The sequence below is a fragment of the Antechinus flavipes genome, chromosome 3 (genome assembly GCF_016432865.1).
Source record: "Antechinus flavipes isolate AdamAnt ecotype Samford, QLD, Australia chromosome 3, AdamAnt_v2, whole genome shotgun sequence".
In the NCBI taxonomy this organism is placed as follows: domain Eukaryota; kingdom Metazoa; phylum Chordata; class Mammalia; order Dasyuromorphia; family Dasyuridae; genus Antechinus; species Antechinus flavipes.
Genome location: NC_067400.1, coordinates 310,562,291 through 310,850,648, shown reverse-complemented (window position 1 = coordinate 310,850,648; position 288,358 = coordinate 310,562,291). Strand labels below are relative to the sequence as shown.

The window sequence follows — 288,358 nt, the reverse complement described above, 5'->3', positions numbered from 1 at the left end:
AGCAGAAAGGGATAGTACAGATGCAATCAGAAAAGCAGGAGAATAGTAAACTATGGTGTTATGAAAGCCAAGAGAAAGGGAAGAGGGGGTTTAAAGATATTGAAAATTGTTATTGTCAATAGACAAGCATCTAAAGAGGATGAAATTTATGTAATAATTACTGAAACCTATAATTAAGAGGCCATTGGTGACTTTTGGGAAATTTCCATAGAATTAGCAAGGGTAGCACCAGATTGAATGTCATTGTGAAGCAAATGGATGATGAGGAAATGGAGATAATGAAAATATTTTCTCCTTCTAGAAGTTTGGCAATAAAAGGGGAAAGAGAAATGGGATATGAGTTGAAGTGGGAATAAGCTTTTTCTTTTCCAGATAGGGAGGATTTAAGCATATTTATAGACAGAAGGGAAAAACTCAGTCGAGAGGGAGAGTTGAGTTGGAATGATTGATAGAGTAAGGTCACACTACAGTCAGGAGCATCTGGGATTGAGAGCAAGGGTGGCAGAATTAGCCTTGGAAATGAGGAGAGAGAGGATGCAAGAAAGGATGGATAATGGAATTAGACAATCTCTTGGGGTCCTTTTTATTTCTCTGATTCTCTAAAAGTAAACAAAAACCATCTCTATCAGCTTGTAATATGTATACCTTTCTCACTATCTATATAGTTTTAGAGAAAATACTTTGCTGAATCTCCATATACTAATGAATTAATCCAGAAGTAAAATACTATCATTATCTCACAGGGTAACTAGTAGAGGTACTATCATTCTTCCTTTTCACTTGTCTTTTCTTTCCATTTTTCTTTAATATAAAAAATATATAGTTTTGACATTTGGCAGTTGTATCTCCTCCCCACTGACAGCTGCAGAGTGTGTGTGTGTGTGTGTGTGTGTGTGTGTGTGTGTGTGTGTGTTTATGTGTGTATTCGCTATTTGCATTTAGCCTCTCAGTGATTACTTTTTTTGCTGATTCAGTCATTCTTCAGGAAAAGACTACTGGCAAGTTAAGATGCAAAGATTGGAATGAGTGACTCTTTGGTATGGATGGTATGTGATATGTATAAAAAGAAAACTCAAAATCTGGCAAGGAAAAAGGAAAAGCTGATGTGTAGGACTTATATTTTCTGCCTTCAGCCTGAATAAATCTCACTCTTCCACATATTTCTCATCTAGAAAAACAGATGTTGCAAAGATCATGGAGACATTCAAACTACTCAGCAGAGGTCTGGCTTTGGAAACAAAGGACATTTATTTGAATCTTAGCTCTGCCATTTGCTGCCCATGTGACCTTGGGCATCTTATCCTACCTTACTGACCTCTGTTTTCTTACCTTGTAAACCACTCTAGCAATTCTCCATGGCAATGTTATGGGGAAAGGAATTACAGTCATAAAAAATGAGGGTTGGACTTAAAGGTCCCTTCTAGTCATACATGGAAAGACAATGTCATCACTGGAATCAAAAACCTTGAATTCAAAACCTTCCTCTGAAACCTACTAGCTACATGACATACATATTTAGATATTACTCCCCTCCTTTATGTCATTGGTACAGACATAGTAATCTCCATCTTCAAATGTCTTTCCATTAATTAATATTGCTTGTTTGCCATTCCTGTAATATTCTTCTACTATTCTCCTGAAATCTCTTTTTTTCCTACAAGATTCAATTTAAAATCTAAACTCTCTGTATCAGATCTTTTTTTGTTCTTGTCTCCCCTATTAGATTGTAAGCTCCTTGAAGACAGGGAATGTTTTGTTTTTGTCTTTGTATCAGTAACACTTAGTTGAGTGTCTGACATAGTGACACTTAATAAAAGCTTGTGGATTGATTGATTCATTGATTGACCTTGGAAAGTTCATTTCCTTTTCCTAATCTAAGGATACTGAACTGCAAAATGATAGAGATTAACCTATATGATCTCTGAAGTATTTTGCAGCTTGATATCTATTATTCTATGCTCCTATGACCTTAGCAAAGCAAATATGCCAAGCATTGCAAGTTTTCATCTCATTTAAGCAATAATTTATATGCAAATTGTTATGATAAATTGATCAATATAAATACATATACATATAAACACAGACACACACACACACACACACACACACACACACACACACCAATTTAGAGTACATTTGATCTACTACCTAGTAAAAGAGAGGACCTGGGTCCTATCATGTACAAAGAGATGTTATTTCCTCTTCCCCAGAGATGTGCAATTATGTAAGGTCTTTACTTCATTTGTGGTACTTCATTTTCAGTCTTTCCAATTTTTGAAGGTGACTATTCTAACTTTACAAACAGTGTGCATCATTTGTGCATTTGAGACTTAGAAGTTAGGGCCAACTAAGACAAACCCACTTTCTGAAAATCTGACTCTAATATTAGCTGCTTGCTCATGACTACCACCCCCTACATTTATTAGCTTTTTGTTTTTGTAAAGGAGTGATAAGAAGTTTTTAGAGATTAAAATTCCCACAAGAGTCTTCATCTTCTGAAGCAAATTCCACTGGCTTTGTAGGTGAAATGTGGTAATAAAAAGAAGATGGATGAAAGGAGTGGAACCATGATAACTGAATGCTCTTGGGGTGGGGAGAGAGGGAAAGGTCTGGTATTTAATTCCTTCGATGTCTTGAGAATCCATCACTCAGACAGAACTCTTAACAGAAATCTAATTCTCCAGTTGCTGGACAAAGTTAATTAATTTGCAAATATATTTCATCTTCTAAGTGACAGCCTTTTCTACTGTAGGAAACATGGGAAGAGAAGACAAGAAGTAGAGCAGGAGAAGCCGGCGGGCTTGCACAGCACAATTCTTGCCCTGGAGAATGAAGGTTACACTAGCTTGTTAAATATCTTCCAAATGAGATGCTTGTAAAATGGAAATATTTTGATTAAGGTAGCAAGGGGGGCACTGGCAATGTTCTTGATGTACTGCATCCAATTGCTCTACTTCACATTGGAGCTTTCCAAGAAAAGATGAATGCATGGATTGTGGCTTGCTTAGGATTGGGACTTGCATAGGTTCAGGCTTGTGAAACATCAGATTCTCGATATCTTATATTCTTGAGTGACCTTGATTCTTCCCCTATTTCTCTTCCTTCATTGTAGAACAATATATAAGATCATATACATTTAGAGCTGGAAGTAACCTTAGAAGGCACTGAATTAAATCCCTTCATTTTGCAGATAATGATATTGAGACACAGAAAGGCAAAATGATGTTGCTAGAGGAATATAGCTAGAAAATGTTTAAGTGGATTTTGAGTCCATGTCTTCTTGACTTGACATACAATGCTCAATCTATTACATCACACTAGAGGTGTGTTTTTAACCTCTTTAGATAGTGAAAGAGAATGACAAGATTCCTTCCCTATGCATTAATGATTCAGTAACATATATAGTAAAGAATCTATTGGTTATTTTCCTTCAGTAGTAGGAAATACAGGTTTTTCCTCAACCAATCTTTCAAAAACTCCTAAGGAATTTTCAGAATAACTTAAAAGGTTTTCTTTTTCCTTCCTTTCCTCTTTGTTCCCTCCCTCTCTCTCTACCTCCCTCCCCCCTTCCTTTCTTCCTCCCTATCCCCTTCTTACTTCCCTTTTTCCTTACTTCCCTTCTTCCTTCTTTCTTTCCTTCCTTTCTTTTTTTCCTTTTCTGTCTGTTTTTAACATATTGGTGTCAGAAAAAAATAAAAGGATGAAAAAAATTCAACATGACCATACTTTATTGAAGTAAAAATGAATCTGACCTAACCTGACCTCACTCTAGAATTCATCAGTGCATATAACTATAGGAGCACAAAAGGAATTTTAAAGATCACAGATATTGTACCATGTCACCCATTAGTAAATGTAACAATTCCATTTGATTCAACACTTTTTAAAGTATTCACCATATGTGAGATACTTATTATGTTAAATGCTGAGTTAGATAAAAGATAAAAAAGAAAAAAGAAATAGGCTTTGCCTCTATGGAGATTACATTCTAGTAGTACATCTGACTGTGTTCTTAGAATATACAAAAAGATCATTGGAGGATCACTTTCTTTCTTTCTTTCTTTCGTTCTTTTTTTTTAAGCAAATGCCACTCTTCAGAAGTAGATCCAACCAGTGACATGCTTATATTCTATATCTGATGAAAATTTTTCAGAGAGCTCCTAACCCATACCAGGGTTCCCAGATGTGCCTTTCATATGTATTCTAGGGAACTTTCAGCAGTAGCTCACCTTCAATGACTTTACTCAGAGTGTCTTTCCATGTTGAAAGAATAATGTGGTACTTCCCCTTTAAAAAATAAGAAAAATAGGAATCAAGAAGGATATAGGGACACATGAATAGAAAGGATGAGAGAGGAAGAGACAGAGGGAGAGAGAAAGGAAGGAGTAAAGAAAGGAGAAAAGGAAAGAGTCAAGGAATGGGGGAAAGAAAGGAAAAAGGCAACATGTTATGTAAAGTAAAATTAGTTATCTTTTAAGTTTCTTAAAAAGCTTTTTCTAAGTCAGCATTTATTTAAAACAGGATTCTTAACCTGGGGTACCTGACTTTTAAAAAATTAACATTTCAGTAGTTTTGTTTGTAAACTTACACATTAATTTTAAGCATTTCAAATCTTTATTCAGGAATTACCCATAGGCTTCACCAGGTTCTCACAGGGATCCATGATACACACACACACACACACACACACACACACACACACACACACACTGCAACAGAATATTGTTTTTATTGATATATATCTACAATAGATCCATCTCACTTTTCATGAAGTACAAATCCTGTTTTCCTTCAAAATCCATCCCCAAATTAGCTGCCTGATATTTTTCTCTCATGCAATGTCAAATGACATTGTCACAAATGCAGGTTCATTTGCAGAAGTATCCCACACATGCCAGATTCAAAGATCCTCTTTGTTTGAAATGGATCTGTGTACCAGCAAATAGAGAAATAAATAACAATCCATCACTTTCCATAAATCAAAAATTGGGAGTATAAAACAACTATCCAATTCCAAATATCACTAAAAAGCTCCGAATTGACTTCATTCTTTAAAAACAACAACATTCTTCTGGCTAAACTTGCTGCCTAGTTGCCATGACAACCTCCTCACTTGCCACCATGTGGAGACAATTAGACATTAACCTGGGCATTTGGAAAAAGAAACTGCTAAGTTAGAGACAGACTTGTTGATTTCTGTTAAGATAGGTGGGCCACAAAATTACCATTATAATTCATTCTGGCTGGAATATAGCGTAAGTCCTCCAGGCCACATCTTACGCACACTAGGGAGAAGTAACAGGGACAGAGATGAGCCAATTATGCACCAGTGAAATAAAACCTGGTTCGGCCAGTTTATTGGCAACTGTCAAACTTTGAAAAACGGGTGTTTATTGAGATTTGCAATACAAACGTACGGTATAGTAATTGGCACATCTGTGGAATCTCACTAGAAAACCCCTCTGCTTCCAAAGACACTACAAATATCTGTTTGCAACTATCAACTGCTGTCTTTTCATTTATTTACTGGGGGCTATCTGCAAGGAAGAGCCATCTACTTCCATTGCTTTCAATGACTCTCCAAGCACACATTTTCTTTTTCAACGCTCCACATACAAGAATTGAATTTCTGACCATCAATGATCCTCAGGGTCCAGAATACAGTATATCTTGGTCTTTTTTTTTTTTTTAAAGCCCAGATAGCAATTAAGAATTACCTGCAGCTGTGAGTTCCTTTTGCCTCTCATACACAGTTGATTGTCTTTCAAATCAGCTGGACCCAGCAAGTCAAATATTTGGCCCTGTCCTTTTTTCCCAATGTATCAGATGATATTCTCTATATGTATTGCAAATAGAGAGGGAATGAATGCAAAGTTTTGTGGAGACTCATGATTCATGATGCAAATGTCACAGTTAAAATAGAGGGGAAAATTTTATGAAAGAAGTGAATATTGAATTAATTTGGAGCATAGAGTCAAAGTGATTTAAAAATTTGGATGGCTCAGTTCAAACATATAATGAGTGTTCTATGAATAGTTACATGAATGAGGAAAGCCAACATGGCATAATAGCTTTTGAAGTCAAGAGATCTGGGTTCAAATATCAACCCCTGAAACTTATCAGCTTTGTAATCATGACAAAATTACCTCATCACTTGAATCCCATGTTCCTTATCTGAGAATAATAATACAACTGCTATGCTTTTATGGGATTAACCTTAGAGTTCTAAAAAAAAAAATTGAGCTATTCATAATTAGTGGTGTGAATGATGATTGAAGTATATGAGATAATGGTTGCAAAGACTCTGAGGCTATAAGGATCAGAGCTCAGACAGGAGATTAAAGATTGATCTGATAGGAGCAGAAACTAGAGATCAAGAAATAGTAGGATGGCATAGAATCTTAGAATCATAGCTCTCAAGATAAAAGGAACTTCAGAGGCTATCTCTCTTCAATTCATTTTTCAGGTGAGAAAATTGATATTCAGGCTAAGGAATGTCCTGTCCAAGGTCACAAGCATAGTAATCACGTGGGGCAGAATTTGAATTCAGATCCCTTAATCTAGTCTGAATAATAATATTAATAATAATAACAACTACAACAATAATAGTTCCCACTTGATGTCTCATTATTTATAAAGCTTTTTTCTTACAACTATTTAGTGAAGAACAATATAAGCATCCTGATTTTATAAATGAGGAAATTGAGACTTGAGTTTAAATTTTTAGATAACATGAAAGTGAAAGGAATTAACTTTTATGTTAAATTAAAATATATATCTTATACCAAAAAAATGGCAAGAATTATAGGCTGTATCTAGTTACAAGAACTTTAATAGATATAGATGTAAAAACTATACATGATAAATCAACTGTTTAAAAAAAAAAAGAAACAGTTCCACAGTAGAGATCTTTTTCAGGATCCTCACATCAGAGATTTCACTATGGTAATTTTTGAGAAGCATCAGTATTTAATGGGGAAAAAAATCTCTAATCTTGAAATTGCAGTATCTGAATTCAAATCTCAATTCTGCTATTTACATCCTTTTGGGAGTGGAATAAATGATCTCTCCAGGACTCAAATTTCCTCATCTATAAAATAAAAGATCAGTGTTACTAGATTATGTGGGGAGAGAGAGAGAGAGAGAGAGAGAGAGAGAGAGAGAGAGAGAGAGAGAGAGAGAGAGAGAGTGAGTGTGTATGAGGTTTCCATTAAGTGCAAAGGTACCTGAGCATTTTAATTGAAGGGCAAGACCAACCTTTTTGGCTTAGCGAACTATCTTACTTAGATCAGAGATCTTTAAATAAGGCACTGTCCCAGGCAGGACTACAGATTGCTTCTCTTGGCATATCAGGAAACAGAGTAATTTGGTACTTCCAGGCAGAAGGAGCTTAGTGCAGCTGTTGATGATCATATCCATGTATTCACTAGTGCAACCAGGCTTTCTTGGCTGCCAAATGCCAGAAGGATCTAGCCTCATTTCAAAGTTAGCATAACACTGAGTGGGAAGAAAACCAGAAACCATGAGCTGACAAGAAACACTATAGAATTCACCTGTACTTCTCATTTATATTTCAGATGTATCATTTTATGAAATTTGTAATAGATAATATAATTTAAAGATGTAATGGGGGAGAGAAGGGAAGGTCTGATAGGTGAGAAGGGAAGGGGGAAATATGAACCACTTCTATAGAAGTTTTTATAAAACCAGTTACCTGGTCTAAGAGTATGGAAAGAAATCTGGATTTGAATTCAAAAGACCTGATTTGCATATATGCATTGTATAAATTCATAATGATAAGGGAAGGATCATGAAATACATTTTGCAACATGATCAAGGAATGAAAGAAACAAGAAGGGGCAGCTAGGTGGTGCAGTGGATAGAGCATCAGCCCTGAAGGCAGGAGGACCTGAGTTCAAATGTGGTCTCAGACACTTAACACTTCCTAGCTGTGTAACCCTGGGCAAGTCACTTAACTCCAATTGCTAAAGAAAGAAGGAAAGAAAGAAGGAAAGAAAAAATATTATCTCACAACAGTCCCAGGAAAGAAAGAAGGAAGGAAAGAAGAAAGGAAAGAAGGAAAGAAAGAATATTATTTCACAACAGTCCCAGGAAAGAAGGAAAGAAAGAAAAAGAAAGAAAGAAAGAAAGAAAGAAAGAAAGAAAGAAAGAAAGAAAGAAAGAAAGAAAGAAAGAAAGAAAGAAAGAAAGAAAGAAAGAAAGAAAGAAAGAAAGAAAGAAAGAAAGAACATTTTCTCACAACAGTCCCAGGAGATAGATAAATATTCCCATTTTATGGTTGAGGAAACTGAGGCACAGAATAGATTTGTCCAGATTCACACAACTAATTAATTGTCTGAGGCAGATTTGAATTGAAGCCTTTCTGTCTGGCTTTAGAGAAAGGAGAATACTTTTCTCAACTTGAGACATACATTTTTATTCACTTTATTCTTGATTTTAGTCTCAAAGTTGAAACAATGTTGAAACAAATAAGTGAGCTTTGAAAAGTTTACCGATAAACATCAATTGTTGGCTGATATCCTAAGAGGGACATTGGCTGACATCTCTGGATGCAAATATTTAGGAGGATATAGGACTCAGGCCAGCTTCTGAGAAGAAATATTAGAGTACAGATAAAGGACTAGATTTTCCTTTCATTCCTTCCCTATGGGGACATAAGGGAGTATGAATTTTTTTTATTCATGGACTGTGGCTGCTTCTGTTTATTGGCTCTGAAACAGTCTTAACTTGGGACAGTTAAGTGAGGATTTGTCTAAGGGTGGTTAATTTGGGTGCTGATAAGACCTTCTTTATAGTACTTCCCCAATTGCCATGAGTAGGGACCCTTGATCTCACCCACCAATGCTCTTATTTCCCCACTTACCTTGACCTGTGGAAGCAAGACTACCTCTTTCCAGAGAGGACCAGAACTCAAAACTTGTTATTGTGGTCTTAAAGATCCTGGGGAGAAGGAGTTGAAGTGGGATGCCTCATGGCAAGAATGAACTGGATTCACCTCCTGTCCCAAGGTCAAACCATGTTTCCAGCTGTGACAGTTAAATTGTACTAGGGGATTGATGAAAAAAACTGTCCACATACCTGGACTTATACAAAGCTCATCATTTCTGATAGAATACAGATCACTCATCTTAGCGAAGGACTACTGAAAAGAATTTTTAGAAGGAGCCAGTACCCTTATACCATGGTCAACAGTTTCTGGTACATAAAAATAGAAGCCCCACCAATCCCAAAGGAGCTTGGGTCCATATTGCATCTTCTTTATAGACTGTTTTCCACTCTTCCAGGGGACCCTGACTTAGAGCTTTGCTTTGATGGATCTGAGATACAAAGATAATTCTACAATTGCTGGTTATATCAAGTTGGGAAATATAAAAGATGCAAGCATATCTGCTGAAATGGGAGCTCCCTGAATTGCAGTGTTTCACAGACACTGTCCTCATCATGGTAGATAGCACTAAATTTACAGTGAAGTGCCTAGAAGCCATTTGTACATTTGAGCATTATGAAAATAAATGAAGGTTCGGAGCTCCTTTGATGATTACTGGATGACCCGCTGAAAACCATAGCATCTCCACATCTCTCTAGGACAGCTAGTCCTATGAATATAACCCTTGTGTATTTGGGTAAGCAGCTGGGCAGCATGGGAAATGACTATACAAATCTAGAGATCAATAAAGCTGTTTTACAGCCATGTTAGGGAAAGAGGCCACTGACTGATTTATGGAAATTTTCACTATACCGAAGAGAGGAAAAATAAATATTTTCAGATGTAAATAGAAAAATATTTCATACTCTGAGTAAAAAGGCAATAGCTTTAAGAAATGACATGCTGCTCAAAAGAGAACATTATGTCTAAGCAGTCATCTTTTTAAAGCAGATATCTTTAGACAAGGTACAACCTGTCAAGTCTCGCTATCCCTATGGATTCTTTCTCAGTTGAATATTGCTATTACCTTCTAAATCAAAACTTTTTCTGCTTGTCCAGGATTGTTTCTTGTTAAACAATGTTCACACTGAAATCTAAGAGTCCCCTTCAACTCTTTACTCACTCTCAGGTCTCTAGGCGGTTGCCAAGACTTGTCAATTCTAACTCGGTGATATCTCTTGCATATCTTGACTTCTCTGTATTCACTGGTGTCCCACTCCCATTCAGGCCCTTTCCGCCTCTGACCTACACTACTAAAATAGTTTGTATGCAGCTTCAATTCTCTATAATTTACCTTCCATACTTGCCAATTTGATATTCATAAAACCCCGGTCTGCCGATGAATCTCTCGTTGCCTTAAGTTTCAGTGGCTCCCACCACCATTCAGGCTAAGATAAAATACAAATTTTCTTACTCGACATTTAAAGCCCTTTATAATCTGATATTAGCCAGGTGTTTCTCTTCATACTGGTTTATGTTATTCTCCATCACACACTTGATGTTCTGGCTATTTCTCATTCACAAGAGTCCATCAGTCACCTCTGTGTATTTGCAGTTTGAATCTCTTGCTTTGGATGCTTTCATTCCTCATTTCTGCTTCTCAGAATCTCTAACTCCTTTCATCACATAACTCAAATGTATCTCACACAGGAGAACTTTCTTAATTCCCCTAGTTGTGTTCCCCTAAAAAATATTCCTTATCACTACTCTAGATTTAATCCTACCTTGTGAGAAGAAAATAAATTAAGAAAATAACAATAATAGATTAATAGAATCTGATAATTTACATTCAATTCTCTCCTAGTAGTTCTATGCCTCTGCCAACATGTGGAAGTATTGTTCTACTGTCGATTCTCTAGGAACTTCCTTTATCTTTTTCTTTTTTTAAGATCAACATTCTTTTTTATCTATCCTTTCATTTTCATCACAGTCATAAGTCATGCATATCTTCCCAAATTTCTCTAAATTTCTCATATTTACCAATTCTTGTGGCATTCATTTATAAGAGTTTTATCCCCTGTATCTCTCTCTGCCCCATCCCCAGTCCTTCTCCTGTTGAGGAACACTTTTTATTTTCAGTTGTTTGTCAGAACAGAGTAAGGTCATGAATATTTTGGTATATATTGGACCTTTGTTTCTATCTTTGGTATTCCTGGACACTTATACCCATTATTGAGATTATAGACTCAAAGAATAAAGACACAATCATTAGAAAACAATTTAGAACTATGATTTTACAAAGAAATTAGAATGTCTACTATTCTTGACTTAGAGATTGCAGCATGAGGCATATATCTCAAGGATATAAAAATTGAAAAGAAAGGTTCTCCTCATATCAAAATATTTTCTATTGTCCTTTGTAAATTGCAAAGTATTTGAAACAAAATACATGTTCATCTATGATGAAATGACTAATCTAGTTATGGTTCATGGATGCAATGGAATTTTACTGTGGCTTTTGAAATGATGATTAAAGAAGCATGGGAAGACTAGTATGAATAGAAACATATCAAAGTAAGCATAATTCAGAAAATTATATATGTCCAAGGGCTATGACAATGCAAATTCAAAGAAAAATTTTTTTAAAAAGAATGATATATAATATCAAAATGGTAGATGTCAAAGAAGAGATAAAAAATTTACCTCTGTTTCTTTTTAGCGGTCTAGGACTTTGAATTTTGTATATATCACTTACTATCAGATTGGTTAATATCATTTAGTTTTGTTAAATGTTATTTTTACTTTTTTTTTATCTTTCGCTGCAAAGAATGATCATTATATTAGGGGAAGGATGGTTATCAGTCTTTTATCACTAATAATTAATGCAAATATTTCCCAAACTATCATTTCACTTTTATTTCTTATTTTATTCTTATAAAAACTTTTTAAAAAGTAACTAAACTTTGAGGCTTTTGGATTTTTTTTTGGCACAATCCCCTTCAAAAACCTTCCCCATCCCTATTACTCTCAATTTGTCTATTCTCCACTGCCTATATGTCAATTTTCTTGTTTTCAATGCAATTCTCAACCCTAAATCTAAGTAAATGGGTTTGTGTACTTAGAGTAGGTTTGGCGATCAATATCCCAGTCATTTGGGCACAGCAATTAAAGTATGAGGCCAGTGCTTGACTACCTAAAAAACATGATAAATTTTGTGGACCTCAGTTTCTTCCTATGTAAAATAAAAGGCCTAGTTTGAATAATTTCTACAATTTCTTCTAGCACTGAGATTTTATTATTTACTATGTTCCAGGAGAATGCAAGAATCCTATTTCCTTGAAATAATATGAGTTTAACAAAGGCTATAGCCATCCTGCAAATACTGCTACTCCAAATTCATTTCAGTGTAGTTTTAAAGGAATAAGTCATCCAAAATGGGTTAACACTTTAACTAGTCATCATTATAGAAGTCTAATTAAAACAAAATACTATGAATTGGTACTTCATTTCAAGGGAGAAGCTCTTTATCTTTTAGCAGAGAGAAAGGGAATTTCCTGATCTCTGAGAATACTTGCTTCTTTCCCAGACTTCTGTCATTCGGGGACTCATGTTACATTCTTCTGCACTACTTTGTAATCCTATTTCAAAGAAAAGAGTCCTGGCAGTTTCTGAAAGGATTTGAGTCACATACACATACACACAAAGAAACAAGAGACAAATCTGAGGTATCTTTAGTGGAAATGAGCTGGCTAAGCTGAGACTTTCCACAGAAACATCTAGGGAAGATTTTTTTTTCCCCTTTCTGGAAGACATGATACCTTAATGATGTTCCATGCTTTATTTTCACATTTTTAATTTAACTTACCCAAGTTAATAGAGTTCTGGACCCCAAACAGCAACAACAAAAACAACAACAGGATGGATTCTTTTGATTTAACCTCCATATAGATTTCATAAACATTGTTTATGGAAAGTTTGGGAAATGATTTAAATGAAACTGCAATCACAGGATGAATCCAAACTGAACCATAAATGGAAAGTCTACAATGCTGAAATCTGAAACTTGGAAAAAAAGGAGCTAGAGTCATCATAGCATTTTCTATATGGAAGCATATTTCTATTTGGAAACATAGGTTCAGCACATGCTGTTAAATGATCTTAGTAGGTTGGCTTTCTGATGAAGAATTTAGGTTCTTAGAAGAACTGTTTCTTTGCTCTTCAGTAGTTCGTCTTCCTAATTAATACAAAATCAGTGTTTGAACACTTCTACGTAATAATGGGCATTTTTAAAAGTCTGCATTTTAGGAGAAATTGTTTAAGTATCAGCAACAGACACAGAGACAATGTGGTATAGTGGGGAGGGTCCTAGGCTTCGAGAAAGGAAATGTTGTCTTCCCACACCAGGTTTCACACTTAATGGACAAGTCATTTAACCTCTCTGAACCACAGAGCCTCAGACACAGAATCTTTAAGACTATAAATTATGGATGTTTGTGAACTGAGAAGTTCCTACATAATGAAATCATAGGTCAAACATCACAGGTCCTCTGTGGTACTGAAGTATACTCATTGATTCTATTCATTATCATTCAAAACCAAACAGTTTTGTCTGCCATTCTTATTGTACTTCCAACACAAATCACATTTCCCTCCCCACCAATCATGATCCTTGCACCTCAGTTTCCTCTCCTTTAAGGGAAGGGAATGGACTAGATAATCTCTAACATTCTCCCCCAGCTCTAAATCTATGATCTTGTAAACTCGTAGCTCCTTTCAAAGGAGACTGGCAGACACGGCCTTTTAATGTCCATTATCCTGTGATGTGAAAAAAAGAAATAGCTAATAGAAACTCATCGATAGGTATCCACAGGAAAAAAAGCAAAACACAGAGGGGCTCATGTGTATTAAAAAAGAAAAAGGTGATTTCTTTTATTATAACTTTATATATATGTATATATATTTATCATGATTATTTATTATATTATATATTATAACGTCGTGTATTATATATTATTACAACATGTAATGTAACATATTATTATAATATGGCGGCAGTTAGGTGGTTTAGTGCTTAGAATGCCAGTTCTGGAATCAGGGCACTTACTAGTTATGTAATTCTGAGCAAGTCATTTTAACTTTTATTTGCCTTAATCTACTAGAGAAGGAAGTGGCAAACTACTTCAGTATCTTGATCAAGAAAAACCTACAGACAGTGTGATCCAAGGGGTCACAAAGAGTGAGATACCACTGAACAACAATAAATCTGTATCTCTCCTAGACTACAAAACCTTCTTCATTTTTATATTACTAGTATGTAGCACCATGCTATGAATATAGTGGAGACTTCACTGTCTGCTGAAGTGAAAAGATTAGTCACAAAGAAGGGATTGGAGAAGAATGACATCTTGTATAGTGTGTATAATTCAAGGAGGCCAAATTTTTTAGAAGGATATAGCCAGGCTAGACAATGTATGCAGTAGGAGAAAAATGGCAAATGGCTTTGATTCCATTCCATATGAAGATTAGTGAAAATAACTGATGTTAAGCCTAGAAGAAGAGAAGACATAAGAAGATAAACAATAATTGTCTTCAAGTGTTTGAAGACCTGCCACCTGAAAGAGGAATTAGACTTACTCTGCCTAGTCCTGTAGGTAGAAGTAGAAACAATAGGGGACAGTTGGAGATAATTTCCATTTGATGTAAAGAAAAGTAACCTAAAAATTTATCCTCTCCAAATGGAGACAAAGCCATTTTTAAAGGTGTTTGTTTGCTCTTCACTAGAGATCATGGAGCAAAGGCCAGATGATCATTTCTGAGGTAGTCTATCAAAAGAATTTTTTTCTCTAAAGCATTGCTTTGGACTATTGACATTTGGTCATTTTTTATGTTCTCTGAATTTTCTTCTTCTCCTATGACTTTGTAATGAAGGGCTCTTCAGAATTCTCCTCAAGCATTGTGTCCAGGGCTTACCAAGTTGGTGGATAGAAAGTTGGGAAGGGATATCTTTTCTCTCTAAGAAAAACATATTTAGACTACATAGTTTCCTGTATACATTTGAGAAGGGCATTTTTTGAGGTTTTCTGATTCCTTGTGTCATGAATTTATATCAGCCTGTTATTTCCATAATTTTAATTTAGGGAATGGTATCAAAGTCATGGCCTTTCAGGGACAACATTACCCCAATTCTGGAGTGCATTTCTATTCACTGAATCTAAAGACTAGACCAGTGAAAACTCAGATACTGATTTTGTTCTCCACCCCATACAAATTTTAATTATAAACATATTTTTGTTTGCTTATTTTACTCAATCCTGCATTTATCTGTCACCTATACCCCCAATTGTACTTTACAAATATATTTGATTCATCAAGTTTTATTGGGAGCCTAGAAAAATCAAATGAAGGAATAAATTTTTGAACCATTTTAGGATAAAAACTTATTGGATTTTCCACACAGGTCTCAGTTATATATCACAAACAGAAGTGACTGAGAAGAATTATAGAAGCTCCTATAAGTAAAAATGAATAATAAAAATGTATTAACACATTTTCTATCATTATACAACTTTGCTTTCAGAGTAGGAAAAAATTGGAAGGCATTTATTCTATAATTTCTCTTCTGTACATTTTAATGTTAGGAAATCAACAGTAGTTAGCAACCTAAACTCAAGTCTTCAGCAACTCCTCCTTATGTAACAAATAAATTAGAATCTTCTCTACCTAATGTTCGCAGGCTTTAATAATCTGGGAGGAAACATGGGGTGTTGGGAGGGACACTGAATTTGGGGTTATGAAGAGTTATTTGAATCTGGCAGTATTTGGTACATTTTATACATATTTAAGCATTTAAAATATATTTTCATATTAGTCATGTTGTGAAAGAAAAATCAGAATAAAAGGGAAAAATCATAAGGATAAAAGGTAACATCCAACAACAACAAAGATGAAAATAATATGCTTCAATTCATATTCATTCTCCATAATTCTTTCTCTGCATGCAGATATCATTTTCTATCCCAAGTATATCAAATTGTCTTGGATCACTGTATTGCTGAGAAGAGCGAAATCTATCATAGTTGATCTTTACATAATCTTGTTGCTGCGTACAATGTTTTCCTGGTTCTGCTCACTTCACTCAGCATCAATTCATACAAGTCTTTCCAAGCTTTTCTGAAATCTCCCTGCTCATCCTTTCTTATAGAACAATAACATTCCATTATTCAGCTATTCCCCAATTGACTGGCATCCCTTCAGTTTCCAATTTCTCGCCACCATAAGAACTGCTTATTTTAGTATAGTTTTGGATATTAGTCTATGCTTAGTTTCAGCCATACTATTTTCCAGTTTTAGCCAGAAATATTTTTGTATACTACTTACTTTTGAACCTAATTATCTTCTATCTTGTTTTGTTAGTACAATCAGCTACCACTGTGTTTTCAAACAAGTCATTTTATTTTTTCCACTTTGATTTTTTCATCTATAAAATCAGTTTAGAGTCGATTACCCTTTATGATCCCTTCTGGATTTAACATAATATAGAAATCAATGAATCAAAATAATGTATTATTATGTGACAAATAGGGTACTAAACTCTGGAGATACCAAGAAAGATTAAAAAGGATTCTGTTCTTTATGCAAGTGAATGAAAAAGCTGTTGTGAATTGCTTACTATGTGCCTAACATGGAGCTCAATGCTGGGGATACAAATAAAAAAGCAAAGATAATCCTTGCTAATAGGATAAGACAACATATAAAGGGGAGTGGTTCAGGGAAGGAATTTCATAGAGAATATAAGAAGAGATTGAAATGTTCTTTCATGTTTGTTGTGGAGTCATTTCAATTATGTTTGATTCTTTGTAACCCCATTTGGAGTTTTCTTGGCAAAGATAATGGAGTGGTTTTTTTCTTCTGCAGCTCATTTTATAGATGAGGAAACTGAGGCAAACAGGCTTAAGTGACTTGCCCAGGGTCACACAGCTAGAAAGTAGCAGAAGTAGTATTTGAACTTGGATCCTCCTGACACCAGGTCCTCTATCCACTGTGTCATCCAGCTCCCCATTCTTTATTCTATCAATGACAATATTGATTTTATTATGGTTCCAGGACTGGAAAGGGAGGTGGATTGAGAAAAGACAAGGACACATTACCCATATTTCCTACTAAGAGTATAAGTTTCTTGAGACCTAGGAAAGTTACTTTTCTTTATTTAACGTCATGTTCACAAAGAACATGCTGAAACTCAATATTTGGTCTAATTAGATTTATATGATGAGTTGACTTGAGGTAGTGAGGTGGTTAATCCCTGTTCCTGGAATCAGGAAGATCTAAGTTAAATTCTCTTCAGACATTTACTAGCTGTATCATTCTAGATGATGTATCTATCATCTTAACCTCTGCCTGCTTCAATTTTCTTAACTGTAAAATGGGAATAATAATACCTCATACCTCTCAGGGTTGTTGTAAAGATCAAATGAAATCATGTTTTTAAAGCACTTAATATGCAGCTTAGCACATAGTAGATATTAAATTAATATTGCTTTTTTTTCTTCCATCAGATCTTGAACAGTTTTTCATGTTCCAAATTTCATTGTACCTCTTTTTTTCTTATTTCAATATGGCCTTATCATTATGAAATGAGACAAAATAACTTTTCATTCCATCTGTATTCTGTTTTTTTCTTTGATTAATTCCATGAAAAATGTGTGTATATGTGTTTGTATTCATCCTTATATATACATGTACACATATAAAGATATCACCATAAGGCCCATAATTGTTTTTTAATGAACAATTTTGTCATATTTATGGATTTTCACAAGGAATAGTCTCCTACCTCTACATGACATATCTCTATATTGCACACCTTCTACCTAGTATATTGGTTTTTTTAGAGTTTATGTCAACATTTATTGTGATGCAGTGTTGCAAAATGCCATGACTAAGACCAGTGAAAAAATTAAACTAAGGGGTCACTATGAGACAATCTCGGTGAAATGGTAATTATGCAAATTTGGCAACTATTCTTGTTTCCACAATTCCTATGCCATTTCTAGAAGAATCAATCAACCAGCCTATGAATAAATATTTATTAAGCATTTATTATAAGGCAGACTGTGATGGGTATAGCAATCCAAAGACAAAACAATAATAACAACAAAACAAATAAACAACAACAACAAAAAAAAATTCCTGACCTCACAAAGGTTATATTTCATTAATCTGAATATGTGTAAAATGAACATATGAATACAAGATAATTTGGGAAAGCAAAAAGGAACTTAAATTTATCAGAAGAGATCTCATGTAGAATATAAAGTTTTACCCACGTTTTGCAAGAAATAGGGATTTAAGAGAAAGGGAAGAAGCTATAAATTAATATTTATAGTCCCCTTTCCCATGAAGAATTTATCATGTACATCACTATATTTTTTTAAATGATGATTTTGGGATTCTGTTCCTTGAAGAATACCCACATATTCCTTATTTCTAATCCAAAGATTTCCCTTTTTTACTTTCTCATGGAAAGCTGGAAATTTCAACTCCTTATTCACTCCTGCCATCACTACTGACTCATAAAAAATGTATAACATTCCTGCTCATCAGAAAATGTGCAGACACTCACTTCTCCATGAGAAACTCCAAATTGGAGGTTCTGTTGTCTTAACAAAAAGCAAATCACGTAAAGAAATACCTGTTTTCTTTAATGTTTTCTTAAAACAGACTGTTCTATGGGTTCTCAGTAGACGAGTGTCTGTGTTTTGATAGAAGTCAAGGGCTCCTGTTTTCTTCTCCTGCCTCATTGTCCTGAAAACTACTCTCTGATCAGTATCATATGTCCTTTCTTCCATCTAAAAAGACCCCTCTTTTTTCTCTTAAAAAAAGGAAACTAAATGAAAGCCCCTTTAATCAGTTACAAGAGTGCTGTACCAATTACTTCCCTACAGGGTGACCTTTTCATCTTTTAATGGCATTTTGGAATAAAATCACCCTAACACATTGGGAATGCTATGCATGTCACATTTCCAATTCTATTTTTTTCTCATGTTGGCACTGAATAAGGCCTAATATATTCATGACCTAATTAGAGTAATTTTTGAATAATAATGACCTCCTGGGGGAGACTTTTTTTTTCCTTGGTGCTATTCAGACACATTAACTAGAACAAGTGTTTCTTAATTTTTAAGTGTTTCTCTGGTTATGGGAAGTATTTTGGCTTCACTTAAAATGGAAATTATATAACAGAAATCCCTAGAGGAGATGAGCAGCACTTTGTTTTATTTTTCTAAATGCTTATTTTTCTTTAAATTTCAGTAGTCCCTGTTTCCCCCACCCTTTCTCTCTCTTTTTTTTCCCCTTTCTTGAGAATGTGTGCATCCAAGAAAGATCAACACACAAGGGAAACAGCTGAAATGATTCAAGTTTCTATTCTTGCAGCTGTCTCAGAGTGTTTATGAATTACTTAATTTGAGAATGGGTTTTATCCTTACCATCTCCTTCCTTGAATCTTCAATAGGAGAGAAGAGATAAATCTAGAAACACATAACTGATTTGATTCAGCACTTCTCAAATTTGTGGGCTGTATTCTACTCATTAGAGTAGCCCTTAGAGTTTTAATGTCCCAGGCTGCCAATATTTGGGGCACCTTCCTTCTCAGATGTAAAATGGGAAGTCCTCTTTCCTGATGATTACTACTGTAAAAGTAATTACTACTGGAACTAGTTCTGAGCCAAATGTTAAATCTTAAATGAGCATTTGTACCTTAGAAATAATAAATCACTACAAATCAGAGTCTTTGTTGTTTTGTTGATTATTGAGATTTAAAGAAGTGTTAATGCAGATTAAAATTTTAAATGCTCAGTATGTGTGTGTGCAACAAACACCTATACATATATATGCATATATATACACGTATATTGTAAATATACATGTATATATACACAGTCACATATTTGTGTATATGTATTGTTTTAGAGATATGTTGTGGCAACAACAAGATTATGCAATAATCAATTCTGATGGACATGGCTCTTTTCAAAAATTAGATAATCCAGGCTGTTCCAATGATCTTGTGATGATGAAAGCCATCTACACCCAGAGAGAGGACTGTGGGAACTAAGTGTGGTTCACAACATAGCATTTCACTCTTTTTGTTGTGATTTGCTTGAATTTTATTTTCTTATTTTTTGATCTGATTTTTCTTGTGCAGCAAGATAATTGTATAAATATATATGTCTATATTGGATTTAACATATTTTTACCAAGTTTAACATATATTGGATTTATTCCTAGGGGAAGGGGTGAGGGGAAGAGAGAAAATTGGAACACAAGGTTTTTCAAGGATCAATGTTGAAAAATTATCCTTGCATATGCTTTGAAAATTAAAAAAAACTTCAATTAAAAAAAAAAAGAAAATAGAGATGTAGTTGTTAAACATTTGCTAGTACACCATTGATTGGAAGTGACCATCTGTTGGTCTCTATTGGTGGATCACATCTTTTGGTTGGAAGGCCATCTATTTTAACCTCCTCAAAATTCTATGACTGAAATTTGTTAACTATGTGATAATGACCAAATCCCTTAAACTCTCTGAGATTTTTTTTCCATCTATAAAATAAAAATGAAAGATTTGTAGCAATTATTACAAATGGTTGTTGTAAGCATAGAATGAGATAATATACAGGATTGATCATGGCAGCATGCAGTTCAGCAAGCTTTTGTTCGATATTCTACATCTTTCTTTAGAAAATATAGACAATGACCTTGGGATCTAATAGACAATGGGGCTTTTTAATTGAGAGTGAATTGCCTGGCTTAAATTATGGTAGGTTGAAACTATGGTATGGTTGGTTCTAGATCTATAATAAAGGAATCTAAGCCTAAAAATCTTGGGATTTTCTTTGCCTTTTCTTTATTAATATTCCTACATCCTATCTACTATCATAGCCTGTCATTTATTCTTCTAAATTTTTATGACTAGATTGTGACAGCCTCCTAGCTGGTTCCTCACCCTCTGGTCTCTTTTCCTCACTCAAGATAATATATAATGAAAGAATGATCCTTCTAGAAAAGAAAAGAACATTCGATCAAGAATCAACAGATCATGATTCTAGTCCTGACTCTTTGATTTATTAGCTATATGAACTTAGACAAGTCCCAAATCCATCTCCTTTTTGTATAAAACTGGGAGAAATATTGTTTCTCCAAAGCTTCTAGTGCTAGTTTTATAGACTAATTAGGGTTAGTGGGAGAATAAGATTAAATAACATACTTAAAAACCATGAAATATTTTGCAGCCTGAATCTTTGATATTTCAGCTTTCCTAGAAAGATATTTGATAGTTTATTTCAATGACCATGCAATAAATGTTTTTGTTAACTTTTTTTTCTGATTTGCTTCTTTCCAAGAGATAATATACCATCTCTAGCTTCTAAAAAAAATTACCAAACTAGGAAACAATTATTTGACATTGTTTGATAATAGTTGAATTTTTTCAAGTCTTTCCCTTGCTGAAGAAACTGTATTGTCCCACAAATAAATTATAAGACATTCTGCTTTCCATATTTAAGGTGTTCAATTGTCCTGTTCACTTTCTCCCTCCAATCTTATTTCCCTTGGTTACTCAACACTTTTTCTCCTCTCTAGTCTCCTTGCTGTTCCCACATATACCAAGTTAATTCCCATAGAAATATCTTTGTTCATGTCATATTCCTACAGGAAAACACCATATTTCTTCCCTCCTGATTCACATTTTATCTCACCTTGACAGCTCATTTTTTTACTTTCTAAAGTCTTATTTAATTACTCTAGTGTACATTAGTTTCTCCCTACTCTGAAGGCAAGCATTTATTACATGCCTGTGAGCAAGACATTCTATTAGTGACTAGAGATACAAATTAAAAAAAAAAAAACATCCAATAGTACTAAGGGGTATAATATTTACACAAATTAGTGAAGGCAAGATACTTTGAAGATGGAGAGGGCAATAAGAAAAGGTAGCACCTAAAGCAAGCATTGAAAAAAAGCCAGAAGGGGAGAGTAATCCAAGCATAAGGATCTTTCTTTGCAAATTTACAAGGATGAATTCTTTATAAAGGCCCAGAGATGAACATTTCAGAAAAAGGACAGGAACATATTGTATGAAGGCAAGCAAGGTGAAATATGCTCTTTTTGTAGCTCCCAGAAAGAGTGTAACACTCAAATGATAAATGTTTTGACCAGGTCTTATTTGTGCCCTCCACATCAGTATGCACATTGTTTATTGGTTGATTAGCTCATGGATAGATTCAATCGATCCATCAATGAACAATTATTAATGCCTACTATGTACTAAGCAGAGTACCAGGAATTTGAGAAACAAAGAGCTAAATGAAAATCCCTGACCCTCAAGAAGCTAACATTCTCTCAGAACTAACAACACACATACACTCAAAAACACATAATAAGTAAGTATGCACAACATTTCTGCAAGATAAATTTAATATCATTGTGAGTAGAACACTAGCATTTGGGGATTGTCTACAGGTCATCACCAAAGCCTGCTGCATAATGTTTAATATTTATCTTTTATAAATACTGTTAATTTAGAGGAAGTAGTGTGATAGTTTGGTACAGTGGAAAGAGTTCAGTTTCTAGAGATAAAGTATCTAAGTTCAAATTCTGACTCTCATGCTTACTACTTGTGTGACCTTAGAAAAATTATATATCCTCTGTATGCCTCTGTAAAATAAGGGGATTTGATTTAATGTCCCATAAGATCCTTTGTAGATGTATGGTCGTAATTCCTACAAATTGTACCCTCCATGGCTGGTATTATTTTCTGAAAATTCAAGTTGTACATGTAAAGCAAAGACACAAAATGCCCTATGGACAGTAGAACATGAGAGTACCATTTTCTAACCTTGCCTGGGGAACACTACTGTTTATTCATGTTCTATACTGGGGCAGTGCCATTTTCCCCAGGTCCATGGAGCCAATCCAGCCTCTTTCATAAATAGAAAAGCTGTGACCAGGAAAGAAAGGAACCCCTCATAAACTCTTTGGGAGAATATAATTACCATTGAACTTCCCTTCATCAGTGTTCCTTCCTGTTGCAAAACTCAGGTTCTATTTAAATTTACCCTCTCTATATAGCATTTTGCTTCCCACTGAAATCAAATTTGGTCCTTGGAGATGAAAACAATGTGCTTCAATCCATTATATGCAGCAAACCCCTGTGATATAATGATCCCTACCATCTGTGCGTGATGATTATAGCACAACTCAGAAAGATCTTTCAGCAGTATAATGAAATGAGCACAGCAACTTAATTAGACATGGTCAGCAATACTATGTATGACCTTAGGGTGAGCTTCTTCACCTAGGGACTGACTCTGTATCAACTCATCCTATAGATTCTACTCATATCACCACCTTACTTCTTCATGAGGATGTTTAAAGAAGTTTTAAGATAATGTTCACGTTCAACACCTCAGGGGGGAAAAAAGAGGTGAGGCTATAATAGTAAGGCCTTACTGTTATTTTTTTCTAGGGCTCAATTTTTTTAACTTTGAATTTCTTTTATATTTCATAATATGAACTAGATCTAACTAATCAACAAGCAGCCAGCTATGAGGGACCACATATTTATGATGCATTCTGAAAATTGCAATCATCTCTTTAGCTCACCATTTAATTGCACTGGGAAATTCAGCATCTTAATAGAGTTATAAGCAGTACATGTGCATAGTGAATTTATACATATGGATTATGGCTTAATGCATTTAAAAAAGAATTTTTAAAAGGCACAGGTGTCTGGGCTCCATAAGCTACTTCATTAATGTATCAAATGAAGGAGCTGCTAAGGCAGGTGGGATACTTTTTTTTTTAAGTCATGGGAAGAAAGAATGTGCAAATCTATTCAGTTGGATTCTGGATCTTCTGTCTCAATTTTGCTACATTCCATTCATTCATGGGTTGATTATTCCTGCAATATAAGGTAGTGAACTGGATTGAAGATGAATATATGTCCTACAATGCTTAACTTTGTGGTAAATGACCTAGGTTCAAATTTTGGATCTAATTGTGACCTTGGACAAACCATTTCATTTTCATGGACCTCAATTACCTACCTGCCTCATTAGTAGAATGAGGAGTTAAATGTAGCAACTTGTAAAAATCTATTACAGCTTGAAAACTCTGATCCAGTAATCCAATGATCATATGCTTTGGACTTAATAAAACAAAGGACACATCCTAAAACACCTGAATGTGCTTAGAGATTTGGAGTAATGCTATAAACATGTTTAATCTATCACAGAATGTTCCTCATTATCTTTGGACAAAATTCAAGCCCAAATTGCAGTAAATTATATAGTCATATTTCAAAGTAAGTGATTTCACTTGTATTTTTTGTTTGTTTTTTAATAGTATTTTATTTTTCCAAATACATGCAAAGATAGTTTTCAATATTCACTTTTGCAAAACCTTGTGTTGCAAATGTATTGCCTTCCATCCCCCAAGTGATTTGACATTTCAAATAATCAGGAAATAGGTGGGACCAAAGACAACCAACAAAGACCAAAGCATCCAAAGAAATAAAATCCATTCTCTGGGAGTGATTGACCCAGTGAATCATCTAAGTCTGTTTGACAATAGGATAAAAACTATACATAAGAATAGTAATCTAACTATAACATAGGAATCTAACAAATACCTTTTAATATCATTTATCTCTATCTAACCATTCAAGGCCAACTAGTAATAACCTGACAAACAAGTAATGTCATTTAATCAACTAGTCTACAAAACTAAGGCACCTCCATCCTGGGCAAAGCTCCATAACAGATGCCAGCAAGATGAGAAACCATTTATTAGATAAGTTTGTAAACCTATTATACTGGATGAGCTGTCATCACATAATCACATATTCTAAAATCACAATTCTAAAAAGAAAACATACAAAAAAGATAGAATTATATATGTGTATATCATATGTAATTTACATAGTAATATATAATTTATATAGTATGTATAAATTATGTGTGTATACATATATGTGAGTACATATATATATATACATGTATGTGAGTATGTTATACACACATACATATTGCTAGCATCTATTAGAGTATTCTGCCCAGAGTAGAGGCTCCTTAGTATTGGAGAATTGTTGATAAATTGATATCGTTTATTTGTCAGATTACTGCTATCTGGGATGTTATATGCTGATCAACAATCCCATTTATACTTTCCCTGTAGAAAGATTAGGGATTGATATCTGTCATATCGAGTACTTTAGAATAGAGGGATATGTATAAGAAGTGAAGTATTAGCTACCACAAGAAGTAAATATTATCAGATATCCCAGAGAATAAGCATTTAAGAAGGCACAATATACAGCCAAACAAATCTCTCACAGTCAGATCTAAATAATAAAGAGATAGAATGGTCCAGAGATAGAGACAGAAACAGAGAGATGGAGAGACAGACACAGACATAGACACAGAGGCAGACACAGACACAGAGACAGAGAGTGTGTGTGTCAATTGGTGAACCTAGAATGCCATCCCCATCTTGTTTTATATATTTTATTCACTGTCACCTGGCACCAGTACCTTGAAAATTTAATAGAATCCATGATAAAGACTACAACATAGATGTTGAACCCAGTACTTTCTTATTCAACATTCAATTATCTTTCAGAATTTAAAAGCTGAACTGTCATTTATCCAAAAATCTTTCATTTGGTTTTTAAAAGATTTGTTGTTACTTATTCAGGCATTCCGGTCATATCCAACTCTTCATGACCCCATTTGGAGTTTTCTTGGCAAAGGTAATGGAATGGTTTGCCATTTTCTTCTTCAGCTCATTTTACATATGAGGAAACTGAGGCAACAAAATTAAATGACTTTCTCAGGGAAACACATCTAGAAAGTATCTGAGGTAGGATTTGAATTCATAAGGATGAGTCTTCTTGACTCTAGGGAAAGCTCTATCTACTATGTCACCAAGAAAGGGAGATAAAATTTTTCCAACTCTCAGAAACAGGCATAGATTCTGTGAGTAATCACCTCGTTTACTTTTTTAAAATCATTTCAAGGTCATAAACCTCAGTTTCCTGCCATACAACTCCTATGTTATATAAGAGAATCCAGAGAGCAGATTATTATATTTCTTCATTTGATATTCAGTTCACATATGATGTCACAATAAAGTTTTGTTGATGTAAGCTAGAGCAAGGGTTAATGGAGTTCTAGTACCTTTATTTTATGTAGCCAGTGATGAGTCTGAGGCCCTACAGAAAATTTTCTCTAGTTTGAATTGCAGTTCCTACTTATTTATATTTGCCACAAGGGAGAAAATAATCATTTCAAGGCAATTCATGTCACAGCTCTATGCTAAGTACCATGACCAAATCTAAAGTGATCCACCACTTTTTTTTTATTATATTCAGAGTAGGGCTGAGGCTGCTTCACTGTATTCTGCCTCTAAAAATTGGAACTATTGGCTTTTTCTAAATAAGCATGAAAAGCTTAATTCCTGGATATGGTGGACATGAGCAAAGGGACACATGGATACCCAGAAGAAAGAGATAGGGTGACGCTCTGCTCTCCTCCAGCCCCCAGGACTCCCCTCCTCACAGTCCCATTGCACAAGACTAATCCTATGAAATTGCTCAGTCAAAAGAAGGAAGTAAATTCCAACTTAGGTAGATAGCATTGTTCTTTCTACATCATAGTGCTCTTTATAAAACTGTGTTGGGAGTTTAAGTGTTGGGACACTTAAAGATTCATAGAATGAATTGGAACAGATCAGAGATCATTCAATCCAACTAGATTTGTAACTATTTATTCCAGTGTCTTAATAGGAAGCCACAAAATGCAACCTCAATATGTTTCATTAAGTGTGATCTGAAGATCTTCCAGGGGTCCTCAAACTACGGCCCGCAGGCCAGATACGGTAGTTGAGGATGATTATCCCCCTTACCCAGGGATATGAAGTTCCTTTATTTAAAGGCCCACAAAACAAAGTTTTTGTTTTTACTATAGTCTGGCCCTCCAACAGTCTGAGGGACAGTGAACTGGTCCCCTATTTAAAAAGTTTGAGGACCCCTGCTAGACCTTGGAACACAAGTTCTTCTTGCCACATACCATGAAATCTCTCTGCAAGAAGCTAGAATGGTATAAGAAGATTAGAACTAGACAGCAAAAGAAAAAAAAAAGGTTATGAGGCTTTTGTTTTGTTTTCTTTTAAATAGGATAATAGGTTCACAAAAACTAGAGCTGAAATGGGACCTCAGAAACCATTTAATCTAAGCCCTTCATTTTGCAAATGAGGAAACAGACCCACAGAGGTTAGATGAGTTTGTCTAAGGCCACAGATAAGGGAAGTGGGAATGACATCTATTACCTTGCCATTTTAACTAATTAATTTTGCTAAATGCTAAGCTCACCTTCATGCTTAGACCTAGTGGCTTCCTATTACTTCCAGAATCAATATAAATATACTTAAAGCTCTTTGTAACCTCAACTCTTTTTACCTTTCCAATCTTTCTATATTAGCTTTCTTTTACATATTCTTTTACACTGGGCTACTTGTAAGTCCATGAACCCACTGCTTTATTTTCCACCTTTAACTCTATGGGAAGGATGTCCCCTAAGAATGGAATATTCCACCCCTTAAGCTTTACATCCATATTAGCCTGACTTCTTTGCTCATAGTCCACATAGTAAATGGCAAAACTGGGGTTCTTATTAATATCCACTGAGTCCAAATCAAACAATCTTTCCATTATACCAAGCTACCTATTATAACATAGAGCTGGAATAAATCTTCAACCTTTTTTAGTCAGATATCCTTCTATGGATAAGGAAACTGAGGCTGAAAATGGTAAAGTGATTTGCCTTGTTTTACACAGTAAGTAAATGATGAAAATAGGTCTACCAAATGCCATCTGTGGATGAGATGCTGATATATCCAGCATGGGCCATCAGTTTCATGATGATGATAAAGTATCTTATAATATTGTATACAGACTTGTCAATGGCAGCTTAGATCCAACATATGAGTATGCTGCTCAGATAATAATCTCTATATTTTATTTGTTTTCATTTTGCTTTTAGTAGAAGTAGAATGGGAATTATTTGATTCTTCTTTTAGGGGAGGGTGGTGGGGGATTACGTCAATTAAGTCATTTAATAGAGGTTTTATTACATAAATCAAAAATGTCACCAAATTTGTTCATTCATCAAATATGTATAAATTGCAAGGTTCTGGGCATTTAAAAATATTTATGACATAGAACCAGCTCACAAGAAGTTTACAGTCTTAGGGGGAGGAAAAGCTATGCACATAAATGGCAAAAATGTGAAAGAATGAGGCAATCTCAAAAAAAGCACAGATAAAGTCACGTATTGATTAAGAAATTTAAAGAGAAAAAAACTGGGGAAGGAAATCATGGAAAATTTAAGAAGTAGGTGGCATTAAAGTTGGGCTTTGAAGGAAGACAGGGTCTTCAATAGAGGTACAGGTAGAATTCATTTTAGGCACAAATAGAATGTATCATAGGATGAAAATTGGAGTGGAATCTTTTAAAATGTGGCACAGAAAACTGTGTTTTGGCTTGGCTATAGAATATATGAATATAATAGTAGGAGATGAATTTGAACAAGGAGTTGTGAAGTCAGACTATTTATGACCTTGGATGCCAGAGTTAGTTGTTGACTGTGCTTTATTCCACAGGAAATTTGGAAACGTTGAGTTGAGGAATGACATGAGCAGTTCAAATCACTGAGATTTAAATGCGGTCACCAATGAAAAGAGAAGTTAAGGATGCTAATGCTATTTCCTTAACCTTTGAGGATGACTTCATGGAGGGCAAATGCCAGCCTCTCATAAAACATTCCAGGGTGCCACAATCAGAGACAGAATTCTGGGCTAGTTGTGCTGTAAGTCTGACCTGTGATGGCATTTTTTAATGTCATTCAAGCCTCAGTGAAAGTGCAATTGTGGTTAGTGAAGAGGGTTTGAGACAAGGAAAAGAAATCAATATTAAGTCTACCTCTGGTAGCTTTACTAAAACACAAGTTCTTCAGCAAAAAAACAGAATTGCTTTAGAGAACAGAGCTTGCTGCTAGAACTTCTGGGAGTTGACTCAAAGGGGATTTTTTCATAGTTATGTCCTTTGCACAAACAGATTAGAAAGGAGCACAAAAAGAGGATGATCATCCAAAAATACAAGATGATGATTTTTCTCATCAGCTGTTATTTAGAATCCTATATCCACACATCAGAGTTACCTTCTATCCCTATTACTCTCAATCAATAGCCAGAACAACCAAAAATCAAACAGAAGAAATACTGGGACAAAACAACTATGTGACACAATGGATAGCATGTGGAACTAGGAGTCAGAAAGATCCGAGTTCAAATTCGACTCCCAGCATTTACTAAATGTACAATATTGAGCAAATCATCTAATCATCCTCTTAGCCTCAGTTTCTTCATCAATAAAACAAGAATGATAACAATATTCCCTTTATAGTGTCATTTTCTGAATCAAATGAGATGCTGTATGTAAAAAGGCATTGCAAACCTGAACAAAGTGCAGTTCTGAACAAAGACTCCTCAATTGAGCTCTTAACATCCTTTCTCTTGAACAGAGGTCTATGGTCCAGCCTCTGAAATTCTTGGCTCTGCTTTTTCATTTCTATTTTTTTTCCCTTCATGCCCACTAAAGAACAGACAATGAACAATAATAAAGGGCCATATATTTTTAATCACATTGTAAAAGAATTTTAAAAGCAAATAATTATGGTCTTAATAAATTATAGGTGCAGCTTCATTATGCCTTTCATATTGGTACAAATCAATAAAAATCCTGAACTCAATAGGATATCAATAAGTCAAAGATCACGAGAAGAATGTTGACATAGCCGAGTAAAGACAATAGGTCTTACTCTTACCCTGCTTTCCAAAAATGCTTCTGGATGCAAGTGACCTTCTTATTTTAGTTCTTTTTTTTAATCACCAATGCCTAGCATAGTACTTATACAAAGTAGATACCTAATAAATGTTTGTTGAATTTAATTATCCCTGTTTTGTTCACTTTGCATCAGATGGATATTTCCCTTAGATTGATTTTGATGATATCTGTTCATAATTGGTAGTTCACCCTTCCTTTCCATCTTCTTAATTAAGGCTAAACTGTTTTCATCATTGGCACCAATCCCTTGAAAAAGAAATACTTGAGGATAATTATTGCATTTTCTTATATCTCCCTTTTCTCTTCTCCTTATTAAAGACTTCCAATTCCTTCATTTAATTCTTATATATATACTCAGGACATGTCCCTCGTCTTATGATTCCCAGCTTAAAATTGCCAGTATATTTCAATCTGCATTCAGAATCCATCAGTTCATTCTCTCGAGGTAGATAGCATTTTTCATTATGAATCCTTTAAATTTGTCTTAGATAGTTGTACTGATGATAACAACTAAGTTGTTTTCAATTGACCAATGTACACTATTACTTTTGCTGTATATATCATATTTTCCTGGTTCTGTTTGCTTCATTTTTCTATCATTTCATATATATCTTTCTGTTTTTTCTAAAATTGGTAGGCTCATCATTTCTTTTAGCACAATAATATTCCATTTCAATCATGTGCTTCAACTTGTTCACTCATTCCCCAATTGAGGGGCATCCCCTCAATTTCCAAGTCTTTGCCACCACAAAAAGAGCTATCATAAATATTTTTGTACAGATAGATCCCCTCCTTAATCTCTCTCAGATACAGATCTAGCAGTGGTATTGTTGGCTAAAAGGGTGTGCATAGTGTCATATTCCTTGGTTCATAGTTCCAAATTACTGTCCAGAATGGTTGGATCAGTTCACAACTCCACCAGGATGAATGCATTAATTATGACACTGTAGACAATAGACACAGAATCCAACAGGATTCTGGCATCTTTTTAAGTCAAGACTCAGGGAATTGTATTCTAAAGATCTGATACTAAAGAAATAAAGAGGAAAGAAAGAAAATTCAGGTTTTAAAAAGTTCCTAAAAAGAATGGATTTTTTTATGTGAATTGTGGTTTTTCCCTCATAAGGGATTGATTACCCACTGAAAGGAAAGCCATAGTTTTAGCTCTATAGAAAAGGAAGGTGAAAAATAAAAACATAACTGTGTGAAAAATTGTACCAAAAACTACATTATGGGAGGAAATTGAATCAGAATCTTTTTCATCATACTTTTTAGATAGGGTTGGATGGTTTGAGGCCTCAGGAGTAAGATTTCAAGGATCTAGGACACTATGAGAGTGAGGTTTAAGTGATGAAGAGGGTGACTATGACTTTATTTCCTGATGTTAATTTTCCCAGTCTCAATGAATTGAAAAATCTCTTTTCATTCTATAGGAATCTTATTTGAGTATATCTCTGTGTGCGCACTCATATTTATGCAGAGTTTTCTGCTATATATTTCTTGCAAGTATGTTACAGAAGAGAGGATGTATAACAATGAAAAGAGGTAGTCCTCTTGTTTTAGGAAGATTTGTTTCAAGTCATCCATTAGAAATATACTATGAACATGGGCAAATACTGAACCTTTTATTAACTTGGGCAACTCTAAAAGACTAAGTTACAGAAGAGTGAGTGGTTCACATTGGTAAAGGGAATTTACACCCTGGGAATTCCTTTTTAAGATGAAATCACAGAAAGTTATTGACTGGGGAGAAAGGTCTAGCCCTAGCTCTGCCAATAAGTAGCTAGGGAACTTGAGTAAATTATTTCAACTCTCTAGTCCTCAATTTCATCAATAAAATGAAGATAAAACAATTTAGGAATTCTATGGATTCTTCCAGCTCTAAAATATCATCAGCTGCTGCCACATCATGTGCATCTTTGGATATAATGGTTTTACATATTATCTAAGTTTTTAATATATTGAAAGTCCTTGTAGTACTATGGATCCTGCTTAAACCAACCTGGGTATGAAAAACTTTCTTTGACATATATATTCCACCTTCTTTCATTACAACATCCACTTTCCCGTAAATAGCACATTCCCTTCTAATATTGCAGTTGCTATTAACAATGATGTGGGGTTTGTCTCTTCTCTTAACAAGAAATTATAACAGGATAGAGGCCAGCAGAAAATTTCAGGGTTCTTCTAGAGTTAATATTACATGCACATTTAATATAGATCCTTTTACTTTTGAGAATAATGCTAATGCTAATAGCTATTATTTAATTAAATATTCAAGATATATTGATACATAATGATGAGGTTGGATACCAAATGTTGGAATTTGGCACCAAATGATGAAGTTAGGGTAACGATTTCTAGTTCAAATGTGAAGTGTAAGGTGCAATGTAAAGAATTCAAGATAACATTTTTTTTTGCCAAAAGGTAGCTTTATCTACTAGAAGAGGTTACAGACAAAATGAAAAGGTAAAATAGACATCAGGGATAATAAATATGAAATAGTATTGGGGGAGCACATAACTGTAAGCAAAGGAGGGTGGGTTTTAACAATTATCAAGGGAAGACAAATTCTATAGCAAAAGTCACGATTAATAGGGAGGAAAAGAATATAACCATGAGATAGGAATGCATCATTGACTGGCAGGCTAAATCCAAACTGGGGCTTAGCATCCTAAAAAAGTAAGTTAGCTATAAGAAGGAGAAAGACACCTAGGCATGAGGGAGGGAGTGAGAAGACACTATATGGCAGAATGCTGCTGCAGACTAACACCAATAATTCATCAAAGATGGCACAGGCCATCAGCAAATTGATGGAGAAAATTTAACCTCAGGGATTTGCTTTTGATTAAACAAAGTAAAGTGGAGTTTCCCAAAACTTCCATAGCAATGGCCCTGTATGGCTGAGCTGATTCTCATCAGTGCCCTCTCTGCTTGCCTCAGGGACTTTTATAATCTTATCAGTACTTCAGGCTTTCTCTGGCAACAGCACCTAGTTACTCAGGACCTCATCAACAATTTATCTGTTACTATCAATATAAATATATATATCTTTATAAATATAATATACATATATGTGTATGTGTATACACACACACATGCACACACATACATATACAGATTTATTGAGAGCTATCTATCCATATCATCTGCCACCTATCTGCCCATTTCTCCCTCTTTCTTCCCAAATCTCTCTCTCTTAGCTTTTTTTCCAATTCTCTCTTTCTTCTCTTTCTCTCTCTTCCCCCTCTCTCTAAATTTAGTACTCAATCTCCTGTGCTACCTGAAGAGTCAGGGATGAGAGTGGAGGTGAGCAAATATCCTAAGAATTGGCACTTAGGGCTACCATTAACCCATCTCTAACTTTTGTAGACCTCAATTGCTTTATCTGCAAAAATAGTAGGTTTGAAGTAGATGATAACTAAGATCCCAAAATTCCAAACTGGGAAAGTGGTAACAGGAAAGCAGGAGTAAAAAGTCAGTTCTTTTTAAGAGAAAAAAAGAAAAAAAAGAAAAATCTCTCCTGTTTTGTTGGAGGTAAGTGGCTTATAGATCCTGGAAAAGATGGCTTCAGGATGTCGAAATAAGGTTTTTTGGTTTTTTGTTTTGTTTTGGTTTTTTTGTTTTTTACATAGCCCTTTAGAGTTTGCAAATAACTTGAATTTTTCCTCATTTAAGGCTCCCCACAATGTTATTAGATGGCTATCTCCATTTTATAGATGACTAAACTGAGATTTAGGGAGGACATCACCTGCAGTCACACAGCTAACTTAAATAAGGGATGTTAATTAAATTTGAACTAAATGTGCCTTCAAATCCAAATATTACCCAGTGAGTCACACACTATTCCAGAAATCAGGAGAGGGCTGAAAGTTTGGTGGATCAGTGGATATTTTACCCCCAGGGAACATAATGGTTATCTATGTTTATCTATCAAGTCTGTAGTAGAATGCTTTCAGTCTGTGTCAATTGTAAAAGTATTAGATAAAGTCAAAATTATTCCATCAAAGTTTCCTTCAGAAGACCATTATCTAGACAAGATCACATTTAGCCAGCAATGTGCTAGAAAATTTAGTTCATTCTGATTGCAACTCATTAATGAGTCAGAATAATTATCTTTAGTTTACAAATGGGGAAAGTGACTAAATCCTCCATCAGTTGTATTTTTTTTTTCCTGCTTGTCTGTTTTCTAATACCTTTCATTTTGCTCTAGTGATGTGACTACTGGGGAAAAAATGGTTTGAACTCAGATGTAATAGACAGTGTGGTCAATTACAAGTGATTGCCTAGTGTTCAGTGATGCTATTGCTTTAGAAGCACAAGGGAGGTCTTGGGTCTACTTTCTGAATAGCAAAATTTGAAGATGAGCCCACGTTTTTGTGCGCCAGAGATGAGCTAGATAAACTATTGCTTCATTGCCTTCTGTTCAAAGAGAACTTTGGGAGCAGAGTCTCAGTTTGGGAAAAATCAACATTAGGATTCTCTTCTCTCCTGATTGCATTTCTGTATCTACCTGGTAGACATAAGCAGTGTGTGGACATGTTTTTCTCAGGATGGACATATTGCATCTTTGTCAATAAGTGCCTTTTCCCTTTTGATAGAGGCATCTCATTTCTTTTTTCTTTTGTCTGACCTCTTTGTCTCTACTTCATATTAATCTATAAGAGAAAATATGCACACCAAGTTCAACCCATCCAGAAGCAAAACCTTTCTGACTTAGTGCCAGGGAGGTGGACTAGTCAAGCGGATCATGCACCAGAATGAGAATTGGAAGCGTCAGAAAATGAAGATTTTACTTCTTCTTTCACTATGACTTGTGGCTCTGGGCATTAACCTGCTGTTGTCTCGAATTCCTCATATATAAAATAGGAATGAATTATATCCTCTATGTAGGAAAGCTGCAAAAAAAGTCAGACAGCAATTGTATATGCTGAAATTCACAAGGCTAACTTGCTTAAAAAGCTTTGCTTTTTAGGAGCTTTTTTTATAATTCATCTATCTTTCTAAACACAACTTTTATAGGGGGAAATCCAATAAAATACTTGCTATTATTTTTCTCCAATTATGAGAATTTACTATGTGACAGAGTGTTTGGAATTAATGAATGAACTCAGCAAAATATGGAATTGATAAATAATCCATGAATCCTTACCTCAATAGTATTCTCAGTTCAGTTTAACAAACACATATTAAGTACCTATTGTATACAAAATAACAGCTAACATTTATGTAGCATTTACTATGAGCCTATCACTGTGCAAAATGCTTTACAATTATTGTTCAATTTAATCCATTTAACCCTTCAAATAGATACTATTTTATCACTATTTTTCAAATGAAGAAACTGAGGTTAACTGATTCACCTAGAGTCACACCACTTTTAAAAGTCAATGGCAGAATTTGAACTATAATCTTCCAGACTCCAGGCTTCCATTTAATCCACTGTGTCACCTAGTTACCTTGTCAATACAAAGAAATGTACAGGCCACAGGAAAGATATAAAGTCTAAGAAACAAATGGTCCACCTCATAAAATTCATTCTAACAGAGAGATAAAATACAGAGAGATGTTGTTTATTGTTCATATTATTGCTTAAGGTAATGGGAAATGTACAAAACAAGCTTTCTTTAAGATGTACAGGTTCAAAAGTGATTATAAACTGAGGAGATTACAGAACAGTTTCTTTGAATTTAGGTTTATAGATAAGAATTTGGAAGGAAACTACTGGAAAGATAATTCTAGCTATAAGGAACATTTTGAGGTGGTAGATGAATCAATGGGAATGAATGAGATTACAAAGGAAGAGAAATACATGAAAATAAAAAGGATAAAACTTAAGTAACAGCCTTTTTAATGGGCAGAAGGAGGAAACAGAAAAAGAAAATTAGAGAAATAATTAGAAGAATATGGTGTTTGTGAAGACATGAATATATGGTACAAGTGATCTACAGAAGTATGAAGACAAACTAAAAAGAAAAGTAATGTATCATATAACAATTAGATCACTGATGACCTTTAAGAGAAGCATTTTACTAAAATGGTAGTGGTCAGAATGTAGATTAAGAAAAGAAATGAAAGGTGAAGAATTAAGGGCATTGGGTATAGATAACTTTTTTTTTTTAAGTAATAGGAGTGATTTGTAAGTAGAGAGGAAAAACATTATGATGGATTGGAAAGAAAGACTAAGGAAATATAATTTTTGGAATTGAGGAAACTGGGGTGTGTTTATCAATAGATGGAAAATAAATAGTAGAGAATAAGCAACAGAAGATATGGACATTTACTAGCTGTGAACTCCTGGATGCATTTGGATTTAGCCTCAGTTTCCTTATCTGTAAAATGGAGTAATAATAGTGCCTAGGGTTTTCATGAAAATAAGATGATAATATATGTAAAATACTGTATAAAATACAAAGGTCTATATAAATGTTATCTTTTAAATTAAAAAATACATGAATACAAAGAATCAAACATGAATGTTAATACAAAATATTTTGAAGTTTGATAGAGTCAAAGAAATTATTTGGGTGGCCTCAGACTGTTCAATGGAATTGTAGGCTAAGGCTCCTGCTATCATGTAAAAAGAATTTGGTTGTGGAAAGAAGGAAATTTATGAAATAGTTATTATTTGGAAGAAGACTGGGAACTTGTAAGAGCAGAGTAGAATTGGAATTTGGTAAGTGACACTGTTTAATATGGCAGTGAGCAAACTTAGCTCTGTGAATTCTTATTTATGAAACCTATCAGAGTTTCCCAGAATTTCTAATTAAAAACAACAATCCTATACAAATGTTCAAAGTCAAAAAGTTGGGCTTTACTGATGTACCTGCCTCACCTCTCTTTTTTCTCCAAAATCAGTGGTAGGAGTCTACTTGGTATACCTTGTCCATGGCAGTCTATCTCAGTGGTCCTCAAAGTGTAGTCCAAAGAATTGTTGGGCTCTCTGAAACCCTTTCAGAGGGTCTATAAATTCAAAATTATTTTTTATTTCTAATATAGTAAATGGCTATAAATATAACCTATGTGAACAAAAACTCTGAACAGATCCTCAATAGTTTTTTTTTTTTTTTAACAACATGAAGATACTGAGAACAAACGTTTGAGAACCACTGGCTATCTCTGACTCTACACCATTGCACTGTCTGTACTTCCTGCCTGGAACACTGTCCCTTCTCCCCCTTCTTAATATCCCTACTTTCCTTTAAATCTCAACTCAAAGCTTACCTTCTACAGGATGTCTTTTCTTGTTCTCTCCCCTCATATCCTATTTAGATGTTAATGTCTTCTTTCCATGATTACCTCTCCTTTGCTTTCTATGTATCTTGGTTTGCCCAAAAAGTCTTAGTATAGTTTTAAGCTTTAATAGCTTTTAAAGTTTTGGGAAAAATCCTGCATGTTTTTGTCCCATTAAAATGTGAACTCCTCGATATCAGGAACCATCTTATTTACTCTGTTTCCCTGGTACTTAGTACAATTCCTGGCATCAATTCAAGACTTAATAATTGCTTGTTGATTGATTGCTATATGGTCACTGACTTCTCTGAAAGGTCATCACACTAGATAATTCTAAAAAAGCATTGTATAGTATACATGTATGCTATATATATATATATATATACATATACATGTATGTATATAGTACATATAGAAGCTATGTATTATGTGTCTTAAGCAGTTTTTTACAAATGTCACTTCATTTGAACCCACAACATTTCAATGAGGTAGGTGCTTTATTATTCCCATTTTATTACAGAAAATGAGGCAAAAAGAAGTTAATTGACTTGCCATCATCACACAGCTAGTAAGTATCTGATGCCAGATTTGAACTCCACTTTTTCTGAATCCAATCTCAGTATTCTATTCACTGCTCCACAAATTGCCTTGGCAGAAAATAGTGGATCAGAGCAGGCAATTAGATGCTTTTTTTCCCCCTCTTATCCTTCTCTCTTATGTTGTCTTTGTGGTGAATGAGATATCTACCAATGTCTTTCAGCCCAAAGTTATGATTTATACTACTGTAAAATCCATACACAGTATATACCAGCATTGATGAAGTGTTTATGTAAGCAATAATCATTTGTAAGCAAAAGCTGTCTATTGGAAGTGTGCCAGCTAAGCTAATTCCCAATTTCTGTCCCTAGAGAGAAAGGTCACCAAGCACAGGAACTGGCACATAATACCCACATATATTGGCCTAACCAATATCATCTTGCACTAATTTCATTAATAATACATTGTAAAGAAACTGCAGTAATAACATGAAATTCTGCTGCTTTATCATTCTGCTCTTCTCCTGAGTACACATCAGCAGGGTGACTAGTGGTGAGCTAGTGTTTGAACCCCAGCAGATTTAACTTTTCTTTGCCTCTTCCTGAGATGTAATTTCCCTCATTTTACCTCTGCTTTCTCCTTTTTCTGGTACAATCCCCTTTCCACCTCTAGTTTCTTTTTTATATTATACCAGTAAAATCAAATTATACATGTACTCTCTATGTATGCCCGTAACAGAAATACAGTACTCAAGAGTTCTTTTCTTTTTACCGTTTTATGTTTCTCTTGAGTTCTATATTTGGAGGTCAAATTTTTTGTTTAGCTCTGGTCTTTTCATCAGAAATAAATGGAATTCACCTGTTTTATTGAATGTCCATCTTCTTCCCTGAAAGAAAATGCTCAATTTAGCAGGGTAGTTTATTCTTGGCTGCATTCCAAGTTCTTTTGCCTTTCAGAATGTCATTTTCCAGGCCCTTTCATCCTTTAAGGTGGAAGCTGCTAGGTCCTGGCTAATCCTTATTGTGGCTCCTCAGTATTTGAATTGTATTTTTCTGGCTGCTTGTAATATTTTTTCCTTGGTCTGATAGTTCTGAAATTTAGCCAAAATATTCCTTGGAGTTATAATTTTAGGGGCTCTTTCAGGAGATGTTTGGTGAATTCTTTGAATGGCTATTTTACTTCTGATTCTATGACATCAGGGCAGTTCTCTTTGACAATTTCCTGAAGAATAGTGTCTAGGCTCTATTTTTCATCATGGTTTTCAGGGAGTCCAATAATCCTTAGATTGTCTCTCCTCGATCTATTTTCCAGGTCAGTTGTTTTCCCAATTAGGTATTTTACATTTTTTCTAGCTTTTCATTTTTTTTTTTTTGGTTTTCTTGACTGATTCTTGTTATCTCATTGAGTTAATCATTTCAATTTGTTCAGTTCTGATTTTTAGTGAATTATTTTCTTCATTTACTTTTTTACTTATTTTTGTATTTGTCCAACTGAGATTTTAAATAAATTTTTTTGTTTTATGGAATTTTTTTCCATTTCACAAATTCTGTTCTTTTAAGGAGTTATTTTCTTTTTCTGTTTCACAAATTCTGTTTTTCAGGGATTTGTTTTCTTTTTTCATTTTGTCAAATCTATCTTAATGAGTTATATGCTTTTTCTATTTCACTAAGTCTATTTTGTATTACCTTTTCCAAACCCTCTTGCAAAGTTATTTGCCGTTTCCCCAGTTTTTTCCAGCTCTCTTTTAAGATCTTTTATAGTCTCTTCTAGGAGAGTCTTGTGTGATGGAGGCCAATTTATATCACCTTTTGTGACTTCATCTGAAGACAATCTGCTTTTAGTCTCTGCAGGGCTTGAAATCTGTTCTCTGCCCAACTTTATGCCAATAAATTTGATAATCTAAGGGAAATGAAGGAATATCTACAAAAATATGGATTGCCCAGATTAACAGAAGAGGAAATACATTACTTAAATAGTCCATTTTAGAAAAAGAAATAGAACAAGCTATTAATCAACTCCCTGAGAAAAAATCTCCGGAATCAGATGGATTTACATGTGAATTCTATCAAACATTTAAAGAACAATTAACTCCGATACTATATAAACTATTTGAAAAAATAAAGAATGAAGACCTATACCAAATTCCTTTTATGACATAGACATGGTACTGATACTTAAACCAGGATGAAAACAGAAAAAAGAAAATTATAGACCAATCTCCCTAATGAATATTGATGCAAAAATCTTACATAAAATATTAGCAAAAAGATTACAGAAAATCATCCCCCAGATAATACATCATGACCAAGTAGGATTTATACCAGAAAATGCAGAGCTGGTTCAATATTAGGAAAACTATTAGAATAATTGACTGTATCAATAACCAAATTAACAAAAAAAATTATCTCAATACCTGCAGAAAAAGCATTTGATAAAATTCAATGCCCGTTCCTATTAAAAGCACTAAAAGGTATAAGAATAAATGGACTTTTTCTTAAAACAATCAGTAGCATCTATTTAAAAGCATGAGTAAGTATCATATGTAATGGGGATAAACTGGAACCATTTCCAATAAGATCATGTATGAAACAAGGTTGCCCACTTTCACCATTACTATTCAATATTGTATTAGAAATGCTAGCTTTGGCAATAAGAGATGAAAAAGAGATTAAAGTAAGTAATGAGGAAACTAAATTATCACTCTTTGCAGATGATTTGATGGTATACTTAGAGAACCCCAGAGAATCAACGAAAAAGCTGTTAGAAATAATCCACAATTTTAGCAAAGTTACAGGATACAAAATAAATCCACATAAATCATCAGCATTTTTATACATCTCTAACAAAATCCAACAGCAAGAGATACAAAGAAAAATTCCATTTAAAATAACTGTAGATAGAATAAAATATTTGGGATTCTATCAGCCAAAGGAAAGTCAGGAATTATATGAGTAAAACTGAAAAATACTTTCCACACAAATAAAGTCAGATCTAAACAATTGGAAAAATATCAAGTACTCTTGAATAGGCCAAATGAATATAATAAAGATGACAATACTACCTACACAAATCTATTTATTTAGTGCTATACAAATCAAACTCTAAAGAAACTATTTTATTGACCTAGAAAAAAATAACAACAAAATTCATCTGGAAGAACAAAAGGTCAAGAATTTCAAGGGACCTAAGGGGAAAAAAAATCAAATGAAGATGGTCTAGCTGTATCAGATCTAAAACTATATTATAAAGCAGTGGTAATTAAAACTGTTTGGTACTGGTAAGAAAATGAATAGTTGATCAGTGGAATAGGTTAGGTTAACAGGACAAAAGAGTCAATAACTATAGCAAGCTAGTGTTTGACAAACCCAAAGACCCCAACTTTTGGGATAAGAATTCACTATTTGACAAAAACTCCTGGGAAAATTGGAAACTAGTATGGCAGAAACTAGGCATTGCCCCATACTTAACACCAATACCAAGATAAGGTTAAAATGGATTCATGATCCAGATATAAAAAATGAGAATATAAATAAATTAGAAAAACATAGGATAGTTTACCTCTCAGACTTATGGAGGAGGAAAGAATTTTTGACCAAAGAAGAACTAGATATCATTATTGATCACAAAATAGATAATTTTGATTATATTAAGTTAAAAAGTTTTTATACAAATAAAACTAATGCAGACATGATTAGAAAGGAAGCAACAAACTGGGAAAACATTTTTTTTACATTCAAAGGTTCTGATAAAGGTGTCATTTTCAAGATATATAGAGAATTAATTCAAATTTATTTTAAAAAATTATGTCATTCTCCAATTGAGAAATGGTCAAAGGATATAAATAGACAATTTTCAGATAAAGAAACTGAAACTATTTCTAGTCATATGAAAAGGTGCTCCAAATCACTATTGATTGGAGAAATGCAAATTAAGACAACTCTGAGATCTACTACACACCTCTCAGATTGGCTAAGATGACAGGAAAAGATAATGACAAAGCTGGCAGGGATGTGGGAAAACTGAGATACTGATACATTGTTGGTGGAACTGTGAACAGATCCAACCATTCTCGAGAGCAATTTGGAGCTATGCTCAAAAAGTTATCAAACTGTGAATACCCTTTGATCCACCAGTGTTTCTACTGAGATAATATCTCAAAGAGATCTTAAAAGAGGGAAAGGGACCCACATGTGCAAAAATGTTTCTGGCAGCCCTTTTTATAGTGACTAGAAACTGGAAACCGAATGGATGCCCATCAATTGGAAAATGGCTGAATAAGTTATGGTATATGAATGTTATGGAATATTATTGTTCTGTAAGAAATGACCAGCAAGATGATCTCAGAGAGGCTTGGAGAGACTTATATGACTTGATCCTAAGTGAAATGAGCAGAACCAGGAGATCATTATACATGGCAACAATAAGACTATACAAAGATCAATTCTGATGCATATGGCTCTCTTCAACAATGAGATGATTCAAATCAGTTCCAATTGTTCAGTAATGAAGAGAATCATCTACCTTCAGAGAAGAGTACTATGGGAAATGAGCATGGACCATAACATAGCATTTTCACTCTTTCTGTTCTGTTAGGTTGAGTTTTTTGTTTTCCTTCTTGGGTTTTTTTTTTCTTTCTTTCTAAATTCGATTTTTCTTGTGCAGCAGGATAATTGTATAAATATCTATACATATATTGGATTTAGCATATATTTTAACATATTTAACATGTATTAGACTATTTGTCATTGAGGGGAGAGGGTGGGGGAAGTAGGTGAACATTTGGAACAGAAGATTTTGCAAGGGTCAATGCTGAAAAATCACCCATGCATATGTTTTGTAAATAAAAAGCTATAATAATAAAAAAAGAACCTAAACTACAGCATCTTTAATTTTCTAAAGCTCTTGATTTCTTTGCTATTTATATATTGATTTTATTTGAATGTTCTCTTTGTCAGAGACCATTCCCTTCTGAGATGATTCTGTATTAATTATAGAAATCCTGGGTTAAATAAATACATTAAAGCAAAAAGAAAAAGAAAAAAAAAAGAAATCTATTCTCTTTCATCATAAAAACTATCTATGGTCAGACTTCTTTTTGCTTTTTTATTCATTTTTTTTTAAAAGTTGAGATTTGTTGTTGGGGGGATGGGGATTTTCCAAGCTTCCTCTATAAGCAGTGGCCATGCTGAGTTCTTGCTGACTCACTCGTAGTGCTGGGTGAATGTATGGCCAGGTCCTGTGAGATATGGCCTTCAGGGTTCACTCTTTATCTTTTGTGTTTGTGTTGGATATTTTATAACTTCTATGCTGATCTACTGACTTGCAGCCAGGGCAGAGTGGCCAACACGTAGATTCCTCCCTGTAGATTCTCCACTGTGTGGAGCTTCCACCTCCCTAGGTCTGCAATGCTGCACTGATGTCTGTGCTCAGCTTGCTTGTGCTTGGCCCACCTCCCTTCATGCCCAATTAAAGCAGATCTTTTCTGTCGATCTTGAAAATTATCTTCTGCTGGTAATTTGTTGCACTCACAATATTTGTGGATTCTTCTGGTCCAGAGCTAATTCAGAGACTAGATTTGTTAGTCTGAAGGTCATGGGAAATCAGAAAAAGCATATGTCCTCTCCGCCATCTTGGCTGAGACTCCAGATTAACTTTTCTAAGCACCAATCTGCCTGCCACGACATTTTGCTTGCTCTGTGTGCAAAATCATGATTTCTACAGTCTCCCAGTATGCATGTATAGGGCCAATTACCAGCACAAGAGGGTGGCAGAGAAAAGAAGTGTGGATCATAGTGCTTCGTTTGGAAACATTCAGGTATAATGTTGTCAACCTAACTAACTGATATATAGACAAGTGCCCATCAAATATGGTTCCTGAAGAAACATATTCTAAACATATGATAACTATGTAGGAAAAACAAAACATTTGCATATGAAATACAATAATATCACCAACTTAAGACAATTCAGTCAAATTTCTAACTATTGCCTAAAATTCTTTTCACTTTGAAAAAAATATTAGCCTTCTTGATCTTGATCAGTTAAATCTGCCCTGTTTTATGGCTGGAAGATACTTTTAGAATCTCTATTTAATAGTAAATCTCTTTCCACCCTAAATAAGTCAAGGTTTTGAGTTTTTATTTTTGTTTATTTGTTTGTTTTGGATTTAATTGGATCTTTGTTGGGAAGAGAAATAGACTATAAGAACACACATATAAAACTGGAAGAAACCCCCAAAATCATTTCATCTAACTCCTTTATTTTTTTATTAATATTTTCTTCTTACATCACATCTTGCCTCCTACAGAGTATCGCCTCGGCAAATAGTGAAAAAACAGAGAAAATTGAACTTATCCAGACATGAAAAAAAATAATATATGCAATATTTAATAAAAACAGGTTTAATAAGACCTGTATATCAAAGCTCCAAGGTTGTTCTTCAAATGTAAAGGTCTTTGCAAACTTTAAAGTACTATATATATAATAGATAACATTTATAATTGGTTTACTATATGTCAGGACTTGTGCTAAACTTAACAATTACTATCTTAGAAAGCTATGGATATGTTTTTTTTTTCTTTTTTTTCCCTTTTGGTTTAATTTTTTTCTTGCACAACATGATGAATATGGAAATATGTTTAAAAGAATTGTACATGTTTAAGTAATATCAGATTGCTTCCTTTCTTGGGGAGGGGAGTGCTAGAGAAGGAAGAAAAAATTAGGACCACGAAGTCTTATGAGGATGAATGTTGAAAACTATCTTTATATGTATTTGGAAAAAAATAAAATATTGTTGATAAAAGAGAAAAAAATAAATATAAGCCACTTTCTTTGAAAAAACAAGCAATGACTATTTCATTTGATCCTCTCTACAACCTGGAAGATATTTATTACTACTTAACTTCATTTTACAGATGAAGTCAGTGAGGCAAATAGAGATTGCCACTTAAATCTAGAGTTACACAATTATCGTCTGAGGCTTAATTTGAACTCAGGTCTTCCTAACTATAAATATCATTGATGATTGTCTGGCTTATTCTCTCTGGCCCTCAAACCACTTAAATTGCTTTCTAATCATCTGTCTTCCAAACCCTGACTCTTTCCTTTGCCAAAATTCTAAAATTCTTTCCTCTATGTATCTCCCTTTTTGAATGTTACTAAGTTCCAAATACTTCTTCACTTCAGCATTACTTTATATTTCTTCTATAATAATACTAGTCATCACTGAGTTTTTTCCCCTTCATTTTTTTCTTTGTGTATTGCCTTCCCTGAAGAGGTAATAATTACAAATTCCTCAAGAGCTGTTTTCTTCCCATGTTTAAAAAATTATCCATATCTTTAGTATCTCCACACAATATCTCCATTAAGGCTTTGCACATAAGAGGACTCAATAAATACTGAATATTAGTTACTAAATGGTATAGTGGATAGAATGCTAGACCTGGAATCAGGAAGAGTCATTTTCCTGAGTTCAAATACAGCCTCAGATACTTTACTAGTGGTGTGACCCTGGGCAAGAAACTTTACTTTGTTTACCTTAATTCCTCAATTGTAAAATGAGCTGAAGAAGAAAATGGCAAATGAGTCCGATATCTTTGATAAGAAAATCTCAAAAGTAGTCACTGAGAATCAGACATGATTAAAAAGCAACTGAACAACAACAAAACTTAGTTAACACTACCTAGACATTTTATGGAAAGTATGAAGCATGGCATATTTTATAAAATGCATTTCCTCATCTCAGTTGCTGGATAACTGTCTTTCTACACAATTTACTTTATTCCTCCCTCTTATATTTCTTTTCTTCACTTACCTATGTATGTGTAACTGCTGTTTCCCCTTAATAGGTTGTAGGCTTAATGAGGGCAGGAACTATTTTCTTTTCTGTCATTATCCCTAGAGATTTAGTGTCTGGCATGAAAATAGTGTTTATTTTATTTTTTTCCCCAAGCTTACTAAGTCAAAACGAATTGTCTTTGACTTAAGAATTGCAGTGACTGAAATAACTGATTCTAAATAACATCTGAAATTGTCCACTTTTTTATTTTTTTACAAAGAGTCTGTGAAAAGAATTATGACTGAATTACAGGGCTTGGGTTTAACTCCTTTCTCTCATGCTTACCACCTCTGTGACCTTAGCAAATCTCTTAATCTCTCTGGGCCTCACCCTCCAAATTTGTAAAATGAAAAGCATTAGAGGGACACAGAGATCTTTTCTAGGTCTATATCTATGATCCTATATGTTTTATAATATAAAGTCATCATGATTTTCTCCAGTGCTCTTAAAAAAAAACCAAAAAACAAACAAAGAAACAAAAACATCTTGCTCTTGCTCTTCCCCTGACATAATAAATGCACCCTGTACCTTCTGCCTATATGAAATATCTAGTCCTCATATTCCAATGGCCACTCTTTGCAGCTGAAAATGTTTTAAGCCCAGGATATCTGTGGTGACTATGAACTGTCAAGCTCATGAGTTTTTAAGAGGTGCCCTTATGAGATAAGCTTAATTAAGCAAGTCATTTTATTAATCAGTTCTAATTACTCATGCAAATCACAGTCGCTGTGGCTTGTAGTTAAATAGCCTGATTTGATCCCAAAAGCAGCCTAGCTCTGTGGTCCGGTGGGTATTTCTATGAAAGTGTCTGTACTGATTTTGCTGCTCTATCTAGATAGGATAATTGTTTGAAAGCCATGACTTGATTTGTCAGGTACTGCAAGAGTTTTAATTGCCATAATACAGAGACAAAGGTAGAAAGAATGTATGATAATGACGTCCCATCTTTCAGCCACAGCCCCTTACCTTATCCCTCAAACTTACTCCACATACTCTCCCAGACAATGAAACTTTAACCCCAAATCCTCAAAAATAACATTTTTGTTCTGGTCTCAAGTATTTTTACTTGCTATCCCCCATTACTGGAATACCATCCCTCTTAATTTCTATCACCTAGGTATATCTAGCTTCCTTCTGGTCCCACTTAAATATTCACTTTCTACCAGAAACTTTTCCCAGACCTCTTAATGTTAGTAGCTTTCCTTTAAGACTGTCTCCCATGTTGTTCTTTTTTTATATCTTGTTTCTAAATAGTTTGAATATAGTCTTTCACTTTAGGTAGGGAGTTCCTTGAGAACTGTAACTGATTCTTGTGTTTGTATTTGTTTTGTTGTTTTCAATGGCTCCCATTTGCCTTTAGGAAAATTTAAAACTCCTTGTTTTTACTTATAAAGCTCTTCTAATAAGACTCAAGTCTACCCTTTGGATTTATTGCTCATTGTTTTTCTTTAGTCAATCTTAAAATCAGGGCAATAATTATTATAGTCCCTCTACATAACATCCTTTCTCTTGACCCAACTCCTTGATTGAAATGCTCACTTCCTCAACTTTGCTTCATGAAATCAGTGTTTTTCTTTAAGGCTAAGTTTACCTTCCATTGTTGTTCAATCATTTTCATCTCTTCATGACCTCTTTTGAGGTTTTCTTGGCAAAGATATTAGAGTGGTTTGCAATTTCCTTCGCCAGCTAATTTTACAGATGAGGAAACTAAGGCAAATAGGGTTATATGACTTGCTATATGACTTGCTTAGGGTCACACAATTAGTAAATATGGAAAGCCAGATTTAAACTCATAAAGGTAAAACTTCCTGACTCCAGGTCTGGCACATGCCACCTAGCTGTCCATTCACCTTTTACATGAAATCTACTCTGATGGTCCCTAAAATACTTTAGGTTGATTTTTTCTATTTGATATTAAATTTTCTTCGTATTTTTTGCAATGTATATATTACAAATACTTTCCTTGAGTTAGAAATTGTTTTAATTTTTTTGTTATTGTGTTCATAGAAGCTGAGAGGCTGTATGTTATCATTAACCAATAAATATTTATTAAGCACCTAGTGTGTACCAGACACTATGCTATGTGTTAAAAAGGCAGAAAAAAAAAAGGCAAAAAACATCATAGAAAACTGACTTTCAGACCAGGAAGACCTGGATTCAAGTCCCAGATTTAGTACATAGTGGCAATGCAATGCTGAATGAATCATTGACCTCAGAACTCTGGCAGACTCTATGATTAAACTGCAAAGAAAGTACTGATCTACATTGATAGGGAGAGTTCCTCACCAGGAAAACTTAATAAATGTAAGGAAGAAAGGAAGGGAAAGAGGGAGGGAGGGAAGAAGAAAGAGAAGGGGAGAGAGGAACGAAGGAAAGAAGGGAGGAAGGAAGGAAAAAAGGGAGGGAGGGAGGGAGGAAGGAAAGAATGGAGGAAAGGAGGAAGGAAGAAAGAATGAAAGGAAGGAATGGAAAGAATGAAGGAGGGAGGAAGGGAGAGAGAAGAAAGAACAAATGATAAAACTCTCTGGAAAATTAACATATTGAAACCAAATGAACTGAAGTTTATACTGAAAATTATAATGCAAGTTATAATGCTTCCAATCTATTCTTTTTTTCACTTGTGGAAGCTTTAGACCCATACCAATCTTTTTACTTACATCAGATGAGGAAGTCCTGAATAACTAGAAAGCCTGAAGTACTGATGAAATTACTCTCTGAGGCAAGTGAGGACTGGCACTAAGGGAAATCAGTTCAATCCTTTTGTGGAGATACTGGGTAGTTCAGCTTTGCTATGTCCAATGAAAAATCAAAATTATGTCAAACCCCTGAAGTTAAATTTCCCCTATTAATATGTTCATGGCCCATGCCATTTTTGTTGAATCCCTTTAGGTCAATCCACCACTGCATTCTGCCATGTGGTGTCTTCCCTCTCATTCCCCGACCTTACCTTCATGATGTCTTTTTCCTTTTTATAGTTAAGTAACTCTTTTAAGGTGCTAAAATCCTCTAAGGATCTAGCCTGCCAATTAAGAATATCCTCCAATCTCATAAGGTGTTCCCTTTCTCCTGGCTAATTATAAGTTTCACTAGGGAACTTGTCTTTTCCATTGTTAATTATTATAACCCTTTTCCTTACTAACTACATACTCTCCAAACTCTATTTCATATTTACCATTTCTGGCGTCTATTCTATCTCTTCATTTTGTCTATAATTTCTTCTCATAAATAAATGCACTTTTTGCCAAAGAGAATGGCCATTGTGAGTTCTTCACATGAACAAACCCCAACATTTGGTGCTAATGCTAAAATACATCATTTGGAACTAGAAATTGCTCTCCTCTATCACATCACAGAGGTTCTCAGAGTCCAGATCACAGATGACAGACGCCTCAACTTCTACATACGTCCCATAGAAAAGAGTTTCAATATGTCCTTAATTGATTGTAGAGCAGGAGTTTTTAAAACTTTTTATGTAATGAATATTTTTGGCAGACTGGGAAAACCTAAGAACCCCCTCTTGGAAGCATCTTTTTAATGTGTAAAATAAAGTACATAGAATGACAAATATATATATATGATTGTCACACATAAATAACAAGTTTATTCAGGTTAAGAAACCCAGTTTTAAAGGTCATTCTTATGCATTTATTTTATTTAATTAATTAAATGTCCTTTCCCAGTTTTTTTCTTTTTTTTTCAGTTCCAAATACCTCATGACTTCTTTTTGGAGAAGAGGTTAGATGGTTTTGAGAGGCAGTCAGTTTCCCTTTACCAAAAATTCCCAGAGGTTAGATGGCTTCTTCTCAAGAATAGCTAATTCTCAGTAATTGCTTTTTATGTATAAGGACTAGAGTAGGTGACTTTTGAGATTCCTCCCAACTAAAAGATTCTGTGATTCAGTGATTGATTGGTAGGAGGACTCTCTTATGGATAATTTGAATAGTTTGCATCCCATATACTTCCATTAAACAAAAAAGATACTTTTTTTTAAACTAAAATATAGGTGTTAAATACCATATTAGAGAAACAATATGATATGGACAGAGAGCTAGCAGGGAAGGTAGGAAGACTTAGTGCAAGCATCCAATACGTTCTGGGTTTAAGATCTTGGGATCATACCAGTTTTCTAGTTTAAGCACTTTATTGGACGAGGAAATTTCTTCTTCCAAGAATTCATATACAAATAAAATCATAGGTCCAGTCCTTATCTCCTATGGCTAGATATCATATTAAGCAACATTTTTGGCTATGTGTTGAGAATATTTAATGTCCATCTACTTATTTCAGTCTAATTTCTCTTTCCTGTGTCTAGACTAATAAATAATCAGTCTGCTCTTAGTTCTTTTTCTTTATGACCTCTTTCTTGAGGAGCACTGAGCTGTCTTTCACAGTGAAGACTAATATAATAACTCACATTTATAGAGGGCTGATTGTTTGCAAAGTGATTTTCTTGCAACTTTAGGATGGAGGTGTGGCACTATGTCTTTTCTTAGCTTCTCCTAATTCACTCCAGCCTTTTCTTTCAATACAACCAGAAATTCACCCTTTGGCAACTTCAAGGAATCAATCAGCATCTCATTCTTTCTAAACATTTTGCAAAATAAAACTAAACAAATTCTTATTCTTTTGAAAAAATAAATTAAATCTTCAAACAAAACATGAATTGGATTAGGTAAATATTTCTTCATAATGCTTAAAATTTATAGTATTTTGGCATGAACTCGAGAGGGAGCTGGAGGAAATAGATTTTAGAGGAATCATCCTTAATGTTTTCTGTGAAATAGATTGATCCATTTGGCAAGTGAGTGAAACCTAGGAATATTTTTAAGTGCATAAAATAAAATTCATAGAATGACAAAGGAAACCTATATACTTACCTATATAAAAATACATATTTTTTCACATGTGAGTGAATTATATATATATATATATATGTATGTATGTATATGTGTGTATGTGTGTTTGTGTGTGTATAAACAAGTTTACAGATCCCAGAATAAGAAACCTTATTTTAAAGGTCAGCGATATTTTAAAAGCTATCAATACGGTTTTTATTTTATTTGGGCAGAATTTATACTGTTCATATACTAAAATATTTCAGCATTATGCATTTTAGGGCATTTAGTTAATATTTTATGGATGCCATGTTACCATATTCTCAGTTCCTCTTAAGAAAGTGGGACGGGTACTAGACCCCCTTCCCCAAATTAACTAATCAGAGACATCTTTTGGTACTAAGAGAAAGCATTTATTTAGTTCCAGCCAAGCACACCTAGGAAGCATCTCACCTCCCAACATGTGTGCGACCTGACAAGCCAGAAGCAATAAAGTTGGCTAAAATAGCAAAAGATTCAAGCCTTTTCATTGGATAGACTAAAAGGAAGTAACCATTATTGACCAATGGTCACCAATGTTATCTGCTTCCTGTGGGTTATGTCACTTCCTGTCACTGACCTATGATCGTTTAAAAAATGATTATTAAAAAAAAAAAATTAGCAGATTTTATTGTATTTGCAAATGCCTCTTGTTTGGGTTGCTTAGATTGTTACTTTACAATCCATCCATGTCAAGTCAACAAACTATTAAATGTCTACTATATGCCAGATATTTTACTTAGCTCTGGGATACAAAGGCAAAATAGTCCTATCTCTGATTTCAAGGAGATTATAGTCTAAGACTACATACAAACAACCATGTACAAATTTTTACACATATCTAGAAACAGATAAACACATTTTATATATATATATATATATATATATATATATATATATATATATATATGTATATATATATATATATATATATATATATGTATGTATGTATATGTGTGTATGTGTGTTTGTGTGTGTATAAACAAGTTTACAGATCCCAGAATAAGAAACCTTATTTTAAAGGTCAGCGATATTTTAAAAGCTATCAATACGGTTTTTATTTTATTTGGGCAGAATTTATACTGTTCATATACTAAAATATTTCAGCATTATGCATTTTAGGGCATTTAGTTAATATTTTATGGATGCCATGTTACCATATTCTCAGTTCCTCTTAAGAAAGTGGGACGGGTACTAGACCCCCTTCCCCAAATTAACTAATCAGAGACATCTTTGGGTACTAAGAGAAAGCATTTATTTAGTCCCAGCCAAGCACACCTAGGAAGCATCTCACCTCCCAACATGTGTGCGACCTGACAAGCCAGAAGCAATAAAGTTGGCTAAAATAGCAAAAGATTCAAGCCTTTTCATTGGATAGACTAAAAGGAAGTAACCATTATTGACCAATGGTCACCAATGTTATCTGCTTCCTGTGGGTTATGTCACTTCCTGTCACTGACCTATGATCGTTTAAAAAATGATTATTAAAAAAAAAAAATTAGCAGATTTTATTGTATTTGCAAATGCCTCTTGTTTGGGTTGCTTAGATTGTTACTTTACAGTCCATCCATGTCAAGTCAACAAACTATTAAATGTCTACTATATGCTAGATATTTTACTTAGCTCTGGGATACAAAGGCAAAATAGTCCTATCTCTGATTTCAAGGAGATTATAGTCTAAGACTACATACAAACAACCATGTACAAATTTTTACACATATCTAGAAACAGATAAACACATTTTATATATATATATATATATATGTGTGTGTGTGTGTGTGTGTGTGTGTGTGTATACACACACACATTTATGCTATATAAAATATATGTAAATGTATATGCATATATGCAAATATTATGATAATTATCTTTATTTTTAATCCCCTATTTCTATGGATTAAATATTGTACAATTATGCATTTAAGCAATGATGCTATAGCTATCATTTAAACTCAATAAGCTTCTAATATTGTTGCTGTTTTAAATATCTTTTTAAAAGAAAGCATTTTACAATCTTAGACCTGTGAAATATGTGACACTCATTAACTGTATTGAGATTTCCCTGCGACTGCCCAGATGTTGATTGTTTACTAAGAGAGCTGGTACTAATAGCAGATGGGAATAAATCTTTTGTCAGGGATTTCCTACTGAAAGTCCCTGAGAGATGGATCCAAGTATTTGCTTATTATTTTGAGTCTACTCAGGACTATCCAGAATATATGAAAATTACCTCTTCAAGTTATTCAATGTTTATAAAAAAGTGCTAATATTAACAAGGAAATTCCCTCACATGATTAACTTAGAAAATTCATTAGTTAACACATTTTCCCTACTTCTCCTTTGATAGTTACTAGAGAAATCTCCTAGTTTGTTTACAAGCTTTTAAAAATTGATTAACAAATGACTTTTATATTCGTTAGCAAAATAAACTGTTGCTAACAGTCATAATGTTACAAGCTTTGTAATAGGGATGAGTTAAAAAGCCTTCAAAGTGTATAATATTTTCATGTACTGGTGATAATACTCCTTTGTCAACATTTTTTGTTTGTTTGTTTTATTTTTCATCTTTGGTAGTCTATTTTCTTACATTTGTTTACATAGTTTAGTGTTTATTATGGCAATATATTCTAAGATTGGGTCTGTGTGCTAAGTAGTAGGCCAAAAAAAACAGGACTTGGAATCAACAACTTGAAATCCCAGGTTTTATACCTCTTACCTTGGGCAAACAATTTATCCTTTATAAGAGTCTCAGTTTCCTCATTTATAAAATAAGAATACTCCTGATTCCAAGGTTTGTGATGAAGTTAGCAATAATGTGAACTGCTGTTATTATTGATGGTGGTGCTATTTGTCTCATCTTTTATCCGCAAAGTTGAGGTAGAAATGGTCTTCAGACAAGTTCAGACATTATTAGTGTTTTAGATTTTATATTGTATGATCACTTGCTAAGGTGGATAAGATTTTTCTTTTTGTTGTTGGTGGTGTTTGGGTTTTTGTTTTGTTTCTTTTTTGTAATTGAATTTGAGTATTGGAATGTAAAGTTAACTTCTAGAGGGTCATAAAAATATTCCTGTGAACAATTTCAGTCAGTAAGTGAGAAAATAAATAATAATTAAACTCCAACTATGTGCCAGACTCTTTGCTGTGTTGCTATTCCAAATTGGGCATGACGAATATGTTTATTATTAGATGGAGGTATTTTATAATTTCTTTTGGCAAATATGTCACTGTCTGAATGCCAATACATTGCTTCTTTGTGGTAGAAAATTGTAATATGTTACTTATGGATCAAGTCATTCCAGACAACATGGAAAGGCAAGAAAGCCTTTTTTTGGAATATCACTAATGCAGAAATATGTTTTCCATGATTGTATATGTATAATGAGTATTTTATTTCTTGTCTTCTCAATAGTTGGGGAAAGAATGGAGAAAGGAAAAGAATGTGGGACTGGACATAAAATTTAAAATAATATTATGAAATGAGATTTAAGATATACCTATGTGTTATTTATTGAATATACTTCAATAATTTAAAATTGCTAATTTGGGGCCTTATGTTTCTTTATGATCCTATATGTTTCTATTATATTACTGTTTTAGGTCTTTCAAAAGATAACATGTTACTTTCTTTGGTTCTGTTTTGAAGTACTATGAATTTCTTTAGAGCTGTGTTCTGTATTGTATTTTTAAAAAGAAAAGGTTATTTGGGCACTTTATTAATTATACCACATTCACTTTTCCATTTCCCCACTCTGAAATCACCTTTTTATAAACAGAGAAATAAGTCAGAGAATCAAAAAAATCTGTCTTTAACCATAGTCTAACACATTTTTACTCAGTGGAAGATGATAAATTTCAACATCAGTCATCTGAAACCAGCATTATTCATTGCATTCTATTTGAGTTATGAGGTTGTTAGATAGTTGATCTCTGAAGAGATCAAGAAGAGTTGAGTTCAAGTCATACCTCTATGTCAATATAAACAAGTCACATGACCACGCAGTGTCTTTTCCTTCCCTCATCTCCCATCTCCAGCAACTCCTTACGAACATAAATTGAGGAGAAGGTGTCAATATGAACTGGAGGTTTCTAAAAGCTCCATATGTAATAGATGAAAGATGAAATGAAAGAGGAAAACAAAGTTTCGATCTTCTGAGAATATCCATCTATTAAGCAATGTGTGCCCATTGCCTAATTAACCAGGAACAGATGATCTCAGTTCAGCTAAGGAAAACATAGGGAAAGACAGACATATATTAAAAACAATCTAACAAAGTCAATTAATTAAAAGGAAACAATTAATTGGATACATAAGATAATCTGATTTCTAATTTGAAGGAAAATTGGAAACTTTCTAAATTGGAGAGAGAAAATGAGTTAAGTGCAATATTCTGAATCAGAAAAGGAAGCGTCCCACTTCCTAAAGCATCTTTAAACAAAAGGAATATAAAAACAATAACTGATTGATGGGGTCAGTTTTCAGATAAGACTTAATTTCCTTGAGATGTGCCATTGGGATTAGACTTATTGCATCAATTTTTGGATCTGACTGGGTAACTGGTCAGCATAACCTACATAATTGTTTAAGGGTCTCCGAACAGCAAGGAGAAAAGATACAGCTTCCCAGTCATGCAGAACTAAGTTCGAACAAGATAATGTCTTTCTTCCAGTTCCCACAATTGAATAAAGTTTTCTTACAGGATAGGTTTTATATTAGGCCCTTAATTGAATGGAAACTAAGCTAGTTCCTGAACTGACTCACCAGATGGAGTTAGTGTAGTTCATTCAATTCTCACAATTAACCACTTGTTGTCCTAGTTCCCTATATTCCCTTACCTAAGTAGATAAAACCATAGGTTTGATCAAAACAAAAACAAACAAACAAACAAAAAAACTGACTCATTTTCCTATTTATATTATTTTAGTACAATGAACAAATTAGATGATTCTCTTTAATTTCAATTTATGATAACTGAAAAAATATTTTAATATCTTTTATCAAACAAACAAAACCTTCAACAATTAGGATAGAATGAAAAAAAGAGAAAACAGGCTAGAAGTAGGACACGTGGGAATTTTAGGAATTTCCTGACTAAATATTTTTATATTTACTTATTTAAGCTTTGTTATGCTTGATATTCTTTTTTTCCTTCCTTCCTTTCTTACTTCTTTTCCTTCTTTTTTTTTTCTTTCCTTCTTTCTTTCTTTCTTTTTCTAGAGAATTATTTTCTGGCTTTATGTGCTTATGACCTTTCACAGGAAGTATACAGATCAGAGTCATGAATTTGGACCAGGAGTTCATCTTTTGTGTATCCCATTTTCAAAGGTCTGGAGAAAATAACAAAATGCATAATAGTTCTTACGTTTGACTTCAGTGAACAAAGACATGTATATAAAGCACAAGAAAGGGGGGAAATGGCAAAGCAACACCCCCAAAATTGTTTTCTATTTACAAATGAATTCAGTTATTTGCATTTTTGAAACTACACATTAATGAGGAAAACATAATTTCCAAATCTTATTTCACTTAAAGGCAAGTTTAGTAAAGACAATTTGCATGTAAATCAACATTTACCTGACACATACAATTTTCACAGTTAGATAAACCATAACATGAAACAGATGAAAGACATGAGAAGTATATTAAAAAAAATTTGAAAGGTAATAAGCAGCAGTTTGCAATAAATATTCATTAAGCAAGGAAATGTCCTACTCTCCCTTTTGTGCCTATATGTGTGTGTGTGTGTGTGTGTGTGTGTGTGTGTGTGTGTGTGTGTGTATTCTTTTTTTCATCTCTCCCTCTTCCCTCATATTCAGTCTCACTAAGGTTCAGGCTCTGTTGATCTTATGGAGGTCAAATTAGAGGTGGAAGGGGACAGGGCAGCATTTTCACCTAAGTTGATATATGAAAGTTTGTAACTCAAATTGGGAGAAGAGGCAGAAGTCAAGATGAAACTAATATCTAAAAAGTCAGAAAAGAAAGAAGAGTATCATTGAATGATCCTCCTACATAGAAGCAGATCCTTTGATCTCTGATCCTACCATGATTTCAAAGGGAAATCAGATATATGTCCAAGGCAAACCAGGTAACTTATCTTTTGGTTGGAAGAACAGATGATAGTGATTTGTTAACCCTTCCTCTGCCCCCAGATTTTTCCTGTTTATTTGGGGCCAAATACTTGTCTTTTTTTTTTTTTTTCTTGAGGCAGTATAGAATGGTAGATAGAAAATAATGCTGGAATAAGAAAGTTCTGGCTTCAAATAACGCTTCTAATATGTATTTATTTTATGTAATTGAGGAGGTGTTTAAACCTTTCATTTCCCACAAGCAACTGTCCAAGAGTTTAAGCTTCAAAAAGGATGCTAATGAATACTGTTAGAGGCTGGTCCCCACACTAATAAAATCAGAGGTCTGACTCAAACATTGGAAATAGGGCAGAGGAGTGTAACCTATCAATTGATGGAAGAACAACAAACTTTGTAAAAGCTGGAAAGAAAAGCCAGAAATATTTTCCACCAAAAGTCTAATTTTGTAGATAGGGAAATAGCCCCAGAGAAGAAGGAAGTAAACCCACATTTGTTAAGTACCTACTATGTACCAGGCTCTGTGCTATATATATAAATATAAATATAATCTGATTTCATCCTCACTACAACCCTGGGAAGTAGATACTATAACAATCTCCAATTTACACCTCAGGAAACTGAGACAGAGTCCTTGAGTGATTTGCCCAGGTTCATACTAATAATTGTCTGAAACAGGATTTGAATTCTTCCTGACTTCCAAAACTAGTTCTCCATCTGCTGTAGTTGGCAATCACTATCTTAAGGTGATATAATTAGGAGTAGAACCTGAGTCTTCTGCATTCTCATCCAAAACTTTGGCTTCTCTCTGTAGTAAAATTCAAGATCAAAATCTTGAAAAACTTTTCTGGATTTTTCCAGAAAGTTGTTCTGGATTCTGTTGTTTTCTTCTTTTTCTTAGCATATCCCTTCTACCCTCTGTTATATAGCTATGGATGTATACAAAGAAATAAGTTTTATTAGAATTGTTATTTTATCATAGTCATTTAAAAAAATAGATCATCCAAACCTTTGTTGTAAAAAAGGAATGATATTCAACAAATACAACCAACTTTAGTAAATATATCTGATAAAATATGCAATATCTTGCTCTCATGACCCTCGCATCTCTGCTGATAAAACATCTAGCCCCAAACTTTCATTTGATATGAAAGGAATCTGAAGTGGACGTTTATCAACTGCTGCAGAGATATATCTGTGATCTCATAATTGTGTCATTCCCTTAGAGAAGAGGATAACCTGCCCATACCTTCTTGTGTATGCTCTTTCATGGATTTCATGAAAATGTTGATGACTAGATTAAGTAAATACTTAGTAAATGCCTAGAATGTGTATAAACTATATAAAACATAAGCCCTAAAAATATTTGAGGATCTTTTGCTTCCTTTAGACTTGGAAAACTTTTAATCATTTTTAGAATGACGAATCCAAATAAATATCTTGATATATACTAAGAAGCAATATTAATCCAGAATTACAAAAATTTCTAAATAAAGATAGAACACAGAAGCAGGATCTTGCACCGTGTCTCACATCATGAAAGGTTAAGATATGACTTCAAGAAATGGACATAACGTTCAATAAATTAAGAACTAACTTGATTTAAAACACATTAATAACCTATTGGTTAGTAAGACTAAATATGAGAAAATGTACTGGTTATTAAGGTAATATTAATATTTAATGGGTTAAAACTGTGGCTATCTTATAAAAAATACTTCACTATCCTATGAGCCCAATGCCAAATAATTCAAGACAAGGAATTATAGCAAAAGGAAGGCATATTTGAAATCACAAATTTTTAAATTAAAAAAAAGATTTTTAACCTAAACAATAAATAAAATGAGCAGATTTAAATGTAAAAGAAAAAGAGGATTACCTATATAATTATAAACTCTATTGTGTTTATTTTGCTTCTTTTTAATTATATAACAAATTCAATATATAACTTTCAAAATTATACTGTTTTATTGTTTCCTTCTGTGCAGTAAAAAGTATTCATTTAAAAGTTCAGTGAACTTCTTTCCTTTCTCCTTCCCTGTTTTAGAAATGCCATCTCTATTCCCTTTCCCCCTCCCAATACTTTCCACTGTCTTTAAAAAAAGAAAGAAAGAAAACCTTGTAACAAATATGTATAGTAAAATAAAACTGAATCCCATAGATGCAGTATTCAAAAATATTTTTCATTCTGCAATTTGAGTCAGTTATGTTTTTAGATAGGTAGCATGCTTCATAATTTCTCCCCTAAATTTGGTAAAATATTCCATTGATAAGAGTCCTTGGTAGCTCAGTCAGTGGCACAAAGAGATAGAGTATTGAACCTGAAGCTAGGGACATGTGAATTCAAATCCTACTTCCCACACTTATTTAGCTATATAACCTTGGCTAAGTCTGTTTCTCAATCTCACTTGCAAAATGGGGATAATAAAAACATCCACTTGTTAGGATTATTCTGTGAGGATCAGATGAGATAATACATGTAAAGTGCTTTGTAAGTTTTAAAATGCTATATGGTGTGTCCTAAAACAATGTTCAAGTTATTAAAACTTACAATTACACTATGAGTTTTGGGACACTATATAAATATAGTTGACATAATTATTATCAAAGTATTTCAAAATTAGTTTTCCATACAATGTTGAGGTTATTGCATGAATTGTTCTTCTGGAGCTGCTTTCTTTTCTTTGTATCAGTTCAAACAAAAGTATACTTTTAAAAAAAATGCCTTTCAGCATTTCTTATGGTAAAATAATTTTTCTTTATATTCATATAACATAATTGATTTACTCACCTATCAATTAATGGGCATTCTTTTTTTTTTTTTTTGCAAATTCTTTGCTATGACAAAAAGCTGATCAGACTGATAGGAGCTCAGAAGGTTCTGCTATAGATCAGGCACTAATAATTCCTATGACTATTTGGAATGTACTTGTCTCTAAATTTGCACATGTGTTTCTTTTAAACTACTGCAATTCTGTTTTGCTTATAGAGTGCAGCACCTTCTTTGATAGTGGCACGTCATGTTGGAAGTTCTGTGTCAGTATTTCCCATTTCTCACACCAGTTCCAAATTACTCTACCTCTATCAGTCTGTCTGTCTATAATTTATTTTTCTGTCCATCTATTTATCATCTCTCTGTCTCTCTGTCTCTCTCTCTGTCTCTGTGTGTGTATGTGTGTGTGTGTGTCTCTCTCTCTGTATCTCTCTCTCTCTTTCTCTTTCTCTCTCTCTCTCTCTTTCTTTTTTCTCTCTTTCTCTCTCTATTTTTTCTCTCTTTATTTACCTGTTAGTGCTAATTCCATGTACTGTCTACTCAACTATCTATGATAGTCAGGTATTTTTCATTTGTTTACTCTCCCTGCTCCAGAACTGATGATTAGGCCAATTTCTTTTAACTAATGTCTGTTCTTTGAGTAGATATAATATGGTATAATGGAAAGAGCTCTGAACTTAAGAGTCAAGAAAAATCTATGTTCAAATCCTACTTCTGATACTTATTGGTTGTTGTGACCCTGGACAGATCACAATCTCTGTGATCCTCAGTTTCATTCTCTATAAAAGTACAATTTCTATATTTTATAATTCTCAAACAATCAAAGGGATTAAAGCATAGAGAGCACTTTGAAAACCTTAAAGCACCACATAAATGCCAGACATCAGTATTATAATTAACCAAAAATGGTATTAAAAAGAAACCTTATAATATTTTAGGGCTTGATACAGTCAATACAAAGTCATGTACCATTAGAAGGGTCTGCAGGGTCTCACCATCTCTAGAGTATTTGTTTTTCTGCCAGAACTTATTCAGATTATTTTCTACAACACTGATAGATACCTCTGGTGAATTTGTATCTCCCCACTTCATGCCTTGGTTAATATTAATAATTACAGGCACATTTAGTAATGCTATCTCTGTGGTTACATTTACAAAAGAATTATATATTCTCTTAACATATTCATGATAGTTTTCTTCTTACAGGAGACCTTTAAGATTATTTTGAAATACCAAGTCAAATGACTTTTTTGTAATCAACAAAACATCAACACAGCAGGATCTTATATTATCTGTGCTGTTCAGTCAATTATGCAGTTACAAAGATGTGGACTGCAGCAGACACTCACTTGGAAAAAAAAGCCTGATTGTTCCCTTCTCACATTTTCATCAAGGATACCCTTGATACATGTGTTTATCATTCTCATAAAGGTTTCATAAAGAGGAAAAGTTTGGCATATGGGTTAGTGGTTATTGACACTCCCTGATTGCCACTTTGGGATAGTAATGTCATCGTTGATCTTTTCTTCTTTTGGTATCTTCCCTGTAGTGTGCTAGTAAATGTTTAATAACCGGCTTCCAGAAAAGGCAGACACACTTTTAAGTTTAATCTGCATTATTAGCATTTTCTCCATAACTTTTTGAAATCTAACAGTCAACAAAACAATAAAAATGCCCTTATTTGTAGTGTTTACTAGTTTCTAAAGAATAAATGCTCATATTGAAAAATTAACAATCAGCCTTTGCTAGGTATAAACTGGCTCAAGCACACCCCTGAGATCTTCCCTTCCTAGAGATATCATATAATTGTTTCCCAATACTTTTATATGATGTCACCTGAAGAATATATATTTTTATTAAAGCTCTTTAATTTTCAAAACAATTTTTTTCAACATTAACCCTTGCAGAACTTTGTGTTCCAATTTTTCTCCCCTTCTTCTCATCCCCTCATCTAGATGGCAAGTATTCTAATATATGTTAAATATGATAAAATATATGTTTAAATCCAATAGATATATACATATTTATATAATTATTTTGTTGCACAACAAAAATCAAGTCAAAAAGAAAAAAAAAAAAGAGGAAAAAATAAGATGCAAACAAACAACAAAAGGAGTAAAAATGATATGTTGTGATCCACACCCAGTTCCCACAATCCTCTCTGGGTGTATATGGTTCTCTTCATCACAAGATCATTGGAACAGGCCTGGTTCATCTCATTGTTGAAGAGAGCCACGTCCAACAAAATTAATCATAATGTAATCTTTTTGTTGCCATGTACAGTGATCTCCTGGTTCTGTTCAGAATGTATTTTTATAGTGTGTAATTTGTTTAGTACACTCATTTTTCCTGAATTCATCTTTCTACATGAAATTTCAACTTCCTTGTATGTTCATAAGAGACTGATGTTTAAATGTGGTATATCATTCTGTCGATGTTGAAATAGGTTGCCTTGGAGTATTGTCATATTTGTTACATTATATCTCGTTCTATCACTTCCATCTGTGAATACTCTTTACATGATGTGATGGCTCAGTTGGATCATGAATCAAATTTTCAGTAGATTTGTTTGTAGTTCCATTGTCTTTCCACTATTTTGAAAGCTTATGTTACTTGTAATCTTAAATCATGCTTTTCTGTAGCATTTTAGCATTTAGTTTTGTTCAAAACTAGCGATAACCTTGTTAATCATGTCTTTCTAATTTCTAAGGAGTTATAGAATTCCATGGTTAAATTGAATCTTAAATAATTTAGTTAAAATTATAATAAATAAGAATTTGGTTTGCAAATATCTGACAAAAGATGAGTCCTTTTTTAAGAAACTAAAGTATGTGAAGGGTCAAGGTAGTTTCTGGGTTATTTGGGATTCTCATTATGGAAACAGCTTTATATTTGTGAAGCTTTTAGAAGAAATGACAATAATTGAGGGCAATAACTATAGAGTTTTTTTTTAAATTCCTGTTATTTAAGCATTGACATTTTCTTTGCGCAATTGATTTGAAGTTTGTACAGTTATGCAAAGGTATTTTTCATTATTTGTCTTTCTTCCAATCTGATGTTGATTTTGTCTCTTGCCCTAAAGAGTCAATATAAACAAACAACTGATTCTGATATATTTTCTATTTTAGTTACTAGTCATTTCCATTCAAGGCATAGTCAGTTTCATTTTTTTGTGATATTATTTGGTGCTTACAATGTCTAACACATTCCCACTCTCTTTGGAAAAAAAGTATTTATACAAAGACAATTAAAAAACTTGAAGTACAGAAATCTTTGCCCTCTTCTGTTTTTGAAAACTGTTATATTTGCCAGTAGATTTTTCACCTTCTTTCCCTGTACCCAATTTCACATTGAAGGCAATCAGTACATGTTGATTTTGCTTGCAGGATCTTGTTAAGTTTTTCAAAGAAATTATTTGCCTTTTCATCCTGTACAACAAAAGTTGATTCATAAGTAGTAATTGTCTTCATCATGATCTTTTTGTTTATAATCATCTTGAACACTAAAAGATGAGATAATTAAGTGCCCCATGAAATATGTTTCTTGTTGCCTTGGGGTATATGATAGAACCAATTCTGCTGAGTATATTTGCCTCTCCAAGAAAAACTAGTAATCAATCTTCCATTTAGTTTTAACTCTTTTATAATTATTGTTTCATTTAAAACAATAATTCTAATATGGATGTGGTATAGTTTGCCAATAATTTATTTGGTTTGTTCTTTAGACAAAGATCTCCTATTTTAAGTATTTATAATTAGGTTGACATTTATTATAAGCTTAAAAACTGTGTGATCCTAACCCTTTTAAACATTCTACTATCATCACTGTGGAGAACAAAAAGGAATGAGGGTCATTTTTTTCTTTGTTTTACAGGTTGCCATAGTCAGTGAATTCATTATGCAGAGGCCACTTTGTTGCTGATGATCCTCTCATTTGCTAGTTACACAGCAAACTCAGTCTACTGTTGAAATCCTATTTGAAGCCTTTCTAATATTGTAGAACTTGCCAGGACTTATGTTCCGTTTCTAAAGTCATCTCCTTAATGTTATAAAGCATTTTTAGTTTTTTTTTTTTAAGATGTATGGAATATACTTATTTTAATAGCAATTAAATTTTTGTTGGATTTTGTAAATTTCAGTTAGCATTCTCAATTTTGTGCCCATAGCCTTTTAAGGACTGAGTGAATAGATTTCATGGGTTTATGAATTTGGAATGGGGAGAAAAATTGCATCTTTATCACCATGAAATTGGTTTTCTTTGTAATCCCATGGATTTTGTTTTATGCATATAAAAATATTATTCTGAGAAACAGTCTTTAAGCTCTCACAAGGCTATTAAAAGTCTATTTTATACATACACACACACACACACACACACACACACACACACACACACACACATCATCCAGAACTGGTGCATTATAGTATTTTAAAACCAATACTAGAACTAACTTATTTATGTATAGGATGGCAGAATTATTTTAAGGCCAACTTTTAGGTAAGCACAACATTGTTATTTAAGTATGGCAAAGGGTGCACCTAGGCTTTCCTTAGTCACAGGTGAACTGACCTGGAAAACCCTCTATGCTAATAGTTTGAACTATTTTTTAAAATTCTTTGCTGGAAGAGTTCACGAAATTCTTTCCATGATACATTATCAACAGCAAGGTTGACTATTTTAAACTTTAAGGTATTAAAGGCCAAGCATTCTTCATGTTTTCTTTTACAAAATACCAGGCATATAGGGATTCTGAACAAATCACAAGTTTATTCTGTCCCCTTTGATAAGCACTTAGTAGTTGTGTGAACCTGAGCAAGTCATTTAACCATTTGGTTTCCTCATCTGTAAAACAGAGTTAATAATAGTATCTAACGCCAAGGGTGGTTGTGAGAATCAAATGAGCTTGTAACTGAAAACCCTTAGCACAGTGCCTAGTACTAAGTACTATATAAATGTTGGCTATTATTATTATGTTATTATTAATAATATATTACTTAAAATAGCAAGAGTTAATTTAAATATCTACCTGAATGTTTACTTTTAATATTTCTCTAATGATTAAAATAGACAATCCTGATAAAATGTTAACTTACTTTAGGTTTCTACAGTGGACATACCCAACACCCCTGTGATTCTATGTATAAGCACAGTGCTTAATGTGGAAATTACTTTTTTAAAAAAATTGACAGGGAGATGGAATAACTCATTTCAACATTTCTGCAGGTCTCACCTTTGGAAAGCTTATTACTGAATCAGGGAATGTGAAATTATATGTTCAAAACTGTAAGCTGCCAAAAATACAGTGTCAGACTATGGAATATTAAATGGCTTCACTTACCTCATAAAATATTGTATAATTTATAAAATGTAAATTAAAATCAGTATTGAAAGGGGGCATTGTAAAAGGAAGCTATCACATACTTCTTAATAGATTTTCCCTTCTATTCTGCATCCCTCACTGGAAATTTAAAAATGTAATTCTGTCACTAACAGTTGGGGCTTTTCACATTCAGCAAACTTTAATTTGTTCCTTTTGTGTTGCTTTTAACACCTTGGAGTTGGTGCTTATGGCTCTATTGAGTTTGCTTGTGGGCTGTTTAACTCAGTTGGTACTAATGAGACCAAAATTACAAGTCTCATCCCAGGCTGGGCCAGTTAGCTTTGGTAGGAGGAACAAAACTATGGTCTACAGTCACTCTGTGCACCCCTTACCTGCATGTGAGCTCTGGGTCTGCCAACAGAGTATAAATGTCTCAGGCTTATTGGTGGAAAAAGAACCTAGCAACTCAGGGTTGGTCCTGGGGTAGTGATCCACAGCATCCTAGAGAGAGCAGGAAGGATGCCCTTCCCTCCTGACTGAACAAATTCTTGTTACATTTGCATATTAATGAAACTCTCCACAGTGAACTCATATTGCTAGTTTAAAAATGAATGGGAGCTGAGGATGGGTCCTGGGGATAAAAGCATTCTTCTAAGGAAGTGGGCAGGGGAAGTATAGATAGCTTTTCCAGAGTTGTTTCAAATGAAATTTTGGCAGACAATAAGTAATTTCAGACCTACTATGTGCCAAGCATTGGGTTAAATGCTGAGGATTCAAAGGGCTGAGGGCAAAAGATAGGAACATGCTGTCTTAATTGGGAAAGACTTTAGATGATCATAGATTTACAACAGGGAAGGGGCTTTGATACTAGCTACTCTGACCATTTCATTTAACAAATTTAAGAACTGAGGTGAAGTGATATGCTCAAAGCAACATAGTTGATGCTCCCAAACAATGCTAGAAAAGAAAACTTAGTTTTCTTCTCTACAAAATGAAGGGGTTGAAGATGATCTTAGTAGGATGTAATCTCCTTTACGACAGAATACAGAAAACCAGTGTTTGAATACATCTCAATCAATTAACAAGGATCTACTATGTGCTAGGTGCTGGGGGTATAAAAACAAAGCAACTTTTGCCCTCAAAGAATTGCTATGTTTTGACAGAGGCACAAATTACTTGTATTCCTTTTGTGTGCTAGGTCCCTTGCTAAGTCACTTATCATCAGTTTCCTGATACCTAAAATAATGAAATTGTTTTAAATTACATACCTTTAGGTCTAGGAGAAAAATAATTTGCTTGGTCTGCAAAATGTCCATAGGTCCCATTCACATTTACCATTACTATTTATCTCTTTCCTCTGCTGATTATTGAATTTCCCCTCTACAATTCTGTATCATTTACTATGAAGAATATTTGCTTGTTTAGGGCAAACAGACTGAACCAATCTCTGTGGAACCTTACCAATGGCCTTCAGCACAAAGGACTACTTACTGTCATTCATTGTTAGGTAATTTCTCTGATTTCTTTGGGCCTTTCTTGTCTAAAGTTGTTTGACCCTGTTAGGGTATAGGATACAGAAGCACTGAACCTCAAAAATATATTGGAGTTCCAGGATTCTCCTTGTGTTGATCACCAAATGATGGGAAGTAGAGTTTGAACCCCCAAATAAATTGGGGTTTGGTGCCAGTATCACAAAGTACCCCACAGAATTTGTAGGCTTAGACCATCTCCAAATAAAGATTTTTTTTTTGTACTGCTGGCAGTAGGCTAAGTTCCAAAAAGGAGAGTTTAGAAAGTAATTAAGGGAAAGATGCCATAACAGAGGAGAAAATGCCATAAAGCAGGGCAAATTCCTAATGAACCAGCAATGCCATAAAGTGGGCTAAATTACCAAAGAAGTCAACAGGGGACTGTAAGATTGAGTAACAGACTCACCCTTAAAGAAAGTAGCCATATGAGGCTTTATAAACAGATCAACGCTAAAAAGATTTAGCATTCTAAAAGAAGTTAGCCATTGTTGATTAGCAAGTAGACTAACCCTAAAGGAATAAAAGAACTTAACAAACAAAGTATGAGTAGTTTCTTTTATAAGAAAAAATAATTTCAGGGGTAGATTTCATAACTTACCTTTCTGATTGGAGACAGTAAATATGAGGTCGTAATAATTTTCTCAATGCAAGACATTCCACAAAGAATTCAGTAAGGACCTACTGCAGTAAAGGTCCTTTTAAGGCCTACTTAAGCATCATTTCAGAATTCTTCCCTATTTCCTGAAAGTAGCTTGGAAAATAATTTAGGTCTTAACCTATTAGTGCTCCTCTCTATCATCTACTCAGCTATCAGGGACCTGGGCTCTTATTGGCCCATCAGTACAATCATCTTATGATTTCTGGTGTTGTCTCTTTTTTTTTTTTTTTTGTCTTTGTATCATTGACACCTAAAAAGAAGCATTTCATAAACCCTTGTTAAATTGAATTGAATCTATAGCAAACAATTCAATTTACACACAAGGAGACTATGACCCAGTGTTCTTAAAGGAATTATATATTTATATTTTTATTAAAATATATGATATATATGTATGTATAATTAGAAATACACACACACACAAATTCCATAATGGTTTGTCCAGAATCCACTCAGTCAACTAGCATTTATTAAGGACTGTAATGTGACAGACCCTGTGCTAAGTTCTGGGAACACACAAAAAAGCAAAAATACAGTCTCTGATCTCAAGGAACTCACCGTCAAAAACAGACATAAACAAATAAGATAAATTAGAGAGGCTGCTAGGTGGCGCAGTGAATAGAGCACCACTGAAGTGCTCTGAAGTCAGGAGTACCTGAGTTCAAATCAGATTTCAAACACTTAACACTTCCTAGCTAGGTGACCCTGTGCATGTCACTTAATCCCAATTGCTTCAGGAAAAAAAAAAAAAAGATAAATTAGAGATAATTATAATGGAAAGGCACTAAAATTAAGATAGACTAGAAAAAAGCTTGAAGGTGGGATTTTAGTTATGTTTTGAAGAAAGGCATGGAAGCCAGAAATTAGAATTGAATAGGGGAAAAGTTCACAGAATGGGAAAACACTTTGGAATCAATTTTATGCGGCTGGATCTCAATTGCTGTGATTATGCAATTTAATTCTACTGTGCAGTTAACTAAAAGTGAATGATACAGACCTCCTGACATACTGAAGTCCATTTGTAGGGTTGCAAAGATTGGGTTAGTCTAATGAAGCAAATGTTTCTCATAATAAATAATACAAAATTTTAAAGAGAACATTTCATAATCAAAAGAGGAAAGAGACAGAATAGTATCGATAAATGTAAATGGACATAGAAAATTTTCAGACTAAGTAAATTTTTTTCCTCCTAACCTTAAGTGTGTGTTAAAAAAAAAAAAAGAAAGAAACAAAATACAAACATTTTGGCAAACTTATCTAATAGAAATATGTCTATACCCTAGTTGTGCTTTTGCTATATGGAATTTTTTTTAATTTTATAAATTCATGTAGTACTCCTTTCTTCATATTTACAATTCATTTCCCCTCCACAATCTTCCTTCTCTGAGGGTTCTAACTCTTAAGCAAAAACTGTCCAGAAATAACCATTTTTTAATCTTCAAATTGGAACAGCATATTTATTGTGATGTTGAGATCTGGAAGAGACTAGAAATTCGCTCTTACTTTCCCACAGCTACATAGGTAGTAAGCATTGTATTAAGTGATTTTATACATAAAAATGTCTCTACCACTGGGTCACACACCACACACACATATCAGTTCTACTCATCAATGAATGAACATTAATTAGTAGTAAATTAGTAGTAAAAGCTCATTTCATAATCCATATTGTCCCTTTTGGGTAAAGTCTGTTATTTCATCAATTGTGTCTCTCTAAATCTTATTATTTCTTATTTATTTTAATGCTTATATACTTGATTTGTTAAGTGATTATTCAACCAACTTTGATATATTGTAGGAACTTTGATGGTAGGGGATACTTAAAAATCAGACTATGGTGGAAAATCTTTAATGTAGAGTGCCCATACCTGTATTACTATACCTCTCTTATTAATGCTCTGAAGTTTCAGTGATGCTGAGGAGCTAGCAGAATCTTACTAAAACATCAAGTAACTCTTAAAGTGCAATGTAATGAGGGTAGCTGCTGCTGAATCCTGGATCTATCATTTATCATCTCAATGACTTTGGGTGAGTCTTTCAATCTCTGTGAACCTTATTGTCATCATATGTAAAAAGATGGGGTTAGATAAGCTGAAGTCTAAGGTTTCTGTCACCTATAAATCTCTGATCCAGTAATTTGTAATCTGTGATCTTTAGGGAAATTTTGGTCTGTAATTTTTTTAGTGTTTAACACACACCAACTTTTCCCTAAAGATGTACTTATTTGAATGAAGATTATTGTGTAAATCCCCAATTTTTAATGCAATTTGAGAGCTAGCTGTTCAACTTTCAAGTCCATTTTAGTTGATATAATTCTCTACTTTGGCAAGGTCCTCTAGGAGTCACAAAGATAATGTATTTTTACCATACAGATTAGCTCCTTGTGACTTCTCTGGCCCAAATAATGACTAAAAAGCACTGTCTGCAAAGCAGACCTCACAGAAAAAAAATGCTGGCCGTAATTTCTTTAACCTCATTCATCATCAACCAAACCATTGGCTGTTAAAGATATCCAAAGCAGGAGGAAGAAAGCAATTTCATTTTCAGATTCCACAGGTGGAATCAGACTATATTTAATTTTCAAGGCCAAGGTGGAAAGAACAAACAGTGAGATACTCTTTGGAGAATTTCACCTTTTACATCCATCACTCCCATGCTGAACTCCCATCTTAAAGGGCTAACTTAGGTTTCTTTGTTCCTTTTTTCTTATCTTAACCATAGGCCAAGTCAGTTCATACCCTAGCTGTATCATGGACTTCAAACTGTGGAGGACGAATGGAAAACTTGGACTTTTTCAATCATCATCCACAATAGAGTAGCTAAAGGCACTCCTTCCCTATCCCTTTTTGTTGACAAGAATATGCCATAAGCCTTTTAAAAGATCAACAAATACAAGTAAACAAACAGAAAAACCTTGTGGGCTTCTTGCCATTGTTTAACAATAATAGCTGAATGCGTGTAGAGACATACTGACTTATTTCTTTGTACATGAGTGCTCACCTGAATCCTTTAGGGGTCTATTAAGGGAATTAGAAAGTAGTCCACAGAAACTAACTGTGCACCCCTAAAACAACAGCACCTGTCATTTCTCTACTTCCTCTCACACAGATAATTTATCTTGACTCTGAAGAAATATTGCTCTTTTTTTTTTTTAATCAGAAGGATCTTAATTAGAAACATAGTCAATATAGCAAGACAAGAAACCTTTCCCAGTTCTTTTCAGTGTCAGATTGCAAGCCACTATCACTTGCCTTAGATTCCAATAGGAAAAATAATCTTGAAACATGTTTAGCTGTAACTTTTGTAATAGGAAAAGGAAAAAGAGAAAGACTAAGGCATAGGACCAAAAACAACTTTGAAAGTTAGGGAAATTTAGAGGAAAATTCTCTTTATCACTAAACTATTTTAAGAGGCAACAATGTGTATGGGAAAGAAAACTGTGTTGGGAGTCAGAGGATTTGGGTTCTAGGTTCCTCTGATACTTATTCCCTAGGTGACTTCATTCCTGTCTCAAGTTCTCTGTCAGAGAACTTTCTTTGTAAAATGAGGAGATTGGATGGGTGACATTCAAGATGTAGAATTAATTTTATTGCCAATTAGATTTGAATGAGGGATAAAGGAAAATGAATCAATGATGGTGATCTTATGCTTCAATAGATAGGAGAATAGTGGTATCATTAAGAGAGAATGAATCAAAATGCTTGTAGCAATTCTTTTTTGTTATAGCAAAGAATTGGAAAAGAAATAATTCCCCATTACAATTGAGGAATGGCTGAATAAGTTGTGATACATGAAGATAATGGAATATTATTGTTCTATAAAAATGATGAATAAGCTGATTATAGAAAGGCCTGAGCAGATTCACATGAACTGATGCTGAGTGAAACAAACAGAACTAGAAATATGTTGTACACAATAACAGCAAAAATGTCCAATGATCCACTATGAAAAGCTTGGTTCTTCTCAGTGGTTCAGTGATCCAAAGGAATCCCAATGGACTTTGGACAGAAAATGCCATCTGCATCCAGAAGATCCAAGGAGACTGAATGAAAATGAACACATGCTATGTTCATTTCTTTTTTATTATTATTATTTTTTATTTCTCCCATGGTTTTTCTTGATTTTTCTCTCCCAACATGATCCATAAAGCAATGTGTATTAAAAATAAACTTACTACAATTTTAAAAAAAAGAAAGAAAAATTGCATCAAGTTCAAAAAACAGAGTTTGAGGTAGTAGGAATCTCAAATTGCAGAACAGGTGCTCATCTGCACTGACAGAGTTTACTCTCCAGGAAATCACTATACAAGTGAAATTATAAGTCTGGGGGAAAAAAAATAATGCAGAGACTCTTCCTTAATTTAAGGGCTTTCATTTTTTTTTTAACTACATGGATTTGTTTATGGAAAAAACTTTTATAATTTTATGTATTCATAAAATTGTTTAATTCATTTTTTTATCATCTTCCTTATTCCTTTTTTTTTTTTTTTGGTTAAGAATTTCTCTTTTATTGCTGCAAAAGGTACCTTCTGCCATTTTCCTTCTTTCTTTTTTTTAATGATGTGACTTTTTAATCACATATGGCACATATATTGTTAACTTAATTTTTAACAAACTCTTCATGGCTTTCCCAGGTAATTTTGTTGAAGAGATTTTCTCTCTCTAGTCCCCCAATCTCAAAGAGGATGTATTCTTAGATTTACTAAATACTGAAATATTGCATTGCATTTTTTCTGCATCTTATTTGTCACGTTCTCAGTTCTTGCAGTCTCAAAAGCATCATGGTATGGTAGAGAAACTATTGATCTTAGAGAAAGAAGACCTGAATTGAAATTCCTTGCTATTTCAGTTATATGATCTTGAAGAAATCACTTAATTTTCCTACAACTTAATTTTCATATTTGTAAAATACAGTACTGCCTAAATGACAATGTTACTCTGAGAGGAGTGTTTTTATTAAATCTGCAACTACAATAAGGATATAATATACTATGGGCCACAGTCTTGGGCTGCATCAGAATTTTGTCTGTGGCTTTCAGCATATTGACATGGTGTAGAGTTGGTTAAGGAATGAGAGGTATGTCTAAAGAGAATCACAAATTGATTCCTTCATATTTGTGGGTACAAAACATGATTGTGGAACTAGAAAGTTTGGCTTACATGTTTTCAGGCAAATTTTGGAATTAACCAGTAATCATAATATGGGAATTTCTCCTTATCTCATGAATACCTTCTTATTTGTAGATAAAAGTTCATCTTTGTAATCTCACCCTCTGTGGAGTGAAATGCAAAAATGAATGATGTCTTTAAAATATGCCTTTCTTAGCCAAGTTTGTGAGCGTTGCCATTCCTGCTCAAATTTGGAGCATGAATTGTTATATTATTGTATGATGAATTTTATTACCCATAACAGACAATATGTGGTTGCTTGAACAAGTTGTTCTTTTGGATGACTGTGAACTAAAGAGTATGATTACAAAACAAACCCAGAAATGCAGGCATGTACGCTTCTGTACATTATAGCTGTAGGACATTTTTTAAACTAATGTTTTATTTTTTCTTATAAATTTCTAAATAAACATATGAGAACTTTTGGGACAAAATTAATGCCCCCTTCAAAATAGACTCTGTATTAGTACATATTTATTTCAGTGATTCTGTCACCATTCAAAACATTCCTTGAAATGCTTTTGAATTTGCCTTGGTAGCTGTTGGCACATTCTTAAGAACATCCTGAACAGTGGCAAAGCTTTGAGGATGGATTTGACTCAAGCGAAAAAAAAAAAAAAAAGTCAACCACAAGCCAAGTCTATTGAATCAGATGGAAAATCAAACTGGGGGAAAGAACATGTGACTTTACAACAATCAGACTGAATATCTTGTGGGATTGTAAACAGACTCTGAAGGCTGTTTATAAGAGAGATTTACTAAAATGTTTTAAGCATTGATGACATCATTGGAATAACTGTTTGGCTTCTCATCATGGAAACACAGAAAGACAAAATCCATTTGGCTGCTTAAATATTATCATTCTTCTTAAAACATCTATCTGTGTTACTATATGGCAACATTTTGTGTTACATATACACTCACATAAATTCACCAAGAAGTACAACTGATAAAATCCTTTAAATGATGGATTATAATGAAAATAAATGTAGGTACTTAATAAATTAGTAAGTGCAGACATTTAATATTAGCTACATGGGAGAACTGATTCATAAAAATAACAACTAAAGATATTTAATATGGAGAAAGTGTAGGGGATGATAGCTACGAACATATGAGCATAACAGAGTGCGACTTGGAGGCAAATGATTTGAATAATTTTCCGTTTTCTCACATTTCTATGTTATTTTATGAAAGTTACTTTCTCCTTTCTAGAATTTAATTTTCTCATCTGCCAAATTAGAAAGTGATACTAATTGAAGTCTCCAACTCTACAATATGATCTAATTATTTAAGGGTGGTCCTATGGTGAAAAGATTAAACTTATTTTGCCAGGTTACAGAGGAAAAATAAGGTGACTGAAAGGAAGCTATTAAAGTACAATGACATAGATTTCAGAAAAAGAAAATAAAACAATAAACCATTTCTAATAAAATGAGATAAATCATCTAAGGAAACAATAGATTCTTAGCACTGGAAGTGTCCAAGCAAAAGTTGGATGACCATTTTCTGGAATCTTTCATATCTATGCATTTGTTTATGCAAGTGCCAAGGCTTTTTCTAACTACAAAGTTCTATGAAATCAAGACTGTAGCTTAAAAGCTATAGATAATGTCTCAAGATTTTGATTGTTAATTCAAGAGATAACTAAAGCCTAATCCAAAGGTCTAGATAGGGTTGAGTAGGATGAATCTTCTTCCTCTTTGCTAATGATAATATATAATGCTTTAAGTTTTGCAAAAGTAGATTTAAAAAGATTTAAATGAGTTCTTATCAATTCCATTGATCATAAAAACAACAACAACTAAGGATGTTTAACCTGGAGAAAGGGTGGGATATGATAATTATGAACAAGCTGTGTAAGAGAGTAGAACTTGGAGGCACAGGATCTGAGTCCTATGTCTTTTATATCCTTAGTAACTCAGATCAAGTGCCTCCTTCTACATTAAGCCTTTTTCAATCCTCTCATTGGCAAGTGCTGTCCACTCTCATCTTCAAATGACTTTGAACTTCTTTTGGACATATTTATATGTATACATATTTGTTTTTTGATAGAACATAATCTCTTTGAGGTCAAGGACTGTTTGATTCTGTCTTCATTTCCTCAGTATTTAGCATAGAAACTGTTCCATAGTTTCTGATTTGCTTTAAAAAAATACTTGTTGATCATATTTGATAGATAGTATTACTGGAATTTTGTAATTGAACTTTTTAATGGACTTTGCTTTTATATTAAAGGATTTGAGTTTCTTCCTGGGATTAGCACCACATAAATGCAAAGCATTGTTATTATGCAAAATTTTCCAGTCATGTGCTTTTCCCCATACAAATCAGCACATGCAGCTTTTGTCTATAAAGTCATAAAAATATTCCATGGCCCTTTCAGAAGTAAGAAACTCTTCTGCTGAAATGTTAGTGATCATTTTAGCATGACAGTTCCTAAAGCTTATCATTTAAAACCATGAGCTTAAATGTTCCTGCTCTTGTGACATCAAATTCTCATGAAGATGCATTATATCATAGAATAAAATGAATACTTTCATTTGAATATATGCATGTACATGCTACGCCTAGATGAGAAAGCCAGCTTAAGTATGAGACACTCATTTAAGGCCAATAAAAAAAATAACAAGAGTATAGACACCTTTTTCAAAAGAGTGAGGAGTGATGCAAACAAGTTCTCTACTCCTTGAAGTAGGGCAAGCAAACCATTGAGCCAATTAAGACTTGTGAGACATGGTTTTCAGGACTTAGAAGGTCAGCTTCTAATTTTAACTGGTCTCTAAACCACCATCAGGGTCTCTCTGGATGTATGTAGATAGGGATGTCTACATCTATATGGGTTTATTTCTGCAAGGAAGTCCTCATTTCTATATCATAGTTAACATGAGGAAAAGGTAAAATTACTTAGTAAGTTTTGAATGAAAAACCTATTTATACTAAAATCTTATAAATCATTTAGCCTTCCGTTACAAAGCAGCACTTTCCTGTCCCAATTTTTTTGTTCAAAATATAGAGTCTGATTTTATGCTAACAAACAGCAGGGATATGTTTTCCTTTACAACAGAATTACAAACAGAAACTCTAATTCATGAATTTGTCACTGATTCTTCCCTGCTGTGTGTGTGGTTTGTGTGTATGAATATATATGTGTATATTTAGCCTTAACCCATACAGTTTAAAGTTCTTTACTTCTGCTTGTTAATTTGTCTAAATTGATGTTAAAAAATGAAACTTCTTTTTTCTTATACTACTTGCAATATTATGAGCCATTTAACTAGGTTGATACAAAGACCTTATCACAGATTTCATTTCATCCCTGGATTTGCCAATGTCTTTTACATGGAAAATTCAATCCCCAAGTAGAATGTCATGGGTTATTTGTACCCTGTATGCCCAGTCTTTTCTTCAGCATCCAGTCCCAGGGCTTGGCTGCCAGTATTTTTTAATGGGTTTCTTGTGGCACTCATCTTTGATCTATAAACTTGAATTCCTTTACCACCTGAGAATCTATAGAAGAAAACTTTTTTTTCTCTGATATTTAGTTTCTGGAAATAAACCACATAATTTTTCTGTTAAGAAGTTCAAGGATAATGATATCATATAGAGGTAGATGTAAAGTAATTTACCCATGGTACTATAGGTGACAGAGATAATATTGCACCCAAAGGCTTTGATCTCAGAGTGAGGATTCTTTGTGCAGCACAACAAACCCCCACATGTTTTGAAGAGGTGGAATAAATCACTACAAGGGGAAAATATAAATGTAAAAGAAAATAAAAATAAAAAAAATGCAAATAAATATAAGGAGAAGTTACAAAGTTTACAGAGGTCAAATCAGTCCATTACAATCCATATTAGTGGACTTACATGAAAGTAAACTTATTCTTTGATCTTCCCTAATTGGTTGTTCCTCCTTTTTGTTGGGGTTGTCCAGTGCAATCCAACTCTTTGTGAGCCCATCTAGGATTATCTTGGCAAAGGTACTAGAGGGGTTTGCATTGCCTTCTCTATCTCATTTTATAAGATAAGGACAATGAGACAAATAGGGTTAAGTCATTTGTTAGATTTGAATTAAGGAAGTTGAACTTTTCTGACTCCCAGCCCAGGACTCTGTCTACTATACTACTTCATTGTTCTTAATTCCTCCTTAATTCCTTTCCAACTCATTGTGTCCAAATCCCCAGTCGTCTTGAAAAATCAAGATTGTGTTTCATTTAGTTGAGGCTAGATTATAGATCAAAATCTTGGTTGCATACTGAGTATACTTTGACTTTAGCAAAATTTTTAAGTGTCTCAGTTCCTTCAAAGTTTAATTTCCTACCAAGATTGAATTCACCAAAACTCTGTTTCTCTTGTCACACTGATGATTTGTCCTGGTAACTTTCAGTATCCTTATGTTAGATTATCTGGAAACGTCAGTAACTCAGACCATGTAAAGTTATAGAATATTATGACTGGAAGAAACTTTTAAGACTCTCTGATCTGATCTTTTAATTTTACTGATGATAAAAACTTAGATTCAGAGAGGTCAAGTATTCATTTAAGGTTGTAAAGCTACCTTTGTTGAATATATGCCAAGATTAGCTCATTTCCCTACCAAGGTCCATCTCATGTAATCCCTGACCTGTCCTTCTCCAAAAAGAATCCATTGTTGCCTGAATCACTGTTACCTATACTAAATTACAAGTATAAATTAATTTAAAAAAAAAAAAAGAAAGAAAAATGAATGCTTTGACTTGTTTTCCAATTTGTTATCATTTTATTGAAGCAAACTATTAGTTACTTGCAATGAACCATGGTCTCTCAGTAGTAACATCAGAGTTTTTATTTTTTATTTTTTTCCTAGGGTGCATCTGGCCTGGCACTATATATTTGATACTCCAACATCTATTTTTTTTTAATGACCTGAGATCTTGTTTTTTGTTTTTGTTGTTGTTGTTGTTGTTGTTGTTTGTTCCCTGGAAACTTTTAATTGAATTTCAGCTCAAAACTGTATATACTCTTTCTTAAGACCTGACTAACAGATTCCTCCCTGTCTTCTAGTGTATGTGTTTGTGCATCTGTAGTATGTATTTGTGTATGTGTAGATATATTCCTTAATTTGCACATGTTCACATTTGCACATGTTTATCACTTCTCTATCTGAAGTTTGGTAGCATGTTTTATTATAAATAATCTAAAACAGTGGTTAATTCCATTGTGTTGATTACAGTACTTAAGTGTTTAAAAGTTGTTTCTCTTTACTGTATTACTTTTATTGAATAAATTATTTTTCTTAGACCAGGAGTTCTTAAATTAGATTCTTTTTAATTTTTTTTTGTTTTCTAATACTTGGATTTTGTTGTAGTTCGGTTATTTCAATCCTATCCAACACTTCATGACCCCTTTTAGTATTTTCTTGGCAGAGATACTAGAGTGGTGTGTCATTTCCTTTTCCAGCTCATTTATGCAGATGAGGAAACTGAGGCAAACAAGGTTAGGTGACTTGTCCAGAGTCATATAACTAGTAAGATTCTGAGACCAGTTTGAAATCAGAAAGGTAATTCTTCCTGAGTTTAATAATATGTGACTTTTTCAGAATAATAACTCTAGTTCTCTTGACATATCATGTTTCTAAGCATCAAAATCCATCCAGTGTTAAACATGAATCCTCATCTTAAAATAGTGAATTAATTCTTTAAACCTAAATGCAGGACTATATTTATTACTTCCTGATCTATTAATTTTTCATACCCACTAGCATAAGTTTTTCAAAAGCAGAAATGTTTTGGTTTTGTCTTTATATCTCTAGAAACTAATATGGTACCTCGTACCTATTAGATACGAAATATTTATTGAATTGGATTTTGTGAGTCCCAGATCATCATTTTAGTCTTTTGAGATATTTTTGAATTAACTTTCCATCATCCAATTTATTAGCTCTGCCTTTCACACTCATGCTATCCAAAAATGTGAGTAGCATGCTTATGTGTTCATCCAAGATGGGGACCAAAGAATAAATAAAGTGAAGACATCTTTGGCCTTGTACTAGAGACCTTACCTCTAAATGAGGTAAGCAAGACCAGTAAATTGTGAGGACCGCTTAACACAAATCCATCACCACTATTAGAAAAATAACAACCACAATAACAACTCAAAATTGATGTTCTATCAAGACTATGTTAGTAACTTCTTGATCATATATAATGGACAGTGTGTCACACTTTTACCTTATCAATTCAGTACACAAGCTGAAGTTCACGAGTAAACTGTTTCTCCTTTGAAATGAATCATGCTTAGCAACCAATTTTTACATAATATATGTTTATCTTGTGTCCAACAAAAATGTCTGGTATGAGCATACAGAGATAGTAGTCTTTAATTGGATATTATTTAATTAGATGATTATGAGTATATTGTATTTGCTTATAGCCATAAACACAAATTATTTCTCAGAACCTATCAGTAAGGTTCATATGTACTTTACTTAGATTTATGAATTTGAGTGTCACCCTTTTTGGGGGGATGAGGTATGCTTTATCCATTCTGCACCCCTTGAATATCCTTCATTCTACACGCGTATAGGTAGTTCATTCCCTTATAATATGTATGGTTTATTTTTCCCTACTGAGAGTCCTACCTGCATTTGTCCTTGCCTTAATTGGATGACTTCCACAAAGTAGAATGAGCCAATATCTATTGTGTCAGCATCCTAGACAGAGCTGTAGGTCACTCTGACTCTTTTTCTATTCACAATGTAAAAAAAATGCATAGGCACCCAGGATGCCAGAGAACTATTTTTTTTTTAAGTACAGTTATCCCTTCTACATCATAACTTTCTCTATCATGGTTTGAATATATCATAGTTCAGCATAAGAAATCAAATGGGAATTTGGGGGAGTTTTGCAGAAATAGCAAGCAACACAAAGAGACTAGTAGATAATTCAGAAAAAGTTTGCATACTCAGAAGTGTATAATACTATGTGTATAGAATTGTATAATATTTAACCCAAATTTAACAATAAGGTTCTATAAATACTGCATAAAAGAAAAAAAAAAACAATTCAGACTTCTGGTATGAAGAGGAGGCCCAGTTTTACTTGGATTTTCTAGATTAAAGGAGTATCACATCCCTAATCCTAGTTATGTGGAAGGCATAACTGTAACTTTCTCCCTGAAACCTCCAATGTTTATTTTTACTGAACTTCATTAAATATGTCATGAATAGTTCTGTGATTAATTCCAGGTGCAAGCCCTTCATCCTTCATCAAACTTATAACTTCAACTCATGGAGATAACAAGCCCATTCATTGATCAAATGTCATTGTTCCATTTGAGACAAATTCTCTTTGGGAACTACAGTTGGTCATTTCATTGATCAGAATTCTTAAATCTTTCAATTTTCTTTTTCAGTATTATTGAAATTATATAAATTATTCTCTTTGTTCTGTTCCCTTCAATCTTCATGAGTCCACATAGGCATTTCCATTATTCTCTGAAATGGTCCTTTTCACTATGACTTACAATACAATAATATTCTATTATATTCATAAACTGTATTTTATTCAAATATTTCGCATTTGAAAACCTTGGTTTCCATTTATTTACTATAAAAAGAGCTGCTATAAATATATTTATAACTATGAATCTATTCTTTTTTTGTTCTTTTTGGTCCTTAAGCCTGGTAGTTGTATTGCTAGATTAAGTAGCATGCACTGTTTATTGCCTTTGTGGGGGTATATTTTCAAATTACTTTCCAAGATGGCTGGAACAATTTCATAGGTCAATCAACAAAGCATTAGTTCGCCTGTTTTTCCTCAGCCCCTCCAACAATAATTATTTTTCTTTTTTCTCCCATCTTTGCCAATCCAATTATAAGTGAAATCCTCAATTGTTTTATTTTTGCAATTCTCTAATTATTAATTATCTGGAACATTTTCCCCCCATATGGTTGTGGATAAGTTGAATTTCTTTTTTTGAAAACTACCTGTTCGTGTCCTTTGACCATTTCTCTATTGGGAAATGGCTCTTGTTCTTTTGTAATATGGTTTTGCTAGAGAATATGTTGCTACTTTAAAATCCTAAGGAATGGATATTAGACTGTTTCTTCGTCTTTTTCTCTCTTCCCTTTGGCCTGCCAACCTTCTCTCCTCAGCTTGACTTCCTCACAGCAGCTTGTCTTAGATGATATCCTGGCTCCATCAGACACTCTCTTTTGTGACAGTTCTCAACCCTTCCAGCTGTGTCTGCCCTTTGCACTCCCTAGCTGCCTTCCTTTGCCTGCTGCCTTGAGGATGCTTCAGCAATTCCAATCTAGGAGTTTACATTCCTGCAGGGGCTGTGGGGTGGAAGGGATTTTTCTTTTTCCTTATATTTTTTGGTTCAATTTATACATTCCAAAGCTGTCATATTGGACTTCCCCTCCCAACAGCTGTCAGACCCCTTTATAAGAAGATAGTCAGAGCAAACAAAAAACAAACAATGTAAGAAAGGAATTTCAAAGTGTATTCGAGAAACGAGTTACTTCAAAGGCAGGAGCAGAGGTCCCCCTGGAGCTCATTACTGTAGTCAGTGAGATAAGAAAGGGAGGGAGCTTCACTTCAGGTTCCCAAGGGAGGAGAGAAAGTGAAGGGGGGAGGGGAACAGCTTAGTTATTTTTTAAGTTATCAACTCGGTGGATCCATCAAAGATGGGGAAAACATCTTTACTTTTCCTCCTAAAAGCTGGGTTCTCCTGATGATATACAGACATCCCTGAAGCAAAGAATTACTTTATACTTAAACCTTCCTTTTCTATTCTTGGAGAGGGTTGTTTTAAATAAAACTTACAGTAGTAAGAACTGGATTCTGATCTTTAACTCAAAAATAGGCACAAGAATGTATGATGCTAGTGCACACTTCCCTCACAATGCAATCCATTGAAGCTACTGGACAAAACACTTGGATAATCATGATTTTCTTCACAGAGAAAGTTATTTGTTCCTTAATCAGAGAGAGTTTTTAGAGAATCCAGCCTAGTTCAGTATTATACTGAAGACTAGTCAAATTGGTTGCTTCAATGCAATTCAATAACCACTTTGCAAAGGCCTACTAAAGGCAAAAATCTATATAGCACAATCATGGGATGAATATAAAACAGTAAAGGACCTAGAAAGCCTTCAATGCTACCTCCTTTGTTTGTAGATAGGCAAACTGAGGTACAGAAAAGTTAAGTGATTTGTTCAATCCAGTCAAGTGAACTAACTATCCACTAGGAAAAGAAAGTAAGTAAAACACATGCAGAAATTACTCAGTCAACCAGCATTTATTAAACACTTAATATTGCCAGATGCTATACTAGGACCCAGGAATACAAAAACAAAATCAAAATTATTCCTCTTAAAGAGCAACTTTCTTTCTTTCAGAGAGATAAACATACATATTTATGAAAAGGAGACATAAAATAATGTTGAGAAAATAAAGGCACCAGAAGTTGGTGGGGGGAAAGGGATATAAAGAAAGGTTTTATGTAAAAGATGACATCTGAACTATCTTAATAGAAACTAAGGATTTTCAGTTCCAATTGATCATTAATGAACAGAACCAGCTACACCTAGTGAAAGAACACTGGGAAATTAGTGTGGACCACAACATAGCATTTCCACTCTTTCTGTTATTGTTTGCTTGTATTTTTGTTTTTCTTCTCAGGTTATTTTTACCTTCTTTCTAAATCCAATTTTTCCTTTGCAGCAAGATAACTGTATAAATGTGTATGCATATATTGTATTTAACATATACTTTAACATATTTAACATGGATGTCACTACCTGCCATCTAGGAGAGGGGGTGAAGGGAAGAAGGGGAAAAGCTGGAACAGAAGTTTTTGCAAGGGTCACTGTTGAAAAATTACCCATGCATATGTTTTGTCAATAAAAAGTTATTGTAAAAAAAAAAAAGTCAATGCAACCTTAAAAAAAGAAAAAGAAAGAAAAAAGAAACTAAGGATTTTGAGAGATAAAGGTTAAGTAGAGAATGCATTCCAGGTATCAGGATAGCTCAAATAAATGTATCCAGATAATAGATGGAATGTTGTGTATTGAAGAGCAATGTAAAGTTCAATTTGACTTAAATGTTATTAACCCATATCAGCTTAGAAAGGGTAAGTTTGGGCCAAAGTGAAAAGCTTTGAATTCAAAACAGAGTTGTATAGTTGATCCTAAAACTGAAAAGGAACCAGTGAAGTTTCTTGAATAGGGGAATCATTTATTCAGTGCTTGTGAATAAGATGAAGACATGGGTGAAATTATAGTATCCAGTTCATTGGACTTAGATTCAGTTGAATGTCTCAACCTGTATAGATTTTGATAGGAAATCTCTAATGGAGTATCCCAGGAATATAACCTTATCCTTGCATTTTCAAATATTTGCATGAATTATTTTAGTGAAGGAATAGTTGACATGTATTCCAAAGTTGAAATGATGAAAAGCTACAGAGACAAATGTCTTCATAACAACACTATATGCAGGTGTCTCATCTAAATGAGAAAATAAGTATTCAACTAGATTTGACAACAGACTAAAACTTTGGATTAAATAACTTTGCATTTAGTAGAATTGAATGTAAAAATACATACTTGCATTTTTAAAAATTTATCACTCAATCAGCCATTCAAAAAGCATTTATTAAGCACCAGCTGTGTGACAGATATAAGGCTATGTCCTAAACATACAAATACCAAAAATAAAATGAATTTAATAAGCATAGGATGAAAAAACCAGAATGACCTGGCAAAACTTTGTCTATTTTAGTTATATATATATATATATATATATATATATATATATGTGCATCACTGTGATGTCTTCCTCCTCACAATAGTACTTCCTTTAATGCTCTTATAGTATTGGTTCTTTCTTTCATACTCCCCATTCACTGAATGTAATGGGGAGCTGAATTACTTTTGGTCCAATCTACTGATTCCAGACATTTTTCCAACAGCTTCCTCCTTTAAAGATCAAGCAATCCACATTTTTTAATCAACCCATATCCTGTAGATCATTTATGGCATGTTATATGTTAATATGTTGTAATTCCAAATGCATCTATACCTATAATGCATCTTTTTAGCCTGCATATACATATATAATCTAGATATAGTATAGTGAATTCTTTATTGTTATTTATAATTATTTTATGTCATTGAAAGGATCTATGAATGAATTATGACAAATTTAATTTGTCAAGCAAATTTGTATATTTATTTAAAGTTTATTTGCAAAATTTTCAAAGGAGACTTTCTTTCAAAAAAAAAAAGTGAAACCTAAGAAGTTTCTGAATAAGAAACTGTCTGAAAGACAGTGTCTGAAAATGATTCACATGGGGAATATATTAAATCAATAGGAAAAGGGTGGAAATATTGGTTGGGTAGATTAGAGACTATTAGAGACCCATGATGAGTGAATTTGAGAAGAATAAAGAAAGATGAGCTGGTTCTCCTTTTTCGACACTATGAACCAGAATAGAGGAGTAGACATTTTAGTAGGCCTACAATTATAGTTTCAATCTATAAATGCTAAATATATATATATATATATGTATGTATGTATACACACACACACATACACACACACACACATATACACATACACATATATCGGAGCATTTGGAATGAAGCTCTTCTGATTATGTATTTTACTTTGCTTGTGCCTCAACTCAAAATCTAGTACTATTTTGAATAATGGATCATTTCTCCCAAGATTTACATATATGATTTTGTTGAGTAAGGAATGCAATGATGATGATATCAAACTGCATTATGCCAGCTTTTAAGATTTGCAAAGCACTTTATAAATTTTATCTCATTTGATCTTCATGACAACTTGAGAAGTACATTCTATTATTTCCATTTTACAGATGAGGAAAGTGAACTTGAGAGAGGCTAAGCAACCTATCCAAGTTAATTGATATTCCCAATTATCATGAGCTAAGGCAGTATATGAACTTAGGTCTCCCTGAGTTCAGCACTCTATCCACCTTATTACCCAGTGGCTAGTGCTATCATTGATATTTCTCTAAACTTGCCCATATATATATATATATATGCAGTAAAAGAAATAGTACTTTTCCTTTACTAGTAGATATTATATCATTCAGGTTAATGTGGTCTGAAAAATCTCTAGTAAATGTTTTATTACCATAATGAATATGATTTTTAACTTGTATAATCACCATCCATTTTCCCCATCCTACAATTTGTCTTTAAAATCTTTATTCTTTACTTAATACCACTTTATGTGAGTCATAGTTTATCCTCTGTGGGGGGTGGGAAGAAAAAAAAATCTCTTTTTTCTTTAATATAGATTATTTTTTTCTTATTAGCTCTACATGACCTTCTGCTGTTTACCGTGAATATTGTTCTTTGGACTTTATCTCTGCTTCTGCATTTGTGTATTACAAAAGAGAGTCCCTTGTGGCCTTCATTTTTTCAGTTATGTGTATTCATGCTTCTGTATCCATTGCACTTTATCCAAATAATAATTTACATTTCGATACAACACATCTCACAGTTTTTACAACTATTTGTTGAGATTTTGGAAAAATAATTTTTGCTTTAAGTCAGAACAGATGACCTCTTGACTTTCTCCTAGTAATATGATTCTATGAATCTTTTTTTCAACCAAAATCCATTCTCTACTTTAGTACTATCTCCCATGTACCAAATTTCATGGAAATCAGCTAAAATTAGAAAAGGGAGATATATTTCAGAATTTTTATTTGCTCACTAAAAAAAAAAAAAAGCCATTGACTTAAATGTCAAATTAATCCTAACATATATCTTGAGTTTCTATGATGATAAAATAATATTTATAAAATGACTAGCAGTGTCTGGCTCATATTAGGCACTTCATAAATGCTTATTCCCTTCAATAATGCTTCCTCTTTTATCTTTTTTTTTCAATAAATATTTGTATTTAATTTTTACTATACAGGTAATCATAATATGTGGTACAAAAATAATTGGTAAGATTATTTTGTAAAAACAAATGAACAGAAAAAATATACAATTGAATTTTCTGTCTATGAGAATTTCACAATAAAATAATAGTTTATTTTATATCATAGATATACTTATTAAGAATCTACTTCTGCCTTAAGGCAAATGGTCACTTTCAGAAAACTCAAACACTATTTTGGTAATTAAAAAAAAAATCTTCAAAAACACCTATATTTCATTTTAAAACAGTATAAAGCACAACTTTCAGAAATATTTGAAAAATAATTGAATAAAACACAAATTTGGATTCGGAAGTGAAATTTGGTTATATATAATAATTAGGTTGCTCTTTAAAGTTCATAACACTTTTCTACAGCTTCCACCAAAATTGCAGGTGTGAAATTGTGTGTAAAATGCTCAAAGTAATAATCTCTGACTTCTTAATACCCATTTTACATATACATTTTTTTTAAATGTCAACTGTTTGTAAGAGATAGTATAGTATAGTAAGACAGGGTTAGAGAATGAATCTGAAACTTATTAAAATAAGAAAAATGCGAATGAGGAAATGGCCTGCAACTTACAGTATTAGAAAACCAAAAGTAACTTAGTAGCTTGATTAAAGTTTGAATCAGAAACAGGGTTATCTCTATACATTCCAATATTTAATTACTTTCGAATAGCTTGTGAATTCTATCTCTTTAATCTCTATTTTCTCAGTCTGCTACTTTTGTCCCTATTGGCCACCATACCCTTTCAGGAATTCATTACTTTTTTCCTGGACAATTCTATTAACTTCATAAGAAATTTTCCTGCCTTTAGCCTTATCCCTCACTTCCTATACACTACTGCCAGATTTCTTTTCTTTTCTTTCTTTCTTTTTTTTTTTTTTAAATAAGTAGGTGTGATCATGACAGTTGACTACTGAAAAATAGCTGATGGCTCATGGAAATTGTTAAATAAAGGTCAAAGTCTTTAAATTTGACATTTGGGGCTTTATGCCATTTGTTTCTAAAATACTTTTTTAGTCTTGATTCAAAATACTCTGGATCAGTAAAAGTGCCTATCCACCAAATAAATCCTACACTTTTCCCTTATCACTGCCTTGGATCATAAAAATGTCTACAATTATAAAATCCCCCTCCTACTCTTCCTTCCTCGTCTCTACATATTTAAGTATTTGCTAGCTCAAACACCATCATTTTCCTGAAGCCTTCTTGTTCTTCCCACCATGAGTGAGTGATTTTCCTTCATTCATTTTATTACATAGTAATTTAAACTCCACTTATAGATTTGTCATGTTATAATTTATATTGTCTATGTGTCACATACATATACAGTCACTTCTCAGTGTTCTAGGTAACTTTCAGTTTCTAAGTGTAGAAAAGGCACCAATTTGCCAGAGAAAGTTCCTCCTTGGGAGCAAGCTACAGCAACGATATCACAAATCCATTCCTGATCCCAATCTAACATATATGGATGTGATACATACATATGCAACATATACCACAAATTATAATATGATAAATTTATAAATGAAATTTGTAAAAGGCATCATTTATGTATAAGTATAAATATATGTACATATATACTAAAATAGAATGGCTTTCCTGCCAAACTCTATTGTAAAACCATTTAAGAGTCCTCAAACTTTTTAAATAGGGGGCCAGTTCCCTCAGACTGTTGGAGGGCCAGACTATAGTAAAAACAAAAACTTTGTTTTGTGGGCCTTTAAATAAAGAAACTTCATAGCCCTGGATGAGGGGGTTAAACGTTGTCAGCTGTCCCATCTGACCACGGGCTGTAGTTTGAGGACCCTTATGACTATAATAGATAATTGTATTTTGTTGATTACTCATTCAATGAACTAACAACCATTTTTTTTTAAATTCACTTGAGAACAAGTCTCCCTATTTCACTGAGGCTGGAAGTCTAGTAGCTGCTCATGTGCCTGATACTTATATTGATTAGCATGAAAGCTTTGACCTGCTCCATTTGCTACCAGGGTTGATTTACCTCTTTAGGCTCCTGAAAGCTTTTCATACTGGTGCTGGATTTATTGTGAACCTGATTGGCTTTAGCCATTTTGAAGCTTACCTTTTAAGAATTCAGGCTTTCAACCAGCCTTAGACTTCCCTAGTAGCAGCCATTACAGGTTGGTTTAACAGGCATTTATTAGGAGCCATTATTGTGCTAGGATCTAAAGATATAAAAGCAAAAAAGAAATAGTTCCTGTCCCTCAAAGAGATTATATTCTTCCAAGGGAGATTTATCCATATTTATCCTCCTAACTTTGTACCTCCTTTGAGCATAGCAAGAAATTCACATTTTGGAATAAATTAATTCTTATCCCATCATTAGACAGACTGGAAACTAGAGAGGGGGATCCTAATTTGCACTTTTCTCCCCTGGTTTTTCCTCACTTCTATAGTGATGGTTAGTAGTGGGGAGTAGGGTGAGGTCTGCAGTAACAACTAAAGAGGAAAAGAGAATTCACTTCCTATCCCTTTAATTGGCCAGAGTTCTGTCTCAGTCAGCCCTCCTATAGGAGATGCATTTGTGGCATCATAAGATTGAACTCTTGAATACATTTTCCTATAGAAACAACACTATAAATTGTGGTTCATTTCAGCTATATTATGGGTTAAATAGACATTTATAGACTGTCTTGGAAACCTAACCAATGTCCATTTGGAAGACAAGGCTGTCAGTGAGGAATTGCCTCTACTACATCCCAGAAGGAGGTTGATATAAATTTGCTCTATGACTTTAATAAAAAAATTAAATACTGGGTGGATTTCTCAGGAAGAATACATTAAGAAATATGTAAGGTGCATCTGTGTGTTCTTAATTTAACCCATTTTTAGGTCTTTTCCTCTGAAAAGATAATGAAAAGGTTTGTTTGTTTGTTTTCTGTCTTTTCCCAGAGTTAGGCTCTGAGAAGAATTTTCTCACCATTATTAATCTACCTGTGTTTAAAAAAAAAAAAAGTTTAAAACAGAGGAAATGAATAATTAAATAATAATTGAAAATCAAAAGGATCTTTAAAAAAATATGCACAGCAACCAAATGACAACACAGAATTCATCAAGTAAACAGCGTGCCAGGTGGTTAGACGAAGAAGACACAATAATCACTGCATCTTGAATTTCCTCATGGTAGACTGCCCATGAAGTGTCCCCTTCTGCCACTTGCGAGGCTCCTCTGCAGGAAGCTGAGGTTCCCTTCTCCAGCTGTCTGATACCTCCTGGAGTGTTTCAGGGAAAAATTCTCTGCTTCCTCCTCCGTCCTCCGATAAAACATAGCCCACCTCTCCCTCAGGGCTGATGAGAAGGGAGGATTTCTAACCTACAGTACCCAGGCAGAGACTAGCTAGAATTTAAATTATCTTGGAAAATCCGAAAATTAAGCTGTGTGCTGGCTCCCCCTAGCTCAGGGCCATGGTTTGTACATCACGCCTAGCTGATGCTGAGGTCCTAATGCTGTGCACAGGAGTACAGGAAAGATCTTTTCTTCCTGTTCCTCCCACTTGTGGATAATCTCGACGCCTGTTGTCACTTCTGCTGTTAGGTTTAAAAGAAATGCACCAGTAAACACAGGAGTTAAACAGTGTGCAGAATAAAAAGACAAGGTGCCTTTGTGGACATTTCTTAAAGAAGGTTTATGAATGTCCAAAAAGATCATGCAAATTGTTCTTATTGGTAATTTTATTTACCTTCTCTAAAAAGGGACTGGGTTGGATGGGCACACATAATTTCATATTATGCAATTTGTGTTCTCATTTATAGCTCTTTCAGCATATTATGCCAGTTTGTTTTTAATGTATGTAAGGGAAAAAAGAAAGGGGGGAAGGGGAGAAGGCGAAGGAAAGAAGGAAAGAAAGGAGAGATGAGGGAGGGAGGGAAGGAAGAAGAGAAGAGGGAGGGAGGAAAATAGTGAAGGAAGGAAGGAATGAGAGAAGGAGGAAAGGAAAGAGGGAAGGAGGGAAGAAGGAAGGAAGGGAGGAAGAAGGAAAGGAAAGGAGGAAGGAGGGGGAAAGGAAAGAAGTAAGGGAGGGAGGGAAGAAGGAAAAAAGAGAGAAGGAAGGAGGGAAGGAGGGAAAGAAAGAGGAAAGAAGGAAGGAAGGGAGGAAGGAAGAAGGAAAGGAACAGAGGAAGGAGGGAAAAAAAGGAGGAAGGAGGAGGGAAGGAAAGAAGTAAGGAGGGAAGAAGGAAAAGAGAGACAAGGAAGGAGGGAAGGAGGAAAGGAAGGAAGGAATAACAAAGAAAGAGAGAGCTAGAGGGAGGGAGGAAGGAAGAGAAGGAGACAGGAAAGGAGGAAGAAAAAACTGAGAAGAGAGAATAGTAAATAATATAAGCACCCACAGAGCGTGTAGGATACCTGGAAGCTATTGAAGGAGAAGTTTCATTTACCTTCCCACACAGCCATAGACCTCTGCCAAATTAGAAATGTTTGGAGATTGTAGAGAATAGAAATGGCATGGAATCTTCCTCTTTCCTGAGTCAGTTGTCTGTGGCTATTCTGAACACTGGCATAAAAAGTTCCCCAACATTTTGGATTTTTTTTCCATCTTCCCTTCAGACGGTCTTCATAAATATAAGACAATAATAATAATCATGAAGAAGTGTTCTAAATCACTTTTGATAGAGAAATGCAAATTAAAACAATTCTGAGGTTCTACCTCACAGCTATCATATTGGCTAACACAATAAAAAAAGGAAAATGATAAATGTTGAAGATGACATGGAAACACTGGGATATTAATGCATTATTGATAGAGTTGTGAATTGATCCAAGCCTTCTGGAGAACAGTTTGGAACTCTGCCCAAACTGTGCACACTCTTTAATCCAGGAATAACAGTGCTAGATCATCAAAAAGGGAAAATGACCTGCATGTGCAAAAATATTTATAACAGCCCTTTTCATGGTAGTAAAATATTGGAAATTAAAGGGATATCCACTAATCATGGCATGGCTGAACAAGCTGTGACATATGAATGTAATAGAATCCTAATATACAATAAGAAATGATGAACAAGCAAATTTCAGAAAAACCTGAAAAGACTTATACAAACTAAAAAAAAGTGAAATGAGCAGGACCAGGAAAGTATCATACACAGTATCAGCAACAATGAATGCCTGAGCTCTTCCCCAGCAATATAATGGTCCAAGACAAGTTCAAAGAACTCATGAAGGAAATTGCTATTCACTTCCAGATAAAGAAAAGCTATTCTCTGAAAGTAGTAAAAGCATGCTTTTTTCATCTCCTTTATTCTTTTCAATTTATTTTTTCTTTTTATGTTTTTTCTTTCACAACTATAACTGCCCTGAAATTATATTTTACATGATAGCATATGTATAACCTGTATCAAGTTGCTTACCTATTTAAGAATAGTGGAGGGAAGGGGGAAAGAGAAAGATTTGGAATTCAAAATCTTGTAAAAGTGAGTGCTAAAGACTGTCTTCACATGTAATTGGGGAAAATAAAATACTATTCCTTTAATCTAGTAGTGCCACTACTGGGTCTATATCCTCAAGATATCATAAAAGAGAAAAAAGGAAAAAATAGAAAAAAAATAATGACATGATAACAATCATCATTATTCACTTAAAGGGAAGAAATAAATTTTGATGATATTAAATTATCTTTTTAATTCTTGTATCAGTGATTAGCTATAAAGCTCAGTAATTCACCTGGTTGAATTTAAAGGCCACTAGAGATGGGTCATCCTTCAAGCCGCCTGTCTTGGTTAGAAGTCAATCATAAGATAAAAATGTCATCAATTTAAAGGGAACTTTGAGGTCACAAGACCATAAAACTTGAGCTACAAGATATCTCAGAAATCTTTTAGAACTTTAGAATCTTGATTTTGCAAATGATGAAACTGAAGTCCAAGGGGGTTAAATAAAGTGTCCAAGATCAACAAAATATTAAACCACCTGAACCACCTGAAATCTAGAACTCTTTCCATTATCCAACCTTGCTGCCTGAGCTGTGTGAGAGAAGTGCTAATAGGAGGGAAGAATGTGGTAGTACCATTTTTATATATGTCTGTAAGATATCATCAGTCTCTTGACCTTTGCTGCAACTCTTGGTATCTATTGCAATTGGTAGCCTGACATAAGTAATAATTATTAGTCTAATTAATGACTACTGTTATTAGATATCCATTTTGCAGTTTACAAAAATGATGTGCAAATTGCTATACCCCTTAGTCAAAGGTCTCTAAGTTGCTTGTAGTGGGAGGAAAAAATCTACATACATTTTTTGGGGGGGAGGAGGAGATAACCTTCACCATATCATCTTGAATAATGGAAAGAACATTGGCCCTAATTAGATTCAGAAGGAGCATGCATTCAAATCAGAGAATCATGGGATCCATAGATCTAAAGCTAGAAGCAGAAGCATACTGGAGGTAACTAGAATTGGATCCTAAAAGAACTGATTGTTAAATGTTCATTACAAAAACTTACACACTGTAAATCAGCCAATCTATAAATCAAAACAGGACTTGATTTATTGTTTTGTCGACTCTAAAAATAAGAAAGTTTTAATATATGCAGATTAGACTTAAAGGTATAACATCCAATTTTCCCCCCAGGAAGCCAGTTGTTAAACATTTACTAGCACGCCATTGGTTGGACATGGTATATGAAACCAACTATTTCAACTCTCTGAAAATTCTGTCACTGAAATTTATTAGTTATATAATCATGAGCAAATCCCTTCACCTCTCTGAACTTTGATGTCTTCATCTATAAAATAAGGATTTAATGACCTATTGCAATTGCTTCAAATTACTGTTGAGAGGATAGAATTAAATAATATATATGGACAGTTAGGTTATAAAATGGATAGAGTGCTGAACCTGGAATCAGAAAAACCTGAGTTCAAATCCAGTCTCATATACTTCTTAGCCGTGTGTCCCTGGAAAAGTTAAAACATCTCTGTCAGCCTTTATTTCCTCATCTAGAAAATGGAGTTAATAATGGTACCTACTTCTCAGGTTTCTTGTAAGAATTAAATGAGTAATAGTAAATTTAGTTAATTGTAAAGCATTTAGCATAGTACCTGGCACATAGTAGGCACCATATCATTGTTAGCTATCATCATCTTTATAGAGTTGACATGGGAATTTACAATTCAGTGAGCTTTTGGCATTTTGCATCTTATTTTGGAAAACATGGACAAGCCCCTTGGTACTTATAGACAATGGGGCTCATTAATTAGGAACAAATTGTTTGGCTCAGATTATTGTAGGTTGAAGCTAGCTTTTTGTTCTGGATGTGTTAAAAAGGAGATCAGTTGCAGTTTTTCGTATCCTGAAAAACCAGTAAAGCTCACAAAAAAACCTGGTCCTGGATTGGAGAAGGACAGGAATTTTCCTCAATAGTGGCTAATGGTTACTTTGGAATAGAAATTTATAGGAGTAACAGGATTTAATCATGCAGCTCAAGCTGAGAATTCCTGGTTTCCAATTTCTTGGTCCTATCTTTGGGCAGAGCCAATTGGTGGAATTTCATGATTTCAGGTTCTATGTACAAATTGAAGGAATTGAATGGACATATTCATCTTTGAGGAGAGAAGATCTATAACCTTGAAAAGTAGAAAAAGTATATGTGGCAAGAGTTACTTTACGGGGGAGCAAAATATTTGGGTTTGGACTATATTTGCCTGAGAGTTCAGAACCCCAAGCTTACTATTCTTTCAATGGGATTCTGAGTCCTAGAGGCAGTATTATAAAGCTCCAGTTCTATAAGGGTTGCTAGGGATTAAAATGGAGTTTTTAAGAATTGGGAGAAAGGAATAGCCCTTTTAGCAAAGCCAAATATTTTTCCTTCAAAAGGAAATCTAAATATGTGGTACCATTTGCTTAGAGATTGAATAAACCCCAGGAAGAATGATATTTACTTGAAAAGGGAACATATGTACTTTTTTTTTTTTTTTTTTTTTTTGATACTATGAGGTCCTTGGATATTTTCTGTCTCTTATCAATTGGAATAAAGACTTTCCTCGTTCAAACATATGCATTGTTACCTTGAGTATATAGATACTAAGGACCCCTGAATGTTATAAGTGAACATTTATAAATGATCTAGACATGAATCATATATTCTGAAATTTCCCTGGGGTAACTTTAGGTGAGGGTAAAAATGAGCCAAAGGGACTTGGGATTTTAGGAAATTTCCCAAGATTGAACGTAGTCCACATAGATTCAGTGCTTTAAATGCTAGGCCATGGGTTACATCTGCAATGTACTTTTAAAGTGATACCTAAATACCAGTTGTTACTATTGTTATTGTTTTCATCATCATTCAGTAATTGATGCACATTTCCTTTTCCCAGTTCTCCTAACCTCTTGCTATAAAATATAGATTGATGATGCTTACACTTTCTTCTGTCCTTGTACTTACTATAAAGTATTTTAGTGGTAGAGTGATGAGTATTATTTAGATAATTAATTCATTTAAACTGACATGGTACAAAGATTGCACCTGAGTGAGTATGGAAGAAGACAGATTAGGAAATAGAACATATTTTTATCATCAGAAAACTGCGAGGTTGTGTCAAAATAAAGCATGGCTTTATATTTAGTTTACAAATTTCCCTCAATGTCATAAAAACTTCAAGTCAGGGTTTGTGTGAGAGTTTGAGGCAAAGATAAGGGTTATTTATATTTCTTTAATTTCCATATGTTCATCTGTACCCTGTTAGAAGATATGATCCTTCCATTTCAAAGATGCACAAGTCAGTGCTGAACCATTGCCATAGCACTGACATTATCATAAAAGCCGTCTGCCAGGCCCATTTAAACAATGCACTCAATTAAATCGAGTTCATTAGCCCAATTAAAATGTTATGCCATTGTAACTGTATATTGAAGCACTATTTATAAGAAACAAGCCTGGTTTTGCCACTAACTAGCTCTGTGACCTCAGAAAAGTCACTTTGGATCCCTGAGTCTCAGTTTCCTCTTCTGTACAATAAGAAAGTTGGTCTCTTTCAGTTTTCACATTCTATTATGTTGATGATTTTTATCTCTCAAAAAAGATGAATTTAGATATGTGGATTTGATAAAGGAAGACACATGAATCACAAGATAAAGAAACTAACTCTCTCAATGAGGACTCCTGCTACTTCCCCCCAAATTTGCTTTTTGATTCATGCCCTAAGCACAGAAATTCCCTATTATGATTCTGCATGAAGTTTCCACTCTCTCAGTTATGAACCAGTCAATAAACATTTGTTAAAATACTTAGGCACAAGAGGAAGGTAGAGCCAGCAATCAGGAAAATCTGACTTTAAATCTGGCCTCAAACACTTATTAGCTGTGTAACCCTGAGCTAAGATCATAACAGCATTTACTTCCCAGGAATATTGTGAGGATCAAATGAGATAATAATTATAAACAGATTTGAAAACCTTAAAGCTTTATAAAAATGCTAGCAATTACAATTATTGTCATATTCGAAGTCATTCTGTTAATCTCTTATCTAGAACAAAGATCCTTTTTACAAGAAAACCTACAAGTCACCACCAAGCTTCCCTACAAACTCCTCCTCCTTATGTAATCTTAGGAAAGTCATACCCTTTTTTTTTTATTATTATTATAACTTTTTATTGACAGAGCTCATGCGTGGGTAAATTTTTTTACAACATTATCCCTTGCACTCACTTCTGTTCCAACTTTTCCCCTCCCTCCCCTTCACCCCCTCCCCCAGATGGCAAGCAGTTCTATACAAGTTAAATATGTTACAGTCATACCCTTTTTCAACCTCAGTTTTCTCATCTGTAAAAGAAAAGGATTGAATTAAAAGCTATCAAAGGTCTCTTCCATCTCTAGGTATTGAAATATCATTTCATTACTGGGACTAGCTCTAATTGTTGGAAAATTATTTTTTTAAATGGAGCTGAAATTTGATTCCTATAACTTCTACCCCATTCAGTGTTTTCTTTTCAGAGATCCCAAAGTAACAGCTACTCTTTGATTTTTTTTACAGATTAGCTAGCAAATTAGCATAATAGCATTACCCAGAATCCTTTGCAGTTGTTTTCTTTCAAAGGTCGGTGTGACTGAGGTTAGAGGATGTAATGGTTAAGAAAAGAAGAGAGGAAATTACCATATTTAATATTGTTTCTACAGAAATTGACATAGTTTATAGAGCAGAAGAATATAATGCAATTTACTCCTCCAGCCCTGCTGGAAAAGGGAGGGGAGCTGGAGATGGGATTGATGAGGCACAGTCATTTGTGCAGTGCTGAGGTAGCTAATGGAGGAGCAGACCTAGAAATACTTTCTGCTCCTGGAGCTGACGACAAATATCCAGAATAAATAAGTTACCTGTGAAATCTTTGTTTTGTGTGATTGGTGTGGTATTTTAGAGTCACTAGGTTTGGGATACTCCCTGGGTAATAGACACATGAATGGGTTGGGAAAAAAAAAAAAAAAAAAAAACTTGGCTCACAAGGTTTGACCTGTGCAGCATGTGCAAAATCAGAATCACTGGCAGAGGAATAGCTCAGAAGTATCAGGTTCTAAGGGAGAGAATTGCCCTTGTGGTCTCATGTAAGTTTCAATTTAATTCAACAAACTTTATTGTGTTTTTTTGTTATTGTTTTGTTCATTTCTTTCAGTTGTATCTGATTCTTTCTTGGTAAAGATACTGTACTAGTTTGCTATTTCTTTCTCCAGCTCATTTAATAGGTGAGAAAACTGAAGCAAGTAGGGATAAGTGATTTGTTTATGGGCATACAGCTAGAAAGTGTCTGAGACCAATTTGAATTAAGGAAGATGAGGTTTTTCTGACTCTAGACCTGGCACTCTCTGCTGCCTAGCTGTCTGAAAACATTTATTAAATATCCACAAATATATAAGGGACTAAGCTTGGTAGTGAAAATATTAAGAAAACATTTCTTACTCTCAAGAAGCTCAAAGCCTATAATCAGAGGCAACATATACTATGTGTATAGCATGCATATGCAATTATAAATGTATATGCACTAAGTATATACAATAAATAACTTGAGGAGTAGGTATTTGTACCTGCAGGTACCTGCAGGAATGGTTTCATGTAACAGGAGACTTGAAATGAATCTTGAAGGAAATGAGGAATTCTAAGGGAGAGCTAATGAATAACTATGTGACACTGGAAAAAAAAATACTTAACCCTATTTGCCTCAATCTCCTCATCTGTAAAATGAACTGGAAAAGATAATAGCAAACCACTTCAATATATTTACCAAGAATCCCAAATGGGGTCAGGAAGAGTCAGATACGATTGATCAATACAACAACAAAAGACGGCAGCAGAATTGGAGAACATCAAATTTAAAGGCACAAAATAGAGAATGAAGTACTATGTATGAAGAACAACAACAAAAAAAAGCCAAAATTCCAAAAGACTTGGGATGGGAAGTGCTATCCACATCCAGAGAATTATGGAGACTGAATATAGATCAAAGCATAGTATTTTCACTTTTTGTTGTTGTTGCTTGTTTGCTTTTTTTTTTCTTTTTCATGTGTTTTCCCCCTTTTGATCTGATTTTTCTAGCGCAGCATGACAAATATGGAAATATGTTTAGAAGAATTGCACATGTTTAACCTATATGAGATTGCTTGGTGTCTAGGGGAGGCAGGAGAAAAGGAAAAAAATTCAAAATATAGGGTTTTGTAAAGGTGAATGTTGAGAACTATCTTTGCATGTATTTTGAAAAATTCAAAGCTTTATAAAAAAAAAAGCCAAAGTGATTTGACAATAGAGCACATAAAGGAGAATGTGTAATAAGGCTGAAAACATAATTTGGGACTAGGTAGTGACAAGTTTTAAAGGTGAAACAAATGAGGTTATATTTGCTCGTAGAAGTAATGGGGAACTAGTTGAGGGTTTTTTTTTTTTCTCCCCCCACAAGTGGAGTAACATGATCACATCTGCACTTAAAGAAATTCACTTTGGCAGCTTTGGAAATATATGGATTGAAGTGGGGTGAGATTTCAGGCAGTGAAACCAATTAGAAGATTATTGCAGAAGTACAGATGAGAGGTGAAAAGGGCTTGAACCATTGCCTTATATTTCTACTTTTTTTAGTTTAGAAATGTAGTGAAGGAAAGTATAGAAGAAAGAGGATGGATATGAAGAAGAGAGGTTTCTTAAAGTGTTTTGAAATCTCTCTTGTGCTACCTAAACAATGGGAAACCTAGGGGAACAAAAAAGAAGAATCAAGAGATTGAATAGAGGATTAAGCACATTAAGCAAAACTAGATGCAGTGACATGTGTGAAAACTGTTTCTAATGAATAATTAATTATAGATGCTGAAAACAAAGGGCCATCTATTAATACCAATATTCTTCCAGTGATGTTAGATGGCTGTGCATCATGGCACACTACATGCTCTGAAGAACTAAAGTTGATGATAGCCCAAAGGGTAATAGAGGGATGCATGGTGGGTATGAGCAAGCTGTAATATGTTATGAACAAAGAATGATGAAGGAGAAGCAGCATAAAGGATGTCATCAAAAGAATATGTGATCAAAAAAGACGATTGCCTGGTTGTGTGGAGGAAATAAGGGACAGTGTGAGAACTACTGTGATACTGGGATGTTAAAAGAACTTGAGGAAGACTCCCTCAGCCTATTTGGCCAATTACCGGTAGCAAACTTATAGGAAGATGTGGACATGAATAACATGTGCTGGGCATTGGTGTAGGAATAAGAATAGGATAGGAATTGCTATCAATGAGATTCCCTATGCAATAGAATATTTCTGTATATGCTGAAAAAATAAATAAAATGCTTAGTATGTTCAATTATAGAACAGAAGATGTGAAGGCTAAATGATCTCTAAAATCTCTTCTAGTTCTGAACATTATGTTCCTAAGAAGGAACTGAATCATATAAAAATGTCACTGAGGATTGGAGATGGTAAATTAAATTGTTTCCACTTTAGGGGCAAGGATGGGGGTGAATAGGGAAGGATTTGATTTCAGAGAAAGCATCAGGATAAAATCAGTTTGTTAATTATATAAATCATCCTAAATGCTAATTGTATGTGACCTTTATCTGGACATATATACTCAGAGAGAGAAAGAGAATCTCATGTCCACATGGTCTCACACATGTTTCAAAGTTGTCTTATTGAAGATATAATACCAAATATCATGAAAAGAAAATTTTAATTCTTATCATTAACTTAACTTCTTTTTTTTAGAGGAATGAAAGTTTATCTCAGATTAATCACATTTTCCCCAAAAAAGTCCAAGAGATGAGAAATATGCAAATAGGACATCCAAGACTTCACTCACTCTGAACATTCTATGTATGCCCACTTGGTGGATTTCTGTGAAAGTAGAAACCTAAATCTATTCTATCCGTTGACATTTGTGGATCAACAAACAGCAGTGGGAAGACAGATTTAAAATCAGAAGGCTTCTGATATGGGTAAGACTAGAAGATAAGCAAGGTCCCCTTTAACTCTAAAATTTTGTGATTCTGAATCCAATCCCAGTTCTACAATCTAAAGTCTGTTTGGTATGAGGCAGTTCACATTTCTTCTATAAGCCTCACTTTCCCCATATATAAATGATTGCTTGAACCTGATAAAGTCTAAAGTTTCTTTCTACTTTATATTAAATACCAACTATTTAGCCTAGCCCTGGGAAGGATTGTCCTCGTCACGCCTACCACCATCATCTACCCCTCTCCCCCCAAAAAAAGATTTTTGACTTAATCTATATCCTTAAAAAAAACTTTTAATCTAATTCAAATTTAATACATATGAATAAATGAGAAGATAACTAAATGCTAAGCTGTGTAGTCTCAACTTTTAAGCACCACAGGATTTCACAAAAGGCAGTGATCACTATGAGAAGATGATATGGTACAATGTAAAAGTTGTTAGATTTGGAGACAGAAGACCTATGTTGGAACATTGTTTCTGCAATTTATTCACTGGCATGATAGCAGATCCATTGCCGTATCTCTCCAGGAATCTGTTTCCTGTGAAAATAAGCATTTATAACTACTCTTACAACTCTAAATCAATAATCACTGAGAGCTATACTTAAGGGTAAAGTGTCTTATGAATCTGGTCCTTGAGTTGGGTTTAAAGAATCAGTAGAATAATAGAAGAAAAGGGGACATAGGCATTCTAAGAAGGGAGAGTAGGGTAATCAAAGGCATAAAAAAGAAAGATAGTAAGAAAAAGCACATCAAAGTAGATTTGAAATTAGGAAGATTTGGGTTCAAATTCTTCCTCTGGATTTTATTTACTAGCTTTGTAATTAGTCACTAACTTTCCTAAGCCTAAATTTCTCCATTTGTAAAACAAATGTTTCCAGTTATAAATTCATAATCATTAATATAGTGTTAGAGACTAATGGGTTTTATGGTGTTGGGTAGAGTGTGTTGTGGCTGGTTGGACTAGAAAATCTTGGAGGTGCTTTCCATACAGAAGAATTTATATTTGATGGAGGTTAGCAATAGAAAACTATCATAGCTTGCTGAATAGAAAGTATGGTCTGATAAACCTGTTCTGAAATGATTAGTCTGGCATTGGTTCTCCTGATGAATTAGAGAAGGGGAAGAGCTGTGACTGGGAGATAAAATAAAAGGCTGTTGCCATAATCTAGGCATGAGATGATGAATGTCTGAACTATGACGGTAGAAGTGGGAATGGAAAATAAAGGGTAGATATGACATATTTTGTTTGAAAAATGATTGAACGTAGTGACATATTGGATATAGGGAATGAAGGAGAGAGAAAAGATAAAGATGACACAAAGGTAGAAAAACATAGTTATTCTTTGAATCTAAAAATGGGATTTTATAAAACTGGAGTACTTTGGAAGAGAAAATGATGAAAACTATTTTAGGAATATTGAGTTTGAGGGATTTCAGTAAACTACAGACTACTGCAAATTATGATTAAAGCATAAGTGAAAGGTCAGTATTAGAAGTATAGATTGAGAATTATCTATAGGGATATGATACTTGAAGCTCTCAGAATTGATGAAATTGCTGAAGAACAATAGAGACCAAAAAGCAGAGGACCAAGAAATTTAAAACCTTAGGAGTCCCTGTAGTTAGGAAACCAAGTAAAAAGTAGCAAGCTAATAATGAATGATCAGTGAAAACACAGTTCTTCAAAGGAGAACAGAGAAAAAGTTTTCACAAGAGCGAGGTTAGTCCAACCAATATAGAAGATCACAAAAAGTTAAAGAATATGAAAGCTGAGAAATAAATTCGATGAAAACATTGTTTGGTAACCTTTGAGCAATGATTTTGGGTAGAAACTATCTGTTTCTTTCATTCCCATTATTACCACCCTAGTTTGGGTCCTCATTATCTCTTACTCTAAATTATTTCTTTAGTAAAAATATAACCAGATTTAAAACAAAAAAATGTTATTTCATTAGCATTCTAATTGGTTCCCTTGTCTCTATTTAAATAATCCATTTTACATACAATCCTGCCAGCTTTCTTTTTCTAAATCACAAAACTTCTTTCATTCCAAATTTTTCAGTGTCTACTGAAATAAGATTAATTTTCTCAAAGTTCTATAACATTCTCCCAATTACTCATTCTAGTCTCATCTTCCTCTACTATTCTATAAGATTCTCAAACTAGAATAGTCCTTATTTATTGAACACATTCTGGGCTTTCAGCTTCTATGCCTTTTCTCACAAGGTTACTTCTAACTGAAATTCCTTTCATATCCAACTATTGAAACCCTATACATCGTTTAATATCCAATTCCAATACTACCTGCTTATGAAACCTTTTTTGTTATTCTCCAATGTACTTAATTTCTAATTTTTTTTTTTAAATCTAGGTGACATTTGCTTCATATCTCTTATAACAGTTTCTTTCATGGGCTCACCCTCTCATTCAAATATCCACTACTCGAAAGTCTCTCCATCTGAAAGTCATGTTGATGGCTCAATTCTTTTGTTGCCTTCTTCCTCTTCTAGAGTAGGGGGTCTTAATTGAAGTTCCATGTAAATTTTAGAGTGGCCATGAGCTTATTTGTTGGGAAAAAAGTATATCTTGATTTTCACTAACCTCCAACTGTATTTTCTTCAATCATTTCAAAACACAAAATTCTGAAAAGAGTGTAAATACTCACCATATTGTCAAAAGGTATGTACACAAAAACAATCAGGTATTCCTCTCCCAGAAAAATAGAATTTCTGTCTTAGATTCCAGCTCTGGATGTATTTATAATATATTCCAAAAGACCACCATGCTAGCATCTGCATTTCTATGCCTTGGTGTAAACTGGCACCTGGGTTATTAGATATAATGTGGTAGGAAAAGTGCTGAATTTACTGTCAATAAATTGCTCAACCTCTCTGGGACTTGGTTTCCTCATCTGTAAAAGAATGAAGTTGCACTAGATGATTGACATGCTTGATTCAATGCCCATCCATATCGTAAATCCCTGCCTAAATTTTAAGTTCCTTGAGGGGGCAGTTTGTGTCTTACTCTGTTTTCTGCTCAACATCAAGCACAGTATTTTGTACATGATAAATACTTCATAAATATTTATGCAGTTGAATGGAATTAGGAAGTCTTGTCTAGAGTTCATTAGTTGAATCACAAATTGAGAATAGGTGACCCTTCTGGTCAATGGTCCTTGAGAAGTGACAGCAGAGTTAAGCACCACACTGTTGGTAGTTGGAATATTTGATCAAAAGCTGTGGTTAATTCAATGAAATCATGCACTGAATTTTAGAAGAAATATGACTGTAGTTTTCACTGGGCATCTGTGAAAATTACTTTAAATTTTTTTTTTCTATTGTCAGGAAGAGAACAGTTAAACCTTTAAGAAAATTCAAAATAAATCTATTGCCAGAGCACTTGGTGCTTTGATGAAAGTATCATGAGAAGGCTCGGTCTGTTTAGTATGTATAAATCATGATTTATTTATGTATCAGATTTATATCACATTTTCAAATGGGAGTTCTTCAGGAAAACATTCCCGTTCTGCAGGTGATGCTCATGAATCTGTATGGAACTATTTTTCTTTCCCCCTCCTCTTCCTTCTGTGGCTTTTTGGATCTATGTGCTGCTGCTATGTGCTATGTAGCTATGTGATGCTACCTTTTAAATGAGTCACTATATATCCAGTTCTTGATTAAGGGACCCATACATAATATTTCTGTGAAAGCAGTGGGCTAATCTCAATATCTTGTATAATTTCAAATTTAAATAATTTTTTCTCTATATTCCAATTATCAATTTTCCTCCTTCTTCCTTTCCTCCTTTTTTTCTCTCTTTTCTTCCTTTTCTATTTTTTTCCTTTTTCCTTTCTTCTCTTCCTTTTTCTCCTTTTCCTTTTTCTGCTTCTCTTCCTCCTCTTCCTGCTCCTATTTCTATATCTTTCTGTGTCTCTTTCTGTATCGGTCTTTCTATCTGTCTCCTTCCTCCCTCCCTTAGGCTGCTACCCTCTCCTCCTCTTCCTTTTTCTTCCTTTTTCTTCTCTTCTCTCTCTCTCTCTCTCTCTCTCTCTCTCTCTCTCTCTCTCTCTCTCTCTGTCTGTCTCTCTCTCTCTCTCTCTCTTTCCATGTTGCTCTTTCTCATGCTATTGCTATGAACTATTGAGCAGCTACCTCATTCTGTTCCTAAAATGGCAGCATTTCATCTGGGGACTAAAGAATAAAGTGCCAGAAAGGGGTAATGGTAATGATGGGAGAATAGTAAAATGATACTTAAAATGTTTTGGATGGAATTAAAAACCTTTGGCTAGAATTTCATGTTAAATTTTTTAGATAGCAGAGGCTTTGGTTGTATATTGTGGCAGGACAATATACAATACAAAGATTCCATTTCATAGCCAGAAAGACCTGGATTTAAGCCCTAACTTTAATAGATATCAAGCATCAAATATTTGTTAAGCATTTATTATGTTCTGGATACTATATTGGGATATAAGAAAGTATGAAATAATTCTTATGCACAAAAGACTTACATTCTAATGGAGGGCTTTTCTACCCTGAATGGAATTACACATCCAGATCCTTTCTCTAAATTGAAACTTTTCTTGTAGCACAGAATTTGGGGGAGAGGGGAGGAGTGGCAGTAAAACAGAACAAAAACAGGGAATATGTATGATAGCATATACAGAATTCCAAAATTGTTATCCTTCATTTCTCTATGAGAGGAGAGAAATGTGTATTTCATCGTCTGTTCTCATGATAGAAAAAAACTGGTGATTATGAATCAGTTTTGAAGATCTTCTGAGTTATCTTCATTTTTATGTTTTTTGTCCTTGTGTGCTTCTGGTTCTGTTTAATTCACTGTGCATCAGTTCATACAGATTCTCATGCTTCTTTGACTTACTTTTTTTTTTTTTTCTTATAGTTCAATTGCTATTGATCACATTCACATATCTGGTTACCTTAAAAAAAAGTGCACTTTTTCAGTTTTAATGCTGACCTAATATCAGATTCATTAATAAACCTCTTCCAAACCACCTTTCTTATTCACTCCCTGAAATTTATCCATGTATCCTGTTTTAAAAGCTGGTTTCCCCAAGAAGGTGGGAGAGAGGGATTAAAGGATTATAAGAAATGTGTATAGATTGCTTGTCTGACTGAGATATTGATAACAAGATCTTGCTGTTCCTTATTACTAATAAAAAGATCATTTTGGGGTCCTCTTTCTCTCAGAAGATTATTGGGATCACTATCCCATATGTGAGAGCCAGGGAATCTGGAGGTGTGTTATCAGTAAGCAACATCAGTGGCAGTATCTTCTTCAAGAAGAGGTCCCCTGGAGAGCTTTTTTCAAGCTACCTGGTTCGCTGGTTCTGTTGATGATATTTTTATTTGAATTGTGCCTGAGAGTCAATTGGCAGACAGGTATTGAGTTAACATTGTTTTATAACCTTTCATAACTTCTCTAAAAGTCCAGTGCCTCAAGTACATCAGATTATTCGACTCTAGTCCTTCCCTGTGATATCTATCTCCCCATATACACATAGTTTTCTTATATTTTTTTTCCTTCTTCCTTCCTTTTCCTTTCTAGTCTCTATGAAATACCTACTCTCTTTCCTTTATTGGAAATTATTTTATCATCCTTTCCTTTATCCCTCACTAAGTTTCCCAGGTATCTTCTTTTGATTTTTCCCATATTCTCTTCTCCACAGGTCTCATACCTATGACTCACCTTAGTTATTTTCTCCACTACTACTTACCTTATAGTGGCTTCATAGTTTCCCCTTCCCCTCTACTCAAGTTTGGACATTTTCTTTAAAAAAAAAAAAAAAAAAAGACATTATTTAATTCCTGTGTCTCATCCATGGGTAGGTTCTTTCTTCTTCTGGTTCTTTAATTCTAACATCTTTTCTATGAGAAAAAAAAGTGAAAGAAATTTTCCCATAGACTACTTATCAAATCCTCAGCTGCCTGATAAGAAGTCTGAATTTGCCTTTACCTGGAAATCTCACCAGCCTGGACTTCTGAATTCTTATGTATAGGTTATTCTAAAAGTAAATCTGAAACTACACCCACAATATTCATTTCAGCAGATTGCTAAAAGTGATCTGAGCTCTTATTACTTTTTTTCCCAGCATGAACAATTTCTTGAGACTTCTAGAGTGGTAGAATTATAGAATGTCAGAGTATGTATGAAAGGATCTTAGTGAATATCTAGTAAAATCACCTGCTTTCATAGTTGAGAAAACTGGGGCTAAAAATGAGGCACTGGTTTGCTCAAAGTCACACTATTCAAGAGTGACATAAAAAATACAAGCAGTCTCCGGGATAGGATTTGATCCCACAGCTTTGGACTATAACCTGTTCCTTTCCCACTGTATCAATTTTAGAGTCTCTTGAGTAGTATAATTCAGGTAATCCACTTTATTAGGAAAGTTCTATATTAAGAATACCCACCTTGTGGCAATTAATGCTTAAATTAATAAAGCTTAACACTTAGCCATTTGAATTGCAATGAATTTACATTCAGAGTGAAATTATTTCTTTACCATGCTCTAGAAAGCTCTTTGTTTTAAAAGCTTAAATCAACCTTGTAACTTACACATGAGAAGTACCTCCATCCATCTCTTTCAGCTTCCCTCACTCTGATTGGATGGCTCCTACTAGACCCTCTATTTAAGGAAAGCACTGAATCCTACAATGTTTTCTTCCACTTTTAAGTTTAATCTATGTTATTAACATTCTCTTCAGCATTTTCTCGAGTCAACCATTGACAAAATGATAAATCAGATGCTACCAATTTCTGAAGTAAAAATGTTCTTTTGATACAACTGGCTTCAGCCCTACAGTTTCCCTCATTAGAATGTAAATTCCTTGAAAGCAAGGACTTTTTTATTTTGTTTGTATTTGCATTTCTGGTGCTTAGCACAGTGCCTGACATAGACAATGTATTTACCTAAATGCTTGCTGATTCACTGACTGGACCTTGGTCAAATCACTTAACCTTCCTGGTCTTCAAATGTCTTTTCTGCAAAATGAGTTCATTAGATAAAATGGTCATTAAAACTCCTTCTTGTTCTAGATTTATGTTCCTATAATCCAGTTCATAGTCTGCCTATATTGTTCTACATATTCTACATGAAGATTTTCCTTTTTCCCAAGTTCCCTCTTGAGGCTCCTCCCCAGAATACTTTGAATACATTTGTATATATTTATTTATGCATGTTTTCTATCTTCCTTGAAAACTTGTGTTTGTTCATTTTCTTCTTCTTTTTTTTTAATTTTGTGTTCCCAATGCTTGCAAACTAGTAGGTTCTCAATAAATGCCTGCCAATTGACCGATATAAGGTTTTTTTATTCTACATTGAAGGGAGACTATTGCTACATAAGAGTAAATATATGAAAAAATGTTTTATAAACTACAGCAATGCAAAAAAGAAGGCATAATTACTATAATTAAAGTATATCTAAACCTGTTTAGAAAATGTATTAGAACAGTGTTCTCTAAAAGCATGTTGGTGTAGAACCAGAACTGAATTTAGAGTTGAGAGCTATATTTGGGAGTCAGCGCTCTGCCCCTTTCTTTTGTTATTTATTGTTCAGTCATGTTCAGTTCTCCTTAGGGGCTTTCTTGGCAGAGTGATTTGGCATTTCCTTCTTCAGCTCATTTTACAGATGAGAAAACCAAGACATGTAGGGTTGAGTGACTTGTTCTAGGTCATACAGCTAGGAAGTGTCTGAGTCTGTATTTGAACTCAGTAATCAGTCTTGCTGATACCAAGCCTGATACTGTATTCACTGAACCACTAGAAGTTCTTAGGGGGCACTTAATAAATGTTTATTGAATTAGATTGGATTATTGTTTATTGGATTACCTAACTCTGTGACTTGTGGGGAAGTCACTTCACCTTTCTTATCTGTAATATGAAGTTGGAAGAAATTACTCCTTCTAGCAATTCTGCCCCAGCATTCTTTGAATCTCTGATTCTAAAATTTTAAAACAACTTGTAGGCTATTTTTACATAGGTGGGAACACATTTTAGATACAGAATTTCAAGACCAGTACTGAAAAAAAAAATAAAAATCAGACACATTTCTTGTTACTAACAGCCTCTAAGGCATTCTAGCTGATTGCCTCATTCTACCCTCACCATAACTCCTCCATAATGAACTTCCAGTCATTTTGGGAGCCCTTGCCAGTTCCAGCCTAATCTTATCCATTTATTAAAGTGCATTGACTCACCCTCAGCCAGCAGCAGGTACACAGAGGGGCTGGGAGGCAGGTTTGCTCATTTTGCAATCCTCTGATAGCTCTAGTAACTTCCATTGTGCATTGATAACAGCTTCATTTGTCACAAGCCCACTGAAAGGAATTCACTGCTTGTTCTTGGAGGGGGTGGGATGAAAGCCAAGGATTTCCAATACTCTTTGTGAATGTGAAGATAGAATACAATCTGGATAGCATTGAATCAGTAGATAGGAAACTCCAAAGTATAAAATCCTGAAGGGACCTATACTGATTTCACTAAGGGGAAAGTAGCTTTTCTTTGAATACCCTCAGGATATCTCTGACTTTCACTCCTTTGTAATTCACCAGCTAAAGGGCAAGGTGTTTGGCCAGTTATAATCTGGGGTGTGGAGATTGGTGGGAAGCTCTCTAGGCAATCAATCACCATTTCTTAAACTCTTATAAAGTACCTGTCCAGGAGCTAAGCTTTGGAGTTGGGAAATGTAGGCAAAAGTACTTTTGGCCACTAGGAATTCGTAATAGTGAAAGAAAAGATATGCTAACAACTATAAAATGCATTCCATATAGATGAGAGATAATCTCTAAGGAAAGGCAATCACAGGGCTTAGGGATGGAGAAATAGGTGGGGAAGGGGAAAAGAGGGAAATTTTTTTCCCAGGAAAGCAAGATTTGAACTGGGGGAGTCTGAGATTGTGGATATGGTGGTGAGCATTCCAAACATGGGAGATAGCTCTTGTAAAAGCATGAAGTAAGAGCTCAAAGACACTGGGGTGGGGTGGGAGTCACAGGGGGAAAGAGGAGAGGGAGGAGAGAGGGAGAGAGCCAGATACACATAGGCAGACTGCAGAGGGAACAAATTTGATGGGAATTGAGTTAATCTTGAAAGAAAACAAGAAACGTGGTCTATATCACCCATAAGAGAAAACTATCCATTTGAAATATTTGACGTGGACACTCCCATTCCCACCTCTCATCCCCCCAAAAACCACTTTGTAGTTTTGTGAAGAGTTAAACACCTTCTTGGGCATTGTGAGCCAAGAACATTAACCCTGAAGAGTGTTTCAAAGATGTTTCTGGTCCAGGAGGATGGGACTCTCAAGGTCAGTCAAATGAACAAGCTTTTCCTGCCCCTCTCCCAGTGACGGGTGCGCTGAGTTATCACATGTACATTTCAGACAGGCCTGATTTTCCCCTGGAGGCTTCCTGTTTGGGGAACTCTAGGGTCCTAGAAATTATATGTGTAATTCTATTTCACAATGAGAATATATATGTGATGATACATATATGAGGATGTGTGTGTGTGTGTGTGTGTGTGTGTGTGTGTCAGAGAGACAGAGACAGACACAGAGACATAAACAGACGTGATGAAGTCTTGGGGCATCCAGGTGGGTCTTAGCAGAGAAACCCTGAAGCACTGATAGGATTATTATATTCTTTGAGCCAAGAAGGGAGAAAAAAGGATTGGATCAACTCAGCCTTAAATGGCCTTTTGATTACAGAAAGTCCCACCCCAAGGTAGAGATTTCTAGAAACTCCCATCTTTACAGTATTCAGTCAGAACGTCAAGTTATGTTGTCAAATCCTGGAATTATATTACCCCTATTAAAAAATCTGCTTATCCTATAAATTGTTGCTGACTCTTTTAGGGCGTTAAATCCCTTTTAAGGGTTAGCTTGCTAGTCAATGGCTTAATCTTCTTTCCCTCTCCTCCCTCTCCACCCTTCCCTATCTCTGCTAAACTAGCTAAATTTCTCTAATGAATTTAGCTGGCATGTCAATGTAGTAATGCTACCTTATGGTGTCTTCCCTTTTAATGACACCTTCCTCCTGGTACAGCTAGGGAACTTGCCTTACCTCTTATTAATTGCAAAAAATTCATATCCTTGTTAAAAATTCCATAGATTAAACTGATTCTTAGCAGCATAGTGCCCCTTGATTTGGAAATCTACGCTTATAAATTATTTTGGGACAATTTGCAATATTGGTCCGTGATGCCAATGTACTTTTGGATTATCACCTCATACGTCATTATTTGGTAGCTAACTCCATCATTCTTGTGACCTGGTATAGGAATAGTCTGACAGCACTCCCCATAACCTTAACATTTTAGTGGCCCTATACAGGGCACCTTAGCAGAGACAGAGATATGTAAAAACTTTTTGGCATTAAGAGAATATATATATATTTAATGACTGAAGTATTGTTTGGTGTTTAGATGCTGTGGGAACATGGTGGGGTAGGGAGAGGTGTGTGGGAGAAGGGACTTCTTACAGTAGTTTATCTGTCTTACAATACAGTGAATTGCCAAGAAAAGGATGTCACAGATAAATACACTCTATTTCCTGAATCAAATAAGGAATAATTTATGTGTTCTCAAAGTCAAGAATCAGCAATCTTATATAAACGTGATGTTTGAAGAAAGACCAAACAAATAAATCTGGAGCAGTTATCAACTGAAAATTGATCAGAGATGAAAATAAAGTACCTTTGAAAGGAATGCTAACAATTACATAATTGTTATTATACATATAATTATATATATTATATATATGTACATATATGATTTTTTTCTTAAGTTGCTGCAGCCTCTTGATACTTCAGATGGCCTTATAACTTTTGGGCAAATCATGTGATTTGCCTGTACACCTAAAATACATCAACTATAAATCAACTTTATAGTAGTGATTTTTTTTTTTCCCTAGATTTTCTCAGGCATAGTATATAATCCAACCAGTACCTGGGATCAGATCTTGCCTCTGAAACATACTGGTTATATGGCCTAATTTTCTCTGGTTCTGTTTCTTTTTCTGTGGAGTTGGATTTTAGGGTGTCTGAAGTACCTTTCAACTCTAATTGTTGATCTTTTACAGCCAGATTCTAGTCTGACATACTAGTTAAGAGACCCTTAGGAAATGATTTAATTCTCAACAATGGGATTCTAAATTGGGTGAATTTAGCAGACCTGTGTCCCAGTTTTGGATTGGGGAGCCTAAAAACATTTGTTTACAATGAGGCATCAGAGCAGGAGAGAAATTTACAGTCATCCACCAGGGTACCATGGGGTTGTATCGGTGGATTGAATAGCCATCCAATTAATAATCACAAATACTTTTGAGGTTGAACAAATATACCTGTATTTTTACTGTCTTTGAAAAGTACAATCAAAACAAGAGGTTGTGGTAAAACTATTTTCTCTTTATTTTTCTCTCTTCTTTTTTAGGTAAGTGAAAAGAGATCTTCTGAAGTATTTGTCTGGTGGAAACTGTACAGGTGGCCGAACTCTCTTAGAAGAGGAGGGAAGGCAGGGCTCCTTGAAATGGTAATATGGCTGTTGTTCACTGTACATAAAGGCAGTTCTCACATGCTGGGCCAGACGGCGGTTTGTTTTTATGTGATTTCATTCCTTTGTCTCCTGATCATTTTGCATGGTTTGAATTTCTAGGACTGGGGAGGGGGAGGGAAATTTCCTCACTATTTGTGCAGCTGAATTACATATCTGCTCACATCTCAGGCAAATTGGAAATCTTCTAATAAGAATTCTTCTCATTTCTTTCTTTTTTCTGTTTACCTGGTATCCCCTTGACAGGGAGTGTCATGTTCTGTCTTCATGGGGAAATATCTTAGGTTAAACCTAAAAAAATTCCCCCAAAGAAAATGTAGGAAATCAGAAAGATGTTCCCACTTGTGAGGTCGGTGAGGCTATATTGCCCCATGGGAAGTGATGGATGCGTTGTCACTAAAGTCTTTTAAAACTAGATTACACTTCATGCTGCTAAACATACAATGCTACAGGGAATGGGGCTGGTGACGTGAGCAAGAGTCCTTCACTGGCTCTGCAAATTCACATAAGTTTTTAACAGTATGGAAAATGTGACCTGCAGACTGAATAGAGATACGTTAGCCCTATTGCTCTGTGGGCCTCAGATCTATAATCTGTCTCTGTGATGTCACCTTGGGAAGTATTCCCCACCTCCACCTAAGTTTGCTCATATGTAATATGGTGAGATCATCTGGTTATAAGTCTGTTATCCTGTGGTTACACATAAATAAAGTAAGCTAAGGCAGTGGTGTATGAACTTAGAGGGATTTATCAAGTCATTTTGATTAAAAAATACCTCCCCCACCTCAGAAAATACCTCAGAAACTAACTGTCATAGTTTCTGAGAATTCCATTATTAAAAATCCGTTCTTTTCCAGTCCTTAAGTATAAGCTTTAAAGAAAAAATAGATCACACAGTTGATAGAAATGTAATAGGCTGAAGCTTGAGTTGATGCACTGAGGTCCCAAGCACGTGAGGCTAAATAGTAATTGGATCATATTCTATTAATATATATGCTTGGAGAAAGAATGGCCCCGCCCACTCTTTATGCAAGTCTTGACGTGTTGTATAGGAAATGACGATTTTGGGGGTGGAGGCAGAGGGATTGAGAGAGGCAGAAAGAGAGACTGCTGGCTAGTTCCTGTCACAGCTGTTCACGTTGCTAATCCCCCTTCACCTCCAAAAAGAATAAAGATTGAAGAGTTTCCCTTAACCTGAATTCCTGACTCCAGCTGATTTTAAAATATGCGGTCATCACATAGAAAGATAGACTTTAAGTCACTAAGACATGAGTTCAGATTCTGTCTCTAATACATATTGGCTATGTAACCTTAGACAAGTCATTTAATCTCTCAGTGGCCCCAAGTAACTCTTTAAAGGGGTAAATTGCAGACTAGATACTCACCTACCAGTATTAAGGGAGTTTGCTCAAAGGGAATTTTCTCCATAATAGACGTGAAAAATCCCAAATACTCTTTTTGATGTGCTTTCTCTAATCTATGGTAGCTAGGGATAGGAGGATTAGAAAGGAAGGGAAAAATTAATCTGCATCACAATGTAGCCTTTTTGGCATTGACAACTACCTGGCAACCACTTTTTCCAGTTTTCTTTAAGTTAGTTCCTTCTCCTTTTTCTGTCTTCAACTCTAATATATTCTTTTAGAGTATTCCTTTCTTTGCTGAGCCACCAGTTCAACATTTCCTATATCGTCACCATGAAGGTGAATACCCAATCTATATTCCTAACCCTAGATTTTTCCAGTTCCCAGGTTCACATATTTCCAATGGTCTGCTAGAAATTTCCAGTTTGATATATCCCACTTAAGACATTATAGGTACCATTGCTAAAATTCTTGTCCTGTCCTCTACTTTCTCCCCTCTGACCTATCCTTCTCTCCAATAAGATTTTCTTTTGACTTAGCTGATTATGTTAATGGAACTTCCATTTTCCTAGTCATTCCAACTCCATGATGGAGGCAAATTTTACCCTTGCCTTTCCATTTCTTAACTGTTCATTGTCTTTATAAGCCACTAACTATGCATTCCCATTGCTACCACTTTTATTCTGACCCCCATTACTTCTTAATTGTGATATTGTAATAGATCTGTGAACAGATCTTTTTGCTTCCAGTCTTTCAACCCCTCAGGTATTTTCTACATGCCAGTGCCACATCAATTATGCTAAAATGAAACTCCATTCTGAAAGAGAGAGAGAGAGAGAGAGAGAGAGAGAGAGAGAGAGAGAGAGAGAGAGAAAGGGAGGGAGGGAGAGAGAGAGAAAAGGAGGGAGAGAGAGAGAGAGAGAGAGAGAGAGAGAGAGAGAGAGAGAGAGAGAGAGAGAAGAGAGAGAGAGAGAGAGATAGAGAGAGAGAAAGGGAGGGAGGGAAAGAGAGAGAAAAGGAGGAGAGAGAGAGAGAGAAAGAGAGAAAGGGAGAGAGGAGAGAGAGAGAGAGAGGGAGGGAGGGAGGAAGGGAGGGAGAAAGGGAGGAAGGAAGGAAGAAAAAGAAAGAAAGAAAGAAAGAAAAGAAAGAAAGAAGAAAGAAAGAAAGAAAGAAAGAAAGAAAGAAAGAGAAAGAAAAAAAGAAAGAAGGAAGGAAGAAAGAACTGAAAGTCCCACATAAGCTGTCTCCCACTTAAATTCCTACCTTATTTCATGCTTCTCCTCTTCATGTCTGTTACTGCCAATTGCTGAAAGTTGACATTACATTTCCCTTAATCTATCTCCCAATCCTGAAATGCTTCCTCCTAGGTATGAACTTAGAAGAAGCTTATAGGGAGAGAAGAAGATTAGAGGGGTAGCTGGGGATGGGATGTGGGGGGGGGGGGGGGGGGACAGGGAATTATATTTAGGTGAAAGGCAACTTATAGGAGGAGGAAGGGGATGTAATCAAGGACATATGTTGAGAAAAAAGATTAACTACGAGTATCCCTTCCTCCGAAGAGCAGAATACATACTCACACACACATACTCTTTAGGTAAAATGTAGCCTTTTGGCTATTATTTCAATGGGTAGCCAGCTTGCATTCTTTTCATTGACAATTCTAGTTCCACTAGTTACAGAGAAATATGTTGAGCTTTTAGGATATATATTCCCTGAAAACTGTCAAAATCTTAAATCAGAGTTAGACCTGAGAGATATTTTAAAGCTCATCTAATCCAAGTGCTTAATTTTATGAAGAAACTGAGGCATTAGATCATTTGTCCATTCGATACCAGATAATTCTTTATCATAGATACTATCCTGATATACCATAGTTTTGCCCAGTAATCTGCCCTCCTACCTACCTCTCTCCCAACCCTATCCCCATATACACATTCATCCCAGAAACTTACCCTTTCTCTGTGAATACAAATTGGCTCCTTCCCCCACTTCTCCTTTAATATTATATTTTACCTTGCAAGGCATACATGATATTTTAGCTAAGAATTTTTATACCAGATTCTTTTTCTGATATTCAAAATATTACCTATGCCTATTTTGTTTTTTATGCCCGACTAATGAAGTTTTGATAGAATGCCTCCTTACTCTCCTGCTATTCTACAGAATCTGTCTTGGTCACTGCGGAGAAACTCCCCATCTGGTTGTATCTGCCTGACGCTGCTTGGTACTTCTGCCACTGTTCCTTGTCTCCTTTCTGCCACTTAACCAATTATAGCACCTCTTTCAGGAAACAAGTGGGGGAAAGCTCAAAGTGCCAGAAAGTCAAGACAATTTTGCTACAGAGAACTGTTACTTGTGAAGGTCAGGTGGAGGTGGATGCTGAATCCATCTGCTTGACTGAGACCTTGGATTATCAGTGTTTTTGTGTATGGTATTTTCTGTACTTCATGAGCTTGCATAATCAAGAGTTGACTCTATTGATACTTGTCTGGTGAGGTATGATAATCATGGTATGACACTGTTATGCTTCATTCACTGCTGTGCTTTTCAATAGCTCCATGGCATGAAACAGTGAAGTGTGTAGAATCCAGACTGCCAGAGCAGGAGGGAAACTTAGGAAGAAACATAGAGAGCCCCTCATTTAATTGTGGCCCAAAGACAGACATTTACTTGGCCAAGGTCACATAACTCTTTATTGCCTGAGACAGGCCTAGACATTAAATATTCTGATTCTTAGGTCATTTTCCCTTTATTTATACAATACTGAATCCTTATTTGAATAAATGGTAATTAGTAAAATTTTAGAAAACTGAATTAACCAAACATTAGTAGTAAGGACCTACTATATCCAAAGTGATGGGATGGAAGGGCAGGGCAAATTGATTTATATGTTTGTACTAGATGAGCTTTGGCTTCATTTATCCACAAAAATTCTAGGTCAAAGATATATAAATGTTTGATTTTTTTTAAGTGAAAATACTATGTTGTCATTCACACTCAGTTCCCACATTCCTCTCTCTGAGTGCAGATGGCTCTCTTCATCACAAGATCATTGGAACTGGCCTGAATCATCTCATTGTTAAGAAGAGCCACATCCATCAAAAATGATCATTGTATAATCTTATTATTGCTTGTACAAGGATCTTCTTCACTTAGCATCAATTTCTGTAAGTCTCCCAGGTCTCTCTGAAATCCTCCTGCTGATCATTTCTTATAGAACAATAATATTCCATAATCTCCACATACTATAACTTACTCAGTCATTCTCCAACTGATGGGCATCCACTCAATTTCCAGTTTCTTGCCTCTACAAAAAGGGCTGCCTCAAACATTTTTGCTCATGTGGGTCCTTTTCCTTCTAAAGATAGATTCCTTACCAGTGTGGATTAACACCATTGATTTAGAATTTGAAACCGTCTGAGCCACTGAGTAGTTAAGTGCACTCTTCAGAGTCACCTAGCCAGTATGCCTCAGTGGCAGTGATTGAACCTTAGAGACTTGGTTTCTTTTCTTCCAGGCAAGTCAGCCATCTGTTACACAATAGAGCCTCTTCTGGCAGATAGATTAAATGATGGCGTGTTCAGCAAGGACTGTCATCTCTGGTGTGAGGGCTTTCTGAGCCCTTTGCAGGGCTGCTTTACAAATTTGGTGTCTGCTTTCACCCAATTCTCACCTGTGGTTCCAAGAAGCTGTAGTCCGGGATGCTGCCTTACCTGGTAAAAGCATTTCAGTAGACTTTGTGTCAACAACTGCCAGACCTCATTAGTGAGTTGGGGGGTGGTGGAGGGAACAGGGAGTGGGGAAAAGGAGGTTATCCAACCATGAAAAGATTTTCCTCTCACCAGAAGGAGTGGATGAAAACAATTTGTTCCAAAGGCCTTGAAGGTGGCTGAAGCAGATGTTATGGAGGTTTAGAGTTTGAGTTTAATCAGAAAAGGAACAGATCATGGTCATTCACTGTAATCCAGGCCATCGCCAGTCATCTTGACATTTGTCCTGCCATTGGATTTTGAGAACACTGGAAAAGTGAGAAAAGTTGATGACTTTGCAACTCTCTTTCATTTAAATCCAGTTCATGCAAATCAAAACATCATTGATTCTCTTCAAAAATGAAGGATGAACAAAGATTCTCCCTGCCCATGTATAGCTGATAATTTAGTGGAAGTTAAATGGCGTAGTATATTCAGAACGATGTCACAAAATAGAACATGGTAGGAATATGAGAGACATAAGGTACTATATTAAGCCCAAAACAAGAACAATCACTTTTTTCCCAAATATGTGTTAACAAAGTATAAACTATTGCGTGCTGGGACATGTAAAATAAAAACTTGATAACTTAAAACATAACATAACATAACATAAAGCTGAGAGGGATAGTCAATAAAGAGGTTGAGAGTATGAAAATCTGAAAAGATGCAGATATAATTGGAAGGATGAGCCAAATCTAACTAAGATAATGAAATTTAAGAGGAAAAAAAATCCCTATGTTTGAATTAAAAACAAACAAACCATGTAAATATACTATGAAAGACACATGGATATAAACTGTTTCATTTAAAGAAATCCTTCAGATTGAAATGGGAAAAAAAGAGCATCAAGACTTTTATAACATCTAGTGTGTGCGCCAGGCACTGCAATGAACACTTTACAAATATTATCTTATTTGATCCTCACAACAACCTATGTGGCAGTTGCATTATCCCCATTTTACAGTTGAACAAACTGAATTTCAGAGACCTATAAGCTTAACATGAGCCCAAGACTTGACAAAAAAATAACAGGTTTATTTATGTTTTATTTTAATTATATCATATTCTGTACTGACAAACATGCATATGGAAAGGTGAAGGGACTCATGTAATATGAGGATCATTAGAAATCCAAGACATAGTCAAGGATGAAAAAGTTGTGAGCAGAATTATTTGTACTTTTTGGTTTTCCAAAGGCTGTCATAAAATATTCATGCTACATGACCCCAAATGAAAACACAAGGATCAATGAGTAATTGTTGCAATGAGGATGATTTTGGCATAGTTTGTTGGGGGAGCAGAAGAGGAAGGAATTTCAAAGAATGAGAATTGTCCAGAAGTGCAGTGCTTTGTCTCAGAACATCATAAATTCCCTACCACTGAAAATTCTCAAGTTCAGGATGGATGACTATTTCCTAGCACATAGTAGGCAATTAATAAATGCTTATTGATTGTTATATAATCAAGAATGTTACAGAGGAAATTCATCTGCTTTGTTTTGGAATGTATGATGTTTGAGGGGTATTTCTTCTCTGATATACTATGATTCTGAGACAAACTTTAAGGAGATCTTCATCATTATAGATCTTTTATAGGGGAAATATAGCCTTGGGATTTCTTAGGATCAGGGAAGAATTTGGTAGCTCAGAGGGAGGGGTCAAGGAGGAGCTAGATGGAAGATTAGGCCCTGTTAAGTCTAAAAGATATGCTAATCAATATCTTAAAGGTTGTGTAAATATGTTTAAAGATTTGAGGGATAGAAAATGGGTGTTATAAAGAGTTCCTCACACTCTATAGAACAGGATGGTCTGGGAAATGGTTATCCCTGATAATAGCCAGACAGGCTTCTTCCTGGCAAAGGAAGAGAATAATTCCACATCACTTGTTAACTGATTCACTTAAATGTCATTTGTATATCAGACCTTTCTTGATCCTCTCAGATACTAGAGCCTTCCCCCACCATTACCTTTTATTTATATTTGATATAGAATTATATATGTATTCACTGCCTCATTTTATTCTCATCTTGTGAGAAGGGATTAGGTTGGAGCATTGTCATCCTAGTACAATGACTGGCATATAATGTGTTGTTCAGTCATTTCAGTTGTGTCTAATTTGAGGTTTTCCAGGCAAAGATGCTGGAGTGATTTGCCATTTTCTTCTCCAGCTCATTTTACAGGTGAACAAACAGAGGCAAACAGGATTAAGTAACTTGCCCAGGCTCATATAATTGGCAATTGTCTAAGGCTGAATTTGAACTCAGATCCTCTTGACCCTAGACATGGAACTGTTAACCACTGCGTCAACTAGCTTCCCTTGCAGATAGTAAATGTTTAATAACTATTGGTTGACAATTTTGTTGATTCATAAGATTATATATTTCACTTTGGCCATAGCTCAATCTTTAGACAGTAAAACAATAATAACAATATCAATGATAACAACAATTCCTCCGGCAAACATCTTCATCTAGGCTTCTGCAGCTAAAAAGAAAATCTGAATTAAAAGATACACCTAAGTTTATACAGAATGAAGGCTGGTTGCAGCATTCAATTCAGATAACATTTTTAAAGAATGAATTTTAATGCCCACAGCCCTATTAGCTCAGGATCAGCTTCTTAACAAATCGATTGGACATGCAATAAAAGGCTATGTCCTAGATTTAAAACCATTACACAGTCTTAAACACAGCAGCAGAGATACCTGTTCATTTTAGATGGACAAGAATAAATTAAAGGGTTTTGAAGGCAAATGGCTAGTAAATATAATTTTCAGTGCTAATATGTGTAATGGAATCATCATCACCTGATTTTTTATGCTACCCTTTTAGACTTTGCATTATTATCAGTGACTAGGTGTTTATGCATAGAAGTATTAATTAATGATTGTCTTAAATAAAGATGTATAGTTTCATAGATGAGATGAGGTGGGTGGTCCTATCTGTCTATAGTTATTTTCACATTTCAAAAGAGGTGCTCCATTATGATTCAAATTTTATATTCTGTGCTTCCACATCCATTGAAAAGGAAGTCCCTTCATGTATACTTACTTTGTATTTAATTTATATTTTAACATATTTAACATGTATTGGTCATCCTGCCATCTAGGGAGGGAGTGGGGAGAAGGAGGGGAAAAATTGGAACAAAAGGTTTGGCGATTGTCAATGCTGTAAAATTACCCATGCATAAAACTTGTAAATAAAAAGCTATTAAAAATTAAAAAAAAAAAAGAAAAGAAAAGAAAAGGAAGTCCCTTGAAGGTAAGTATTATTATTTCCTTTCTCTGTGTAAATTGAATTCTCTGGTCTCAATTTCTAAGAGCAAGAAAGACACAGGTCTTCCTCTCAGAGTTCTAAGGGAACCTCTGAGGGTTAGAAGTGTCTTCTAATGTCATTGGCTGAAACCTCAATTCTAGATGTGTCCTCCATAGCCATCAATAATTAGCGCCTCAGTTCCTCTTGGCCACTTGATATCAGCTAGATTTTAGGGGGTGGTGGTAGTGATTTTCTATGACTATATAGTGAAAACAAAAGTGCAAATATTTTCCCCAAACACCTCAGGAACATACTTTAGTCCCTGAGCAAAGTTAACTCAAACTTAGCATGATTTCTATGTACCCTTTGTCCTATCAGATACAGCATTGCTTCTGGATGAATTTTGGCTCTTTCTTTGCTGCTTGAAACAATCATGTTGGATTAGCTGAAAAACCTAGCATGAACTCAACTGTCAGACTTCTGGGAATCCAAATTCCAAAATGATTCCTCTCCTGACTTTTAAAAACTCACAAGGTCACAGTCTCTAATACCTTTCCCTAAAACAAAAGGGCAAATGACAAGGAAGGTAAAGAACCAAGACATGTATTCATGGGCCATGGGCCAACTTTAGAGGGAAAGGACTTTCTCTCCCTTCAGAGCATTGTCATTCATTAGACTCCACCAGCTAAAGAACCAAGAACAAGATTCAGCAAAGAGAGCCAAGACTTGGACTGATTAATGCTTTCTTGAAAGCACCAACAGTTCTGGTTTTAGAACTGGAGCCAACAAAAGAGGTGCCATATGGAGGTTGCTATGTGATTAGCAGACCTGTGCCATTTAGAGAATGTCTACACATGTTCCAAAGTCTTTCCATGGCATTTCCATTATATATCATCATAAGTCTCCCAGAAGCCAGATCTCCAATTTCTTCCATTTAGGGTATTGCATGCACTTAGCACACTGATACAATCTGCCACATAGGGTCATAAGGACTGGGATTCTAGACCACATGCCCATTATATTTATATTCACGATGCTTAATGTGCAATGCCTGGTGGAGTAGCTATCAATTGATTGATCCACTTTTTACTTAAGGGCTAGTCTCTAATTACTGCTATTTTTAACATCAAAATAGGCAAATGTATGTTACTTATCAGCATTAATTAATTCTGTGGAAATATTAATTATTTCCATGAAAACACAATGTTAGGTGAAATAATATGACAAAGAATACTGATTTTCATAGTAAAGAGTAATAAAATGAGTGTTATAGCAGGAATTCATAATGCCATGATAGGGTTTAGTTAATATGAGTTAATGATAATATTAGGAAATCGTATCATTGGTGCAATATCATCTATTGGCCAATATTTACCTCCTATGTATGAAGTTATCTCATACAACAATAGATAGAGTGATTTAGTGGGAGGAACACCAGGTTTGAAAATAGCAGAGATCTGAAGCTGACACAAACCTTCTTTGCTAGAGTCATTTAATCTCTCTGAATTTATGTTCCCTATGCTTAAAAATAGACATAATATTTGTAGAATCTTTTACAAAATTTTTAAGAGGATTGGATGATATAAAATCTATAAAAATCTTTGTAAACTTTGTAAACTTTCAACTTAGTACAGAGCTTGCTAATAAGTACTCAATAAATTCTGGTTGTGTTTATGTTGCATTGCCTTAAAGTGCTATGTGAATGTCATCTATTATTTTTATCAAGTATACCAAGAAGATAATAATAGGCAATGTAATAAATACTTTCATGGTTTTTTTTTTTTTTGAGATTTTATTCCATAACATATAAACCTGGTGCACAGTGATGTGCGTACATTTTACTAAATGGATTTCTAATCAATAGAAAAAACTCTGAGAAGTCATTGACTATAAACCTAACTATTTTTCTTGTTCCCTTCATTCAAATAACCTGTGTTCTTCTAGTGGAAAACTGTTTTATAGCTGTTCAATTAAGGCTATATGGTTTTCTATTTGTTGGATATGGTCACTTATTTTTAGTCCTTAAGAAATCAGCCTGGGTTTCAAGTAGCCAAATTGTCTTAACACAGCCAAAACAATGGAAATTATTAACACAGTACTTGATTCTTTTACAAATGGTAGGTAAACTATTTCTGAATAAACTTAAGTCAATTTAGGAGTGCAGTTTTAGAAACCAGAGGTATATCCTGCCCTCATTCAAAAGTTCTCTCCTAATTAAACCAAACAGTCAGGTAGACAAAAAAGAAATATGAAAAGAGATTTTTTTCCCCTACAGTTCAGTTTTGTTGTAACATGGGAGATGAGAGGGCAGCCAGAAATAATTTGCTGTTCATCTCCCAGGTTAGACAAGAACAGCATAATTTAAGGAATAAGCACTAATTAGCTAATGAACTGCTACAGTTATATGTCCTGAAGAGCTTAGCTTCAGGGCAAGTTGTAATGTTTAGCAGGCAGTGCAAAGGAGAAGTAGATGCCAGAGGGACTTGCTAAAAAATTAACCTCCAAAACTGATCATTGTACATTATAAAATAACTGAGTCAATATCAAATAGCTGTATAGAAAAAAAACACTGAGAAATTAATAGCCCTTGTGGAACATAGGTGTTTATTTGAAATAAATTAGCTCTGAAGGATTTCAGACTGAAGAATTGAAAATTCAGACTTAAGAATGGAAACTATTGTTAATAATTTTAAAAATACCTTTTCTTTGACTAAATCAGTAGTGGTATGTCTATTATACTTAACTGAAGATATGCAAAAATAATCTTGTGGCAAAAGGGAATGATCAACAATATTTTTATAGACGGTTATGTTTGCTAAAAATCTAACCTCTGAGTAGGTGGAGTGTTACATGACAATGAAGACTAATTAGCAATATAATTATTCTTTGTTATTTCAAATAAATAAATAAGCTATTTTATTTGACTAGAATCTTCTCCTTGATTACAAACCATTAATGGCCATTAATCCATGAAATTGGGCTTTCATTTCTCAAAGTTGGTTCTTATAAGTGTTATATTTCTTATAAGAAAGCCAAAGTCAGTTAAGATTTTCATATATTTGATCACCAAGAGTGAGCAGGCTATAAAGTATAATTTAAAAAGTGAACAGTTAATCTTTGAAGTTAAAACACGCGTTAATTGATGAATGGTTAATTATTGTTCCTTTTTGTTGATATTAGGGATTATTGTTTAGCTTATTACATATGAATATATAAAAGCACATACATATATTTCTTCAACTCAACAAATCTTTATTAAATATCTACTATATGCCAGATACTGTGTTAGCTATCAAAAATATAAACATGTAAAACAATACATGTATTAAATATTCTGTCCTCAACGATCTTACAATCCACTAAAGGATATGTAATATGCATGCAAATAATTAGATCTATGGTGGAATATAATGGGGCAATGGGGAAATTCAAATAAAGTGCTCTTTGCAAACTTTTAGAGAAGGTGGGAATATCATTAAGCAAGGGTGAAAGAGAGTACCTAATTGGAACAAATTGTTCATGTTCAGGGTTTTATAATCTGCTTCCACATTGTCTTCCTTCATTGGCATCATATTATCATTACAATCTCAGATAATTCGCTATGATTTTGATATGTTTTTCATCAACAACTTTCATCTAAGAAGTGAATTAAAAGGTCTTGTTGCAAGAAAGTGTAATGAATACTAAAGGAGGAAATTTAGAAATAAAGGAAAATCCAAAGAGGGTCATTTATTGTAGCAGATACTAATATCGGGAGAGAGGAAGATAGTGATAAAATAAGTTGCAAGTTTCAAGATTTGGGTTACTGCTTTAATGATGTCTGACTCTTTGTGAATCTATTTGGAGTCAAGAAAATTATTCACAAAGATACCAGAGTGGTTTGCCATTTCCCTTTCCAGTTCATTTTATAGATATTCTACATTTACTCATTTTTGCTTATACTTTAGTCACAAGGAAAATGAGCAAGCAGGATTAAATGACTTCTTCAAGTTCATACAGTTAGTACGTGTCTAAAGCCAGATTTGAATTCAGGAAATGAGACTTTCTGACCTATGTCTGCTACTCTAACCACTGTGCTGCTCCTGAAATAACCCTCTAGCTATGACATAACCAGGACAAAGCATAGAGGAACTCTGATCTCTTTACTCCTGAATACTTTACTTCTCAATACAGCCAGAAGTAAAATTTCTAGGATGACTAATAATAATAATAATAATAATATACATTTATATGCCCCTTTAAACTTTGCATAGTTTATAATGCTTGTCACATATAAGACACTTAACAAATGCTTATTGACTGCCTGATTCTCTGAGTTAGATATTACAAATTTCGTTATTTCCATCTTATGGATGAGGTAACTAAAGATCAGAAGTTAAGTGACTTGCTTGTGGTCACAAATGTGTCAAAAGGAGGCTTCAGTTGCTGATTTTCCTTAGTGCAAGCTTAGCAGCATTATCTCCTAGGAACACTAATATTTTTGTGTCCCAAAAATCTTAGTGCAATTTGAATCTACTAAAGTTGAACAGCTTTGATTGCAGCAAAAGTACATTGAGACTTTTGGGACACACTGTGGTAGAGAATAAGCTGCTTCTCCATATCACACTATTGATTGAGCTTACAGGACAATCATTTTCCCCCACAAAAAAAGTGTGGTCTAGCCATGATTTTCCACTTGAATTTATGAAGCTGATTGCTGGAAATCTCTTCTAGGACATCTTCATCATCATTTAGAACATTGATTTCTTCTTTTTTTATTAAAGCTTTTTATTTTCAAAACATATGCATGGATAATTTTTCAACATTATCCCTTGCAAAACTTTATGTTCCAATTTTTTCCTGCCTTCTCCCATCCCCTCCCATAGATGGCAAGTAATCTATGTTAAACATAGTAAAATTTAATATTAAATCCAATATGTGCACACATATTTATATAATTATCTTTCTACACAAGAAAAGTCAAATCAAAAAGGACCAAAAGTGAGAAAGAAAATAAAATGCAAGCAAACAACAACAAAAAGAGTGAATGCTATGTGTGATCAATACTCAGTTCCCACAGTCCTCTCTGTGGGTGTAGATGGCTCTCTTCATCACAAGATCATTGGAACTGGCCTGAATCATCTCATTTTTTAAAAGTGCCATGTCCATCAGAATTGATCATCTTATAATCTTCCTCTTACTATATACAAGAATCTCCTGGTTCTGCTCATTTTACTTAGCTTCAGTTCCTGTAAGTCTCTCCAGGCCTTTCTGAATACTATTCCATAACATGTATGTAGCGTAACTTATTCAGCTATTCACTAATTGATGGGCATCCACTCAGTTTCCAGTTTCTTGCCACTATGAAAAGGGCTGCTACAAACATTTTTGCACATGTGGGTCTCTTTCCCTTCTTTAAGATCTCTTTGGGATATAATCAGTTGCTACTCTTCTAATCTTGTCTGCATTAGTAGTTGTAAGTTAAAAAACTTTTTAACTTGATATAATCAAAATAATCTATTTTGTGATCAGTAATGTACTCAGTTCGTCTTTGGTCACAAATTCTTTCCTTCTCCACAGATCTGAGAGATAAACTATCCTTTGTTTTCTAATTTGTTTATAATATCACTATTTCAAAATCATGATCCCATTTTCACTTTATCTTGGTATATAGTATTAGGTGTGGATCAATGCCAACTTTCTACCATAGTAGTTTCCAATTTTCCCAGCAATTTTTGTCAAACAGTGAATTCTTACTCCAAAAGCTGAGGTCTTTGGGTTTGTCGAACACTAGATTGCTATAGTCATTGACCATTTTGTTCTGTGAACCTAACTTATTCCATTGATTGACTACTCTATTTCTTAGCCATTAACAAATGTTTTTGATGACTTCTGCTTTATAATATAGTTTTAGGTCTGGTACAGCTAGGCCACCTTCACTGGCTTTTTTTTTTCCATCAATTTTCTTGAAATTCTTGACCTTAGAACAATGATTTCTTTAGTATTGTGGAAGTCTTGGTATGAAAATTCCCTCCACTAATTCATACCAGTAACACATCTGTAATTAAGAATCCTAAAGACTTGCATGCTGGTACTGTTGGCATAAGTAATTACACCTAGATCGTTCAACTAGTATATGTTAGATACAAAAAATGAGCCCAAGACTAGTCTGTGTCATACTTTTGTGTCACAGTGCTTTACATTCATCATTATTCAACATGCTACTATTTGATTCAGCTCAAAATTCTAGCCTATCCAGGTCTTCTTGAATCCAGACTGTAAAATCTAGTTAGTCCTCCTTGTTTTGAAAAGTGGGTATGCATGTTATCTATGTCTCTATCCAAGTGAGAGAGAGTGAATCTAAACCCTAATTCACAATTATATACTAGCAAAAAAAAAAAAATCTTTAATAAAATAATAAGCAAACTTAAGATCATATCTTAAGCAAAAGTCCAGAGAGAACATCTATATTGGGAGAAAAGACAATTGCATATTGATCAGTTTGGATATAGAGTCCTCCCTTCCCTACTCGTAATTTTTTATGATCAGCTTAGCCAGCTTAGATTTGTCTCTTTTTTCCTGAATAATTCTGGAGACAGTGAAATGATTAAATGGTCTTCTATCTTTCTTGGTTTGTTTATCACTACCCCTCCTTAGTTTATTCTTCTGAATTAATTTGATTAATTTCATCATTTTTTTATATCTTTCCTTTGTTATGTTTTTCGATTTTTTCATTTCTTTTTTCTTTTTCCTTTCCTCTTTCTCATCACTTTTGTGCTAAAGGAATAATTCTATTCTCCAAATTCATTTACACATTTTCTATTTTTTTTAAATAATAAAGCTGGAGACCAGTAGACTTTGAAAGTGGGTTCTAGGTGGGTTATTTATCAACTGTGCATACTGCATTTCTTTAATCTAGTTAGCTATCTGGCATATAAAGATATACAGTGTGTAGTCAGTGGATAATGCAGTTATAAATATTCCACATAAGATTTTCCATATTAATATGGGTAGAAACAACATGCTGGAAGGGCCTAAGATTTCCTTTTTAATCTCAGCTCAGAATAGAATTAGAAGCAATGAGCACTAGCTATAGCATGTGAGACTTTGGTTAGGTATTAAAATAATTTCCTGATTGTAAAGTTTGTTAAGTTTGGAATAATTTACCGAGAAAAATTATTTCCATTGAGATATTTAAATATAAGAGAAATCCTTCTGTGAGATGATATAACAATTTATATGACTTCTTAAGTCTATATGATCTTGCACAAATCACAACATTTTTAGATCTTTTTTTTTTTAAACCTATGAAATGAGAGGATAGAATGAGATAAAATCCCTTCTAGTTCTGATAGTCTATGAGTTTATGGACAAATTCATGTGTGCACATTTCCCTTTCTAGCCTTTTCTTTTTAGGATTTTTTTTTTTTAATGATTGATTTATTTAAGAGTTTTCTGCCTGAATTCCTTCTCCCAATAAATATAACTAATAAGAGCCTTAGGGCATCTAGATGGTGCCATAGTGCACAGAGCCAGGCTTGGATTCAGGAAGACTCATTAGTTCAAATCTGATCTCAAACACTTACTAATTGTATGATTCTGTGAAAATCACTTAATTCTGTTTACTTCAGTTTTCTCATCTGTAAAAATGAGCTGGAGAAAAAAATTGGTAAACCATATCAGTATCTTTTCCAGGAAAACTCCAAATGGGGTCATAAAAAGTAAGACACAAATGACAATGACTGAACAAAATAAGAACCTTCTGCTTTTCTCTAATTCCTGTTTCCTTTTATTGGACTTAGTATAGTAACACATCCCTCAGTTTGAACTCTCAGTATATAAGGTACTTCATCCTCAATCCTCTGGGTTGGGGTTGGTCATTGTTTTGATCAAAGTTACTAAATCTTTCAAAGCTCCACATTCACTTTTGATGTAACTATATTTCAACAATGAAATTTGAAAGTATGGGATTTGATGGGATATTCAATCTTCACTCACCACCTTTGTCTTTTAGAATCCATGTTTACAAATGATCTCTGAATTCAACCTAATTCACAACAAATCATTATTTCCCTTTCAAGAGATGAGAGGTACTAGAATACAATGGCTAAAGACTTCTTATCAGAGTCAGGAAGACTTAAATTTGAGTCCTACCTCTGACTTGTATTGGTTGAATGACTAGGGGTAACATTAAGTCATAGGTCTAGTAAAAGAAAAAAAAATACTCTTTATTAATGGATTTTAGAATATTGCCAGGAATCAAAGTTAAATTCACTTCCCCATATTTCAAAGATTTTATTTCATTCTCCCTTTTGAAAATTGAGTTATCATTTTGTCCATTTCCAGGCATCTGAGCATTTTTTACTGACTCTCTTCCCAAACAGCATCTTCTGCAAATTATTGGGAACTTCCACTGCTATTCTTTTTATGTCATCCTTCTCTTTTTGATATCTGACTTAGTAGTTGTATGTGGGCTGTTTTTCTTCTCTCATTATTATTATTTTTTTTAATGACTAGTCATAGTATCAGATGGTCTCTTATATATCTATCTCTTTTCTAGATCTATTACCTATAATTCAGTTACTCTGCTATTAAGAAAAAAGGAGACAAGGCAGTGTATTGTGAACAAAGTGCTTTTTAATAGTCAGTGTAATAGAGTTCAAAGGGCATTACCTTTGTAGTCAGGGGCACTGGGTTCAAAATTTGTGTAATCTTATGAAAGTCAAATAATTGCTTTTTGCCAGTTTTCTCAATTGTAAAATGAGATCAATAGATTAGATGTCCTATAGGTCACCTCCAGGTCTAGATCTTTTTATTTGCTAAGTATAACCAGTTTAGTCCTAAATAACAAAGTAATCCCATCTCAGCTATGAAATGATCCTATGACGATGACTTTCTATATATGAACAAATGTTAATATAGAGTCAGATACATATTGTTTACTGGTATCCTTGAGAAAAGGTCCATACCATTCATGATCCACGCTTCTTTACCCATTACTTTTATTTTTCTTTTAGCCCATATGGGATCCATGAAATCACAGAACCATAAAAAATGGGAACATTTCTAAATAAAACCCACCCACCCCTTTTTTTTTGCAGACTTCCAGTCATTCTCCCTATGCTGTGACATTACCAAAATAGCAAGCTTCAGGAATTAAACAGCATGGGTCAAAGGGAATGGATGCAGTCCTTCTCGGTAGGAGATTTTTTGGCTCCTCGCACCCCGATGCTTCAGAAGTGCTTCTGAGAATCAGCCAGTGACAACACATTGACTATAAAATGTCCATATGCTAAAATAGATCCACCCAGCAAAGCCTCTCTTGGTCCTATCTTTTCATCTGAACAATTAAGCAGCTGTTTTCTTATTGGGATGTTTCCCCCTCTTTTTTCCTAGTATTGTTGAAGAAAAAGAAACCTGAGTTTATAAACCATCCCCAAGCTGTATAATGGGAGCACTATGAGCCCTGCATTAAAAATACTGATTTCAGATGGGTTTCTAGGGCTTTATAGATGAGTGAATAAGATGCTAAGATTCTTTCTTAAAAAAACAAAAACTTTTGTTTTCATATCACCTTCATTTCTGAATATATCCCTTGCTGCTTTGCTGTTCAGTCAACCATCCTTTATAACAAAGTTTTGCTGTTCTTTAAGAAAAGAGAGCAATTTGGCAAATAATACACAAACTGAATGTGAACATATGCAACAGTCTAAAACTTAACCCTAATCAATGAAATGAACAAAGAGAATTCTAAGGACTGATGAAACATGCTTTCTCTCCCTGTCTCCTCTCCCCAGCCCCAATCCTGTTGTTATTCTTTGTTGTTGAGCTGTACCTGTCTCTTTGTGACTCCATTTGGGGTTTTCTTGGCAAAAATCCAGGAGTGGTTTGCCATTTCCTTTTTCAATTCATTTTACAGATAAGGAAACTGAAGAAAACAGGGTAAGTGACTTGCCAGGATCACACAGGTAGTCAAAGTCAGAAACTAGATTTAAATTCAGGAAGATTAATTTTTCTGACTCTAGACCCAGAACTGTCTCGGCTGTGCCACTTATAAATTTAAGGTGCAGAATAAAACATTCATTTTCATACATAGCCAGTTAGGATTTTGGTTTGCTTGAGTAGGCATATGTGTTACAAAGATTTTTTTTTTTTTTTTTAAACAGAGGATAAAGGTGGGACAAGAGAAAATGAGTGCTTGTTAGTAAAAATAAAATATAAAATGAAAAGAAAAATAGAATGATATTATACATACTTAGTCCTTCACATCTGCAAATTATGGGAGGTACATTTTCTCAATTCTTCTAGAGGGCCAATTGGGGTCATTATAATCACATAGTATTTCATTTTGTTTTGTTTCATCTTTCTTTCAATTTACATTGTTAAACTCATTGTTCACAGTTTTCCTGTTTCTGCTTATTTCCCTCAAGGTCACTTGATATTACTCTTCCCAGGCTTCTCTGTATTTTTCATATTCATTCTTTTAATCAGATAGTACAAAAATATTACTTAATTTGCATTTACTCATCTAATTTTTTTTATTTTTAATGTAGAATTGGAGTTAGAATCAAGATAAGGAGGCTCCTCCCTGTCCTCTCCCCCTTCTCCTTCCTTTCCTTCTTCCTCTCCCTCTCCACTTCCTCTCTTCCTCTCCCCCTCCCTTCTCTCTACCCTTTCCTCTCCTTCTCCTAGTTTTCCTTTTCCTCTTCTCTTTCATCTTCCTTTCCCTCTCCCTCATTCTCTCCCTCCCCTTTTCTCTTTCTCTTTCCTTTCTTTCCCTCTTTCTCTCCATCTCCTCCTCCCTTTCCCTCATTCCCTCTCCCTCACTCCCTCTCTCTCCTCCTCCCCTCTTTCCTTTTCCTCTCCATTTCTTTTATTAAAAATTTTTACCTGTTAATTATCAAGATAGTTAAAAGAAAATAGGGATTATGTTTATCCACCATGACTTCCCTAACTTTAAATTCCCTTGCCCCTCACCAATTAAACAAGAGCTAATGTTTCAATGTTTGTGTGTTTTTCTCATATTATGACAGAATTTTAAGACATCTTTTCATCATGCAGAGTGTTCTGTCACATTGTCACATTACCCCCTTTACTCCCATCCTCCCTTCAATATTTGGAAGAAATGTCTTTTTTTGTGAACCTCTCTTGGGAACACATGAGAGAAGGAAGGAATCGATAAAAGAGAACAGAGACAGAAGCGGTAGCTAAGTCCCTGTAGCCAGGGTTTTTCTCCAGGACATAGACATGAAAGCTTTCTTTCCTCTCCTGAGGTGATCCTCCCTTTGCCTACACCATACAGTGAGACTTCAAGGAGCTCCACAACAACAGTCTCAGGGGTCCTTACTACAGTGCCCTCTCACAGAATGACAAGCTCCCACTGATGGGCACACACAATAATTTTGGCACCTAGCAAAAGTATTGCTATGTTAGACACTATAAGAAATTTAAGACAAATTCTATCCACTTCCCAGTTTTATCTTAGACCGGGCTACCCCTATTTACCTTCATTTTGTACCTGGTTACATAAAAGCTGAATACAGAAGCCATAAAAGTCCCTTGAGCTGAGGGGAAAAAATGTAACCGACCCAAACCTTTGAGAAACTATGGCCACCAACATATCACCATCAGATGCTTGATTCAAGGTCATCCTATCTCCAGTCCTCGAGGGAAATCCTCACACCAGCACAGTTAATTACACTAACAGCCAAGGAAATTATATTGGCCCGCCACTGGCCTAGTGAGATGAATATCTCCATTTCTTAGTCACAGGGGGATGTTAATGGTATTTTTATTAACTGGTGACCTGTTGACTGCTATTAGAATATAGATTGTATGCATAAACCAGGTCGGCTACTGTGGTATGATTACAGAGCAATTACTGTGTCAGCCACTGGGCTTCTAATCAGGACTGGCAAAGAGTCTTTACAAGCCTGAGAACTTTTTGTTGTTGTCTTTTTGGAGTCCTGGAAGAAGAAACAGCATTTGATCAAAGTTTATATTGTCTCTTTGCATCTTTCTGAAATTGAAATGTGTGATTTCTATGATTAGAATGAAGAACAAAGTAAGAAGATAAGGAAGAAGAGCCAAGAGAGGAGGGATGATAATTCTTAAGAAATTTAAATTATGTAGTTCAAGGTTAAGATCTTTTCTAGTTGGAATAGTTTTAATTTTTTATATATACGCTTTGCCAGCTTTTCTAATTATGCTGTTATCCATAGAATTGAGTGGCAAGGTTAGATTTCCATCCAGTTTTTAGCAGCACAAGTTCACATTACTAGAGTATGCATGTAATATTTAATAAAATAATAGATGCTTCAGTCTCTCCTCTTCATATTCACATGTGAAATGGTAATGCCATTAAGGTTGTTAGAAAAAATAGCCTTTATAGAAGCTATTCTGGCAATACTACTTTGCATTCTGCAAGTGCATTATTTATTCTACAAATTGAATTATTTATAATCACAACCTTTTTTTCCCCTATAGTTGAAGCAATGTTTCTGCAACCCTTTTTAACTGCTGTCTTTGCATTTAGGCAGAGATCAGAAAGAACAAAATGGTACCATTAACACAGTAAATTACTGTAATAATTGACTTGACAGAAAGCTGAAAATACCATACCTGAAATCTTGCCAGAGATGCCCTTTTATCTTAATTTAGAAGACAAAAGTTCTTTGGATAAACTGGGAAAGAAGCCACCCTTTGGGGTTCTTATCTCCATTAAGTGTCTAAATTGGTGAGGACAATCTAATTCCATGGGTGAACTTTTGAATGTACAGTTCCAAACCAGGCTTGAGAGTATAATAGAAAGAGATATTGAAAGCATCAAGGTCTTCCCACTGAATCACTGCTGATCAGATAAATGCATGTTCTTTGTTCTGGCAGCACCAGTGACTTGTGTTTTCAAAATAATCATTATATGCATAACTTTGTATATAGCATTGTTAAGTATGAATCTTCATGGAGTTAAAACATCCCATTCCGTATACTCTTGTTCTGTGCAAACTGGTATAGTAGTCACACTGAATTATTTATATTCTAATAGGATAATTGTATTTTTCCAAATCATTTACAATATTGAACTTTTCTTAGAGCAGATTTAGTGATATTCTTTCAGAGATGGTAGGCAACTGACACAAGAATGGTGGGTCATTTATACATCATTCTGACTTATCCCAGTGAAAAGTAGTTTAGAACAACAGTTCCCAAAGTATGATTTGTGGAACTCTTGGGAGCTCAAAACCTTTTCAGGCTGTCCTCTAAATTAAAACAATTAGCATAATAATTAATTACAATTTTTGAATGGCATTGGCTCTGTTTCTTAAAAAAAAAAAAAAAAACCTTTTGCTTAATATAGTTTCTAAAAACGTATTTTATTTTTCCCTTTCAGATAAGTTAGGGAAGAAAACAAAATTGAATGATATTGAAGAAAAGAGGTGAGAAAGCTATTAGAATGTATGAGTTTTGCTCTGGCTCTGCAGACAGAAGGGAATAAATATTTATTGAATATCTACTATGTACCAGGCACTACACTAAGTGCTTTAAAAATATTAACTTATTTGTTACTTATAATAAGTCTGGACTGTAGATGTTATTATTATGCCCATTTTACAGCTGAGGAAACTAAAAAAGACAAATGAAGTGATTTGTCCAATATCACACAGTTAGATGTTTCTGAGGCTGTATTTGAGAGTTTTTCCTGACTCTAGGAACAGTACTTTGTCCACTGTGCCACCTTGCTGCCTTTTAGACAAGAGTTTCATTTTTTCCCCATCAAAATATTTCTTACATGTAAACAATCAGGGGTCTTCTTTTTGCCAGCTGAATTGAAATGAGAATTGCTTTCATTTCACCTCCTTTTATTTCTCTTCCCTATCCTCTGCTCTAAGTATTTATATGTAGTATATTAGCTAAAGGGAAAGAGAAAGGGAAGAAACTAAAGTCCAGGATAATTTGCAGATGTATAATTAACCCTAGCATAATGGTGTGGTGGGCTGAGTGCCAGATTTAAAATAATAATAATAATAACTCACAATTATATAACACTTTAAGGTTTACAACGTATTTCCTCCATAATAACCCTGGAAGAAGATGGCCTAAAATCAAGTGTCTGGGCTTCTAATTCTCTGTATGATCTCGGGCAAATCACTTAACCTCTCATAATTGCTAAGCTGCCTGGCAGGGTTGTGAGGGTCAAATGAGATAATGGATATGAAAACAGTTTGTGAACTGTAAAATGTGATACAAATATGATGGATTATTATTATTATTATTAACCATGAGACAGAGCTTTAGTCAATCTAGTTTGCTGTATGTTTCCTTTGTGGGCTTCATTGATTTGATCTGAAGATCCTTGAGGTCTCTTCCAGCTTTGACACTTTAATATTCTAAGATTTGGTTTTATCCCTTTGACATTATGGATTCACTTTCTTAGTTAAACTGATCTCACTGAATCCTTGACCTCTAAATCACCTTGTCCTTCCCGGGTACTTCCTCTTTTCCTTTGTGGAGGAAACACGCTAGATAAAAACATATACAATAAATCATCTGATATAAAGACTACCACCCAACTTTCTGCCATATGTACCCTCCTCTTAATCTCCTTGTATTTGGTACTGCAACCATCCTGAAACTTCTCCTCTCATTCATCTAATCTCAATTCTCCATTTATCTACTCTCTTTCTTTACAGATAAAAACCAGTCACCTAAAAATCACTGGGATTCCCCCAAACTCCTCTCATTCCCTCACACATTGACCAAACTTTGATTCTTTCTTCTATTTCCAGTACTGTTCTTTCTTTTTAATTTGTGGTTTTTGTTTTACTTGTTTTATTTTTTATTCATTTTAAACAAATTCAAAATGAGAAAAGAAAAAAATTCATATGGACAGCAGAAAATGAGAGGATTCAATATAAAATAGTAAATTTCTAATTCATGAAAACCTATGTCATTAACACTACCCATTGTTTTCAAAGCAAACAGCTTTTCAGTGCTTCTTTCTAGATTTTCTTTTTTTCTTTACTATATAATTCTAAATTTCATTTTACTAGAACTATTCTCAATGATTTTGGCAATCTGAACATACTCCTTTTTTCTGAACACCTTAAGATTCCCATCCACCCTAACCCTAATCTCCAATGCTCTTAACTTTACTGGACACTTTCTATTGCCAATTACAGTGAACTAACATTTGTTAAATACCTATCATATCAATGAGGCAGTCAGCCAGTAAGCACTTATTAAGCTCCTATTATATGCCAGGTACTATTTTGAGTTCTAGGGATACAACAAAACAAACAGAAAACCTAATTCCTAATCTCAAGGGGATTACTGGGGAGACAATACTCAACTACATAAAACCAAGATGGATATAGGACAAATTAGAAGTGATTTCAGGTTACTAAAGTGGACCGGGAATGGCTTCTTGCAGATGCTTCGTCAAGTGACACAGAAAGAAGCCAGGAAAGGCAAGAGGCAGAAATGAGGAGGGAGAGAGTTTCAGGTTTAGGGACCAGCCAGTGAAAATGCCTAGAGTCAAGAGATAGAATATCTTATGTGAGAAAGAGCAAGGAGACCATTGTCCTTGGAAAGCACAGTACATGGAGGGGAGGGAATAAGGTATAAGAAGATTAGAAGTTATGAAGAAATTAAAATCCAAAATGAGGATTTTATATTTGATCATGGAAGTAATAGTAAATCCTGACGATGTTAGCTATTAAATCTTGGATATGTGGCTGAGCTATGCATTTGTTGCCTACCTAGGACTACATAGTTAGAGAGTAGCTTCAATGAATATAGTCATCTCTGAAATGTTTTAAAGTTTCTGTTAATAAGATATGTGTCTTCTAGCCCAAAGTTTTGAAATAATAGGATGGCATTGCTTAAAATGTGACATTTAGTAAGTCAATTGAATTAGTTCATCAGTACATATATCTTGGACAAGCAATGGAGAAAGACAATGAGCCGATTCTACAATTGAATCAGAGAAAGAGTAAGATAGATTCCATTTAGAAAACAGCATAATGCTTACAGTGACCCCAAGTTACTCATGGACACAGAAATAATCTGTATAACAGCAGCATGAGAGAAACAAGGTGATGTAGCAGATAGAGAACTTGCCTTGGAGCCAGGTTAATAATAGATTCAGCTCCTGCATCCTGAAACATACTGGCTTGGGATGCCAAGAATGCTGGCAGTAGTCTGGGAAATTCTCTGAGAATATCAATTGCAAAGAAGATGCCTACCTGCATTAGTAGAGAGAGTTTTCTTATCTAGAAATTCCCTATATCAAACAACAGGTCCAGATCCTATCTATATCCTATCTCAAGCCTTATCCCTAATCTTATCTTCATCCCTATCCCCATCCTTATCTCTGTCACTAATTCTTTATAGTTAGGAATAATAATGATCTCTAAGCAGTCAAAACTTCAGGTGACACAAAGAGCAATGGAAGATGAAAGTCCCCCATATCATATTATAAACAGTGGTATATGCAAAAAGGAGCATCAGAGCATGAATGTCCTGGAGTTGGAGCAGACTGTCTCAAGAATCAATTATTTAAATTTCAGTTTGAATGGAAATTGAGGGGCTGTCCAATGAATTGGGGAATGTGTATGTGAATGTTATAGAATATTATTGTATTATAAGAGATGATGAGCAGGCAGATTTCTGAAAAAACCTGCAAAGACTTACATGAATGGATACAGAGTGAAATAACCAAAACTAACAGAACATTGTATACCATAACGACAATATTCTGAAATGACCAACTTTTACGGACTTAACTCTTCTTCACATAGTGATATAAAACAAGGCTCTTGATGGGACATGCTGACCACATCCAGAGAAAGAACTATGGATCCTGAATGTGGATCAAAGAATCCTGTTTTCACTTTTTTTTTCTTGTGGTTTTCCCCTTTTGTCTGATTCTTCTTTCACAACATGATTAATTTGAAAATATATTTAATATGATTATACATGTATAACCTATATTAGATTGCTTGCTGTCTTGAGGAGGGAAAGAGAAGAAAGGGAGGGAAAAAACTGAAACTCAAAATTTTATGAAAGGGAATGTTAAAAACTTTTTATTCCAATTATTCCAATGACATGTAATTGGAAAAATAACATACTATTAAGTGAGAAAAGGAAAAAATTTCAATGTGAGAATTTAAACCTAAGAAATCAGTCTATAAATTAAAATTTGATTTATTGTTTTCTTGATGGTCTAGACTTAAAGTATTGGAGAAAATGTTAACAATTGAATTAAACAAAAAAGAGCAGTTTATCTATAAAATGTTGTGTGTGCATGTGTGTCTCCTTCTCTCCTGAAGGTAAAAACATTTGCCAGTACATCTCTGCACAAAAGGTATCATGATAGACCATGATTAGAAATAGAGGCAAAAACAATCATTTTTACAAGACAAGATGCAATAGATAAATAACTCAAGTACTGTACTGGTACAAATACGGTATATATATTTTAGAATACCTTTATTTATTTTAATTTTTAAATAACTTTTTATTGACAGAACCCATGCCAGGGTAATTTTTTACAACATTATCCCTTGAACTCACTTCTGTTCTGATTTTTCCCCTCCCTCCACCAGATGGCAAGCATACAAATACAGTATTAAACACCCTAGAAGGAAATCTCTAGCAAGCTGGGTATCTCATTTATGGAGAATTTAAGGGAAGAGGTAAATCAGAATCACAAAAGATGACATGTTATCCTTGTTTTGTGTCTGTTCCAAGGAGTAGGCAAATTGATGAGATCAAAAAAACCACTAAATTATTAAAGGATTAATATAATTGAGTAGAAATGGAGACATCATTCATTAATGCAATTCATCAATTCATATTTACATTTATGTTCATATACTTTCTGAACAAAACCTAGCAGAGAGACCTTTAAACAAACAAAAAAAGTTAACTTCCTCAAACCAGGAAGTTCTAAATTAGAGAAGATGGCAAAGTTAAGGTTTCTTATTTGCTCATAGTATCAAAAACTGGAAATGATTTTATAGTCTATTTAATCCAATTACTTCATTTTACATACGAAGAACTAGAAACCCAGAATTTCTTTGTATGAAGGTAAGAAGTGATGCTTCTAGGCAGGAAATTAGGTAGCACTGGTTGGAAAACTTGAAAGAAACTGGACACAATTTTAACTCCTTTAACTCAGTTTGTTGTATTATGGCTTCACTCTTTGGTTTAAATTTTATGAGTAAGTATAACATTATAAATGCTCATATATGCATATAAATACAGGAACACAGTTCATGGTTTTTGAATTTTCATGCCATTTTTGCTATTGGCACTAATAATTGAATGTTTAAAACAGCGAAAATTAACATTCAATTTAAATAAAAACTCCATGAGCCAGGTGGTGAATAGAAATGAAGTGCCCTCCTGACACAGCAAAAATTACCTTCCCATTCCCTGAAAGCAACTTAAAGCCGTAGCACCTTAATCATACCACAGAGGTTACACTTATTAAATAATAAATGAACTTAAAATTTAAATGATGAAAGTGAATCCAATGTTGAAGAAATGAGTTGAGCAGTTGGACCTGGAGAAAGGTAACTCTGCCCTGCGAGGACATGTGTGCGACAAGGTCCAGTAGTGCAAAACATTTTCCATCCAGTCCCCACAGTGCCTCAAACACCTGGCTTTAGATGAGGTTGTCTGCTTGATGACAGGATGTTTATTTCCTTCCTATAGTATTTCCAAGTAATAAAAATAATATCTAGAATTTATGTAATACTTTAACAATTACAAATAACTTTACACATCTAATCTCATTTTATTTTCACAACTATCCAGTCAGAGAGATGGTCTTATAATTTTAATTTTACAGATGAGGAAATTGAGTCCAAGAGAGGGTATATGATCTTCCCAGCTATTATAGGAGCAAGATTTAAACTCGGGTCTTCCAAAATAAAAATCCAGCATTCTGAAATACCTAGTTGTCTCTAAGACCCAACTGTAACTAACAATGTTTTTATATAGAATTCAAACTATGGATACCAACTATTAACAAAATGACAATCTAACTTAATGTGGGAATCATCCATTTTTCTTTACCCACAGTAACAGGAAACTGTGGAAGTTGGTAGTCCAAAGGTGCTACCTTTACCTTATTGTGGCCAGATCTCCTGGAAGACCAGTTAAGGAGATACCCAAAAATATCTTAAGGAGGGACACAGGAGTATCCCTAACCCTTAATAGAAGCCTTCCTACAAAGCCCACACATTTCTCAACTAGTTATATCTCTGATAAATACAATCTCTTAAGATAGTGCTTTATGGATTTTTTAAACATCAGAAATTAGCTCAAGACATACAGTTATTTAGACTGCAAATATCAAAAAAGAGCTAATGAAAAGGGTCAGGAAGCCAATAGTCCAACTCAGAATCTCCAATTTCCAAATATCAGTTGTAATACCAGGCCTCTTTTGCATTTGCCAACTTTATGCAAAGAATCCCCATTTGCCTGAATCCCACATTCTGCTGCTATTTTTTCTTTGTTCATCTGTTTACTGAATGTGCCCATTGCATACTAGCTTCTGGGCATGCACATAAGTGACATATAAAGTACTGGCAGGCTGTTCATTATTACTGATTTAAATTGTCAACTTGAAATCAAGATATACACAAATTATTTCAATGAAATGTATATACTCTTTAGCAACTGGAATATACATTTAATTGGAAAAGTTATGATACACTGATTTGATAAAAATGATGTATAAGAGCACCAAGTTTAAGAAAGCGAACTTGTTTAAAAGGGAATGGTTGCCATTCAATGCCGTTTAATTAAGGTTCTTTAAGTTTTCACTATATACAAGTCATTGTAGTAATCATTGGGTACGTAGATACAGATATGGCATGGATCTTGTTCTCAAGTAGGTTGAAATCTAATGGGAGGAAAACTATCGATGTACACATGATTATGATGTTAGCAAAAGAAAGAGAGTCCTGAAGTCCTAGGGAGGTTTAAGGAGAAAGGGACTATTTTAATCTGGAGGATTGGGCCAGAAAACATATGAAGTAGATAATTCTGGTCTTGAAAGAATTAGAGAATTGGAAAGAGGCTTTGCCAATCTTGAGGATGATCAGAGCTAAGGTGTAACTCAATTTGACTAGAAAGTAGACTAAAGAGCAGGGCACAGTATTACATGATGCTCTATAGATGGATTAGAACCAGATTGTAAAGGGCTTTAAATATCAGAATCAGGATTTTAAATACTTCTCAGTAGACATTCCATACTTGAAGTTTTCTTAGTAGAAGAAGATCCATGTAATGATCAGGATATTGTAATAATAATATTCAGACATGAAGAGTGAAGAATGAATTGGAAAAAGAATAGACAGAACTTAAGAAAGTGAGCTAAGAAAGTTATCTTTTCAAGAAATGATATATTAGATAATGACTTATGGCTTGGGATAATTTTGATAATGACATGATATAATCATAACATTATCAAGGAGGAAAACTAATCTAATGAAATGTTTACTTAGTTAGAATGCTAATCCTGGAATAGTATTCTTGCAATCAGAATAAGGAGAAGAGATATGAACTATATTACTGAGGTAAAATCAAGAGGACTAGAATACTGATTTGAAGAGGAGTGAAGAAAGGCTTATGATTGGGAGGATCATGGTGCCATTAACAAAAAATAAATAAAATAGTAAAAGGTAAAGGTTTTAGGAGAAAGATGATTTTGGTTTTGGATATGTTGAGTTTGAAGAACTGAGTAGATTTACAAAGAGATATATAGTTAGCAGTTAGAAATACAAGGAGAGGTTGGTGAGAGTTTAAGGTTAAAAATATAAATTTGGGAATGATAGTGATATTTTAAGGCATGAAAATAAATCAAATTACCAAGGCAAAGAGTGTAGTCAATGGATTGAGTTCACATCTATGTTGAAGAATTAAGTGTAAGATCAGCTCATAGGAAGCAAAGGGAGTAGAGAATAAAGGAAGGGTAGCTAGGTATATTGGAGTCTCTAAGAAATAAAAAAAATAAACTTTTAAAGAGGTAGTAGAACCCTGAGAATGGAGTATTATGAAAGCCAAGGGAGATGAAGAAAAAGTAGGGGGAGAAAATGTGATTAGAATCTCAAATGACTTAAAGGACATTTAATGGAGTGAGGTAGAAATTTAGTTGATTTTTAAAAGATAGGTAAAAGTTTAATAGGTGAAAAGAAAAAGCAGGACATTCACAGGCATTAGGGACAATATGTAGACAAAGAATGAATAACACAGAAAGTAGTCCAGTTTGACTTGATCACAGAATATGTGAAATATGGTAATACATCTAATTCCAGATAAATCTGAAAAAGGAAGAGGGCTATAGATTTGGAGACTGATACAAAAAAATTAAAGTATATCAGTTTTATACAATAGATTATTTAAAAAACCATCTAAGATTATGGAAAAGAGAAAAATATAAATTGAGTATAAGAATGGTTATTCTAATTTTGCTATGATTGAATTAGAAAAGACAAAAGAAGGTAGGTGATAAAACATGCTATGAAACTAATGTAAAAATTCAGATAGATGATAATACTATTACTAAAAAATTCTATTACTAATGAGGATGAGGTGGTAACTATGAGAGCTGGAATGGAAGTAGTGTGCTTGGCAATTGATGAGGTATGAGGAGAGAGAAGAAGTAGTTTGACTATAACATCAAAATTTCAAAAATGGGAAATCAATTGATTGAGTGCTAGTATTTATATAGCAATAGTAAAGTAAGATGAAATAGCAGGAAAGATTCTAAAATTTGAGATAGGATATCAATTTGGTGTTTCTTGTAAGCATTTTGAAAATGTTAGTCAAGAAATATTCAGAAGAATAGTCAAGACTGACAATATCAATTTAACAACCATCTGCTTCAAGATGGCAGTTGAACCTATGGTGTTGAATGAGATTACAAAGGGAAGAGAATATAACAACAGGAGAAGGGAGGACCAAAGATACGACCTTAGAGGAAACTCACCTTAAAGGACTAACACAATAATGAGTGCAGGGAAAAGAAAAAAAAACCTGTGATTAGAGGTAGGGATACCTTGATAATGTGTTTTTTTTTTTTTTCCTTAAGTAAAGAGCAACTCAACAAATATAAGGGTTTTTTTGTTGATTGCTTGTTTTTGTTTTTATATATACACATGCAACACATATATGAAAAAAATAGCATGATATTGAACAAGTACACTGACTTAAGAGTCACAAAAACATGAATTCAACTTCTACTTCTGAGATATTCCAGTTATATGCCTATGACTTCTAGTGTTTCAAGTCTTTTAAGTCTATAATTTGCAGATAAGTAATTGATCTCTGGGGCATCTAGGTGGTGTAGTACATATAGCATCAGAGCTGGAATCAAGAAGATCTGAGTTCAGATTCAGCCTTTGACACTTGCTAGCTGTGTAACCCTAAGCAAGTCACTTTACCCCTTTTACCTCAGTTTCTTCATCTGTAAAATGAATGAAGAAGGAAATGGAAAAGCACTCTAATATTTTTACCGAGAAAACTGAACACAGTCATGAAGAGTCAAATGGGACTTAAACAAATGAAAAGCAACAACAAACTGTTCTCCATCATTTAAGGGAATTCCCTTTATGATTGGAATCGCAGGTCTAGATGGGAGAAAACAATGGAAATTAAAACCATGGGAGAGAGTATTGATAAGATGAGAGAGATATCAGGGTCAAAGGTTGCAAAAAAGTCAAAGAAAATGAGGATAGAAAAATAAAAGTCATTACTTTGATGATAAAGGGATTATTATTGACTATAAGGGAATCATTTCAAAAGAAATATGGGGAAAAAAACTAGATTAGAAAGGATTAATGAGGAGTATGTGGTAAGTAATAAAGGTTCTGATTCTTTAGAGTGTTAATATTGAAGAGATAGATAGTATGAAAGTTCTAAGGAAATAGGAGGGTCAAATAAAGGTATTTTAACTTATTTTTAATATTTCAGAAAACTGATGAGGTTTGCAGATTGAAGAGAATGAGTCTATGAAAAAGGAAAGATTGAAGGTGATAACTGATGATGCAAAGTCACAAAAACAGTAACAAATGGAAATTAAAATAGAATTGGAGGAATTAGCTTTGGTAAAGGTCACTCAACTCAGGCTGAAAAATCAAAAGTAACAAAAGATGGGTAAAGGAGTATGTTGAGGGGTTTAGACAAATGATCAAATGATTGGAAATAATTTTTTTGGATAAGTTTTATTTCCTTAAAAAAAAAGCAGTCATTTTATGATAATGAGGGGATGGGAGAACAGATTTGATGGTTTAAAGTGAGAAGGTAAGGCATAGAAGAGCTAATATAGAGAAGATGAAAGATAATAAAAACTGAATAAAAGGAATTCCATAAAGTAGTAAAGGCTGGTTGAAGTTAAATAACATATTTAGACAATATATCATTTTTTTTTTCAGCTGCATATAACCCTTCAGAACTGGAAGTAAAGTGGATGGTGGTAATTTCACAACACTGAAGGTTAGCAGAAGTTAGAATTTGGGGGAAATAGGGAAAAAGGAATTTGAGAATAGAAAAGAAATCATATTTGAATAATATATAGCCAACTATTCAATCAGTACTAGCTAGGGAGGTTAGTGAGGACAAAAGAGTTGATAGAAGTGAGATAACACAAGTTTCTATATAGATATAGATAAATATATATATACATATATATATCAATATCGATATAACCACACAATGCACATATATGTGCATACATATTACATATGTTAATTGTGTTATTGTTGTGTTGTTATTATGTTAATGTGCATACATATTAACATATGTAATTTCCTTGGTGTGGGAAATCTTTCACTTACATAGTGTACAACCCATTTATTACTTAGTAGTTTTAGGGAATGTCCTAAAGTTCAGAGGTCCCTATAGTTACATAATTAGTTAATGTCAGACTCGGGATGTTCAGCTATCTGTAAAATAGTAATATAAATGAAAAAGCAGAAAACTGGGAGAACATTCTACATTGACTATTTATTGTACTCATATTCCATGGTGATTTTTGCCGCTTAAATAGATGAAATGCTACAAGTTTGAACACATCATTTAATTTATTTCTTGCTAATTCCATAATCTTAGAAGAGTTGTATACTTTGGGGATTCCATATTTTATTCAAGTCTCCAAAATCTTTGTGCCTCAGTAACATTTTGTGTTTTCTAATAAAACTTTAAAATCCACTTATGTTACTAGAATGTCAGATGTGATTCCTGCATTTTTAATTTCTGCTTCTTTTTATACTCATATTGCAATTAGTGTGATCACATGAGAAATCAATAAAGCCAAGCAATAGTCTTCCCACATGAGTATAAATCACAACATTTCTTCCCACATTCATAAATGTCTAATTAACATTCAAAGTATGCATATATTTTGTCATAACACCCTTTAATGTAGGAAAATATACCCTCCCAGAGAAGATGGCCAGATTTTCCTGGCCCCAAAGCTAACAGCAGACAGTGGGTATGACAGTTGAAGTGAAGTCGACCAAAGAAATTGGATCAGAATTTGCCTGAGTGGCAGCAATCTCACTGTTGCTCATTGTTGCATCTCAATATACCTAGGGAATCAAACATTTTTCCATGGAAACTGCTTTTTCTTAATAATAATTTTTAAAAAACCCAAAACGGAATTGGTCTGCCAGTTCCCAGATTTTGATCAGATCACCTTCCAAATTCACATGAAACAATTGGCTGGTGTCAGCTCAAAGATGTCTGTGTTTTGTCATACTCCAGATTTGGGATATAGAAGTTCCAACTCATCACAGCGATCTCTGGCATGATCTTAATTCCTATCAGCATGTGAACAGTGTCGATGTGGTAATGTGAAGCTTTTTCAACAAAAACATACCAAACATTGACACCCAAATGAGGCTGTATAAGTATTTCAACCTTTGTAAATACATTCAGGGATTTCTCCTTTCAAACTACTATCAGAGTCTGTAGTATATTTTTTTGGATAGCCTTGGTGGGAATAAAGTTTTATTCTTCCAAGGTGGATTTGGTAGTTATAAAAGCCAAAAATCAAGCCAAATCTGGGGAATATGATGGTTGATCATGCTGGGTAATAATGTTTTTCCTTCAAAATAATGTATGACTGTAAATGAAGAGACTCATTTTGGCAGAAGTGGATGGGATGAGACTTATATAATATCTGTGTAGACAATTTGAAAAGTTTCAAAAATGTTTTGAGAAATGTAAACCCCACTGGAATAAGTTTGTCAACTGATGCCTTTTATTTTCACATCTTAATTTTTTTTTTATGGGGAAAAAATAAATCCCCCTTTCCTTTCTCCTAATGAAACTGAATTCCTTTTTATAGAAAAAAACAAAAACAAAAACATGTAAGCAAAAAACAAGATATTGATCACATTTGACAAGGAATACAATGTTTTGCCTAAATAACCTCCACCTCTTTTTTCAAGAAGAAATTAGATGTTTCTAACTTTTTTTCTTCAGGTCAGTGACTAATTTGTGGGATGATATTTATTTGAATGTATCAGTTGAGATATGTTAGTATTTTATGATTCAAATCAACAAATATTTATTAAAAGTCACAAGGTACTGTGTCCAGCATGGGGAAACAATTACAAAGCAAAAGCAAAAACAATCCCTGTCCTCAACAATCTTACTTTCTGCTGAGGGGTTATGATATATAAAAATAATAAGTAAATAAAAAAAAACAAAAGGCCTTTGGATAGTGCATCACAGAATTTATCTCCTGAAGGCAATGGTACCTGGAGTGATAACTTGGAAGTGAAGAAAGAGTAAGTCACATAAGCCTAAAGGATTAAGGAGAGGAAATGACATGCAAAGTTATAAGAACCAGTAGTCTAGTTTAACTGGAATGAAGGAAAATATTCTGAAATGTCTGGAAAGGAGGTGCAAGTCAGATGGCAGAAGATTTTATTAATTTGGGGTATGTTCTTTTATTCTAGAGACATGAAATATTTGAGCAAGGGGAATGTCATGATTAGATGTATATATTTAAGATTGTTAACATGGCAATTGGTCAAAGGATGGATTGGAAAGGAGAAAAACTGGAAACACAGAAACAAGTTAGGAAACTGTTGCAATAATACATGAAAGAAGAGATGAAAATAAACTACGTTAGTAGTTTTGTGAGTACAAAAAATGGGATTAGAGAAGTACTGTAGAGGAAGCATCAATGAGACTTGGAAATTAATAAGATATGGGAGGGTGTGGGTGGGATAGAGAAAGAAAGAAGGATCAAATATGCTTCTAAGATGGTCAGACTGGGTGACTAGAAAGATGTTGATACCCTAAATAAAAATAATCACTCATGTAAAATCTGGGTATTATTATAAGCTCATTTTCCATAGGTCTTTCCACAAAGCATGGAAGCAATGTGCATACCTTTGCATACCTTTCTTTAGGAGTAAGCTATGGTGCATATTTCATAGCCAGCACTACTAGTGTAGGAAATTATGTATGGTTTTGAACTTTGGTGATTCTATTATTACTATAGAAACTAAATTTAAAATAAACTTCAGTCTATATTTATAATTAATCTGGTTGAACACAGAAAGTAGCATCCCAAGTTCTTATGTATATTGTTAAAACAACAGTAATGGAAATAATTGAATGGATAGAGTACTAGATTTGAAAAATGAAAGAGCTGGGTTCAAATCTTATCTATATATTAGATAAGATTTGAACCCAGCTCTTTCATTTGAAAATATGAAAATAATTTCATCTCACTGGGCACCTCAATTTCTTCACTTATGAAATAAATGAATTTGACTAGTTGATCTCTGAATACCCTTCCAAGTATAGATGTGTAATCTTATAAATAAAAACTCAGAGTAATGACTAGAATGATTGTATATGAAGAGTAATATGATCAAGAACAATGAGAATGAATTAAAGGTCATTGAAATTTGCAATTAGGTAATCATAGGTAACACTGGAAATGCCGGTACATTTCAGACTTTTCCTGAGGTTCATTTCTTTGCAGAAAAACTTCCATAATACAGGTGTGATATCACTGAGAGATCAATATATTCCATTGTTGTATATCATGATCAAAGAAATCTGGATGACAAGAATGCTTAGAAGCTAGCATGGTTTGGTAGGAAATACCACTTTGTAGTCAAAAGGCTATCTCTTACTCTCTAAGTATGACCTGGCATAAACCATCTCTCCTCTCTGAACCTCAGTTTCTTCCTCTTTAATTTGAGAAGTCTGGAATAAGAGATTTTACAGTTCCTTGTTGCCCTAAATTTACAAAATACTATGATTATTAAAGTAATAGATGAAGAGCTAGAAAGGAGCTTTAGAAAAATGAATTTTCTTCCTCTCTCATTTTACAGATGAGAAAATTGAGAACAAGAGAATTTAAGTGTCTTTCCCAGAATCACCCAGCAATTAAAATATCTGAGTCAGAATTTGAACCCATGTCTTGCTGGCTTTGAGTACAGTGCTCTATCCACTTATTGCACACTGATTTGGATTGAACTTTATTGTATGAAAGAAATCTGTGCCCTTGAAGGGCATTCAGACATACTTAAGACAGCTGGTGAGTGGGAGTGACAGCACAGATGCAAAGTTTGATGTACTATGTGACTGTCATATAAGACCCAGAACTCACACAAATCAGTCTCTCCCTGGAGCCTCAGAAGAGAAGATGGTGACATAATCATAGGTTTTTGACTCATCTTTCCTGTTATTCTACTTCTCCCATATTTCAAAAGAAAAAATGAAACAAAACAAATCAAAAACAAAAAGTCAAGGAAAAAGTCCACATTAGCAAGCTGTTCTAGATTCATGCAAACCTTTGTAACACCATTTTTAGAAAAGCACAGCTAAAACTCTCCCCAGCCAAGTGAAATTTGTAGGGAAATGAATGTTTATGAGATTTACTTGCTTTTCTGCTTATTTAGATTTATCATTTTATTTTATTTTTTAAAAGGCCTTTTTGGCTGGTACATTTGAAATACAAAATGGTAATTAAAGAGTGTTTGAGGAAGCTCCAGATGGATCTGGAATAGCTCCCAATAGGTCAGCTGACATTTTCACTCTCCAAGAATCCTGGCTTGGCTACTGCTCAGATCAGTCAACCTTGATTCCACCCACCATTTGATTAAACAACAAAGAAACAGCAAATAGTAAAAGTCACTTCTCTTGGGCCAGCTTATACTGACAGGTACTGTAAGACATGAGAATGAAGGAAGAGGAGAACATGAATTGGTATAAAAATCAAGTTATCAAATGACTTTCTTCAAAATTCTAATTCATCATGAGCTTTCTTAATAAAGAAATATCATTAAGCCTTGCAAGGTGGTATCCCGAGGACCATTTGAAAATAATTTGATTATCATTCACAATTGTGCCCAAATATAGATATTATGAACAATGCAGTTGACTGTAGCTTTGTCCTGAGGCACGAGTATCATGATAAGATTTGTCAAGAATAATGCGAATGGATTAAAGGTCAATGAAATTTACAATTAGGCAATCATAGGTGACTTTCACAGGAACTGTTTTAGAAGAGTATGTGAGTTTAGGGATTAGAGAAGGTGCAAGAGCAAAAGCAAAATAGTAAATAAAGAGCTAAGGAAAAAAACAAGAACTGGGATAAATGTTTTATAAATATTATCTCATTTGATTCTCTCAATCAACTGTGTGGAGGTGGGTGTTATCCCATTTTGCAGCTGAGAAAAGTGAGAGTGAGAAAAGTAAGGTATCATCTAGTGTATGAAACTAGATTTGAATTCATTTCTTCTTGATTCTAAATCCAGTTCTCTTTTTTCCTGGGCGACCTACCTGTCATTGGAGCACCATAGAAAACTGACCAAGGAGTCACTCAAGACTCCTGAGATTTGCTATGGTCTGTGTAGCTAGGATCTTACACTATAATAGGTAATCCAACATGCACACAAATGATTAAATAGAAGGTGCTTTGAGAAGGAAGAGACTACCCACAATTATGAGATCAGGAAAGTTCCCTAGATGGGTCTAGAAGAAAGATAAAGACTGTGAAATTTCCAGGCTAATAAGGCAGAGTGTTCATTGCATTGGTGAATACATAGGAAGAGATTGTTGTTTGCCCTTCATTCCCAAAGAGCACCATGACATCAGGGAGGGGATGCCCTGACTTGCAAGCAAACTGAATTTCAGTGAGTGAGGTCTGTGCAAGGTCACCAGCCTCACTTTCTCCCCTGAAGTCACCTGGATGGCAAGATGTAGATCCAGACCATTGGAGATAGTCCTGGATGGAGTAGAAGACCAAGGTCTTTAACAGGTTAAGACCTGAGGAAACACCCAATCAGTGTTTAAGGCTAAGTAAGAAATGAAGTAGAGAATGGTCTTTTTTTTACCTAGTGAAAGACAATAATAATAATAATAATAATCAGTGTAGAAGAGAAGACCCTCAGGGTTTCTGGACAAAACAAAAATAATTGCTATTTATATTCACTTTAAGCCATTCTGGGCCCAAACAATGATAGATTGTTGCTCAGTTCGTGAGAGTCTGAGTGAATTGGGTTTAGGGTTTAAGGTTTGTTTCTAGTGTGTAAATATTGAGATATTTTGTGAAGTTTTAATAATCAAAACGTACATACCTTTGGGCAGAGCACCAAGGATATGATATTCTATGTGAACTGAGAGAAGAAAAGGGAAAGGAAAAACAAAACAAAACAAATAAAAAGAGTTATGTTATCCAGCTAGCCAGTTCCAGTTGGATCCCCAGTGGGACAATTTTTTGCCTTAATCACTAAGCATTGCTTCAGTCAAACTGAGACCTGTTAAAGACCTTACTTAAAAAGGCCAAGGTCTCCCACCTGGATGTGGTGAAAACTTTGTCTCAAGAAAATAAGGATGGCAGCTGGATAATGGATATATTGAAGAGAATTAAGCCTGTATATAAATTAGGAGGCTGTTAAAGCTCACGTAAGAGGTGATAAATTCTGTTTCATATATTTTGAGTTTGGGGGCATATAAATCAGTAAGCATTTATTAAGTTAAAAACTATGTGCCAGGAATTGTGCTATGTCCAAGTAATACAATATTCTTGCTCTTGAGGAACATATATATTCTCTTTCTTTTTTTTTAATTTTAATTTTTTTTAAATAACTTTTTTATTGATAGACTCATGCCAGGGTAATTTTTTACAACATTATCCCTTGCATTCACTTCTGTTCCAATTTTTTCCCTCCCTCCCTCCACCCCCTCCCCCAGATGGCAAGCAATCCTTTACAGAACATATATATTCTCAAGGGAGACATTATTAACCCCAAGGAAGTATATGTAAAATGTATACAAGAGTGAGGAAGAGTGATTTGAATCAAGGAAGGAAAAGGTTGAATAATGCTATATTGTGAAGGATTAGTCAGATTAAAGAGTTGAGACTATTTCATAAGCAATGTAAGGTTTTGGTAAGTCAATATATGGCTTTGAGCAGAGAAGTGACAGGATGACACAGGAAGAATTGACTTCTAAGATTATATATGTTAGATACTATCTATGTGATCTTGCTCAAATCATTTAACTTCCCTTGGTCTTAATTATTATATTCCATTTATTTTAAGTTAAAAAAAAAATTTGAGCTCCTAATTCTCTTTCTCCCTACAGTCTCTACCCACCTTCAGAGAAGGCGAGCAATATATCACTTATATATTTGAAGGTAGCTATCTGGCACAATAGATAAAATACTGAGGCTGAAGTCGGGAAAATTGATATTACTCACTTCAAATCTTGCCTCGGACACTGTGTGATCCTGGGCAAGTGACTTAACTCTATTTGCCTCAGTTTCCTCATTTGTAAAATGAGCTGGAGAAGGAAATTGCAAACTGCTCTGGTTTTTTTTGAACTCCAATGGTGTCACAAAGAGTTGAACACAAATGCAAACTACTGAGCAGCAACATGCATGTGAAGTTAATGAGGTTTGGAGCAGGAGAGAGTTGTCTTTTGGTCTGCACAGGTCCTTTGTAAAAGAATTTACAAACCCAAAAAATTAGACTGGCAAAAGAAGTTTATTGTTGGAACTGAGAAGTCGGCCTTTGCTGGGAAAACTGACTTCCTTAGTGGCAAGGTATTGTTCCTAGCAGAGAAATCCTGACAGAGAGATAAAGGGGTGTGGTCCTGTTAGGGAAATAGGTGAGAGGGATAATGAGGGATTAATGCTGAGAAGAGAATGTCTTCTCAGCGGGCAGAGGTCCTCATGGGCAGCTATGCCAAGGGGAGAGAGGGGTTCTTTGGCATGGCATGGTCCTGCTTTGGGTCTCTGTGAAGAATTGAGCTAGTAAATGCCTATTTTATCTTGACTGGGAGCTAGGGGCAATTTGAGTTGAAATAAGACCAAAATTTTCCAATTGAATAGAAGATTTTGATGAGTTTCCCTGGACTAATCTTCAATTCAATAAAGAGTGTAATCAGTAGTGTGTGTTATCAATGGGAGTGTGCTGGTCTCCTCCAGGATAACAGAATGAAACTACTTATCTTGATTCCCTGGGGTAGGGGAGAACCCTCAGGAAAGGGTTCAAGTAGTTTTTTCAAGCATTCCCTCCAAAGTCAGAGACAGTTTCAGGGTTCCCCCATCAAAGTCATGTAAAATGTGGTTCCATATTAACCATGTCATAAAAAAGCAAGAAAAATAAAAAGTATCCTGAGCCTTGATTTTCAAATGTTAAAGAAATGCTAGCATTTATTGTGCTGATAATTCTGTCTTTGTACAAAGTTAAAGTGTCATATAATAGGAGAAACATTGGCTGTAAAAGTACTTGGATTCCCCATTTTCTACTTACCTTCTTTATAAATTTGGCAAAATGTTGCTTCTCTTTGGATTCCGGTTTCCTCATCTCTAAAAAGAGGTGATGGTACCAGATGATCTCCTTCCATGCTAAGTCTTTTGAAATCCTTGAAATCTGGCAGTTTTGTGAAAAACAGATAGTTTAGGGATGGGGTGATAAAAGATTGGTGTTAGGAAGACAGGTTAGAAGATAAAAAAAGATAAAATATTTATGAAAGTATTTATTATAATTACCATGATGAATGGTAATAAGGAACTTGATTAGGATGTTGACACTGGAATTTTTTTTTTTTCAAGAGCAAATAAGAGATAACATGTAGCGCGTCAATAGTACTTGACAGTTGAGTAGCTGTGTACCTTGAATGATGAAGATGCTCAATAAATGTTACATCTCTTGGTCTTCAGAACTTGGTAATATAAAATGCGCTTTTTTTCCAATTAATTCAACAAATATTTATCAAATACTCATGTGGACACTTACTAGCTATGAGATCCTGGGTAACTTAATCCTGTTTGCCTCAGTTTCCTCATTTGTAAAATGAACTAGAGAAGGAAATGGCAAACTATACTAATATCTTTGCCAAAAGGTGTCACAAAAAGTCGGATAGAATTGAACAATTGAATATTATCACCACGAGTCACACACTGTACTATGCATTAGGGTTATTAAGAAAAAAAAAAAAAGAATAGGTTTTTACCTCAGGAGATTTATATTTTGTGGGACAGGTCTTAAGGAGCCCATATTGAAACTGATAAATGAGAATGATACAAAAAAAAAAAAAATGATGAACAAAGGGTCAACAACTTGGTAAAGGAGGCACAAAAAATGCTGAAACAAATTAACACCTTAAAAAACAGACTAGGCCAATAGGCTTTTCACCTTTCACTAAATAAAAAATATATACAAAATACATCTTGTTTCTCTAGCCATGTGCCTCCTTGATTATTGACCAGTTCTTAGCAAAAAAAAAAAGAAAAGAAAAGAAAGAAAGAAAGGAAAAATATATATATATATAAAGAGAGACAGAGAGTCTCCTCTTAGAGAGTATAGTTGCTGTAATCAAACCCAGGTGCACCTAAGGACCTGTTCAGAAACTTGCTCTGATTTGCTATTTAGAAGAAATATTTTCATTTTCTTCTGCTAACTCATTTACTACTGCACACCACCCTAACAGCCACCTTTTTTTTTCCCCTTGCAAGGGAAGAATAACAAAGATGGCATGGCATTTTTATGTACTGTGTTAATATACAGTATTATTATAGCTGTTAGTTATTTTTGTAATTATTTTTAAAAGTTGTGCCAAAACCCTGGGTGGATGGCATGAGTCTCAGTGGCAAAATATGATAATCTTGTCTTGGAAAGAATATCATGCTTATTGACTTATTTCTCCAAGCAATGCAAAGTCTTTATTGAATATCAAAGTCTTTCAATGTTGCATTTCATATGTGTAGAGATTAAAAAGGTTATATGCAAAATAAATCTGGCTATATCAGCTTGGCTTGGTCCCATCCCATAAACCTCTGCTCGTGTAAAGCTACAAGATTGATTTCTCAATATTCAATTTCTCAGTGGAGCAAATAGTCAAGACATGCATTAGGCTTTGCTCTTAAAAAAATGCATTAACATTTGCTCCTTCACACATAATGATATTGGCCAGACCTCCAATCTGCTTCACGCTTTCCATATCTTTTCCATATGCAGTACTCCTTCTGCAGTCAATGAAATCTTTGTATGAGAAAGAGTCACTGTGATACAGAAAGGAGTGAGAGCTACTTTGAAAAACATCCAAATGCCTTCACAAACTATAAGGTTTAATTCTGCCATCTTTTCTCAGGCAACACTCCCATTGAGATCAGTGGGAAGTTGGCTTGATTGAGGAGAGTCGAATTCAATCCAACCAGCTTGAAGAAATAACTTTACCTGTAATCCCTCAGCTAACGCTGAAATGTAGCTACCTCCGGACTAGAAGGAGGTATATACTACCACAACACAACAGGCAGGGTAGGAAATAGAATACCATTTTCAATGATTTCCCCATTTGTTTTTTTACTTTTCAGTATAAAGTGCCCAGGGAGGTTTGTTCCTTCCAGGCACCGTATAAAATAAGAAATAAATATGTTGGAATGTGATTTGCTAAAGGCAAATTGTACCGTTGTAACACATTATGCTAGCATTACCATTTATATGTACTTTATATGTAATATATTTATACTATTTTATGTACAGTAATATGTACACTTTTTAAATTTAAGTGCAATACTTGTATTTCTTTTTAAGGACTAAGAAATAGCACTATTCCATCCTTGATTTTGTTCTTTTCCCAATGCATACTACTAATAAATGTCTTTTAGAAGATATTTTTTTCAACTATAAATTAGATGTAAACTTTATCAAGACACAGCATTTGGAAAATGTGAAGGTAAATAAATTCAGGAAACAAGAAAGATTCCCAAAGGCCATTGCAGATTTAGACTGAATATTAATACTTAGCCTTCACCAACCTCTCCCTCTACTGTTTCATTTCACTATACACAGTACTAGATTGCCAGTAGAACGCAGGATCTAACAGATCCTTGTCAAGCCTGATGGTCAGGTCTAGCAAGTTCAAAGGGATGCAACAAAGAATTGGCCAGATGATTTTTTGACCATAATCATTCATGAAGGAGGTTGAAATTCCTATCAATAGATAGAATTCCCCCAGAGATGTAATCATAGCACCTAAAAATATTTAAATTAACCTTTAGATTGAAATTTGCCCCAATGTCCGTGTTTTTTGACTTCTAGTTGATAAAAAATATACAGCTCAAGTGCAATTTTCTGGAAGAGACTTTTTCCCATTCCTCCCAGCTGTTCCTGCCTCTCTAAGGCTGCCTTGTAATCTTTATATAGACAAGAATTGTTTTTCATTTTTCTTTATATCTTCCCTTGCTCAGCCTGACATCTGATAAATTCTTAATTCATGCTTGTCTATTGATAGAATGATTGGTATTTGTAATGTCCGAATTTGTACATATAAGTTTTCCTTTTCATTCTTTGTAATTGTTAATGTAAATTCTTAATATAATACCTGACACTACACTACATTGTATGGAGTATTCAGGAGGATGAGCCCATCTGATGTGAAGACTTGTTGAACCCACTTTTCACCAGTGACTCCAAGAAGCTCAACAGCCATACCAATAAAACTGTACACCAGACTGAAGATAATCATTAAGCTGAGAAAAACCACTGACTTCAAAAGGATCAGTGAATCAGGAGGATGCTCACCCCCAGCATGTGACAACTTCCCCAGCAGAATAAACAGATGAGAACAAATTGAAGCAGGTGCTGGGGAGTACTTGGAGCTTAGTCAGACACTGAAGATTCCTAGATCATCTATTGATCCTGAGCCATTTCCAATCATCTTGACTTTTGTCTTGCCACTGGCCTTCTATGATGGTTGAAGAGTGAGACTGGAAGAGAGTGTGACAATTGTACAATTCTGCCTTCTTTAACATCCAATTCACTTGCAAGTCAACGCATCAACTCAAGATATCATTGGTCCTCTTTTAAAACAAAGAATGAACAACAATAGGTATCAGATAATTGCTTGTTGCTCAGTCGATTTCTACTCCCCATCTTTACTCTTCTCCCCAAACAATCCCTAACTTCTTTACCCTTTTTCAGTAAAAATCCAATGCATTCTACTGATTCCAGTCTTGATCTTGTTATAAATTCACTAGGTAATTCATTTCACCTCTATGAGAAAAATACTTTATAAATTCTTTTAAACAATAAAAAATCTGAAATTCGGTTTCTTCATCTATAGAATGAAGTGTTTGTATTTAGTGATTCAAAAGGTCCTTGCATATCTAATACTATATGGGTTTGTCATTTCAACCATGGCCCTTCTAGTCTCTGAGATCTAGAAATTTTGTAGTCCTACTCTTCATCATCTATCTTTAGTCAACCATCAAATCACATTAATCTTCTATTCAGAATACACACACACACACACACACACACACACACACACACACACATATATATGTGTGTGTGTGTGTGTGTGTGTGTGTGTATTCTTATTTCCATTCACATTGCCAGACTTGCCTTACATTTTGCCTGGATTATTTCCTTAGAATCCTATTTAGTTTCTCTAAATACAGGATTTTTTTTTGTTTGTTTTTCCCTCATACTTCAAGACCTCCTCTATACCATAAGCATGTTAATCTTCCTCATCACCTCACTCCCCGGTCGGGGAGAACTCACACACACACTCTCTCTCTCTCACACACACACATGCACGTATGTTAGTTCTCACTTCCTGTAACATAGTGTTAAAATTCCTCATTCTGGCTTTTATAATCTGGCCTCAAATGACTTCCAAAAAAGGTAGATATTTAAAGCTCTTTGAGAACTTTAAAATGCTTTAAAAATGTCAGTTAGTATTTTGCATTCTCCCTTGGTAAGAATGCCTTTTCCTATTAAGTCAGTTTCTTTGTAATTTCTTGAATGTCATATATATTTCTAGTACTCAGTCTTTGTGCTGATCCCTAGCCACAAGCAAGTTTGACAAAAGGACATTCTAACAAATCAGCTGATAGGGAATGGGAGAGGAAGTGGGGGAAGTATGTCTTCTGACACTTTCTTCCTTTAACTAATTACTCTTGTTAACTGGTTGCTAATCTCTTTTTTTTTTCCTTCTAAGTTAAAGGAATACACGCGCTGTCATCAATCACTTCTCATCTCCATACATTTTCAGTCTTTTCTTATGACTGCCAAGACACAAGTATTCTTACCTGCTTCTTCAATATTCATCTCAGGTCTATTTCCTCTGAAAAGTCTTAAATTATTTTCCCTTCTCCAAATTTTTTCATGTTTTTTTCTTCTCTAAGTTAACTTCTTTTCATTTATCTGTGAACATGTTGTATCTGCCAAAAGAATTAGATAAAATTAAGTTCACCATGAACTTTATGATGAATTAGTAAGTAATTACTCATATATATGTATATATATGTATATGTATAGTATATGAAGAATATCCTCTGTCCTCAGTGTAAGCTTATGTTTTATTAGAAGGATACAAAATTTATATAGATAAATATTATTCCTCATCAGGTATAATATAAATATTTGTTCAGGGCAGGAACTTTTATGTCTTTGGCTTTTATATCTACTTCAACAAGTCCAATGTCTGATATATCACTGGATATATATTAGGATGTATTGTTATTGTTCAGTCGTTTCAAGTCATGTCCAACTTTTCTTCTTGACTCCATTTAGACTTTTCTTCGCAAAGATACTGGAATGTTTTGTCATTCCTTCTCCATCTTATTTTACATGTGAAGAAACTGAGGAAAACGAAAACAGGGTTAAGCGACCTGGCCAAAGTGACACAGCTACTGATTATCTGAAATCATATTTAAATTCTCTGATTCCAAGCCCGGCACTTTATCCACTGTGCCATGTAGCTACTCTGTTAGGATAAGTACATTATAGTAAATCTTAATTGCATGGAGATGAATTGATTTTCTCATGATTTCATAAAGGCAGACCTAGGGTTTTCAAAAGAAAGTTTTTGGCTTAATGGCAATGTTTAATATATGGCTGTTGTATCACCTCTGACCATGCTCTAGTACAAAATATAGAGGTTGGACTATGGGACTATTGATTAAAGTTGTAAAGCACTTTAAAGGTTATCTAGACCAGTGGTTCTCAAAGTTTTTAATCTTACGAATGTGTTATACTCTTAAAAATAATGAGGAACTCTTTAAGAGCTTAAGTATACATAGATATGCATGTATAGCATGTGTGTATATACCCAGTATTTAGTGTTTTAAAATGAACACATCTTCATATTATTGTGAAAATTATTTTAACCTCACAGATTCCCTAAAAAGTATCTCAGGGATACCTAAACCATACCTGAATCTCATTGAGAACCATTGATCTAGACAAAAGTCTTTGATTTCACAGATGAGAAAACTGAAGGAATTTGTCTGGAAAGCCAGACAGATATTTGAGGCACGATTCCAAATATGTGCATTCCCTAAATCACCATGGACTGTAATTTCTCATGTCCCTATATCAGTCTATATACAGACAAATAGGTAACAATTCAACTTCCATTCACTGGTTGTTACTGTAGTAATTACTTTCTAAAGATCTACATTGCTTGTCAAGATTTCTCTCTCTCTCTCTCTCTCTCTCTCTCTCTCTCTCTCTCTCTCTCTCTCTCTCTCTCTCTCTGTCTCTCTCTTTCTCTCTCTCTCCCATCTCTCTTTCTGTCTCCTCCCCTCTCTTTTTCTCTTTCTCCCTATCTTTTTGGATGTGTGAGAAGTTTTGGGAGCATCTCTCTGTTACATTCAACTTCAAATAATACTTTTCACCATAAAATGAAGACATATTAACACTGTTTCATGTTTCTGAAATCAGTGTGAACCATATAAGTTTAGCAAATAACAAGAAATATCTTCAGCACTAGGAGATGCTGTTAGATTTAGCGAACAAACTTTGGAAAAAGAATAGATACACAGTTTGTGATGTCTTTGGGATACTCATTTCATCTCTTTGGAACTCAATTTCCTTATCTGCAAAACAGATAGGTTGGATTAAAAGGTGGTTAAGATCCTTTCCATTTCTAAGACACAATTATTCTCTAAATGGAAAGCCAGACAAATATTTGAGGCACGATTCCAAGTATGTGCGTTCCCTAAATCACCATGGACTGTAATTTCTCATGTCCCTTTATCAGTCTATATTCTTGTGCTTTGAGGCAGCTTTGACAGGTTGTAGATGTTATGGTAGCTGCCACAGATTTGATTGCACTCTGTACTTGGTAGCAACAGGAAGAGCACAGGATTTGGAGTCAGAGGAGATTGGAGATGGCATTCCAACTGCCATTGATTATCTGGGTAACTTTACATCAGTCACTTAACATATCTGGACCTCAGTTTACTCATTTAATGTTGATGTCTGATTGGTCCATAACATTATGATCACCTTGATGGGTTTTCTGCTTTCCAATTATTCACCAAAAGAAGGTGCTAGTCTTGGAGTCAATTATATCTGAATTCAATACCTGTCCTCAGATGCTAAATATGTGATGCTAGGAGAGTCATTTTAACCTCTGTATGCCTCAGTTTCTTCAATTGTAAAATGGGAACAATAATAGCTACACAGGGTTGTTGTTAGCATCAAATGAGACACTATTTGTAAAGTACTTAGGATAGAGCTGGACACAAAGTAGGCAGCTAATAAATGCTTGTTCCCTTCCCTCTTTATCAGAAGAAAGAGGTCATATTCATATTATCAAAGGAGACTGAGACTCTTGTAAAAACTTTTGAGGTGACCCTCACAGAATGTGTAATTTTAGAACTCATTCAGCTTTTAGTGACAAGAGAGATATGGGAGGTCTTTAAGAGAAGGACTTATCAGGAAAGAAGCCTGTCAGTGCATGATTATTTGGTTGAGTAGCTCAAGCTACAGTTATTAGCTGTCAAGCATGGTGTAGGAATTCCTAAAATGGATTTCTTTAAATGTACTCAGATTATTCTTATAAAATATTTGTATGTGTAGTTTAGTCAGATGCAGAATACTTATATTTCTTCTCAAATGTGGAGATCTGAGTGCCTGTGAACATTTTTAGAAAATGAGCTACTTTTTTTTTTTTTTTTATAGGTAATGAATCTGTTCTTCTGATTGGGAAAGACTATTGCTTTATGTCACATACAGAGCAGGCTTTCAAATATTTGATGAGTTAATCATTAACATTTAATAAGCACTCACTGTGTGCTTAACCCTGTACTAATCACTGAAATTACAAATAAATGGGAAAAGTTCCTGCTCTCAAGGAACTTAAATTCCACTGAAAGCTATAGAGACAACTTTACCAAATTTATAAGAATACAAGTCATACTCCAAATGACAATTGATAAAGGGGTATGAACAGGCTGCTTTTTGCTGAAGAAATCAAAACTATATAATCATAAGAAAAATGCTCTACATATCATTATTGTTAGGGAAATGCAAATTAAAACAACATTGAGCTAACATAAATTCCCTTCAATTGGAGAATGGCTAAACAAGTTGTGTATATATGATTATAATGGAATATTACTGTAATATAAGAAATAATGAATTGGTTGATTTAGAAATAGAAAGACTTAAGTCTCTGAAGAAAGATGCTATCCATGTCCATAGAAAAAATTGACAAATAGAAATATACAGTATAGTCTTGCATATATATGTATGTGTATGTATGTATAAATCATATTTATGTGTGTGTATATATGTATATATATATATATATATATACATATATATATATATTTGTTTTTAACTTCTGGGGAAGAACCAAATCTTTAAAAAGAAAAATAAAGGGGAGAAGATAACACATAAAAGAAAAATGAAAAAGTAATATTGAGGAGGAAGGTAGCCTCTGGGAATGGTAGAAAAGTTCTAAGTGATGCCTGTACCAGACATATTCCTTCAATGGGAGTTTGGGAAGGATCTCTCCAGTCAGGGAGAGAAGTTTCAGAGGTGGAGAACACTTTCAACTTGTGAAAGCCTGAGATGGAGTGAGACTTCAGGCTAGTAGAGGAAGTTCAGAGTGAAGAGCCTGGAGAAGAATAGAATTGATCACTGATGAATAAATCACCAGATTTAGCCCTAAAGTTTAAGGGTTAATCAAGACAAGGGTAGGATCCAAATACAAACTGATATTCAAGTAAGAGAATTGTCACATAAAGAGTCTAGAGTCCACTTATTTTACCTTTTTCTTCTTAGGTTGCTTTTCTAATATTGAATCAAAAAAATCTGAGAGCCAGAATGGATCTCCTAGGTGATCTTGTCCTCCCATACCTGACTGGCTATAACTGAAATAAATCTCTTCTCCAGTATTCCCAGTTGGTCAATCAGTTTCCCCATGAAGATTTCCTTTGAGAGGATAACTCACTATTGTCCAACTCAGCCTGTTTCTCTTTAGGAGAGCTCTAAGTGTTAGGGGAAAAAAAATCCCCCTTATAATTTCTTTACTTTTTCTAGTTAAAGATTGCCTTGTAACAACTTTCACCTACTGTTCCAGTTATGATTTCTGGAATCAAGTAGAATAAGACTAAAACCTCTTCCATAGAATTATCCTTTAAATACTTGAAGCCTCCTATCCCATTCCCTCTAATCCAAACACATATAAACACACACACACACACATATACACACAAGCACGTATACTGTCCCCACTCAAGTTTTTCCCCTAGGCTACATTCTTCAGTGAACTCTTATAGGGGATGTTGTCCAATCTCCTCGTCTCCTCAGGATGTTCCAGTTTACATGTTTTTTTTTTTTCTTTTTCTTTTTTGTTCTTTTCAATTTTTTCCCTCAATAGTAGTTTATTTTTCCAAATACATACAATAATAGTTCCTAACATTCATTTTTGTAAGATTTTGTTTTCCAAATTTTTCTCCCTTTCTCCCTTATCTCCCTCCTTTCCAAGATAGCGAGCAATCTGATACAAGTTATACATGTACAATCCTTTTAATTGTATTTCCATATTTGTCATGTTTTACAAGAAAAATCAGACCAAAAGGGGAAAAATATGAAAAAAATAAACAAGCAAAAAAGGGAAAATACTAAAGCTTTGGTCCACATTCAATATCCACTGTTCTTTCTCTCTGGATATAGTTGGCATTTTCCAATTTCACAATTTAGCTGAGAAGAGCGAAATCTAACATAATTGATCATTATTAAGTTTGTTATTTATCCAGTTTTTCTCCTGATTCTACTCATTTCACTCAGCATCAGTTCATGTAAATTTTTCCAGGCTTTTCTGAAATCAACCTGCTCATCACTTCATCATTAATATTCCATAACATTCATATATCATAACTTATTCAGTCCTTTCCCAATTAATAGGCATCTACTCTATTTCCAGTTCCTTGTCATTACAAAAAGAGCTACTATAAACATTTTTGTACACGTGCTCTTCCTCTCTTCCTTTCCTTTCTTTTATAAACTCTTAAAATATGGAACCAGTAGTGACATTGCTGGATCAAAAGATTTTGCATTAGTTTTCTTAAAAATATGACATTAAGGAATATGATACTCCCAAAGTTGTCTAACCAGAGAAGAAAACCATGACCTCCCATTGTAGGGAAAAGTTTAAGATCCATAATGTAACTTAAGTTGATTTTAATATCATATTGGCTGCCATGTCATGATGTGAAGTTTTCAATTCTCTAAAATCACTTGATCTTTTATTAAAAAATCAAATGCTAGAATCAGGACTCAAGACGGCCACCCCCCAACCAGCTACTTAAAGAGGGTTATCCTTTAAACTAGCTGTCTTGTTAACTGTTTTATCCTTCTTCTCTCTAATAGGTAAGACTTTGTTCTCTTGCATCTGAAAGATAGTGAGACAGGTGATTGATAGAATATTCTACATGGAACTGGAAACACTCGATTTAAATCCTATCTCTTGGGCTTCATCTGTGCAGCCCAAAGAAAATTTTCTAACTTCTCTGGGCCTCAAATTCCTCATCTGTAAAATTAGTGTATCGGATTTGATGTCTTTGAAGATCTCTTCCATTTCTAAGTTTATAGTCCTTCCTCTGATATAATATATCTAGGGCACCAGAGGCAAATTACCTATTCTTTTAGGGCACAACTCTGAGACAGAGATTGTTATCCTTTCATGTGTCATGGATCCCCCTGGCAGTTTGGTAAAATCTATAGACCCTTCTTAAAAGAATATTTTTAAATACATAAAATGAAGTGCATAAATTTCAAAGAAAACAAATTATATGGTTATAAAATAAAATTGGTTTTCTAAGCTCATAGATCCTAGGTTAAGAACCATTTATTTAATCATTTAAATAATTTAAATAATAATTTATACTGGATTAGCATCTGTGGATGGTGTTTTACACAAGGAAATTTTCTCATACTGACAGAATCTCAGTTCTGGAACCACAATAATAGCCACATTATATGGTAAGTAAAATGTGTTTTTGCTTAGTTGTGATTGACGATCTAGTGAACCCCTTTACAGAATATGAAATTCGCTTGCTTTTCAAAGGATATACTATTTATTTTGGAAACCTGTCCTAAGGGATCCCCTTCCAACCACTGCCATTCCAGTCAAGAAATGCAAGACATATTGACATCATTCTGTCTGCTGTTTTCTATGGCTGATGATAATACCCCCAAATTACACTAAATACACACACAAAAAAACCCTTTAAACAGTGTTACAGCTGGACTCAGATGGCAGTGGAGTGGCCCGTTGGGATCCTGGAGAAGAGATGGCTTTGAAAGTTGAAAAGAAATAACAATGATATGAAATACAGCCCCAAGGTGGCAGCTGCTATTTCTTACCACATTGCATGTATGGAAGGGCAGGAGAACATTATTTAAGCAAGTAGACTCTGGAGACAAATAAGTTCTAGGAGCCTTACATCATTGTGTGAGCAGAATAGACCCATTACAACCCAAACAAAGTAGATACTGTCTACAGCTGGTTTAGTGTGACAATGTACTAAAACTGGGTCTTAAGTGTATAAAACTAATCAAGTAATGAGAATGGTGACTTTTACTTTAGTTAAAATCTGCACCAAGACAGAAACTGAAACAGAAGAAAGCAAAATATTACCAGCACATCAGCTAATCCATCTGAGAGAGACCTTGCTGCATTTTTTCTCTCTCCAGTTCCTCTGCTAGAGATAGCAAGGCTTCTCACCTGTTCTGTACCCCACAGAGGTGTGGGGAGGTGGTGTGTAAGCTGTTTCAGTGTCTGAGGACCCCGGGGCTGGCAGATGAGAGATGGTGCTGGGTAAGCCATGGAAGGAAGCCAGGACCTGAGGTGTTATATCCTCTGTCTGTATCCTTAATGTCTTTTTAAAGCAAAGGGCCCTATTTTGGTGAACTTACACTGGGCCATCTCTCCTCCCTCTTTGTCTTTCTTTTCCCCAGTGCTGGGTCCTTGCCTGTCAGTCATGTATTTCCACGGACCTGCTCTCAGCCAGGGATACCTCCATCCCCCTCAGAGCCATATAAATATTTGCAGGACTTCCAGACGTCAGCCTTCTTGGCCTGTTGTGGTTAGCACCGATACTGCCTGCAGCTATTGTAAGCTTCCCAAGTCCCTTGCTTCTCAGTGGCGAGAGGCTAAATATACTGATGGAAAACTCTTTTTTAAAAAATAAAGGCAGCTGAAATTTTACAACACATTCCATACTGATTTGCAGCAGCAGCCTGCAAAGGTAGCTAATGTGCAGCCTGTTGTCATTATCTTTTTTCCTAGACCTTGAAATTGTTGCAACTCATGAAAATTGGGCCTATACTCTGTTCCCAACCGTGTCTGAATCACAAATTGCCTAGGGCCTGGGTCCTGGAATCATAGGCAATAAAGAGACGTTCCCACCAGTGAAAAATCAATCTTTCAAACCCAAAGAAAGGCAAGTCCTTTGCTCTTTTTAGAAAAGCCACATTAGCAATGATTATAACAAAGACTGCTTGAATACACTGAATAGCTTGGCCTGGTGTTACTTTGCTATTACAAGTACAACAAATGAATTCCATAAGGACAACTCTTAGGGTCATATCCTTCTAAATTATATATCAAATTCAATTAAATTCAATTTAATCCAGTCCATTGCAATTCAGTGCTTAGCACAGCGTCCAATATTTGATTGATTTACCAAGTGCCTACTATGAGCAAAACACTAGCCTTCAGGCTGCGGATAAAGAACAGGGTCTTAGAATGGAGTAAACCTGAGTTGAATTCTCACTTCTGATAATACTGCCTATGTGATCTTGGGTCAGTCATTAAACTTCCCAATGATATGTGCAACTCTCTAAGATTATAAAATTCAGAGCAGATAGAGGTAGCATCTTCCTCCTGGAAATCATTAGTTCAATGTTATTGTTTTTTGTTTTTTCTCCCTTTTAAAATGTACGATGAACTATTGTAGGTGCTGCAGAAAGAGAAATAGAATTTAAAGAGGAAAAAAATAGTCCCCCTATCCTCAAGGAGTTTACCTTCTAAGAGAGGGGAGGGAAGTGATACAGCATAACAGACAAGCACATATGAGATGATTCAAAAAAGGTAGATGATAGCTTGAAAGACTAAGGGATGAGGAAAAGCTTCTGACAGGAGATGGCACATGAGCTGAATCTTGAAGGAAGCTAATGGGGAATACCACTCAGGCATGTAGAGAAACTACACAAAGCCCTGGAAACAGGAGAAGGAGTATAGACATTAAGACCATAAACTAGGCCTGCTTGATTGGGCAGGACTGATTCAGCATAAACACTGTAGTCAGGTGTGAAAGAATATATAATATTTTTTCCCCAAACTTTCCATTAAAAAACAAAAGAAAACAAAAGACAGCAAAGTAGGAAATACAGACTGGCTGAGAAACACCTGTTTTTGATAAAAAATGGCAATTTTGTGAGGTTTAGGCAAAGAGGGTAATTTGTGGGGAGGAGAAAGGAGTGGTTGTGTTTTGGAGAAAGCATCCAGATTTGATTATCTATACTATAGTGTGTGTGTGTGTACAGAGAGAGAGAGAGAGAATATATTTTATATAAATTTATATAATTTATACTTTAACATATAATGTATATTTTAACTTAGCTTCTAATGTTGATGAATCTGTGATCATGAATCAAACAAGAAATCTGTGTGATTCATCTGTGATGAATGTGATCTTAACCAAACAACAAACATATATTAACTCTTCTATGTGACAGGCACTGTACTAAGCATTGGAGATACAAAGATGAAATTAATACTGTCCCTGACCTCAAGGAACTTACATTTTAATTTAGGAGGTAATATATTTATGCAAAATATATTCAAAACAGATATGAGGCAATTATGAATGAAAAGGCACTGGTAGTTAAGGAAACCAGAAAGGTAACATGAGAAAGATATTCTTGATCTGAATTTTGAAGACAAACACAGTTCAAAAGGCAGAAAGGAAGGGACAGGCATTGTAAGCATGATGGATAGCCGCTGCAAAATCATAAAGATGAGTGATGTCAGGCTTTGATAGGCTAATAATATAGATTGCAACCCACATACTCTTCATCCTGGGCAATTCTTATGCATCTCTTCTTGTAAATCCTGTCTACTAGGGGCTCTTCCAGTGTATAAGTGTTTCTCCTAGATCTCTTGTGAGTGTATGTTGACTGATAGACTACAAACGGTTTTATATATAAAACTGCTTTCAAAGTTCTTCTCTATGCTCTTTCCAAGATATGTGTGTTTCCTTTTAAGTTGTAGAACATATAGACTCACATGAAGAAATGCTTCATTTAAAGAGAATAGTAATTTTCCACATCCTAATACACAGAAAATTAATAAGGACATGGGTAGGAAACATAGTAGACGAGATGACCAACCTTGTGACCAAAAACCATAAAAACACACCCAGTGGAAAGCAATTTGAGCTAACATTTATATAGCACTTTAATGTTTGCAATTTATTTCTTCACAGTATCTGTAAACACTGGAGCAAGTTACTTTCCTAAGGGAATCTGGAGAGTTCTTTAAAGACTAATATAGTCAAACATATTTCTTGAATGCTTTGTCCATAACAACTTATCATTAACCTGTGGGTGACTATTGCTGGGAGTTTTCCAATGGAATGGAATATACCCCACCCCTCTTAGTGGAGAACTATTAAAAATGACATCTCATGAACACATCATTAGGGCAAAAAATTATTGGAATCATTTAGCCTCCCTTCCATGATCTCTCTTCTTCCAGGAAACAATAGGTATTTTCTAGGCCCTTTTTACTCACCTGTTGGTCCTACTTTTGTTTTGCTCACGGTGGGTGAGGAAAGGCATGATTTCTGAAGGGTTTTCAATCAGGAGCCTAGATGTATTTTGCTACCATGTACTCCCTCTAGCACTTGGCTTTTAATTTTTACATCTGAATTATGAAATGCCACCTCTACCAGCCCGCTGCCAGGAGCTGAGAACATTAATATTGATGTCCGGAAAGGCTTGCAGTGCTGCAGCAGGGTGATTTAAACAGGAGAATTATCAGGGACAGCATGAGAGTAAATAAATTCAAAAATTCAATTTGTTTTTCCTTTTCTTTCATCCAAATTTTCTTAAAGGAGAATGTGTATATAAATTCATTTTTATATACATGTATACACAATATGTATACAAATATATCTTTGTGATCTATATGTAAATATACATATATGTTTATGCATTCTTATCAATATACTATATATGACATGCTAATGGATTTTCCAAACCAGTTAAGTATAGTATTTTAATGTTCCTACCTACCTATCCTGAGACATGTGGTGGAAAAAGACTATAAGGAACTGGGTTGCATCTCTAAAATCAAAGAAAATCATAGCCCAGCAGATGAGCAAGGAGAGAGAGAGCAGTGGGCAGGACATATCTTGACAGGGTGCTCTTCTCCAACAGCCTTTTACACTTGGGTATCACCACCCTATTAGTATACACAGGGCAAACTGTTGTTTGTGATGTTTGGGAACCATCTGCCAAGCCTGAGGCAAGCTTTTGTGACCTGAAATGAGGACTAAATTTGGTGGTTCTGACTGAATTCCATTCTGAGATGTGGAGGATGGGGAAGGGGAATTTAGAATAAAGCTCTTAGGGTGGGAACTGAAATCAAGAAAGAGCCCTAGGAACCCAATGCAAAAAAAAAAAAAAAAAATGAGAACCTCTCCAAGATTGACTCAGCTGTTATTATGCTCACAAACCAGACATCTCCCCTGATAGGAGGACTGATCACAAATCTGCTTCCCCAGATCAAGCTTAGTAGGGCATAGCTTTGCTTTATTATCATTTTCAAACTTGGCTCTAGCTAACTCAGTTTGCTTTTCCATTGGGAACACAGGTTGGGAGTCTTTGTACTTAGAGAAGAAACTTTGGAGTTCTTGTTCTTAGGAAAGACTCAATGAGACTCTCCCCCAGTCTCCTCACCCCTCCTCATTCTCTTTCTTTCTCCTTCATCTTTCTCCCTCTCCATTTATCCCTCTCCTTTCTTTCCTCCCTTTCTCCCTCCTCTCCCTCTTTGGCTCTCTCCTCTCTCTCTCTTTCCCCTCCACCCCCTTCTCTGTCTCTCTTTCTCTGTCTCTGTCTTTCTCTCCCTCTCTTGAATTTTTGAAGAAAGGATATAATTTATCTGTGTAACCTTATCCTCTCTGTATTCCAAAGAGGGGAGAGAATAGATGCTTCGTTTAACAAAGTTGGTTTTTCACAGATTAAAGTGCTATATAAATGTGAGTCATTTTGTATAAGGATAATTAGAGGCATCAGAGGGAATAAAGACTGAATCTGTTATTCCATTGATACAAGGAATTCCTAAAGGAGAAAACACCCTTCACCATTGTAAGTAATGTGTTATATATAAAATATTATATATATTAACGTCACATAAATATTAAAAGCTATTATCTGTTTAGCACTTAACATGAGTTAGGAATTATATTAAGTGCTTTATAATTATTATCTCATTTGATAATAATAGCTAACATTTTTATAGCACTCATGATATGATAAGTCAGAAAGTGTTTTACAATTACTATCTCATTTGATTCCCACAAGAACCTTTGGAGAAAGTTTCTATTATTACTTTTTATAGATGAAGAAACTGGGGCAAGCAAAGGTTAAAACACTTGCCCAGTGTCACAAAACTCAAGTTACCTGAGGCAGAATTTAAACTCAGGTCTAACTGATTCAAAGTCCACAACTCTAGCCACTGCACTACCTAGCAACAATTCTAATCTAGTCTTAGAGTAGTGCATCAATTTTAAATAGAAATATGGGTGAGGAAGATGTAGAGAAGGTTAATCCACTCATAGTTATCCCCAAAAGTTGTGTATTAATTTAATCTTTAAATGTAAATGTTATCCATTCTTTATCCATCCAGCCAGTCAGCCTTCACTCATTTTTTTGTGTGTGTTTACTTATTCATTCATTCATTTGCTTATTTACTTACTTATTTGTTTGTTTATCCATTGATTGATTCATTCATTTAGTTAAATAATTCCCAAATACATTTTAATCTGATTTGGTTCCACTCAGGAGTATTGTAGCTACATGTTTGACAACTCTCTTACAAGAACATTGAGAGTTTAAGTAACATTGCCTGGGGTCACAAACCCAAATCCTATACTGACTTCAAGGTCAGCTCCTTTATCCACTACACCCCATTGTCTCATATTAATAATAGTCACTATTTTTATTTCTTAAAGTGTTGTCCCATACTTTGAATACATGAGTTCGTAAGATCCTTAGAGAAACCGTGTGAAATAGGTGCTGTTGTTATCCATAGTTTATGGATCAGACTGCGTATCAGAGGATGCAACTTGTTTTAAATTCAGCACATCCAGTTGATAATGAGAGAGCTGGGATTTGAATCTAAGTCCATCTAACATTCTTTCCCCTCCACTCACAGAGGACGCACTTTTCAAAACCTGCCTTTGTAGAAATGCTGGTGCATAAGATTGAAGAAGTATGCTAAATACTAAGAGGACGTGGAAGAAGAAGAAAAGAACTTTTGGGAACATGATAGGCCCATTAAAGGAATGCAGCCTAGAAAAGGTCAGTTTTAAACTGAGACTTGAAGAATTCGGTGGCTATGGATTAGTTGAAAGAAGCAGAGAAAGCTTCAACATCATCAAATTGGCCAAAAGAAGATCCTTGGCAGCCTGAGCCCTGAACAACAAAAGGAGATAAAGTAATTGTGATGCCAGAATACAGAAAAGCACAGCAGCTGCAGTGTCGGACTTATTTGATCACAGATAAATTGATGCCATATCAAGTTGCACCTGACATATTCCTAGTTATTGTTGAAATGAACAGGTTGTTGAGATATTTGCAGGTACCCTCTCTGTAATGCTTATTAGTTCATTAGCACCAGTCAGAGGAAATTCTTCCTAGTCTTCAAGAGATAAACTGTGAAGTATGATTGACTGTTTTTTTTTTTTTTTGTATGACTGTTTTTAAACTAATGAAGGTACTTGGCCATGAGTTTTCTCAGATCCCTTATTTTTAAATAAAAATTTTATTGAGAACTTAAAAAAAATCTTATCACTTCCCAATGAATCTCCAATAGGAATTTTCTCTAACAAAGAAATCCATACCTTATAGTCAAAAGATCATAGATAAAGGATTAGAGAGGAACTCTGAGAATATTAGGCCAGGGTTCTTAACTAGGGCAGCTAGGTGGAACAGTGCATAGAGCAAGAGTTGGATCAGAAAAACACATTTTCCTGAGTTCAAATCTAGGCTTAAGATTCTTAACTAGCTGAACTCAGAGCTAATCATTGTTTGTCTCAGCTTTCTCATACGTAAAATGAGCTGCAGAAGGAAATGGGAAATTATTCCAGTATCTTGTCCAAAAAAAAAAAAAAAAGAAAGAAAGTCCAAATGGGGTCACCACAAATCAGACATGACTGAAAAATGACTGAATATCTTAACCTAATGTCTGTGAATATGTTATTTATAAATATATACATATATAACCTAGAGCAGATTGCTTACCATCTCAGGGAGTACATAAGAGAGGAGGGATAGAATTTGGAACTCTCAAAAAAAAAAGTTAAAATTGTTTTTACATGCAATTGAGGAAAAATTAAATATTAAAAATAAAAATATGCAAATATGGGCATATTATATGTATATATATAAACATGAGAAAGTGTTGCATGATAGATATATTCATGAACATACATACACATGAGAGGCAATGTAACATAGCTGATAAAGAATTGACTTCAGAGTCAGTGAGATTTGAATTCAGATAAGTGTGACCCCTGGACTTAATGTTTTAGTGTATTAGGTAATATGTGCATATTTTTGTATATGTATGAATATGTATATATCTATATACATTTATGTGCATACATGTACATGTACATATATAGAAAAGGAAAATATAACTTGCTATATAGAGACACAAAAAGATATACATATAATCATACATATATTTTAAAGGCTATATATATATACTCATATATATTATATAATTTCCTTACTTTGTAATCCTATGTGTTTTCTCTTATGTATTTAAAAACAATATTCTGAGAAAAGGTCTATAGGCTTCAGATGATGCCATGGGAATTCTCTCTCTCTCTCTCTCACACACACACACACACACACACACACACACACACAGAGTTTTAGAGATTATATAGTATAACCAATAATTTTGTTGATGAGGAAATAAACAGAATTCAGTGACCTGCCTTGCAGCTCTTTGTTAAACAATGTCAGTATATTTTGGTAATGCTGAACAGGATTGTACCTGCAATGTCAAAATTAGACTGAAAAAGATTTCAATCGATTATTATACTGTTTCTCTGTTCTACCCCTTCACTGAAACCAGAAGAGAAGAGTTTCCTGGCTAGTATTATGTATTTGTTTGTCTGTTATGTCCTGGTAAGTGTCTGAAAAGAAGCTCCTCCTCACCCTTTCAATAAAAATGACAATTTAAAAGAAAATTATGACAGTTCCTGATGAGAGAGTATTACCCAAGTACCTTTGTAGAGTTGCTTGAGGTCCTGATCAGGATATGTCTTTGAACTTAAACTCCAGGGTTTCTGTTCATTCATTCCTTTCAAATTCGGATTTGTTCTATACTCATTTATTTTATTTCAAAATACAATACTTATAATCACTTCATACTGCTTTAACACTGAATTCTAAATACCACCAGCATATGGATCCTCCTCCTTGTTATAGCTAACCCTTCGGCTTTTTATTTTGATTCCATCTCCTCCTGTTTCCTCTGACATATCAAGACAGAGTTCATCTCAGCCCCATGACTCCCTCCAATTTTGATCTCTCAGCCTCTACTGGCTTTCTCCCTTTTGCCTACAAACATTCTCAGGTCTATTCTCTTTAAAATAAAAAAACCCAAACTGATATATGCATATAACGTTATCTTCGGGCTGCTCTATCCTTCTTTATGTGTCTCCTCACTTTCACTTTTAAACTTACTGAAATAATGATCTCCACTCATTGCCCACTCATTGCTTAACTCCTTCCATCCTAATTTATTTTCCGTTTGTACTATCGAAATTGTTTTCTTTAAATTTACCAATAGCATCCCAATCTCCAAATCCAATGTTATCTTCTCTTTTTATCAGTTTCTTTTTTGTTAACTACCCTTTTCATCTAGAATTTTTCTGTTTCCATGTCTTTTATGACATTATTCACTTCTAGTTTTCCTATTACTTCTCTGATGCTTTTTAGTCCCCTTTATTCCTGTTTCCTCATTCCTGTCAGAAGTTGTAGGTTTGGCTAGATTCTTTAATAGTATTTTATTTTTCCAAATACATGCAAAGATAGTTGTCAACATTCATCTTACAAAACCTTGTGTTCCAAATTTTTTTCCTTCCCTCTCTTCATTCTCCCTCCCCAAGACAGCAAGCAATCCATTATAGGTCAAACATGTTACAATTCCTTTAAACATATTTCCATATCTGTGATAGAAAAATCAGCTCAAAAGGGAAACATACCACAAAAAAAAAAAAAAAAAACAAGCAAACAACAATAAAAAAGGTGGAAATACTATGCTTAGCTAGGTTCTTAAAGGAACTCACCATTTAAAAATGATTTGTCAGGGAAGGAGGTAACTATAGGTAAAGGCCAGAGAGTTCCATTCTGGATGAGATATAGGCAGATTTTGTGTTGTTTTGAGTTGGGGAGGGGGGCTTTTTGATGCCTAAAAAAACCAGTACTGTTTCCATAAGTCCTTGGGAGACAACATTGTTAGTGCAAAGATTTTCATGTCATATAGGATCATATAGCGCCAAAGCTGAGATGGTCCATAGAAGACATCTAATCCTACCCCCTCATTTTATAGTTGAAGAAATTGAAACTTGGGGAGGCTAAATTGACTTACCTAAGATGACACAGGTAGTATCAGAGACAGGATTTGAACATAGGTTTTCTAGCCATCTTTCTCCATCTTCTTTTACCTTCTGCTCCTATGGTAGTGTAACCTTGCACCTATTCTAGCTTGAAAACTGATCTTCTCTCATTTACAAGCTCCATCATCATGAATTCAATCCTTTTGGTCATTTCTCTTATAGTTATTTCTCAGGAATTTGGTCCTCTGGGCCTAAGATGCTCTTCCATTTAAAAGTATATTTGACATTCTAAGATTATCATTTTTATGTGTAAGTAAATAAAAACATGGAGCCAATATCTAGCAAGTTGATGGGGACATAAAGTAGGTTGTATGTCTTTTTTTTTATATAACTTTTTTATTGATAGAACCCATGCCAGGATAATTTTTTACAGCATTATCCCTTGCATTCACTTCTGTTCCGATTTTTCCCCTCCCTCCCTCCACCCCCTCCCCCAGATGGCAAGCAGTCCTGTAGGTTGTATGTCTTGAAAGCCTGGTCTACTTAGCAGAAACAGCAGAAGACTTGAGAGTCAGATATTGCATTTTTTAGCTGTGCAACTTAAGGTAAGATATAGGTTCTATAAGATTTAGAATCAGAAGAGATGTGAGAGATCATTTAGTCCAATCCTATTATTATATACATGAGGAGCTGAGAGTTCAGAGAATGGGACTAAGCTTACAAAAGAACAGCACAGTCTTTTTATCATATTCCACATACAGCTTCCATTTACTTCCTAACATTTAGAATCAACAAACATTGTGAATCAGTAAGTATTTATTAAGTTCCTATTGTATACCAGGTTTGGAGATAAGCTTTGGGAAATGGCTTTGGAAGTAATGTGTTATCATAAGGGACATGAGTCTCTTAGGAGAAGTCAGATGATCATTTGTCAAGTAAAATATTATAGGGTAGTCTTATAATCAGACTCAGAGCTGGACAAGATGGTCTTTCCAACTTCACAATTCTGTGATTTTGGGGAGGAACCCACAATAGCCCAAACTACTTCAATTTATTTTAGAAATAGCTGATGTGATGGGAGAAGAGCAAAATTCATGTACTTTATACTCATCTATTTACTATTCTAGGATCTTTTAGTCACTTTTTGTTGTAGCTAGAAGGCATATTGGATAAAAGATAAAACTTTTTTATGGATGGGGAAAATGTAAATTTAAATCTAGCCTTAGTCACTTACTGGTTGTGTGACAAAAACAGTTAAGTGGCTCAGTAGAGTCAGGAAATCAGCCTGGAGCCAAGAACACCTGAGTTCAAATGTGGTCTCAGACACTCACTAGCTACATGACCCTGGGCAAGTCAATTAATCTCTGCTTGCTTTAATTCATTGGAGAGGAAAATGGCAAACAACTCCCATATCTTTGCCAAGAAAACCCCATATCTGATCACAAAGAGTTGGACATGACTGAATGACAAGCCAACAATGACAATGGCAGTAACAAAGTTGTTTAATTGAGCAAATCACTTAAATTTACCCAACCTTAGCTTCCCCGTAGCACTTAGCTATTGGGTTGTTATAAATAGAAAATGTGATAATACATAAAAATTGCTCTGAAAACTTAACAGTGTTAATTTTTATTTTAGTTCTATGCATGGCCCATCTTCCCATCTATAGGTAAGCTCCTTGAAGACAAGGATTGTGTTCAAAATTCATTTATCTTTCTTAATTGCTGACTGCTGTCAGTCTGGGTTTATACATAAACCAGGTGCTTTATACATGTTGGTTAAATGTATGATATTTGAGAATGCTTATTTAGGCAGCTGTTTCAGGATGGATTAGAATTAAATTGAAAGAGATTGGAGGCAGGAATAACAGTGAGAAGCTGGCAACAAAGGAGAAAACATTTTCTCTTTTTAACTTAGTCAGCAGCTCAGTGAATATATTGATTTGTTTTTTTTTTAAATATTAATTTCCCTTTAAAAATTTGTGTGAAAGACTAAACAAATTGAACTTTGGATTTATTTACTCAGATGCAGTCCCTGATAATTCCACTCCTTAAATCACCCTGTTTCCACACTGCAGGCCCTTTCAAACATTAATATTAATGTTCCCAGCTCCTGACTAGGGCTGGTGATGGTGGCATTTTAGAATTCAGATGTAAAAATGGAAAGGATCTCACAATTTTAGATCGAGTCTTTCTGTTGTCTGGGCCTGGGAAAAGGGAATCTAGAACATGCTAAGAGAGCTAAAGGAAATAGTATCTAGGATTTAATATATTTCTTATTACCTCAAAAGCCTTTTTGAATAATGAGCATAAGATCCAATTTGTGTATAATAATGTTTCTAAGCAATTCAGTAGAGTGGAAGATAACACTGGCCTAGAGTCAGGAGGAAAACCTGGGTTCTATTCCCAAATCTACTATTAACTCAGCATGGATCTTGAACAGATCCTTTTCTTTCTATGGGTCTCATGGTCCCTGTTTCTAAGAGGAGAAATTTGGAAACAACAATCTTAGAGATACTTCTATATACCTATATCTATATCTGTATATCTATAATACTAGGATTTAAAATTATGATAATAATTGAGCCTAAATATTGACTCCAACTGAGCCAAGTAAGAATCATCACCCAGATTCAAAGTCAGGCTTTATTTTTCAATCAACAAGCATTTATTAAGTGCCTGATGAGTGCCAACTGCTGTGACTACAATGACAAAAATGAAGGATTCTGTTTCTTATTTTTTTTGCTACCCTTCAATATGAATTTGCTGAGTTTAGAGACTAAGTTCCTTTACAGTATGAGTGCTGCTCTCGTAAAGCCTCTGAGGAACAGCCATGTGTTGAGTAATTGAACACCAACCAGAGTCATTAACCTTTCAATTCCTTGGAAACTCCCTTGTGGATATATCTTATTTGGGTCACAAACACCAGCTTCAAATGCCAGATTTGTAAATGGCACTGGATAGAGGGATGAGTTTGGGGACCATAAATCCACCACCAAAAATAAAAGGTAGATGTAGTACCTAACAAGGAAACATAGTTCCCAGTGAGGCATTTGTAGGAGGCTCAGCTCTCTTGACAATTCCAAATTAACAATGAAAATAATACAATTCTAAGTGCCATCTAAGTAATATCTAAAGGGAGCTATCCCCTTGTAAGTCAATAATTGCTTCAATTTATATGGTGAGTTAAGGTTTGCAAAGTGCTTTTAACACATTAATTTACCTGAGTCTCACAACAATACTATAATATACATGTTATTATTACCACTCAATTTACAGATGAAAAAGATGAGACTTAAGTAACTTGCCCAGAATTTCGGGACTAGTATTTGTCTTAAGGGAGACATGAATCCAAGTTCAATTCTCTAATCATTACTCCAAGGTACCTTATTATCAAGATTGTGAGGGAATAATACTGTGCTTTAAGAAATAACAAACTTTTTGATCTTCGAAAAACACGGGTAGATTTGCATAAAATAACAAAGAGCAAAATGAATGGAATCTAGAGAATGCTGCACACAGTAACAACAATATTATTTTAAGAATGATTTTGAGTGATTAAGTTATTTTATCTATTATAAATAGTCAAATTTATTATGGAAATCATATGAAGAAAGATACTATTTGCATACAGAGAAAGAACTGACAAATAGAACAATATATAGAATGATTTTATACATACACACACACTCATGCACATATTTATGTATAATGGTAACCATCTTTAGGTCAAGAGGGAGGGAAGAAAAAAAAGACAAAAAAGAAATTTACATTATAACTTTATTATATATCTAAAAGGAATAACAAGTTGTACATAGAAGATTTGCAGTTTCATATGCAATCATATTTTTTAATTCTCTGTTAAGAAAAATCTTGGTTAAGTCCACAAATTTAAAATAAAATAAATAAAAATTTTAAAAGAAAAAAGATTGGATCCTGGCCTTCCGATACCTAGAACCTCTTTTACTCTAGTACTAGAAACAATTTTTTTCATTGCTGTTAGTATAACATCCATTAATTCATATTACAACCCATTCACAGTCTAGTAAATGGCATTGCATGTATGTATTATAAATATATGTGTATGTTATATATTCATGTAATGCATATAATGAAAAAATCCCTGTGAATATGTATGTTCGTGTATACAAACAATGCATTTATAGATGTGTGTGTATATATATATTTACATGGCAAATATCTACCATGTATATTGATGCATTTATATGTGCATTCATAGATGTTCATCTAAACACCTATATCTATAATTTACATTGATGCTGTTTTAAAATCACATTCATTTCCAAATATACCTCTATTTGCTCTCCTCCCTCAGTAACATTCCTTATAAGAAAAATTTAAGAAATAAAAAAACAAGCAATTTGGCAAAATTAAACATGATATTGAACAATATTCCAGACTTATATCCCTACCTCTAACAGTTGCTTTTAATAGCTGTAGTGAATTAAAAAAAAAATCATCACATGGTTGCCATCTTCCATTGATCTAAGTCTAGTTAGGTGAGGTCTTTAAATGACAAGCATGTTCCCCAGTAGGGCCTGTCCTAGATGCTCATCCAGCTTGTCAGCATCTTCCCTTTTGACCTTGGTTCCCCTGGAAGTTTTGGAAAATCCAAGAGTCAATCTTTTTTTTTTTTTCTTTTAAAAATTTTGCCGATCCTCATCCTGAAGTCTTAAAACTGAGTGACAGAAGAGGAGGAAAAAGTTCAAAGCCTACCAAGTTGGAATGCCTACTATCCTTATACCAATGAGCTTAGAAGATTCCATTTAAAAATCATCTTTAAATTTTAAATTTCTGAGCATGATGAAATTAGAAGAAATGGATGCTTGATGGCCTGTAACAGTAATCACTTGTTATGTATGTAATATTTTAAGATATTTTTTGAACCGCAGGTGTGATTTTCTTGACATAGAGAACTCATGGAGAAAATATTTCTTTTCCTAATGTACTTGGCTTAGTACTCACTCTGCAATTTATATCTCCTTAGGGAATTATCTGAGGCATGATGAGGTTAATTGATTTACTGGGACCCTATGGAATTTAGTGACTTTTTACAGGTGAAGTCCAAGAAGGGCAAACTGGGTAAGGACCTATTGCCATGGTTCATTCCCAACTGATATTTTTAAGTGGTAAGATTTGGGGAGCTGGGAAGGAGGGCTTATATACTAAACACTCCTAGTCCACAATATGCCAGATAGAGCTTTGTGATCAATACATTCCATTGAGGGGAGACACCTACTATAGATAATGAGATGTTTCAATATTCTGATTTTAACATCCACTTTTCCTCCCAGATTTCCCAGTATTATTTATTCTGCTGCTCTCTCTTGCTTTCCCTTGACCTCTTCCCACTATATGTGGACAGTAGATTTTAAGATGTAGCTTTGATTTTTTTTTCCCCTGCAGTTACCCATTGGGACTTTTCCTGACCTCAATTCTGTTTCTATAATGAGGCCATGCTAATTCGTGCTGAGAGCTTATGAGTTTTCTTTATGCATGGGGAGAGGTCACCAAGATGTGGTTAGGGATGGTTCTTTCTTCCTGCAGTTGCTGCTCCTGAGGTCTGATCAATTTACTTTCCTGTTGTCATCAAACAATTTTCCAGAGAAATGAATGGAAAAATGCATCTGCTTCTGGATTCAAGAGGAAAAGGAGGGGACAAGGGACAAGACAGATAGAATAAAAGGGTGGAGGGGGCCGAGAGGGAAAAAAGGGTGGGGGTCTCCATGTGATAATGGGGGATGGACAGATCATCGGCACTACTTGGCTTATTCAAACACCAGTTACTTTGTCACCAAGTAGCAGAGGCTAACAATTTGCACGGCATGATTAAAACAGGAAAGCAAATTAAACAGTTATTAAAGAGAAGCAATCAATTGGTACCTTGCAGTAGGCTTCAAGAAGATCTGTCAGTCTGCTTTATTAATTGAAGAAATGCCTTCAGGGAAACCCTTTTAAAGCCTGCTTACTTAGTTACACCAAAGGCACAGTCCCTTAACAAGATACCTGTTATTATTAGTGATAATACAATAATAATAATAGCAAATATTTCTTCTAGAATGATAGGTCTCAAGGGGATATTATTATTATCATCATCATTTTATTATTATAAAGAATGTATCTCTTGCTGGGTTCCTAATTACCATTTTTATGACTACTACATATTCTTTCAATCAGGCAAAAAAAAGATTTGTTTATTTTAGGTTACCTGTTCTCTTTCCCCCTTCCTATATTACCTTTCTGAAGCTTAACTGTTTATAAAGGAAGTATGCTGACTGAGAATTTAGGGGAATAGAGATGCATTTGTGTCACCCACTATCCAGGGGTATGAGAGTTTGAAATCAGTCATCAATCACCTACTATGTGCCAAGTGCCATGCTAAGTGCTAGATATTCAAAGATTAAAAATGAAACAGTCCCTGATGTCAGAAAGCTTATATACCTGTTCTCACATGACATCTATTTGGCTATAGTATCAGTGGAGTCCTGTGTTATGCTATATTGAATAAAACATTCTCAAGCAAGAAAACATCTAAGCAAGGAAGATTATCACCAGTAATTTCAAGCTATGATGAGGTGTTGAGGAACAACATTGCATCAGAACAGAGATCTATAATGCCTTTTGATGGCATTATAGACACACAAAAAGTACAGGGAGGTCCTTAAGACCACCATGGCAGCTGGTAGCCACAATAATCTGGAGAAGAGAATTAAGGGAAACAAACTAGTTATTTTTCCCTCCTAGTTCTACTATCCGTCTTTTTTTTTTCTTTACTCCAACCTTCTTCTCCCCTATTCTACTGAGCCTTATCTTATCTTAAATAATATCGAAATTGAAGATATCTTGTTAATATCTGGTCCAACTCCTCCAGACCTCTTTTTTCCTTAAGGAAATCAGGTTCAGGGAAGTTAAATAACTTGTCAAAATTCACAAAACAGTCAAATAGCAAAGCTATGATTGAACTCATTCCTCTCAACTCCGATTTTTTTTTTTTTTACTACTATAAAACGGTTCCTGTACTCTTATACATCCTCCTCTAATACCACACATTTACATTTTCTCTGTCTTTTCTCTGTCTTTCTGGGAACTGTGGTACAGCCAGAGGAAGATTATTCTTAGACAACTGTTCAAGTCTTGACTTAGATACCAGCTGTGTAAACATGGACAAGTAATTGAACCTTACTGAAATTCAGTTTTATCATCTGTAAAACAGGTATAATCATACTTGTGCTGCCTAAATAATAGGGCTGTTGGGGGGGGGATGCTTTATAAGACATAAAGTATATTACTATATAAATATGAGCTACCTGTATGATTAAGCTATTTTTTTCCATCTTTCCTTTGTCTTCAAGGGAGACTTACTTTGCCACTTCATTATTTTATCTTTCTGCTCTACAACTTATGGAGTAACATATTGAAAAGAACCAATTTAGCACCACTCACTTGCTCACTCCATATGCCTTTTTCTTCAAGTGCTTTAGAAATGTTATCAACATAATCATCAACATCATCATTATCAATATCATTATCACCACCATCATTATCAGTGGGTCAAGAGACAGCATGTGGACATAACCTCAGCCACATACAGGCTCTTTGACTCTGGGGGAATGGCTTAATCCCTCAGAGCTGAGCCCATTTTATATTACAGATGAGTTTCTAACCTGCCTCAAATGAAAGAATTTACACATGAAAAGTTCCTTACATTGATAAAAACCCAAATGTGGTAGAGAGTGGGAGAAGTCATATAAACACTCTCTCCCCCCATTGCAGGTTAAGTCAGGTTAGTGTTAAAAGGAAAGGAAGCAACTCTATGGCATCAAATAAATGACTAGAAAATAATCCAACAGAGTAGCTTCCTCCTTCCTTTTCATGGAATTAATTTTACAGTGTGAAAGAGTTGCTTCATGTATAAAATAATAATAGCACCACTTCATAGATTAGTTTTCAGGATAAAATGAGATCTAGTAAGAGTTTTAAAATCAAGTGAGTTTTATTATTAAAAACTCATGACTTTTATTCTTATCACCATAAACAAAGAACTATTAGAAAATTTAAAGTCCATTTCATCTAACTTCTCATTTTAAAGATGAAGAAATAAATACCCAGGAAGATTATATGATTTGTGCAATGTCATACAGGTGGATTGTCATCTTTAGTCAGTAATCTTCCAACAATGCTGTACTATCTCCTGTCTGGTGAAAGCAGTATGGAAAAGTTGGGATGAGTTATTGGAAATGACCTGGAGATACCTATTGTTTAATTTTCTTTCTAAAGTATGTTTAAGAGTTCTGAAACAAACTTTGCTAGACATGATATCAAGCCATGTTCTTCAAAAGTCTTGGTGTGGCCCAAATCCCTTCTGAAAATCTTAGAGATAGAGCACTAATACCATAAGCAATATATGTCCATCCTCTCTGAGAGTAATGTTATTCCTTGGGCCTATTAAATATGGGCATGTATTCCTAGATTATGGGTGGGTTTTACATGTTCTGAATATAATCTCTTTATATTTCATATATATCTTTCATAGTATCTGTTGATTAAATTCCTCTGATTTTTTTATGGATATATATTCTGGGACAGATGGTTTTAAAGGAAAGAAGAAAAAAGAAAGTAACAAGTTTGCTTAAGCAAAAAGAAAAGGAAGATTTTATTAGTATTTTTCCCCTTTCTTTTTGATTTAAAAAAAGACTGAGAGTGGATTAACAGAGAGAATGACAACCTATTTCAGGGATTTGGAATTTTAACATCAATAGTAATAAGATTATGTGAAACTAATGAAAGAGGAAAAAAAAAAAACCTGCGTAATTATTTTAAGCTTTGTGATCTGATTAGTGTGGGTATCTTTTCCAACAATGCAGATAAAAACCACATGTGGCCCAATGTTTCCTTCACTTTCTACTTATATCACCTTTATGAACCTCAGTTTCTTCATCTGTAAAAAGTGGTCATGTGAGTGATCCATTTGTTCCATCTGATCCATTATGGATCTTATTTATATTTTCCCATAAATCATTGAATTGAAGTCTCTGTGACCTCCTCTTAAATAGACTTCTTAGGACTTAATACATGATAGCCTGATTGTGTAAGATATTTAATTCAGCAATTAAGCCTCTATTAATTACTGGGGCTACACACACACACACACACACACACACACACACACACATACGCACATGCCACTGAGGGAGAAACATGTTCACAAATAAGTAAATATAAAATATTTGTTTGGGATTGGTAAAACTTTATCAATGTAGGCAACTCTAAAGTGAAAACTCTCTCTTACTAATGTGGATAGATGTGTGATTCATTTGTAACTTTTTGTCTTAGACACTGAATGTCTAAATTAGTTGTTTATTTTTGAAGCACATAGTGAAACTATGTTAGAAAGTCCTAATATGGATTTCCGTGGTTAGGAAGAGCATTTTGGCATGCTAAATGAGCACGGGAGAGGGAAGAGACTGGAAGTAAGGACAAAAATTAAGATGCTAGGACCAGGAGATCATTATATACTTCAGCAACAATACTATATGATGATCAATTCTGATGGACCTGGACATCTTCAGCAATGAAATGAACCAAATCAGTTCCAATAGAGCAGTAATGAACTGAACCAGCTACACCCAGTGAAAGAACTCTGGGAGATGACTAAGAACCATTACATTGAATTCCCAATCTCTATATTTTTGCCTGCCTGCATTTCTGATTTCCTTCACAGGCTAATTGTACAATATTTCAGAGTCCGATTCTTTTTGTACAGCAAAATAATGGTATGGTCATGTATACTTATTTTGTATTTAATTTATACTATATGTGTGTGTGTGTGTGTGTGTGTGTGTGTGTGTGTGTGTATATATTTAACATCTACTGGTCATCCTGCCATCTAGGGAAGAGGGTGGGGGGAAGGAGGGGAAAAATTGGAACAAAAGGTTTGGCAATTGTTAATGCTGTAAAATTAACTATGCATATAACTTGTAAATAAAAAAAACTATTAAAAATTTAAAAAAAAAATTAAGATGCTATTGAAATCACTCAGGCAAAAACTTTTATGAAATTGAATTAAGATGGTAATTGTATGGGTGGAAAGGAGATATATAAAAAAGGTTTTTGAGATTGATGATAATAGGAATGCATGTGGAAAATGGGCCATCATCATGTATAGTATACAGTAAGTAGGTAGGTCATTTTGACAAGAGTATTGAGTGAAGAAGAATAATGTGATTTCAGTCTGGAAAAATAAGTAAAGAGAAGGATTGTAAAGGTTTTTAAATGCTGAACAGAAGAGTCTTTCAGTTCTTTGAATAGGGGAATGGTAAGATTCTACCTCTGGTTTAAGAATATCAATTTGACAGCTAGGATGGATGGTGGATTGGCCAGGGGAGAAAGTGGAAGCTGTTGCCAAGATGATAAGAATTTGAGTTAGGCTGGTGAGCTAGCTGTGTGAGTGGAGAGAAGGGATGGGTGCAAAAGGTCCTAAAATGTAGCATTGGCAAGACTTTTCAACTGATTGGATGTGGGAAATAGGGAGAAGAAAGAATTAAGAATGATTCCAAGGTAGCAAGTTTGTCAAGAAGGGAACTTGGGAAAGGGGTTGGATATAGGAAGAAAGAGAATGAATTCTTTTTCAGGATATGCAGAGCTTGAAATACCTATGAACCATCTGAGTAGAGATGTCTAGGAAGTATAAGGTAATTCAAAATGGGTGTCCAGACAAGGCATGAGATATATGTAGTAATAAGATTTAACTGATATTGATTGCATGGAAAAGGAGAAGATTTAGCCTGAAAAAAATCAGACTCTTTAAACTTTATTTTCATGAATATTTCAAATATTTAAAAGCATATAGAATATCTGATTCTTTATTAACAGTTACAATTACTAAGGAAGTGGGAATCAAAGAGTATTGCCACATTGTTGTGGAAATTGCAAGGTAGAAGGAAACATTTGACTCTCTGTCCTGTTTAAGGGAGAGGGGAACATCACATTGGCATTGATACACCCTTCACTACCTTCATTGACATTCTGTGCTGGAGACATAAGTTTGTGAGATGAGGGATTTCAAGAACATTTTTGGGGTGTGAGTTAGAGAAATTGATCCAGATGGCAAAGCTCTTTGATAGCTAACAATTCACTCTCTCTCCTTCCCATGCCAGATGAAAACAAGGAGGCATCTAGGATGTCCCTCAGTAAAGACCATAGATGGTACTAGAATATGTCACACAGCTCATTTGTATTCATTGGAACCCTCAACACCCACCTCTATTCTATCCACGGAGAGAAAAAAAAAATTAATGTATTCCAGCAAATGCCCACAATGCAGATCATTATCATGTGAATGACAGCAGGGAGAGACTTGAAGAAAGGAGGGTAGAGGAAAGAGACCTTGGAATTAAGCTGCTTCTAGCTGGCTTCCTCCCCTGACAGGTAAGTTTGAGAGGCAGTCATGGCATAGGGGATTGAAAGCTAACTTTGGAGCTAGCAAGATCTGGTTTTAACTATTACCTCTGTCACATAATGGCTATGTGACTCTTAGCAAGTCATTGAAATAACAATTTCAGAGAAGGTGACAACATGCATTGATAAACACTGTTTTTTCCCTGGGGAGTACTTTTATATCAATAAAATCTCTTTAATAGCTTTACATCATGAATGAAACTGCATTTTGGGGAGCTGCATTTTTTCTTTATTATCATAAACCCTTTTAAAATCTCCACCCCTTTATCTGTAACTCTTTCTACTTTTTTATTCAATTTCTGTCCTCCCATATTGAGAAAGGTACTTTGACACAATCTTAATCATCATTCCATGTTCTGAAGTTCAACTGGGCAGACTAATTATTTCCAAAAAGAGGCATTTCAAACAGCAAAGAAAGAAGCTTCTTCTTCTGCCATCCCTTCCCCATTAGCCTGGAACATGGCATAGAATATTAGCATAATGCCAAGTTCAGAGGAAGTTGGTGCAGGGGTCCCAGCAAACAACTGTGATTGCTTAAGGGAAGGAAACCGCCTCAGGGTTAATTGCCAACATCTATGCTTACATACACAGGGAGACAAACATGCCTCACTGCTCTCATAAACACATAGAAATCAAATTACCCAGTTAACAGACCGGATGTAATTTTTTTTTTTTTTTTTTTTTTTTTTTACTTTGCATAGTTTCGACTCCAAGATGGAAGGGTTAGATATAGTTTGGTTAACTCAGGCCAAAGGGGCTGCTGCTGATAAGAACTTTTGCTTCACCTTTAACATTTCATTGTTTATTTTATTTTTTGTTGTTTACAATTTTGGCAAATCAGTCATTTCCTTAGAGGGAAAATGAATAGCAGACATAGCGTTGTTGATTTCCATGTTATTTATTTCAGAAGATCTCAGGGTACTTTATTTTTGACTTTGCAAAAATTATCATGTACTTATTGTGAAAAGACTGAATGTATTCACATTAGTTATAGACAGTTTTCTGCATAAACAGGGATTCTAAACCTTCATGGATAGACTTGAGGGCATTTGGGAACTTGGATGGAAAACAAATTGCTTCTTTATTTCAGTACAATCTTTCTTTGTAATCACATACATATATATGTGTATTTACATTTTAATTTTTGCATTTAAAAATATTATTCTGAGAAGTGATCCATAAACTTAACCAGATAGCTAGACCATGATAGAAAAAAGAAAAGAATTTCTTTATAAAACAGCCATATAACCAGAATTTGTCTTTCCCACATTTTACGATCCCAGTATAGATAGACACATCGAAGAGAGAGGATCTGGCCAAGGCGAAGTGATTTGTGAAGAGCTCTGAAGAACTGTTTATCTGAGACCAAAATATGGATAAGCATGCCAATATTTAATAACATCAAAAAGGAGTTGGGGGATTGAAGTTAGAAATCTAGATTTTGACAAGAAATTTCTTTAATAAAAGTTTTAAAATCAAGACTTTGGCTAAAAGAAGAATTTGGATGGAGAATACTTATTATCTCTGTTTCATAGACATGTAATTAAGATCATGAAAGAAAGTTTGAAAAAAAAATAAAACAGACAAAGAGATATAAGCCTATTGTCTGGAAAAGTAAGATACCTTCTATTTTCATAGTAGGGCAGCTAGGTTGGGGTAGTGGGCAGCGATCTGTACCTGGATATCAGAAAACTAGTATTCAAGTCTGACCTTAGATACTTACTAGCTATAAAGTCCACTTCACTTCTATTTTCCTTAGTTTCCTAATTAGTAAAATGGGGATAATAATAGCTTCAAATATTTACAATCCTCTGTAACTTAATTTCTATTTCCCTCAGTGTCCTTATCTATAATATGAGCATAATCATAGTATCTATCTTCAAAGCTTATTGTGAGGATCAAAGGAAATATAAAGCAGTTAGCACGGTATTTGGTACATTGTAAATGCTATTTAAATATTCATTATTAGTAATAATTATCTAAATATTTTAGTAAACATCTTTTTTTATAAATGAAGGAAATGAAAAAGTGACTCATTTCTTTCTTTTTTTTTTAAACACTTGGCATGTTACCTTGGAATATAATAGATATTTTATTAAATAATGCCAAAAGGTATTCATTTGTTGAAGTAAGAAGAATATCAGTCTTAAAACCCAGTTCTAGTCTTCACTTTGCCATTATTGTGTAGTTTTATGATCTTGCACAAGCCAGCATATTTTCATGTGTAAATTATGGAATTTAACTGCATGACAAGTGAGGACCTTTATGTTACTAGAGACTAGGGACTACCTAGTTTAGGAGGACTAGGTAAGGACTTAAGTGATGTGATTTCAAGAGTACTTAAAAACAACTTTTCACCCATTCCTTTCTCACCTGTAGTGAAGCAAGAATTTTAAACTTTGTAGAAAAAGTCTGACCTAGAAACAGCTTAATCTTATATTTTACTTGCACTAGGGAGAAAACAATTATCATTAAGCTCAGACTCAGAGTAGAGGGGTTTAAGGATGTAAAGAGAAGAGTAGAAAGAGTGATGGACATGACATTGGAGGATCTGAATTTAGATCCTAATTCCTTCACTTTCAATCTGTGTGGTTTTGGATAAGTCCCTTCAATGGATTTAACTATAGATGGGGAATTGGACTAAATAAACTCCAAGATCCCTTCCAGATCTAAATTTATAATCTCATAGCCCTAAATTACATCTGTGCTTAATAGCACAGATGCATCTAGAAGCCTACTTAAACAGCCAGAAGCCTACTTAATTCAATAAACATTAATCAATTATCTACTATGTGAAAGACATCAATTATATTATTAATAATAAGCCTGATGGTTTCTTTTGTAAATTTGCAGTGATTTGTTGATAATATCATCTATATAAATTTCATAGCAACTTTTAAGTGGGATTTTTATAATCATCCCCATTGTGAAGCTGGAAAAACTGAATTAGCCAGCTTTCCTAGTCTCACAATGCAAATCAGTGATAAATATGGAAAGAGAGGTCTGGCTCCTTCCCTTCTCCACTTGATTGACTCCAGTTCTCTCCATTTTAAATACACATCTTTTCTCTTCTCACAACTACCTATCATTTTAAACTAATCACTTAACTTCACTAGGCCTTGAATTTTCATTTTTGCCAAATGAGATAACTGGATTTTCGTGTTTCAGGATTAAGCACAATGCCTATCCCAGAATAGATGTTCCATTAATGTTTATTTAGTGGCTAATTATGTCTATTCTTAAGCTCCTAGACAATTCCAAAATTCCAGAATTCTACCTCTTCATAAGACAGGCCTTCCATAAATTTTCCATTATTTTTTTCCCCTCTGATGAGATGAGTAGAACTATCAAATATGTAATAAATAGAAATCCTTTTTACCTTTCACACATTTTCAAAATTTCCCCTGCTGCTTCAGCTAATTAATTATCAATGTGATTTGTGTTTAGACAAAAGGGTTTGTCTCCTTCACAGCCCATCTGCTTCTTTATAACCTTGCTGTGAAGTCATTGAAAAGAGGAGTTTGTGATAAAGCAATCATCTCCATGGCAACTGACTGCTATGTCACAAACACAGGACTGTGACCTCACTGCAGGAAAAAGGTGATAAATCTGGGTTCTATTATGGAGAAGATAAGGGTTCTTACACAAACATGAAAGTTCAATATTTTAAGAATTAGGGGATAAGGAAATCAGTCTATTCAGAGAAATGGAACTAGAGCAGTTTTCTTGGCCGATGAAATGTATAATTTATAGTATGAAGAACAATTTTAAAGTACCACTTTTTTATACATGCAGGTACAATTTTCCCATAAATATAATTCTGGGCCCAGTTGGGCTGTGTATCTCATACACAAAATACTGACCTTTCTCTTCTAAATTCATTGATATATATTATTGACAAGCAATTTAGCATACTATCTTATTTTATAGATGTCTCATGTACAAATACATTATGGGAGGCAGTATGTGTATATACTCGCAGTAATAGTTTTTCTCATGTCTCACACACATTCACACATTTTACTTGACCTATAATTCTGTCACATGTAGCTGAAATTTTAGCTTCTTCCTTTTCCTCAAACAAAATAGATGAGCACCTTTTCTGCATTTTATAGTCATAGAGTTTTCCAAGGCTCCAAGAGATTACAAGACTTGCCCAATGGCTAAGACCAGTATGTATCAAGAGAAGGATTTGAATCCAGGTTTCCTGATTCCAAAAACACTTCTATATTCACTAGGACTCCTCCAAGACAATGCATACATTGCATAACAGAACACTTATTCATTGAATTAGAAAATTTCTAATAAAAGAGGAACCCTAGAGAGCTTACATCCCTAGTGCCCACTGCCATACATGCACATACTTCATTTTGCAGTCCAATCCAATAAGCATTTATGAAGCAGTTACTATGTGTAAGTTACTATTCTTGTCACTAGGGATGTAAAACAGCTTTTGCTGTCATGGATCTTTCCTTATACAAAAAGGAAAAGAACATGAAAAGTTAAGTATATGCACAATCATTTGTTAAGGGAAATAACATTAAAGAAGGCATTGGAAAAGGCTTCCCCATGAGGAGACACTCCAATGAAGATGGGGATTCTAAGAGATAGAGCTTGGGGAGGTGAAATTGCTGACACAAACCTCCAGGCATGGGGTGGGAAGGTGGGGGAATGTCATTAAATATTATGTAAAGAAATGGAGGTAGGAAATGGAATGAATGAGCAAATACTTAAGGGAACTGAGGCTCAGAGAGATTAAATGATTTCCTGAAATCATGCAATGAGCTTTGTGATTAATTACATACAGTTTAAATTATCTGTGTTTTCCACTTGAAAGTGACTTTCAACCTTCTCTTGTGTTAAGAAACCAAAAAGACATCTTAGATAGCTAGCTATCTAAAAGCTGGTCTCAATGATGTCTTTTTGGTTTCTTAACACAAGAAAGGTTTGAAAGCTGTTATCACTTCTTCTGAATAAGTCTAGGACCTCTTGGACAGCTGTAGCTATGCTTAATGTGATGGTTTTATAGCTTTTGCTTCTAGCTTTTATGGATGGGTTAAAATTCAACTAAAAATGGCGTTTGTGTAAACAGACTGGCTCAAAGCAAAATGGCCTAGATCAAAGTACAGATGTACCTCTGGCCAGAAATGACACATTCAGTTGTGATAGTTACTAAGCACAAGAAATAATTCTCTCTTATACTGAGTGGATCCATTTATATAAGATTCTGGATTCTGAAAGGGAATTATGCCTTGTAACCAAAATATATCTCTGAAAAAAATAGCTAAACTTATTGAGTCTAAAAGAGTAAGAAGGCAATTTCTGAAATCGACCCGCAGAGAAAGAACAGAAAAAACTGTTACCATAAGTCCTGATCAGGTTGTTACTTCTTTCCTTGGATGGCTGGTCAACCAGTTATTCAACTATATGACACAGTCATTAAATATTGCTAGCTCCATTCTATTTTTCATCTGAAAGCTTTGCATTTCTCCAGCAATCAGACACTTCTGGAAATTATATGTGCAAAGTCATAGATTCTTAGACTTGTAAGGGACCTTGAGGGCCATCTAATCCCTGGGACTCTCTTCCCAGCATCTCTTATAAGTGGTCATCCACATAAAGACATTTAGAGATGAGGCGATTACTACCTCCAAAGATAACTCCTCCTAGAAATATTTTAGAAGGGTTTTCTTTGTAAAAACAAGGTAAAATAGATGACCTCCAAGGTCCTTTCTAATTTTGATTTTTTTTTTAATGATTCTAGATAGCTCTAATAGGAAGGTTTTCCATCTAAAGAACCAAAATAGACCTCTTTATGATTTCCATCCATTGATCCTCATTCTACCCTCTGGGGATAGCAAAACAATCAGAATTCTTTTGCCATAAAACAACCTTTTAAATAAATAGAGAAAAATAACACATTTTCTCCTCTATCCACAACACTGTTTCCCTCATTTATACCCCTGCCCTTCTCATCTCCAGCCTTCTCATTCCCATTTACAGCAAAAGATCTGGGTATATATTTTTTTAGTTTCCTTCCCCATTCTATTACCCCTTTCTACAACAGTTTTAACTTGTCCATGTCTTTCCTAAAATGTGATTCCCATAATTAAATATAGGAATTTAGATGTGTTCTTATTAATACTGCTAGGCTATAAGCATCTACTTTCTGGACATTATAGTTCTAATTAATTTAGTATAAAATTGAATTAGTTTTTTTGACTTCCATGTCATCCTTTTAATTTGTATTGAACATGCTTACTGCATGGTGATAAAATGAAATAGAAATAGCACAAAAATTTTCTTTCCCTATACATGTTTATAATGTAATGTACAATCAAGGAGGACCAACACACATGGAGAATACAAAAAAAGGACAACAACCTGAATACAGTGAAATGTAATTCACATTGCAGCTTTTCATGGTCATATAAGTAAGTGCCAGAGGCTGGAAGTAAATAGAAAAAGGGAAGCCAGGATGGACTAATCAGAGAAACCTTTAGGTAGCAGGTGAATTTTAAGACTATTATTAGAGGGTAAAAATGTGTTTCAGGAAAGAGATTTTCAAATGAGAAGAATGACACATTGAAAGGTTTAAAGTAAGAAATGAGCAGGGCATTTGCAGAAAAGGATAACTTATATTCCCTTCCCATCCTCATTTTTTTGATATAGATGTCTTGAACATAAGTGATTATATGAAATGATCTATATTCCTTGTCCATGAGCCCTGAATAAACTGAATCTTGTGTTAAATATAGGCACATTTCACCTAATTTTATTATTGATTTCATGAAAACTTGCTAAGTGAAACAATATTAGAGAGGACAGCTAATTCCTAGGATAAGAAATGAGCTGAATAGTTGTTGATGGGACAGGGAATGCATAGGTTGGTATATGAAGGGTCAAAGCTAGAATTTCCTGGGTGTGATATCACCCAAATACATTCCATTAAAATTGTGGACCATGGCTACTATTAATGATAACATTGTGCAGAGATGGTGGTTGGGCCAGTTAACTGGCTGATACTTGAAGATGCAGAAAATCTTCAGCCTTCAAACTGATTTTGTTAAATGGTTGCTTAGTCCTCTGCAATAATAATAGCAACAACTCACATTTATAAAAACTCATTTTTAAAAGAATATTCACAAAAGAAAAAAAAGTCCTGAGAAATGCATAGTACAAAAACTACTCTTAAATTTTACAGAAAAGTGAATTTAAGTGACTTGCGCATGATCTCAAAAATGGCAAATTTCAAAGACAGAATTCAAATCCAAATCTCTTAACTTCAAGTACAAGGATGAATTAATTGTAGCATACTTACTCTGGGGACAGATAACAGTTCATGGATTTTATAGTTTAATTGCCTACCAGGAATAGGCAAACCAAAGCCCAAAGGCCATCCAGCCTGCCACCTGTTTTTTGTATGACCAGGAGCTAAGAATGTTTTTTTACATTTTAAAATAATGTTGTAAACTTTATTGTACTTCATTTGCATTTTAAAGTTACTTCACTGCAAAATTTTACAACTTTATTTAAAAACATTTTAAAATATTCTTAGCTCATGGATCCTACAAAAACAGATGGTAAGCCAGATTTGACCTGCAAAAAACAGTTTGCTGACCCCTGATTTATATAGCCAATATTTAGAATTTGTTGTAGTATATAATTTTGGTTGATTGATTTATATGTATGTATGTATGTATAGTTAACTAATAGCAGTAATGTTTTATTATAATTTTTTAGTATATGAATTATTAAATTCCTGTACTATATAAGCACATTCTTATACAAGCACATTTACATGGTTTCAATTCAAATCAATTCAACAAACATTAAGTAAGCCAGTACCATAATCATGGTACCTCACTAGATATTAGGGATAAAAAAGATGAGACTATGACTATTCCTGCCCTCAAGAAACAAGTAATTGTCATTGTCTTCTTCTAATAACAATATTAACATTTATATTAATAATAACAATATTAATACCAGCATTTATATCCTGATTTAAGCTTGACAAAGATCTTCATCTCTTTTGTTCTCTGCAATAGTGCTTTAAATACTATAACTATTTTTCTCATTTATGGCTAAAACTCATAATATTTACCTGACTTGCCTATAACTATATACTTCATAAATGCCAGAGGTAGATTTTAAATTTAGATATCTCCTGCTTCCCATATCTACATGAAAATTCAGATTGAATCAGTTCCCTGTGAAATTAGAGGAACAGAGAAAGGAATTGATAGATGGCTTTTAAAGTATGGATTTTATATTTTATGTAGTTTGGAGAGTATTCAAGATTCCTTAGGAAGAGGATATTCCAATTTAAATGAAGTCAATTTTTATTAGCAATAATTTGAGCAAGGCAAGTCTATATATTTCAGAAGGTTAGTTGGAACAATTGCACTCATACACATATTAAATGATTGGGGTCTATATATACTTTATTGGTTATAGAAATGGATATCAGTTACAGAGATGGATAAAAATGATCATATCCATGAAGTGAGAAAACAAATTCACAAAACTTAAATGATGATTTAAGAGGGTAAGGATTAATAAGGGAAAAGAAAATTGTTAGTAAATCAAGATGGCAAACCTACTGTAGAACACTGTGCTGCTTCTGGATCATTTGCATAGGTGTTGTGTCTCTTTAGCCTGGAATGAACTCATTCCTCTCAATTTCACAATCTGAAAATATTGTGATTCTGAGAGTCTGTGATTGGTAATGGAAGATCTGAGGCCAAAAGAACCCTTTTTAGTGTTGACCTGGATGAAAAATAAAACCAAAATCTAACTGAATTAAGTGACTTTTCTTTTAACTTATTCCTTTTTCATTTTAATCTGAGGCCATATTTCTAAGGTATGAATCTGAATGATCTGACTTGTTTTCTTTTTCACTCATTACCTGACTCTGCATAATTCCATTACTTTGTTCTCTTTACTTTGTCATTTGACAAATTTCAAAATTTCAAAAAGAAATTAAATTTCAAAATTTCAAAAATTAAAAAATGAAGTTCAAGGAAAAAATAATAAGATGTTCACTTTGTCATGCAATTTATGCAATAGGGCAATTCTAAATCCAACTCTGAAAGGGAGAGAGGTAAATTTCCAAATTTTTCTTTGGAACCAATTTTGGTCATTGTAGTTCTATGTTGCTGTTTCATTTTTCTTTTTATCCATTTATATTACTATAAACATTGAATATATTTGTCTCCTGGTTCTACTTAATTCATTCAATGAATCAGTCTCTAGAAATCTTCCTTGTTTTTCCAAAATATTCATTTTTGTCATTTCTTACAATACTTCCTTTAATATTCAAATGTCACAATTTGTGTGACTGTTTCTCAAATAATGGGTACAACTTTGTTTCCTCTTATTTGCTACCACAATAAGTGTTGCAGTTGACTATTTTCATATATGGCGAATCTTCTCCTTTTTTTCCTATTTTAGATCTCCTTTGTGTAAATGTATGGTGATAGGTTCTGTTATCCAAAGAATATATTACATTTTACCTACTCTACCCCTTTTGAAAGCAAAATTCCACATTGCTTTTCAGACTCCTCAGAATAATTCAAGGCATTTTCAAAAGTATATTCGTGTATCTGTCTTCCTGTAGCCTGGGAGAGGTATGTTTTATAAAGCTTATTTAAGAGACAACCTAATGCCAAATTTAGGAAATGTTACAAAGAATAATTAAGGAGGAAAACATTCCCTTACATCCAGCATTTCCACTAGAGGCAGGATTACAGAATTCCTAAATCCATTCTTATGGGTATAAGAATTTGTTTGATAAGTCAGTTACTGCATACTAATGATCATAGTCACAAAATACAGTATTCTTGATTTACATTTTAACAAAAACTATCAAAGAGAAGACATTCTAAGAACACGAGAAAGTAACTGGTAAGTCAGTTATTTTTCTTGCTCCTATATATTTCATTTTAGTACCTGGAAATGTGTTAATAGTATTTACTAATACAAGCATTGCATTACCATATATGTTCCATTTTTCCCCATTCATTTAATTCCTCTCCTTACCTCAGATAGAAAATGAAGTTTGCATTGTATCATCCATATACTCTCTCCCTCCAAATTCCTTTGAAATTGTAAACTAAGGTGCCAACAGAGACTCCTAAGGGTATTTCATAACATCAGTTTTGTAATTGGAGAACACAATCCATCTAGAAATCAGGACTCAAAACCATTCTTGGGTGAATGGGTGGGGATGGGAGTAGGGGGTCATATACTCCTTTGTCAGTCTGGTAAAGCTCTTCTTAAAATAAAATTTTAAATGCAAAAAATATATGGAATTACAAAGAAACTATATTATATTGAAATACCTTTATCAAAAAAATTTTTTTTTAATTCCATGAACCTTAGATTAAGAAATTCTGCTCTAGGTTGAAATATGGAAGTAAAGTTTTAAATGTTCCCCTTTTCTTTAAATTTTCCTTTTAAAAAATGTTCTTTCTTTGTTTGGGGATGTTTTTTAGATACAGTATAATGGGTTTTGTCAATGAAAGAGAAAGCTGAAGATTAATTCAGTCACAACAAGATTGTCAGCTACCCTTCCTTTACATTCACCAAAAGGTCTTTCTTCACCATTTTTCTAATCCCTATTTTCACATGATTGTCCTTGGCTGTCATCACGGAGCTTGACTGGCAGTGAATTTGGTATTAGGTTTGGCCAAAAATCAAAATAGATAATAGATGATGTGGTTATATATTTAAGTTTCCAGAGTAATTCCAAACACAATAAAGCTGTGAACTTGAATCAAAAAAGTGTCCTTCAGAGCCCAGGACAATGCTAAAAGGACTTAACTCTCTTTTACATTCTTATTATTTTATAAATCTGCAGGAACTCTTTTTATTCTTTTTTTTAAATGTTAGCTAGGATACATATTCCATTTTGTTTCATCATTCATGTTGTTTTTATTCTGTTGTAATTTTTTTAATAAGAGAAATATCTGAAGAAAAGATTGTTATTTCACAGAACTTGGTCACTGATTGTTATGCAATTTTAGGTAAGGAACCTTTTTTTAGGATCTTCAGATTAAAACAAAATTCTACAAATGAATAAAAAGATATTAATGGACTAGATCCCAGATGCTCACAATTTCTATACCTCCATTTCTACATCTTAAGAGATAAAGAACAGTAAAGGCCTAATGGAATTAAAGTGTATAATCTCTGGAATGTCTTTTTAATGTCACAATATAATTTAGTACTTTGATAAGAAAATAAAATGGAGACTCACTACTATACTAGCTTTGCTGCAACATGAAAATCAGAGATAGGATGTCTGGGCTAAAATCTCCAACCTGTATAAAACAATCCAGCTTCTAGGGCCTTTTCTTACTAAATATTTACTGAAGTGAGAGGAGTTGTATGTACTGTTCTGTCAACCTGCCTCAGGACAGTATCCTTGATTCCTTGAAAGAGAAAGCCTGACCTTCTCTGTTAACTAATCTCTTCCAACTATTCCCCTCTAGGAAACCTTTTGATTATAGGGAATTAAAACATTCTTAAAAAAGCATTTATTAAGCTCTTGTACAAGACAAGGGCCATAGATTGTCTGTAAATATTCATAATACAAGAGTGAATGTGATAAACAGCAAAGACAAGACCCAGAAAAAGGATTTGGGTGGGAGGGAGAAGTCATTTTCATCTGGGAACAAGGAAAGTGTCAAGCAAAAAACTTTTTCCAAAGTAGGAACATTTGTCCTTGAAGGAAGGGGTAGGTATCAGTAGATCTGAGATTTGGAGGCTCAGCTTAACAATTCTATGCTGCAGGTTCCTCAATAAGAAAGAACATACTAAGTGACCCGTAAGGATATTTCTGTTTCTAAATCTATGATCTGCATGAAAGTATCAAAATGGATAAGAATTTTGTAAAATCAGGTGATAAGTATTATAATAAGGATAGAATCATGAAAAGATTCAACTCACTGAAGTCATCTTCCCCTCCTCAAATTTCTTATATTTCTTTAGGTCTCCCTTTTATCCTTTTCACATATTCCTGTTTATCATAGTTATTTATGTGTAATTCTTATCCCATGTCATGGGAATCACCTTTTTTCTTTCTTTTTTTTTTTTAATCACTGTATGAGTTATTTATGTGTAATTCTTATCCCATGTCATGGGAATCACCTTTTTTCTTTCTTTCTTTTTTTTTTTTAATCACTGTGTGAGGTATTGTGGTATAATAGAAGGAACAATGGATTTTGGAGCCAGTGTAACCTTTTGCTTCCCAGGCTTTCTGTTTTCTCTTTAGCAAAATATTCTAAATTTTTATTATAAATTTATGATTTATTTTCCTCAATTCTTTTCATGGAGTAGGTAGTTTAAAAGTGTTTATTGAATTGAAATCAATAGAAATTTAATCTAGCCACAATGTTGTCTAATGGTATGAGTCCCAAAGACCCTACTAGAATAGTATTCTAATATATAGCAACCCATTGATTATAGACAGTGTGCAGTTGTGAATAGAGAATTAGAATTAGAGTCAAAAAGATATGAGTTCAAATTTGGCATTACATCCTTGCTAGTTGTGTGACTTTGGTCAAGTCACTTAACTTTTCTCTTCAATTTCCTCACCTGTAAAATAGGCATAATAATAGCATCTCTCAGTTGTTATGAGGAACGAATGAAATATTTTTAAGTGCTTAGCCTAGTGTCTCATCTCTTCTTTGTCAACTTTCCCATTGATTCCTTCATATATTCAATCAATCCTCAACTTTCTCAGGGGTTATGTTTCTAGAAAATGGATAAAAATCAAAAAAGTAAATGTTGATACATTGAACCTATAGAAAATAGGGGGTTAAGTACCTGCAACAACCACAAACTGTAATCTTTTGCTAAAGATTGTTGAAAATGAATTTTTCTCACACAAGTCTTTATAACAAGATATTAAATCTGAATATAAGGAATAAATGGAGGAGTAGTGGCAGTTATATCAGAAGAAGTTATATTCAAAAGGAAAAGGGGCAACCTGCCATCTCTAATATCACTTTCCACTCTGTGATTGAACTGTTCCCCATCTGCATCCCCCATGAAAAGTACACATCTTGGGGTCAGTCACCGGCTCCCATTTGGAGCTCAGAACTATTCCAGGGTAGAACATTGTGAGGCTGAATGCTTGCTCTGGGTGAGAAGGAAGTGAAAATGTTGAGGACTAACTATTCTTGTGTATACATCCTTCCAAAAGAAAGCAAGGTCCTTAAGTGGTGGCACTCTTTCACATTATTTTTTTTTTTACCTATAGTATCTTTTATATATGAGATATTTAAAAAATGTTTACTGATTTAAATTGAAGACTGCTCTTGTTGTTCATTTTATGTAATATAATTTCTACTCTCAAATCTAAAAAACATCGGGGGAGAATACATAGAGTAAGATCTGTGTGTCCTACATCTTTGTACTATGGCTTATCCTAAGCCTCAAATAACTTACTTAATCACTCATTTGGAGTCTTAAAATATGGGTTTTTAAAATCCTGTAGGAATATAGCATGATAACAAAAGGAGAAGGAGCAATGAGTTAGATTTAACCCTTGACTCATTCAATCAGAACTGCCATGTGAAAGGGAATTAATTGGATCATGTGGATAAGAAATGGGCTAAGGTGTGGTACATTTTCTTAGTAGTTTTTGGGAGTAATTTCTGGATGATAATTTAAGTTTTTCACTGAAAATGAAAATTCTCTTGGAATTAAGATTTCCCAAATTGAATTGTGTGGTTGCTCATCTTTCCTCTAGTATATCTTGCATGTAACCCCACTCACTACACTCTCAAATATTATTGGTATACAAAGTTTAACCATCATTGAAACCTTAGAAGAACAATACAGTTTGTACAATCTGTTCTCCTTTTTCTTTGTCAAGATTGAAGAAAGAGGGAGAATCATGAATACATGGTGCAATTGTCACTGAAGTTCTTGGATTTGCTTGTAGAATTTTGGAGAGAAATGAAAAATTAGAGGATATTTTGAATCCTTAAAAAATCCTTAAAAAAAATTTCTTAGGTGAAGTCTTGTACTGGGGATGGGGATAAAAGAAGATTGGATTTAGACTCAAAGTCAAAAGACCTAATTTTAGCCTCATTTCAATCATTTATTAGCTGTGTGACCATATCATTTAAGCTTTCTAAATCTCAACTTTGTCATTTCATCCTTTCACAGCTGTTTATGTGATCTTATTAAAGTCTCTTACACTCCCTGAATCTCAATTTCCTCATCTTTAAAATCGGGTCTTCTGTGTTTCTTTCCAGCCCCAAATTTATGATAATTTGATTCTATGATTTTATTCTTTTATATACATAAAAAATAGTCTTGCACTATTTACTACAAAGGGTTATTGAAAGGAATATCTTTTGAAAAGGCTAAAATGGTATATAAGTAATACAGGTAGAACTTGTGAATAGAGAAAGGATGATACTATAGAAAGTTAGAAGGAGAACGGTGAGAAAGCATTACCATACCTGGGGACTTTCCAAGTTCCTCAAATGGGCATGCTGTCAAGTACCTGGCTCTGCTGCCCAAGTGTGCCCCCCCTGTGAATATCCAGCTGTGTTTTCCTCTCCACTGGCAGAGTGAGGGATCTGGGTTTCTAGGGACTCCTGCGTGACCCAAGATTGTTCCCCAGATGTCTGTCTCTGTCCTCTACAACATAAATAATGCAGAGACAAACATGAAAACAATCACCTCCCTTTGTCTTCCTTGACACTTTCCTGGATAGCACTGTGATACACTTCAAAGAAGGGATTATCAGCTCCAACCAGCAGAGCCAGAAGCCTGTTAGCACACTATGCGGTACAGTGTCATTCTCCATGTCTGCTCCTCCCCTTGATTTTTCCTTTTCCTTTTGCTTTCTCAAGCTTTTCAGATGGGCTTGGTTATCACAATCCTGTGACCCAGGTGCTATCTCTCCCACTGAAAGCCCCTGAAATCTCTGAAAACAGACCAACCCCTTCTTTATTGCATAGGCTAGCTGGAAAATGGAGTCTTTTCTCCTTAGTCCATAGCTTGCAGAACTAAGTTTATATAGGTAGATGATGGGGACTTTCAAATGATACGCAGGCAGGTAAGCTGATAGAAATGATAGAATCTTCTGCTGCCATGATAACCCTGTATTCATAGTAAAATAAATGGGGGTAGGAAGAAGAAAGGTACCATCAAGGGGACTGTGAATATTATAGGTAAGTCAAATGAAGTCAACAAACATTTTTAAGCTTTTGCTATATGTCAGATACTATACTAAGAGTGTAGGATTAAATACATGTAAACATAAAGACAGTTTAAGAATAATAACAGCTATCATGAAACTTTATCGATTACACATTAGACTCAAATTGTCTTATTTGATTAGGACATTCAGCCTACAGTAGCAGATTTTGCAATTACTTTTATTTTCTGTTTTACCAATAAAGAAACTGAGGCTTAAAGATATCTATCATTGGCCCCATCGTATAGTTAATATGTTAGATTCTCTATTCCCCAACTCAAATATGAAAAATCAAGTGCTTTTGCATCCCAAACTATAGCTACCTCCCACGAAGCAATCATGAAGGTATTTAGATTGAAAATATTTTTTTAAAAATAGTTATTTGGATAAGGTAAGGATATAGATAAGAAATAATATCTAGACCTGTTTTTTAATATAAAAGATGTTTGTTTTTTTCTTTGAAATATACCATGGAGAAAAACTAGTATGGTATATGGCAGGATCCCAAAAAAGCTTTTAATATTACTAGAATATTTGTTGGGATAAATAAATAAATAAAACATTTTTAATTTATTAAAAAGTAAATATGAAATATTCTACCACAAACACTCTTGCCTTTCCCCTTGACTTTTATGGATGGAGGTCAAATGAAGGGGAAGTTGAATGGATAAGTAAAAGTATCAAGTAGCTGACCAATCAGAGAATTCTTGGACTTCAGAAATAGTCCTCCAAAAGGAACTGTATGATTATAGATAAAAGAAGTTCCAATTGAATAATAGGTTAACTCATCTCAAGCCTTACCATATAAAGACACAAACACAAACATATCCTTTCTCTCCAGTCATTTGGGATTTAAAATTCTAAAAACATTAAAAATTCTATTTTGATTACTACTGATTAGGGCCAAATTTTGCTATTGAATGTTACATTGTTTTTATGTTTGATTCCAGAATGGAGAGGATGACACACACACACACATAGAGAGAGACAGAAATAAAGAGAGAGAAAGAAATAGATTAAAAGATGAATAATTTTTAGGTATTTCTACCACTTGTTCAAAATAAATTATCCATCAATACTTTTGACCCAAATAAAAACATTCAACAAAATACCTTTCCAATAATTGGATTTTTCATAGGAAATCAAGAGAAAAACACCAGTTGCAATCATTCCATTTTCATCTGTTTGAGTTCAAATGACTTTCTATGTTCATCTTTGTACTTTTCTGATATCTGGGTTTAAGACATGAGAATTCTCTGAGGTTTTTCAATAAGTCTCATCTGCAGGTGATCCAACCATTAACTGTGCTGTAACAGGCAGCTACATACTGAAAGACCATCCATCTTTGGACTTCCAGAACCACATTTATAGAAGTTCCTTTTTATTAAATTTAACAAGAGTTATCTGAAGCTATTCCCTTTAGCCAAATATAATATTTCATTGGCATATTAAACTATAAAAGTCTAGTCTGAGTAGTATGGATGTCCACACTCCAACCATCCTTTACTAGACAGCTACTTTTCTACCAATGCCCCCCTCCCCACTAGAATTTGTCCATGGGAGAAGGAACTATGTATAAAGGGTGAAGGAAATCAGTGGCTTTTACAGTTTCCCACTTCATAATAGCTTCTGTGGAGACAAAAGAGAGATCAATTTCTGACTGAATAGTAGAAACTCTTTCTCCTCTTCCTACTATCTCATTCTCTTTCTTTTTTAGTCAAAACCCAAGGGACAGGACTGACACTCTGGCTTTGTTTTGGGTCCATTTCAAAGGCACCCTATTCCTAAGGGAACAAGTATAAAGAGTTTTCTGAAAAGCACCTTATAAAAGTAGTCTTTAGTGGGAATAGTAAGGACCTAAGAAAGAAGGAGTCTGCAGTGTTTAATTTTCAGAATGAGCCTGGCATTGACTTGACATTGATAGATGCAAATAGGGATAATTTCTGGCCACGCAGATACCACCTGGCTTGAAGCAGCTTTGATCAAGATCCAAGTATGAAGCAGAAATTTCTGTCTGAACTAACTGGTAAGACAAAGGCATATACAGAAATACAAGAATATGATTTCTCCTGAGAGAGTCTATGATCCTTTCTGAAGAATAAAAAGCATCTATGTACATACGTGTGTGTGTATGTATATATGATGTGTGTGTGTGTGTGTGTGTGTATGTTTGTGTATACGTGTGTGTACATGGTGGGGTAGAGTTTAATCTTTCTCTAATGTCACAGGAGAAGGGAGAATAACTCTGGAGCATCTTTACCCTTCTGGTTCTTCTCTCTCCTTCCTGAGATCAATTTAACTAAGCAATAAATACCTAATATATATATAGAGAGAGAACATTGTACTAGGTGCTAGGTAAGGTAGGGAAATAATTGAGACTATCTTTATTCTCAAGGAGCTTGTGATCCAAATGAAGAAGATTATATACACTAATAACTACAACATGAAATAGGAGTGTATTAGATATTAAAGTGCTATGAGAGATCTGGAAGATAGGGAAGATTATTGTTGATGGATAATTCATAGAGGGCCCTAAATTTGGAGTAAGAAGAAACTGGACTCAACCCTTGGCTCTGCCAATTATTTGCTGTGTGATCTTGGTTAAATTACTTAATTTCTCTGGGTCTCAGTTTTCATTCTATCTCTAAAATTGAGTTTAGACAAAACGACCTCTTCGTCCCTTCAGCTTTGAATTTATGAATCCAAGACTTCATGTAGGAGCTGGCATTTGAATTGGATTTTGAAAGAAGGTAACTTCTCAAAAGATAAAAATGGTAAAGAAACGAGAAAAATTCATATAAAGAGCACATCAGAGAAAAAGGCACATTACCATATTAACACTCTAGGAGAGACTAAAGTTACTTACTCTCTTGATTCAGGTGTCTGAACACTAACCATTCTTCCCACTCAATTCAATGATATTTTCATGACGAACATAGTGTTTGTAAGGATGATCAGTACATGGACTTACAACAATGGCATAAAACTCAAGTAGACAGACACTAAAACATTTATAAGGATTCTTGTGGGTTGCTCATTGACTTAGAAAACTACATATTAACATTATCTGTATGTATCTATATATTAATTTATTTGGTTAAACATTTCCCAATTACATTTTATCTGGTTCTGGCTGCACTTGGAAGTATGGGGCCAGGTGGTTGCATTTTGACACTTTGGGATTAGCAGGTGGCACTCATACTTTCCAATGAACATCAAGAATCTCAGAGAAGTAGGAAAGATAACTCACATTAGTCTAAGATAACTCACATTAGTCTATATATTGTTTTGTTGTTGTTGTTGTTGTTGTTGTTGTTGTGTTGTTATTCAGTTATTTTCAGTAGTGTCCAAATCTTTGTAACTCCACTGGGGTTTTCTTGGCAAAGATACTGGAGTGGTTTGCCATTTCTTTCTCAGCTATTTTACAGATGAGGAAACTGAGGCAAACAGAGTTAAATGACTTGTACAGGGTCACACAACTAGGAAGTGTCTGTGGCCACATTTGAATTGAGGCCCTATATTTTATTTACTCTGTCACCTAGCTGTCATATGCTAAGAGCTTAGTCAGTGCTAAATTATTGAGGCATTTTGATTGGTCACTTTAGTATAAGTAAATGGTTTGAAAATTGGAAGTTAGATCGCATAGTTAAAAGAAATTCCATCTCTTATCTGTGAGTTACTTGGGGCAGCAACTTGAAATCAAAATATGCTTTGGCTACTGAATTTTAAAATTTTGTTTGAGAATTTTAGTCTGCTAATATCTTCAGAAAAAGGAGCAGCATAAAATTGACTTTCTCAGCTTTGTGAATGAATAAGGAAAGGACCAAGATGTTGCTTTAAAGATACTGTTCTGCTTATTGAAAGCAAACAACACTGGAGAAGTAGACACTATAAGGCAGCTTTGATCCTATTCTAGTATCTTAGAAAAAAGCAAGTGTGAGGAGAAACAGAAAGAAGGAAATAATCATGTGTTAAGTAATTATTATGTGCAAGACACTAAGCTAAATTTTTACAAATATTGTCTCATTTGGTAGGAGCTATTATTACCCCAAATTTCTGGAGGAGAAAATTTATACACAGAGTTTGTCCAAGGTTAGACAGTTGGGGTCATATTTGAATTCAAGTCTTCATGACTTCAGGCTCAGGGTTCCATTCACTGGGCACCTAGTTGCCAATGAAAGCAATGGTTAACTTTATCAGAGGAACAACTGAGTATTATAATGAGTGTGCTTGCACCCTTTATACCAACCTTTTAACCTGCCATGCTCTAGGTCTATGAAGAAAAGGCAAAAGAATGACAGTAGCTTCCTAACCTGTGGGATACACACATGTGCACTCACACTGCATGCATGCATATATACAAAATAGATGTGTTCTGTATTCAGTTTCCATGACAAATTTCCTGAAAAGCCATAAATAAATTGCAGTGTTAGTATCGGGACCACAGCAGGTCTGTGTGGAATGATTGTACATTTAGATGGAAAATGACTGGCATCTTTCATAATGAAGGATGGTCTAGGTAGGATACAGGGCGCTGTATGCTGCTTCTGGCTGTCAGTCTACATCGGTGCGCCAGCAGGCATAGGTAAGCTAGCTTATAGGTACCTGCGGCTTACTCTCTATGAGTCTATGCCCAGCTTACATAGCAAAACCATAATAAAATAGATACTTAAAGCACCAGTAAGCCATGAGATCCATCTGAGAACAAGCTGATGTTACTGTGCTCCTTGATCTGTTCTGCAGAATCCAAAAGGGAGCTATGTGTTCAGATAACAAAAAAAAGGTGAGATAATTGCCAAGATATCTTTTTGGCTTCCCTTATAAAGGTATCCGTGGCTCATACTATCCAATTCAGTTCCTAAGCAGGTGATTCTGATCTGCGAGTAAAGGACAGAGCTGAATCTGGTGGAGTGTTTCGGGATTATGTTAGTCTCCATTCAGTGTACTTCATAAAAGGGCACAGTTTTTCCTGAGTGGGATTAGAGAAACCAGCAGTGAACTGACTGATCTCCTTAGGGTATCCCTGAAACCTTAGATCAAGTCCAATTTAGGACTTAATTTCTGTAAAACCTTCAGAACTAAACTAAAACACTCTTATAGTATCACTGCATCCCAGGATTCTTGATGGAGTGGAAAGTTTGGTCTGGAGTCAGGGTATCCAGCACTGCCACTCACTACTTACACAATTTGGGCCAAGTCACGAAACTTATTTTCTCCAAGTTTATTTCCAATTCTAAATCTATGATTCCCAAAATATAAATAATGTGAAAGCTCAATCTTGGTATCTTCTGGACATAGCAAAGAGCCTTACATATAGACAGTGATGAATAAATCCTTATTTAATTGAGAGCTAATGATTAATAAATGTTAATTGAATAAGACAGCTAGGTATTATAGTGGATAGAACAATGAGCCTAGAGTCAGAAAGACTCATCTTCCTTATTTCACATCTGGCCTCAGAATTGACTAACCCTCTGTAAATCACTTAACCTTGTTTGCCTCAGTTTCCTCATCTGTAAATGACCTGGAGAAGGAAATGGCAAACTATTCCAGTATCTTTACCAAGAAAATGGGGTCAAGGAGAGTGGGGTATAATTGAAAAACAATTCAAGAAGTTGAATTGAATGGAGTTGAATAAATAACATGCTGATCCATAGATTGTTCTTGATACACTGGACCTAAATGGTTCCTATAACCCCACAACTCTATTCAAAAGACTGACTTGAGTTGCTTTGGTTGGTCATTAATTTATACCACCAGTTTCTTGGTCTTTTCAGGACCCATGGAAATGAAAGAATGATTTGTACCCATCCTAAGCAGTTTTACTCAGCCTCATTTCTATGTCTTATGCGTTGGAATGTCCATCACTTTCCCTAGATCTTTACAGTTGAATAGTTTGCTATTCTAAATGAACAGTGCACAGTAGTGACTTGACAACTCATAACTCCCAGGAGGCCCAAAAATGGTCCAGTGATTTTTATTTTGAACAAAAGCTAAGATGAAGCTTGCTGAATAGTTTGATGTATCCTTGGGAGCCCAGTCTGGTTCTGGGCACTGTGGTAACACAGGAGAATATATGTTTAGATTGGGTGGTCAAAGGATAGTCCAGATTACCCTGGAAAAAGCCACTTCAAGTCTTGGTTAGAAAGAACTGAGAAGCTACTGAGAGGTAAGACTGGCTCAGGAACATGTCAACTTTGTTGCACAATGACTCTGGGCCTCCAGGATCAAACTGGACCTTTGCCAGATCTTGTCCCTGAAGTCTTCTTCTCACACTGGCATGCATTCCCAGCCTAGAGTTTGAAGGTATGCTTCAGAGATGCAGGGTTTGTTTTGGTCTACAAGTGTCTCAATCTGTGGTGCCCTTACTCGTAGGCTCCCTCAGGGACTATAAAGCACATTCTGATATCTTGTGATAACTGATAATTTGTTTCCAAGTTTCTTTCTCCCCTTTCCAAGCTTTCTTCAGGTCTATTTAATTCATGGAATCCTGATAAAGTATGATTTAGTGCAGGGGTCCTCAAACTATGCCCATGGGTCAGATGCAGCAGCTGAGGGCTATTATACCCCTCACCCAGGGCTATGAAGTTTCTTTATTTAAAGACCCACAAAACAAAGTTTTTGTTTTTACTATAGTCTGGCCCTCCAACAGTATGAGGGACAGTGAACTGGGCCCCTATTTTAAAAGTTTGAGGACCCCCTGAAATGGATAGGATAGCAGACAACATCTAGAAGACTGCTTCAAAATTATGCATCATTCACTTAGATAATGTACAGTTCTAGGTACATCACTTAGTTTTCATGGCTCTCAATTTCTTTATTTGTAAAATGAGATGGGTTGGGCTTAATGGTCTCTAAGTTCTCCACCTAAAAATCTATGATATGTTATCTCTTGGATTTGACCATAGAGATTTTACTCAAAAGAACTCATAATTATCCTGAGAAGTTCAACAAAGTTTAAACTCTTTTTTTTTTTTAACTGATTGTTAACTTGTTAACTCCTGAATCCCCCTTGCCTTTCTCCAAGACCTCCCTGTTAGATTCTGTTTCTCTATTCTGACTCTGGTAGTCAGTAAATACTATTACCTAAAATACTGGATCACATAATTAAGAGGATATAAAAGCAGTTTCTAAAACTCCAAGTCTACCTTTACTATTGAGCATTATTTATTTGATTTGAAAATCTCATTCTTTGTGCATTAAAAATAAATAAACTTACTATAATAAAAACATATATTTATTTGAATGCACATGTATAAGTTATATCAAATTTCTTGTCATCTTGGAAAAGGGATGGTAGAAAGGGAAGAAGGGGGGAAATGGATCTCAGAATTTTATAAAAAATGAATATTGAAAAATATATTTACATGTAATTGTTAAAAATAAAGTACTATTAAAAAAAGAAGAAGAAGAAAATTTCATTCTTCTATATGGAGAGAGAATAAGAAGAATTTGGTTATAATTGTCCAAGATTGAGACAGAAAAAGAGTGAGGTAGATATTGACCAAAGAGTCCAATGGAGTTAGAATTAGTGACAATAAATAACGAGAATCTTAGACTGGACTTGGAACATGGTGTATTTAACATCACTTATTCCTTATATGTTGTTTTATACCATATTGGAAATCTGGCACAGCATGAACCAAGGATACAGATGAACAGTTATATGTGAATAATCTTTTATTCCCTCCCAGATAAATAAAGAATGTGAAAAAACAGATACCCTAATGCAGTAGGAGCTACTTTTAGCCCACCTAGCCTTTCTTCTTATGCTCTCTTTATATGGTTTTTTCTTCTCCCAGATAAAGGCAGATCTCAATCCATCTTATATTCCTTCTCTAATTTCATCCTAATTGCCTTAAAAACTTTGATTAGTTACAGCTCCTGATGAAATAATTTATCTTACCATCTCACCAACATTTACCATCTCAACCAATAGTTTAGCTTACCTTCTGACTTCATATGTTTCCCCTCCACTCAAATAGCAAGAATTCTTGAACAATATCTAGTATCTGCTCTTTTTCCTTCCATCTTCTTCAGAATTATTTTATTCTATTAACTGATAGTATGAAATTTCTTTGATATCCAAACCCTTCTTTATGTTTATATAATGTCCTTTGACTTTTGATCATCATCATCTACCATTTGAATTACTGCAATTCCCTTTTAATAGGTCTCTTTATTCACCATATCCTTCAATAAATGTTAGATCAAATTTCTTCTTAAAACCTTCATTAGATCCCCATTATTTACAAGATAAAAGCTTTAAACTTTTCATCCTAAAATGAAAGTCCCTTTTACAGTCTGGCCCTAAGCTACCTTCCCAACTCTGTTTTACACTACTCCAAAAAGTGAACTCTCTCCTGGAGAGAGAAGAGGCTATTTAACATCCCCACAAATGTGCCAAATCCATTCTTAGCTACAAACTTTTCTCATCCTATACCCCTCTCCTGAAGTGTCATCCCTCCTAACATCCATCTGTTGATCACCCATACCATTCCTGTTTCTCACCTGTAAAATGAGGACGTTTGATTCGATGACCTGTAAGGTCCCATCTACCTTTTAATCTATGTTACTATAGTCTATAAATCTGAGTTGAAGTCCCCACCTCCAATTGTCCCTTCATCTTCGAGGGCTCTTTCCTATCTTTAATCCATAGTGATCTTTCTCTCCTCTGCTATTATTCATTAAACTATTCATTCTTCATGGATCCTTTTCTTTTTTTCTTTTTTTTTTAAACTCTCTCTCTCTCTGTGTGTAAGTGTGTGTGTGTGTGTGTGTGTGTGTGTGTGTGTGTGTGTGTTCTATATTTGACTAAATTTTAAAAATCTCTCTTGCAGGAACTGGAGCTTAAGTGTAATTCTTTCTATTCCCTAAAGCACTCAGCAAAGTACTTTGAACATAGTAGGAACTCAATAAATATTTGTTGAATAAATGCATCTCAGGTGAATTATTGAAAATGCAGCTTATGTGCAAATCTTCCTTTCAAGTTCATTGACAGGACCTACTCCTTTACTTGATTTGTTATGTCTCAGACACTCTTTATTGACAATACCTAATCTGCCTATTCATAGCTTTGTTGACATTTTATCTTCCACAGAAGCAGAAAGGCCCTCTGAAACCAAAACACTTAGCTTATCTCCTTCCTTAGGAAAGGTTTAGAGGAAGTCTAGGATAATAACACAGGTTTGGTATGCCAGCTGAAGACTTGGTACTCTTCCTTTAGAAAACTGTCATTAATTGCACTACCCTTCTCCTATAATTTATAGTACACAGTGCACACTTATAGTTGATTTATTGTTTCCTATGCTAAGAAAATATCCATTACAACTACCCTTCTCAATGCATGCAATCAAACTTTATTAATCAATAAGAACAACCTATACAAATAGCAGCCTCTCTAAGAAAACAAAAAACAAAAAACAAAACCATCAACTTGATTCTTAGAGGTACTGATCTTCAGGTAAAGGTTCCCTGTCTACCAATCGGGGGTTGTGTATCTCTCTGCAAGGTAGTTTCCATCAATCAGCACTGCCCTCAAACAAACGTGGGATGTTGAGTTTCATGCTGAGTCTCAAGTGTCAAAATGCAGCAATTTGTCTTAGTTGTAAACCAAGAGCAGGCTAATGGCAAAGGACTCCAGTGGATTTCTTATAGTTCCATCTATGAGTATTCCTAATTTATTTCCCACTTGATTTGATTGGTAGGTCATTACATGAGATAACATTGTTGATAACTTTTTTCCATTGATGTTTTGTCCAACAAGAGGATCCATACACATTTTGAAGTTATTTATAAATATATACATATCATTTACTATATCGTATCTTACAAGTGCTTATCTTATTGTTGCAAAACATTCTATAGCAAAACAACAATTCAGTAACAAAATAGATTAAAATAGAATGGAGGCAAAACTGCTAAATGGACAAAATTTGTCCCCTCTATCTTATTAAGGAAATAAAATTCATTCTCATTATAATACCCACCCTCTTCTCTCCCATTGCTTTTTTCCTATTATTATAGATTTAAATCTAGACAAGTTTTTAGAAGCCATCAATTCCAACCTCATATATATATATATTTACATAAGAAAAATGAGGCACAGAGAAATTATGGGTTACTGTACCAGGATCAGAGAATGAGTAGGAGTCTGAGATAAGACTTAAAGTCACATCTTCCTCACTCTCAGTCCTCTGATCTCAGAAATATGCTATGCTGCCTAAATCCATTCCCAGGCCAGTTTTCAAGACTGCAAAGACACTACTTAGATGCTTTGATGTGAAATTATATTAGAGAAAGACTTATGGCTAATATTCAATTTTATTTTAACTAGCTTAAAAGAAAAGTGACAAATTGAATAGTTTCCATAGATCAATAGTTCCATAAATAGTTGGTTTGAATTTAATTGAATTCAAATGAATCAAATTAAGTAAATATTTCTGATTTCTCATATTACTTTGTCTAGTAACCTGAGTCCAGGCCCAGACTCCATGAGAAGACAGTATTCTTTTTTTTTTAACAAATAAATTTGGCATTGGATTAATTTAAAATATATTGTTCAAGGTTGTCTAGAATAAGTAGTATAGTTGATAACAAAGAAAAATGTTACATGAAGTATTCTTGATTACATAAAGTTACAAATTTAGCATTTTGTAGGAAAATTCTTCCAGTATCCAAATCAAGAATATAGACTACTATAGTATTTGATTCCAATTGTTATGAGATGACATTAAAGGGAGAAGATCTTGTAAATCTCAGCTCTGAGTCCAGTCTTCTTCCATCATTGTACAGTAGTATGTCTCTTCTTTTCCCTAGCTTCTACTACACAAATTGTAATAGGGTTTGTTGTTGTTGTTTTTTTAAACTGGATGCTCCATCACTTGTGTGACTTTTTTCTTTACTCTATTGTTTCCTAACTTATCAACATTTTATTTTGCATTGAGGGATGTGATTTTCATCAATATGGAAAATTCCTCCAATATTACAGATTTTTATCAAGCTATATCCCCCCCGTTCTAGTAACTCATAAACATATTCCCATAAATCTTTCAAAGAGACTCATCCAGAGCACTGAGGGTCTTCCTCTGGATTTCTTGACAATGTGTGGACACCAATAGAATTTCCATTAGTTACCCTTGTCATTTGTTTATGAGGGATCCATCTTCTACAGTGATATATCTCTTAAATGACATATCTTTAACTGCTACTGCTTTACAGTTTTTCACTGGTAATGTCTTTTAGTTGGCTGACAACCACCAAGTACATTCCTTTTGCCTGTTGGGTGACTTTCAATTTCAATTCTTCAGAGATAGTAGCATTCAATGACCAATAGCCATAAGCATCACCTGAAGGCTATTGTTAATAAGAACATTCTTATTTTAGGGAAAAGCTAGGGAATCATTAAAAGCCATGTATACTTTTCCAAAGGCAGTCTATATCACTCTTTTCCCCCTATCTAATTCTGGGCTCAATTAATTATATATTTGCAGTGTCTCTCCAGGATATATACATTGATGGACACATTGTCTTTCATTGGTTGATGGAGAGACATGACAGAAAGCCCAGCTATTTATTCAATTGTATTAATCTCTATGAAGTCAACTACCATACTTAACACATATAAAGGAATTATTGGTACAAGAAATTACACAAATTATCTCCCTTGAAATGGTGCAATACTTATCTCAAGAATAAATTTTGCTTTAAAGAGATAGAATGCTTGTTCTTGGGGTGGAATGGGATGCAAGAAATTAAGTCAGGGTGAAGAATCTAGTTCCTCAGATTCTTCTCAATTAGTTCTTTAAAATAAGTCTTTTTTTTGAAATGAATTCCCAAGATATTCAAATAGCCCAAAAGTATTTGTATTATACTTGGGCTACACGGTAGAGTGAAAAGAGAAGTAGGAATCAGAAAACCAGGAGATTTAGTCAACTTACTACATTATGCCACCACAATGCCCCTGACTACACTCTTGACCTTGAATAAATCTTCCCTGACCTCAGTGTCTTCCTCTATAAAAATAGCTCATAATTAAAGATTCACTACCTTCACAAGGTTAATATGAAGGACAAATGAAATTATGTAGGCGAAAGCACTCAGAGCCCTGTAAGTAATCTACATATGTAAGAGATTAATAGATCCCAAACAAAATGTAAATTATTTGCAGGTAGCACATGCTTCTACTTGTCACCATTAGCATTCGCAGTAGAAATAACTCAGATTTATTCAGCACCTGAAGATATTCTGAGCATTTTTCTAAGCAACACTCCTATTGGGTAAGTAATCAAAGTATTGTTATTGCCATTTTGTAGACGTGGAATCTAACACTAAGAACTTGCCCAATATCATAAAATTCGAGGCAGATATTGAACCTATTCCTCTCAATTCTAAATATAGCTTCTTTCAGCTTATTATACTGCTAAATACAAGTCTCTTTTCTTTACTACTTATCTACTACCTGGCTTCCTTTAAGTTCCAACTAAAATCTTAATTTTTATAGGATAAACTTCTTAAATTGTGGGTCATGACTCCACACAAGTTGCATAAGTGAATATGGAGTCTGAAAAATTGCAATTTATTATTAGTAAATGTTACATTTGTATTCTTATTATACATATACACGTAAATACCTGTGGTCCTATAAAACTTTCTTGAGCCAAAAGAGATGGTGAGTGGAAAAACTTTAAGAAGCCCTGGTATAGGAAGTCTTCCCCAATGCTTCTTAATTCCAATGCCTTACTTCTATTTAACTTATTTATGGCTTGCTTTGTATGTGAATGATTGTCTCCCTCATTGATGGTAACTTCTTTGAGAACAGGGACTGTCTTTTGCTTCTTTTTATATCCATGTACAATGTAAATGTACAAACGTAAAATGTAGCCCTTAGCACAATATCTGGAATATAATGGGTACTTAATATATTTATTGGATAAATTAATGAATGATAAAATATATTATACTAGAAACTTCCAAAAATAGAGAAAGTATTTCAGCTGTGGAAATACACAAGTATTAGGGTAGATAGGTGGTACAATGGATAGAGTGTAGGAAGAACTAAGTTCAAATTTGGCCTCAGACGTTTACTAGCTGTGTGAATTTGAGCAACCATTTATCCTCATCTGCCTTAGTTGCTTCATCTGTAAAATGAGCTAGAAAAGGAAATGGAAAACCATTGCAGTATCTTTGCCAAGGAAACCCCAAACTGAATCATGAGGAGTCAGATATCACTGAAAGCACTTAATAACTCATAAAGAAAAGACAAATGCAAAATACTTTTAAAAACAGTTTACTTTCAATTTTGGAAATAGAAAAGACCTAAATTAAAATTGATAATCTTATATAAGAATTTCAGATTTAGAGCTAAAAAGAGACCTCAGAGATCAGTTTTAATCACTCCCCTCATTTGACAGATGAGCAAACAGACCCAGTAGAAATAGGTTTCTTGCCTAGGTGGCATAATATGGTGGCAAATATGTGGCAAGAGATGGAAAAATGATGCTTTTAAATGCCACTGTCTATAAGAGGCCTTTTGTGATCCCTCACTCATATTTCTTTTGTGTTTGTTACATTTGCTTTGTATATACATAAATATGTATGTATTTGCCTAGAATGTCCTGTGAGGGCAGGATTTGTTTACTTCTGTCTTTGTATCCCTAATATCTAAGAAAAGTTTGTTAATTGATTGATTTGGGATTCCAAAGCTGGCATTCTGAATCTAAATCTAAAACTCCCTAGTTTACCATAATTCCTCCATAACTACCTATTAGACTATATATTTGTGTACATGTATCCAGACTCATAGATTTTAGAGCAGGAAATGACATAAAAGATCATTTGGTTCAAACTGATTATTTAACAGAAGAGAAAATCCAGTTTGAGACAGAGGAAGTGATTTATTGAAGGCCAATCAGTTTGCAAGTGAGTTCAAAAGGAATTACATAGTTCATTTCATAGAATTTAAGAGTGGAAATTACAAAGAGCCATGGAGTCCAACATACATATAAGAATGAATCAACAATGTGACACACCTAACAAGTGACTCATTTAGCTTCTCCTTGAAAAAATCCAATAAGAGAGAATCTATTGTCTCTCTAGATAGCCCAACTCATTGAACTCTAACTTAAATTGTTTGTATTTCTTCCCAATTCAAAATCTAAATGTGTCTCTTTGCAACTTCTATCCAATGATTTTGGTTTTGACCCCTGAGAATAAACAAAGCAAATTGAATATTTTTTTACATGTATTTACATTAAATACAAAAAGAAGTTATCATACATGAACCCACTGAGTAGTCTCTTTTCTCTATCCTGAGTATTTCTAATTCCTTTAACAATCCTCCTATAATATAAATATAAACATATACTTATTGTTTGTTTATTAAGTGTTGTTGTTTTTTTTTTTTTCTGGGCCAGACATTTGAAAACACTCTGTGGCCTCAAAGAACTTGACTCCTAATGTGGAAACGTGCATAAATAGACATATTAGGGTTAATATAAAGATTAAATTCAAAGTAATCTTAGAGGGAGAAAGCCAGCAGATGAGAAGAACTGAAAAGCCTTCCTACAAAAGGAAGTCAGACATTCTATGAGGTGGAGGCGAAATAGAGCATTCCATTATAAATATCCTATTTGGCTGCAAAGGACATATAAAGGAAGACGTAGCCAATGAAAAAACTGATAAGTAGAAGTTTGTATATAATGGTCTCACACACATACACACATACACACATGCACATATGCACACATATTTATGTCTAATGGTAGCCATTTTGAGGAGGATGGAAAAAAAATTTTCATGATAACTTTATTATATATTTCAAAGGAATAGTAAGTTGTACATAATAGCGTTGTAATTTCATGTACAATCATCTATTTATTATCCTGTTTTAGAAATGTTTATTTTATTTCATAAATTAAAAAATGAAGAAAAAATAAAGGAAAAGAGTGTTTCAAACATGGGAGACATGGAAACACAAGGACAAATGAGATGAAGCTTATCTGGCAATACAACAAGTAGTCCATTATGACTGGCTCATAGAAGGTAGTAAATGTGTAAGATGACTGGAAAGACAAGGAAAAATGTGGAGTGCTTTAAATGCCAAACAGAAAAGGTTGCATTGGATCTTAGAGATAAGAGTATACTACATTATTTTATATTGGGTGTCAGGAAAGGGTGATATGGCAATGATATGTTCAGATCTATGGTTTAGGAAAATTATTTTGGCACCTGAATAAAGGATGCATTGGAATTGGATTTGAGGCAAAGAAATCAATTAGAAGGTTATTGCATAGTCCAGGTGAGAGGTGATAAGGAATTGAACTGAGGAGTAGCCAAGGCAATAGAGAGAAGAGATTGTTTAACATATGGTAATTCACTGCTAGATATGCTAACCAATGCAATTGAAAAACTCATTAGACTTATACCTCTTAATGCTAGCAATCAAGTTTTATTAATCTAATGTGTGTAAACATTAATATATATTTATCAAGTAGATTATAAACCTTAACCCCACTAGGAACAAAACAGCAAGCTGATTTTCCTGGGTTTCCCAGTGTTTCTCATACTGGTATTCACTTGCAAGACTCCCTTTCTGTGTTTCCCTCTGTGGCTGCCTGGCAAGTCTCCCTGAATCTCAAGGCAAGAGCCAGTCTTAGTTGAAAGCCAAGAACAGGCTGAGGTCTAATAGATCAAAGTATAGGAGATAGATTGCTATCCTCAAATTCATGGTTTATTTTATGTACCTAATTTATTTACCAATGAATTCCATCGTTACCTGATGACATAAGCTAATGATTAGGTTGCTTGCCAAATTTTTCCATTGGTGGTCTGTCCTTTCTGGGATTCTTATATGTTTAACTCTTCCTTATGAACACATATATGTTTATCACACTATACCACACAGCAACTATTTATTAAACATCAAAACACAAAATGGTAGGGTAATACAAAATGAAGTCAGTAATGTCAAGACAATAAATTTATTCTTATTGCAATACAAGAGGTATTATAAAGGTGTAGGCAACAAGGTTGGCAATTGATTGGATATGTAGAGTTAATGACAGTAAAGATTTACAGATAATACTAAGTGACAAGAGATGGTAGTACTCTACACAGTAATGGGAAAATTCAGAAGAAGGTTGAGTTTGAGTAAAAGGAAAATGAGTTTTGTTCTGGATATATTGAGCTTGAGATACTTATGAGACATTCATTTTAAAATACCTCATAGGCTGTTGATGAGGAAGGACTGGAGTTCAGAAGAGAAACCAGGGCTGCATATATAGATATAAGAAACCTACATAGAGATGATTATTTGGCTCTGATGAAATCACTAAGTAAGAGAATATAATGCTACATTAAAAAATGTTCAATTTTCTAAGTTACCTTGGTGACATATAAATCTTTCCTTTCAAATTAGTCCATGGTGAGCCTTCAAAGTAGTTTAATCTGTAGACTGACTTAAGTTTCCTGCAGAATCTATTTAACAAAGTTTGTATCCTAAAGGGATATGTGAGATTATGATTCAGTTTGTACTCTTTGTGCCTATCACCCTACCTCCTTGTGCTATTTAAGGTAGACATTCTGTCCAGAAAATCTTAATAGTTAAAAGCATTTAAATATTCTGTGGCTTGAGAAACTCAGGATCAAAGGAAGAGGAGGGAAATGTTACATTAAAAATGATATTAGTGATTCCATTTTGCCTTTATACACCATTTTGTGAGGCTAAGTTTTAGATGCTTACAAATCAAGTGAATTTTGAAAAACCAAAAAATTACTACTCCATCTAAAGGTCCCTTGACTTAAGGAATGTCACAAAACTACCCTCTCTCCCTCTCAATTCAGCATCTCCCAATACCCTCCAGATGCTTCAGTCTTTATAATTCTATTTTTTCTGTTATTTAATTCCCTCCAAATTGAATGATAACTATGCAGAAACCAAGCTTAAAGGTCCTTAGTTCAAGGATCCAGTTTGTTCTGCAACCATGCACATTGCCAAATAAATTACTTGTCTGGATAAAACTCATTTTCTGTTTAATATTTTTCTCTATTTATTTATAAATGATGGTTCTATTTAATAGTAGAATCTTTTAAACTGTTGTTTTCTAAAACTAAAAGTATCTCCTTTTTTGATGTTTCACCCTTTGTCCTGACTTGAAAAAGTGGATAAGAAGCCCATGTGACAGGATAAAGGGGAAAGAAATATTACCTATTTTCTTAACAAAGCAAAGCAGAAACAGTCTTATGTGTATATGGCCTTTGTGTTTCCCCTGCTGGAAATTATTATAAAGCTAAAATCTCCTGTTATTTTGAACATTTCAGCAACATAGATCATTTAATTTAGGGTCCTTGGGACTTATTTAAAAGATCAGTAGGAAGGATATATTATGTTGAGTTTTAGTGAAAGTGAATATCATTGGTCTTCCCACAAAACTCCTAAGTCATCTGTATTATGGTAGAATTTTTTTTTAATTTGGAGACTTTCATTTAGTATTTCTCATCATCATAATCCTTATAATTACAAAAAATTTCTGATCATTGTGTGTCTCCTTCTCTAGTCACTTTCTCCTATTTATAACTTCACATTCTTAGCAAAAAAATTTCTTCACTGTCTGTTTATGCTTTCAATTATTTGTAGCTGTAATCATTTCTCTTGCTGCCCCCAACTCTGTCACCTAGCCAAGTTGCACATATTAAGCTCCTTTAATCTTTCCTCATTAAGAAATCTCTCCATTCTCATAATCATTGTTGTTGGCTCTTTGCTGAATTGCTTCCAACTTAATTGCATCTCTGCATCTAAGTCTGTTGTACTAAGAGCTGAATTCTAGAGGGAATTTCACCAGGACCATCCCCCCCAAAATGACCATCATGTCTGGCAGGCCTGGCCTTCTTGCAGGTTTGTGACTACCAGCCTGTCCTATGCAGTACAATCTATCTATTGAGCTGTTGTGAAGGGCCTTAGGGGATGAAGCAAAAAAGGCTTGTGTGTATATTTCACACCAGGATATATTTTCTCCAGCCATTTAAATAAAAACTATGATGAAAGGAGGATGTATGGGTGGGTAAAATAAAATAAAAAAAAGTTTGCATGAGAGGATGTTTGTAGGCACTTTCCTGTTAGTGAAAATGAGTCAGACCATGGCAGATAAAATTCTTTTACTCTGTGTCAAACATATTCACTAGCTTTTTCATTGTGTGGGGGAGTACACACACACACACACACACACACACACACACACAAAACCAAGGCCTCAGAAACAAGAACTCTAATGATTATTCTTGGTACCCTGGTCACACCTTTGGTCCAAGGGTACAAAACATGTTAGATATATTAGCTCATTAATTTCCATAGTATCGTTGTGAGGGAGGGTAGGAGTGGGAAACTAATTATCCCTACTTTATAGACAGAGATGCTGAGACTTAAAAAACTGAAGTGACTCACCTCTGGCCTATGGAGCTTGTTAGTTCTTGAGCTGAAAACTACCATGAGCTAAATTCAGGATCATTAGTAGACTTGGAACAAGCAGAAGACTTACTAATATCTTTGTTCATCAGAAGAGTTCAGAAAGGAGATTTAACTGAGTACACTGGACAACAATTGTGGTCTTTTACCCACTTCCACCTACACCTATCCAAGAGGGAAGTCTGGCAGGAGGAATCTGTTTTTATTCATTAACAAAATCAAGGACAGTTTGAAGGTTTATCCAGATAAACCATTCACTTTAACAAAAGCATTCATAATATACTTAGATTTTTAATAAACATCTGAAATTCTCACATTATAAAAGTGAATACAAGTGACTATTTAAAAAAGTTTCTGATATCTTTTGAATTTGCATAATTTTTTTCCTAAAAATATGTATCTTCTTCCTCATTCACTCAGGACATGCTTGTAACTATAACTTGTTTATGATAATTAGCAAATGTGAAGGCTGAAGTCAATATAATTGACCCTCATGTCTACCTGATTCTCTCTTCTTGGACCTTGGGGAGTTTACATTAAAGAGAAAGAATTACATCACAATCTCTCTAAGGTGCCAGGTAGGAATATTCCTAATATTTACACAGAAGTTGGACTCTCTTACTTAATTTACATTTATATTTATCTCTAGTTACTCCTTGGCCCCATTGTGGTTCAGGCAAAATTCAGGTTAACTGAAATTTTGGGGTCAAGAAGAAGAAGAGTATTTTTAAATATGTTATTAGAAAGAGACTAAGGGGGTAATTGGAGAAAGAGTAGTTTGTTTTGTTTCTTGGAACTTCCTTCAGTCCTTGAAAGGACAGGGTAACTGATGATGTCAGTCCAAATTTTTTTTTACTCAGAGATGCTCAGTAGAACCAATGATTTCTTAGATGCCTCCTTTTTCTCCCATAACTACATCCTATCTTCTATTTCCCAGTGAGGTTCAGCTTTTAATGTCGAAGACTAGCTGTCAGTCAATTAGAAAAAGACTTCCAGTTATACTTAGGGAAGTATCCAGGTTTTGCTCACAAATGATACATTGTCAGAGAATATTAAAGGGTACCCTGAATTTGTCTTTTTTGATTTCTCTATTTTCCAAAAATACTGGATCCAGAATATGTAGGACGTCTTGAACATGTCAAGGACAAAAGTCCCACTAAAGTGACATAATTGGTTTTTGCATCCCAAATTGGATTCCCTGTGGGTACTTGGGAGTCAAGACAAGTGCTAGCCATTCTGCTCTTTTGTGAAATTGCTTGTGTAGCTGGGACCTTGTAGATATACAAACCCTTCTATCTTCATAGTCTAGCAGTTCCCAAGAGAAAAGAGTGTCACTTTTGACATTGCCTTGCTATATTCCCTGTTGGGAGGGTTTTTGTCCTTTTCCTACCTTTATTCCACTTTTCCTCTTCCATTGCTACACCCTTCAGGTGAAGATTTCTGGTATCCCTCTTTCGTTTTTCCTACTCTTAGAGAAATACAAGCTTCTCTATGTATTGTGAAGTCTTTGGGCTCCATATACATATTCATTTCTCTTGTAATGAGCCTAATTTTCATACAAGTTTCATGTAGTCGTGATTGCCTGTTGATGGTATCGAGCTGTCAGTTAAGGGTGATTTCAACTATGCCCTGACAAAACAAAGAAAGTAGAAGGATACAAATTTTCTTTGTATTCTCTCATATTCATATTCTAGAGCATACATTTGTTGCTCTTCTATTTAAATTGCTTCAGTGTATAGATTCTTTTCCTGTTTCTGTATAACTCTGTAGTCTTCATATTCAGCTTCTTTTAATGCAGTAATATTTCATTCTATTCCTGGACCACATCTTGCCATTTTTCAATCAGTGTTCTTTTTTTTTTTCTTGTTCTCTCCTATTATGTAAAATGAGGACATTATTCTCAAGCTTCTTAAGTAATATCTAGCAGTAAGAATTTGACCCCATATTTTCTATCAGATTTGACAAACCTGTTCTCATCTCACCTATACTTTATGTTTTTTATAATCAATTTCATCTAATAGAATAGATTTCTTCTCCTCATATAAATGTCTTTTCTTTTGTTTTCTACAATAGATAGAGAGAAAGTGAAAACAAATTAGAGTTAAGATTGTGAATAAATGTATAAACCAGGCACATGGATTATTCTTTCTATACAAGCTAAAACATCAAAGGGATTCTATGCACCACACCATTGGATGGGCTAATAGAATCTTATGAGTTCACAAAATAATACAAAGACTACAAGTTTAAGAGTAACTGAAAACTCCTTTTTGTATCTTTTGATTAGAAGTATTCAGAAGAATGGCACATGCAATTAAAATAGAAAAGCTTGAAATGAAGTTAAGATGTTGCATAGAATCAAAGCATCACATACTAGTCACTAGCCTCAATTTCAGACTTTTTTGAGACAAAAGACATTGACTTGGTCTAGTTTGGATAAGTGTACCAGCATCCCTACTGAGTCAGGTTTTACTTTTTCAAGTAGCAATGTTATATTTCTGGAAGTAAATGTGTATAAGATCCTTCTTGGTTCTTCTAAAAGAACTACCAAAAAAAAAAAAAACACTAAAAGACTGGTTATGAATATAAGGAAAAACTCACTAGACTCAGCATCCATCAAATCCTGTATCAAGATCAGCGAAGCAGGCAAGCTGCAAGGCATCCATAATGAGAATTGGAGAGTGGAGAACCCTCAGCACTGCGGGCTCAATAATTAATCAAAGCTGAAATTCTCTCTAATGAAGGCAGCAGCCGTGGCAGAAACGAGAAAGGAGCATTTAAGGAGCTGAGGCTAAATGCAGGAGAAAAGGAATGGGACAAAAAGAGCTCAAAAGTCATATCACTGGTGAAAGGGAATGTCAGGTACCTAGATATTCAGCTTGTTGAAGTTCCCAGGAGCCTAATGGAATAAAAATTAATAATACACATGAACAATATTAACTTTCATCTCAAGTACATGCATATGCATAGCTTGAGATTTCTAGTAATTGGAGATTTGGCTTGAACTAGCAAAGAGCCAGGAAGCTACCCTCCCAAAACCTATCCCAACTTATCACTTGCCAGTTGGTAACCATAGCTAAGCCCAGGAGAAGGAAGTGACAAATCTAATCTCATTAAATCAAGCTGGAACAAGTTGTGCACTGCTTTTGGTTCTTCAGGGCACAAAGAGGCAGCTAGATGGAAAAGCAGGTAGAGTATTGGGCCTGGGGTCAGGAAGATGTAAGTTTATATGTCTGTCACTTAACTGTCTCAACTTCTTCAAATGTAATATAGGGATCATAGTAGTGCCTATCTCACAAAGTTGGATCAAATGCAATTATCTTTGTCAAGTGCTTAAGTAGAGTTATAGAATAATTTTACATATGTACATATATATGTATATGTATATATACATATGCATCTGCATTTAATCGTGCATAATGGTAGCTATTTCTAGGATGGGCATAGGGAAGGAAAAAAGAGGATAAAAAGAAATTTATATGATAACTTTATTATCTATTTAAAAGGAATAGCAAGTTATACATAATAAGTTTGCAGTTTTGTGTGCAATCATCTTTATTATTATATTATGTTGTGGAAATGCTTGTTTTCTTCTATAAATTAAAAAATAAAAAGTAAAGTACTCAACGTTCTTTTCCTTTCTTCAGTGAGCTAGGATTCAACAAGTGGAATATTATAAGTCCCATGTGACTCTACAAAACACAGGGGAAAGCCTAAATTTCTGGTAGAAAAAATGAATGAAAGAAGCCAGATATGGCAGATATTTGTATGTTTGTTTGTTTTGCAAAGATACTGAAGAAGTTTTCCATTTTCTTCTCCAGCTCATTTTATAGATGAAAGAATGAGGCAAATAGGGTAAGTGACTTGCCTAGGGTCACATAGCTATTAAATGTCTGAGACCAAATTTGAATTCAGATCCTCATGTTTCCCAGTTCCAGCACTTTGTCCACCAGTGCCAACCTCAATGTAGTAAAGTACTAGTAATAAAAGACTTTGTTGCTCTCAGGACCCTACTTTCAATTTTTAGGGCAGGCTTATTAAAATAATAGTGGACCAAGATTTTGCAAGAGTCAATGTAAAAAAATTAACTGTGCATATGTTTTAAAAATAAAAAGTTTTAATAAAAATAAAATAAGCGGAGCAATTATATTAAGCTTCCCAGATTGCTGTGTCTGTATCTCAGGTGATCCTTGCAATAATCTTATAGAGTAGGTGCTATTATAGACAAGGAAACTGAAATTTAAAAAAAAGTTAAGAAATTTGCTTATGATAATGCAACTAATAAGCATCCGGTAACAAGATTTGAACTCAATACTCATCTTCTCTGCTACTAGTCACCTTCTGATTTCACTTCTTTAAGGACCTTTTAGATATAGTACTTTTGAGATATTATCCATAATAAGAGCAATAGTTAACATTTAGATAGCACATTTAATCCTCAAAATAATTGCTGTGATAAATATTATTGTCAGAATTTAAGTTGGAGGAGTATGACAATAAACGGAGTCAGCATTTGAACTCAGATATCCTAACCCAGTCACCATTTGCACTCCATGACTCTATCAAATCTGATCACTGCTCTACTCTGCTCAATTTTTATAAGTTTGTGATAAAAAAAAAAAAAATTAACACCTTGCGGTCAGCTTTCTGCTGATGAAGTTTCAAAACTTAACAATAAACTATAATTTTTTTTTCTGCTCCTATAATTGAAGATGTTGCAGTATAGTAAGATCTATCATAATTTGTACTCTGGCAAATCCTTAGAGAGCCCAAAGTCATTTCCATGACAGGAAGAGAGATCAGAATAGGTCCTCATCAAAACTTGAGAGACAATCAATACTATTATTATTTATTTAGCCTTTTTGTTGAATTAATATGAATAAATCAATTAAAGTAATAAAGCATACAATCGAGTACACAGAGAGAGAATGATATAAGATGATGTAAAATACCTTTGGCATCAATTGAAACCTGTATAGACAAAATAGAATATTGTTCTTCAAACAGTTAAATCTAGTATTAGAACAAAAAAATGTTTCTTCTCCTTTAAAAAGCTGAGGATTCCTGGTACAGTCAATTACATTTGATACCATGCAGTTCAAAAAGTATTTAGATAAGAAATAGTTCTAGTAAAGAACAGGACATGTTATAGAGTGTTTAGGGAAGGAGGATGGTAATAATGATCATTGTGCTTGAAACTTCCAGAAAGACTTCATGGAGGAATTAGGAATTTAATTGGGCTTTGAGGTAGGGATAGAAATTTGAAATCTAAAATAACTGAGTAAACAGCTCCCATGAATATCAATTTATTAAGCAATCTATGCTGATTCCATAACAAATAAGGGACAAGCCTTTTCAGTTTCTCATTGGACCCCAAATACAGGGAGAGAGATTTGTATGCAATAAAAGAAAAACAATTAAGAGGATATAAATCAGTCTACAAAATTAGGTAATCTGATTTGATATTGGAGAAAAGATTAGGGACTTTTCAAATTGGGAGGGAGAAAGTGAATAAGTGTCATACCATGAAATTAGACAAAGAAGTGTCATACTCCCCACCAAATGTTTGTGTTCAATCAAAGAATCAAGGAAAATGATAACAGCATAAGGTCAGTTTTTGGATAAGATATATGGGTTGCCTGAGATGTATAATTAGGAAAAAAAAAGCTCCTTGCATCAATCTTTGAACCTTACTGGATTTCTGATCAGCATAACCTAAGCCCTTAATTAAGAGTCTCTAAACAACAGATAGATTCAAACAATGCACCTAGATTCAAACAATTCTACAATTGACAAAGTTTCCTTTGGACAGAATTGGACTAGACCCATAATTGAATAGAAAAGGAACTAAGCTCAATATAGAGTTGAGTCACATGATAGAGTCAGTATGTTTCACTCAATTCCCACAGTTTCTTCAAATTCAACACCTGAAGTAGGGGAGGAAATTCCTGGCTTAGAAAAAGCAAGTTCAAAGGAATGATAATTAGAAAGTATAGGAAATATATGAAAGACAAAGAATATCCTAGTTTGGTTGGAACAAATAATGGAGAAGAAATATGAAACAAGAATGGAAAGAAAAGGTGGTACAGATTTTACAGGACCTTAAATTCCAGCCAAAGGAGATTTCTTTATTCCATAAACAATAGTCACTGATGATCTTTTTTAAAAGGCCTCTATTAGATAGATAGATAATAAATAAATAATAAAGGTCTTTTAAAAAAGATCATCAGTGATGTTGTTTATGGAATAAAGCTAAATCTCCTTTGGCTAGCATTTAAGGTCCTGTAAAATCTGTACCACCTTTTCTTTCCATTCGAATCTATCATGTATATATATATATATATATAATATATATATATATATATATATATATATATATATATATATATATATATATATATATGTATGTATGTATGTATCATCAGTTTGTCTATTTTTTTTTCCTATCTTAGAAGATTAGTCTGGTTACTAATTGAAGAATGGCTTGGAAAGGCCAGAAAGTGAGAATAGGAAAATCTCTTAGGAATCCTTGGGAGGAAAAATCCATTAAAGGACACAGGCTTTGTAGATTAGGCAACCTCTGGAAGTAGTTTCAGTGGAATGGTCATGGCAAAAACCAAGTTGTAAGAAATAGGGAAAGAAAATGGGTGGTGAGAAAATAATTACATTGGTTGTGGACAATGGTCTGAAAAATTTTTTTGTACTAAATTTATTTATTTTTTAATATACATCGCTTTATGAATCATGTTGAGAGAAATCAGAGCAAAAAGGAAAAACCATGGGAGAAATTTAAAAAACAAACAGAAAAAAGAAAATAACATAGTGTGTTGATTTACATTCAGTCTGTTTGGTTCTTTTTCTGAATGCAGATGGCATATTCTGACCAAAGTCTATTGGGATTGCTTTGGATCACTGAACTGTTGAAAAGAACTAAGCCTTTCATAATTGATCATTACAAATTCTTGCTGTTATTGTATACAATTTATTCCTGGTTCTGCTTGTTTTACTCAGCATCAGTTCATATAAATTTTTTCAGGCCTTTCTATAATCAGCTTGTTCATCATTTTTTTTTACAAAACAATAATATTCCATCACCTTCACATACCACAACTTGTTCAGCCATTCCCCAAATGATGAGCAGCTACACCTTTTCCAATCGCCTGCTACCACAAAAAGAGCTGCTACAAACATTTTTGCATATGTGAGTCCTTTTCCCTCCTTTATGATTTCATTGTCAAAGGGTATGCACAGTTTTAAAGCCCTTTAGGCATAGTTCCAGATTGCTTTCCAGAGTGGTTGGAACATTTCACAATTCCAACAACGATGCATTAGTGACCTAGTATTCTTACATCATCTCCAACATTTATCATTATCTTTTCCTGTCATTTTAACCAATCTGAGAGGTGTCAGGTAGTACCTCAAAGTTGTTTTAATTTACATTTCTTTAATTAATAGTGATTTAAAGCATTTTTTATATAACTATAAATGGGTTTAATTTCAGCATCTATATTCAACTGAATAATTAAATTATTTCCTCTTAAAAACAAAACTGATAAGATCAAGCTTCAGATAGTGCACACCCTCTTCCCTTCTTTCCCTGGATTATAATGAGTCTTTTCAGGCCTTCTCATGTGAACTAATTGTCCCATATTATATATGGGGGGGGGGGGGATGTAGAAGACCCTTACCCAAAATGACTACTCAAAGATCACTTAGTAGAGAGCAGAAAGGTTGTTTATTAAAACCTCCGGAGGATGAGCCTTCCCATCACGAGATAAGAAAGAGAAAGCTCGCGGTAGGAGGGCTAAAAAAATAGTAAAGATACATAGCTTTTAGACAAGAGATTACATCACAAGTAAGAGCACATTGAGAAGGGGAGGGGGAGGCACTAATTGGTTGCTATCAGGAGAGATTGGAATGGAAAGTTTCTGTTTCCTCAAAATCACCTTATTTCTAGGAAACAGAAAATCAGGCCTTCAGGCTTACTCAAGCAGATAGTGGTCAAGCTAATAGACTAAATATCAATAAATGTCAAATACTGATAAATGTCATCAGTTCAGGTTAAGTAAATATGTTTATAGCTGGCCAAGGCTCAAGTAAATATGGGCCTGCACATATTATACAGGTCATAGGGGAAATACAAAAATAATGAAAATAAAATACAGAAAAAGAATTCATGCATTCCTGTAAGTTCTTCACCTTATCTCTTTATTCCATACATCCATACCATATATATATATATATATATATATATGTGTGTGTGTGTGTGTGTGTGTGTGTGTGTGTGTGTGTGTGTGTGTATATATATGTGTGTGTGTGTGTGTGTGTGTGTGTGTGTGTGTGTATATATTGTCCCTTCTCTTTCCAATGTCTTTTTCTTGTGATGTCATCACATTAAGGACCATTCACAACCATACCCTCAGTCCATGTGATGCCCCACTTTGTCTGTCACAGTGGCAGATACAGTTCTCAAGAGTTATCTGCAAAAGTTTAAATACTAACTGATTTTTTTGGATGTTTGTATTGTGTGTCCCATAGGCAGCTCAAACTCAACCCATAGAATTTAATTATCTTTCTCTTCAAAACCATTCCTTTTTTCTATTTCCAAATTATTTTTGAGAACACTACCATCCTCCAAGTCATGGTGTCTGTCTCCACCTTGTTATTCTTATTCACTCCCAATCAATTGTCATATCTTATTGTTTCAATCTGCATAATCTCTTATGTACTTCTCTGTAGAGAGCCAGAACTCTGGAGAAGTATACTTGAACAAAGTGTTAACTCAGAGGACCTGATAAGACAATGGTTATCTAGTTTACATATATACTTAGTACCTAGCATGGTGATGTAATGGTTCTCAAGTTCACACATAATCAGTATGCTGTAATGATGTAATGACAATAAAGTATATAATAGCCAACAAGGACTGGAAGAGAGACATTCCATCTCCCACCATCCTGGTGGCTCTCCTGCCTTCTGTATCCCTCCACTAAGATCAAGGCTCATTTGAAGGTCTCCCAGAAAGCTAGTCTGGTCCCAGGTGAAGGAGACAGACTGTGAAAGAGATAATAAAGACTTTGGACTTTATCCCTGACTATTTTTGTGGTGATTATTCTGCTGAAACCAAGGCCCATCCAAGAACCTCCTGAAAGCTAGCCAGAACATTATACTTCTCCATTCTCATAACTACCACTCTGGTTTAGGTCTTCATCATCTTTTATCTGAATACTGCAATAATCTTTTTATTGATCTTCTTTTCTCAAATTACTTCCCACTCTAATTCATTATGGACATATACACTGAAGTGATATTACTATATTGCATCCTATTCAATAAGTTTCAGTGGATTCCTATTACTCCATAATTAAATGTAAATGTCTTTTGACATTTAAAATTGTTCATGACCCTGTCCTTTTCTACCTTTTGTGTCTTCTTACATTTTTCCCTTATGTAGATTCAGGTTCAACCCTGACTGACCTACTTACTGTTCCTTACACATATTTCATCTCTAATCTCCAAGTATTTACACTGAACTTTGCTAAATATGTGAAATATTCTTTCTTCTCACTTATGTCTCTTAGCATTCCTGGCATTCTTCAAGGCTCAAATCAAATTACTTACTTTACATTTACTCTGTATCTATCTATTGTGTATCTATTGATATGTGGTTTACTACATTCAAATGTAAATTCCTTACAAGCACTGTTTTGATTTTTCTCTTCATATTCTCAGTGTTTTGTTATTGTTCAGTTGTATCTCTCGTCCTAACCCCATTTCAAGTTTTCTTGGCAAAGATGATGGAATGGTTTGCCATTCCCTTCTCCAGCTTATTTTACTGATGAGGAAACTGAGGCAAACAGGGTAAAGGGACTTGCTCATGATCACACAACTGGTACAAGTTTGAGCCCGGATTTGAACTCAGGGAGAAATAGTTTTGGCACTCTATCTATTCTAGCTTTCCTCAGTCTTTATAATGCTGCTTAGCACATAGTAAGGACTTAATGCCTATTGATTTATTGGTTTGGAAGTAAGAAGGAGAAATTAGGACAAAATAGATGGGTCAGAGGAATAATAGGGAAAAAATAAGTATGTTTGGGGAAGAATTGCAAGGAGGCAATAAAAAAAAAGAAGAAGAGATTGCTTTAATAATATTTTCCTTTCTTGCACTCATATTCAAAGTCTTAGATGAAGTTGAAAAGAATGGAATTAAGGGCTTAGATAGAGAGATGCATTACCCTTAGAAGGGACTAACTAGAGGAAGGAAGAAAAGATTTGGGGATGATTCTAAGGCATTTTGAAGCACAGAATAATATGAGAGTTTATGTTTAATTATTTCCACTCTCTTAGTAAAGTAGCTTGCTAAGCCAGCAGCTATGAATGTGAATGTTGAGGGCAAAGTTGGAAGTGAAAGATTGAGTAAAAGCTTTGGAAGAGTGATTGTGATGAAAAAGATTCTATGAGAGTACCTTAGATGAAAAATGCAGGTTGGAATTCATCCATGAATCATCTTGTACTATTTTTACTTATGCTGTCCTAGAAATGTACCTCAAAGACCATCTAGAAATGCTTTGAATCTTTATCTAGATCCATCACTATCATATGATGACCACAGAAGTACTTAAAATGTCTATCCTTTTTCTTTGCCATATTTGGATGGGGTTCTACCTTCTTTTCTATTACATTTTCAGTTGTACAATTTCTTCTTGGTTATAGCTTGCCCAATGATGATCACCAGTGTCTTTTCCATTTGCTCTTTGGGTATCCCTTGGTTTTAATTCTTGAGAGATTGTGCTATTCCATGGCTCTCATGCATGTAGCAATTTAGCATTACTGGAAAGAATATTGAAAAAAAAAAAAGTTGGGCTAAAGTCCAATTGTAGGGGAAAACTTGGGATCACTAAAACATTTCATTTTCTCAAAGGCAATCTGATCTGTTTTCACCTTCTTATTGAATTATAAGGAAAGAGATAAGAAGTTAATAAAAGTATAAAGAAGAATGGTTTGGCAGTTCTGATAGTTAAGAAGTGATGGATCATCACCTAAATCTCATAATATTAACTAATCATTCACAGTTTTTCGTTTTACTCTGTTATATTCATACAGTAAATTACAGAGCAGAACTAAACAAGCAAGCAAAAAGCCTCCCCTAAAATCAGGAGTGAATTAAGAACACCCAGTTTGCCCAGGGATAAAGAAACTAAAATGTAATTGAGTCATAAATGTGCAAATGCTCTATGCTGTTTATTTGAAAAGAGACTATATCCAAGCTTTAAAAGGTGGCATTGGTGACTCCCAGAAGTGGTGAGTAGTGACTTAGAATGATTTAAACAGTCAGAATTGGAAAAGTGATTGGGACTGAGAGAATAAAGAAACTTGAGAAAACTAGAACAATTGGATGAGGGCAGGAGAGTGGGAAAAACAAGATGCCTAAGAAAGATGGATCTATTCCTAAGAAGAAGGCATTTAACTGCAAAGCTGGAGCAAAATTATTCAGGAAAAATCATTTAGAACCTAGAGCTACAGCTGAGTCCAGATTTAAATGGCTGTCAGGACAGTGATTTTGCCCAAAAACCAAGAGGGAAATTGGAGGATGCCCTTAGGTAGCATTTCAACACTCTCTGCTAGAGAATTAGGCCAAAAATGTGTTGCTTTCTAGGAATATGCTTTCTAAAGGAAGACAGTATACAGATAGAGAGACATAACATTAACTAGAAAGGGTTTTTTTGTCAAAATTTACTAACGTGAATTTATTCTGGCTTGGCTCACTTAAATAGTAGGGCCAGGTGCCATCTTCCATATTTGAATGGAGATAACTGAATGAAAAAGAGAAGCTATCAGTTCTCAAGCTCTCTCTATTCAACTAGCTCTTAGTATTGCCAACAGGAACCCAGTTTAATGTGTGACACATAGTAGGTATTCAATATACATTTGCTGAATTGAATTGAACTGTGAGTGTAATTGAATCTGCTTTGAGAATGAGCTTAGGGGCAGTTTTTCCTAACTTTCTTCCAGATGCCTAATAACATTCTCTTCAAATACAGACATACATAGCAATGTTGGAAAACAGAGAATTACCCAGCAGTGATATGAACTAGATAGCCTAAAGCCCTCCTTCCAACTCTTATAACCAACTAGGGATATAGTGGAAAAGCTACAAGAAGGCTTTAATAGGGCAGAAGCAGATATTACACACATCTATTAAAGTGTTTACTAATGTTTATTTGAAGGTCTCAGGCACTTTTCAGTAAGCCAAAATTTAATTTGCAATTACTGTTAGCTCAGAAGTTGAGCTGGAAATTGGAGCTGGAGGCACCTCAGGCTGAAAGCTATGTTCTAGTGAAGTTATTGGAGACCGTGTGGAGTGCCCTGGGGCTGTTGATCCAAGGAAAGAAGATGTATCCCAAGCCACACTCACAGAACATTGGGGCTTGGCAGCCCCAGCAATCCAATACTCACAGTATATGCACTATTTCAGTATATTTCCTTTGATGGGCACTGCCAGAAGCAGTTGTGGAGAAAAAAAGGAATATTTACATTTCTGGGGACCCAGAATTCTTGCTCAGTCAGGATAGATACAAGTTATTATAGGAATATTTCTAGAGGTTCTTTCTGAATCTTAGTATTTTCCTGCCGTCTACTAAGTAGCTGGGGATTGGGATTCGTTCTTCCCATCAAGCCCAGTTTAGCTCTAACTGGGGTCCTAGAGGTAATTCAGTGTGCCTCTGCTGTCAGGGTGAGGCTCCAGGCATCAGCAAGTATGTTCAGATATTGCTTTTTCATCTGCTGTGCACTAATATTTCAGGAGGATAGTTGATGGTTTTTATAGCAGGATGACAAGAGGAATCACTTTAGAATATCTCTGTCCACTTTTGCATACAGTCCCAATTCTTTAAAAATAAAAATCAAAACAATGCAGCTCAGTTTTCTTCTTACTTCCTTCTTTTGTTATCTTGTTGCTTTTTGTTTTTTTACAGGGCAATCTTTTCCTTTCCAACTTTACCTGCTGGAAGAATTCTTCCTGGCAACAAAGAAAAACCTTTCTCCATTTTCATTTTAACACAACAAAACTATCTGTCTAAATGTGCATTTCACTTCAGGCTTCCCTCTTCTTTCTTTACTGAAAGGAGAAAGGGGTATTTCTTCATCAGTTTTCTAAGACCAGTTCATGCTTTACAATTTATTAGAATTCTGGATTTGGTTTGGTTTGTTGTTGTTTATTTTTAATTGCAGTAATAATTTACATAACAAAGGTCATTGTTTACATTATCTCTCCAGTAGTTAATATAACCTCCAATTTGAGACTGACGTGAGAGGCTCAGTTTGAAGAAGCACTAGGATACAACTACTGATCCTTGTACAAAGCCTGCAGAAAGATGGCAGTGAGGTAGTTAATCCAATTTGAGTCACTGAGATAATTAATCCAGTTTGGTGAGTATAGTGAATAGTGAAAGGAAATCAAAATCAAGCACACTTGGGTTGAAATTTTATCTCAGCAATTTACCAGATAAATGAATCTGGGTATGTCAACTTAGTTCTCATTTCCTAATTTATAAACTGAGTATACTACCCCAAAGGACTACTGTGAAGATGAGATGAGATCATTTATCTCAAGTATTTTTTAAAACCTTAAAGCATCATATGAATGTGAGCTATTGTTACATTATTCTCTTGATTTTCCCTTTTTTGTGTGTGTTTGCATTTCTTCATATCTGTCTTCTCATGCTTCTTTGAATTCCTCATATGTGACATCTTATGACATAACATTTTAATATCTTCTTGTATCACCCAATTAATAGAAATCTGTTTAATCTCTAAATTTTTATTGTGGTTTTCCTTTTCTTTTTTGTTATTGAGAAAAGTCTAAGTATTTTAATAATTATCCTGTAATTTTCGGGCTAGCTTTCTGGGGGATCTCTGGATAGGGCTTGGTCTTTAGGTGAAGTGATGAAGGCAGGAGAGTCACCACGAGGCTGGTCAAAGATGAAGTCCTGAATCTTCTCTGTGTCTGTGTCTGAGACTTTTCTGTGTCTGTGTCTGTGGCTTCCAGTTCTCCCAGCCCTTAAATACTTCAGTACCATTGCATCACTACAGCAACTGAGCATGTATAACCATTACATCACCATATCACATTAAGTATATGTTTTTTTTTTTTGGGGGGGGGCACTGAGATGATTTTATTTTATTTTATTTTTATTTTTATTTTTTTTTAATTTTATTTTATTTAATAATAACTTTGTATTGACAGAATCCATGCTAGGATAATTTTACATTAAGTATATGTTTAGAGAACCATTATCTCACACTAAATAGGTGCTTAACTATAAGCATCATGCTGTCCTTGATTCAAGTACATCTTTTCAGAGTTCTGGTCCACTACACTATCCTGGTGCTTCTTCAAGAGCCACTAATTCTGTCACTGAGTAGGGAAGATGTGTTGGTGAATTTGGGGTTCTACTCATATACACAAGAAAATTCACCTTGGAAATATTGTTTAAAAGTTCTATATTCTATTACAAATCATAGCAAATACATTACATTTGTGAAATAGAACAGTTGATATATAGTATGATGTGGAGGAAACAAAGGATTAGAATTTAGTAGATAAAGTAACTTTGCCTGTTTGAATTTGTTTCTTTAGTAAAACATAGTACTAGATGATTTTGCTGTTGCCTTTCTGACATTCTAAAATTCTTTGTTGCATTTCTCCCAACTACCACTCACAATTCCCTCTCCCCCCACCCCGCCAAAAAAAAAAAAAAGTTTATTCTTTCAGAAATTGGTGAACACAGTTCATGGAATTGCTAATATGCACCACTGAGGGATCACAGGAAACATTTCCACAACTCCTGTTTCCTAATAAAATCCTACTTTTAAAAAAAGGCTAAAAAGGGAAAGCTAGGGAAGATCTTGCTGAGGATTACCACTTGTCCCAATCAACAGAGCTTTGAGAGAGAGCTTACACACACACACACACACACACACACACACACACACACACACACACAGGAGAGACAGAGACAGAGAGAGAGAGAGAGAGAGAGAGAATGAGAACTTCTCCCCTTTTCCTCCCCACAGTGAAGTATTTACTCCTTTTTTTCCCCTCTATGGTTTGCATTTGAAACCTCATATATGCATTCAAGATAATGGAACCTACCCGCAGGGTGTGATTATAGACAGAGCATACTGCCAGGCTATCTTTCATTCTGATTTTCTAGTAATCTCCAGGCTCCCTGGATTACACATCAGAGATCATTTTACATAATGAAGCTTTCTTTTGGACAGTTTATCTTTTACCCCTCTCACTTAAAATTGTATGGTCGATTGTGTTTCTGATCAGAAATGCTCAGGCTGTCATCATTTCAAAAGATACATTTAAGAGATTAAATTAGAGAGGAAAGGAAAGAAGAGACAGGCTAATTGATAATTAGGTGAACTTCACCACAGCCACCCCCTCTGGCTCTTTGAGCTATGTTTTGGAAAGTAATGAGTTTTTATTTGAAACTCACCTTGCTGCCAGTTGGAGTCTGGTCTCTCTCACAGGGTAGACTTTGGGAAAATGTTCATCAGTGTTAATGGGCTATTCAGTCCCTACTCTTCCTCCTTCTGTACACAGCTGGCCAGAAAATTCAGGTGTCATTTAAATAAGGAAAAGATTTAAAAAAGAGGGGCAGATATCCACAACCTAAGTGAAGCAAAGAATGGACCTATTTCCTCTAATGATTCAGGAAACATGGAATTCTGCCTTTTGAATCAGGTGCTTAGCTATTTGGAAGAATGTATATATGTTTATATATTTTGAGGAAGATGGTGAAGTAGATCGCTAACATCTACTTACTTTGTAATTTTGGACAAATTTCTTTATCTTTTAGTGCTCTGTAAGACTATTGCATATAAAGTAAAGACAAGCATTGATGGAAGGTGTTTTCTCAACCAGATTTTCTCTATACCAATGAAATCATAGATCCAATTTCTATACTTACCCCCATTCTTATCTCCATTCCTAGCTTTATCCCCTATGGTAAAATAATTCCAAAGTTGCTGATATTAATTCATATACCAATATCCCATGAATATATTTACTAAAACTTTTTGAAGTGATTCTGACTTATACCAACTCCTTTTCTTTATAATAAGAATTAGGTATAAGGTTAGGAGTTATAGTAAATAATAGGTATGGTGAGTCATTGGAATACTTAATCAATGGACATTGTAGAGCTCCATTTCTGGACACATAATTTTTTTTAAATTGATTTTAACTGGGAAACTATGGCCAGGATCAATCATTCAAAAGTATTTAAGTCTGTGGTAAGAAGTTTATCAATCAAATGTATTTATTAAGTATTTATTATGTCAGGCACAAGACAAAAAGCAAGACTGAAACAGTACTTGCCCTCATGGAAATTACATTCTACAGAAGGAGGTAAAATACATTAAAACTGTCAAAATGGATAGAGAATAAATACAAAATAATTTGGGGGAGGAGAGGAAACAAAACCTGGGTAGATTGGGAAAGGTTTGAGCTGAGTTTTGAAGCAAACAGGAAATTGAAGTGGTGGAGCTGAGAAGGAATTTATGTCAGGAATGGAGATATTGAATGGATTATCCTGTGAAGAACAAATAATAGATCCAATCAGGATGGACCACTAAGTGCCAGAAAAAGATATTATATAAATAGAAAAATTGTTTAGAAACTAATGCCCTTTCCTCTTCTGGACAGAAGAAATTCACTTTATAAGCATACAAGTAAATTCTGTCGCACAAGTAAGTGCTCTGCAAGGTTAAGGACACATTTGTGCTTTTATTATTGATATAATTTTAGGAATATATTTCTGGTAAAGATATCTATTTGTTCTTCAAGTAAGAGAAGTACCCTTGTAGTACACAGGATATGTTAGAATACATTAATTAATTAATTAAATGATTTTGTGGAATAAAATAAGCATTTCCATAATAATATAATAAAAAGATGATTGCATATGAAACTGCAAATCACCATGTAAATTAAACTTGCTATTCTTTTAAAATATATAACAAAATTTTTGTGCAATCTTCTCCCTTTTTTCTTCATTCCTTCTCTAGAGATGGCAACCATTAGACACAAATAGTATATCTATCTACATATTTATCTCTCTCTCTCTCTCTCTGTATGTATATATATATATATATATATGTATATATATATGAAAATATAGTTCAATTTGGAGAACTATATAATTTTGACTCTTGAACAAAATATTTCTTTAGTGGATATTGTTCTTGTAAATGAAATGGAATATTTAGAAAAAGTTTTAAAATTTTTTGGGGGAAAGGTTAATATAGAAGAATGGACGAAGAGGTCATCAAAATTAAAATAATCCTCAATTAAAGAACTATACAAATTATATCTATCTACATTTTAAGGACTTTTGAGATAGATTTTAAAAATATGATTTCTAATTAAACAATGTTGTAGCATTTTACTAATATTTCTTTGTTTCCAAGAAAATTTGATTGAAATGTTTAAACACAAATCCTTTACATATTAAATAATCAATTTATTCACCCAGTACAATTTCTGGTTTGGTAATTAAAAAGGAAAAAAAGAGAAACCAATTGAGACAGAGATTTACAGAAAGTGTGAATGAGTCAGTAAAAAATGACTTGGGTGCAAATTATTGACTATTTCATACTGATGAGGAGAGAAACTCTCGATTCATGTTTTTGCCCCCAAACTTTCAATGTTCCTTGAGGAAGCAAGACTTTTGATACTTTTTGCCTTCTCCATGATTTCACATTTCCCTGTTTGCTCCCCATTCTATTTTTTTAAATTATAGTGCTTACTTCCTAATATGTACTCTATAAAGTTTTCCTTTTGAAAAAAAAAAGTAAACAAAACAAATTATTAAAATGATCACAACTGACAGTATATATATATATATATATACATATATATATATATATATATATATATATATATATATATATATATATATCATTACTTACCAATTGCCTATTAACTATCACCTCTCTCTGAAGAGGAAGTATGCATGCATGTATGTATATGTCATCCCTATGTGTCTATAGGCAAAAATCAGCACATAAATTTAATCTGACTCCCAATGTCTTTTAGTAGGAACAGCTACTTTATAAACTTTCCTGCAGGTGGAGAAACACTTCCAACTGCAGTTTTATGGCTGCAAGGAATTATTGGATGTGATGATGAAGCCTCTGTAACCTTTCTCTAGCTAAAGCATCTTTTAGTTACAGTTGTGAATTAGGCCAGCTGGATGGAGCTACTTCTGCCTCCAACTGTCTATTAATGCTATATTCTTAGGATTCTGGTGAAGGGAGTATTTCCCACAGCATCTCTCTTCCAGCAATAAGAATGTGTTTATTTGACATAGCTCTTAAAAATGCTTTCATCCATAATCTGAAAGTTCCCTGACATCTTAGCACAAAGAGCTCCATTTGGAAGCTTGCATGTACCTAGAATATACTAGAATGCAACAAAATACAATAACTTATGAATTTTAGCTCTCTGGGTGAAGGTACTGAAGACTTTAAAGATTGTCATTTAGTTCCTTTGAATACTGAGCCATTATAGCACAGTTGCAAGCAATTTCATGCCTCCCATCTCTCCTCTTTTTACTTTCAAAAGATTAAGGAAAGGAATGCCAAGTCAACTGTTTAAAACACTTTAGTTATGGATCTTTGTTCTTATATGGAAAACTGATGTGAAGTCGCCATTATAGATTAAACATGGTTTTAAACAAACAACAGAGAGCAAGCCCAATTTATTCTGATCAAATGGGCAGAGCAAAAGCTTTAAACAAATACCTGATAAATGGAAAAAGAGTTGGTAAATAAGTTAGCCCCCAAAATGAGAATAAAAACTCACGTGGACCCCTGGGAAATATAATGTTGCAGTAGGAGCCTAGAGAAAGGAATGAGGCAAATAAATGAGAAATACATACTTTATCAATTCAATAACTCTTCAGTGGATTGTGTTATTTTACAGTAGCAATAAAGCAGTGTCTTTATTATTCCTATGTTTTGAAAAAAAATCAGAATAAATATTGAGGATCTAGAAAAAAGCTGAAGATATTTGTAATTCCAGTGAGGAAGGGGGAAATAAAACTGATTCACCTGACTTTCTAGAAACAAGACGAATTTTTGCTTAATGTCATTGTGACCTAAGGTGAGTTCCATAGAAAGTATGCTAGCATTGAAGATTTGGGCCTCAGTGAAGCATGGCTGAATTCTAAGAAAAATGAGAAATGGAAGATTTTTTTGGGGGGAGAAGGGGGCTTTTTTAAGAATAACCTACATCTTAGAAATGTTGCAGGACATTGAAGGCTCAGTTGTCATTCTGTGTTTTAGTGTGTGCGATACATGTTACATTAGTTATTCTGATACAATTTTCCTCCTCAAAAAATGTATGGTAGTTAAAACATTGATGTTAGACTAAAATGTATTACCTAAAAGCCAGTTTGTAATAACAATAACAAGAATAATATTAATAATAATGAATGCATGCAACATTTATTAAGTTCTTATTATTTGCAAAGCACTGGGAGTTCTTTACATCAATGAATCATACATAGACTTTTAACCCCATGGGAGAGAGAGAGGGAGGGAAGGAAGGAAGGAAGGAAGGAAGGAAGGAAGGAAGGAAGGAAGGAAGGAAGGAAGGAAGGAAGGAAGGAGAGAAAGTTATAAAGGGAGAGAGAAGGAAGGGAGGGATGGAGAAAAGAAGGAAAGGAGGGAGGAAGAAGAAAAAACTTACCTAGAGTAACCATGAAATCTTAAAAAATTTCAACTCTTGGTTCTGGCATAATCCAACAAATAGACTATATTCATCAACATTAAACATGTGCCTTCCAAATAGGCTATGTAATGAATAACTGACTTATTTGTGGTCTCCAAGCTTAGCCATTTTAGTAATGTAATTACCAATGGGGATTAACAGCATTAAAGCATTAAAGCTGGCTGAATGTCATGTGGCAAAAGGCTAATTAGAAGGGGCCTTGATAGACTTTCAAAAGGAGGTGTGGCCACATTTGCAGTACCTCTCCAGTTGTGCCTGAGTTTGAGGAATCTAGAGATATTCTGAAATGTTTTGCCATTTGGGAAATTAAAATTTAGTGACAAATTTGCATATGTAAAAACAAACCAAAACAAAACTAGAAGAATAGACTTCAATTAAAGGGTCAGCCTAGGGAAATAGATTTTTTTTTTTTGTTAAGAACCAAGGGACTGAACACAGATCTAACTATATACAAGGCTGAGTAATTCTAATTAAAGGATATAAGTAAGAAGTTTATCTCACTTATTTTAGAAACAAAGCAATAGAAAATCTATTCAATACATATGCTCTGTCTTACACTATGTCTCTTAAGAAGGGTTCCTCTCACTTGTTTTATACCTTCTGTTATTTAACACAACAACAACAACAACAGTGTTTGATTAGGAAATTTTTAAAGTACTCTGCTATCATAAAGTCAGTGTGCTCAAAATAGCATTTTTTCTTTGCCTTTCTTTCTATCTTGTCCACTTATTCTTTTGTGATGCATTACTGATTGATCCCCAGTTACTATTATTCCTGCATCAAATTAATTTACATCCTTATCTGAAAGTGGATACATCTTCTAGAAGTATTTAAGCTCCTTAAGTTCAATGAATATTTGGCATTTTGGCCTTTAAATACCTGGGTCTTAGCAAACTGTTTTGTCCATGTTGAATTTGAAATGAATTTCTACTTTCCCTTCTATCCTCCACTTGATTCATACTTAATTTATTTCTCCCCATGGACCTCTCTTCCCATCCTCCCATTTTTGTCTTTTTATAAATAAGGATATCCAATAAGCCAGAATCAGGAGTTTGAACATCTGAATTGACAATCTCTGACAATCACAGCGATTTTGGAATGTACAAGTAGTACACTGAGAGACCTAGTCAGATCAGCCAACTCCAGGAGTGTTATGTTCATTTTCGGGGTTTGCAAATTAGGAAGGGCATTGATAATCTGGCAGCCAGGTGGCATAGTGGATAGAATACCCAGCCTGGAATCAAGAAGACATGAGTTCAAATCTAGCCTTAGATGCTTACTAGTATTATAATCTTCACAAGAGTCCTCAAAGGGACGGCTACTATTATCCTGATTTTACAGATGAGGGTACTGAAGCTGGAAGAGATTAATTAACTTATTCAGGATCATAGGATAGTAAAAGTCAGACATAGGGCTTAAAATTCCAGGTCAATATTTTATATATTGTGCCACAGAATCTTTAATGTCTATTCTAATAAATACCCATTTTTGGCGAAAATTGAAGTGAGAACAAATATGTATTTTCCCTGCACCAGTAATTGAAACTAGTCTAATTCATTTGTCCATTACTTAGATGCTATGGTGATGGGCTTTACAAAAATAGATAAGTAAATAGAAAAAGGAATTTGTAGTGTTACTGAAAGTAATTTTAAATTTAAAGGGTTTAAATTATGTTCTGTATGTTTCACTAAAGTTGTTTTATTTACAAATGGCTTACCTTTGTGATCTCTGTTAGGGTTTTTTTTTTTTTTTTTTTTGTTTTTTTTTTTTGTATTTTGTTTTCCTTTTTTGTATCTCTCCCAGTCCTCATCTTTCTCCCATGTCTGGGGGAATAAGACAATTAAAAAAAAAAAAAAAAAAAAAAAAAAAAAAACATTCATTCTTTGATCATTCTCCCACTAAAGAGGAAGTATGGCATAGTGGAGATATTGTCAGTCTTGAATCTTCATCCATTTTTCACCTGATATTTACTAGCTGATATAATAATCCCAGTCATGTCAGTTAATTTCTTTAAGCTTCAAGCAGCTATCTAAGACTCTAAGTTATATAGAAACGAGTTTCAACCTGCTTTAGTGTAAGGAATTTCTGTAGTGACAAAATCATAAGTCATTGGTGTATAGACATATTGGCCATCTTCCTAAATGAGAGGAAGTCTATAAAAGCACTTTGTAAAGTGTAAAGCACCATTCAAGTGTAAGGTGAAATTACCTTTATCACCATCATCCTTTCCTTTTTGAAACATGAACCATAACTTTCTACCCGAGGCTCCTGGGGGCTTTAAGGGAAATCAGTAAATCAAATATACTTTACTAGGATAGACAAAAGTCTAAATTAAAGGAACATCTGGCTGGTAGAAAGGAAAAAAAAATAAATCCATAATCATTCATCTTTCCCACTCCATCTTCATCTCTTTTCTTTCCTCTTTTTTCTTTCCTTCTTTCTTACTTATAGCCTGCAGCTACAAGACTGTTAGCTAGGGGGTTGCCTAGGAGCAATGCTAATTTCCACTGAGAAATTTCAGAGGTAGACCAAGGGAAAGGAACATTAAAATATCTAGTGTATCCCTAAAAACATGTGAGGAAACTCTGAACGAAAGAATTTCAATTATATTTTTTTCTTTGAATGTTTTGAATTCTAAGAATTTTGAATGATAAAAACTTAATAGGAACAAAAGAAGGAAGGAATGCTGTGATTTGTGTTCTAGTTCACCTTGTCAACAGTTTTAATGTGCTTAGCATAAAATACATTTTTAAAAAATGGGGTGAAACTTCCCCAAAGCTACCATTTTGATGTGTACCAGTAAAAGGCATTTTCCATCTTCTGTTGCCAATCCAGTCTCCTACCTAGGATATGGAAAACTTTTAATATAAAGAAAAGAAACTCTCCTTTGGGCTTCAGGTCTTACATCTCCTGCTGCATCTGTTCTTTTAGGGAAGATGAGTGATATCTTCTTCCCAATGATGAACACTTGGTACTTCCGGTTAAGATGGCGGAGAGGAGGCTCACAGTTGCATAAGCTCCGCGCTTTCTCTCACTATCCACTTCATTACAAGCCTCTGAATCAATGCTTGACTGAAAAAAACCCACAAATAGTTACCAAGAGAAGCCATCCTTGAGATCCGCCAAGAAAGGTCTGTCTTTACTGGAGGGCTGGGGCGGTTTTAGATCGGGCGCAGGCTGAGGGCAGCGGCAGTGAGAGCACGGGAGCAGAGCTGGAGAGGGGGTGGGGAGTGATCGTAGCCGTCTCTGCGGGGAGAGCTTCGCTACAGGTTTGGACCTGCAGCAAGTCAACAGCCCAGCAGAGAAGCTAAAAACACCGGGGCTGAAGAATACAACCGCCAAACAGCTGGAGTCTCTCAGGACCTGGCCGCCCCCCTCTTCCCCCCCTCAGTGACTCAGCACGCTTTGGGATCTCAGAGCGCAGGCGCAGCACAGTCCTGCTAGTGCCTCACTGCTGCCCCCTGCAGTCTGTAGAGGAAGCTCGATAACACACCCAGCCCCCCCCCCAAAGAAAGACTCCAGTTTTTTCTGTTTTTCTTTGGTAGTTTGTCTCTGATTAATAGACAGAATGAGCAAGAAGCTGAAGAGGACTTTAACCCTTGACAGCTTCTACACAGATAGAGAGCAGACTCTAAATCCTGAGGAGACTAAAAACAGGCAGTCCCCAGGTGATTCCCCAAAGGAGGAGATCGTCTGTTCCTCAGCACAGATGAACCTCATAGAAGTGATTAAAAAGGCTCTCACAAGGGAGCTAGAAGAAAAATGGGAAAAGGAGAGGAGGCTTGGCAAAAGAGCCTGGAGAAGTCAGTTAAAGAGAGAGTGGATAAAGAAGTAAAATCCTTGAAAAATAGGATTAGTGAACTGGAAACAGAAAACAGCTCTCTAAAAAACAAAATTGGCGAAATGGAAAAAAATTCCACAGAACAAAAGAACTCAATGGGACAATTAGAAAAGATTTTAAAAAAGTGAGTGAAGAGAATACTTCACTGAAAATCAGAATTGAACAAGTGGAATTGAATGACTCGAGGAGACAAGAAGAATCAGTCAAGCAAATCCAAAAAAATCAAACAATGGAGAAAAATGTGAAATACCTTCTGGGGAAGACAACAGACCTGGAAAACAGATCCAGGAGAGACAATCTGAGAATCATTGGACTCCCAGAAAAACATGATGAAAAAAAGAGCCTGGACACCGTCTTCCAGGAAATTATCAAAGAGAACTGCCCAGAAGTCATAGGAACAGAGGAAAAAATAAACATTGAAAGGATTCATCGATCACCCACTGAAAGGGATCCTAAAATCAAAACACCAAGGAATATAGTGGCCAAATGCCAGAACCCTCAGATGAAAGAAAAAATATTGCAAGCGGCTAGAAAAACCCAATTCAAGTATCAAGGAGCCACAATAAGGATCACCCAGGATCTGGCAGCATCCACATTAAAAGATCGAAGGGCCTGGAATATGATATTCCGAAAGGCTAAGGAACTTGGTATGCAACCAAAAATAACTTACCCAGCGAGAATGAGCATCTTTTTCCAGGGAAGAAGATGGACATTCAACGAAGTAAGCGAATTTCATCTATTTCTGATGAAAAAACCAGAACTTAACAAAAAGTTTGATCTACAAATATAGAACTCAAGAGAAATCTAAAAAGGTAAAGATTAATCTTGGGAACTATATTTTGACTATATAGATGTATAAAGAATACATGTATACCTTGTTCTAGAAATTGATGTGGAAAGGACATTGTACCAGAAAAAGGGTAAAGTGGGGGTAGTACATCTCATGAAGAGGCATAGGAAACCTATTATATCTGAGAGAAAGAATGGAGGGGGATGAATATAGTGGGTATCTTACTGCCTTCAGAATTGGCTTTAAGTGAAAAATCTTAAGACATATTCAATCTATGGTGAAACTTCTCCCATCTCATTGAAAAGTGAGAAGGGAAAAGTGGAAAGGGAAGGAATAAGCTAAGCGGAAGGGAATACGGGAACTGGGAGGGAAAGGGGTAAGATAGGGGGAGGAACTCTAAGGCGGGGGGAGGGACACTAAAAAGGGAGGGCTGTGAGAAGCAAGGGGTGCTCACAAGCTTAATACTGGGAAGGGGGGAAAGGGGAAAGAAGGGAGGAAAGCATAAACCGGGGTTAACAAGATGGCAAGTAATACAGAATTGGTCATTCTAACCATAAACGTGAACGGGGTAAACTCCCCCATAAAGAGGAAGCGGTTAGCAGAATGGATTAAAAGCCAGAATCCTACAATATGTTGTTTACAGGAAACACACCTGAAGCGGGGAGATACATGCAGGTTAAAGGTAAAAGGTTGGAGCAAAATCTACTATGCTTCAGGTGAAGTCAAAAAAGCAGGGGTAGCCATCCTGATCTCAGATCAAGCTAAAGCAAAAATTGACCTAATTAAAAGAGATAAGGAAGGACACTATATCTTGCTAAAGGGTAGCATGGATAATGAAGCACTATCTATATTAAACATATATGCACCAAGTGGGGTAGCATCTAAATTCTTAAAAGAGAAACTAAGAGAGCTGCAAGAAGAAATAGACAGTAAAACTATAATAGTGGGAGATCTTAACCTTGCACTCTCAGAATTAGATAAATCACACCAGAAAATAAATAAGAAAGAAGTCAAAGAGGTAAACAGAATACTAGAAAAGCTAGATATGATAGATCTCTGGAGAAAATGTAATGGAGACAGAAAGGAATACACTTTCTTTTCAGCAGTTCATGGAACCTATACAAAAATTGACCATATATTAGGACATAAAAACCTCAAACTCAAATGTAGTAAGGCAGAAATAGTAAATGCATCCTTTTCAGACCACGATGCAATGAAAATTACATTCAACAAAAAAACAGGGGGAAGTAGACCAAAAAATAATTGGAAACTAAATAATCTCATACTAAAGAATGATTGGGTAAAACAGCAAATCATAGACATAATTAATAACTTCACCCAAGAAAACGATAATAATGAGACATCATACCAAAATGTATGGGATGCAGCCAAAGCGGTAATAAGGGGAAATTTCATATCTCTAGAGGCCTATTTGTATAAAATAGAGAAAGAGAAGGTCAATGAATTGGGTTTGCAATTAAAAATGCTAGAAAAGGAACAAATTAAAAACCCCCAGTCAAACACTAAACTTGAAATTCTAAAAGTAAAAGGTGAGATCAATAAAATTGAAAGTAAAAAAACTATTGAATTGATTAAAAAACTAAGAGTTGGTTCTATGAAAAAACCAACAAAATAGACAAACCCTTAGTAAATCTGATTAAAAAAAGGAAAGAGGAAAATCAAATTGTTAGTCTTAAAAATGAAAAGGGAGAACTCACTAACGAAGAGGAAATTAGAGCAATAATTAGGAGTTACTTTGCCCAACTTTATGCCAATAAATTCGACAACTTAAATGAAATAGAAAAATACTCCAAAAATACAGCTTGCCCAAACTAACAGAGGAAGAAGTAAATATCCTAAACAGTCCCATCTCAGAAAAAGAAATAGAACAAACTATCAATCAACTCCCTAAGAAAAAATCCCCAGGACCAGATGGATTTACATGTGAATTCTACCAAACATTTAAAGAACAATTAACTCCAATGTTATATAAACTATTTGAAAAAATAGGGATTGAAGGAGTCCTACCAAACTCCTTTTATGACACAGATATGGTACTGATACCTAAACCAGGTAGGCTGAAAACAGAGAAAGAAAAATATAGACCAATCTCCCTAATGAATATTGATGCTAAAATCTTAAATAAAATATTAGCAAAAAGATTACAGAAAATTGTCACTAGGATAATACACTATGACCAAGTAGGATTTATACCAGGAATGCAGGGCTGGTTCAATATTAGGAAAACTATTAGCATAATTGACTATATCAATAACCAAACAAACAAAAACCACATGATCATCTCAATAGATGCAGAAAAAGCATTTGATAAAATCCAACATCCATTCCTAATAAAAACACTTGAGAGCATAGGAATAAATGGACTTTTCCTTAAAATAGTCAGGAGCATATATTTAAAACCATCAGTAAGCATCATATGCAATGGGGAAAAACTGGAACCTTTCCCAGTAAGATCTGGAGTGAAGCAAGGTTGCCCACTATCACCATTATTATTTAATATCGTATTAGAAACACTAGCCTCGGCAATAAGAGTCGAGAAAGATATAAAAGGAATTAGAGTAGGCAATGAGGAAACCAAACTATCACTCTTTGCAGATGATATGATGGTATACCTAGAAACCCAGAGATTCTACCAAAAAGCTATTGGAAATAATTCATAATTTTAGCAAAGTAGCTGGCTACAAAATAAATCCCCATAAATCCTCAGCATTTTTATACATCACCAACAAAACCCAACAGCAAGAGATACAAAGAGAAATTCCATTCAGAATAACTGTTGATACCATAAAATATTTGGGAATCTATCTACCAAAGGAAAGTCAGGAATTATATGAGCAAAATTTAAAAAAGTCTCCACACAAATAAAGTCAGACTTAAATAATTGGAAAAATATTAAGTGCTCTTGGATCGGCCGAGCGAACATAATAAAGATGACAATACTCCCTAAACTAATCTATTTATTTAGTGCTATACCAATCAGACTTCCAAGAAAATATTTTATTGATCTAGAAAAAATAACAACAAAATTCATATGGAACAATAAAAAGTCGAGAATCTCAAGGGAATTAATGAAAAAAAAATCAAATGAAGGTGGCCTAGCTGTACCTGATCTAAAATTATATTATAAAGCAGCAGTCACCAAAACCATTTGGTATTGGCTAAGAAATAGATTAGTGGATCAGTGGAAAAGGCTAGGCTCACAAGACAGAATAGTCAATTATAGCAATCTAGTGTTTGACAAACCCAAAGCCCCTAACTTCTGGGAAAAGAATTCATTATTTGATAAAAACTGCTGGGATAATTGGAAATTAGTATGGCAGAAATTAGGCATGGACCCACACTTAATACCATATACCAAGATAAGATCAAAATGGGTCTATGACCTAGCATAAAGAACGAGATTATAAATAAATTAGAGGAACATAGAATAGTTTATCTCTCAGACTTGTGGAGGAGAAAGAAATTTGTGACCAAAGATGAACTAGAGACCATTACTGATCACAGAATAGAAAATTTCGATTACATCAAATTAAAAAGCCTTTGTACAAATAAAACTAATGCAAACAAGATTAGAAGGGAAGCAACAAACTGGGAAAACATTTTCACAGTTAAAGGTTCTGATAAAGGCCTCATTTCCAAAATATATAGAGAACTGACTCAAATTTATAAGAAATCAAGCCATTCTCCAATTGATAAATGGTCAAAGGATATGAACAGACAATTTTCAGAGGATGAGATTGAAACTATTACCACTCATATGAAAGAGTGTTCCAAATCATTATTGATCAGAGAAATGCAAATTAAGACAACTCTGAGATACCACTACACCTGTCAGATTGGCTAAGATGACAGGAAAAAATAATGATGAATGTTGGAGGGGATGCGGGAAAACTGGGACACTAATGCATTGTTGGTGGAGTTGTGAACGAATCCAACCATTCTGGAGAGCAATCTGGAATTATGCCCAAAAAATTATCAAATTGTGCATACCCTTTGATCCAGCAGTGTTTCTATTGGGCTTATATCCCAAAGAAATACTAAAGAAGGGAAAGGGACCTGTATGTGCCAAAATGTTTGTAGCAGCTCTGTTTGTAGTGGCTAGAAACTGGAAAATGAATGGATGCCCATCAATTGGAGAATGGCTGGGTAAATTGTGGTATATGAATGTTATGGAATATTATTGTTCTGTAAGAAATGACCAGCAGGATGAATACAGAGAGGACTGGCGAGACTTACATGAACTGATGCTAAGTGAAATGAGCAGAACCAGGAGATCATTATACACTTCGACAAAGATATTGTATGAGGACATATTTTGATGGAAGTGGATTTCTTTGACAAAGAGACCTGAGTTTCAATTGATAAATGACGGACAAAAGCAGCTACACCCAAAGAAAGAACACTGGGAAACGAATGTAAACTATCTGCATTTTTGTTTTTCTTCCCGGATTATTTATACCTTCTGAATCCAATTCTCCCTACACAACAAGAGAACTGTTCGGTTCTGCAAACATATATTGTATCTAGGATATACTGCAACATATCCAACATATAAAGGACTGCTTGCCATCTAGGGGAGGGGGTGGAGGGAGGGAGGGGAAAAAAAATCGGAACAGAAATGAGTGTCAATATAATGTAATTATTAAATAAAAAATTTAAAAAAATAAAATAAAAAAAAAAAATAAATCCATAATCATTCATCTTTCCCACTCCATCTTCATCTTTTCTTTCCTCTTTTTTCTTTCCTTCTTTCTTACTTATAGCCTGCAGCTATAAGACTGTTAGCTAGGGGGTTGCCTAGGAGCAATGCTAATTTCCACTGAGAAATTTCAGAGGTAGACCAAGGGAAAGGAACATTAAAATATCTAGTATATCCCTAAAAACATGTGAGGAAACTCTGAACGAAAGAATTTCAATTATATTTTTTTCTTTGAATGTTTTGAATTCTAAGAATTTTGAATGATAAAAACTTAATAGGAACAAAAGAAGGAAGGAATGCTGTGATTTGTGTTCTAGTTCACCTTGTCAACAGTTTTAATGTGCTTAGCATAAAATACATTTTTAAAAAATGGGGTGAAACTTCCCCAAAGCTACCATTTTGATGTGTACCAGTAAAAGTACCATTTTCCATCTTCTGTTGCCAATCCAGTCTCCTACCTAGGATATGGAAAACTTCTAATATAAAGAAAAGAAACTCTCCTTTGGGCTTCAGGTCTTACATCTCCTGCTGCATCTGTTCTTTTAGGGAAGATGAGTGATATCTTCTTCCCAATGATGAACACTTGGTAGTATCACTCACATCCCAGTGATTCTGAACTCCTATGGATCATCATCCAAATCTTATTCCATACCCTTTACCATCTGATTCCTATTTTCCTAAACCCTCCCACCTCAAAGCTTTATCCTAATAATACTTAGTCCTTAGACTATTCTCTCAGGCATGCCAATTCCATAGGCAACAAACTTTTCTTCCTCAAAAGTTATTTGTTTCACACTCTATCCATCTACAAGCTGAAACCTAATTTTCCTCAGATGATACAGTCTCCCTGGTTACCCTTTCCAGTACTGATTTCCTCAGTTCACTCATCAAGATGCAAGAGTTAGAATATGGATTGTTCCCTATTGCCACTTCATAAAACAAAGATAAGAAGGAAGGAAGGAAGGAAGGAAGGAAGGAAGGAAGGAAGGAAGGAAGGAAGGAAGGAAGGAAGGAAGGAAGGAAGGAAGGAAGGAAGGAAGGAAGAAAGGAAGGAAGGAGAGAAGAAAGGAAAGAAGAAAGGAAAGAAGAAGGGAAGGAAGGGAAGAAAGAAAGAAGGAAGGAAGGAGGAAGGAAGGAAGGAAGGAAGGAAGGAAGGAAGGAAGGAAGGAAGGAGGAAGGAAGGGAGAAAGGAAAAGGGAAAGGAAGGGAAATTAATGGAAGAAACTTTGAAGATCATGTTGTTGCTGATTAGATTTCACCATTTCAATAAATTTCACAAACATTAAATTCTTATTATTTGAAATGCCTTATGCTAATTTCTAAGGATAATAAAAGAAAAAAAAATCCTGCTCTCAAGAAACTTATATTCTAAGGGAAGAGAGGCAGATCACAATGTGTCCAAAGATAAGGGAATATATATGATAGATTAATAAAAACTGATGAATCTACTGAAGACATGAATCAAATAAAAATTTATAGAAGAGGTTGTTCTTGAGAAGAGCATTAAAATAAGACATTCTAAAAACAAGAAATGAGGAAGGAGGATCTTTCAAAAATGGTGAGATGAATTGGCTTATGGGCAGAAGCTAGGTAGAAATAATCAACTTGTGGAGATAGATAGTCATGTAATTTAGTTCAAAGGTAGAGTTTGTGAAGTATATAGATTGAAATAATGCTAGAAAGGTTAATTAGACTAAGTTTGTAAAGTACCATAAATGCCAGGCTGAAAAACTGACGCTTTTTCAGAGAGGCAATAATGGAGAGGCAAAAACCAAAAGTCAGTCCAAGATTTCCAGCTTATTTATTTGGGAAAGCAGTGGCATGCCAATGTAGTTTACTTTGAATTATATTTGTTTATATGTCTTATCTTTCTTATTTACCTATAAGGTTTTAAAGGACAGGAAACATTCATTTATTACCTATAAAATTGCTTATATATATTAGTACTTCAATAAATATATACTAGATAAAAGGATAGATGTATGATTAGGAAATATAATGAACTAATTTTTTAAAAGTCACACAGGGAGCTCAGAAAAGAAAGAAGATATTTGCTTTTAGGCAGTTTTGAAGTTTAGATGACATGATATTCAAATAGAAATAAAATGAAAAATTAAAGATTAGAAGAGTAGTTTTTAAAACTATTTTACTTTTCCCCAATTACATGTAAAGATAGTTTTGGACATTTTTTTTTTTAATTTTGAGTTTCAAATTTTCTCTTTCTCCTTTAGCTCCTCCTTTCCTGAGACAGTAAGCAATTTGATATACATTCTATCTGTGCAATCATGCAAAACATATTTCCATATAAGTCATATTGTGAAAGAATATGCAGACCAAAAGAAAAAGAAAGCATGAAAAAATGAAGTGAAAAATAGTATACTTTGATCATTCAGATTCTATCAGTTCTTTCTCTGAAGGTAGAGAAGATTCTTCATCATGAGTATGCTGTATTACTGAGAATAGCTAAGTCATTCACAGTTAATAATAATATAATATTGTTGCTAACATGTACAATGATCTCCAGGTCCTAATCACTTCACTTTGTATCAATTTAGTCTTTCCTAGTTTTTTTCTGAAATCAGCTAGTTTATCATTTCTTATAGCAGAATTGTATCCCTTTTCCATCACATGCCCAACTTGTTCAGCCATTCTCTAATTGATGGGTATCCCCTCAATTTCTATGTGTTTGCCACCACAAAGAGCTGCTATAAGTATTTTTATACAAATGGGTTCTCCTTCCATTTTCCTTTTTTTCTTTTAATTTCTTTGGAATATAAACCTAGTAATAGTATTACTATATCAAAGGGTATGTACAATTTTACAGGATAAGTGTTACAAGTTGTATATATAAATCTGAGTGTTCTTTGCATACAAGTGATTTTTAAGCTTTGGCAATGGCTATCTAATCATGTAAAGATGGAAGAACAGAGGAAATGTACAGAACTTTCACAAATACCCAAATTGAGGGAGTAGAGAAGACAAAGTCATTCTTAGAAAGGTAAATAAGAACAAGATGGTATAGCAAAACACAAAAAAGGGTAGAAAGAGTTTTAAGAAGAAGGATCTGTAAAATATCAAATACTACAGAAATATGAAGGATTAAGACTAATATGAAGTCATTAGATTTAATGTCATACTGTACATTGAACTAGTATTAAATCTGATACCCTCAAGCAGTTTTAACTCACAAAATGCCAAAAAAAAAAAAATCTTCCTTTTTCTTCTCTTTTTTTAAAATGTCTCCTTTCTTTTTCATGTCTCCCTTATCTTCTTCTCCCTCCGTATTTTATCTTTTTTCCACTGGCCTTTACATTTGTAATTGACATGAGTAAACAATGTTTTCTGAAGAACTTTTTAAAAATGAAAGTGATTTTTATAAAAAAGATTTTTTTTGGTAGCCTACTTATTAAAACAAAGAAATATTAAAGAAAAGCAAAGGAAGTGAGACTAGTTGCCTTTTTTTTAAACAGGGAGAATGATACAGTGTAACAAATAAATCATTTGCTTTTATTATCTGCTTAGTGGGTACAAAACCTACTTCTTGTTATGCAGAATAATATAGGAAATAGTTACACAGTACCTTTCCTTAAGTAGTTTATGATCTATTTACCTTCCCAATCAGACACTTTCCCCAAACTCAGAGGAATTAAAAAAAAAATTAAGTTCCGTTCATAGTAGGGAGGATATATATTTTTGTTTGTTTGATTGAAATATGCCCACATTGATATTGCCTTTCATCTTGTTTTGAACAAAACTAAAAAATTTGAAATTACTAAAGACGATTTTCTATAGTCACAGCAATCCAAAGAAACTAGACAATTAACGAGACAGTTGTATTATTATTTCTCAGTTTAATTCTGACTGAGATACACAAGCCAAAGCTGCTGAATTTTGTCTGAATTTAATTTACTGAGTGTGTAAGGTTTCCACCTGGAATCATAAAATGTAGCATTTTATAGTACATATTTCCTTAGCATTTTATATTATTATTTTAGTTCTGCCTTATAGCTTTTCTCTGGAGTAGCACATCCCATTTTACGTGGGAGTCAAGTAGGATGCAGAAATGTTAAGTGATTTTTCCTACAGCAATGCTGTAAGTCTGCCCTTAATACATTTAGGCATTTGGAGCCTTTTTTTTTTTTTTTTTAATACCAGGTACTTCAACACTGCCACAAACATTTATTAATCACCCACTATGTGCTATTGCTGTCCTAGATGCTAAAAGATATACATCTATATATTATGTGGACCAGTGGTTTTAATAGTGTAGATAGTTTCTAGTATGGCAACTCTTATTAATGAAGGCCCACAATTTGTAACTTTACAAGTGCTACCTTGACAACAGGGATGAACACTAGAATGTTGAAACTTGACTATCTAGTATATATGTCAGAAATAGGATGTTAATCTAGTTCTTCCTAACTTCAATGATATCCACTCGTCTAATGTGCCATGCTGTCTCTTTTTAGGAAAGATTAATAGACTAATAAAGCATAGTTCTGTGTTTTTTTTTTTCCATAGTAGTAGGAAAGATGATATACATATGCAAACAAATAAGTATTCATTTGACAACCATTATTAAGCACTTATTATACACCAGACAGTATTTTAGGTGAGGGAGATATAAAACCAAAAATGAAATCATCTCTGCTCTCACAGAGCATACATTCCATTCAAGAAAAAGAACATGTTACATTAAGTAATTATAAAATCTATTCAATGTTATGCTTGAGAAGATGAGGCAGATTGTGGGAAGTGAGTATATTACCAATTTAGGGATCAGAAATGCTTTTAATAGGACATAAAATTGAGCTTCATGAATTTGTTTTTGTTATTTTTTAAGAGATTCTAAGAAGTGGAAGTATAAGTGTGTCTTTGGTGGATGGAGGGTAGAGGTGAAAAGGCACCAAGATTAGATGTATAGAATATTATGCCTGGAAAAAGCAAGTAGACAAGTAGATTGTAAGTTCCTTGAGGGCATTCTCAAGGTCTTTTTAAGAAGTTTAGAATTGAGATGGGAGACACCTACCATGGTGTGCCCTCATCAGAGAAGATGCTGTGCTTTATGTGCAAAGCAGAATTGAATTAGCCCAGAAGAAATGTGAGGTGCATAAAGTTAGAGAAGCCACCTGAAATGTTCACAGGGACTATTTGTGTCTGACATGTGGAGTATTCTGAGATGATATTGGTCTTATCAGCCACAATCAGACACACTAACATAATGTGACTCTAACATAGTGACTCTACATAGTGCTGTCATTTTGCTCCTCTTCAAGAAGTGCAATAATTCTAGGAAGATAGGCAAGTTACAAACTGGGAAGGACATTAAATACCAAACAGGAATTTGTATTTTATTCCAGAGGGAGCCATTGGCACTTTTTGAGTATCAGGGCCAGAATTTGTTGTTCAATCATTCAGGCATGCTAATCTGCATGATTCTATAGACCATATCACACCAGGCCCTTCTATCGGCCACAATCTCTCAAAGACTATCCAAGTTCATATTTATTGTTTCCATGATATTATTTAATCTATCTCATCATTTATTGTCCTCTTTTCTTTTAGCCTTGACTCCCAACATCAGGGTCTTTTTCAGTGAGTGCTCTTTTCTTATTATGTGGCCAAAGTATTTTTAAGCTTCACGTTCAGTATTTGACTTTCCTGTGAATAGTCTAAATTAATTTCTTTAAGTATTGCCTGATTTTATGTTCTTCTTGTCCAAGAGATTCTCATAAGTCTTCTTTAGCATCACAATTTAAAAGCATCAGTTTTGCTGTACTCAGCTTTCTTTACAATCTAACTCTCATAGTCATACAATACTACTGGAAAAAATCATAACTTTGAATATACAGAACTTTGTTGGCAAGGTGATGTCTCTGCTTTTTAGTATGCTTTCCAGATTTGCCATAGCTTTTTTTTCCAAGGGGCAAGCATCTTTTAATTTCATGGCTACAGTCATTATCTGCAGTGATCTTTGAGTTCAAGAACATAAAATCTGATACTGCTTCTATCTCTTCTTGTTTTAGTTGCCAGGAAATGATGGGAACAGTTGCCAAGATCTGAGATGTTTTGTTTAGTTTTATTTGATATATTAAGCTTATTGCTTAAATTGAAGAAGTAGGAGAACCCATCAGACCATATAGATATAACTTAGATAACATCCCTTATGGTCAAGACTACTTTAGGAACATTAGTTTGTCAGCTATATGGAGGATAGACAGGAGAACAATTAGAAGGGTAGGGAAATACCCTTGGCAAGAGTTTTTCAGGGAGCTTGAACTAGAGTGGTCATTAAGAGAGTAAAGGGAAGAAACCAATAAGAGGGATGCTTTGGAGAAATAATTGAAGAATCTTAGCAACTTTTTGGATATTGAAGGATAAGTGAAGAGGAGAGATTCTGTCTTAATCCAAAAACCTTGCTGAGTGGAAGGATTGTAGTGCTCTTCACAAAAAAAATAGGAAATTAGAAATATTGGAGCATTTAGAGGAAAAACAAAAGTTTTCTTTTGGACATGTTACATTTGAGATATCTAAAGGACATCTGTTGGAAATATCCAACAGGCAGTTGGTAAGGCTGGACTGGAGCTGAGTAAAGAAATAATGATTTGAAATTCATCTGCATAGAATGATAACTAAATCTATAACTGCTGATAGAATCACTAGGAATGAAAAAGGAGAGAGCCAGGACAGAGCCTATGGGACAATCACTGAGAGTGGGACTTGGATCATGATGAAGCAAAGGCAGAATGAAGGAGAACCAAGAGGAAATTCTGTCACAAAAAAAAAAAAAAAAAAAAAAAAAAAAAGAAAAGAAAAAAAAGAAATACAGCTTATTCAGAAGAAGGAGGCATTAAATAGTATCAAATTATGCACATAGGTCAAGAAGGATGAAAAGTGAGAAAAGATCATTACATTTGACAATTAAGATACTATTCATAACTCTGAAGAGAGCAATTTCATTGGTGAGATAAAAAACCAGACTACAGAAAGATGAGGAGTGAATGAGAGAAGATAAATTGGAGACAATGAGTATGCATGGTATTTTTTTTTAGGACTTTTAACTATGAAAGGAAGAAAGAGAAATAGTGCTTAAGGGGATGGCAAGGGCAAGAGAAGATTTTTTTTTAAGACAGTACATTATTGTATAATTAAAAAAAATAACAATAAAAAAGATATGTTCAAGAAAGAGTACTTAAATACTATAGGAGAATCATCAGGAAATGCTACTTTTAGTCAGGGGAATCAGGGAAAGCTTGATATAGGATATTGAATGTTCTTGAACAGTGGGTAGGGGTTCAATAGGTAGAAATAAGGAAAAGGAAGTGAGATGAAAAAAGGTAGACTGTGGTTATAGGATGGGATAGTGTGATAGGACCACTATTCCAGACTTCATTCTTACCTGCTTCCTTCTTCCATTACATGGATTAGGATAAATTTTCCCTAACAGGTGACCTCAAAAGTTGATTGATCTGGAAGTAGAGCGAGGCTCAAGTGATTCTTTCTTATTGGTGCAGTGTTTTAGTCATCTAAAAGATTAAAAAGGCTACCTTCATGAGGTTGGTGTTCTTCATATTTATTGATGAATCTCTCAAGATCACTGAATCACTCCACACTTTCTTGCAGATCAGAGGTGTTTCTTTTCATATGGAGATGATGGGGTCATACCTACCACTGCTAAAGGCTACCTTTTTAATTATCCTTACTCTTTTAAGAAGGTCTAAATAAACCTACTTTTATTAACTGTTTCATGACCTTTTTGTGGTTCATTTTGTTGCAACATCAAAAATAGAACTAGGAAAGTGTCAATGTCAGGCCTGCCCTTTAACAGGTTGGATTCTGGGATAGTGAATAGGAGGCAAAAAAGCCCTGATTCTAGAATTAAAGAGTCTGAATTCAAATCCCTCTTACCATCTATATGATCATGGGCAATCACAAGCTTTTGGTGACTCGTTTTTTCATTTATAAAAGGTCCTGGTTGAAATAGATGGTCTCTGAGATTCCTTCTAATTACAGATCTGTGGATCTATAAATTTAATGGTTGAAAGCTAAATTACATAAATAGAGTTATGTGTCTAGAAAGATAGATAGGAAGCAGCTTTTGGTATTTTTTGAATTCTAGCCCCAAAGAATTAGCACTTAATAATCAACATGAAAACAAGAAGTTTTCAAATATTGGCCTCCAAGAAAATTTGTATGACAGGAATATACAGAATAGATTAGAGTGGATTGGAGAAAGCTGGAGGTTTGAAGACCCAATTAAGAAGCTATTTTAGTAGTCCACTGAAAAATGAGGGCCTAGACTAGGCTGATGGTAGTGACGTTAAAAAGGCAGCACAGTAGGTAGGGGATCAAACTCAGATTCAAGAAAACTCATCTTCCTGAGTTCAATTCACACTTATTAGCATGAGATCCTAGGCAAGTCATTTAAATCTACTTACTTTAGTTTCCCCATCTGTAAAATGAGCTGGAGAAGGAAATAGCAAATTACCTCAGTATCTTTGCCAAGAAAACCCAAATGGGGTCATTAAGAGTCAAGCATGATTGACAAAAACTAACCTAACAAACAACTAGCCAAAGTGGAATTTAAAAATTATAGAATGATCTTAAAAAAAACACTCATGGTCACAGCACTACCATCAATGAATCTGAATTCAAATTCAAACCATATTGCTGACCACCTGTGTTATCTTGGGAAAAATCACCTTTTATGGGCTTTGGAGGTTCCTTTCATCTCTAGAATGATAAACCTGAGAGAGGAAAAGAGTAGTCAGATTGGTGGGATATTTCAATGCCAAAAATCCCACCTTAGCATATATTAAGCCCACCCTTTCACATTTCACAGAGAAAGAGGTAGTGGCTACAATTTAACTGACAGAAAAATAAGGTATCAGACTTGGGGTCAAGAGGAAATCAGTTCAAATCCTACTTCTTACTTTTAATAGTTGAGTGGTCTTGGACAATTCACTGAGTATTTCAGTTACTTCATTTGTAAAAAGATTGATTTTGATGTGACAGTTTCTAAGTCTCTATGCTCTTAGGAATTATCTAGAATTACACAACTAACTAATGTCTGAGGGAGGGTTTGAACATATATGTACTTGGTTCTCTATTTGCTGACCTTTCTATTCTGTCATTAAAAATAGTATCACATGTGAAAAAAGGGGAAGCTAAGAAGTGGAAGACTTTAAAAAATAATACATTTCATTCTGTAACACAGTGAGTCATACCTAAAAAATGGAAGTTCTTAACAATATTTTTATGTTGTAGACTTTTTTGGAAGTCCGATGAAAGTTATGGACCTCTTCTCAGAACAATATTTTTAAGTCCATAAAATAAAATATTAGAATTACAAAAGAAACTGTTATATTATAATAATTATAGGTATTCTATATGTTCATACACACATATATATACATATATATGTTCATAAATATAGATGTGTCATATTTTAAATATACACACTATCTATACACATATACATCCATACATACATGCATATATAACACACATACTTATATCCCTACATAAGAGCAGAGAGAGGAGAAAGAGGAAAGATAGCAGACAAGAAGAGACAAGAAGGAAAGGGGGTTAGGCAAAGAGTGAGGGAGGGAAGGAAAGATAGAGGGAGAGAAAGAGAAGCAGAAACACAGAGACAGAAACAGAGAGTGACAGAGATGGAGAAGATAGACATCCCATTCCCCCATGTCCTAGGTTGAGTTTTCTTTTTTACTTTTCAGAGATTCTAAGCAGGACTTAGAAAAGCTTTGGAAGGCTAAAGAGATAGGATCTGCTGAGCAAATGTTGGCATAGCTCCTGCTCAAACTTTCATTTCCTTTTTTTCTTTTCATTTTATATAATGAAAAAGGTAAAGCTGGAAAGGTCAAACATTTTGAGTTTTGTCACACAGTTAGGGACTACTCCTGTGAGGATGTCTATATCCCAATTCCCTGGAATGTCAAATCAACAGCTTAGCTGGTCACCAGAATCTAGACAAGATGAGTTCCCTCTTGAGAGTTGGCCCATTTTCCTTCTTAGCTCTTCCAATTAAAATTTAAAATTATAGATTTTTAAAACATACAACTATTCTCTCCACTTTTTTAACTGCCATGAATATTTTTAGATAAAATTTGAAAAATGTTCACATTAGAAAAGAACTAGGAAGAAAAACAAGTAGAACAAAGGGGAAATGTATCATTCTCCTATTTCATAGCAAGTTAACCTCATAGTTCAATGATGTGTAATTTCCAGTATCTCCAGCAAAGTTCATCAAGGAACCATTAAAAATATCTCTGACACATGCGTTTAATGATTATCACAAAAGCTAACCACTAGTTATGCTACTATGCACTCCTATGACCTTGAGGGACTACAAAACTTTACTAGGTGTTTATTTTCTTGTCTATAAAATGTAAGTGCAGAATGAAAGCACAGTGGTGATGGGGGAGAATGTGGTCTTAGTGGGTTAAGTAGTTAACTTGAAAAGTTAGAAGACCTTAGCTCTGGCATTGACTTACTATGAGATTTTCTCCAAATTACTTAAAACCCCTTGTGCTTCCATTTCCCATCTTAAAAATGTGGAAAATGATATCTGGTTGTTACATACCTCCCAGGGCTATTGTGAGGATTAATTAGGTATCGCCCTAAGAAGGATTCTGAACTCTTTGGGGAAATATAGTATATTAATAATAATAGTTGTTAGTAATAAACCCACATTTCTCCCATTACCAGTTTTTAGTGTCAAAGCTTCCTACTAACACACATAATCTTTCTGATTTTACTCATCTATCTTTTATGATAGCACCTTACTCTAAACTATTACAAAAAATCTTATGAAAGTATAATAATGTTACTGATATTTATTTAGCAATTTCAAGTTGACAAAGTACTTTATAAATATTTTCTCATAGATTGGTCATGTCAACACATTGACTGTAGAGATATGATAGAATAGAAGCTCTTTTTCTTGATTTCCTTATAATTCATTGACCCAAATGTCTTTTTGTTTGAAGTAGTATTGCATTATTCCTCTCACTTATTCAGGGTTAATAGGTTTACAGAAGGATTCAGTGACATGAATGTGTATGAAGTGTGACTCTGTACTTACTCTCCCAGTCTATATTAGAAGGTGGTTCCCAAAGGGTAGCTACATCTCCCCTTAAGATTTTAGGGACAGTTTCCTCTAATTTCATCAACTTGAGCCCACATTCCAATGTGTCTCCACTCCATATCAATAACTAGTGATTAATTAATATATGGGAAGCTAGATTCCATAGTGGATAGAGTTCTAAACCTGGATTCAGGAATACCTGAGGCCTTGGACACCATCTGTGTGAACCTATGCAAATTGTTTAACCTTGTCTTCTTTAGTTTCCTCTTCTGTAAAATAAGATAGAAAAAGAAATGGTAAATCACTCTAGTCTCTTTGCCAAGATTTGGGTCATAAAGAGTTAACAATAACAAATTAATATTTTTTTATCATTATTGAATTAACTTTCATAAAGTGATATTTACTGAGAACATATGTAGAAGAGAACATTCTCTTGACGCAGAGAGCATTCTTTCTCCTCAGTTTCTAAGGGAGTGAAGGCTTAAAACAGTTACTATAAAGCATTGCTCCTACTGGGTTCTCTCAGAGAGGAGAAGATCCTCAAGATTTCTGTCCAAAACAAAAACGATTGCTATTTACATTTACCCTGAGCTAATCAGAGCCCAAATAATGACTAAGTGGGGCTTGGCCTAGGACCTATTGCTGGTCAGTCAGTGAAAGACAGAGTGGTTTTAAGAAGGGAATCTAGCCCATAAACCTTAAGATAACTTGTAAGGTTTGATCAAAATTTACATTCCTTTGAGCAGAGCACTGATAGGTAAGAGATTCCCTCTTTGGACAGAGGAAAAGGAAGGGAAGGGAAAGAATAGAGAAAATAAAAGAAAATAAAAGAGCTCTGTTTTCTAACTAGCTAGTTCCACTGGGTCCTCCATGGGGCAGTTCTTAACCTTAATCATAGGCATTGCACCTGTTAAAGAATTTAGCTTAAAAAGGCTGAGATTTCCCACTGAATCCAGGGTCATCTCCATTCATCCTGATGTATATCTCACCAAATGACCTAGATGTCTCTAGAGGAGAAAGCAAGTCAGATGACCTTGCACAGCCCTCCCACACTTAAAGCCAATTGACTTGCATGTTATGTCATCCCCCCACTGATGTGATGGTCCTCTTCAAGAATGAAGGACAAACAACAACCAGATTCAGAACAGAGCTATTGTGCCTCAGTTTCCCTAAATTGTCCTGCCTCAGTTCCTTGAATTGTTCTGCCTCAATCCCCCTGGTTACAAACCCTCCCCCCCCCTTCCTGATCATCAGGACTAAGATAATTAGGGCTGTAGTTGGTCACTCTGACATTCCCAAAGATACAACTCCAGATGTCCTATCTCAGATACCCAATTGGCATTCTTTAACTCTAAGTTCATAGTTCCTGGCTCCTAAGTCCTCCTAAGTTATCAAGAATTTATGGTCCTCACCCTTCATCCTGTCAGAACTGGAATGATAGTCCCTTCCCGATCTCAGTGCTCAGACTCCACCCCCTTGCCTTTGTCTATTCTGGTTGCTTAGAGCTCTCTCTCTCTCTCTCGCTCTCTCTCTCTCTCTCTCTCTCTCTCTCTCTCTCTTTCTCTCTCTCTCTCTCTCTCTCTCTCTCTCTCTCTCTCTCTCTCTCTCTCTCTCTCTCTCTCTCTCTGTATTTCATTGGAACCTCACATTGGCTGCTGGATTCTTTGAGACCAGAGTCCAATTCAGTCCTGGGGACAAAATGGATCCTATTTTGGCCCCAGACAATCTCTGTCTCACAAATAAAATATTAAAGACTCTCTAATCTCTATCTTGCCTCAATTTCTCAGGCATTACAGAGCTAATGAAGGAATTGCTGATAGGACATGATGTTTTCATGGCTTAATGGATGCACCCCTAGGTTAGGTCAACCAGGTTGCTTCTCAGGGTTTTAGTGGCTATGGCTGCAGGCAAACTCTACAGGTTCTTCCAAAATTTCTAAGCTCATATAATCACCATTCTCCATTCCTTCTTCATATAAAAACAGAAGAGAAAAGATATAATGGGAACAAAAAACAATAGCATGGCCATATAATGAGGGGCCATGTGGTGACAGTAAGGGAGAGGCAGCCTTAAGGTCCCAACTCATTTTCCACCAAAATAGAAAGAACTCAATTTAGCAGATTGGTGTTTTTTGTATAGGCACTCAGTTCTAATTATAATGCCTTTTGTTATCATGCAGTACCAATAAAAAAGATTTACAGAGTGCATTGTGTACCATGAAATACTCACTTTGGCCAGTTCTTATTATGTGTGTATATTTATTAAATATGCATGTGTATACATATATGTATTTATAAAACATAGATGATATATATATACACACATGTGGATATATACACACATACATACATATACACATATTTGTGTGCATATATATATGGGGAAACATAGTAACACAAATCTGTAGAAAGCACTTTTTTTTCCATAGTGAGTCTCAAAATATAGAATAAGGACTTTAGTTGGGGGAAGTATTTGAAGAACAGAGGATTTGAGGAGTATCAAAGAGAAATGGTTCATTTGAATTGAAGATGATGGCCAGTATTTATATGAAACTAAAACTTGTAAAAAATACTTACAGTATTATTTTTTAATAATACTAACAGAGCAAAAATGCTGTCTTTGATGAAAAAAATTTTTTTACGAATTTTCAAGTCAACAAACATTTTTTTAAGTGTTTACTTAGGTGCCAGGTTATCAGAGGCAATAAAAAAAAAGCATATAAACATGGTATAGAGATTCTAAGATGGGAAAAAAATGTTTAAATATATATCTACACACAAACACACATAAAAACATGAAAACAAAAACTATCAATTTATATTGAATAGGATACTATACAAGGAGCAGAGATGGAACAATAGATAAGACTTTCCTATAACCTGATTATCTTCTTATTCTGCCTATACTTCAACCAGGATATCTCCGATTGGAAGAAAAAAATATTACCAACAAACGTTTGTCTGTTATGCAGAGATGAGGTTCTCAGATGTCAAAACCTCTGTCTTTAGCTGAGTAAATCTCTAAAGACAAAGTGTTAGTAATTTTTGTTTCTTAGCCAAAATTGGGGGTGAGCATATTTATAATTCTCCTCACCTTCCCTCTGCTTGATGTCTCAGGAGAAGACCAGACACAGCTTTTTGATGGAAAGGGACTAAAACCAAAAAAGAGGATACATATAATAAGAGGAGGTAAGGAAGATGAGGAGAGGAAAAAGATGGCAAGGAGAGGTATGCAGGAGGAATGAAAGGAAAAAGAGTTAGAAGGATAGAAAGGACAGGAGAGGAGGCACTGGCTCATTGTTCCCCATTCCTTCTCTTGACATCTGGTGGGCAGTGAAGTGGTATTTTCCTCTGATACCAAAGTCAATGATGCTCTGCAAATGACACAGAAACTTCCCTTATTAAAACACTTAAAAACTTCTGCCACCCTTAGGCTGAAAGGTCTTTCCTAATTACACCAGTAAGATCATTAATCAAGGTATCAGTATTGCTGCCTGAAGGCAGAGAGGTGGATTAAAGGAGATTTTTGACAGATGTGAATCCATTAGATTTAAATCACTCCACCTTTGAAACCCTACAGCATTAAATATACCACATAATTAGGAGTAACTCATTCATTCAACAAAGATTTTGAGCATACCAAAGATTCAATTCCTGCCCTCAAGGAGTAACTAGACTATTAGAGGGGTATTAGACCAATTCCTAGATACACAATGCAGTAACTATATTAGAGAATTGTAAAACAGTTATATCTGTGATTGGAAAGGGAAGATTATTATGGGAGATCTAGGAAAGGAAGTTGTCAATTGAACAGGATTTTAAAAGATTCTATAGCATTTCATAGGGAAAGAGAAGGAAGACTATTTTAGACTTTAAGGAATGGTAATAGCCAAAGACAAGGAAATGGGAAAGTATAATCCAGTTTCCTTTTTCCTAGATCAGGGATTCCTCTATGTCTCTGTCTCTGTCTCTGTCTCTGTCTGTTGCCCCCTCCCCCCTCTCGCCCTTTCTCTCTCCTTCCCCTCTCTCCCCTTTTTGGTCTTCTACTATGGTTTACTTCTCCAAATTATATTTTTAAATGCATAAAATAAAATATGTAGGATTACAAAGAGAACTAATTAGCTTGAAATAAAAATATCAAAATATTTGAAAAATAAATAAATACATACACTTGGACTTTAGAACTCTTTGTAATCAGCATAGAATAAATGGAGTGGAATAATATGAGCTAAAACTGTAAAGGTAGGAATGTATTAGATTGTGGAAAGACATGAAGCTTTGCAAAGGAATTTGACTTTTAAATAGTAGACAGTTTGGGACCACAGATCTTTTAGTCAGTGAGGGAAGATTCATATAATGGTAGATTGCGAGTCACCTAAGTTTTATAACTTCCATAATATCTATGCTGTGCATAGAGTAGCTCTTGCTAAATTTTTAAAAGCTAACCAATTAATTATTTAATTAAGGATGAATTGAAGGAAGTAGAAGTGGGAAAGCCCATCAGTAATCCAAGTACATTGTAATGAGGTCCTGAATTAAGATGCCATCAGTGGGAACAGAGGAGGGTTCAGATATGAGAGATATTTTAGATATAAAATGAACAGAATCTAGTGATTGCTTAGATATGAGAAGTGAACTAAGGGGAGAATAAAGGATAATTCCATCCTTTCAAACATGGGCATCTAAGTAAGAAATAGTGAGAAAAACAGAAATAATTAAACCATTAAGAGGAACAGTTTTAAGCTATTATAAACAGAGTTTGGTATATGTTGACTTTCAAGTGCCATCCAGGCACTCTGATGAGTGCTATTAAGAGAGGAGGTTCTGGAGCTCAGAGGAGTCACATGTGTAGAGGTAGTCATTAAAATAGAAAAAAAAAAAAATAAGGAGATTTTCAAGATAGACCTAGACAAAGAAAAGAAGATGGCCAAGGATAGCCAATCATTAAGGAACAATGTTAAAGTCAGAAAAAGGATTACGGAAAAAGACACTTCTTAGCTTAAAGCAGTTTCTCTGTCTCTCACATCTGTAATGCTTTCTTACCTTCACTGACTTCTTAGACTTCCTTTAAGTCCCAACTTAAATCCCATCTTTTACTGAAAGCTCTGCATCTTTTGTATTCCCTCTGTTAATCATTTTCCCATTTATCTTGATTCTTATATATTTGTTCTGTGTTGATTTTCTCTTTGATTGTAAGCTCTTTGAGGTCAGGTACTAACATTTTAAATCACAGCACTTAGCATGGTGTAGAATACTTAGTAGGTATTTAATGTTTATTCATTGATTAGGTATCAGGGAAGTGATGCTTGTAATCCCAATTCTAGCTACTGGGAGAGTAAAGTTGATAGATCTCTTGAACTTCAAAATTCTGAGCTGCAACTGACTATGCCAATCAGTTATCCACACCAAGGTGAACATTATAGTCTCCTTTAATCTTGGATCAGGAGACCACTAACTTGCTCCTATGTTGAGCAGTATTGGTATTGGGCCCATGTACATCAAGTCTAGGTGAAATGAGATGTCTTAAAAAGAAAGGGAGAGAGAGTGAAAGGGTAGTTTAAGGGGGGATTCAGTGAAGAGTAGGAAGATGGGTTAACCAGGAAAATATGCTTTCTCTGAAGTCAAGAGAAATGAAAATGTTTGGGAAGATGCGATGACTAATTTGGTCATAAATATTAAAATTGAAAGTCATGTCATAAGCTATCTAGTTCAATCGGTTTCCTCATTTTATAGATGAACAAACTGAGACTCAGGGAAATCACACAGCTAGCAAGTATGCTAGTAAATATTTAACTGACTTGTGTGTGTGTGTGTGTGTGTGTGTGTGTGTGTGTGTGTGTGTGTAGGTGATGTATCCAAGATACATTTTTAAATCATTATTGTTATTATTATTTTCTCCATTTTCTTAAGGCTAGACAGTCAACAAAATGATAAATAATGCCTTGATTATAGGTTTTGTGTGGTGTATATATTTGCACTGAAATTTTAACAATTGGTTATCAAGTAGATTGAAACTAACTCCAGCACACCCTTCTGATAAGCTTAAGATGTTGTATTTAAATCCAAGTCCTTTGACTTTACAAAGCTATAATAGTTAACACTAACATAGTGCTTACTGTGTTGCTAAACACTTTATAATTATTACCTCATTTGATCCTCATAACAATCTTGAGGGTTAGGTGCTATTATTATCCCTATTTTGCAGATGAGGAAACTGATTACAAAGAGCATCTGGGGGAAGAAGATGATGAGGTATTAGAGACATTGAATTGTAAATTGCTATTTATTTTCAAAGATTATTGTATTTAAGGGGGGAAAAGAAATAGAATGGTAGCTCAGTGGGATAGATAAGTAAAAGAGAGGATTTTTTTTTTTTGACTTTTGGTTGGTTAGTTGGTTTGCTTTTAAGATCAAAGGAACATTAGCATGTTTATGAATAAATGGAAAAAAAAACTATTGGTGAGGGAGAGTTTAAAAATTCAATTCAATTCAACAAACATTTTTTTTAAATTACTGTGCACTAGGTTTTGTGATAAGTTTTGATGATGCAAAGACAGAAATGAAAATAGTTACTCCCCTCAAAAAGCTTGTGTTCTATATAGGGGAGGACAAAGAAACAATGAGATGCACGGAAAATTAAATGCTATCAAAAGTATTGTAAAAAGTAAAAGCAAGGCATTTAAAACTAGAAGAACATCACCTTTATAACCCAAGGTCTAATTTCCTCTCCCCACTACAAGACTGTGTTTATATAGATTGGGTGTAATCCTAAGAACTTTCACAAAACTTAATTATCCACCATTAGCTTATTTCCTCCACCTAGTGTTTGTTCTGGGAAAATCTCCAAATATATCTAAAGTATAACTTAAGTTTGGGTAACTACATACAAGAGTAACTGGGTCTTCAGTTCCTACAAAAATATTGGAAGTAACAAATGTATATGGATAGAGAACAACTTCTGTTTTACTTCATAAAAAAATATAGAAGTTGCCAAGGACTTAAAGGAGCCCATAGACAGATACTAAAACATATAAGCCCTGAGATGATTCACAAAAGCCCATAAACAGATACCAACAACTTGTAAAGCATTCACAGTAACCTCTGAGTTCTCCCTAAGAAAGCAATTTAACTTGAAGAAATGTGTCTCCCTATTCCTCTCCTCTCTTTTCCTTTCCTCTCTTTTCCTCTTTTCTCTTCTCTCTTCTCCTCTCTGTTCTTCTCTCCCTCTCTTCCTCCCTTCCTTCTTTGTCTCTCCCACTTTCTCTTTCCCTTCTCCCCCCCAATCTCTCTGTTTCTCTCTCTGTTTCTCTCTCCCTCTCCCTCTTTCTCTCTCTCTCCTTCCCTCCCTCTTTCTTTCTCTCTGTTTCTCTCCTTCCACAGTCTTTCCTGGACTTAGTAGTAATCTTTTTTTTACACTCTCCCTACTAGGAAAACACAAATTGGGGCTACAGAACAAGTAAAACCCTAAAATATCAGCGATCCTATTTTACAATACTTCTCTCTTACTTGCCACCCAATCATGAGAAAATAGGTGTCACAATGATTGGAATAAAGTTCTGAAGGAGGGGGAAGAGAGGGGATGAAATATTAAAAGTAAACAAAATAGTTAAGAGGTGTTGTTCAGTAATGTGTTACTATTCTGACCCTATAGATTTGCCCATAGGATTTTCTTGGCAAAGATATTGGAGTGGTTTGCCAATTCCTTTTCCAGTGTGTCCCCATCTTAGAGATGATGAATTGAGACAAAGGGTTAAATGGCTTGCACAGCTAATGTCTAAGGTCACCTTTGGAACTTAGATCTTCCTGACTCCAAATTCTGTACTCTACTATATGCCACTTAACTGCCTCCTTAGTTAATAGTAGGGTTATATTATTCTATAACTAGAAAACAGGAGTCAATATTGCTCAGAAATGTTGAAAGAAAGAGGAGGGAACTTAGACAGGATGGGTCTAATTTCCTCTACTATGCCATACATCACTGACTCTTCAGAATGACCTTCAAGTTAGCATATGACAGATACATGACTAAAGACACTAGTATGAATAAATTTTATAGACTTCAAAGAAAGAAATGTCACTGAGGATTAGTGAGAGAGAAATAGTCTGGAAGAGAGAGTGGAAAATGACAAGGAGACCCTTCCACCTCAAAGAGTGGAAGAATGAATTCCAATTTCCAATTGGAAAAAAGTACAAAGATTTTTTTTTTTTCTTGAGGGGAGAGAAAAATATTTTTATATTCTCTTCTTGTCAATCTCATTCATTTTCACCTTCAAGTACTATCTCTATATAAATCATTGTCATATTTATGTTTCTAATCTTGACCTTTCTTCATCTCCAATTGCCTAGAAGAATCTCTACCTGGATGTTCCTTTGGTAATTCAATTCCACAGGGTAGCCCAAATGGAGATTAGATGGGTGTATCTGGAAAGTCAGTTGAAAAGTTTAAGCCTGCAGTGAAGTTTGTAGACATCCCAAACAAACAAACAAAACAACTTGTGGAGTGGGAAGTTTAGTAGACTGAGTGTGATTGGAATAGGGGTAAAAGTTGAGGCATATGAAGGATGGTCATGATGCTTTCTCTTTAAATACAACCTAAATCTTTCGTACAACCCTTTAAGTTTATCTCTTTCTGTTCTGCTTTGGTGGAGGTGAAGGTCAATATCATCACCATAACAAACATTTGCTGAAATGTCATAATTTAGTTGTCTTGATCTTTTCTAATCTAAAAGAAAGAATTCCATTTATTTTACCTTATGGACTTTATTTTACAGCTCATATTTATTGTTCTTTGTTACTTTCTTCTGAGCCCACTTCAAATGCCCCATGTTGCACAATGAATTGTCAGGGATCAGACCAGGAAACAGCCTTGTGTATGCTCATGCCTAGTACGATGAAAGGATTACCTTATGGCCCTGCTGTTTCTTACATCTATTTATGCATCCTTGTATTGTGTCAGCTCTGTTTGAAATCAGTGCTTGTGATTCCAAGCTTGTGAATTTTTGAATACCAGCTATTTTCTTGTATTCCTCATATAAAGTCAGTCCTCACTCAAGTTATTCCATTTGTTTTTTCCCCCTCTGTAACTTTCCTTTGTCCCTGCTCAGCTTCATTTTGTTGATTTCTGATTAGTTCTCTAATTTGCTAGTGTCATTTTAAATTCTAATCTTATCCACCAAGGTACTGCCCTCTTCAACCTTGCTTGGTTTCATTTCCAAAGTTAGGCACACACTCTATTACATCATTTGATCATGGCCAGAAATCTAAAATCGACAATTTGAAATGCATAATATAATTCTCCAAGCCATTTCTGAGTAAAACTCATCTTAGGAATTAGACCCAAGAGCATTCTTTTGACTAAAAGTTTATAACTCCTGATTTGAATAGAAAATTCCCTTTGGAGAATCTCAGAGTCCAAAATATTCTCACATAATATGCCTGCCCCCATGCTCAAAAACTGACTGTGGCTCCTTATATTTCTGGGATAAATCCATACTTTTCAGTCTGGCATTCAAAGAATTGGACAATCAGGCTCCAATTTACCTTTCCAGACATATTTCATGCTATATCCCTTCACAACATTCTATTTTTCAGCCAAACTGTATGACTAGCTGTTTCTTGTAATCCATATTCGGTCTCCTGTCTCTACATAATGATAAAAGCCACTCCCAGACTCACTTTGCCTACCATATCATTTCTCATTTCCACCTCAATTGTTCCTTTTCTTTTCTTTTTTTTCCAAGATTCAGTTTCAGGCCACCTCCTCTGAGAAGCATTTTCTTGATGCCCCTAGTGACCAATGATTCATCCCAATTTAAAATTACTTTGTATCTATTTATCTATATGTTATTCTTACCCCTCACCCATTAATTGGAATGGAAGCTCTTTGAGGAGTAGAAACAATTTATTTTTGTTCTTATATTTGTATTCGCTCATGTATTTTTTTGTAGTGTTTCATACTTTTAATTTTGGTCTGTATCTGCTATATGTGAACATTATTCTGAACTCTAAGTGTTGGGACTATCTCTACCAATGCAATTAGGCATCCTAACTTTTGTCTTAAAGAATTTTCTGAGACAAAAGGCAGTTAAATTATTTATCCAAAGCTACAGAACTTATATATTTCAGAGGCAAGACTTATATACTGAGGTCTTCTTAACTAAAACCTAACTTTTATCTTGAATAGAGTTCACTTAATCAATAGTTGTTGAATTAATATAATCATAGGTTGAGAGCTAGAAGGGACCTCTAAAGGTCATTTAACCTAATATCCCATTTTATATGTGAGAAAATTGAGAGAGAGAGGGAGACAGAGAGAGAGAGAGAGAAGAGAGAGAGAGAGAGAGAGAGAGAGAGAGAGAGAGAGAGAGAGAGAGAGAGAGAGAGAGAGAGCATGTGACTTTTCTAAGGTGCTTCAGATATTAAATACAGGTGAAAGGTTTGTACCTAGGTCATTTGACAATACAGATTTAAAATACCCATATGTTTTTGATTGAAGAAGATAATTCGTGTTATTCAATTTATCTTGTCTAGCTCAAACATTCTATTACTGTAAATTCATGGAATCAGGATTACAAAGAGAGCCACATCGAGGAAAAGTTGAGGCACAACCCTATAACAATATTGACAATGAGGTTTTTGTCCTTGAAAAGGACTGCTCTGAGATTTACTCTACTATGTTGTGTAGTTTCTATAAATTTCTCTCTGTCTGGAATCTGTGCAACATTTCAATTTACATCTGATGTTTAAAATATCTCCTCAATGAGAAACAGGTGCCCACTGCACGTAAACTGCAGCTCAATTTGTTGACTCTGACAACAGCTTTTAAAGAAAAGGGAGATTGTCTCATTTGCCTAAGTGTTTATAATTATATGTTGATAAGCTTTTTTTTTTCGCTATTCTGCCTTTTAGGGATATTAAGGAATATAATACTTCAATTTCCTACTTCAGAGCTTTTCTGGGGAACATCAAAGCCATCAACAGTATTGTGGTGGGTTGCTATAGCATCATAAGAGAGTGCTGAATTAATGAAGTGGGAGTCAGGAGCCTTGGATTCTAGTCCTGTCTCCACCAATGTGTAATAATGTAGACCAAAATAAGTCATTTACTCTCTCTGAGAAATGAGGAGGGGGAGTTTGTTTGGAAAAGATGAGGTCTGCTCAACTTTTATTGTTTCATGGACTTCCATAATAGTTTAATGAAGTTTATAGACTCCTTCTCAGAAGATTTTTAAATGCATATAATGTCACACATATGATTAAAGCAGCTAATCTTATTAACATAGAATTATTGAAAAATATCTTAAAGCTTATCAACCCCAGATCAACAATTCTTGTTTTGGAGTTCTTCCAACTCTAATAATTAATGATTTTGTTGTTATAGAGGGAATCTAGGTGCTGCAGTAGATAGAGTATCAGATCAAGAATCAAAAAGACTCATCTTCCTGAGTTCAAATCCTTATTAGTTGTGTGACCTTGGGCAAATCACTTAACCCTGTTTGCTTTAGTTTTCTGACATGTAAAATAAAGTGGAGAAGGAAATGACAAACTTTACTCCAGTATGTTTGCCAAAATAATGACCCCAAATCGTGTCATGAAAAATTGATTATAAATAAAATGACTTAACAACAACAAAAATTGCCACAATAATTGAAGATATAAACTCAATACAGCAAAATATAGAGGCAAAAGTTGTTATTGAGAGGGACATAGTAATGCGAATTGCTAGGCTGCTAGCTGGAAGGTCTCAAAGTCAATTGTGTTTTGTTAAGAACAATTCATTCACTTCAATGTACATTTGTTAAATATAAATTATCTAAATATTGTACTTTTTTTGCTGTGGAGAATAAGCAAAAAAATAAACATAAATAAGACAGACCACGGCCCCATGGAGTTTTCAATCTCATTGGGAAATTTAGCTTTATAGACAATAGAAAGTAACTTACTCCCAATTTTAAAGCAGACTTGTTTATCTTTTACCTACTGTTATTATCACAGCTATAATGTATCAATACATACATAACTTTGAAGAAATAGTAGAAGTTGTATCACATACAGTCCTTGTGAGGCAGTAAACATAATATGGAAGTGGCTGATGCTTCCCTTCAAGTTATAAAAATGATACTTCTCAGAAAACTAGATGAAAAAAAAAGCCAAGATAATGTTCATGCTGACATACAAATAGGAACTCAAAGGAGTAAGCAAGATGTATTTGTTCCAGCCAGCCAAATTCTTAGACTTGTGGTAGAATGGAGATTAGAAGATATGAAAGTGCTTCACAAGCACTCCATGTGGTGTAAGTTCCCCTCTTCCTTCAAAGTTATGTATCTATTGATGGTGATAATAACAGTAGGTGTAAGGCTTCCTTTCCCTAGGCTCTTTTTGTAGATCTGGCTTGATACTGAGAGTGTTGTCAATCAAATTGGTTGCAAATTTTTGGAGTCTTGATCAGAAATCATTCTACTTGGCAGTTTTCTAGAAGCTTAATAAAATGCTCTGTCATTAAACTAGAATAACATATTATACAATGCATTGTGGATTCCAGGGCATGACACTGCCTTTACATTTTTTTTTTTCTTTTCTGAGCTTGATAAACAGAAAAGAATGTCAGATTGCCCTTGTCCCAATTTTAGCTGCCTTTCAGAAGTGGGATTCAGTGAGTACGTACCATTTCATGTTCTAACCAATGGGGATTACCTTGGGAAATCCAGTATAAAACTTTAAACAAACAACTGAGAAACCTATTATCCTCAGCTAACCACAGACATATCATCTGTATTCTCATATAGGCTGATTCACATAGCAGTCAACTGCCTGTCTCCAAGTATTGGCTTGAAATCTGACCATGAATTTCTCAGCTTCTGGGTAAATATAGGGAGTAATTTGTGTCAACACTGCCCCCTTGTTCTCTCTGACCCCTAGGAAAGATTGACCGGCTGGCAGAAATAATTAAATCTCTGTTCTGTCCCCATGTGCATTCTTTGATGGCACCATTTACTATTGGATGTTGCTGTACAGGTTTTTATTTAGCAAAGGTGAATTAATTAATGAGATTGACTATTGACCTTGTCCCCCCTCTTTTTTTTTTTTTTTAGGAAAAATTTTAAACTCAGAGCATTTTCACAAACACCAATTCAAAGTCATAGTATCTGCAGAAAGTCAAAATACTGTACTTTCCCTATTTCATAAGCATTGGAAACTGAATGGAGTACAGTGATTAAGTAATGAGAGGACAGCACTTCGAGCTTGGCCTCTAATCATCTAACTAATGGCCTCTAGAAACCGTCTTTACTAGGGGAATTGTATGTGGCCAGTCAAACAATATCTCATTTTCAAAGGGAATTATACCATGCTATGACCCTGAGAAGGTGTTTCTAACATGGATGGATAGCAAGCCTGTTTTTATCAACTATGGGCATTGCACAAGACTAGACAATTAATCTTGTTATAATACATACAAAGTAAGTTGTGTTATTTCTTGTGACTGTGGTTCCAGGAATTTAAGCCCTAGCCTACTCTTAACCTGATTTACTCTTTATTGTAGTAAGTCATCATATTCACTATACTTTTAGGCCAACCATCTTGAGGGTTACACAACCTATTTTTGTAGATTCCTTTTCTAAGGAAAGGAAAAAGACAGAGAAATGGAGAGAAATAGAGATAGAGACATATGGAGAGAAAGAGAGACAGCCACACACAGAGAGAGACAGAAAGGGAGAGAGGGAGAGAAAGAGAATATACTGAGGCCAGTTTAGGAGAAAGTTCTTACTACTATCAGTTAATCTAGATTCCATGTTTCAGTTTTCAAGGAAAATTTTTTTTTTAAATAGAGTATTGGATAGAAGTCATGCTCTCTATAATTCTATATTATTTTGATGTGGCTTGAGTCTCTCCTCTCTACCTACCTAGAATTTGTATTTTTATAATCCTCAGCTTCTTTGACACGTTCATGGTTCAGTAATTCCATGGGTAAGAGTAGAGAGATATTCTAACATATTCATGCATAGCCGTGCTGTGGGTTTCTTATCAACAAACTCTTCTAAAACTGCCCCAAGTGGTTGATCCTAGGTTCTGGGCAACATCCTCTAGTTTTTAAGAAATTTTGTGGGTTGTTATTAAGGAAGCCAGAAGATATCCATCAGTAATGGATCACTCTCCCTGTGTGACTACTCTTTTTTATTTCCCAGCTATGTAATCTTCTGACCATATATAATACTCAAAAGCATCTAGGTGGTACAATGGATAGAATATTAGCCTTATAATCAGAAAGACCTGAGTTCAAATCCTGCCTTAGATTCTTACTAACTGTTTTGCCTTGCTCAAGCCCCCTAATCTTTGTCTGCTTCAAGTCTCCCTGTTTCTCAGGGTTTTTTAAAAGATTAAATAAAAAAGTATCATTAAAGTGCTACCTAAATTAATGTTACCTAAATACTATTAATATTATTGATTACTTTTGTTATTAATTATTATCTCGAATATTCCTAATTTGCAAGAAGCACTTTCATTTTCTAGTAAACAATAGAAACAACAATATCAATAACATTTTTTTTCTTTGACTGCTTTCTTCTACTCATTCAGATACCACAACTAACGTTCATCTATTATTTTCCCAACTTGATGTTTTTGGCATCTATTGGAAAAGAGAGAAGCATCTCTTTTTTATCCATCAATAATTACCCATTTGGAATACAATATAATCTATTGAGGAATCAGCATGACTACACTAAAAATTTTAAAATAAAAAAATAAAAAACTTATAGACAGCTACTTCTTGGATGTTGCCCCAGAAATTATATGTCTTAGTGAAATTAACAAGACTATGCTTTCTCTCCTGTTGCTAATAGCAAATGAATTTTTGTTTTTCAGAGAGTGTAATCCTATTATTTATGGTTGTTAGTTCCCACAAACAAACATTTAAAAAGCTGGAAATGTGAACCATCCCCATTTTCAGAGAGAAGGAACAAAGTAGATTGTGAAGGTGTTGTGAGGATATCAGCTTTAAGGAAAACAATACCACTATTGTATTCTATGCCATAGGTGTACCAGACTTTTCTATTGAAGACAGAGATTCATAGAATGCAAGACTCCATGCAGACCTGCAAGATTTTTCCATTTTCATATGAAAAATCTGATGCCTAGAGAGGAAAAGTACCTAAACGCTTCAAAGCTCATGACTGCCAAAACTCAACCTTTCTTAGGTTCTGGGGTGCTCTTCTTATCTTCCCAAAGTTAGATTCAAGTCAATACTGATGCATTCACATAATCTTGCTAGAGATGTGAATTGTTCCAACTTGTCAGACAAGTAACTTAATGATTTTTTACCCTTTAATCTAGATATTCTTGGTGTGATTGATAAGAGAAAGGTCTCAGATATGTCAAAAATATTCATTGCATCTCTACTCTTATTATCCAAAAGCAAGAAACAAGTTATTTAATAGGAAAGGCTTTAGCAAACTGTTGTATGTTAATAATAAACAAATGTGACATATTCAGGGAAACATGGGAAGATTTGTATAAAATAATACATCATGAAGAAAGACCAAGAGAAGAGTATTCACAGTGACCACAAAAATATGAATGAAAATAGCAACTAATAAGCAATTAAAATTAGAAATATTGCAAGGAATTGTCTTGGTTTTAAAGATAAGATTATATAATGACATCTTTCCTTTCCTTAAAGGAGCGAGATCATCATTTGGGCCCTGATTGGCTCAGGTACACAATATGTAAATAGCAATTGTTGATGTTTTAACCAGAAATCCTAAATCTTCCCTTCACATATTGACTTTTTTTGATCAGGTAAAAGGAGTCCATTCTCTGCCTGATTTCTTACCTCACCTAAATCCCTGATTGGGCATTGCCTCAGTCAAAATGAGACCTATTGAAGACCTCAGCTTTGAAATACCAAGGTCTCTCATCATATCTGAGGCCATCTCCAGTTGTCCTGATCTATATCTTACCACTGGATGCAGTGGCAAGATCTGAAGGAGAAAGTAAGGTTGTCCACTTTGCACAGCCCTCTCTCATCTAAATCCAACTCAGTTGGACATCATGGTATCCCTTCCCTGAAATCATGGTCCTCTTCAAGAATGAATGACAAATAACAATAGCAACAACAACGAGGGCATTATAGATATAGAATATTGTTGCAAGAAGTAGTTTTTGTTGTTCTCAGTTTCTTTGTGCTCAACTGATTTTTTTTTTTAAAATATGACATTGAGGATGTTTACAGAGTTTGATGGGAAATGGTTATGATTCAAGAAAAAAAATGTAAAAGGCATCAATATAAAAGATAGGAAAAATGAATTAAGTGCTCAAATCCTGACATGCAGACAGATTAAATCAATCCTTATTGCTTCTATCACCTTATTGCATATACATTTTGAGATACAATAGCATTGAGTTGTCCATGATCAACTACAGAGGTAGAAATAGTTTAACATATTAAACTTTCTTTTCAAGTTTTTTCATGCCTGCTCTCATTTATCCATAATAACTACCTCTTATTGTATTAGTCTATTAGTGTGTTTCTCTGGCTTCAGAATAAATATATTTTTTAAGAGTTTGGGACAGGGAGGACTTTACCCTTCAAAACCTTCTGTAAATGACTACATTCAGCCTCTTTCACCTTTCTTCCCTTCTTGGGTGTTCCTTGAAAGCTTCTTTCCATCAGAATTGGACTCTTGCCCTGACACAAGGGTTGATAGCATGCCTAATGTGATCCAGAAGCACAGGTGGAATTGTGGTCCCTTCTCAGTCATGGCTGTTCTTCCTTGCTGTTGGATCCTTTAAAAAAAAGAAAGAGAGTAAAGAAAGAAAAAAAAAAAAAACATCTACAGTGGGGAAGCCTGAAGCTGCAACACAAATACTGATTATTCCCGTCAAGGTTTAGCTGCCGTTGCTAAGTTACTGGCCTGTTCTGAAAAACCTTGAAGTATGGGGCACATTAGGAGCTCGTTAGGTCCCGGTGACTCGCGGTAAATGTACAATTTGTCTCAGTGCTAAACACACTTCAAAAATAACAATAAGAAAAAAAAGCCCACATAGTTTAAAAATTTTGTGACCTTTTTCCCTCTCATTTGGTTTCTCCTCCCCCTCACCCAGTATCTCCCTATCTGGTGTTATTACAAAAGCTGGACTATTGGAAAAATAAACAGAGGCATTTTCCAAAGGATGGGGAACAAGATTTATTAGCTTTAAGCCTTTGGCATTTAATGAAGGTGCTCTCAAAGAGCACCACGCTAGGGTTGAGGGAAAATAAGGGAAAGCTCTGTAATAATTGTTTACAATGCAAGCTGCAGGCCATCAGCTCACTCCCTAGGAACATCTATGGTATATATACAAGGCTAGGAGTCCTTCTCATGGCAGAAAACTTTCCTCTTTCCTATTATTCCTTTAATTATTCTTATGTGTAGAACATCCGTGTGTGTGTGTGTGTGTGTGTGTGTGTGTGTGTTGTGTGTGTGTGTAGGGAATCTAATGATTTTTATTTACATTGCATATTGCTGATGTGAGAGATGATATAGAAGCTAGTGTGTATAAAGGTCTAATCATTAAGCTGTCACCACAGGGTTCTTGAGCAGATACAATTTTGCTTTCCTCTCCTTTTCAGGTGCTGTTGGTGGCACAGAGGTCATGGGTGTGAAGTAGTAGAGTGAACCCTCCTCTTTCTGCTTGCAGCTTGCCCAAGGCTGATTATAAGATTTTGCTCCATGGTGGTGAAAGGCAGGCAGTAAGACCTAAGAGGGTTAGAGAAAGTAGACTAAAGAGAGAATAGAAGAGAATGGGAAAAATGGATATTCTGTACAGTCATTGCAGAAAAGTGGAAAGAATAGACAACAGATTGTGCTGAGAATCCTCAGGAAAGAAAAATATTTATTTCCTAAAGAAATCTTGTATGATAGAAAGCTAGTCTTATTTGGGAGGGAGGTTGGGCATGTAAAAATCATAAGATTACAAGATAAAGGAATTAAAGTCAGAAAGGACCTCTATTCTATCTAACCCCTCATTTTACAGATGAGGTCAAGAGAGTCATTGTGACTTGGTGAAAGTCATATAGGTAGTAAATCTCAATGGCAAGAAATAAGGTGAATCTTTACGAAAGGAAAATGCCAAATTTCCCTTCCCAGGACTTTGCTATATGGCATGTGATACTAATCTGATGTCTGTGGTGAGCCAACACTTATGGATTTCAGACAACTTTCACAGAAGCTTAAATTTTACCTGCTTTGAAAAGGATAATTTCCTTTTTTCCTGGTCCAGTAACAAAAGTCTGTTGATTTTTGCCTAAATCAACAGTAATTCTAGATACAACTATTTCCTCATTAGAGGGAATCCCTTTAGCCTAGATTTTCTTTTTCCTATTAAAGGTATCAATCATTCTGAAGGACTGGCACTTACTGCTAATGAAGTCATTCCCTTCCCTTCCTCTCAGGCTATTCCTGTATTTCTCTCTCTACCTGGAGCTTCTTTTTGCTTATGCATCCTTTCAGAATTGTAATCTGGCTTCTATCCAGTCATCAGTTGCAAACTTATATCCCCCCTCCCCCACCCTTCATCTCTTTTCTACTCTTTCTGCTGATATACTTCCTTTGGAAGTATATCTTGAATTGGAATGTATTCAAAAGCTATCTACTGTTTCCACTGAAGAAAGAGCCTCTCTTTTCAAAGAAGAAAGAAAACCATAATGCTTTTGAAACATGTAAGGTGCCATATTCTATCCTGAAGTAAGTAGCTCCTAGGATAGACACTTTCTGCATTTTTACTAGGGATCTTTGGAATATTAAGGCTTTGCATTATTTTAAAGTAAATATCTTCACTCTTCAATTTAATATTTAAACTTATTGCAAGCGTTAGATAATGAATTTGTGATTTTTTTGGTTTAAGGACCTCCGAGTATGGAAATTCCCTGTACCCGGCTGGTTGGCAATTCCTCTGCCATTTGAAATCTTTGATAATTGTCTAGAGCACTGAAACTTTAAATTATTTGCCATATATACAGGTCAGAGACATGACCTGTAATCAAGGTTCTCCTGGCTAGCCCTCTATCCACTACTTCATGCTGCCTTTGCTTTTTTTTTTTTTTTTAACCACAAAAAAGAGCTGACTTTGACTCAATAGTTTACAAAAGTTAAAGTCACATTCATGTCCTGTTAATAAGCACAGGGCTTTGTATTGCATAATTTATCATGCTGTATCATAACAGAGTTGTAACAAACATGGTGAAAGAAGCTTTGTACCAGGCTCCTAACAAAAGGGCATGCTTCCTTTCTATACAACCACTGCCATTTCATGTTGCTTCAAGTGGTCCTTTCCCAGGCTTCCTACCACTCTTCCCTGTGTCAACTGCACAGGTGACAGAATTTTCTTTTATCCCTCAATAACATCCTTCTCCCATCTCACAGGTAAATTTGTCCAAAAGTTTCAGTTTATCATGGCTCTAGATCACAAAAGAATGACAGATGATTCCTGAGTAATGTTTCTTCCCTGTTGCTAAAAAAAGAAAAAAAAAACCTGCAGCAAACATATTCATGTGAAAATTCAATCATCTATCCATCATTTACTAAGTGCCTACTATGCATAATCACTATGTGCAGTGCTAATCACTGCACATAGAGGAGAAATAGATCATTGATCAAAACATGAAAATAAATTGATTAATTTGAATATATGTCTATGAAAATCATATAAGTCAGTATCAGAGCATATGATCAAAGTGTATGTGCTGTGCAGTTAGATAGCCAATGGCTTAATGATTGGCAGATGTAGTCAGAAAATCCCTTTGGTGCATGTTGGCAAAGAATACAATTTGATAGCAGACTGCACACATTCTTTAAAAGTTCTAGGTGGTTGTAAGACATAAATTGAAGTGTCTCATTCATGAACATCACCAACAAATCTGTTTTCAGAAGCATCTGGGTAACATTCAGCAGTGTGCTGTGGAAGAAGAAAATCAGTAATTGTACATAAAGGATTCAGAAATGGAGAGAAAGATAACATCCATTAGCTAGAAAGAGACTTTAAGAGAACTAGAGTGAGGTCCTGATTCGTGTCAAAAAAAAAAAAAAAAAACAAAAAAAAAAAAATCCACAAAGGAGTTGAGTTATTCAGAGATTGTACTGCCTATTTCCATTGGACCTGAACCAATGACCATACTTTATGCAATTATCACTTTGAATAATGCAGATTTAATATGGGGGACCACTTCAAGTAATATAATCTGACTCTTCATTTTACAGAGAAAGAAATGGAAAACTTTAAGATGAAGACTATTAGAAATATAAGAGTTTTTGTGTAGTGTTTTTTTTTCTTTCTTTTATTTATTTTGGTTTTGTTTAACTGTTTTAGTCCTTTTTTGTTGACCCCATTTGAGGTGTTCTTGTCAAAGATATTGGAGTGGTTGTCATTTTTCCTCCAGCTCATTTTATACATGAGGAAACTGAGTTAAACAGATATGTGACTTGTTCAAGATCATACAGGAAGAGTTTAAGGCCAGATTTTGAACTCAGAAAGAAGAGTCTACCTGACTTCAGGCCCAACACTCTATCTAATCTGCCATCTAGCTGCCTTGTGTAGTTTACAAATCATTTTTTATCCCAATATCATGCATTCCTGTTGCATAATCAAGAATATGAGGCAGAGAGTTTTAATGACTTGTTCAAGCTTTTAGAAAGCAAGATCCTCCAGTTCTGTTTAGTGTCTTTTCTGCTATTTTCTATGTATCACACTTCCTTCTAATATGTTACATTCTAAACAGATTAATTATTCAATTTAATCAAACTATACAGTGATATACTGGGATGAAGTTGAATGATGGGGATTATTATCCTCACAGACAAATATTCAGAAATACTAAGACTCATGGAATCATAGATTTTAAACTAGAGGAGATCCCAGGGGTCATTTTATTTAGCCTCTGCATTTTATAGATGAAGAAGCAGAAAAATTAAGTAACTTATCCATGTATACATAAATAGTAAATATAACTCAAATCTGAATCCAGATCCTGTGATTGAAACTTGAATTATTTTTTTTTTCTTTTCTACTATTCTTTGCCTCCTCTTTAGAAGCTGATTTTCCAATTTGTATTGTGATATTAAAAAGTCAAGATTGTCTCCTACTCATTTTTTTCAGAATCATGCTTAATTATTTTTTAACATTAACCTAATAATATAATAATATGAAACAATTTTAAAGGCCATCAGAATGATCTATATGGCTTCATTGTGTATTGATACCATACAGTAGTAGGGTAGTGTTGCTACGAAGTCTTGGGGATATAGAAACCACACAATAAAGGGCTAAAAGGTGGCATTTAAAGGTTTTCTTAATATGGTACCATAGGCCATTTCTTTTTTTTTTTCATATTATTCTGCTTCCTGTATTCTTCAATGAACCTTACCTATTAGTTATTCTTTATATCAGATATTCCATCTTCTTCTACCTACCTATGAATAATTCTCCCATGTCGAAATGTGTTCCCTCCTTGCAGCCTTCAGAATTCTTACCTATCTTTCTTTAGAGCAAAGCTGAAGGGTGGAGAAGGACTTCCTAGGAGAAGCTTTTTTTTTTGTTGTTTGTTTCCCCTCCAGCTGTCTACATGATTTCCCTCTTGAAATTATTTTATATGATTTTCTGTATATTTTTCAATATACTTATTACAATTCTTCTCCCCCCCCCCCCAATGCACATGCATATACATCTACAAGTAGTATTTAAACTCTTTGAAGTGAGGAACTACTTTTCTTTTTCTGTTCTTTCCTTGAACATTGCCTTGCTTCTAGTAAGTACTTAATAAATGTTTGTGGAGCTAGCCTAATTGAATTAAAACCATAGCTCTCTGGCTCTCTCTCTTACTGAGGCAATTGGGGTTAAATGACTGCCTAGAGAGTCACACAGCTAGTAAGTGTTAAATGTCTTAGTCCGGATTTGAACTCAGGTCCTCTCAACTTTGGGGTTGGTGTTCTATCCACAGTACCATCTAGCTGTCCCATTGAAACTTTTTTTGCAAAACTTCTTTAAAGAAAAGAATATCTCCACCTTAAGCCCCTTCCCTTTCTCCCCCACTATATATAAACACCTTTATGCATGGTGGAATCATTTTTGAGTGGTAGCTTGCCAAAGACCATACAGGGGTCCTCAAACTATGGACGAGGGCCAGATGCAACAGCTGAGGACGATTATCCCCCTCACCCAGGGCTATGAAGTTTCTTTATTTAAAGGCCCATAAAACAAAATTTTTGTTTTACTATAATCCGACCCTCCAACAGTCTGAGCGACAGTGAATTGGCCTCCTATTTAAAAAGTTTGAGAATCCCTGAATCGGATAAGGAGTTAGGAATAACTTGGTTCAAATTCTCTCCCTTGGCATTTAGTGATACTGGGCAAATCACTTCCAATCTCTGGACCTCAATTGACTCAGATGAGTCAAAATGTGGGTGTTGAACACCACAGACTTTAAGATCCTATATAACCCTTAATCAAGGATACTATGACGTTTTATAAAACCTAGAGAAGCAATTGGTCTCGGAGATCACTCGGCCCGAACCTTTCTTTTTATAGTTTAGAAAGGTGAGCACTTCGGAGAGGTCAAAATGACTTTCCCACGGAAATAAAGGTATTAAAAAGCAAAGCAGAGACTGGAACAAGGTCTTCTCACTCCAAGTTCAGTTTTATTTCCACCGCTCCATCACATCCCTTATTTCACTCTCCTTTCCCATATTCTTGGGCTTCTGCTTTCAGCCAGCCTGTATTAGTTCCACATTCCCATAAGCATCGCTTCTGTACCAGATTAAATGAATAAATGGCTTTGATAGGTACCTGCCAATGAGTGGGTGAACACTTCCACCTAGTGGCTGAACTAAGCTACTGCGTGCCTTCCCGCGAGAGAATCCCGCTCCCTCTCCTTGCTTTTGTGCCAGAACTCCTCTTGGAAAGAGCTTGTTTACGATTAATTAGCATCGCAGGTGAAGGGCTTCTCATTTTCACATCGACGTTACAGCATGCTGTGCTAAATGTTGGAAGTGTCCGTTCCTCAGAGTGTCACTGAGAAGTGAGGACAGCTGTGTGTATTTGTGTGTGTACTGTGTACGCACATAAGTTGTACTTCAGAGAGAGGGAGAGAGGAGAAAAGAGTGAAGGGTAAATAATAACAATAACAAGGAAAAACAACAAGAGGTTGGCGTGCTGCAAGACTCAGCCACAACTCACCGAATGCTCAGAATAAATGCAAAGGAGGCAGAGAGGAAAGTCAAGAGGGGTGGAGAGGAGAAGCGGGACCTTCGATTCCCAGGTCTACAGAGAAATTCAAGTTCAATCTCTTTCTTATTGGGGTGGGGACGGGAAGAGAGACAGGAAAGGTAATAGAGCCCGTTCTACCTGCTCTTTATATCCAGGGACCAACATTTTGGGGGGCCAAGGGTTGTTTTGAAGATGAGAAATTGTGAGATTTCAACAGAGTGTTATGCTAGGCTTCATTAGTTTTCCTGTGTATAATTCATGAATGGAAGATAGACAGATGTTCAGGTTCTGTTATTCTAAAGACCGTCTAAAGGGACTGAAGATTCTTCATAATCTGAATGAAGTGCTTTTAGAAATTGTACAGGAATTATTGAAATGTGCCCTTTGTTTGTGAAGGTGCCTGTTGGAGATTTTTCTTAGGGTTAGTCTCACTCTGTGTTTTCAAGTGGATTTGGAATTATAATCTCTCCCTTTTGCATTGCTGGTTTTCTGTTTAAAAGACTATCATTTGTTTTTATTATTCTGGAAGAAATCTACATTTCCAAAAGAAAAAGCTCCAGCCACCACTACAACAGTAGTCTCTTTATCTGTCTGTCTGCTTCTCTTTCTTTTTGTCTATCTTTGTCTCTATTTCTCTCTGTCTCTCTCTGTGTCTGTCTTGCCTCTCTCTCACCCCTTCCCTCCTTCGCTCCCTCTCCTATTTGTTATCATCAGCCATCTTGTCTGTGCCTTACAAGATTTCTTGTTTCTGAGCAGATATTTAACTATAGAATATTTCCACCTTGGATAAAAACAGATGGGTCCTAAAATCAAAGGACCATAAATTTACAGTTGGAAGAGAACCTAGAGGCCAGCAATACCTTCATCTCTCTCATTTTACACATGAGGAAACTAAGGTACAAATGGGTTAAGGGACTTCTAGTTTCATATAGCTAGAAAGTGACAGAGATTAGATTCACATTCAGGTACCCTTACTCACATTCAGCCCCTGGATCCAGTTGTGCCTGTTATGATAGTCCATTCTACATACCCCATTATGAGGAGGGAAAATATGTTCTACAAAATAGGCAAGAAGACAATGAAATCTGGGAATGGGTTGGTCTAACCCCCCCTTAACTTAACAGATACACTGTATGATGCCTAAATTATACAGGAATTCAGGTAGAAAAGAAATACCTTACTATTCCCTCCTCTTCCAACCCCCTCCCCCATCATACATATAAACCTTCATGTATGGGTAACTAGGGCCAAGCTCTATTCTTCTCGTGTTATACATGTATTACTTCCCAGCTGATTCTTTCTGTTTAGTTTACCCTCTTCTTCCCAAATATTCCATATGCACAGATGTGACCATAACCACTTCAATATTGCTGTTTCCTTTCATCTTTTCACTAGGTAAAGAAAGACCTAGTTATATTCTTATGATATTTTTACTTTCCATAATTAAAGGCCTCACAAGGGTTAGAATAGAGGCAGAGCTTAACAATAGTCTCTTGTTCCTGCTGGTCTTCCTTAGACCCTGCTTCACTATACTTTCCCTCTGCTTCCTATCAGAAATCTCTAATGTTCCAACCAGCCCCACAGAGTCCTGGCATTTGGAATAATTTCCCACTGGACCAGCCTAGAGCTTCCTATCCCATAGAGGAAACTATTAACAAAATCGAGCCCCAAAGAACCTTTTTTTCTAGTCCCTTCCACTCTGCTGCCTCCACTAATGGGTCCGTTGCTCTTGCTGTACTGCTCTGCTGGTTGTACGTGTGCTATCCTCTGCCCTCTCCAGCACCGGCATGTGCATGACCACCCAGAATAAATGCTAACCTATTTGTTTCAATGAACATGTCCCCTCATCTTACTGTGCTGCATCTCACCTCTAAGAAACAAATATCCAATAAGGCTTCCTTACATCATTTGTGGTACATCCTGTCAATCAGCCACTTAAAGCCCCAAGTGAACCAGAGGGCTCTTGCAAGTCTGGACTATAGCAAGGCTAGCAGACAGTGTTGACAGTGGACTGTGTAGCAGTCAGAATGAGAATCATTCATCTTATTTTCCATAGGCAGCCAGGGGCCTGAAGTGGGGGAGATGGGGTAGAAAGGTTACAGACCGTAGCATTTCCAAGGGAGCTACAGAAAGAATGAAGGAACAGGAGACTTCCCAGGGCAGTAGCAGGGTTGAAAACTGGGTCAGGTTCTGTTCTGTCCTCTGACAGTCCTCACACAGCAATATGAAGCTTGTAAAATTAAAATTGTATTCAGCTAAATGGAATCTAGGCTTTTGTATGGGTTTTTAAAGGTAAGCTGACACCTTGGTGTTATTGTCCAGACTTAAGCCTTTATGAAATGGAGTTGGGGGTCTTAATGGATGCTTCTCTTAACTCCTCTCAGAACTGGATATTGTGCATTCCTGGTGTAGGGGTGCAGCAGAGAGATGACCCCCAAACCAAGAAGATATGAGCTCAACTTGCAGCTCTGACACACATTGGATTTAAGCAAACCACTCAAGACTTTTAGTCACAAAGGCACAACTTTTTAAGACTAGAAATTTCAAAGAAGGTGCTGTACTGTATTAGAAAAGAGGATTTCCTAGTTCACTATATTAGTGAAATTACTGGGGCTGCTCCTAAATTGTTGAATCTTGCATATTGTTTGTTGTAGGTTTTTTGCTTGCTTTGTTTTTTGTTTATTTGCTTTGTTGTGGTTGCTGGGTTTGTTTTTTTTTTAGAGATGAGCTAAAACAAGTTTAAAACCAGAACAAACTTTGGAGTTCATCTGGTTCCACCTCTTTAGACAGATGAAGAATTTGAGATGCTAAGATTTGCCTAAGGTTATAATCATTAAACAGTAGAGTCAGAATTCAAACCTAGAGCCTCATTTCCATTGCTAGAGAATCATTTGAAAAAAGAGGGGTTTCTGCTTTAAACAATCCCAGATTTTAGGGACTGAGTTTAAGCATTTAGAAGCCCCTCTGATTCTTTTTCTCTGCCTGTTTCTCTGTCTCTCACTTTCTCTCTTTATCTCTGTTTCTCTGTCTCTGATTCTCTCTCACCCTCACTCTAAATATTGCATAACCATGAATTATCCAGGCAATGACATGTTTACACCTGAACTCCAGTTACTGGCTGTATGTGTGCATGTGTGAATGCATGTATGTGTATGTTATAAGAAAATAATGTTAGTTGCAACTGGAAATTTACAGTTCATAGGAATGTCCAACAGATGAAACAGGTACATTGAAATCTTCATCAGAAATTAATGCATTTATGTGAAGACAGAATGATTGGGATTTACAAATTATATAAGATACTCAAGGAAGAATCCTGTAAAATACCATGAGTAGAATATGTAAATCCACTTCAATAATTCAGTATTTCATAGGAATACATCCTTGACACAGATTTTTAGCCCTTCTGCGCCTTTATAAAGGCATATTTTTTTTTTATAAAAACTTATCTCTATAAGTTTCTGGAGCCTCAAAATCCATTTTGTTTGTACAATCCAAGAGTTGTACACTTTCTGGTAGTGAGCCTCTTTTAATTTATCCCGGTTTGTCCCCAGACAAAGGACATAGAAAACAGTCCAACACCAGACTACTACTTGAAAGCTTTCAAGCTTAGTAAAACTTGACATAGATAGCTTGCACTCTGTTGCCAATGCCTTTGGAAATTAATAATCATCTCCTGGCCAACATGGGTCATCAGAGGAGAACATTTGTGGGAGATGTGATACTATATTCAGGGGTTAATTTTCTCTCTGACCTTACAGTTTATCTCCTAAAACATCAAGACAGATGGGCCTCATAAGGTTTATTGTAAAGAGTGTCTATACTGCTATTAGCCTTATTTATGAGCTCTGTGCTATCTAAATGGGACATATTTAACGTGTTAAATGTGAAAGGGACTGAGATTTTTATCAGGGTACAGTTAGTATTTTACTCCTTACTTGAGTCACTTTAATTTGGGCGTTATTTTTCCAATCATTAAAATGAAACAAGATGATTGAAAATGCTTTCCAACTCCTAACTATAATTGAAAATTTGATATGCATATGTGTATATATCTGTGTGAGTGTGTGTGGTTTCATATATAGGTATGCAAATATATATTGTTGTTTTAAAAGCTTACTATGGTTTTAAATGTATAACTATATAGTACTTCAAAAGTACAGGAGACACAGATTTTGTACCTCTAGAATAAAGAGAGTACTTATTTAAATATTTCTGTGGCACTATCTAAATAAAGCAAGAGAGAAAAAAATTTATACCAAGTTTACTTAATCTAGAAAACTGGGGAGAGAGTTCAATTAAATAGGGACTCTCTGATAACATCACTTCTAGTGCATTTATGTATATTACCTCATTTGATCCTCCTAATGATCCTGACAGAGGGATATTATCATCCTTTTACAGAAAGGGAAATTGAGGCTGAGAGTTGTCTACTGATTTGCCCAAAGTCACACAGCTTAGATGTATCTGAGTAGATTTTGATTCCTGAATTCAAGTTCAATGAGTTAAAATCAGAGTATTCTAAATTCACCAAAAAACCAAGTTCTCCACAACAATTTAATAGTAGGCTTTTCTTATGAGCCTGAAGAACAAATATGGGTACAAATCAGTTAACATGTTATGTCCTGGAATACATACATATATATACACATACCAACATCCACATGAGCATACACTGAAATATTTTATCTAACAAAACAAATTTAGTACATGTTACATGCATCATTCCTTCCTAGTTTTATATTCTTAAATATTGACGACTAATATTTTTACATCTTCATTTTTTCTGAGTTTGAAGTAAGTACTAGTATCACCTCCATTTTGCTAGAGTCAACAATATCTGAGTTCAACTCTAACCTCAGACTTTCTAGCTATGTGATACAGGGCACATCAGTAGCCTATTGAAAGATCCAAGTTCCAGTCTTGCCTGAGGCATATACTGGGTATGTGACTAAGAAAGTCACCTCACCACTAAGCACATCCAGGATCGATCTTTTATGAAGCCTATGCTGCTCTTAAAGAAGAATAGTTTTAAATAATTGAAGGAAATGTTAAATTTCAATGAGGTTAGTGATTTTGATATAATTTTTGCCATTTAAATCTTCCTTCCTCCATCCTCCCTCCCATTTCTCCCTTTCCTTAAGGAGGCAAGCAAATTGATTTAAATTATGCATTTGAGGTCATGCAAAACATATTTCCATTTTAACCACATCACAAAAGAAAATATAATCAAGAGTAAAACAGTAAAAACAAAAACAAAAAAAAAGAATTTTTTAATCTGCAGTCAGAGTTAACCAGTTCTCTCTGGAATTAGATAACATTTTTCATCATGACTCCTTTGGAATTGTCTTGGATCGCTTTCTTTTTTAGAAAAAGTTAAATCTCTCCCAGTTGTTCATACTTAAAATATTGCTATTATTGTGTACAATGTTCTCCAAGTTCTTTCCCCTTCACTTTGCATGATTTCATGTAAGTCTTTCCAGATTTTCCTGAAAGCATCCTGCTCATCATTTAGGGGGATGATGGCATCCCTTAGATTTCCAGTTCTTTGCTACCACAAAAAGAGCTGCTGTAAGTATTTTGTACAAAGAGGTCCTTTCCTGTTTTCTTTAATCCTTTTGGGCTATGGACCTAATAGTGGTATTGCTGCATCCAATAGCATAGTTTGATAGTCCTTTGGGCCTAATTCCAAATTATTCTACTAAATGGTTGGACTAGTTCACAACTCCACCAATAATGTCTTAATGTTCCAATTTTTGCACACCACTACCAGCATTTGTCATTTTCATTTTCTGTCAAACTAGCAAATTTATCAAGCATGAGGACAGAGTTTTTAAAATTTGCATTTCTCTAATCAATAGTGATTTACAACATTCTTATGTGACTATTTATAGTTTTGCTTTCTTCTTCTGAAAAATTCCTTTTCATATCCTTTCATCACTTAATAACTGAAGAATAAATGAAGAAGGCTCTCATTTTGATAAATGTGGCTCAGTTCCCTAGAAATCTGAGAAATGAGGCCTTTGTAAGAGAAACTTGCTGGAAATCCTCTCCTCCCCCAGTTTCTTGTCTTCCTTTTAATTTTGGTTGCATTCATATCCAACATATAAAGGACTGCTTGCCATCTAGGGGAGGGGGTGGAGGGAGGGAGGGGGAAAAAATCGGAACAGAAACGAGTGTCAATATAATGTAATTATTAAATAAAAAATTAAAAAAAATAATTTTGGTTGCATTATTTTGTTTATGCAAAAGATTTTTAATTTCATGTAATCAAAAATCTTTTATTTTACTTCCTGTAATCTCTTCCATTTCTTGTTTGGTCATACACTTTTCTCCTTACATAGATCTGACAGGTATACTTTTCTATACTATTACCCTTTATGTCTAAATTTTTTATCCTTTTTGATATCTCTGCCTAGTTTCTGCTAAAACTGCTTTTTTAATTTTCTCAAAAAAATTTTGTTAAATGTTGAGTTCTTGCCCCCAAAACTTGGATAGTTGTGTTTACCAAACACTAGATTACTATGGTCATTTACTAGAGTGCATTGTGTTCTTAATATACTTCATTGATCCATCACCCCATTTCTTAGCCAGTATCAAATTATTTTGATGATTACAATTTTGTAATGTATTTAAAATCTGGAATGCTAAGCTGCCTTCTCTAGAATTTTATTATCATTAATTCTCTTGATATTCTTGACCTTTTGATCTTCCAGATGAATTTTGTTACCATTTTCTCTAAGTTCCATTTTGAAATGGTTTTTTGGTAGTTTGATTGATGGAGCACTGATTAAGTAAATTAGGTTGGATTGCCATTTTTATGGTATTGGCTCAACATAACCCATGAACAATTAATATTTCTCCTGTTGTGATCTATATTTGTGTGAAAGCTGTTTTGTAACAGCTCATCTAGTCCTTAGGCTTTTTTTTGGCAGGTATTTTCTATTGTTTGTAGTTATTTTAAATAGATTTTCCTCGTATCACTTGCTGTTGGATTTTGTTGGTAGAATATAGAAATGCTGATGATTTATATGGGTTTATTTTATATCCTGCAACTTTGCTGAAGTTAAGTATTCTTTTAGATTTTTAAATTGATTTTAGTTGATTTAGTTGATGGTCTTCATATAGTGATAGTTTGGTTTCCTTGTTGCATATTTTTATTATTTCAATTTCTTTTTCTTGACATTACTGTTTAACACTTTTAGTACAATACTGAATGATGATGGACATTCTTACTTTATTCCTACTCTTACTGGCAAAGCTTCAAGTTTACAGATATTGCTGGCTCTTGGTTTTAAATAGTCATTACTGATCATTTTAAGAAAGGTTCCATCAGCTCCTATGTTTTCTAGTGTTTTTAATAGGAATGGGCATTGATTTTACCAAAGATTTTTTCTGCATCTTTGGATAGAACCATATGATTTTTGTTACTATTGTTACTAATATGATCAGTCATGCTAAAAGTTTTCTTAATATTGAATCAGTCCTCCTTTCCTGGTGTGACCATATGGTCATGGTATATGATTTTTGTGATACAGCTGTAATCTCTGATTTTTGCTGATAATTACTATAATTTATAAATAGTATTTTATTTAAAAATTTTATGCCAATATTCAGTAAAGAAATTGGTTTATTGTTTTCTTTTTCTGTTTTGGCTTTCCCTGGTTTAGGTTTCAAAGTCATATTTGTATCATAAAAGGAACTTTGTAGGATTTCTTTTCTACTGCTTTAAAAAAATAGTTTATTTAGTATTTGGGTTACTTATATTTTAAATGTTTGATATCATTCACTTGTAAATCTATATGGTCCTGGGGATTTTTACTTCAGGAATTCACTGATATTTTTCAGTTTCTTTTGTTTTAGGTTTATTTAAGTACTCTATTTCCTCTTCAGTTATTTTGGGCAATTTAGATTTTTGGGGGGTAAATATTCAACTATTTGACTTATATTTTCAGTTAACTCTGTGTGTGTCTCTATTTTAAGTGTTTTTCTTATATATAACATATTGCTGGGTTTTGGTTTCTAATACATTCTTCCATCTACCTCCATTTTATGGAGGAGTTTATCCTGTTCACAGTCACTATTATGATAACTAGCTATCTATATGTCTCCATCTAGTTTTTTTTGTTTGTTTGTTTATACATCTCTCTTTTTTCCCTGCCCCTCCTTTTAAGTGTGTTTTCTTTCTAATCACTGCTTTCTTTTATTTGCCCTTCCTTTTATCACTTTCCCTCCACTTTCTCTTAACCTCTTCCTCCCTTCCTCATAGATAAGATAGATTTCTATTACTAATACCATATGTGTATATATTTAGTATGTGTGGTTGTGTGTGTATACCTATATACACACAACCATACGAAATATAGTAGATATAGATACACATACACAACTACATATATACCCACATATATATGCATATACATATGTGTTTGACTTATATGTATGTATGGATGTATTTTCCCTCTTTTGAACCAATTTAGATGTGATGTTCAAGAATTAATCTCCCTCCTCCATCATTTTCCCTTTCACTGTAAAAAAAACCTTATTCCTTATATGCCTCTTTTACATGATAATTTTCCTCATTCTTTTTCTCCCTTCTTCCAAACATCCCTCTTTCTTACCTATTTAAAAAAAAAAATCAATGTAATTGACTCAGTCCTGCACACCCTATGTAGAATTCTAATTGCCCTAATAATGATAACATTCTTAGAAAATACAAATTTCCCATTTCCCAGATAGAAAGATAAACAGTTTAACCTTATGGACCCCTTATGATTTCTCTTTCATGTTTACATTTTAATGTTTCTCTTGAATTTTGTATTTGAAAGTCAAATTTTCTGTTGAGCTA

At 34.6% G+C, this 288,358-nt stretch overlaps 1 long non-coding RNA gene across 2 annotated transcripts; it reads right to left on the bottom strand.

Moving 5' to 3' along the window:
- Window positions 1-102,701: 102,701 nt before the first annotated feature.
- Window positions 102,702-216,097, bottom strand: LOC127554091 (uncharacterized). Of its 2 annotated transcripts, none has more exons than XR_007951890.1 (4): window positions 215,992-216,097; window positions 154,776-154,907; window positions 149,992-150,111; window positions 102,702-104,065 (listed from the first exon to the last, which is right to left on the bottom strand). It is a non-coding gene; the product is annotated as an uncharacterized LOC127554091 (long non-coding RNA). The 2 variants fall into 2 exon arrangements; XR_007951891.1 differs by lacking the exon at window positions 215,992-216,097 and adding an exon at window positions 185,706-185,791.
- Between the last annotated feature and the right edge of the window lie 72,261 nt (window positions 216,098-288,358).